The following is a 245,000-nucleotide window of genomic DNA, read 5'->3' as shown; positions in this document are numbered from 1 at the left end:
GTAGACTGATGGCAGTCACACATAAGAGATACGTGTGGACTGAAATACGATGGCAGTCACACATAAGAGATACGTGTAGACTGAAATACGATGGCAGTCACACATAAGAGATACGTGTAGACTGCCATATGATGGCAGTCACACATAAGAGATACGTGTAGACTGCAATATGATGGCAGTCACACATAAGAGATACGTGTAGACTGCAATATGATGGCAGTCACACATAAGAGATACGTGTAGACTGCAATATGATGGCAGTCACACATAAGAGATACGTGTAGACTGAAATACGATGTCAGTCACACATAAGAGATACATGTAGACTGCAATATGATGGCAGTCACACATAAGAGATACGTGTAGACTGATGGCAGTCACACATAAGAGATATGTGTAGACTGCAATATGATGGCAGTCACACATAAGAGATACGTGTAGACTGAAATATGATGGCAGTCACACATAAGAGATTGGTGTAGACTGCAATATGATGGCAGTCACACATAAGAGATACGTGTAGACTGCAATATGACTCAAGTAAACAACAACAACATGTTATATGTTCCATTGAGAATATAGAACATTACACACGGCGCTCAAAAATTTGTGAAAATGTTTTAGTAGGACTTTGGTAAGCTATGAAGCCACACCACTTGATGGATTGTACTGTGCTTCAACATAGGAGTATTATTATGGTGTGCGCCTAATGTACGGAATAATTCTGGTTGTGCTTACCGACCTCGAGGGTATTTTACCTTTGTGCATTCACGCACAGCATAAAACGTTTGGTGGACAAAATGAGACAAAGATGGCGTGGAAGATTTTACACGTAAACAAACTGTTGCGTCACAGCCCACACTATGGTGAGTTCAAGAACCGCCGAAATGAGTCGGACAAAAGGAATGTTCACCAAACATATTAAACAGTGGTAGTTCTAACCATTGGGAAGGTTTGTGTCATGTTTGTCCTCAGACTTAAAACATACTAAAACAAAATCAATATTTTTCCTCCATCTTTTTCCATTTGCAATCCATCCATCCATCTTCTTCCGCTTATCCGAGGTCGGGTCGCAGGGGCAGCAGCCTAAGCAGGGAATCCAAGACTTCCATCTCCCCAGCCACTGGGTCCAGCTCCTCCCGTGGGGATCCCGAGGCGTTCCAAAGCCAGCCGGGAGACAAAGTCTTCCCAACGTGTCCTGGGTCTTCCCCACGTGGCCTCCTACCGGTCGGACGTGCCCTAAACACCTCCCGAGGGAGGCGTTCGGGTGGCATCCTGACCAGATGCAATCCTTTTTTTTTTAAAAAGTTAAAAGTTAAACACACATTAGGTGTGGTGAAATGTGTCCTCTGCATCGCCCTTGATCACCCCCTGGGAGGTGAGGGGAGCAGTGAGCAGCACTGGTGGCCACGCCCGGGAATAATTTTTGGTGATTTAACCCCCCTATCCAAAGCTTGATGCTGAGTGCCAAGCAGGGAGGTAATGGCTCCCATTTTTATAGTCTTTGGTATGACTCAGCCGGGGTTTGAACTCACGACCTACCCGTCTCAGGGCGGCCACTCCAACCACTGAGTAGGTTAAATGCTCCAGGAGCCGCATGCGGGTGGCTGACCCCCGCTCGAGTAGATATTTTCATGTTCCGTGATGTCTTCAAATTAAAATTCCCATCTTTTCTCACCAGCCACTCTCCATCTTCATGTCCCCCCCCCCCCCCTACCCCCGCAGGCACCACGTGTCTGGTGGCCCTCTTGTCCGATAAGGAGCTGACGGTGGCCAACGTGGGCGACTCCCGAGGGGTGCTGTGCGATAAGGACGGCAACGCCATTCCTCTATCACACGACCACAAGCCGTACCAGCTCAAGGAACGCAAGAGGATCAAGAAAGCTGGTGAGTCAGCCCACATCCTTCCAGGTACATACCAACAGACCGTCAACATAACAAGGGTTTTAGTCGTGGTACTGAAGCTGATGAGGTCAGTGTGGACTGGAGGCACAGCCATCATCCTCTCTCCCACTCTGCTGCATCCTCTCTCCCACTCAGCCATCATCCTCTCTCCCACTCAGCCATCATCCTCTCTCCCACTCTGCTGCATCCTCTCTCCCACTCTGCTGCATCCTCTCTCCCACTCTGCTGCATCCTCTCTCCCACTCTGCTGCATCCTCTCTCCCACTCTGCTGCATCCTCTCTCCCACTCTGCTGCATCCTCTCTCCCACTCTGCTGCATCCTCTCTCCCACTCTGCTGCATCCTCTCTCCCACTCTGCTGCATCCTCTCTCCCACTCTGCTGCATCCTCTCTCCCACTCTGCTGCATCCTCTCTCCCACTCTGCTGCATCCTGAGGACCAGAGGAATGAGTCCTGCAGGGTCAGACTGCACAATGGTCCATCACTGCCATCTAGTGGCTCATTTATTTACTGGAGGAAGGAAAAAACATACATTTCCATTACAGCACTATATATATATATATATATATATATATATATATATATATATATATATATATATATATTGCCAAAAGTATTTGGCCACCTGCCTTTACTTACATATGAACTTGAAGTGCCATCCCATTGTAATTCATCCTAAGGGTGTTCTATCGGGTTCAGGTCAGGACTCTGTGCAGGCCAGTCAAGTTCATCCACACCAGACTCTGTCATCCACGTCTTTATGGATCTTGCTTTATGTACTGGTGCACAATCATGTTGGAAGAGGAAGGTTGGGAGCATGGAATTGTCCAAAAATGTTTTTGGTATGCTGGAGCATTCAAAGTTCCTTTCACTTGGAACGAAAGGGGCCAAGTCCAACTCCGGAAAAACCAACCCCACACCATAATTCCTCCTCCACCAAATTTCACACTGGATTCATGAGTCCAGAGAAGGCGTCTCCACTGCTCTAGAGTCCAGTGGCGACGTGCTTTACACCACTGCATCCCACGCTTTGCATCGTATGGCTTAGATGCAGCTGGCCGGCCATGGAAACCCATCCCGTGGAGCTCTCTGCGTGCTGTGCGTGGGCTAATTGGAAGGTCGCGTGAAGTTTGGAGCTCTGTAGCGACTGACTGTGCAGAAAGTCTTTGCACTATGCACTTCGGTCAGTTCACGTGGCCTACCACTTTGGTGGCTGAGTTGCTGTTGTTCCCCAACTCTTCACTTTTCTTGTAATAAAGTTGACTTCGGAATATTTAGGAGCGAGGAAATTTCACGACTGGATTTGTTGCACAGGTGGCATCCTATGACAGTTCCACGCTGGAAATCACTGAAAGCGGCCCATTCTTTCACAAATGTTTGTAGAAACAGTCTCCATGCCTAAGTGCTTGATTTGATACACCGGGCCAAGTGATTAGGACACCTGATTCTCATCATTTGGATGGGTGGCCAAATACTTTTGACCTGTACTATAAGTCATATAGTCTTCAGTGGCCTGATCTCATGACCTAAGTCTTTTTAAAAATCCTGGCTTTGACCTTGCTTGGAGAAGATTAAAGAAAGTTCCTTGATGTCAGGTTCAAACACTGATGACATCTATTAAACAAGACAAGAAGCAAGGAATCGTGCAGGGACAAGAGTTCAATTTGGCTCAATGAGGAGAGACGTATTGGGCTGTACACTTAGTTACAGTTCCAACCTACGCTCTAAGGCACAGCCCACGTGCTCCTCTATTTATTCGGGAGGTCCCTGGCTACATCACTGAGGCTGCTTCTGAAGGAAGGGGGGGGGGGGGGTAATTTCAGCAGCCCCAGCTAGACACAATATGTGATTATTCATGAATTGCAAATGTGCTGACACTCGTGATATCGCCCTGTCCCTGCTTTGTCTGCGTCAAGGCACTCGATGTTCGCCCTTGGCAGTCATACGAGACGACTCGCAATCCAGGATTGCACGTTGTCCCTTTGCACAGATAGAAAAGTACAACTTCAGCACAATTGATAATAACTATAGCAACGGCTCGAAGACCTCAATGAAAGATAAAAACAAGGAACCCAGATTTCCCTCGCCCGGACGCGGGTCACCGGGGCCCCCCTCTGGAGCCAGGCCCGGAGGTGGGGCACGATGGCGAGCGCCTGGTGGCCGGGCCTGTCCCCATGGGGCCCGGCCGGGCACAGCCCGAAGAGGCAACGTGGGTCCCCCCTCCAATGGGCTCACCACCCATAGCAGGGGTCATAGAGGTCGGATGCGAAGTGAGCTGGGCGGCGGCCGAAGGCAGGGCACTTGGCGGTCCGATCCTCGGCTACAGAAGCTAGCTCTTGGGACGTGGAACGTCACCTCGCTGGGGGGGAAGGAGCCTGAGCTAGTGCGCGAGGTGGAGAAGTTCCAGCTAGACATAGTCGGACTCACTTCGACGCACAGCAAGGACTCTGGAACCGGTTCTCTCGAGAGGGGCTGGACTCTCTTCCACTCTGGCGTTGCCGGCAGTGAGAGGCGACAGGCTGGGGTTCGGCCATCTGGTCAGGATGCCACCCGAACGCCTCCCTAGGGAGGTGTTTAGGGCATGTCCGACCGGTAGGAGGCCACGGGGAAGACCCAGGACACGTTGGGAAGACTATGTCTCCCGGCTGGCCTGGGAACGCCTCGGGATCCCCCGGGAAGAGCTGGACGAAGTGGCCTGGGGTGAGGGAAGTCTGGGTTTCCCTGCTTAGGCTGCTGCCCCCGCGACCCGACCTCGGATAAGCGGAAGAAGATGGATGGATGGATATAGCAACGGCCTTTAAAGCATAAGAGTTGTGTGATAACTTACACGTAATTATTCCAACATTTGACCAAGTAAGGAAGTCTTAAATGTAATCCAACGTCTCCAGGACACGTCCATGTTTGCGGAGCCATTGCAGCTACACATTGTGGAATGTCACTTCCTGCTTCCTTATTTGGAATCCCTTGATCCCACAGGCGGCTTCATCAGCTTCAACGGCTCGTGGCGCGTCCAGGGCATCCTGGCCATGTCGCGCTCGCTGGGCGACTACACCCTGAAGAACCTCAACGTGGTGGTCTCCGATCCCGACGTCCTGTCCTTTGACCTGGACAAGGTGCAGCCCCGCTTCATGATCCTGGCGTCGGACGGCCTTTGGGACACCTTCAGCAACGAGGAAGCCGTGCGCTTCGTCCGAGAGCGCCTGGACGAGCCTCACTTCGGCGCCAAGAGCATCGTCCTCCAGTCTTACTACCGCGGTTGCCCCGACAACATCACGGTCATGGTGGTCAAGTTCAAAGGGAAGGCTGGTGAGCAGTAGATAACTGATCGACCCTGACACTTTTTGTGGGATTTCTATTACAGACGAGTGCTCCGCCCCTTTTTATTTATTTGCTTTTAAAGTGCGCAGTAAGGATGTCCGTCAAGCGTGGAAGTGATTGTGTCGCGTTGAGGCAAAAAGAAGTGCACTACTTGCCTGCACTAGATGCAAATCCATGCTATAGCACGGCTCCTCGGAATATTCCGAGAGCCACATTCTGCCGTCCCGTTGAAAATAACACAACGACACTTGCTTATTGCATCAATACGAGCATCTTAAAAGTCTTTTTTTTTTAATTGACCAATTCTCTTCATGTCCCTAGAAACATTTTCTAATGGATTTAAGTCTAGTCGTAGACTTTGAACCTCTTCTAAAGTACCGAGGCCCTTGTTTTGTTGACGTCAATGTACTACGGGAGGTGAGTAACTTGATGTCATGCTGCAAGGTATTCTACAAGACACAAAAGCAGTGTAAATGGTAAATAAAAAGAGAATACAACAAATCCTTTTCAACTTATACTCAATTGAATAGACTGCAAAGACAAGATATTCAACGTTCAAACTGGTAAACTTTGTTATTTTTTGCAAATAAACTTAGAATTTAATGGCAGCAACACATTGCAAAAAAGGGCATTTTTACCACTGTGTTACATGGCCTTTCCTTTTAACAACACTCAGTAAACGTCAGGTTCAAACACTGATGACATCTATTAAACAAGACAAGAAGCAAGGAATTAAACAGAGACAGATTTCAAATAGGCGTAGAAACCGCGTAGAGCTGTACCCTTGTCCAGTGTTCCACCACGCTCTGATGAAAGCTTGTTTCGCCTCCTCTTTTATTTGGACTTTCCCTGATTACATGGCAACAGCTTGTTTCTAAAGGGACGGGGGGTCGTAAACAGCCGTCGCCTTTGGTTACAAAACAGTTCGAAGAAAAGGTGCCTGGAGGGGAGTCAGATCCTGCTTCCTCAAGACAAAATCTCCCTGTGGATTACAATACATCAAAGAAACCGACACCTTCGTGTCGCTTCCCATGCTGCACAGTGGCGTTTTACCAGCCTTTTGATTGGTAAGATCAAAGACAGCTTTTTGTCCTCTCGCCGGGAACTCATGGCAACACAGAGTTTTGTGATAACTTAGATACAATTATTCTGACAGTAAAGGTTTGGGAACTGAGGAGACATTTTTGAAGGGGAATTATTTCCCATTCTAGCTTGATGTACAGCTTAAGTTGTGCTATTTTAGGCTTCAGAATGCGCCACACATTTTCAATGGGAGACAGGTCTGGACTACAGGCAGGCCAGTCTAGTACCCGCACTCTTTTACTATGAAGCCACGTTGATGTAACACGGGGCTTGGCATTGTCTTGCTGAAATAAGCAGGGGCGTCCATGGTAACGTTGCTTGGATGGCAACAAAACCTGTATGTACCTTTCAGCATTAATGGTGCCTTCACAGATGTGTAAGTTACCCATGTCTTGGGCACTAATACACCCCCATACCATCACACATGCTGCCTTTTACACTTTGCGCCTAGAACAATCCGGATGGTTCTTTTCCTCTTTGGTCCGGAGGGCAAGACGTCCACAGTTTCCAAAAACTAATGTGAACTCGTCAGACCACAGAACACTTTTCCACTTTGCATCAGTCCATCTTAGATGAGCTCGGGGCCCAGCGAAGCCGGCGGCGTTTCTGGGTGTTGTTGATAAATGGCTTTGGCTTTGCATAGTAGAGTTTTAACTTGCACTTACAGATGTAGCGACCAACTGTAGTTACTGACAGTGGGTTTCTGAAGTGTTCCTGAGCATATGTGGTGATATCCTTTACACACTGATGTGGCTTTTTGATGCAGTACCGCCTGAGGGATCGAAGGTGCGTAATATCATGGCTTACGTGCAGTGATTTCTCCACATTCTCTGAACCTTTTGATGATATTACGGAGCGTGTAAATTCCTTGCAATAGCTTGGTTGAGAAATGTTGTTCTTAAACAATTTGCTCAGGCATTTGTTGACAAAGTGGTGACCCTCGCCCCGTCCTTGTTGGTGAATGACCGAGCATTTCATGGAAGCTGCTTTTATACCCAATCATGGCACCCATTCCTCAACTTTCTCAGTCCTTTTTGCCACTTGTGCCAGCTTTTTTGAAACATGTCGCAGGCATCAAATTCTAAATGAGCTAATATTTGCAAAAAATAACAAAAGTTTACCAGTTTGAACGTTAAATATCTTGTCTTTGCAGTCTATTCAATTGAATATAAGTTGAAAAGGATTTGTTGTACTCTTCTTTTTATTTACCATTTACACAACGTGACAACTTCACCGCTTCTGGGGTGTGGTAGATTGGTCAATCCCTCATTTTCACCGCGTCTACTTGAAAGTTGACCCGGCGTCCACGTTTACGTCACCCTACAGGACCGCACCCGACATGTAATGTATCTTCTCGAGTGACGGCACAATAGAAATGAATCTTGGAAGTACTTTAGAGTAGTCATTGCACAGCTTGTGTTGCTGAAAATAAGTCAACACATTGTTGTCTTCATCGCTGAGTTCACATGTGTAACAGGTAGCATAAGTCTACACTGCAAGTTAAGGTGTACATTGACTACTCTAAAGTAAATCCAAGTGTTATTTCTATAGTAGTGTTGCTTGGTGAGATAGTGTGAGTCAATTAGGTTCTGGCTGAGGAAAATAAATATTGTGGTGTTACTGCTAGTCGCCATGCAGAGTCATGTTCATGAAGGAGGTGTTGATAATAGTATGGGACTGCAACATCACTTCATTCTTTTGGACGTTTTAGTTCAGAATATTTCGTGGATGCCTGATATTATTTTTATTTTTTTTGTGTTCGATGGCTTTTAAAACTCTAGATGGACCAGACTTTGGGACTGGTGCACCCAGAATAGTCCACATCACCCCCATTTGATCCAGTCTTCATCGGCTTCCAGTCTAATTCAGTTCAAGATTTTAGTCCTGACTTCCCGTGCGTTGCATGGTGGGGCCCCTCAGTACATGACTTGTTAGGCCCCTACTCTTCAGTTGCATGGTGGGGCCCCTCAGTACATGACTTGTTAGGCCCCTACTCTTCAGTTGCATGGTGGGGCCCCTCAATACATGACTTGTTATGCCCCTACTCTTCAGTGCATGGTGGGGCCCCTAAGTACATCACTGACTTGTTATGCCCCTACTCTTCAGTTGCATGGTGGGGCCCCTCAGTACATCACTGACTTGTTATGCCCCTACTCTTCAGTTGCATGGTGGGGCCCCTCAGTACATGACTTGTTAGGCCCCTACTCTTCAGTTGCATGGTGGGGCCCCTCAGTACATCACTGACTTGTTATGCCCCTACTCTTCAGTTGCATGGTGGGGCCCCTCAGTACATGACTTGTTATGCCCCTACTCTTCAGTTGCATGGTGGGGCCCCTCAGTACATCACTGACTTGTTATGCCCCTACTCTTCAGTTGCATGGTGGGGCCCCTCAGTACATGACTTGTTAGGCCCTACTCTTCAGTTGCATGGTGGGGCCCCTCAGTACAACTGGCACCAGACCCTCCCTGATCTTGACTGTGTTGACCCTTTGAAGAAACATTAGAAAACTTCTCTTTTTAGTAAAGCTTTTAGTTAATGCACCTTTTAACTATCTGTTAGGTTCAAACACTGATGACATCTATTAAACAAGACAGGAAGCAAAGAATTAAACAGAGACAGAATTAAATTTGGCTCAATTTGAGGAGGAACGTCAGGGCTGTACTCTTGTACCGTCTCCACCACACTCTGGCGAAAGATTGTACGCCTTCTCTTTTATTTGGACTTTCCCTGATTACGTGGCAACAGCTGTTTCTAAGGGACGTGGGTCGTAAACAGCCACCGCCTTTGATTACAACAGTTCAAAAGAAAAGATCGTAAAACAGTTCACAGAAAAGGTCGTAAAAAACAGTTCAAACAAGCGGTGCCTGGAGCGGGAGTCGGGCTTTGTAGTTCTTGGGTCAAGGCAATATCTCTCTGTTGATTACGATACATGAAAGAAACAGAACACCTTCATGTTGCTTCTCATCCTACACGGTAGAGTTTAACCAGCCTTTTGATTGGTGGGATTAAAGACAGCTTTTGTCCGCTCGCCGGGAACTCAATGTAACACAAAGTTGTGCGATAACTTCGATACAATTATTCTAACACTATCATTTTTAATCACCTTTTTATGATGTTGCCCCTGTTGGTTTCATTGTGTTGTCGTTTTACTTCACCTATGTTTTTTTTTTTATAGCGCTTTGTCATTTTATCTGTGAAAAGCGCTTTTATAAATAACATTGAATTACTTACTTACCCTGTTGACTAGAATATTTGTCTCAATTCCGGTCAAATTGATGGAGTTTATTCTGCCCGTTATGAAGCAATACATGTGAGACTCCAAGTCATTACATGAATACAACATGAAACACTTCACAGAAGCCAGGCGTGCAAAGTTGAACAAAAGTTTTTAATGTGCATAGATTTTTCTCCCAAGTCTTTCTCCCGCAGAACAGGACTTTTCAGTCACGTCCGTATCCTCTCTCCCCCTCCTGCTCCCCGCCGCTTACTGTTAAAGACAACAGATGATTAGATGAACACGTACCACCTGTGAAAATCGAATCACCTGCCAGCCGTGTCTCGCCGTCAGCACTGCCACGCCCCCCCGTCTGATGGTGCTCTGTCCTCAGCACCATGGACAGAGGCGGTGACCTTTGCTCCTGCAGGCAGCGCTGGCCACGTCTCCCTCCACAATCACATTGTTCAATAAGTCCTTTCACATCATGTTGAACTTATGTACTCCACATAAAAAATGACTATTGTGGCCTCGTGTTCTTTTGCTTTCCTGTAATGGCAATTTTTTTTTTTTTAATTGAGGATCCCTGTAAAATAGATGTTCTAAAAATGAATGTACATACTGTACTCATGTTGGCGTCTGCCTTGCCGCAACTAAGAAAGCGAGGCTGATTGTATAGCATCAGCAATATTTACAGTACCTGCCGTTGGTTTCTTTTCTCGTTTTGCAGAATGTCATTTAGTATTTGTTTGTTTGACTTAAAGTCAGTGTGGGTTTAAAAGAAAAAAAAAAAAGATATTTTCAAGTGTACTAAAAAAAAAATTAACATTAAAATGATTCAATAATCTTTGTGTTGTGGGCTGTTTTTTTTTCTGTTTTCCCAATTTTAAAGGTCCCATTTTATGCAAAATTGACATTTTAATTTGACTCTAACAGTAATGTGTCCGTCAAACATAACAAAATCTAACATCTCCCTCCCTTTTTTTCCTCCACTTAGGGTTTCCGCGATGGCATTAAAAACTATTAAAAGTCATTTTGTGTAAATCAGGGATGTCCAAACTTTTTCCACTGAGGGCCGCACACTAAAAAAATCAAAGCATGCCGGGGCCATTTTGATATTTTTTCAGTTTCAAAACCAAGACTATACACTTTTTTTTGTAACCTTTGGGGCTCCCTCAAGTTAGGTCCCAAGGACCCAGAAGGGTTTCAGTCTTAAAAAAGGTTAAAAAAAAGGTATTTTTTAAATTTTTATGAAATGCTTAAATCTCTAATTCAACTTCAGGTGAATTTTTAAAAAAATTATATATATATATATATATATATATATATATATATATATATATATATATATATATATATATATATATATATATATATATATATATATATATATATATATATATATATATATATATATATATGTACACTACCGTTCAAAAGTTTGGGGTCACATTGAAATGTCCTTATTTTGGAAGGAAAAGCACTGTACTTTTCAATGAAGATAACTTTAAACTAGTCTTAACTTGAAAGAAATACACTCTATACATTGCTAATGTGCTAAATGACTATTCTAGCTGCAAATGTCTGCTTTTTGGTGCAATATCTACATAGGTGTATAGAGGCCCATTTCCAGCAACTATCACTCCAGTGTTCTAATGGTACAATGTGTTTGCTCATTGGCTCAGAAGGCTAATTGATGATTAGAAAACCCTTGTGCAATCATGTTCACACATCTGAAAACACTTTAGCTCGTTACAGAAGCTACAAAACTGACCTTCCTTTGAGCAGATTGAGTTTCTGGAGCATCACATTTGTGGGGTCAATTAAACGCTCAAAATGGCCAGAAAAAGAGAACTTTCATCTGAAACTCGACAGTCTATTCTTGTTCTTAGAAATGAAGGCTATTCCACAAAATTGTTTGGGTGACCCCAAACTTTTGAACGGTAGTGTATATACACACACACTTTTTCTTTTTTTTTTTAACCTTTGGGGCTCCCTCAAGTTAGGTCCTAGGGACCCAGAAGGTTTTCAGTCTTAAAAGGTTAAAAATAAATCTTTTTTTTTTTTTTTTTAATTAAAAGCTTTAACTTCAGGTAAAATAAATATATATATATATATATATATATATATATATATATATATATATATATATATATATATATATATATATATATATATATATATATATATATATATATATATATATATATATATATATATATATATATATATATATATATATATAAAATAAATCATATTTATTTTTTTTAATTAAAAGCTTGAATCTATATATAAAAGCTTGAATCTATAATTTAACTTCAGGTAAAATAAATATATATATATATATATATATATATATATATATATATATATATATATATATATATATATATATATATATATATATATATATATATATATATATATATATATATATATATATGTATATATATATATATATATATATATATAATTGTTGTTGTTTTTTATGTATTTATTTTTTAACATTTTATGAGCTTTTTGTCAAAACCCTATTTTTTATTTTTTGGGGCAAATATACAAAATATACAATATTTTTCCCAAAAAAGATTTTAAAGTGGAATATTTGATGTGAAGGAATTGGATCCCTAAATAGGTCAATATTTCATAGCAAAATTGATTAGAATTTATTATTATTATTTTTAGCAAAAACAGGTGTTTTTTAATTCCACTAAAATTCTTGGGGATCCAAAAGTGCCCCACTCATAAAAAGGTCAAGGTTTTTTTTCTTTTCTTACATTCAACACTTAAATCTCTATATCAGCTTCAGATAATATATAGTATAATTCGTTTAGTATATCTATAATAACAATCAATATAGTCATTAGTATTAGTATATAATTAGTATTTTTTTTAAATAATTTTCATATTTTTCATGTTTTTTTGTTTGTTGTATTTGTGTCCTTTTTGTCCTTAAATTAGTCAATAATTCATAGCAACATTGATTTTGATTCATTATTATTTTTTGAGATATTATTTAAAAAATGGTGTTATTAGAGTCAACAATGCAACTTTTTTCTCGTTGCATTTCACCTATTTGCTCTTTTTTCTCCACTTTTTAATGTTTAAAAAAAAAAAAGTTTTAGTATTTTTAGAATGATGTGCCGCGGGCCGGTAAAGCCGCAAATGGCCCTCGGGCCACACTTTGGACACCCCTGGTGTAAATGAATGTCATTTAAAAGCATTTAATACGAGGTCCAGAGGCATTACAAATATAACACAATTGTAGGGCTGGGCCGATATGTCAATATGTCAATCCATCAAACGATGCATGAAAATGAACAGAATGTTGCGTTCATGGTTAAATTGCTATGTGTGTGTTTCTTTTCTTCGTCTGTGGCTTTCAAACTGGACACGAGGTCACCCTCGTCCGGACAGAAGCGCAACACGGCAGTGCGGCTGGATCGAAAGACACGTCTGAGACGCTTTACTGAACAAAATGTTTTATTACAAGCGAGTGTCATTAAACAGGTCTGCAGTACCGGGAGGAACTCCGGTCATGTGTATTTCTGGTCTTGTCATCCTCGTCCGGACAGAAGGGCAACACGGCTGTGCGGCTGGATCAAAAGAGACGTCGGAGACGGTTTACTGAACCAAAAATTGAAGGACTCCTAACCTGGAGAAGCCAAACTATCAGTTATATATTCCTTCTTTATCTGTGCTAAATCAGGACAGCACAACCTGACCATGTAAGGAGATGTTCGTGTGTAAGTGTCTGGAAAACAACTGCTTTAAGTCATAACTCAAATGTTGGCGTTGAGCTAGACGGGTAGTCTTTTCTCAAGTATATGGTTATCACTTTTGCAGTCCAAAGTCCCGATTAGAGCCTCTTTTCCTACGAGAAGTGATCCAATCCACCTGCGAATGTCAAACTAAGGGGCCGCGTGTGCTCAAACTGAAGTACCACTATTTTAATTAAACTTGGTGGTTTGCTATCTCCAAGGTGAATATGAAAACATTCACCACATGAAAAACATCCATCCATCCATTTTCCTCCGCTTATCCGAGGTCGGGTCGCGGGGGCAGCAGCCTAAGCAGGGAAGCCCAGACTTCCCTCTCCCCAGCCACTTCGTCCAGCTCCTCCCGGGGGATCCTGAGGCGTTCCCAGGTCAGCCGGGAGACATAGTCTTCCCAACGTGTCCTGGGTCTTCCCCGTGGCCTCCTACCGGTCGGACGTGCCTTAAACTCCTCCCTAGGGAGGCGTTCGGGTAGCATCCTGACCAGATGCCCGAACCACCTCATCTGGCTCCTCTCCATGTGGAGGAGCAGTGGCTTTACTTTGAACTCCTCCCAGATGGCAGAGCTTCTCACCCTATCTCTAAGCGAGAGACCCGCCACCCAGCGGAGGAAACTCATTTACCCGTGATCTTGTCCTTTTGGTCATAACCCAAAGCTCATGACCATAGGTGAGGATAGGAACGTAGAGTGACCGGTAAATTGAAAGCTTTGCCTTCCGGCTCAGCTCCTTCTTCACCACAACGGATCGATACAGCGTCCGCATTACTGAAGACGCCGCACCGATCCGCCTGTCGATCTCACTATCCCAGTCGCTTCACACTCGGCTGCGACCCGTGAGAGCTGAAGATCCTGGCCAGATGAAGCCATCAGGACCACATCATCTGCAAAAAGCAGAGACCTAATCCTGCAGCCACCAAACCGGATCCCCTCAACGCCTTGACTGCGCCTGGAAATTCTGTCCATAAAAGTTATGAACAGAATCGGGGACAAAGGGCAGCCTTGGCGGAGTCCAACCCTCACTTGGCGGAGTCCAACCCTCACTTGGCGGAGTCCAACCCTCACTTGGCGGAGTCCAACCCTCACTTGGCGGAGTCCAACCCTCACTTGGCGGAGTCCAACCCTCACTGGAAACGGGTCCGACTTACTGCCGGCAATGCGGACCAAGCTCTGACACTGATCATACAGGGAGCGGACCGCCACAATCAGATTAGAGCATTTTGTATCAATATGCAAAAAATTAGTTATTTAATTCACTTCACCGGTTTTTGCTATTGGCAATCTGTTTGAGGGTGCACACACATACACAAAAAAATCCAACACAAAACAAAACTCACCAGTTTTCTAGACTACCATCACTCATTTACATTAGTGGCCCTTTTTTATACAGAGAAGGTGGCACATTTGCTCCAAGGTAAGGGTGACAATTTGCCGACTTGTCTTTCTGTAGAGACTCCTCCCACCCCCGCCAAGGACTGGTTTCACTGCTGGACTCTAGAAAGAGATTCCGCAGCCTCCGAAGCAGAACCTCCAGGTTCTGTAACAGCTTCCACTCAAAAATGGATTAACTGGCTGGAATATAAAGACAATATAACACACTTGGACTTAGACTTAGACTTAGACTTAGACTTCCTTTTTATTGTCATTCAAATTTGAACTTTACAGTACAGATTAGAACGAAATTTAGTTGCATTAGCTCATGGTAGTGCAGGATAAAAGAGCAATAAGGTGCAGATATAAATGAATAAATAGATTACTGTACAGATAAATATATTGCACTTTTGCATATGGATCCACGTTTATGGATGTATGTTATATTGTCTTTTTTATTCCAGCGAGTTAATCCATTTTGGGGGGAGTTGAGGGGATTATTATGATGCGTTCAAGAGTCTTACGGCCTGAGGGAAGAAGCAGTTACAGAACCTGGAGGTTCTGCTTCTGAGGCTGTGGAACCTCTTTCTAGAGTCCAGCAGTGAAAACAGTCCTTGGTGGGGGTGGGAGGAGTCTTTGCAGATTTTCTGAGCCCTGGTCAGGCAGCGGCTTTTTGCGATCTCCTGGATAGGAGGAAGAGGAGTCCTGATGATCTTTTCCGCCGTCCTCACCACTCTCTGGAGAGACTTCCAGTCTGAGGCACTGCAGGCTCCAGTCCAGACAGAGATGCAGTTGGTCAGCAGGCTCTCTATAGTGCCTCTGTAGAATGTGCTGAGAATGGGGGGAGGGAGCTGTGCTCTTTTCATCCCACGCAAAAAGTGCATGCGCTGCTGAGCTCTTTTTACAAGAGTGTGTAGCGACCAGGTTATATTGTCAGTTATCTGCACCCCCAGGAACTTGGTGCTGCTTACCATCTCCACCGCTGTGCCGTTGATGAAGAGTGGAGCGTGGCTGGACTGGTGCTTCCTGAAGTCGACAATGATCTCCTTGGTCTTGTCAACGTTCAGGACCAGGTTGTTGGTTCTGCACCAGTCAACCAGAGGTGTCACCTCCTCCCTGTAGTCCATGTCGTTGTTGTCACGGATGAGGCCCACTACTGTCGTGTCGTCCGCATACTTCACAATGTGGTTGGTAGTGGACCTGGCGCAGCAGTCATGGGTCATCAACGTGAACAGCAGTGGACAAAGGACGCAGCCCTGGGGGGAGCCGGTGCTCAGGGAGATGGCACTGGAGGTGTTGCTGCCCACTCTCACAGATTGGGGTCTGTCTGTGAGGAAGTCAAGCAGCCAGTTGCATAGGGGGGTACTGAATCCAAGGGGGGCCAGTTTGCTCACCAAGTGCTGCGGGATGATGGTGTTGAATGCTGAGCTGAAGTCCAGAAACAACATCCGCACGTGTGTGTCCTTTCCTTCCAGATGTTCTAAGCTCAGGTGGAGTGCAGAGGAGATGGCGTCCTCTGTGGAGCGGTTAGGGCGATAAGCAAACTGGTATGCTTCGAATGTGGGGGGAAGTCTGGAGACAATGTATTCCTTTACCAGCCATTGTGGGTTTTTTAGGCACTGGAATGATTGTGGCCGTCTTAAAACATGATGGCACCACAGCCTGGGTCAGCGAGGTGTTGAAGATATCTGTGAGAACCCCAGCCAGCTGGTCTGCACATCCCTTAAGCACCTTGCCCGGAATGTCATCAGGTCCCGCTGCTTTCCGGACATCCGCTGTGTCCAGGGTTGAGCGGCTGCTCATCAGGGCGAGGGATTGATTTTCTCGCCAAAGTGGTTTTAAGTGCCTCAAACCTTGCAAAGTAGTTGTTTAGGTCATTTAGGAAGCTGACACTGTTGTCACAGGGACAGGGGGCAGCTTTATAGTCCGTGATGACCTGTATGACCTGCCACATTCGTCTAGTGTTTGTGGGGTTCTCGAAGAAATCCTGCACTTTCTGACTGTGAGCACGCTTTGCAACCTTAATGGCCCGGTTCAGGTTAGCTCTGGCTGTTTTTAATGCCACCATGTCGCCAGACTTAAAAGCTTTGTTCCGAGCCTTCAGCATTGCACGTACCTCACTGTTCATCCAGGGTTTCTCGTTGGCCCGTGTGGGGATGTTCTTGATCACACTGACATCCTCCATGCACTTCTGAACGTATGCGGACACAGACTCTGCACACTCCTCCGCACATGTGTTATGATTATCTGTGGCGGCTGCTTTGAACATGTCCCAGTCTGTGGTTTTGAAGCAGTCTTGTAATGCTGACATTGCTCCCTCTGGCCAGGTCCGATCATCACCTGCTTCACTGTAGCTTGCTTCCTGATCAGCAGGGGCTTGTATGCAGGAATTAGCATCACAGATAAATGGTCTGAGGAGCCGAGGTGGGGGCGGGGTGCAGCTTTATACGCCTGTTTAATATTACTATAAACCAAGTCCAATCTGCTTCCACCCCTGGTTGCAAAATTCACATATTGATGGAAATGAGGGAACACAGTTATCATGTTAGCTTGATTAAAATCCCCTGCCACGGTGAAAACACCCTCTGGATGTGTAGTTTGCAGTTCATTGATGGAGCAGTACAAAGCATTCAAAGCTTCTTTGGTGTTAGCACTGGGGGGGATGTACACTACTGTGAAGATCATAGCACTGAATTCCCGGGGTAAATAAAATGGCCTGCATTTTATAGTTAATAGTTCTACAGCAGGAGAGCAGTGACATGATACTATCTTCCCATTATTGCACCAGTTGTTGTTGATATATATGCAAACACCACCGCCTCGGGATTTACCAGTGAGAGTTCTGCTCCTGTCCAACCGAAACATAGTTAGCCCCTCGATGCTAACTGCCTCGTCCGGAACGGGTGGTTTCAGCCACGTTTCTGTGAGAAATATGGCGCAGCAGTCTCTCATCTCGCGTCTTGCATTTAAATCCAGCTTCAAGTAGTCCAGTTTGTTCTCCAGGGAGCGGACATTTGAAAGCAGGATGGAAGGAAGCAGCGTTCTGTGAAGATTAGCCTTAGCTTTGTTGTTAGCCCCGCTCGGCATCCCCGCTTCTGCTTCCAATCACACCGCTTACGTCTCCTCCGTCGACGGTCCCCGCTGGTACTTGGCTCCGCTGCTTCACAGGCCGCTGGATGTAGCCGGCGTAGAATTACGATGCTAGCGAGGAGGTCCAACGTACACGCATCTTTCGGTCCAAAACGGCCCGATCTATCCACATCCAAAATTGTCTGGCGGTCGTATGTTACCACGGAGTGTCCACGCTGGAAGCCAGCCATGAAATTCACAGAATCTTCTGGTATTTTTGCCAAAATGTTCTATTACTACCATGAGCCTCTGAAGCCGCAGCCGTGCAGGGCGCCGCCATCTTGAGAACATCCATAAACGTGGATGCATATGCAAAAGTGCAATATCTTTATCTGTACAGTAATCTATTTATTTATACCTGCACCTTATTGCTCTTTTATCCTGCACTACAACCAGCTAATGCAACGGAATTGCGTTCTTATCTGTACTGTAAAGTTCACATTTGAATGACAATAAAAGGAAGTCTAAGTTAAAGGTAATAGTCCTCCTTTTCCAAAATCCGCCTGTCAGGAAGTGTTGGTGACGAACCCCAAGGTGCAGAGATGGCAGGCTTGATGGAGGAAAACATGACTTCAATGTCAAAAATGCAGGGAAATCACAAACCAGCAGACAGGAAACCAGGAAAGCAGGCAACAGGGTACAGGATTCAAGGAAAAAACTGGAGACAGCAAACAGCAACCTGGTTTACAGCAAACAGCAACCTGGTTTACAGCAAACAGCAACCTGGTTTATAGCAAACATCAACCTGGTTTATAGCAAACATCAACCTGGTTTACAGCAAACAGCAACCTGGTTTACAGCAAACAGCAACCTGGTTTATAGCAAACATCAACCTGGTTTATAGCAAACATCAACCTGGTTTACAGCAAACATCAACCTGGTTTATAGCAAACATCAACCTGGTTTACAGCAAACAGCAACCTGGTTTACAGCAAACAGCAACCTGGTTTACAGCAAACATCAACCTGGTTTACAGCAAACATCAACCTGGTTTATAGCAAACATCAACCTGGTTTATAGCAAACATCAACCTGGTTTACATCAAACATCAACCTGGTTTACAGCAAACATCAACCTGGTTTATAGCAAACATCAACCTGGTTTACAGCAAACAGCAACCTGGTTTACAGCAAACATCAACCTGGTTTACAGCAAACATCAATCTGGTTTACAGCAAACAGCAACCTGGTTTACAGCAAACAGCAACCTGGTTTACAGCAAACAGCAACCAGTTTACAGCAAACATCAACCTGGTTTACAGCAAACAGCAACCTGGTTTACAGCAAACAGCAACCTGGTTTACAGCAAACAGCAACCTGGTTTACAGCAAACATCAACCGGGTTTACAGCAAACAGCAACCTGGTTTACAGCAAACAGCAACCAGTTTACAGCAAACATCAACCTGGTTTACAGCAAACAGCAACCGGGTTTACAGCAAACAGCAACCTGGTTTACAGCAAACAGCAACCGGTTTACAGCAAACATCAACCGGGTTTACAGCAAACAGCAACCTGGTTTACAGCAAACAGCAACCTGGTTTACAGCAAACAGCAACCTGGTTTACAGCAAACATCAACCTGGTTTACAGCAAACAGCAACCTGGTTTACAGCAAACAGCAACCAGTTTACAGCAAACATCAACCTGGTTTACAGCAAACAGCAACCTGGTTTACAGCAAACAGCAACCTGGTTTACAGCAAACAGCAACCGGTTTACAGCAAACATCAACCGGGTTTACAGCAAACAGCAACCTGGTTTACAGCAAACATCAACCTGGTTTACAGCAAACATCAACCTGGTTTACAGCAAACATCAACCTGGTTTATAGCAAACAGTAACCTGGTTTACAGCAAACATCAACCTGGTTTACAGCAAACAGCAACCTGGTTTACAGCAAACAGCAACCAGTTTACAGCAAACATCAACCTGGTTTACAGCAAACAGCAACCTGGTTTACAGCAAACAGCAACCTGGTTTACAGCAAACAGCAACCGGTTTACAGCAAACATCAACCGGGTTTACAGCAAACAGCAACCTGGTTTACAGCAAACATCAACCTGGTTTACAGCAAACATCAACCTGGTTTATAGCAAACAGTAACCTGGTTTACAGCAAACATCAACCTGGTTTACAGCAAACATCAACCTGGTTTATAGCAAACAGTAACCTGGTTTACAGCAAACAGCAACCTGGTTTACAGCAAACAGCAACCTGGTTTACAGCAAACATCAACCTGGTTTACAGCAAACAGCAACCTGGTATACAGCAAACAGCAACCAGTAAACAGCTAACAATACTCCTGCCCAGGCTGGAGGGCGGGGCAGGTCTAAATAGCAGCCGTCTGATTGACAGCAGGTGTGGCCAGGCTGCCAATCAGCAGCAGGTAGCGCTTAGGGAGACAAGCAGGAAACTGAACCAAAATAAGAGCGCTGACAGGAAATACAACACAAACACAGAGGAAAAACTCAAACATAACCAAACTGTCCTCAACATCTCACAGTCGGCACATGTCCGCCTCGTTTTCATACAGAAATAGTACCATCTGAGGCGGAAAATGGGACTAAACCCAGCTAACACAAGACATTGATACAACGTCCATCCATCCATCCATTTTCTACCGCTTGTCCTTCACATGGTGGCGGCGGGTGCTGTTGACAAGTCACTCGCAGATAGGCAGACATTGATTATACATCTATGTTTTTTTTAAACTGACGTCTAAACAACCTTTCACAAGAGTTGTATTCGTAAATTGAGACAACGTCCAACGTTAACACCCCCTTGTCGGTTGGGAAATTACCAAAGCTCTCAATTTACCGGTCGATCTACGTTCCCATCCTCACCTACGGTCATGAGCTTCGGGTTATGACCGAAAGGACAAGATCACGGGTACAAGCGGCCCCAAATGAGTTTCCTTGGAAATCTGGTCAGGATGCCACCCGAACACCTCCCTAGGCAGGTGTTTAGGGTACGTCCGACCGGTAGGAGGCCACGGGGAAGACCCAAGACACGTTGGGAAGACTATGTCTCCCGGCTGGCCTGGGAGAGCCTCGGGATCCCCCGGGAGGAGCTGGACCAAGTGGCTGGGGAGAGGGAAGTCTGGGCTTCTCTGCTTAGGCTGCTGCCCCCGCGACCCCACCTCGGAATAGCGGAAGAAGGTGGATGGATGGATAAAAGGCTTGTTGGTATTCTTCCAAATATCCTACCACACTGCAAAAAGTCAGTGTTCAAAAACAAGAAAAAAAATACAAAAAAGAGGGGTATTTTATTTGAACTAAGCAAAATTATCTGGGTAAAGGGTAAGGATGGAAAGGATAATGCAGGTATTAAGTAGACTAAAAATGTACCATAGCAGCAATATAAAATATGTAATATTTACATATTATATATACAGTATATAATATATCCTGATATGTTATATTATATTATGTTCTTATATAATATAAACAATATTTAACATCCTAATTACCATGTACAATATCACAGTATATGTAACAGCTGGTTTTACGAGCAGAGGAGCATGTTGGGCAGCGCACACACACAGAGTACTTACAAGCAGAGACAGTGTGTAGACATCAAAGGGAGAATGGACGCATTTTGGTGTAAAAAGTAAAGATAAAGGTGAAGTGAAACACCCTCAGGAAGAGCTGCTTTAAGACATGGCTAGCTACTTAGCAGTCTGCAGTGTTTCAGCTACTTCTAAATCAATAATCCTCACCTCCATGGCGACAAATAAAGTATGTTTCTTACAAGTATTATTATCACTGCAGGACGAGGAATAGCTAAACATGCTTCACTACACACCGTAGGAGGATACAATAGCTCACCGCCGTCACAATGTAAACAAACGCCATGGATGGATCTACACCTGACATCCACTGTAATGATAACAAGTACAATAGCGTATCTAGTTGATACTACTGTGATTACATCGATATTTTTATATCATCTGTTTTTAAAATGTATATTATGTTTATAAAGTCAGTAAATACGTCCCTGGACACATGAGGACTTTGAATATGACCAATGTATGGATCAATACCTAAATGTGTGGTATCATCCACAACTAATGTAAAGTATCAAAGAAGAGAAAAATAAGTGATTATTACATTTTAACAGAAGTGTTAAAAGAGAAAATAAGCCGATATTAACAGTAAATGAACAAGTGGATTGATAATACATTTTCTACCTTTTGTCCTTAATAATAGGTGTATAAATGACACAATATGTTACTGCATACGTCAGCAGACTAATTAGGAGTCTTTGTTTGTTTACTTACTACTAAAAGACAAGTTGTCTAGTATGTTCACTATTTTATTTAAGGACTAAATTGCAATAATAAACATATGTTTTATGTACACTAAGATTTTGGTTAAAATAAAGATAATAATGCTATTTTTTTGTGGTCCCCATTATTTAGAAAAGTACTGAAATGTATTGAAATACATTTTGGTACCAAAATATTGGCATGGGGACAACACTATTGTGGACGGTTTAATCCTACACCACAACCTCATCATTTCCTCATAGTAGGATGAATAAAGTCTATCCTGTCCGGTCCTATTAGCGTGCCTGTAGTTGTTCTAGTCTAGTATTTCCCATTCAACAGCACTGCCAGGCTGGGAGATAATGCGGATGTCGTCCCAAATAAGGACTTCCTGGCAGTTGCATGTGTGCATGAGTGACGGTTGCCACCAGGTGTGACATGACTCCAGAGGAAACCAAAGAACCCGGTGGTGCAGATGCACCGTCACTTTTCATATAAATAGCTCTACTGAAAGCTGCGTAGGGACTGGGAGGACCCCGTCACCACAGAGGGGCGGTATCCCTTTAAAGTGTGTGTACATAAACCATAGTGACTGCTGCGGACTGACAGCACTGCAGGACCCACCGGGCGCCGGAGATCTTAGCTTACCCCTGTTACGCAACCAGCCCGTTCAGAAATGGGGATGCACGGCTCCAAGCCTCGGAAGCAAGCGCAGGTCCTGATGCTGGGCCTGGACGAGTCGGGGAAGAGCACCCTCCTCTACAAGCTCAAATACAACGAGAACGTGGTGACCGTGCCCACTGTGGGCTTCAACGTGGAGACGCTGGAGACGGACAGGAGCGGCCCCGGTCTCACCGTCTGGGACGTGGGTGGCCAGAGGAGGATGAGGCCTCACTGGAAGCATCACTACGCCGACACAGCCGGACTGCTGTTTGTGGTGGACAGTGCGGACCACGGGAGACTGGATGAGGCCTGCAAGGAACTCCATCGGGTAAGTCCTGCACTTACCCTTTGACAGCACACATTGGTAGTCAATGATACCTGGCACATCGCAGGACGGTGCATGCAAAGGACTTGAATGTTGGATGCAGCACTTTATATTTAACCCGTTGCAGGGCATACATTGTGCCGTGGAAAATTATGCAACTTCACCGAACTGGTCCAAAAAATGTTTTTTGCAAATCCATCCATCCATCCATTTTCTTCCGCTTATCCGAGGTCGGGTCGCGGGGGCAGCAGCCTAAGCAGAGAAGCCCAGACTTCCTTCTCCCCAGCCACTTGGTCCAGCTCCTCCCGGGGGATCCCGAGGCGTTCCCAGGCCAGCCGGGAGACATAGTCTTCCCAACGTGTCCTGGGTCTACCCTTTGGCCTCCTGCCGGAGGCGTTCAGGTGGCATACTGAGCAGATAATAATAATAATAATAATAATAATAATAATAATAGATTTTATTTGTAAAAAGCACTTTACATTGAGCAAACAACCTCAAAGTGCTACAGTGTATTAAAAAAAATAATAAAAAGATAATAAAAATAAATAAAAATTAAATCTAGAACTAGCACGCATATATCTAAAAAAAAAAAGGCTTTTTTAAAAAGAAGGGTTTTTAATCCACTGTAATGATACCAAGTACAATAGCGTATCTAGTCGATACTACTATGATTACATCGATATTTTTGACCGTCAACAAAATCTTTTTTCCTTTTTTTAAAATGAATATTATGTTCATAAACTCAGTAAATACGTCCCTGGACACACGAGGACTTTGAATATGACCAATGTATGATCCTGTAACTACTTGGTATCGGGTCGATACCTAAATGTGTGGTATCATCCAGTACTAATGTAAAGTATCAAAGAAGAGAAGAATAAGTGATTATTACATTTGAACAGAAGTGTAGATAGAACATGTTGAAACAGAAAATAAGCAGATATTAACAGTAAATGAACAAGTGGATTAATAATCCATTTTTACAGTTTGTCCCTCATAATGTAGACAAAATAATAGGTGTATAAATGACACAATATGTTACTGCATATGTCAGCAGACTAATTAGGAGTCTTTGTTTGTTTACTTACTACTAAAAGACAAGTTGTCTAGTATGTTCACTATTTTATTTAAGGAATAAATTACAATAATAAACATATGTTTCATGTACACCAAGATTTTTTGTTAAAATACAGACAATAATTGCATTTTTTTGTAGTCCCCTTTATTTAGAAAAGTATCAAAAGGTATTGAAAAGTATCAAAATTCATTTTGGATCGGGACAACCCTATCGGAGGCCAATAAAAAACAGGTGCAGGCCAAAAAGGGCCCCTGGGCGGCACTTTGGACAACCCTGTTATAGAGAGCACTCAATTGTACCTACACATACATTAAGCTATCATGTGCCAGAAAAGTAATGCATATGTCTTCTCTGTTCTGGCGCTTCAGGTTCTGAAGTGTGAGAGCCTCCGAGGAGTCCCTCTGGTCGTACTCGCCAACAAACAGGATCTTCGCGGGGCTCTAAGCCCGGAGATGGTGTGCCAGAGATTGGACCTGAGGCAGGTGTGCCAGGGCACCAGGGCCTGGTTCATCCAGCCGTGCTCGGGCGTCACTGGCACCGGGCTGGAGCAAGGCTTCAGGAGGATAGTCTATCTGATGAAGACCCCACTGAGACAGACGCGAGAGGACATTCAGGTCAAGATGAAATCCAAGGGCTTTAGTATTGCTGCTTTGATATGTGGCTGATAGCTCCTGGAGATCCAAGGATTCATTTGATCATACTTTGTGTTCAATCCACTTCTGCCTGCCTGAGCTGTACCATCCAAATAAACATCTCCAACATGGTGGTGTGAATCACCCACAAGAGAACGTGTCTTTGGGTTTGCCCAAAAAGACTTTTTGAAGACTGTTGTTTTTCATTCCAACATTCCTCTACGCTAACTTCATGTAACACGTCTCAGATGCGGTTTATAATAGAGTGAAGTGCACCTGTGGAAGCATTCTTGACTATTTGAACACTGACTTGGTTGTATGGAACAATAAACACATGTTGCTGCTATACCTATTATATATTCATTTATTATTCAATTACAGTACAAGCTTTTTAGGTTCTCGCCCGGAAAAGGGTGGAGTGCCATCTCCGGGTTGCGGAGGAGACCCTGCCCCAAGTGGAGGAGTTCAAGTACTTCGGAGTCTTGTTCACGAGTGGGGGAAGAGTGGATCGTGAGATCGACAGGCGGATCGGTGCGGCGTCTTCAGTAATGCGGACGCTGTATCGATCCGTTGTGGTGAAGAAGGAGCTGAGCCGGAAGGCAAAGCTCTCAATTTACCGGTCGATCTACGTTCCCATCCTCACCTATGGTCATGAGCTTTGGGTTATGACCGAAAGGACAAGGTCACGGGTACAAGCGGCCGAAATGAGTTTCCTCCACCGGGTGGCGGGGCTCTCCCTTAGAGATAGGGTGAGAAGCTCTGTCATCCGGGGGGAGCTCAAAGTAAAGCCGCTGCTCCTCCACATGGAGAAGAGCCAGATGAGGTGGTTCGGGCATCTGGTCAGGATGCCACCCGAACGCCTCCCTAGGGAGGTGTTTAGGGCACGTCCGACCGGTAGGAGACCACGGGGAAGACCCAGGACACGTTGGGAAGACTATGTCTCCCGGCTGGCCTGGGAACGCCTCGGGATCCCCCGGGAAGAGCTGGACGAAGTGGCTGGGGAGAGGGAAGTCTGGGCTTCCCTGCATCAGCTGCTGCCCCCGCGACCCGACCTCGGATAAGCGGAAGAAGATGGATGGATGGATGGATGGATGGCTTTAAATTTGATGGATTTTATTGAGAACATTTTTGAAAATGTCATTGTGGAGGGGGGCGTGGCCTGCGGGCCTGCAGCGAGGCGGGGTGTGCCAGGACCGGCCTCGAAGTCAGCGACAGGTGCGTAGATGGCCCACCTGGACCTTGTTATCTAATCACCTGTCGCTCTGTATAAGCAGCAACCGGGAGGAGAGACGTGGTTGGAGCTGGGGGAGAGCGAGAGCACGACGAACATTCACAAAAAGACGATTGCTGAAAAGCACTAAGAGACTTGTTTGGAGAAATAAAATCGTCTTGTAACAATGAAACGGGCTTGCCTGGAAATGCTTGGTGGTCTTCGGCGGGGCAACCGGTCCGGTCCAGCGCCGCCCTCCTCAGGTCTGGGAAGCGCACTCGCGAGGCCGCCGGCAGGCTGAGCGCCGCTCTCTGCGCCTCCCCCGCCAGCAGTGGCAGGAGACGAACTCCCCACTCCTCTTTCGGCCATGCACATCAGAATCAGAATCAGAATAGTTTTATTGCCATTGTTTGAGAATGGGTTTACAAACTAGGAATTTTTCTTGGTGCAATGGTGCAACATAAAACACATATAACAGATTTGGTAATAACAAGAGCTGTAACTGAGCTATCAGATCTTGTTATAGACTTAGAAGGAATTCAAATGAGCTACTGTTAGGAGTTATTGTTCATGTGCCTCACGGCCGAGGGGGAAAAACTGTTCAGGTGGTGGGAGGTGTGGGTCTGGATGGACCGTGGTCTCCTGCCTGAAGGGAGAGGGGAGAATAGTTTGTGTCCAGGGTGAGAAGAGTCAGCTGTGATCCGACCCACACGCCTCCTGGTCCTGGAGGAGAACAAGTCCTGGAGGGATGGGAGCTTGCAGCCAATCACCTTCTCAGCAGCACGTACGATGCGCTGCAGTTGATGCTTATCCTGGACTGTGGCGCCGGGGAACCGCACGGTGATGGAGGAGGTCAGGATGGACTCTGTGATGGCTGAGTAAAACTGCACCAACATGCCTCTGCTGTGGCCACAAAAATGTCAATGAAGGCATGGGGGTCTTCCTCTTCCCCCATGCGCTGCATGGCGACGGCCGCTTCTGTTGGTTGTGCCGCTCCCACCCGGTCCGCCAGCGCTTGCAGGATTTGGCTCTGCTGCGCCACTTGCTGGAGGACCGCCTCCATCCAGCACGCAGGATGCGCTGCAGTCGATGCTTATCCTGGACCGTGGCGCCGGGGAACCACACGGTGATGGAGGAGGTCAGGATGGACTCGATGATGGCTGAGTAAAACTGCACCAGCATCTCGGTCGGCACCTTAAGTATCCTCAGCTGCCGCCGGAAGTACATCCTCTGCTGGGCCTTCTTGATGTGGGAGCTGATGGTCGGCTCCCACTTGAGGTCTTGGGTGATGGTGGTGCCCAAGAAACGGAAGGAGTCCACAATGGAGACGGGGGTGGGAGAGTCAATCTGGGTGAGGGGGGATGGTGGGGCTGTGACTTTCCTGAAGTCCATGATCATCTCCACTGTTTTCTTGGCGTTCAGCTCCAGGTTGTTGAGGCTGCACCAGGACGCCAGCCGGTCCACCTCTCTCCTGTAGGCGGTCTCATCGCCATCCGAGATGAGCCCGATGAGGGTAGTGTCATCCGCAAACTTGAGCAGTTTTACAGACTGGTGACTGGAGGTGCAGCAGTTTGTATACAGGGAGAAGAGAGTACACAGCCCTTAGGAGTACCAGTGTTCGTGGTTCGACTGCCCGAGACAATCTTCCCCAGCTGCACGTGCTGTCTTCGGCCTGTCAAGAAGTCATTGATCCAACTGTAGAGGGAGTCGGGCACGCTGAGCTGGTAGAGCTTGTCTCGTAGCAGTCCAGGGAGGATGGTGTTGAAGGCAGAGCTGAAGTCCACAAACAGGATCCTAGCGTAGGTTCCTGGGGAGTCCAGATGCTCCAGGATGAAGTGGAGGGCCAGGTTCACTGCATCATCCACAGACCTGTTGGCTCTGTAGGCGAACTGCAGTGGGTCCAGGAGGGGGGCGGTGCTGTCCTTGAGGTGGGGCAGGACCAAGCGCTCAAAGGACTTCATGACCACAGACGTCAGCGCAATCGGCCTGTAGTCATTAAGTCCTGTGATCCGTGCTTTTTTGGGGACAGGGACAATGGTGGAGGTCTTAAAGCAGGACGGCATGCGGCATAGCTCCAGAGAGGTGTTAAAAATGTCAGTGAAGACAGGAGCCAGTTGATGCGCACAGTGTCTGAGAGTGGAGGGGGAGACACCATCCGGCCCGGGAGCGTTCCGCGTATTCAGCTCCAAGAACTGCCGGCGTACATCCTCCTCTTGGATGGAGAGGGCCTTTACAGTACTATGATGTTCTTGGAGTCCTGTGATGTCCTTGGAGTCCTTTGAGTCCTTAACACTCCTTTAATGAAGTGCTGGCGTTGGTGGGGAGGGTGATGGTGGGGAGAGCAGAGCTTTGATGAGCTGAAGGCCGTTCATGACGACAGTAATGTGTGTTGAGACCCTGAGCGAGAGTCCGGTCATTCAGGGCCTGGGGGTTTTGGGCTTATAGTTCGTAAGGGCCCTTAGCGCTCTCCAAACGGCCGCAGAATCATTGGAGTGGAACTGTTCCTGTAGACGGTTAGAGTACACAGATTTAGCTTTCTCCACTTCCCTGTTGAAGTGGTACTTTGCTTCTCTGTAGGTATTTCGGTCCCCGCTTATCCACGCAGCCTCCTTCTTCTTGCGCAGCTGTCGGAGCTTGGGTGTGAACCAGGGCTTGTCGTTGTTATAACAAGCCCTGGTGCGCGTTGGAATGATGCGCGCCTCATTGAACTGTATATATGAGGTCACAGTGTCCGTATACCCGTCCAGATTGTCCGTGGCCGCTCCAATTTCCTCCCAGTCTGTCGTCTCCCAACATGCACGCAGCTCTTCCACAGCCTCGGCGGTGAAACACTGAATGGTCCACATAACAAGTTTAGCCAGTTTCAGTCTCTGTCTGTATGAAGGGATTAAGTGCACCATCACGTTATCTGATAGTCCAAGAACAGCGCGCAGGACTGCATGAAAAGCCTTGCTTATTGTAGTGTAGCAGTGAGCCAAAGTGTTCTCCTCTCTGGTCGGGCATTTAATAAACTGCCTATACTTGGGTAATTCCTGGCTCAAATTTCCCTTGTTAAAGTCACCAAGCACGATAACAAGAGAGTCCGGAAAAGACCGTTCCACATGTAAGATCTGTCCTGCAAGCGTGCGCTGAGCGTCACGCACGTCCGTGCCGGGTGGGATGTAAACAGCCACCAGTAAGAATGAAATGATCTCACGCGGTGAGTAAAAGGGCTTACAGTGAATGAAAATATATTCCAGAGAAGGAAAGCACTGTTTGGATATCACTGTCACGTCTGTACATCAGCTGTTGTTGATAAAGAAGCAGACTCCGCCGCTTCTTTTTTTGCCGGAGTGCCCCGCGTCTCGGTCCGCGCGGAGAAGATGAAAGCCCTCCAGTTGAACCGCGCTGTCCGGGACACTTGCGCTCAGCCATGTCTCCGTGAAGCACATAATACAAGATGAGGAAAAGTCCTTGTTTCTTCTCATCAGCAATGCTAGCTTGTCCATCTTGTTGGCAAGTGAGCGGACATTGGAGAGAAAGATGCCTGGTAGAGGCGTGCGTGATCCCCGTCCGCGAAGACGGACAAGGGCGCCCGCTCGCTTCCCTCTTTGGAGCGGTCTCCCTCTTTTGATCACAGAATGGACCAAATCCGCAGCTGACGCTAAGATGACCGGTAACAAGTCCATAGGGATGATGGATCTGATGTTCATTAGCTCTTCGCGGGTGTAAGAGCACGCGGACACACAATTTATGCACAAAAACAAACAAAACAGAGCGCACGAGAGCACCGAGGCAGCCTTCATCGGCGCCGTGATGATTCACATGTGAATAATGCTGTATAATAGACTGTATTTATATTATTCACATGTGAATAATGCTGTATAATAGACTATATTATTCACATGTGAATAATGCTGTATAATAGACTGTATTTATATTATTCACATGTGAATAATGCTGTATAATAGACTGTATTTATATTATTCACATGTGAATAATGCTGTATAATAGACTGAATTTATATTATTCACATGTGAATAATGCCGTATAATAGACTGTATTTATGTTATTCACATGTGAATAATGCTGTATAATAGATTGTATTTATATTATTCATATGTGAATAATGCTGTATAATAGACTGTATTTATATTATTCACATGTGAATAATGCTGTATAATAGACTATATTATTCACATGTGAATAATGCTGTATAATAGACTGAATTTATATTATTCACATGTGAATAATGCTGTATAATAGACTGTATTTATGTTATTCACATGTGAATAATTCTGTATAATAGACTGTATTTATGTTATTCACATGTGAATAATGCTGTATAATAGATTGTATTTATATTATTCATATGTGAATAATGCTGTATAATAGACTGTATTTATATTATTCACATGTGAATAATGCTGTATAATAGACTGTATTTATGTTATTCACATGTGAATAATGCTGTATAATAGACTGTATAGTAGAGTGCGCCTGGAAGAGTGGCAGCACATCACAGTAGCTCCTCTGAATTCCTTTCATTTTACTTTATTTTTGGTATTATTCTTAACTTTTCTTGCCTTTTTTTAATCTCTTACCTTCCATAAACCACTAATTATGGTTCTTGGGCGCTTTTGTGTGTTTTCGTTACTTTTCTTTTTCTTTTCGGGCCGTTTTGTTTTTGGCTTTGATCAGCGGAGCAGTAGACCTTTTGTTTACACACGCGAGGAGCTGTTTGCGCTTTCCTTACCAGCGCTATGGGGAACGCGGCCGGACCTTCCCGTGGAACTACGGAAAAAGCGCAGGGGACGCCGTGCCGGCATAAAGATGAAGGAGCGCAGAAGGAAATTTAAGCCTGCAATCCCCTCGGTCCTCATGGGGATTGTGCGGTCTTTGGCGAACAAAATGGACGAAAATGCCCGAACTCAAAAGGAGTACGCCGTGTGCAGCATCATGTGCTTTACGGAGACTTGGCTACACGCGGGCTTCCCGGACCACAGCGCGTCCCTACCCGGCTTCACAACCTCACGGGCGGATAGAAGCACACTCCTGAGCGGTAAGAAAAAAGGCGGAGGGATTGCCATCTTGGTGAACGAGAGGTGGTTTAATCCTGCTCATATTACTGTAAAGGAGTGTGTTTGTACGCCGGACATTAAACTTCTGGCTGTTGGAATTCGGCCATATTATTTGCCAAGGGAATTTACTTCTGTAATCTTCATTGGAGTGTATGTTCCTCCTTCTGCTGACGAAACTGCTGCTTGTGACACCATTCCCGCCGCTGTTGCTAAGCAACAGACCAAACATCCCGATGCCCTCATTCTCATTTCGGGGGACTTTAATCATGTTTCTCTGGACTCTATTTTACCCACTTTCCATCAATATGTACACTGTGCAACACGGGAAAATAAAACTCTGGACCTACTGTATGCTAATTCAAAAGATGCATACAACGCCACTGCCCTGCCCCCCCTGGGACGGTCTGATCATAATCTGGTGCTTTTAACACCTCATTACGTTCCTGCTGTGAGGAGGCAGCCCATCTCAACTAAATCAGTGCAAATGAGGAGCATTGAGGCGGGCATAGCCTTACAAGACTGCTTTGAGACTACAGACTGGGAAGTACTCTGTAAACCTCACGGGATAGATATTGGCAACATCACAGACTGCATCACTGACTACATCAATTTATGTGAGGACTCCATCGTCCCTACAAAAACTGTCCACTGTTACCCAAATAACAAGCCCTGGATCACCAGCCAGCTAAAGGTGCTGCTAAATAAAAAGAAGCGAGCCTTCAGATCCGGTGATCGGGACGAGTTGAAGAGGATTCAGTGGCAGCTCAAAGTTCAGCTTCAACAAGGGAAAGATGCCTATAGAAGGAAGCTTGAAGCTAAACTCCAACAGAACAACACTCGTGAGGTTTGGAAGGGTATGAAGGCCATCACAGGCTTCAACAATAAAGCCAAACTGCTGGATGGGGGTGTAGATAGAGCCAACGAGCTGAATTTGTTTTTCAATAGATTTAGCAACGCACCCCTTACTAGCCCTCCCCCCACTACTCCTGTTCTCACACCTCCCCTGAACTTCAACACACTAACTCCTTCTCTTTTACCTGCCACAGCCGTTTCTTTCCCCCCTCCCCCCTCCCCCACTTCCACCCCCACTGAGAAAGCCAGCCCGGTGTGTCTGACACCTGGACTTGTAAGACGGCAGCTGGAGAGAGTCAATCCAGCTAAGTCAGCAGGCCCTGAGCGAGTCAACCCCTGGGTCCTGCAGACTTGCGCTGCTCAGCTAACTGGGATCCTGCACTCCATCTTCAACCTGAGTCTGAAGCTAGAACGGATACCAGTGCTATGGAAAACATCCTGCATAGTGCCAGTGCCCAAGAAGCCCATCCCAACGGGCTCAAATGACTTCAGACCTGTTGCCCTGACGTCCCAGGTTATGAAGGTCCTCGAGAGACTTGTGCTGGATCAGCTGAGACCACTGGTGGCCAGCAAAAAGGACTCAAACCGGATTGATAAAGTGATCCGGAAAGCCGGCCAAACTATTGGCACGCAGTTGGAGGCGTTTGTGTCAGTGAGGGACAGGAGGACACTGGACAAACTGCTCGCCATCATGGACAATCCTGCCCACCCACTCCACCTGACAATTAAGGGACAGCGGAGCTCATACTCCAACAGGCTCCTTCAACTTCCTTCCCGCACTGTGCGATTCAAGAACTCCTTCATTCCGTACTCCATCCAGCTGTATAATCACTCGCCATACAGTAATAGATGACATCTGCCTATTACCTGACACCTGACATGTTGGCTACTTCTCTTTGTTTATAATGTTTATAATGTCTATTTTCTATTTCCTGCTGGTCCTACTCTCTATTTTATGCTGCTGCTGTCATATATATACTGTATATACTGTATTATTGTACATGGTCATTGGTTTATATTGTATATATGTTATAGACATAATGTAATATATCTGTATATAAATTATTCTGTACACATATTATGTATATATTCGTATATATGTTAGATTTTTTTTTATAGCTATATTAGTCTATTTATACCTGCATTGTCCTTTCCATCCTTACACTTTCCATCATTGTAACTGAGCTACTGTGTTGAACAATTTCCCTTGTGGATCATTAAAGTTTGTCTAAGTCTAAGTCTAAGTATTTATGATATTCACATGTGACTAATGCTGTATAATAGATTGTATTTATATTATTCACATGTGAATAATGCTGTATAATAGACTGTATTTATATTATTCACATGTGAATAATGCTGTATAATAGACTGTATTTATATTATTCACATGTGAATAATGCTGTATAATAGACTGTATTTGTATTATTCACATGTGAATAATGCTGTATAATAGACAGTATTTATATTATTCACATGTGAATAATGCTGTATAATAGACTGTATTTATGTTATTCACATGTGAATAATGCTGTATAATAGACTGTATTTATGTTATTCACACGTGAATAATGCTGTATAATAGACTGTATTTATGTTATTCACATGTGAATAATTCTGTATAATAGACTGTATTTATGTTATTCACATGTGAATAATGCTGTATAATAAATTGTATTTATATTATTCACATGTGAATAATGCTGTATAATAGACTGTATCTATATTATTCACATGTGAATAATGCTGTATAATAGACTGTATTTATATTATTCACATGTGAATAATGCTGTATAATAGACTGTATCTATATTATTCACATGTGAATAATGCTGTATAATAGACTGCATTTATATTATTCACATGTGAATGATGCTGTATAATAGACTGTATTTATGTTATTCATATGTGAATGATGCTGTATAACAGAATGTATTTATGTTATTCAATGTGAATAATGCTGTATGATAGATTGTATTTATATTATTGTCATGTGAATAATGCTGATTAATAGACTGAATGTATATTATTCACATGTGAATAATGCTGTATAATAGACTGTATTTATATTATTCACATGTAAAAATACCTAAATGTTTATTGTCTATTGTGAGCGAACTGTGGTGCTGAATTTCCCCCAAGGATCAATAAAGTACTTTCTATTCTATTCTATTCTATTCTATTCTATTCTATTCTATAAGATTTAAAAGATATGGTCGTTTAAAATTGATAAAATGGATATTATATTTCCCTGCAGTTTTAAGATAATGCAAATAATGTTTCGATGTTTCGAAGGGGTGCGTGCCTGGCGGGGGCAAGCTTTTAAAGATGATTTTTTTTGTAGTATTTCTTTAGGTCGAATAATAGACTGTATAATAGTCGGTATAATAGACTGTATTTGTATTATTCACATGTGAATAATGCTGTATAATAGACTGTATTTATATTACTCACAGGTGAATAATGCTGTATAATAGACTGTATTTATATTATTCACATGTGAATAATGCTGTATAATAGACTGCATTTATATTATTCACATGTGAATAATGCTGTATAATAGACTGTATTTATGTTATTCACATGTGAATAATGCTGTATAATACTGTATTTATATCATTTACAGGTGAATAATGTTGTATAATAGACTGTATTTATATTATTCACATGTGAATAATGCTGTATAATAGACTGTATTTATATTATTCACATGTGAATAATGCTGTACAATAGACTGAATTTATATTATTCACTTGTGAATAATGCTGTATAATAGACTGTATTTATATTATTCACATGTGAATAATGCTGTATAATAGACTGTATTTATATTATTCACATGTGAATAATGCTGTATAATAGACTGTATTTATGTTATTCACATGTGAATAATGCTGTATAATTCTGTATTTATATCATTTACAGGTGAATAATGCTGTATAATAGACTGTATTTATATTATTCACATGTGTATAATGCTGTACAATAGACTGAATTTCTATTATTGACATGTGAATAATGCTGTATAATAGACTGTATTTATATTATTCACATGTGAATAATGCTGTATAATAGACTGAATTTATATTATTCACATGTGAATAATGCTGTATAATAGACTGTATTTATATTATTCACATGTGAATAATGCTGTATAATAGACTGTATTTATATTATTCACATGTAAAAATACCCAAATGTTTATTGTCTATTGTGAGCGAACTGTGGTACTGAATTTCCCCCAGGGATCAATAAAGTACTTTATATTCTATTCTATTTTATTGTATTATATTCTATAAGTTTTAAAAGATATGGTCGTTTAAAATTGATAAAATGGATATCATATTTCCCTGCAGTTTTAAGGTATTGCAAATAATGTTTCGATGTTTCAAAGGGGCGCGCGCCTGGCGGGGGCGAGCTTTTAAAAATGATTTTTTTTAGTATTTGTTTAGGTCGAATAATAGACTGTATAATAGTTGGTATAATAGACTGTATTTATATTATTCACATGTGAATAATGCTGTATAATAGACTGTATTTATATTATTCACAGGTGATTAATGCTGTATAATAGACTGTATTTATATTATTCACATGTGAATAATGCTGTATAATAGACTGTATTTATATTATTCACATGTGAATAATGCTGTATAATAGACTGTATTTATATTATTCACATGTGAATAATGCTGTATAATAGACTGTATTTATATTTTTCTCCTGTAAAAATACCTAAATGTTTATTGTCTATTGTGAGCGAACTGTGATGCTGAATTTCCCCCAGGGATTATTAAAGTACTTTATATTATATTCTATAAGTTTTAAAAGATACGGTCGTTTAAAATTGATAAAATTGATATTATATTTCCCTGCAGTTTTAAGGTAACGTAAATAATGCTTCGATGGGGCGCGCGCCTGGCGGGGGCGAGCTTTTCACAATGGACCAATGAGAGCCGAGGTGCTGCCCCCCACCCTTCCTCTCCGCCACCGGCAATCCCAGCATGCACCGCGGCCGCCCAGCAGCAGCAAAAAATAGTCCGCTAAACGAAAGGCCGCGACGAGCAAGCAGTTAGCATCAAGAGCTAATTTCCGCGAGTGAAACTGCGCCCTAACCGCTGAACATGGCCGACAACGAGAAACTGGATAACCAGCGACTGAAGAATTTCAAGAACAAGGGTCGGGATTTGGAGGTAAGTTACAAACCGCTCGTATTCCCCCCCCCCTTCCGTCAACCGTTCACGGCCAACTTCGCCTCCGCGGCTTTCCTGTGACGTCGTTTCGTCGGGAACTTCGCCCCGAGGCTGCGGACGCGGCCTTCCCTTCTAGCTATTTCCACCAACCGCCACCATGACTCCTGTTTGTTTCTTTCCACAAATATACCGCTTTTATTCAGCCTTATTGGACTGTTTACTCGCCCAAATTAAGGCTCGCCCGGGAGGAGCTGGCTTGCTGCAAAGCAGGCCCACGGCTCAATCCCTCCTTTTTCTAGCTCGGTACGGACCGAGGCTAACCGGCTTAATATCCACACAAAAATCAAATACAAGTGAAATGAATGTGAATATCGAAGTATATTTCATGGATTGGGAAGTTAGTACTAGCAACGTTACATGGAGAGTGCAGTTGAGGTAGCTCCATTTTAAGCTCGTTGGCAATGCTTTCAATCCCCCTCCCCCGTCTTTAGCATCAAAAACAATAGCGGGGATCATTTACTTAATAAGTGCCTCTTATCCACTGTTTAAACTAATGCTTTATAAACGACTTAAAGTCGTAGTTGTAGTAGGCGGTTGATCAATGGCGCTCGTATGCAATAGCATTTAATGGCAGTAGCAATTGCCATGTTTTACGACAGGGGTGCCAGACGTACGGCCCGAGGGCCGGATCCGGCCCGCCGACAGGTTTTATCCGGCCCGCGGGATGAGTTTGCTAAGTATAAAAATTAACCTGAAATTGTTGAATGAAAGAAACCGCTGTTCTAAATGTAGGGATGATGTTTGATAAGAAATTATCGAGTTCGAGTCTATTATCGAATCCTCTTATCGAACCGATTCCTTATCGATTCTCTTATCGAGTCCAGATAGGTTGTTGTATATGGAAAAAAACACACAATATTTGGTTTAACAAAAGCTCACTTTTATTATATAAGAAAACAATTTAATCTAAAAAATAAATAAATATTGACTGTTGCCCCCCTAAAAAAAAAAAAAAAAAATATTGACTGTTGTTACCCAAAGTATATTAAGTGGGATTTTTCAGAAAAACAAATATATAAGGTAACACAAAAACAACCTGTCTCTGTGATCACTATAGGTGTATAAATAATACTAGTGTTAAATAAAATCAGTCCCTTGGGCACAAAACTGGAAATAATACAGCTCTCCAAAAAGTGCACTTCTGCTGCTATTTGACATAACTGTTTGTTATGATGCTTTGACATTTTTGCACTTTATTTCTTTATTGAAAGAAAATTCTATGAATAGAAAAGTTGTTTGCAAATGTGGTTACAATGCTAAAAAATGAAAAGTTAAAGCTAAAAAAAGAAATACACTTTATTGAGTTAACATTATTTCTTTATAGGGGGAAAGATGTTATGAGCTAGGGAATATAACAACTACACTACCCATCATGCAATGGGAGTGACGAGCATGCGCGGTAGCCCCTGAAAGTGTTGTTGCATATCGTCACCCGTGAAAGTAAACGTCAAGAACTCAGCCAACACGCCTCGTCTGCATTATTTATAATTAGACAGACAACACATATACAGTGTGATTTTGTTTTGTTTACAAGGAAAGAAAAACAAAAGTTGAAAAAGGGAGATCATGTCATATGTATGTGCTGCGGTTGCTATAAGAACGTTGCGACAGCTGCCGTAAAGGAGGTGCGTTGCTATGTTTCCGGTTGGTCGTAAAAGTGTTCGTCATGTGTTTGTAGTCTGCTCAAATCTCCCAGTAAAGTTATTCATTGGATTTTACCTTTTTGTTTTGAACGTTATTACACCTTGGAGCACTTTTTCCCGTCCATTTTTTTCCTGCTTTCGCTATCTGCGCTTAATGACCGAGCTACGTGACGTCATTTCTTGGGATGTCACACGGAGCATTTCTGGTCGGGACGGGATTCGTTCCGAGGGGTTCGAATATAGAACCAACTCTTTTTCTTTACTATAGTGGTCTCGATAACGGGTACCGGTTTTTAAAAAGGGATATTTGGGGACGGCGTGGCGAAGTTGGTAGAGGGGCCGTGCCAGCAATCGGAGGGTTGCTGGTTACTGGAGTTCAATCCCCACCTTCTACCATCCTAGTCACGCCTGTTGTGTCCTTGGGCAAGACACTTCACCCTTGCTCCTGATGGCTGCTGGTTAGCGCCTTGCATGGCAGCTCCCGCCATCAGTGTGTGAATGTGTGTGTGAATGGGTGAATGTGGAAATACTGTCAAAGCGCTTTGTACCTTGAAGGTAGAAAAGCGCTATACAAATATAACCCATTCGAGTCTGAGGACTCGGTTCTTTTCTTATCGAACAACCGGGAAAACCGGTTTTGAGTATCATCCCTATCTAAATGTATCTTTGTATCTTTGTAGATGATGCTACATATGTACAAAATAAACCACATGGTCTTAGGGACAAGCGGCAGAAAATGGATGGATGGATGTTAGTACATCAGTCGAGGAAAATGATCAAACTACATGAATAACACACTATAATTGGATTTAGATATTTTTTTATCTTGATAGAGTGAATATTAACACCAATTAGTTGACTGATGAATATTGTCACAGAAAATATAAATAATGACAAGTTTAGTATATACACTATTAACCGCAACATGTAAGTGTTAAAAAAACTAAAAAAACATTTTGATTTGTGCAATTTCAGAATGTGCTTGTTCTATTTGTAAACAAAGTAGTTTTTTATCCGGCCCGTGGGATGAGTTTGCTAAGTTTAAAAATTAACCTGAAATTGTTGAATGGAAGAAACCACTGTTCTAAATGTGTCCACTGGATGTCGCAATAGAAATTATATGTAACTTTGTAGATGATGCTACATATGTACAAAATAAACCACATGATGTTAGGGACAAGCGGTAGAAAATGGATGGATGGATGTTACTACATCAGTCGAGGAAAATGATCAAACTACATAAATAACATACTATAATTGGATTTAGATATTCTTTTATCTTGATAGAGTGAAAATTAACACCAATTAGTTGACTGATGAATATTGTCACAGAAAATATAAATAATGACAAGTTTAGTATATACACTATTAACCGCAACATGTAAGTGTAAAAAACAAAAACATTTTGATTTGTGCAATTTCAGAATGTGCTTGTTCTATTTGTAAACAAAGAAAGTAGTTTTTTATCCGGCCCGTGGGATGAGTTTGCTAATTTAAAAATTAACCTGAAATTGTTGAATGGAAGAAACCACTGTTCTAAATGTGTCCACTGGATGTCGCAATAGAAATTATATGTAACTTTGTAGATGATGCTACATATATACAAAATAAACCACGTAATGTTTTAGTACATCAGTCGAGGAAAATGATCAAACTACATAAATAACATACTGTTATTTATATATATATATTTAACATACATATACAGTTGAGTTGAGTTTGAGTTTATTTGGAACATGCAAGCATACAACATGATATATCACAATTTCCAGTTTGTCTTTTCAACATGTTTGAAAAGGAGTAGGAAGAAGCAGAGCTTATTTTCTTTTACATAACAGTTGCTAAAACTTTTGTTCACTTCCTGGTCTCAATTTATTCACAATATACTCCATTAGTAATCACAATATAAATAAATAATACTCTGTGAAGTAAGTTACATTTCATATGGTGAGATGAGTAAGATTAAGATGATCTAATTGGTAATTGGATTTAGATGTTTTTTTATCTTGATAGAGTGAAAATTAGCACCAGTGAGTTGACTGATGAATATTACCACATAATTTATTCAGAAAAAATAAATAATGACAAATAAATTATATATACTATTAACCGAAACATGTAAGTGTAACAAAAAACAACATTATGATTTGTGCAATTTCAGAATGTGCTTGTTCTATTTATAAACAAAGAAAGTAGTTTTTTATCTGGCCCACGGGATGAGTTTACTAAGTTTAAAAATTAACCTGAAATTGTTGAATGAAAGAAACCACTGTTCTAAATTTGTCAACTGTATGTAGCAATAGCAGTTATTTGTATCTCATTCATTTTTTATTTTTTTTATTTCAGGCAATGACATAAAAAAGTACAAAGTTGACAACACATAATAATATAAATTAATATAGTGCAAAAGGTAATGTATAGTATGTAATGCATGATTGTCCAGTTTTGCCTGAAAGGGAGTGGGAAGAAGATAATTTAATCCCACCCCCAGTTCTCCATTCAGTGATTATTCACATGAGTTTCACTCTTACTTTGTTCAAGGATTATAATACAGATGTTGTATCATAGTGGCATTACCACAGGCAACAATAATTATTACACTGTAACAATCATTTGTATCAACAATGTAGGAATAATGAATATACCAATAATGGTAATAGACAACATAGCAATAATGGTAATAGACAACATAGCAATAATGGTAATAGACAACATAGCAATAATGGTAATAGACAACATAGCAATAATGGTGATAGACAACATAGCAATAATGGTAATAGACAACATAGCAATAATGGTAATAGACAACACAGCAATAATGGTAATAGACAACATAGCAATAATGGTAATAGACAACATAGCAATTAATGGTAATAGACAACATAGCAATAATGGTAATAGACAACATAGCAATAATGGTGATAGACAACATAGCAATAATGGTAATAGACAACATAGCAATAATGGTAATAGACAACATAGCAATAATGGTAATTATCAATAATGGTAATAGACAACATAGCAATAATGGTAATAGACAACATAGCAACAATGGTAAGGAAACATTGAGCACATGTCACTTTGAGACAGAGTACAGCAGCAGGTCAAATTAAAGACCCTCATCAATATATTTGAACCAGACCCCATGTTTGTATAATAGTTTAAATCGATTAATAGTTTGGCATTGCTTGTGTTGTAAGTTCAGTTTGTTCCATAGTTTGTAGATTATGCTACATATGTACCACATGATGTTTTAGTACATCAGTCGAGGAAAATGATCAAACTACATAAATAAGATACTGTAATTTGATTTAGATATTTTCTTATCTTGATAGTGAAAATTTGCACCAATGAGTTGACTGATGAATATTATCACATAATTTATTCAGAAAATATAAATAATGACAAATAAAGTATATATAGATGATACATACTGTATATTGTACAGTATTTTGTATATTGTACAGGATTGCTTATTATTTTTTATTGGATAGTAGTCTGTTTATTTCAATTCTTATTTTTTATCTTTATTACTTTTTAAGTAATTTATTTTTATCCCATATTTGTTTCCACTACCACGCCTTAAGTTGGAGTCCTTTATCTCGTTATATGCAAATATAATGACAAAGTCCATTCTATTCTATACTACATCCATTTTCTACCGTTTGTCCCTTAACCGCAACATGTAAGTGTAAAAAAAAACAACAACCCAACAACATTATGATTTGTACAATTTCAGAATGTGCTTGTTCTATTTGTAAACAAAGAAAACAATCTGAAGTTGTCTTTATTTTTAAATTATCGCGCCGTGATTTTACCAGTCCGGCCCACCTGGGAGTAGATTTTCCTCCATGTGGCCCCTGATCTAAAATGAGTTTTGGACACCACTGCTCCAAAACTTAATAAACATTTGTCGTATTTGGAGGTGGCGGGTGTAACTAATGTTGTGGCCATCAGGTTATCGACGAGATGACGCTCATCGATGTAGCAATAGCAATTATTTGTAACTTTGTAGATGATGCTACATATGTACAAAATAAACCACATGATGTTAGTACCTTAGTCGAGGAAAATGATCAAACTACATAAATAACATACTGTAATTGAGTTGAATTGAGTTTGAGTTTATTTGGAACATGCGAGCATACAACATGATACATCACAATTTCCAGTTTGTCTTTTCAACATGTTGGAAAAGGAGTAGGAAGAAGCGGAGCTTATTTAATCCTACCCCTTTTCTTTTACATAACAGTTGCTAAAACTTTTGTTCACTTCCTGTTCTCATGTTATTCACAATATACTCCATAAGTAATCACAATAAAAATAAATAAATAAATAATACTCGGTGAAGTAAGTTACTTTTCATATGGTGAGATGAGTAAGATTAAGATGATCTAATTGGTAATTGGATTTAGATATTTTTTCATCTTGATAGAGTGAAAATTAGACTGATGAATATTATCACATGAATTATTCAGGAAATATAAATAATGACAAAGTATATATCCTATTAACCGCAACATGTAAGTGTAAAAAAAACCATTATGATTTGTGCAATTTCAGAATGTGCTTGTTCCATTTGTAAACAAAGAAAATAGTTTTCTATCCGGCCTGCGGGATGAGTTTACTAAGTTTAAAAATTAACCTGAAATTGTTGAATGAAAGAAACCACTGTTCTAAATGTGTCATCTACATCAACTATATGATTTGCCTGAGAAGCTGGAGAGGACAAAAAAAAATTTAAATTTTTTTTTTTAATTTTTTTTTTTTTAATTTTTTAATTTGTAGTCGACGTAATTCTTTCGTGGCGGGCCGCCACAAATAAATGAATGTGCGGGAAACCCTGTGATGTTAGTACATCAGTCGAGGAAAATGATCAAACTGCATAAATAACATACTGTAATTGAGTTGCGTTTGAGTTTATTTGGAACATGCATGCATACAACATGATACATCACAATTTCCAGTTTGTCTTTTCAACATGTTGGAAAAGGAGTAGGAAGAAGCAGAGCTTATTTAATCCTACCCCTTTTCTTTTACATAACAGTTGCTAAAAAAAAGTATGTAAAAAGTTACATTTCATATGGTGAGATGAGTAAGATCAAGATTATCTAATTGGTAATTGGGTTTAGATATTTTTTTATCTTGATAGAGTGAAAATGAGCACCAATGAGTTGACTGATGAATATTACCACATCATTTATTCAGAAAATATAAATAATAAATAATAAAGTATATATACTATTAACTGCAACATGTAAGTGTAAAAAACAACAACATTATGATTTGTGCAATTTCAGAATGTGCTTGTTCTATTTGTAAACAAAGAAAATCGTTTTTTATCCGGCCCGCAGGATGAGTTTGCTAAGTTTAAAAATTAACCTGAAATTGATGAATGAAAGAAACCACTGTTCTAAATGTGTCCACTGCATGTCGCAATAGAAATTATATCTAACTTTGTAGATTATGCTACATATGTATAATTAAAAAGCCCAAAAAGAAAACACTATATGTCAGTGCACCAGTCAAGGAAAATGATCAAACTACATAAATAACATACTGTAATTGATTTAGATATTTTTTATCTTGATAGAGTGAAAATTAGCACCAGTGAGTTGACTGGTGAATATTATCACATAATTTATTCAGAAAATATAAATAATGACAAATAAAGTATATATAGATTATATATACTGTATATTGTACAGTATTTTGTATATTGTTTTGTATATTGTACAGGATTGCTTATTATTTTTATTGGATAGTAGTCTGTTTATTTAAATTCTTATTTTTTATCTTTATTGCTTCTTGTGTAATTTATTTTTATCCCGTATTTGTTTCCACTACCGCACCTTAAATTGGAGTCCTTAATCTTGTTATATGCAAGTATAATGACAATAAAGTCCTTTCTATTCTATTCTATATAATTAACCGCAACATGTAAGTGTAAAATAAAACCCAACAACATTATGATTTGTGCAATTTCAGAATGTGCTAGTTCTATTTGTAAACAAAGAAAACAATCTGAAGTTGTCTTTATTTTTAAGTTATCGTGCTGTGATTTTACCAGTCCGGCCCACTTGGGAGTAGATTTTCTTCCACGTGATCTAAAATGATATTTAGACACCGCTGCTCTAAAACTTAATAAACATTTGTCGTATTTGGAGGCGGCGGGTGTACCTAATGTTGTGGCCATCAGGTTATCGACGAGATGACGCTCATCGATGTAGCAATAGCAATTATTTGTAACTTTGTAGATGATGCTACATATGTACAAAATAAACCACATGATGTTAGTACATCAGTCGAGGAAAATTGTCAAACTACATAAATAACATACTGTAATTGGATTTAGATATTTTTTTATCTTGATAGATTGAAAATAAACACCAATGAGTTGATTGATAAATATTATCACATAATTTATTCAGGAAATATAAATAATGACAAATAAAGTATGTATACTATTAACCGCAACATGTAAGTGTAAAAGAAACCCAACAACATTATGATTTGTGCAATTTCAGAATGTGCTTGTTCTATTTGTAAACAAAGAAAACAATCTGAAGTTGTCTTTATTTTTAAGTTATCGTGCCGTGGGAGTAGATTTTCCCCCATGTGATCTAAAATGAGTTTGACCCCCCTGTTTTACAACATGCGTCGCTGCAGCGACCGCGTTGTGTACTTTTTGCAGCCTTTTTTTTTTTTTTTTTTTTTTTTAGACTGCACATGATAGCTGACGAGTCATACATCCTGTTTGACAAGTTGTTGTTTTCCCTTGCTGTTGCACCGCCGTAGAGCGATACACAAAAGCTATCTCCTTCGAGCCACCTTTTATAAATGACTTCACCGCCGTCACAAGCTACATATAAACCAGTGCACCGCAAATCATCTCCAGTATTTCCCCCCCACCGCTGTTTAATGACTTGTTTACTCACTCTACTCCATGAATGTGCATGCAGATGGACTCAGGATTCCTCACTGCCTCCTCCTAGTGATAGTGAAACCTATTAGGTACAGCTGCACAATATAATTACATTTAGCACAAATAGGCGATAAGGCTCAGTTTTGATGGGTATTTAAAGAGGAACTTCACTTTTTTGAAATGTTGCCTATGCATTCACAATCCTAATGTAAGACAATCACACATGTTTTTCTCTGTTTATGCACTCCAGCTAAGTAAATAAATGTGAGCATAAGTACACTCATAATGGAGCCTATGGGAGTCGCTCTATTCAGCCTGTAAATTGCTTAAAAAACATCAAAACACTTACATTAATGTATATTACACAAGTAATGTATTTAATTTTTTATTTTATTTTTTTTATTCCGGCAGACAAGCATATATAGCGACACTTAATCACTCTTTGTAATTTGACAGACATGCAACGGCACCCACCGAAAAGGGATACAGGAAAAAAGCAAGAATGCTTACATGTCCCGCCCCTAATTTACAATCAACTTATATGTTGGTTATATAGTCCAACTTTCAACAGCAGATTTGATAAGTATAACAGTGTTTTTTAACCACACTAGTGTGCCGTGAGATACGGTCTGGTGTGCCGTGGGAGATGATCTAATTTCACCTATTTGGGTTAAAAATGTTTTTTGCAAACCAGTAATTAAAATCCGCAAATGATGTGTTGTTGTTGAGTGTCTGTACTCTCTGGAGATCGGCAGACTTACCACGTTATACTCTTCCTTATCAGTAGGTGGCAGCCGGTAGCTAATTGCTTTGTAGATGTGGGAAACAGCGGGAGGCAGTGTGCAGGTAAAAAGGTCTCTAATGCTTAAACCAAAAATAAACAAAAAGTGAGTGCCCCTAAGAAAAGGCATTGAAGCTTAGGGAAGGCTATGCAAAACTAAACTAAAACCGAACTGGCTACAAAGTAAACAAAAACCGAATGCTGGACGACAGCAAAGACTTACTGTGGAGCAAAGACGGCGTCCACAAAGTACATCCGAACATGACATGACAATCAACAATGTCCCCACAAAGAAGGATAGAAACAACTGAAATATTCTTGATTGCTAAAACAAAGCAGGTGTGGGGAATATCGGTTTAAGGAAGACATGAAACTGCTATAGGAAAAGACCAAATAAAGACAAAAAGCCACCAAAATAGGAGCGCAAGACAAGAACTAAAACACTACACACAGGAAAACAGCAAAAAAGTCCAAATAAGTCAGGGTGTGATGTGACAGGTGGTGACAGTACACCTACCTTGAGACAAGAGCTACTGTATATTGATGCATGCTTGGTTATGCTTTAAAGTCATATCCAACAATTGCGACAACTACTTTTTATTGTCAATATCGGCTGCTGAGTTTCATTTTTTAATGATTTCTGCTGGTGGTGTGCCTTCGCATTTTTTCAATGAATAAAATGTGCCTTGGCTCAAAAAAGGTTGATAAACACTGGTATAACATGATAATGGTTGATTTATAGATGTAATGTAGTAACAGGCACATTCTTAATACGATTTAATATTTATGTAATTTGCTCCTTTTAAGCATACAGCGGCGCTGGGATGCCGACTATATTCCTGTTTAGATGAATGACTCCTAATCCAACAAAGTCTTTTTAAATGTTATTTTTGCAATTACCTGGTCTAAATTGGTTGTCAAAGTTTACAAAGTTCTTAGTTCATGTCCATGTCCTTTTACTACCCAGGTGAGAGGGATGATTTATAATCTAGAATTAACTTTCACAAGCTCCGAGATAAGTAAGCAGATCACCAGCTCATGATGTCAATACAGTGGCATAAGAATGTTACCTTTGTGTGACAATGCGCCGCTAAAACTACATCCTTAACGTTTGTGCTTATAATAGCAATATTACTCATACTCCGTTAATATTCAGGTCACAAAATGTAAATAGAGTATTGTTGCCACTTTTTGGACGGTTATTGGGTTTTGTGGTCGAAATAGACGCAATGATGTAATGACTTCATGACTCCCATTCACTCCATTGTAAGCAGACTTTTATTTACGTTTATGTACGAGTGAGAATACATAAAAAATACATGTTTTTTTCTGTCATAATGATTGTGAATTATAGGCAAAATTCCAATAAGTGCAGTTCCTCTAAAGGCTTAGTGGCCACATGCGTGGACAGCACCTTTTAGCTCTTATTTCCAAAATTGTGTACACTACTGAATTGGGGTCTCATGGCCGCTTATGTGGACACTTATACTGCCATCTGGTGGTGTCAGAAGAGTATAACATACAATGGAATTTGGGGGGAAAAAGTGTAAAAATAAGAATTAGCATGTCGCTAAACATGAAGTACAGCATTTTTCGGACTATAAGTCAGTTTTTTTCATAGTTTGGCTGGGGGTGCGATTTATACTCAGGAGCGACTTATGTGTGAAATTATTAACACATTAGCGTAAAATATCAAATAATATTATTTATCTCATTCACGTAAGAGACTAGACGTATAAGATTTCATGGGATTTAGCGATTAGGAGTGACAGATTGTTTGGTAAACGTATAGCATGTTCTATATGCTATAGTTATTTGAATGACTCTTACCATAATATGTTACGTTAACATACCAGGCACGTTCTCAGTTGCTTATTTATGCCTCATATAACGTACACTTATTCAGCCTGTTGTTCACTATTCTTTATTTATTTTAAATTGCCTTTCAAATGTCTATTCTTGGTGTTGGGTTTTATCAAATAAATTTCCCGAAAAAATGCGACTTATACTCCAGTGTGACTTATATATGTTTTTTTCCTTCTTTATTATGCATTTTCGGCCAGTGCGACTTATACTCCGGAGTGACTAATACTCCGAAAAATAAGGTACACGTTTGTTACTTATGGACTAAGTACATCATATCAAAAGATGATTCTTAGTTTTTATTCTAATTAGGGTCCAATAAGCCCAAATAGCAAAGAGAAATAAAAAAAAAGCATGTAAACAAACAGCTTGGGCTTAATAGTCTAAAGCTCACTTATTCAAAATTGGCCTTTTCATAATCTGTAATATGTGTCCGTAGAGCATGTTTATAACCACCAAACGGAAAAAAAATCCCCACCCCTTAATGTTACGATCATGTTGTATCTGATCCGTGGAATCTATTGTGATGGAGAAACAAAATGCAAACAGTGGGTGAAGTGCACAATTGTACTTTTTGGAGTCGTGGTGGCAGATGTAGACAAACACAGCTCATTAGTATTAAAGCGTCAGGTACATATAACAAGTGTTCCTAGTAGGACTTGTACTAAAAAGCCTTTTAAACTGTCTAAATTACTAACATCAAAGCTGGATTTTCCCCAATACATTATTGTGGAACCATCCATCCATTTTCTACCAGGGTTGCGGGGGCCTATCCCAGCTCAGACCCACACTTTAAAACAAATATATTTAAAGAAAGTACAATATTGTGACTCTAGCCGTATGTTTATTTTTGAGGTTGTTTGCAGTGGTGTAGAACTGCTCTGTATTATATTTAGAAGTGTAATATTTAGACACTCAAAAATACCTTAATCTACATCCACCAAATACATTCCTCTCTGACATAACATTTACTTCATATAGGCGTGCAGCTCTTGTGTTTCACACAAGTTTGTGAACGGAAGTTGCATCACATTCAGTTGGTGATAAGAAATATCAGCAGTATCACAAAATATGCAAGATTGCTCCTTGCTATAAATAAAGCATGTTAAATGGCTGGTGAGTAACACACGCTGAGTCATCTTAGATTTAGTGACACATGTTTGGGTGCTGTGCCTTGTTCTTGGGTGGCTTGCTCAAGGGTCCCCGCATCCCATTGACTACCATTTATAGCTCGGTTGACTCAGTAACTGGAACCACAAAGGTCACAGCTGGCCCCAATCTTATGGCTCCAAGATGAGTACAAGTTGGGATCGAGGTACAGGGAAAAGCAGTTTGTCTCTTGGAATTTATAGAAATATAAAAACAATTCGTTACAGGGTCAAAGTTTTCTTATGAAAATGATTCAAGGCAAGCAGGTTTTGGAAAGGAAAACACGTAACCAAGGTTAATCCTTTGATGCTGTGAACTGAGGTTATCAACAATAGCCTTCAAAAAACCGTTGGCCAAATGAAGAATTGTATGGACTTTGTATCCACTGTGACATGGTTTAGTGCTCTTACTAACATCACCATTGTGCCCACAGACTATGAGAAGACAGAGGACGGAGGTCGTGGTGGAGCTCCGAAAGGTAAATGCCTTTCTTTCTATGTTATGATGCTGCTAATTAGTGCTCTGCGATATGGACAATACATGTAGTAATAATAATATATGTCTCGATAGGCTATTTTATATTCCATGATGTGTGTGTATATATATATATACATATATATATATCTCTCGATGCAGTAATTTTTTTCTCAAAATTTCACAAATATACTCATCAAATTAATGCCACTTTATCTTCTCTCAATTTGTTTAACACAATCTATATATACAAAGGACAAGACAAACGAAATGTTTTTAGCACCAGCTTTTTTTCAACAGTCGGTGCATTTTAGTTAGTCTGATTTCTTAAATAATTTGGTTTCTTCTATTTTTTACACCTACATGTGAAGTCTCAGGTTACGCATTGTGCATCTTGTACACCACAGGGCCATAAGCTGAGCGTTTTCACTTGTAGCACCGGTGCTACTAAATGAAAAAAAATTAGTAGAGCAGAAATTTTTTTGTAGCAATAGGAAATGTCTCAAATATCACAATTTGATTATTAACACTCATACATATAAACACATCATAAGGCCTACTGTAACGCTCAATTAAGCACAGAGAACGTCTCTAAACTGTGCTAATACTGTCACTAACACGAGTGTAGGGCTGGGCAATATAGACCAGTACTCATATCCCGATATAGTTTGGCCCATAAAGTAATGGGAAATATTCATTGACGTAACTAAATATCTCCACCGTGCCTTGATTTTACATTGTTGGGACTAATGGGGATCCCAAATACACAAACACAGGTACCAACAAGTAAGAAAATTAGGTTTTGCATAATAGGATCCCAACTTAAGAGGTGTTTAGAGATAAGAAAAAGGTTTAGAAATAATATAAGAAATGTCAAACTTCATCTCCAATCTTCTTTAAAAAAACAACAACATTTAGCTATGCTCAATTCTTCAGCTAACACAACCACAAAACAACAAGGTGTGAAATAAAGTGCCTTGGTTTAAGAGGACTTGTTTGAACGTCAGCAGCATCATTAACATTGTCTCTGTGCTGTTCTTCATGCCGTGTCTTCAAGTGATAGACAAGAATAGATGTGTTCAGGTCGCTAACAGAAAGTGATAGAAAAGAATAGATGTGTTCAAGTCGCTAACAGGAAGTGATAGAAAAGAATAGACGTGTTCAAGTCGCTAACAAGAAGTGATAGAAAAAAATAGACATGTTCAAGTCGCTAACAAGAAGTGATAGAAAAGAATAGACGTGTTCAAGTCGCTAATAACAAGTGATAGAAAAGAATAGACGTGTTCAAGTTGCTAACAGGAAGTGATAGAAAAGAATAGACGTGTTCAAGTCGCTAACAGGAAGTGATAGAAAATAATAGACGTGTTCAAATCGCTAACAGGAAGTGATAGAAAAGAATAGACGTGTTCAAGTCGCTAACAGGAAGTGATAGAAAATTATGGAAGTGTTCAAGTCGCTAACAGGAAGTGATAGAAAATAATAGACGTGTTCAAGTCGCTAACAGGAAGTGATAGAAAATAATAGACGTGTTCAAGTCGCTAATAGGAAGTGATAGAAAATAATAGACGTGTTCAAGTCGCTAACAGGAAGTGATAGAAAATAATAGACGTGTTCAAGTCGCTAACAGGAAGTGATAGAAAATAATAGACGTGTTCAAGTCGCTAATAGGAAGTGATAGAAAATAATAGACGTGTTCAAGTCGCTAACAGGAAGTGATAGAAAATAATAGACGTGTTCAAGTCGCTAATAAGAAGTGATAGAAAAGAATAGACGTGTTCAAGTCGCTAACAGGAAGTGATAGAAAATAATAGACGTGTTCAAATCGCTAACAGGAAGTGATAGAAAATAATAGACGTGTTCAAGTCGCTAACAGGAAGTGATAGAAAAGAATAGACGTGTTCAAGTCGCTAACAGGAAGTGATAGAAAATAATAGACGTGTTCAAATCGCTAACAACAAGTGATAGAAAAGAATAGACGTGTTCAAGTCGCTAACAACAAGTGATAGAAAATAATAGATGTGTTCAAATCGCTAATAACAAGTGATAGAAAAGAATAGATGTGTTCAAATCGCTAATAACCAGTGATAGAAAAGAATAGACGTGTTCAATTCGCTAATAACAAGTGATAGAAAAGAATAGACGTGTTCAGGTGGCTATCAAGGGCTTGTTGGCAGCATGTTTTACAGTTAATAGTGATGTGTGGATGGATACCAGATGTCAGTATTATAAAGCAGCAAGTGTTATTGTAGGCTATTTGGGGACACTACATACAGACTTCAATATAATTAAGAACACACTCAATTCAGAATAACGCCATTAATTCTTTCACACTCTTTTTATATTGTTTGAAGATGATTCTTACATTTTACCAGACACTTTTGCTATATTTGCACAAAGTATCGGTATTGCCAATACCAGCCAGAATTTTACTTGGTGTCAGTGGTATCGCACATCACGAACAGATAAGCCGGCCGTTATTTGGTCGGTGTCTGGACTTTTTTAATTAAAATACAATAGTTCCTCTTTTTGACACCAATTCCTTTTCGAGTTGGTTTAACTTCCGTGGTGACATCCATTCTCCTTCCAGCTCTCACCGTGAAGTTCTTTCAACTGATGGAGAACTACTCCTGCAAAGTAGCAGTGTTGCTGCAGTTATATTAGCCACAGCTCAGATGTTACAATTATGATATAAACAAGTTATTTTGTACATATTTTTGTTGTACTGCGACATATATATTGTAATATCGCACGGCACAACTGTTAATACCACCCAATGTGCAAGATACCTAAACGAAAGCAAGTTTGAAAATGCATAACATTGTTTCTTTTGCCACTCAACAGAACAAAAGAGACGAACACCTCTTGAAAAGAAGAAACGTGCCTCATGAAGACTATTGTGAGGACTCCGACGTCGATGGAGATTTCCGATCGGTACGGCTGTGTTTATTGAATATAACATTCATTTGACTGCTTGAAATTGAGTCAGACAAGTTTTTTTCACTTGGTTTTAAGTAGCCAGTGACAATGCTGATTTAGTTTTGTGTTGTAACCTGCAACTGAGATTCTCCGCTGCACTTTTTGGGGAATTTTGCCTGTTTGTTCACAATCCTTGTGATAGACAAGAAGACAACTTATTTTTATTTTTTTGCATTGTAACATGTAAACATCGGTTTGTTGTAGGTAGCTAGCAATGCAGCTAATGGAAGCAGTCAATTCTACCGCTAAATCACTTTAAAAATGCATTCAAAAACCGTCACCAATACTTAATTTACTTGTATAATAACCAAACTGTAGCGACATTGTTATTGTAAGAGCGAACACTGAGGAACTCTCTTTTTAGCGTAGTAACACATCAGTGTGCTTCATTATTAGTCGTAAAAGCTAAATACGGCAAGAGATAAGCTACACTATATTGCCAAAAGTATTTGGCCACCCATCCAAGTGATGAGAATCAGGTGTCCTAATCACAGGTGTATAAAATCAAGCACTTAGGCATGGAGACTGTTTCTACAAACATTTGTGAAAGAATGGGCCACTCTCAGTAATTTCCAGCGTGAAACTGTCATAGGATGCCACCTGTGCAACAAATCCAGTCGTGAAATTTCCTCGCTCCTAAATATTCCAAAGTCAACTTTATTATAAGAAAAGTGAAGAGTTTGGGAACAACAGCAACTCAGCCACCATGTGGTAGGCCACGTAAACTGACTGAAGCGCATAGTGCAAAGACTTTCTGCACAGTCAGTTGCTACAGAGCTCCAAACTTCATGTGACCTTCCAATTAGCCCACGTACAGTACGCAGAGAGCTTCATGGAATGGGTTTCCATGGCCGAGCAGCTGCATCCAAGCCATACAATGCAAAGCGTGGGATGCAGTGGTGTAAAACACGTCGCCACTGGACTCTAGAGCAGTGGAGACGCCTTCTTTGGACTGATGAATCACACTTTTCCATCTGGCAATCTGATGGACCAGTCTGGGTTTGGAGGTTGCCAGGAGAACGCTACATTTCGGACTGTATTGTGCTGATTGTGAAATTTGGTGGAGGAGGAATTATGGTGTGGGGTTGTTTTTAAGGAGTTGGGCTTGGCCCCTTAGTTGCAGTGAAAGGCACTTTGAATGCTCCAGGATACCAAAACATTTTGGTCTTGTCCATGGGATGGCACTTCAAGTTCATATGTGAGTCAAGGCAGGTGGCCAAATACTTTTGGCAATATAGTGTAGCTTCTACGTCAGCACAAAACGTGTTTGAGTTTGCAATGCACAACACAGAGCGATGAGTCTGCAATTTGTACCGACTGAAAAACATGAACAATCATATTACATTGTAAAGTATTAGCCCACATGTCATGTTTTGTTTGCATATGCAGTCTGTCATGATACACACCACCTGCTGTGTGTATCATGATCAATATAAAGTGTCACTCACTCGATGGACAGTTGTCTCTTTGGTCAAGTTGGCCAGGGACGTTTTTTCTGGTTTATTTGGGGTAAGCCTGCCGTTTATGTTGGAATAGCTCGTCTCCAAATTCCGCATTTGCAGCTTCGAGTCGATTTCACCCCACTCTATCTATCGGCTTCCGCCTGCTCCGTTTCACCCGCTTCTCCGTGCTGGCTTCTAGAAGCAGCAGTTAATCCTTCGTTCAACTAGCTTCAAAAATATATGGTTGTGAATCCTGAATAATGGAAATGACTGATGGAATGTGGTTGCAGAAAAACATTCACCAACTACAATTGAATTAGGGCTGGGCGATATGGCCTTTTATTAATATCTGGATATGTTTAGTCCATGTCACGATACACCATATATATGTGGATATGTTTAGTCCATGTCACGATACACCATATATATGTGGATATGTTTAGTCCATGTCACGATACACCATATATATGTGGATATGTTTAGGCCATGTCACGATACACCATATATATGTGGATATGTTTAGTCCATGTCACGATACACCATATATATGTGGATATGTTTAGTCCATGTCACGATACACCATATATATATGTGGATATGTTTAGTCCATGTCACGATACACCATATATATGTGGATATGTTTAGTCCATGTCACGATACACCATATATATGTGGATATGTTTAGTCCATGTCACGATACACCATATATATGTGGATATGTTTAGTCCATGTCACGATACACCATATATATGTGGATATTGTGCCTTAGCCTTGAATGAACACTTGATGCATATAATCACAGCAGTATGATGATTCTATGTGTCTACATTAAAACATTCTTCTTCATACTGCATTAATATATGCTATAGGGCTGTGAATCTTTGGGTGTCCCACGATTCGATTCAATATCGATTCTTGGGGTCACGATTTGATTCAAAAGCGATTTATTTATTTTTTTCATTTCAACACGATTCCCGATTCAAAAACGATTCTTTCATTCAATACATAGGATTTCAGCAGGATCTACCCCAGTCTGCTGACATGCAAGCAGAGTAGTAGCTTTTTGTAAAAAGCTTGTTTTATCAACTGATTGCAATGATGTACATTTGTTTGAACTATTAAATGAACCAAAAATATGACTTATTTTATCTTTGTGAAAATATTGGACACAGTGTGTTGTCAAGCTTATGAGATGCGATGCAAGTGTAAGCCACTGTGACACTATTGTTCTTTATTTTTTATAAATGTCTAATGATAATGTCAATGAGGGATTGTTAATCACTGCTATGTTGAAATTGTAACTAATATTGATACTGTTGTTGATAATATTCATTTTTGTTTCACTACTTTTGGTTTGTTCTGTCATGTTTGTGTCTCCTCAATTGCTTTGTTTATTGCAGTTCTGAGTGTTGCTGGGCCAGGTTTGGTTTTGGAATTGGATTGCTTTGTTGTTTTATTGCTGTGTATTGTTTTGTTGGATTGATTAATTTAAATAATAAATAAAAAATCTATTTTTTAAAAATGAGAATCTATTCTGTGAGAATCGCGATTCGAATTCGAATCGATTTTTTTCCCACACCCCTAATATGCTACTTTTAAACTTTCATGCAGTGAGGGAAATCACAACTAAGTCAATTTAGCAAAAGTGTATTTATTAAACAGTTATTAAGCAGTGGCACAAACATTCATGTCATTTCAAAACAGAAAGAGCAAGATTGTCAGACATTTTAAAACAAGCTATTAGTGCACTTTTGTGCATGATGTCACTAAGATGACATATCAAAACAACACTAAATTAAAGTGCACTTTTTGTACAGAACGCCACTACAATAGTTAAAAACAAATAAAGTGCACTTTTGTGCATGATGTCACAAGATATTTCAATAAGTGTCAAATAAAAATGAGCTGCATAATAGGAAATCAAATAGTGTATGTCCTTCGCTATGTGGTAGGTTCCTGCGGACGTTATCTCCTTCTGTTGTTGACTAGTTTTTTCATACGGTGTTGATGTGGAAATTGTTGCTCCGGCATTTTGTTGGTGTGGCACCGAATGCAGATGTTGACATGCAGAGTTTCAAGCACTCTTCACTCTCTAGCGGGTGACTTTTCAAATGATGCTACACATTAGCAGTAGTGCTACTTTTTGTAGCAACGCTTTTGCCGCATACTTGACATATTACAGTTGTCTGTTCAACATCTTCCCGCTTGAAGCGAAACCACCGCCAGACGATGGACCCCCTGCTGATTTTCTTTGGAATTAATTCTTCCTCCATTTGTTACCAGATTGGCACCTTCTTTCTCTCGTATTACCACTCGCTCCGCTAGCATCACACCTAACATTACCCATTCCGCTTCCTCTCTGCTCAGCAAGGGCGTATGATGTTGCACGCGCGACAGTATGTGACGTATGTAAGAAGGTGCGCTTGTTTTATGTCTCTGTGAAAAGGAGAGACAAGAAAGAGTGATAAAAGCCTGTCGTGTAATGCCCGCAGCCAAAAGCAACTGCGTGAGAATGTATACTCCAATATCACCATATAGTCATTTTCTATATCGCACAGAGACAAACCCGCAATATATCGAGTATATTCCATATATTGCCCAGCCCTAAATTGAATATTAATTTCTTGAAAATCAGTTGCACTGTGGCAAAATTGATGCAAGTTTTAAAGCACAAACTTAGTCACTGCTTGTACACGTCTCTGCTGCGGTGAAAGATGCTTTGGCAAGCGATTCCAAGGAAACGATACACTGGGAATAGAACCGGTTTTCGATTCCCATCCCAAGTATTTAATACCATATACAGCTAGGAAAACAAGCTTTTATTTTGTATTTTGGTGGTTTGTTTGTAGAGTTTAACTAATACAAATTTCTAAAAGCGAGACCGCATGGAGGGCCAGGAACCTAAAATATGCGAGCATTGTTTCCGCCAGACTCTTTCTTATAAAATTGTGACTTTTGTCGGGTAAAATTGCGACTCTTTTCATAAAATTGCCAAAATTTTAAGCTTTTCTTGTAAAATTGCGACTGTTATTGAGTAAGATTCCAACTTTTGTCATAATATTACACAAATGTTCAGTTTTTCTTGTAAAATGTTCACTTGTGTTGAGTAAAATGTCGACTTTTATTATAATACTGCCAAAATTCAAAGTTTCTTGTGTGTGTAATGGGCAAAAAGAGTGAGAGATGGCTCAAAGAAAATGAGAGAAGGTGTCAGGGATTTGTAATCATTTAGAACAGAAAAAGACCGACATTGTAGTGAAATATATGCACTCTCATTTCACAATAGCATTACATCAATGATACAGCACATTACGAGAAAGCATCCTGCATATTTAAAGAGCAAACAAGCAGAAAGAAGATAAAAGTCTATTTTGGCAGATAACGCCGTCTTATGTCTGACTTGCATATTAAAGTTTTTTTTTTAAACATGTGAGGGCATGTTAGCATCTACAGTTAATGTTAATGTCCCAAAAAATCAAACACCACTCCAATTTAAAAACTTTTCAAAAATGTGTGTTAAATTGTTAAATACATTGTCATTCGATTTTGGATACGTATATATTATTACTGATTGTGTTTTTTATCATTAAACCCATTTTTGTGTCAATTGTTTTTAAAAAAAACAAAAATGTTAACTTTTAAAAAAAATCTAACTATATCAGCAAGCTTTTTTTGTTTAGATTGCTTATTTATTACCTGGTTTTACGCTACACAAGTTGTTTTTTTTTACTTAAACATTTGAAAAAATATAAGTAATACATAGTGATCCTTCCATATTAAAACTGCAAAGTCAATGTTCTGTGCATTTCTAAAACAAAAAGGTCATCAAAAATTCCTTGTTTATTTCAACCAACGTCCCTAAAAGACACAATATGGCTATAAAGTGTGTTTTATTCAAATACTCGATTAATCAAACAAAATCATTTATATATTACCTCATTACTAAAGTAATCGATAGCTGCAGCCGTACCCACACATCACTGTGTGTGCTCTATTGCTGTGGCCTTGCTGAAATATTTCCAAGTTCTGACCACACCATTTTTATTACCGTATTTTTCGGACTATAAGTCGCAGTTTTTTTCATAGTTTGGCCGGGGGTGCGACTTATACTCAGGAGCGACTTATGTGTGGAATTATTAACACATTAGCGTAAAATATCAAATAATATTATTTAGCTCATTCACGTAAGAGACTAGACGTATAAGATTTCATGGGATTTAGCGATTAGGAGTGACAGATTGTTTGGTAAACGTATAGCATGTTCTATATGTTATAGTTATTTGAATGACTCTTACCATAATATTTTACGTTAACATACCAGGCACGTTCTCAGTTGGTTATTTACGCCTCATATAACGTACACTTATTCAGCCTGTTGTTCACTATTCTTTATTTATTTTATTAAAAAAAAAAATTTATTTTAAATTGCCTTTCAAATATCTATTCTTGGTGTTGGGTTTTATCAAATAAATTTCCCCCAAAAATGGGACTTATACTCCAGTGCGACTTATATGTTTTTTTCCTTCTTTATTATGTATTTTCGGCTGGTGCGACTTATACTCCGGAGCGACTTATACTCCGAAAAATACGGTAGTTACTCCCTAAACGAATAATCAAATCAAAAGAATATAAATTGAAACTTTTTCCTCATCAAACTATCAGTGCGTTGTATATTTTTCTCAAGCTGAAGTCTTCTGACACATCACACTTTGAAAACACCAGTGCTAAAGAAATCCATTGCCCCCACACAAGACTGTCATATGATGTATGATTTAACATGCTATGATTATAAATCTATTTTGTAAATATTTGGACCAGTATTACAATAATGCAAGTCAATTATCTTATTTTTAAATATTTGACGCGGCAATAGAATACATATATGTAATACATTGTATTACTGTCCAAGTTTCAAAGATGGCGGACATCTTTCCCTTAACGTGTTTCATGGTTGCTTACATTTGGTTTTGGTAATTGATAATAAAGCGTCTCGTGTCGGGCAATAGGGCAGGGGCCTGGTGGTATCAATAGAGGCTACTCAGCAGTTGAAGATTCAATCAAGGTAACTCTGTGCTATTGAGAGGTTAGAATACAAATGGGCTGCTTAGCAATATATCAACAATGACATGCAGCTCTGTCTCACTGCGTGGAAATGGCTCTTTTGTGGAGATAAACCTTCTGGATGCTTAATTCAAATGCACCACTCACCTTCTAATGTTTGAAATAGATTTGATACTGTTGCCTCTGGGATAATGGCCTTTTTGAGATATGCTCTTAAAATCAGTATGCTAACCGCTTACTTTTACCTAACGTTTAGTGTTTTTAATTTGTGTTACAAAGCCCTTCTCACCATCATTTCTAGCTTTTGCCGAGTAACTAAAATAGGCTAAAAGACACGTGGACGAGCATATGTGAAATGCTAGCAGATGACATGTGGATGATCATTGTTAAACTGCAACGTTCACTTGTTTTAAATGTGACCGTGAAGGGGTTTATTTTTTTAAATATTTGCTTTAAACGGGAGATGTTCCTGCACGATTATTATTTTCACTTGAAATAAATATTTATAGTAATAAATATAATTAGATCATTTGAGCTAGGGCTGGGCAATATGGCCTTTTATTAATATGTGGATATGTTTAGTCCATGTCACGATACACCATATATATGTGGATATTTTGCCTTAGCCTTGAATGAACACTTGATGCATATAATCACAGCAGTATGATGATTCTATGTGTCTACATTAAAACATTCTTCTTCATACTGCATTAATATATGCTACTTTTAAACTTTCATGCAGAGAGGGAAATCACAACTAAAAGTGTATTTATTAAACAGTTATTAAGCAGTGGCACAAACATTCATGTCATTTCCAAAACAGAAAGTGCAAGATTGTCAGAGACATTTTAAAACAAGCTATTAGTGCACTTTTGTGCATGATGTCACGAAGATGACATATCAAAACAACACTAAATTAAAGTGCCCTTTTTGTACAGAACGCCACTACAATAGTTTAAAACAAATAAAGTGCACTTTTGTGCATGATGTCACACAAGATATTTCAATAAGTGTCAAATAAAAATGAGCTGCATAATAGGAAATCAAATAGTGTATGTCCTTCACTATGTGGTAGGTTCCTGCGGACGTTATCTCCTTCTGTTGTTGACTATTTGTTTCATACGGTGTTGATGTGGAAATGGTGGCTTGGGCATTGTGTGGGTGTGGCACCGAACGGAGATGTTGACATGCAGAGTTTCAAACACTCTTCATTCTCTAGCTGGTGACTTTTCAAATGATGCTACATATTAGCAGTGCTGCTACTTTTTGTAGCAACGCTTTTGCCGCATACTTGACATATTACTGTTGTCTGTTCAACATCTTCCCGCTTGAAGCCAAACCACCGCCAGACGATGGACCCCGTGTTGTTTTTCTTGGGAATTAATTATTCCTTCATTTGTTACCAGATTCGCACCTTCTTTCTCTCGTATTACCACTCGCACCGCACCGCTAGCATCACAGCTAATGTTAGCTATGTCGCTACCTTTCTGCTTCGTGAGAGCATATGACGTTGCACGCGCGACAGTATGTGGCGTATGTAAGAAGGTGCGCTTGTTTTATGTCTCTGAGAATGAGAGACAAGAAAGAGTGAGAAGAGCCTGTAGTGTAATGCCCGCAGCTAAAAGCAACTGCGTGAGATCGTATACTCCAATATCACCATATAGTCATTTTCTATATCACACAGAGACAAACCTGCGATATATCGAGTAGTAGCATGTACAGTGTATGGCAAAGCTAGGGCTGGGCAATATACATATTTTAAAAGTTTTTTTCATAGTGTTGCAACTATGAACATTTATATTTACACAAAGTTTGTATTCTGGCAGAAAAGTTGTCTCCGTCGTTTTCAAGTGCATCCATCTATCTCGCGTTGTTCTAAAAAGAATCACGGAGTGGCGGCGTGGCTCGGTTGGCAGAGCAGCCGCCTTTCAAGTCACTGCTGTTGTGTCCTTGGGCAAAACACTTTACCCACCTGCTCCCAGCGCTACCCAGACTGGTTTAAATGTAGCTTAAAGATGTATATAATGGTTTTCACTATGTAAAGCGTTGTATAGGCTTGAGCCAAAAGGACCCGATTGCTGGCAATACTGGTGAGGATTCCTTTTTTCGTTGAGGGCTAAATCTAGGGGGGGAGAACGGACAAAATGCGTGATTTCCCGACAGAAACATGAAGGTTGTCCGGTATGCTTCACACACTCCTCGTACTGGAGTTTGTGTCAAGTGAGTGTGCCTCACTCTGTACGTAGAGGTGGAGGGACACAGAATGAGCGTAAAGACATTAAAGATTACATGTATCGGGATTGCGGTATTGTCTCAAATACATATTTCTTTGTAAAATATACCGCTATAACTCTTAATACCGCTATACCGCCCAGACCTATGCAAAACTTAGCATCAAACTACAATATTTTGGAAAAGTGGAGTCTTATTTTTTTTACGTTTTTCCTACCAGCCATACTCGGGTTGTTAGCATTGGAAATTGCTACATTACCTAGTGGCAGTTTGGCTGAGTCTGCTTGTTTCCTTGCCAAGTGCTTGAGCTGCAACCGGACGTGACGTCACGAGCAACAAAGGTAGAAAGGAAACATGGCACGGTTGTATTGTGCATGAATCAATACCGGGTAGTACCGACGGAAATTGGATGGTGCCTTTGAAAATACTGAAGTGGAAATGTTTTTTTAGGAGGTCTTCGGAAATAAAGTGAAACTTTTTTTGGGAGTGTACTCCTGTGGAAATAGGCTTTATTACATTTATATTATATTTCAAAGGATTGACATTTCTATACTTACTGAAATTTATACTATATTTATGGCCATAAATCTTCAAAGAATCGGAAATCAGTACTCATTGGGAACCGGAATCGTCCAAATGCAAAAGATGATGCCCAACCTTATTATTAATCAAAATGGGATGGCAACATTTGCACAACATTCCTCATGGCCTTGGCTAAAAAAAATACCTAAGTGTTTATTGTCTATTGCAGGGGTGGGCAATTAATTTTTACCGGGGGCCGCATGAGCAACCCGAGCACTGCTGGAGGGCCACATCGACAATATTTCAATTAAATTTTGCTCAATATTATATTTGATAAACCGTAAGATAAATAATAATAATAATTAATAATAATAATTTCATTTTACCTAACTTAACTTTATACAAAAGCAGATTGCCTTTGACGGTTTTATTCTTAACACTGTCTTACACAACACTTCCTGATGTATAATACAATGCAAAAATGTCAATTTCTGCACAGGGTTAATTCCTGTCACTTTATCCTGCATCCTCTTTAAAAGTACAACATTTTTCCCCGTCAGATTTGGACAACCATCTGTTGTCACACCTGCCAGCTTGTCCCATTTCAGTCCTAACATGTCCAAACACGCATTTACCTATGTGAACAAGTCATTACCTGTGGTTGTCCCTTTTAATTGACTGCATGGCTGCCAGCTCCTCCCTGATTTGAAAGTCTGCAGTTATCCCACATAAGAAGATGAGCAGCTGGGCGGTGTCACGTACATCGCAGCTCTCATCCAAAGCCAGCGAAAAACAGTCAAAGTCTGCCGTACTGTTCTTCAGCTGAAGCTCCAAGTTTCCAGCAATGGTCTCAACCCGCCTCGTTACAGTGCGTCGGGAGAGTGACACGTTCTCAAATGTGCCCCTCTTCTCCGTCCAATAAGCACTCCTTAATAAACTCTCTGCCAGAAAACGCCTTACTTTTTCTGGCGATTTTGTGAGAAATGACGAAACTTGTCCTGACGGCTGCATCTCTGGGGGTGTGACATTTGGCAAAAAGTCCTTGTTGGGTTTGCCGTTTTACCATCAACGCATCAGCCTCCCTTGCGCACACTTCATCAGACAGATTCCGGTATTGTTCCTCGTGCTTCGTCGTGTAGTGGCGATTCAAATGATATTCTTTAAACACAGCAACATGTGTACCACAAATTAAGCACACGGCTTTACCTTCAATTTCTGTAAAGAAATACTTTGCAGTCCATGTCTTGTTGGAAACACGCCATTCCTCATCAACTATTCTTTTTTTAGCGTGAGCTGACATCTCGGGGGTCACTTGTCCCTGTGCACCTTCACTCACAGGTTACACAACGACATACGTCCATAAATAACACTTTTCAAAATAAAAGCAGCACAGTTGTATTGCACGCACGACATAGATGTTTTTTAAAATGTATTTTGTAATTTGTGATTGCCGCTGTTCATTCACTCACAATCACGCACGCGCATACGTCCACACGGAAGTAATACAAATAACACTTTTCAAAAGAAAAGCAGCACCGTTGTATTGCACACTCGACAGATACTTTTTAAAATGTATTTTGTAATTTATGATTGGCCTCACGCGGGCCGGACAGGGACTCACAAAGGGCCGGATGTGGCCCGCGGGCCGCAGAATGCCGAGGTCTGGTCTATTGTGAGCAAACTGTTAAAATACTTTCTATTCTATTCTAATGATTTTCCAAAATGTCCTTTTTCAGCAAAACACCTCCCTTGAAGCAATAGTACAAGTAAGTTGTCTACTTTTATTTTCTTTAGAAATGAAGAACACACAGTGCTGTTATATTGAAGTATTTATTTTGTTGTAGAACGCTACCAGTGATAATCAGGGGGTCCAGCTGAGTGCTGTCCAGGCTGCCCGGTATGTAAACAAACACACACACGTCTATTATCTTGCATTCTATGTTCAAGGTGACGCTGAAAACTGCACTTCCTGTTGTTGTAGAACATGATTTCTTCCTTTTGACTTCTCATGCAGTCAATGTGCACAAATAATTTACTGTTATCTTCCTGTTACTGTTTTGTAGGAAATTACTGTCCAGTGACCGCAACCCCCCCATAGATGACCTGATTAAGTCTGGGATCCTTCCTATTCTGGTCCACTGTCTGGATAGAGATGACAAGTAAAATGCTGTTTTATTGTCTTTTATTGTAGTGAATCCAGCATGCGTTAATTACTGAATAGTTTACCTTTTTTGTGCTGAGTCAGTTTTGCAATTTCCAAAGATATGCAAATGCCAGCTGTGCTCGCCTCTCATCCCAAGATGTGAACATTGAAGTGAAAATGCAAATGTGTTCCTGCCTTGAACTTCCAAGAATTGCAGCACACAAAATGACTGAGCGCAGCCATAATGTTTGACACGTAATCCGTTTACGCTCAACATAACCTTAAACTGACTTTTTTTTTTTTTTTTCCGCTTGCCCTTCCTTTAGCCCTTCTCTTCAGTTTGAGGCAGCCTGGGCTCTAACCAACATTGCATCTGGTACCTCAGAGCAGACCCAAGCTGTGGTGCAGTCCAGTAAGTGGCACAATATACTCGCATTTTCATCTACATACATAGTACGTACATTTTTAGTGTAGCTTGTTCACATGTGCAGGATATGCCCTGAACTAGGGCTGGGCGATATGGCCTTTTTTTAATATCTGGATATTTTTAGGCCATGTCACGATACACCATATATATGTGGATATTTTGCCTTAGCCTTGAATGAACACTTGATGCATATAATCACAGCAGTATGATGATTCTATGTGTCTACATTAAAACATTCTTCTTCATACTGCATTAATATATGCTACTTTTAAACTTTCATGCAGAGAGGGAAATCACAACTAAGTCAATTTAGCAAAAGTGTATTTATTAAACAGTTATTAAGCAGTGGCACAAACATTCATGTCATTTCCAAAACAGAAAGTGCAAGATTGTCCGAGACATTTTAAAACAAGCTATTAGTGCACTTTTGTGCATGATGTCACTAAGATGACATATCAAAACAACACTCAATTAAAGTGCACTTTTTGTACAGAACGCCACTACAATAGTTTAAAACAAATAAAGTGCACTTTAGTTCATGATGTCACACAAGATATTTCAGTAACTGTCAAATAAAAATGAGCTGCATAATAGGAAATCAAATAGTGTATGTCCTTCACTATGTGGTAGGTTCCTGCGGACGTTACCTCCTTCTGTTGTTGACTGTTGTTTCATACGGTGTTGATGTGGAAATGGTTGCCTCGGCATTTTGTTGGTGTGGCACCGAACGGAGATGTTGACATGCGTAGTTTCAAACACTCTTCATTATCTAGCGGGTGACTTTTCAAATGATGCTACATATTAGCAGTAATGCTACGCTTTTGCCCCACACTTGACAAATTACGGTTGTCTGTTCGACATCTTCCCGCTTGAAGCCAAACCACCGCCAGACGATAGACCCCCTGCTGTTTTTCTTGGGAATTAATTCTTCCTTTATTTGTTACCAGATTCTCTCGTATTACCACTCACACCACAGCTAACGTTACCATGCCGCTACCTCTCTGCTCCGCGAGGGCGTATACGTATGTGACGTATGTAAGAAGGTGCGCTTGTTTTACGTCTCTGTGAGAAGGAGAGACAAGAAAGAGTGAGAAAAGCCTGTAGTGTAATGCCCGCAGCTAAAAGCTACTGCGTAAAAACGTACACTCGAATATCACGATAGTCATTTTCTATATCGCACAGAGACAAACCCGCGATATATCGAGTATATTCCAGCCCTGCTCTGAAAAAAAACATTAAAAAAAAAATTAATAAAAAGTTTACCTTTTTATTACTGGCCCTGTTAACAGTAGACATACCTGTGCAATCGAATGAGAGCAACACAACTGTATATGAGTTGTTTTACCAATTTGCTGTGTAACAAAGAAAAAGACGCCTCATAAAAAGTGCCAACAGAATTATCACCTTCTACACTAGGTAGAGCAACTATATTGTGTGTAGTTATCTGTGCAAAATGTGGCACTTTCTGTGTGTCATTAGATGTCTACCTATTGTTGTGGCCTGTTTGTGAGAAATGTTTGAAAGATAGTTTTTTTTTGTTTAGTTAACCAAGGCTTTGTTCGGATATAGATGCTGTGCCGCTGTTCCTGAGGCTCCTTCACTCCCCTCATCAAAATGTGTGTGAACAGGCAGTCTGGGCTTTGGGCAACATCATCGGTAAGCTGCTCTCCGTGTGATGTGGTGTGCAATATTTTGGGTCAGTGTTGAGATAAAAGGTCAAACTGACAGCTCTTTGTGTAATTTGTCAGGCGACGGGCCACAGTGCAGAGACTACGTGATTAGCTTAGGCGTTGTCAAGCCACTGCTGTCATTCATCAGTCCCTCCATCCCTATCACCTTTCTGCGCAATGTCACCTGGGTTATGGTCAATCTGTGCCGCCATAAAGACCCTCCCCCGCCTATGGAGACCATCCAAGAGGTGTGTAGTCTTTAGGCAATACATAGTGATATCACATATTTTTAACGTCTAATCATTTCTATTTCTCATCCAAAGATCTTGCCAGCCCTCTGCGTGCTTATCCACCACACTGACGTCAGTGTGAGTAAAATCATTGTGCTCTACCATACCACTGGCTGGTACAATTCCTCAAATTAATGTTTCTTTGAATTTGAAACTACTGCTATTTTACACAAAGTGAATCAAAAAGCATTGTATATTTTGTACAACTCACTGATTGTTCCATATCTAACATACTGTATTGAAGTGTGGGGTTGGGCCTGTAAAACATGTTTAAATCCTATCTTCCTTCTGCAGGAAAGAGCTGTAAGAATAATTACTGGAAATACATACAGGGAACCCACGAACCCAATATTCAAACAGTTAAATTTGTTACAATTTCATGAACTGGCAGAGTATAATATCCTGCAACAGTTCTACCAAACAACCTTCAAAACAGATTTGTCAAAAGAGAAAGTAATTATAATCTGAAATGAACTGAGATCTTTAATTAATCTATATTTAGAACAGTGATAATGGAAATAAGTATTTAAAGGCCTACTGAAATGAATTTTTTTTATTTAAACGGGGATAGCAGATCTATTCTATGTGTCATACTTGATCATTTCGCGATATTGCCATATTTTTGCTGAAAGGATTTAGTATAGAACAACGACGATAAAGATTGCAACTTTTGGTATCTGATAAAAAAAAGGCTTGCACCTACCGGAAGTAGCGTGACGTAGTCAGTTGAACATATACGCAAAGTTCCCTATTGTTTACAATGATGGCCGCATGAAGTGAGAGAGATTCGGACCGAGAAAGCGACAATTTCCCCATTAATTTGAGCGAGGATGAAAGATTTGTGGATGAGTAAAGTGCAAGTGAAGGACTAGTGGGGAGTTGAAGCTATTCAGATAGGGAAGATGCTGTGAGAGCCGGGGGTGACCTGATATTCAGCTGGGAATGACTACAACAGTAAATAAACACAAGACGTATATATACTCTATTAGCCACAACACAACCAGGCTTATATTTAATATGCCACAAATTAATCCTGCATAAAAACACCTGCGTGTTTGTTATGCTAGCTCCTAGCTCCTCTGCTAGCTCCTAGCTCCATAGAACACGCCAATACAATTCAAACACCTGATCAACACACACAATCACTCAGCCCAAAAGACCGTTTACCTAACCCAAGGTTCATAAAGCTTATATATTTTTAAAAAGTTACGTACGTGACGCGCACATACGGTCAAGTTATCGAATGTTTAGCAGCCAAGGCTGCATACTCACGGTACCTGATATTCAGCTGGGAATGACTACAACAGTAAATAAACACAAGACATATATATACTCTATTAGCCACAACACAACCAGGCTTATATTTAATATGCCACAAATTAATCCTGCATAATAGCACCTGCGTGTTTGTTATGCTAGCTCCTAGCTCCTCTGCTAGCTCCTAGCTCCATAGAACACGCCAATACAATTCAAACACCCGATCAACACACACAATCACTCAGCCCAAAAGACCGTTCACCTAACTCAAGGTTCATAAAGCTTATATATTTTTAAAAAGTTACGTACGTGACGCGCACGTACGGTACGGTACGTGTTATGCTAGCTCCTAGCTCCTCTGCTAGCTCCTAGCTCCATAGAACACGCCAATACAATTCAAACACATGATCAACACACACAATCACTCAGCCCAAAAGACCGTTCACCTAACCCAAGGTTCATAAAGCTTATATATTTTTAAAAAAGTTACGTACATACGCAAAAAAAAGCCAAAGCTGCATACTCACAGTAGCACGTCTGCGTCTTTGTCATCCAAATCAAAGTAATCCTGGTAAGAGTCTGTGTTGTCCCAGTTCTCTACAGGCGTCTGTGTATCCAAATCAAAAGTCCTCCTGGTTAGAGTCTCTGTTATCCGAGTTCTTCCATCTTGACTGCATCTTTCGGGAATGTAAACAAAGAAGCGCCGGCTGTGTACTGTTGTGGCTGACTACGTTCGAAAAATACGTCCATTTCGCACCGACAACTTTCTTCTTTGCTTGCTCGGCTTCCTTCTCCATAATGCAATGAACATGATTGAAACAGATTCACGAACACAGATGTCCAGAATACTGTGGAATTATGAAATGAAAACAGAGCTTTTTCGTATCGGCTTCAATGTGGAAGGCATACCCGTGTTCGCCGGGCTACGTCACACGCATACGTCACACGCAGAGGCGTTTCGAACCGGAAGTTTAGCGGCAAATTTAAAATGTCACTTTATAAGTTAACCCGGCCGTATTGGCATGTGTTATAATGTTAAGATTTCATCATTGATATATAAACTATCAGACTGCGTGGTCGGTAGTAGTGGCTTTCAGTAGGCCTTTAAATCAGAGGTGTTTGTTCATGGAACAAATTTGATTGATAGTGGAATAAAACAATGTAAATCTCTTTCTGTATTAAAAAAAAAAGTAAAAAATCCTGATGAAAAGGTATGACTGAGTAGAATTATTTCTTCATTATTGGTTGTAAAATGAAAATATGGCTTTGTAGTCGCCAACATTGAAAGTCAATTATTTGTGAAAATAGGGGGCAGATATTAAGTTTTGACTTCTTTCTGCTCCTTTCATCCATATTTTACTTTAATACTTGGTTAATTGATTTATTTGTATTTTATTCCTTTGTTTAAATTGTTTATGACTAAATGGACTGAACTGAATCTTTCCTGCTTCCAGATTTTGGTAGACACCGTGTGGGCTCTGTCCTATCTGACAGACGCTGGTAACGAGCAGATCCAAATGGTTATTGACTCCGGCATCGTCCCCCTTCTGGTACCGCTGCTCAGCCACCAGGAGGTCAAAGTACAGGTATGAGAACAAACTCTGAAAAGGTCTATAGTAGAAATTGAAATGCTTTAAAATGTAATATCGGAAATTATCGGTATCGGTTTCAAAAAGTAAGATTTATGACTTTTTAAAACGCGGCTGTGTACACAGACGTAGGGAGAAGTACAGAGCGCCAATAAATCTTAAAGCAGTGGTTCTTAACCTGGGTTCGATCGAACCCTACAGGTTCGGTGAGTCGGCTTCAGTGGTTCGGCGGAGCCTCCGCCGCGGAGGTCAAGACACACCCGACTCATTGTGTAAATAAAAACGTCTCCCTATTGGCGTATTATGGATACCCTCAAGCAATGTTTCCTCTAATTTTCCATATGCGTGAGCAAACGCAAAATCTCCTTGAGTATTCAGTGGAGCACATGTGAGCACACCTGTCCCAAACCTGACTAAATAACAAATTAAATGTTTTATTATTATAATCAAATGACAGCTGTCATTTCCATGAGATTATTTTCTAATATAAGTGTTTTGGCCCACTTACAATGACAATAACAAAAAATATTGTTTTTCATGAGCTGTGTACTAGTATTGTATGTCTGGGTGGAAAACGAAGAAAAGGAACAGACTTTGCAGTGAAAATAAAAAAATAATTGTATTTTATCATTTAAAATGACATGAGAGTGGCACTTGCCAAGGTGAAGCCACACATATCTGAACTGGTCTCTCAAAGGCAACAGCAGAAGTCACACTGATTTGCAGGTGTGTGATTTGTTGTGAGTTCATGCACTGTGTTGGTTGTGTTCTTTGAACAAGGTGATGTTCATGCACGGTTAATTTTGTGCACCAGTAAAAAAACATAACTTTGCCTTGAATTTGAAGAAGGAATAAAAACATTTTATTTTTCACTAAAGAAGGGTTCGGTGAATGCGCATATGAAACTGGTGGGGTTCGGTACCTCCAACAAGGTTAAGAACCACTGCCTTAAAGGCACTGCCCTAAAGGCACTGCCTTAAAGGGCCGGCCCAATCTCATCATATCTACGGCTTTTCCCACACAAAAGTGAATGCAATGCATACTTGGTCAACAGCCATACAGGTCACACTGAGGGTGCACGTATAAACAACTTTAACACTGTTACAAATATGCGCCACACTGTGAACCCACACCAAACAAGAATGACAAACACATTTTGGGAAAACATCAGGGTTTCCCACACATTTATTTATTTGTGACGGCCCGCCACGAAAGAATTACGTCCGCCACAAATAAAAAATAATTAATTTATTTTTTAAATAATAATTTTTAATTTTTTTTTTTTTAATTTTTTTTTTTTTTTTTGTCCTCTCCAGCTTCTCAGGCAAATCATATAGTTGATGTAGATGCCCATATCGGCTGTTCAGATTTACTTTACAAAAGAGAAGTGTAGGATACTTCTCTTGTTGCCTTATTTGTATTTGACTTTATTAAATGTATTTATATTACAAACACAACATGTGTATATAACAAAGGGTGCAAAGTCTGCAGGCAGTAGGAAACACATGGTTAAGTGTAGGGAGTAAAACTGATGGCAGTATAAAGTTCAAGATTTTTGGAGCTCTTTGTTCAGTGGATCAGATGTTTGATGAAGCTCTGTGTCTATCTACCACCACTACTGTTTTCTGTTTATTTGTTACTGACTGTGGTAGGACACCTCTGCCTCCGTTTCACTTTATGTTGCTGGTAAATAATATGGTTGTAGTAGTAGGCTAAAGTTAAATTATTTAGTATACACTAATTAAAGGGGCAGAGCTTTGAGACATTTTAGCTTTTATATTTTATAAGATATATTTTTTGTAAGAACCACAATTAATACATATATTTCAGTGAGTACCTTATTGTTCAAATCTGTATATAAATATGTACATAAAGTGTTGTAACTATATTGTAAAATGGATGGATGGATGGACGTTTAAAACAAAACTGTTTTTATTAATTAGTAAGTATACATTTTTTTAACCTTTTTAGAGAAAATCAAATCATTGTAGTAAATTATGCAAATTACTCGATGATGTCATGGTGACCACGCCCTTAGCCACGCCCCCACCTCCACAGGTATCTTGGCAGTTTATGGGAAACACTGAACATCCGCACCGTAACACAGCATAAACACAACAGAACAAATACCCAGAACCCCTTGCAGCACTAGCTCTTCCGGGACACTACAATATACACCCCCCGCTACCACCAAGCCCCGCCCCCCCAACCTTGTTTTTGATTGATTGATTGAAACTTGTATTAGTAGATTGCACAGTACAGTACATATTCCGTACAATTGACCACTAAATGGTAACACCCCAATAAGTTTTTCAACTTGTTTAAGTCGGGGTCCACGTTAATCAATTCATGGTAAAGTTACATTGTTCAATGCATCCAGCAGGGTATCACAACAAAATTAGACATAATAATGTGTTAATTCCACGACTATATATCGGTATCGGTTGATATCGGAATCTGTAATTAAGAGTTGGACAATATCGGAATATCGGATATCAGCAAAAAAGCCAATATCGGACATCTCTAGTCTATAGTTATGCTGCTTTTTGAACTCCTGGTAATATGAACTATTAACATATCTCGCCTGTAGCTATTTCATAACTACGACTGCGTCGCAAATGTTGACATCTTTCTTCTTGACATGCAGACTGCTGCACTGAGGGCTGTGGGCAACATCGTGACTGGCACAGATGAACAGACACAGGTTGTGCTCAACTGTGACGCGCTCAACCACTTCCCCGCCCTTTTGTCGCACCCGAAGGAGAAAATCAACAAGGTACAGATGCGCACCCGGACACTTACTCTGTAACTAGGGTTGCAAAGGGGTGGAAAGTTTCCGGTAAACTTTCCGGAAATTTACCACGGGAACTTTGGAAATATTGACCATTTTTAGATTATTCAAAGTTGGAACCGTCCATGGGAATTAATGGGAATATATGGGAATTAATGGGGAATTACGATACTGATATATCATTGGGCACTTGTCTATATGCTGCTACACTTTTGTGGCATTTTTGACGTAGCTCTTTGCCCAGTATTTGCAAATGTACACTCCAAAGGGGTGAAATGTCTCCACACATCAGATGGTGTACGTGGCTTTATTCTGTTTGTGTTTATTTATTCTTGTAAAACACTAATGCAATGCCACACACAGATATAAATAGTCAGCTAAACAATTGGAGTAGTCTTTAAAAATATTTGACTGATGGACAAATGAATAGAAATAGGCTAGATGAATAAATGAACAGTCAATCAGCATGCTAAATCAAACTATAAGCTACATTCTTGTATGACAACAGCATGGCTAGCAGAACAGAAGGGAGAAGAAACTACACCTTTTGATTTAGTATTTTCTAGATGAACTTTACACATCACAAAAAAGGTAAATTCGGATCACTAACGTTAACATAAATGAATGGGATTTAACATAGAGAAAATTAGCATCACGGCTAAAGGAGAAGTATTTTCGGTTCATTGAGACTGTGGTGGTACATAAACCTAGCTAGCCAGAGATATTGGCCCCAAAATCATTGAACAAGTACAGAAACAGCTAGCTAGCTTGAGTGGAAGTCTGCTGGAGTAGTCTACATTCATACAGTAACAAGCAATTACACCTCTATTCAACTTAAATACCATAGATCAAATATATTTACCCCAGTAATATCAACACTTACCTGACTGGATGAAGTCCTTGGGCTCAAATACTAGTGTGGCCTCAATAGCCCTGCTGTAGTGTGTAGCATGCTGGGAATTATCTGTGCATATGATGGAGGAATGCACAGTGCAGGGTTGAAATTCTACTGAATTTGCATTGTCAGGTTGTTTTAGCTAATAATCATGCTGCATTCAATGTTTATTCCCATTAATTCCCGTTAATTCACGTGGAAAGTTTCCAACTTTGAATATTCCCGGAATTTTGCAACCCTATCTGTAACTAGATGTTGTTGTGCTGGAAGTGATGAAAACTGAGACTTGTGCTTGTGTGAAAGCTTTAGTGGGGGGTTAGAGTATTTTAGGAATATTGAACGTTGAGAACCGCGAGGACGACGTCGACGACCAAGAGGACCACCGACTGCTGAAGTTATTTTAGATCTTGGGGAGGAGGTAGTTAATTCCTGTGTGTGTGTGACGAGTGACTGTGTGAGTGTATCACTGGGTTGGTGGCCAAGAGTGCTGAGAACAAGCCTTGCTGATAAAGGAGTGCATCTGAGACCAGTCACTGAGAAATAATGAGGCTTGTGTGTGACATGGACGATGATTAAGGCCTCAACACCGCTCTCACCCCACCCAGAGTGCTTTGTCTCAGCCAGGTATCCAATCTGTATTTTGGATGACTGGATTTCTGATCCGATATACAGGCTTTTATTTATCGCTGTTTAGGCATGACTTGTTTGTCTGCTTGACATCAGGCTCCTGTATTTGTGCCTTTTGTCCCACAGGAGGCAGTGTGGTTCCTGTCAAACATCACAGCAGGAAATCAGCAGCAGGTGCAGGCTGTTATTGATGCTAAGCTTGTTCCCAAGATCATTCACCTTCTTGACAAGGTGTGGCTCATCCCCTTTTGGATAGGTGAAAATATTAACTGATAGAGGACATTTAAAAAAATCTCACTCGAAAATGTTGATTTAGGGTGACTTTGGAACCCAGAAGGAAGCAGCTTGGGCCATCAGCAATCTTACAATAAGTGGGAGAAAAGATCAGGTAGATAAGTGCAACTTTATCATCTACTATTATACATTATCAGCAAAGTTAACTTGGATTTGTTTCCTTTCATTTTAAGGTGGCACACCTGATTGAGAAGCAGGTGATCCCTCCGTTCTGCAACCTGCTTACGGTGAAAGACGCCCAAGTTGTGCAGGTGGTTTTGGACGGCCTCAGCAATATCCTGAAGATGGCTGATGACGAGGCTGAAACTATTGCTAATCTCATTGAAGAGTGTGGAGGTCTGTACATGTTGCATTTCCACCTAATATTTATTTTGACTTACAATGGAATTCCTGATGTTTGATGCGATTGTCTGTCTGTACAGGTTTGGAGAAAGTAGAGCAGCTGCAAAATCATGAAAATGGAGATATCTACAAGCTAGCTTATCAAATAATTGATCAGTTCTTCTCATCTGATGATGTAAGTATTCAATTACTTCAGGTTACATCTAGAGCTGGGGGTATACAGGTATTCCGAGTTATACCAGTATATTTTAGAAAGAGATATGTATTTGAGACAATACCACCATACCAATATATAGGGCTGGGCGATATGGCCTTTTTTTAATATCTCGATATTTTTAGTCCATGTCACGATACACCATATATATGTGGATATTTTGCCTTAGCCTTGAATGAACACTTGATGCATATAATCACAGCAGTATGATGATTCTATGTGTCTACATTAAAACATTCTTCTTCATACTGCATTAATATATGCTACTTTTAAACTTTCATGCAGAGAGGGAAATCACAACTAAGTCAATTTAGCAAAAGTGTATTTATTAAACAGTTATTAAGCAGTGGCATAAACATTCATGTCATTTCCAAAACAGAAAGTGCAAGATTGTCCGAGACATTTTAAAACAAGCTATTAGTGCACTTTTGTGCATGATGTCACTAAGATGACATATCAAAACTACAATCAATTAAAGTGCACTTTTTGTACAGAACGCCACTACAAAAGTTTAAAACAAAGTGCACTTTTGTGCTGATGTCACACAAGATATTTCAATAAGTGTCAAATAAAAATGAGCTGCACAATAGGAAATCAAATAGTGTATGTCCTTCACTATGTGGTAGGTTCCTGCGGACGTTATCTCCTTCTGTTGTTGACTATTTTTTTCATACGGTGTTGATGTGGAAATGGTTGCTTGGGCATTTTGTTGGTGTGGCACCGAACGGAGATGTTGACGTGGAGTTTCAAGCACTCTTCATTCTCTAGCGGGTGACTTTTCAAATGATGCTACACATTAGCAGTAATGCTACTTTTACTGTTGTCTGTTCAACATCTTCCCGCTTGAAGCCAAACCACCGCCAGACGATGGACCCCCTGCTGTTTTTTCTTGGAAATTAATTCTTCCTTCATTTGTTACCAGATTCGCATCTTCTTTCTCTCGTGTTACCACTCGCACCACAGCTAACGTTACCCATGCTGCTACCTCGCTGCTTCGTGAGGGCGTATACGTATGTAAGGTGTGCTTGTTTTATGTCTCTGTGAGAAGGAGGGACTAGAAAGAGTGAGAAGAGCCTGCAGTGTAATGTCCGCAGCTAAAAGCAACTGCGTGAGAACGTATACTCCAATATCACGACAGAGACAAACTCTCGATATATCGAATATATCGCCCAGCCCTACCAATATATAATATATTTTGGTGCTGCCTTTGATAGCGACTCCCACATTTACGTGTGCTTTCTTCACTTTGACATTCAAAACACTGGGCAGAAATCACATTGCGTCAACATTCGTCGCGGGCCTTCGCAATGCTTTGTTTTAATTGTGTGAAAGCCTTCACACACAAAACATTCTTTAAAGAGTCGGATTCCCGTGGTCCGTACCAGATCAAACCGTTGGTGATATGCGTGATGTATTGTTGCATGTTACTTTTGATGTGGCTTTATGTCAACAACACAGCGTCAGAAGCACATCAAGTTCAAGGCAGGAATATTTTTACTGGTGAAAGCAGCAACCAGCTCCACGCTGCAATGAACTTGATATCAAATAGGAGGCGGCAACATCACACAGTGACAGCAGACAACACACACATACACAATGCTACTACTTGCCGTGGGAATAATGAACAACAAATCAATGATTGAAGTGAAAAGCTTTCAATCCATACAATACCCTGTTTGTGGACAAGAAGATATGCCAGCCATCGAAGCACAATACATCAAACTTCTCTGAAGACATATATATATATATTTTTTTTTTAACATTTGTTTGTGTTTTTTTTTACATTTACAATCAACAGTAAAACAAACACAGGTGCTGTTGCCTTCCAATTTAGCACGATGAGTCTTCCAGCCAATAAAGTAGCGAATGCTACAATATTATTTTTCCGCTTAGAGGATTCAGTTCGATCTTTTTGCCAATTACCAAAGACAAAGTATTAAAAACTGCAGTCCTATAACTGCACACGGATGGACAAAGCCAAAACATATGTATTAAGTTACCTGGGGACTGTTAACACTGATCACATAATACCGATACTCCGTCATACATCTTAGCCAGCCAGACTTTGGTATAATAGGTACGATGTATTGAGTTTTTTTGAGTTTGAGTTTATTTCGAACATGCAAACATACAACATGATACATCACAATTTCCAGTTTCTCTTTTCAACATGTTCGAAAAGGAGTAAGAAGAAGCAGAGCTTATTAGCTGGCCTTAAATAAGGCTGTGTTGAGCACAAATAAATGACTTATGAAGTCTACTTAAAATCTCCGTCCAGCTCTCCTTCAGATAGGGTCACTACTAAATCCTCCTCCCAAAGTGACTTAATTGAATTTAGAGAGTCGGCATAAAAGAAAAATTTGGTTATGAAAACGTGTAATTGATCCTTTTAAAGTTGGAAGCGGTGTCAGAAACGCATCTAAAACTGTGTCAGGTGGTAAGTCTGGAAAGCATTACAAAATGTGGATCGGTAGATACCTTGAAGAGTGTTGATTAAGGAGTCAAAATGTATCACCAAGTTGCTGGAAAGAAGCAAAATGAATGTATAAATCTTTACTATCTTAAAAAGGTATGATCGACAAGAGCGGGAGGGAAAGCATGGTTAGCAGTGATGGGTGCAAAACTAGAAATAATCTGTAAACCAAAGTGGCGCTTAAACCAAAGTAACATTCTGATGGAAGTGTTTACAATTGGATTTTTCATAAAAGTGGAAATAGAAGAGTAAATGGGAGAGGCAACCAGAGCCCTAAGAGATACTGGTTTAGTTGAGTTAGCCTCCATAACAGATGGGCATCAAATGCTTCATATAGCAGTCAGTATTTAAGAATTCTAAAGTGGGTGAGAGGCCCAGTAGTAAAATCCAAAGTTTGGTAGTGCCAATCCTCCTGACGATTTGGGTCACTGCAAATAGTGTTTACGTAACCTGTGAGTCTTTTTATTCCTAATAAATTCTCAAATCTAATTTATGAAAGAAGGACTAAGAGAAAAATTAGTATTCACAGGACCAAATAGGAAAATTGTGGGAGTACTTTCATTTTAACAGAAGTGACACGAGCCACTGTAGATAAGGCCAGCGATCAAAAATCCCTAAATTCTGGACAACAGTGGAACAAAATTGGCTTTACCAAGTATGTGAAACTTTGTAATGCATTAATTACTTTCCCAAGCAATGAATTACATTTAATAAAGAGTAATTCCATTAGTAATTGAATTACTTTTTTGGTTAAGTAGTGAACTTTAAAGGTATTTTTCAGGACATTGGTGGTAATAGTCATAGTTAAGTAGCGAACTTTAAAAGTAATTTTCAGAACATTGGTAGCAACACTCATGTGGTGTAGAGCAGTGTTTTTCAACAACTGTGCCGTGAGATACAGTCTGGTGTGCCCTGGGAGATATCTAATTTCACATATTTGGGTTAAAAAAAATTTTTTAGCAAACCAGTAATTATAGTCTGCCAATTGTGTTGTTGTTGAGTGTCGGTGCTGTCTAGAGATCGGCAGAGTAACCGTGTAATACTCTTCCATATCAGTAGGTGGCAGCAGGTAGCTAATTGCTTTGTAAATGCAGGTAAAAAGGTGTCTTATGCTTAAACCAAAAATAAACAAAAGGTGAGTGCCCTTAAGAAAAGGCATTGAAGCTTAGGGAAGGCTATGCAGAACCAAACTAAAACTGAACTGGCTACAAAGTAAACAAAAACAGAATGCTGGATGACAGCAAAAACTTACTGTGGAGCAAAGACGGCGTCCACAATGTACATCCGAACATGACATGACAATCAACAATGTCTCCACAAAGAAGGATAAAAACAACTGAAATATTGTTGATTGCTAAAACAAAGTAGATGCGGGAAATATCGCTCAAAGGAAGACATGAAACTGCTACAGGAAAATACCAAAAAAAGAGAAAAAGCCACCAAAATAGAAGAAGTAAAACACTACACACAGGAAAACAGTAAAAAAGTCCAAATAAGTCAGGGTGTGATGTGACAGGTGGTGACAGTACACCTACTTTGAGACAAGAGCTATATTGATGCATGCTTGGTTATGGTTTGAAGTAGAGATGTCCGATAACATCGGGCTGCCAACATTATCGGCCGATAAAAGCTTTAAAATGTAATATCGGAAATTACCGGTATCGGTTTCAAAAAGTACAATGTATGACTTTTTAAAACGCCACTGTGTACACGGACGTAGGGAGAAGTACAGAGCGCCAATAAACCTTAAAGGCACTGCCTTTGCGTGCCGGCCCAATCACATATCTGCGGCTTTTCACACACACAAGTGAATGCAAAGCATACTTGGTCAACAGCCATACAGGTCACACTGAGGGTGACCGCATAAACAACTTTAATACTGTTACAAATATGCGCCACACTGTGAACCCACACCAAACAAGAATGACAAACACATTTCGGGAGAACATCCGCACCGTAACACAACAGAACAAATACCCAGAACCCCTTGCAGCACTAACTCTTCCGGGACGCTACAATATACACCCCCCGCCTCAACCTCCTCGTGCTCTCCCAAATTTGAAGCTGCTGTTTTGAGGCATGTTAAAAAGAATAATGCACTTTGTGACTTCAATAATAAATATGGCAGTGCCATGTTGGCATTTTTTTCCATAACTTGAATTGATTTATTTTGGAAAACCTTGTTAGACTTAGACAATCTTTAATGATCCACAAGGAAAATTGTTCAACACAGTAGCTCAGTTGCAATGATGGAAAGTGTAAGGATGGAAAGGACAATGCAGGTATAAATAGACTAAAAAAAGCTATAAAAAAAAAAAATCTAACATATATACGAATATATACATAATAAGTGTACAGAATAATTTATATACAGATATATTATGTCTATAACATATATACCAGGGGTCACCAACGTGGTGCCCGCGGGCACCAGGTAGCCCGTAAGGACCAGATGAGTAGCCCGCTGGCCTGTTCTAAAAATAGCTCAAATAGCAGCACTTACCAGTGAGCTGCCTCTATTTTTTAAATTGTATTTATTTACTAGCAAGCTGGTCTCGCTTTGCTCGACATTTTTAATTCTAAGAGAGACAAAACTCAAATAGAATTTGAAAATCCAAGAAAATATTTTAAAGACTTGGTCTTCACTTGTTTAAATAAATTAATTCATTTTTTAACTTTGCTTCTTATAACTTTCAGAAAGACAATTTTAGAGAAAAAATACAACCTTAAAAATGATTTTAGGATTTTTAAACACATATACCTTTTTACCTTTTAAATTCCTTCCTCTTCTTTCCTGACAATTTAAATCAATGTTCAAGTAATTTTTTTTTTTTATTGTAAAGAATAATAAATTAATTTTAATTTAATTCTTCACTTTAGCTTCTGTTTTTTCGACGAAGAATATTTGTGAAATATTTCTTCAAACTTATTATGATTAAAATTCAAAAAAATTATTTTGGCAAATCTAGAAAATCTGTAGAATCAAATTTAAATCTTATTTCAAAGTCTTTTGAATTTCTTTTAAAAGTTTTGTTCTGGAAAATTTAGAAGAAATAATGATTGGTCTTTGTTAGAAATATAGCTTTGTCCAATTTGTTATATATTCTAACAAAGTGTAGATTGGATTTTAGCCTATTTAAAACATGTCATCAAAATTCTAACATGAATCTTAATCAGGAAAAATTACTAATGATGTTCCATAAATTATTTTTTTTATTTTTTCAAAAAGATTCGAATTAGCTAGTTTTTCTCTTCTTTTTTTCGGTTGAATTTTGAATTTTAAAGAGTCGAAATTGAAATTAAACTATGTTTCAAAATGTAACTGTCATTTTTTTCGTGTTTTCTCCTCTTTTAAACCGTTCAGTTAAGTGTAAATATCATTAATTATTAATAATAACATAAGAGTTAAAGGTAAATTGAGCAAATTGGCTATTTCTGGCAATTTATTTAAGTGTGTATCAAACTGGTAGCCCTTCGCATTAATCGGTACCCAAGAAGTAGCTCTTGGTTTCAAAAAGGTTGGTGACCCCTGATATATACAATATATACCAATGACCATGTACAATATTACAGTATATATAACAGCAGCAGCATAAAATAGAGAGTAGGTCCAGCAGGAAATAGAAGATAGACATTATAAACAAAGAGAAGTAGCTAACATGTCAGGTGTCAGATAATAGGCAGATGTCATCTATTGCCGTATGGCGAGTGATTATACAGCTGGATGGAGTACGGAATGAAGGAGTTCTTGAATCGCACAGTGCGGGAAGGAAGTTGAAGGAGCCTGTTGGAGTATGAACTCCGCTGTTGTTACATTGTTTAATGCATCCAGCGGGGCATCACAACAAAATTAGGCATAATAATGTGTTCATTCCACGACTGTATATATCTGTATCGGTTGATATCGGAATCGGTAATTAAGAGTTGAACAATATCGGATATCGGCAAAAAAGCCATTTATCGGACATCTCTAGTGTAGAGTTTAAAATACTGATGTTTATCGCCATTCGGCCTTAGAATACCGGGATATCAGTATTGGTCCATATTTCCCAGCCCTATCTTTCATAGTCATGTCACCCGTCGACGTAGTTTTTATTTTAGTTCATCTCGTCATATTTTACATATCCACTCACTTTGGCCTTGTAAAACTTCTGTGCTGTTGTCAGACTGCAGTGTCAATCATACAGTCTACTATAATCAAGCAAATTGAGGCCGACACTATTACTGTAATGTTTGCGTCTTATTTCCACCCTGTTTATAACTTTGTCTGTGTGATTCAGATTGATGAAGACAACAGCCTGGTCCCTGAAGCCATCCAGGGCGGAACTTTTGGCTTTAACTCTGCCAACGTGCCAGCCGAGGGATTCCAGTTCTAGACAGCATCTGGGGTATTCTGGAGTTTTGTTCACGATGCAGCACTCTGTTCAACATATAAAAAAAAAATAGGAGAGCGAGCGAGAGAGAGAGCGAGAGTGTGAGATATTTGATCCATTGTGCTTGGCTCGTGGGATCCATGGCTGCATCTTATCTGAGAGAAAAATGTGTGGATTTCATTTGGCATTCCAGGGGGAACCAGCCCAAATGAAGTTTGAGTTGGCGAGTGGGTGCGAGTGAGAATGAGTGGCTACATGTTGCTAAAAAAAAAAAAAAGAAGCAAAAACACCTACATCAACAGTTTGGAGAGACATGCCGACATAACTGGTTATTGGAGCTGTCCTCTTCAAGAAAAACTACGAGGAAACTCCCGTGTCTGCCCGAGGAGCACCACGCTATCTGGAAATCTTAATGCGAGAAAATGCAGAAGTGCATCAAACTATAATTCTGAACTGAAATGAACCACGAATCATCACAATTCTGCGATCCTCCCAACTCGAGGGCGCCACCTTCATTGTGCCCCTCCCCTAATCGGCCACACTATCAGACGTGTGTGAATGGACCCATTGCGTATGAATGTCTGGACTCAGTGCTGAGGAGCCAGGTTCATCTCCTCTCAACAGGGCACCATCCTCCTACCCCCTGCCCACGGGGGGGGGGCGGGGCCGGGAGTCCGACTGCGCGTGTCACGTGTGCGAGAGAGGGTGGGTGGGTGGGATGTGTGTGCTTGGCTGCGTGCCTGACTAGAAGTGTGCGAACGCATGCGGGGACGGGAAAAATAACAAAATGCAACATCTTGAAGAATTGAGAAACGCGGGGAGGTTTAGAAAAGATTCCGAGAAAGAAATTCGGCCTTTGAGGCTGATCCTCAAATCCCTGAAAAGAAGAACTTTGGATATGAGAAGGAGGAAGAAAAAAAATGTCATTGCAAGGTTTATTTTGTTTTCAACTAAGTTAGTAATAATTGACACTGGACATTGCTATTGGCAGATGCAGAGAGATGGTGCATTATATATTAAGATGGATTTGGTGGCTTTGGAGCTTTTCTGTTTGCCTCCAGCGCGTTCCTTTTTATGCTTTTTTTTTTTTTTTTTACTTTATTTTCGGCTTTTACTTTAATTGCTTCAGTAATGGTGTTTGATGGCGATCATCAAGCCACCCTCACACCACAACCCTAAAGCTATGCCACCAGACATGCTGTGAAATTGACACCATTGTTAGGAATAACTAAAAGATTCAGTTTACCCTTACGAGCGTTACTTTTAATCGCAGAGGAAAAGAAAAAAAAAAAATTGTTGCCATAGCTTTGACTAATGATCATGAAAGCGAGAAGTGAACAATGGCCATTTCATGTAGGATTGTGAATCTCATAACCTTTGCATGTACTCAAATATGGCACAGGTTTTTTTAGGGTCTTTTAGTTTCCTTAGGCTGTGGATACAGTGTAATTTTCTTTTTAAGTAAACTGTGCTTAAATGTTACATGTTTCCCCTTCCTTTATCCCCCTTTATGACTTCATTGCGAAAATGATCGGTATGGTTTTGCACATGTGCTGCAAAGTAAAGTCTCCCTTTCTTTGTGAAGATAGGTCGGTGACTTCATAGGTCGGCCACATCTGCAATGTGCATCACTTGAACACAATCTTTGTCTTTCTAGAGTAGTCCAAGGATGTTTTTAGTGATAGTTAAGAAAATATTGATCTCATTTCAAGAGCTGCAGTAAAATATATTGGTTACTCATTGAGGTAATCTAACCATTTTTCCCCCCTCCCTCAACGTTGTAGGGTGTCCCATTGGCACAGGCCTTAGGATACATAATCGACACAATGATATATATCTTCAGTACCCTGGGAGTCCTTTATTACCCTATGTTCATATTTTCTTCAAACTAAGTGTACAAATCTAACCACTCCAGTTTGTGTTAAACCCACTGAGACACTGTAATTAAAGGACAATTACACTTTGTGATCATACACATGATGTTGGACATAAGGGTCTATTTTTTTTTTTTCCAGCATTCCACGTTAGCAGAGACGTGATTTTTGCAGATGTTAAGAAAAGAACCTTCACACTGAAGTGGTTAACCCAAATCTTTTTTGGGGGTGGGGTGGGTGGGGGGGGTTAGGCTACAACTTAAGTTGTCTGAGAAAATAAAATAGTGAACCCAATGTTTGTGTCGTTTGTTTTTGACAGGACGGTTGAGCACTTGTTCAAATTATTAAAACGTTTGTTTTTGACAGGACGGGTTAGCGCTTGTTCAAATTATTAAAAAACAAAAAAACGTTCAAATTATTCCTGGTCGTGCCCTGATTGGTTGGATAGCCTTGGTTGTGCGCATGCGTACTACAGACAAGAGTGATGCGTTCCCTGCCATCGAAATCTGAAGTGCACCAATCCGTTAAACGCATTTAAACAAACCCCTAAATGCTAACCTACCTCGGACAAGTCACATCATTACTAAAAAACACGTATTTGTTTATAGTCTTCCCAGAGTTCTGGTTTGTTTACAGCGGTCTCGCTACAACGTCATCAACAAACTTGGCGGTAAGAAATTTCTAACGGTCATAAACCCACCATGAAACTACCCAGGAAATGAAAGCGTTCTTGCCTAAACAACACCTCCGACCAGACGGTAAGTTTGAATAAGTTTTAAATTCCCAACGTTTCGATGACCATATTGCGGTTTAACCGCTGTACATGATCACATAATACAACAACGGTGAGTCCTGGGTAATCTACGCCAACCCACTTTAATATATACGATATTAGCACGTACGTTACAAGCTGACGATCAAACAATAACATTTCATCAAACACTAATGCGTAATTATCGTCACATTCTGTGCAATAAACTATGGCTTATTGATACAGCTCTTAATTATAGCATAATAACTAATTCATCTGTCATATGATAACCGACAAGCAGACACTTGGCCCCGAGATAAGATTCTGCAATGGAAGTTTACACAAAGATGCCGACACATAAAGTATGCCTTCTCTCTAGGGATAGAACATAGTTATAGTACTAAGTACTGTACCCATATCATAGTGCTAAATACTATACTCATATCATAGTACTAAATACTGTACCCATATCATAGTACTAAATACTATACCCATATCATAGTACTAAATACTATACTCATATCATAGTACTAAATACTGTACCCATATCATAGTACTAAATACTATACTCATATCATAGTACTAAATACTATACCCATATCATAGTACTAAATACTGTACCCATATCATAGTACTAAATACTATACCCATATCATAGTACTAAATACTATACTCATATCCTAGTACTAAATACTGTACCCATATAGTACTAAATACTATATCATAGTACTAAATACTATACTCATATCATAGTACTAAATACTGTACCCATATCATAGTACTAAATACTATACCCATATCATAGTACTAAATACTGTACCAATATCATAGTACTAAATACTATACCCATATCATAGTACTAAATACTGTACCCATATCATAGTACTAAATACTGTACCCATATCATAGTACTAAATACTATACCCATATAGTACTAAATACTGTACCCATATCATAGTACTAAATACTATACTCATATCATAGTACTAAATACTATACCCATATCATAGTACTAAATACTACTCATATAATAGTACTAAATACTATACCCATATCATAGTACTAAATACTACTCATATAGTACTAAATACTGTACCCATATAGTACTAAATACTATACCCATATCATAGTACTAAATACTATACTCACAGCATAGTACTAAATACTGTACCCATATCATAGTACTAAATACTATACCCATATCATAGTACTAAATACTGTACCAATATCATAGTACTAAATACTATACCCATATCATAGTACTAAATACTATACCCATATCATAGTACTAAATACTATACTCATATCATAGTACTAAATACTGTACCCATATCATAGTACTAAATACTATACCCATATAATACTAAATACTGTACCAATATCATAGTACTAAATACTATAACCATATCATAGTACTAAATACTATACCCATATCATAGACATGCCATACAGTAGTGTAGTAGACCTAAGTATTCATTAAGTACCACCATAATGACAACATTAAATACAGTAGTATAGTAGACCTAAGTATTCATTAAGTACCACCATAATGACAACATTAAATACAGTAGTATAGTAGACCTAAGTATTCATTAAGTACCACCATAATGACAACATTAAATACAGAAGCGTAGTAGACCTAAGTATTCATTAATTACCACCATAATGACAACATTCAAATACAATGGTGTAGTGTACCTAAGTATTCATTAAGTACCACCATAATGACAACATTAAATACAGTAGTGTAGTAGACCTAAGTATTCATTAAGTACCACCATAATGACAACATTAAATACAGTAGTGTAGTAGACCTAAGTATTCATTAAGTACCACCATAATGACAACATTAAATACAGTAGTGTAGTAGACCTAAGTATTCATTAAGTACTACCATAATGACAACATTCAAATACAATGGTGTAGTATACCTAAGTATTCATTAAGTACCACCATAATGACAACATTAAATACAGTAGTGTAGTAGACCTAAGTATTCATTAAGTACCACCATAATGACAACATTAAATACAGTAGTGTAGTAGACCTAAGTATTCATTAAGTACCACCATAATGACAACATTAAATACAGTAGTGTAGTAGACCTAAGTATTCATTAAGTACCACCATGACTACATTAAATACAGTAGTGTAGTAGACCTAAGTATTCATTAAGTACCACCATAATGACAACAATAAATACAGTAGTGTAGTAGACCTAAATATTCATTAAGTACCACCATAATGACAACAATAAATACAGTAGTGTAGTAGACCTAAGTATTCATTAAGTACCACCATAATGACAACATTAAATACAGTAGTGTAGTAGACCTAAGTATTCATTAAGTACCACCATAATGACAACATTAAATACAGTAGTGTAGTAGACCTAAGTATTCATTAAGTACCACCATAATGACAACAATAAATACAGTAGTGTAGTAGACCTAAGTATTCATTAAGTACCACCATAATGACAACAATAAATACAGTAGTGTAGTAGATCTAAGTATTCATTAAGTACCACCATAATGACAACATTAAATACAGTAGTGTAGTAGATCTAAGTATTCATTAAGTACCACCATAATGACCAACATTCATTGAGGGCCACAAGGGGTGTCAAACTTGTTTTCTTTGAGGGCCACACCGCAGTCATGGCTGCCATTAGAGGGCCGCTTGTAACAGTAAATAATTAATAAATTTGCCTATGAATTTAAATATATATATTTTTTAATTCTTACGTAAAGTGTAAAAAAAATCTGCAGATTTTACCTGTTTTTAACAGAAAAAAAGTTGCCAGACTTTTACTGTAAAATATATGGTGTTTTTTTTTTAATTATTATTTTTACAACATATTACTGTAAATAGAAATACAGTACCGCTGTTTAATTTTATTTTGGCAACTCAGCAGCCAGTTTTTTACCATAATAAAATGTGCTACCATAAAATCATCAACCGTGGATTTTACCGTAAAAAAAACAGACAGCTCAGTCGACAGAATTTTACTGTAAAAAAAACTAACATTGGTCGTTTTTCTTCAACTTACAGTAATATGCTGTAAAAAATAAAAATTAAAAAATAAAAAGTTTTTATAGTGTACAATTTGATGGATAACTTGCTTCGAAATCATAAGTTAAGCAGATATTTAAGTATTTATTTGGATTTTGACCAACACAGTTAAATAATATAATATTTGTTGCAATATTGGACACTATTTTTTAAAATTATTTTTACATCATATTACTGTAAATAGAAATACAGTACCGCTGTTTCATTTTATTTTGGCAACTCAGCAGCCAGTTTTTTACCATAACAAAATGTGCTACCATAAAATCGTCAACCGTGGATTTTACCGTAAAAAAACATTGGTCGTTTTTCTTCAACTTACAGTAATATGCTGTAAAAAAAAAAAAAAAATGTTTTCATAGTGTACAATTTGATGGATAACTTGCTTTGAAATCATAAGTTAAGCAGATATTTAAGTATTTATTTGGATTTTGACCTACAAAGTTAGATAATATAATATTTGTTGCAATATAGGACACCATTTTTTTTTAAATTATTATTTTTACAACATATTACTGTAAATAGAAATACAGTACGGCTGTTTCATTTTATTTTGGCAACTCAGAAGCCAGTTTTTTACCATAATAAAATGTGCTACCATAAAATCGTCAACCGTGGATTTTACAGTAAAAAAACAAACAATTTGACAGCTCAGTCGACAGAATTTTACTGTTAAAAAAACTAACATTGGTCGTTTTTCTTCAACTTACAGTAATATGCTGTAAAAAAAAAAAAAAAAAGTTTTCATAGTGTACAATTTGATGGATAACTTGCTTCGAAATCACAAGTTAAGCAGATATTTAAGTATTTATTTGGATTTTGACCAACAAAGTTAGATAATATAATATTTGTTGCAATATTGGACACAATTTTTTTAAATTATTATTATTTTTACAACATATTACTGTAAATAGAAATACAGTACCGCTGTTTCATTTTATTTTGGCAACTCAGCTACTAGTTTTTTACCATAATAAAATGTGCTACCAAAAAATCATCAACCGTGGATTTTACAGTAAAAAAACAAACAAACTGACAGCTCAGTCGACATAATTTTACTGTAAAAAAATCAACTTTGGTCGTTTTTTTCCCCCCAACTTACAGTAAAATGCTGTAAAAAAAACTCCCTAAATGTTACAGTAAAATCTATTGGTCATTTTTATAGTGTACAATTTGATGAATAACTTGCTTCAAAATCATAAGTTAAGCAGATATTTAAGTATTTATTTTGGATTTTATCTAACAAAGTTAGATAATATAATATTTGTTGCAATATTGGACACTATTTTTTTCCCCTTGTCAAACTAGAAAAAAAGACCTAAATACTGTTAGTAAGAAAATAAAGAAAGTAAATATAAGGTATTTTATTGACAAATATTATTTCCAGGCTTTTGAGGGCCATATAAAATGATGTGGAGGGCCAGATTTGGCCCGCGGGCCTTGAGTTTGACACCAGTGCACTAGACACACCATGAGCTTGTTCATAGATGTACAATAAAACTCCTCATAGGAAGTTGTTATATTTGTTAGAACTTTGTTACATTATTTTTGTACATAAAAAAACTGGCAGTTTAGTTGCCAGACTTTTACTGTAAAATATATGGTGTTTTTTTTAATTATTATTTTTACAACATATTACTGTAAATAGAAATACAGTACCGCTGTTTCATTTTATTTTGGAAACTCAGCAGTCAGTTTTTTACCATAATAAAATGTGCTACCATAAAATCGTCAACCGTGGATTTTACAGTAAAAAAACAAACTGACAGCTCAGTCGACAGAATTTTACTGTAAAAAAATTAACATTGGTCGTTTTTTTCCCCCCAACTTACAGTAAAATGCTGTAAAAAAAACAATCCCTAAATGTTACAGTAAAATCTATTGGTCATTTTCATAGTGTACAATTTGATGGATAACTTGCTGCGAAATCACAAGTTAAGCAGATATTTAAGTATTTATTTGGATTTTATCCAACAAAGTTAGATAATATAATAATTGTTGCAATATTGGACACTATTTTTTTAAATTATTATTATTTTTACAACATATTACTGTAAATAGAAATACAGTACCGCTGTTTCATTTTATTTTGGCAACTCAGCTACTAGTTTTTTACCATAATAAAATGTGCTACCATAAAATCATCAACCGTGGATTTTACAGTAAAAAAACAAACAAACTGACAGCTCAGTCGACAGAATTTTACTGTAAAAAAAACTAAACATTGGTTGTTTTTCTTCAACTTACAGTAATATGCTGTAAAAAATAAAAATAAATTTTACAGTAAAATCTATTGGTCATTTTCATAGTGTACAATTTGATGGATAACTTGCTTTGAAATCATAAGTTAAGCAGATATTTAAGTATTTATTTGGATTTTGACCTACAAAGTTAGATAATATAATATTTGTTGCAATATAGGACACAATTTTTTTTTTAATTATTATTTTTACAACATATTACTGTAAATAGAAATACAGTACCGCTGTTTCATTTTATTTTGGCAACTCAGCTACTAGTTTTTTACCATAATAAAATGTGCTACCATAAAATCGTCAACCGTGGATTTTACAGTAAAAAAACAAACAAACTGACAGCTCAGTCGACAGAATTTTACTGTAAAAAAAACTAAACATTGGTCGTTTTTCTTCAACTTACAGTAATGTTCTGTAAAAAAAACAAAAAAACTAAATTTTACAGTAAAATCTATTGGTCATTTTCATAGTGTACAATTTGATGGATAACTTGCTTCGAAATCACAAGTTAAGCAGATATTTAAGTATTTATTTGGATTTGGACCAACAATGTTAAATAATATAATATTTGTTGCCATATTGGGCACCATTTTTTTAAATAATTATTATTTTTACAACATATTACTGTAAATAGAAATACAGTACCGCTGTTTCATTTTATTTTGGCAACTCAGCTACTAGTTTTTTACCATAATAAAATGTGCTACCATAAAATCATCAACCGTGGATTTTACAGTAAAAAAAACAAACAAACTGACAGCTCAGTCGACAGAATTTTACTGTAAAAAAAACTAACATTGGTCATTTTTTCCAACTTACAGTAATATGCTGTAAAAAATAAAAATAAATTTTACAGTAAAATCTATTGGTTATTTTCATAGTGTACAATTTGATGGATAACTTGCTTCGAAATCATAAGTTAAGCAGATATTTAAGTATTTATTTGGATTTTGACCAACAAAGTTAGATAATATAATATTTGTTGCAATATAGGACACAATTTTTTTTTTAATTATTATTTTTACAACATATTACTGTAAATAGAAATACAGTACCGCTGTTTCATTTTATTTTGGCAACTCAGCAGCCAGTTTTTTACTATAATAAAATGTGCTACCATAAAATCGTCAACCGTGGATTTTACCGTAAAAAAACAAGCAAACTGACAGCTCAGTCGACAGAATTTTACTGTAAAAAAATAAACTTTGGTCGTTTGTTTTCCCCCCAACTTACAGTAAAATGCTGTAAAAAAAAAAAATCCCTAAATGTTACAGTAAAATCTATTGGTCATTTTCATAGTGTACAATTTGATGGATAACTTGCTTCAAAATCATAAGTTAAGCAGATATTTAAGTATTTATTTGAATTTTGACCAACAAAGTTAAATAATATAATATTTGTTGCAATATTGGACACTATTTTTTAAAATTATTATTATTTTTACAACATATTACTGTAAATAGAAATACAGTACCGCTGTTTCATTTTATTTTGGCAACTCAGCTACTAGTTTTTTACCATAATAAAATGTGCCACCATAAAATCATCAACTGTGGATTTTACAGTAAAAAAAAACAAACAAACTGACAGCTCAGTCGACAGAATTTTACTGTAAAAAAATCAACCTTGGTCGTTTTTTCCCCCCAACTTACAGTAAAATGCTGTAAAAAAAAAAATCCCTAAATGTTACAGTAAAATCTATTGGTCATTTTTATAGTGTACAATTTGATGGATAACTTGCTGCGAAATCACAAGTTAAGCAGATATTTAAGTATTTATTTGGATTTTATCCAACAAAGTTAGATAATATAATATTTGTTGCAATATTGGACACTATTTTTTTTCCTTGTCAAACTAGAAAAAAAGACCTAAATACCGTTAGTAAGAAAATAAAGGTATTTTATTGACAAATATTATTTCCAGGCTTTTGAGGGCCATATAAAATGATGTGGAGGGCCAGATTTGGCCCGCGGGCCTTGAGTTTGACACCAGTGCACTAGACACACCATGAGCTTGTTCATAGATGTACAATAAAACTCCTCTTAGGAAGTTGTTACATTTGTTAGAACTGTGTAACATGTTACAATGCACATTAATGAACATATCAAATAGAAACGTGACAGATTGTAGCCAAAGGCTGATTTTCCAAAGAAACACTAATTCAGCGTTATAGTGAGTTATATTTTTCATGCACTTATTCTTGCTGTATTTATCTGGCACAAATGGAAAGCCGGTCCCTGAAAATAATGCCTACATTAAACCGGTCCGCAAAAAAGGTCGGAGACCACTGAGTTAGAGGACAGCTGATCCATGCAGGACTGTTCCTATGACACATGTTTGGAAGTCCATGACTCTGCATAATGCAAAGCAATCGGATAGGAGCTGCTCTAGTCCCCGTTTTATATACCTGGGGCCGTACTTATCAAGCTTCTCAGAATTACTCCTAAGAAGTCTGCTAAGAGTTGACTTAAGAGTAAATAAATTCTTGGCTGAAAGCTGCACTTAAAAGTTAGTTATCAAGCGTCTTACTCACACTTTCAGCGAAGTGTAGGACTGAATCTTAAGTGTCACACTCAGAGCTGAATTACGACATTACTATGTGCCGTAAACGCAATTTTAGGTGACGTCATTTCTGTGTCCATAGAAATGACCAATCACGGAAGGGAATCCGTTGTCTAAGAATAAAGAAATATCTTGGAAATATTTAAGTGGACAATGGGAGTGTATATTTTGACAATAAACTACAAAATAATACAAAACAAACTAGTCCCCGCCGGCACTCACGCTACCGCTCCCTCTCTTCTCTCGCCCACACACTCACTGACGTCACTCACCTCACGGCCACACACATACGCTACTGTCATAACATTTTCTTTCCAATTCATTAATTAGGCAACTAATTTGAAACTGGTGTGGGTGGCTCTATATATACTAGCCCACTGCAGACACATGCAGAAATCAACAAGGAATCGAAAAGTATTAAATCTGTGACAAAAATAATATCCGCTCTGTCTAAACGATACCGTTTGATCAGCTGCTCGTCATAAAAAAAAACCCAACATTGTTCCGTTCCCTGAACGTTGGCGCACGTCTCTCTCGCCTCAGTGCCATCCCCTGCTGGCAACTCCTAACCACTTAAGACACCTCTGAAAGTCTCTTAAATATCGTGGAGAGTAGGAGTGATTCTTAGACTTAAGAACGTTGATAAAAAGCTTTTATTCTTAAGTTTGAGAGTAGGACTAAATTTCGCAAATTCTCAGGACTTAAGTGTAAAATGGCACTCTAAGAAGCTTAATAAGTACGGCCCCTGGTCTTTTTCTTACATCGCTTTGAGGCGGCCGTGCCCGCAGCTTGTGGGTTCCAGGTTCGATTCCCGCTTCCGCCATCCTAGTCGCCGCTGTTGTGTCCTTGGGCGAGACACTTTACCCACCTGCTCCCACACGGTTCAAATGTAGCTTGAAGATTTAGATAATGGCTTTAACAAAAAGCGCTTTGAGTCTCCACAAAAAAAAAAACGTTATATAAAAATAAATCACTTTTCAAAGCAACCTGAGCTTACTGCATTGTTACACTGACCACCACTTTTTAGTTAAATGCAATATAAGTATATAAATATGTAACAATATACATACATCTAACTCTTAAATAACCCTTAATACAGGGATGTTCAATAATCCAAATGTCTATTAAAATACGGTTTAAAAACAATTGCGCAATTAATATGATCAGTGTTATTCATATTAACATTTCTTCATTTTCTCAGGACATTTTGGTCGTTGTTCTCCACTTCAGCAGTTATTTATGTTTGTTTCATTTGATTAATACATGTGCCAGTAAAAATGAGCTACCCGAGGCTGCACTTTGGACTTCCGTGCCTGAAGAGATCCTTAAAATGACTCACATTTGTTCCCATTAGTTGTATTAGCAAATCCAGTTTTGACCAAAATAGCTCCTATGAAATTTGTGTTTGGTTAACCCGGGGGTCGGCAACCCGAGGCTCTAGAGCCGCATGCGGCTCTTTAGCGCCGCCCTAGTGGCTCTCTGGAGATTTTTCAAAAATGTATGAAGAATGGAAAAAGATGAGGGGAAAAAAAAATCAATTTTTTTGTTTTAGTATGGTTTCTGTAGGAGGACAAACATGACACAAACCTCCGTAATTGTTATAAATCACACTGTTTATATTAAATATGCTTCACTGATTCAAGTATTTGGTGAGCGCCGTTTTGTCCTACTTATTTTGGCGGTCCTTGAACTCACCGTATAGTCTGTTTACATGCATAACTTTCTCCGACTTTCTAGGACGTGTTTTATGCCACTTCTTTTTCTGTCTCATTTTGTCCACCACACTTTTAACCTGGTACATGAGTGCACAAAGGTGAGTTTTGTTGATGTTATTGACTTGTGTGGAGTGCTAATCAGACATATTTGGTCACTGCATGACTGCAAGCTAATCGATGCTAACATGCTATTTAGGCTAGCTATATGTACATATTGCATCATTATGCCTCATTTGTAGCTATATTTGAGCTAATTTAGTTTCCTTTAAGTCCTCTTAATTAAATTTATATCTCATGACACATGTAATATAGCTTTTATTTTTTTGCGGCTCCAGACAGATTTGTTTTTGTTTTTTTTGGTCCAATATGGCTCTTTCAACATTTTGGGTTGCCGACCCCTGGAACCGTTAACCTAATGTTGCTAAAAATGTCAGCTTCACAAAAACTATATTATAATATATATGTCACAAAAACTATATTATAATATATATGTATATATATATGTATATATATATATATATATATATATATATATATATATATATATATATATATATATATATATATATATATATATATATATATATATATATATATATATATATATATATGTATGTATGTATTTATATACGGTAGAGGCCAAAAGTTTGGACACACCTTCTCATTCAATGTGTTTTTTTTATTTTCATGACTATTTACATTGTAGATTGTCACTGAAGGCATCAAAACTATGACACCTGTGAAGTGAAAACCAGTTATTTATGTTTGTTTTATTTGATTAATACATGTGCCAGTAAAACTGAGCATGTACATTCTGTCAGCGCTGCACTTTGGACTTACGTGCCTGAAGAGATCCTTAAAATGACTCACATTTGTTCCCATTAGTTGTATTAGCAAATCCAGTTTTGACCAAAATAGCTCCTATAAAATGTGTGTTTGGTTAACCCGGACCTGGGCAAATTAAGGCCCGTTAAACGTTTCAATCTGTCCCGCCGGACATTCCCAAATTTTTGTTTTTTTAGATATTTTAAGATATAAAGTGTAGCTGCCGTTATGATGTGCACTCATGTTTTATAATGACCGGAAGTCTTCAACTATACTAACTATTTACATGCTTGGAATCTGCACTTTTGCATTACTAGTTACTGTGGTCATCTAATTAGTTTCTATAGTCATCTAATTAGTTACTATGGTATAGTCATCTAATTAGTTACTATTGTCATCTAATTAGTTACTATTGTCATCTAATTAATTACTATGGTCATCTAATTAGTTACTACGGTATAGTCATCTAATGAGTTACTATGGTCATCTAATTAGTTACTATGGTCATCTATTTAGTCACTATGGTCATCTAATTAGTTACTATGGTCATCTATTTAGTTACCAGGGTCATCTAATGAGTTACTACGGTATAGTCATCTAATGAGTTACTATGGTCATCTAATTAGTTACTATGGTCATCTATTTAGTTACTATGGTCATCTAATTAGTTACTACGGTATAGTCATCTAATGAGTTACTATGGTCATCTAATTAGTTACTATGGTCATCTATTTAGTCACTATGGTCATCTAATTAGTTACTATGGTCATCTATTTAGTCACTATGGTCATCTAATTAGTCACTATGGTCATCTAATTAGTTACTATAGTCATCTATTTAGTTACCATGGTCATCTAATTAGTTACTACGGTATAGTCATCTAATTAGTTACTATGGTCATCTATTTAGTTACCATGGTCATCTAATTAGTTACTACGGTATAGTCATCTAATGAGTTACTATGGTCATCTAATTAGTTACTATGGTCATCTATTTAGTCACTATGGTCATATAATTAGTTACTATGGTCATCTATTTAGTTACCATTGTCATCTAATTAGTTACTACGGTATAGTCATCTATTTAGTTACTATAGTCATCTATTTAGTCACTATGGTCATCTAATTAGTTACTATGGTCATCTAATTAGTTACTATTGTCATCTAATTAGTTACTACGGTATAGTCATCTAATGAGTTACTATGGTCATCTATTTAGTTACTATGCTCATCTAATTAGTCACTATGGTCATCTAATTAGTTACTAAGGTATAGTCATCTAATGAGTTACTATGGTCATCTATTTAGTTACTATAATCATCTAATTAGTTACTATGGTCATCTAATGAGTTACTATGGTCATCTATTTAGTTACTATAATCATCTAATTAGTTACTATGGTCATCTAATGAGTTACTATGGTCATCTAATTAGTTACTACGGTATAGTCATCTAATTAGTTACTATGGTCATCTAATTAGTTACTATAGTCATCTAATTAGTTAGTATGGTAATCTAATTAGTTAGTATGGTAATCGAATTAGTTACTATGGTCATCTAATTAGTTACTACGGTATAGTCATCTAATGAGTTACTATGGTCATCTAATTAGTTACTATAGTCATCTAATTAGTTAGTATGGTAATATAATTAGTTAGTATGGTAATATAATTAGTTACTATGGTCATCTAATTAGTTACTACGGTATAGTCATCTAATGAGTTACTATGGTCATCTAATTAGTTACTATAGTCATCTAATTAGTTAGTATGGTAATATAATTAGTTAGTATGGTAATCTAATTAGTTACTATGGTCATCTAATTAGTTACTACGGTATAGTCATCTAATGAGTTACTATGGTAATGTAAGTCACAGCAGCTCAGACGAGGTACCAAGCAGTGTGGGCAGGGAGTGTTTCCACAGAGTGTTTCCAGAGCCTGAAATGTGGGTGTCAGGGACAGACGTGGAAGGAGATTTGTACAACAAAGTTGTAAAGCTTAGTGATGTATCACATATATCAGACCGTAGGTGTTTTTTGTTTTTTTTACCCTTCATGTTCATATTTCGCTGTTTGTTGCAATTTTGTTGCGTTTCGCTAGATTGTAAAATATGTGGATGGAGAGGGGGTGTGACGTCTATATGTTGTCAATATTCAGTGTTTTATCCTTCATAGTTAATATTGTAAATCCCACATTCTTTATTTTCACCTACATTCTGGGTGTCTCATTCAGTAAAAAAAAATTAAAATTCAATTCTGTTTTTTAAGGGGGTCTGTCATAAAGTTTTTAGCTTTCAATCAGACATTATTGTGAGGTTTTGTAGTAGTGTTCCTAAAAATAGGACCCAAGCACACGTACTGTACAGCAGATTTTCACAGCTTATGTATATATATGTTATATATATATACATGTATTTATATATATATATATGTTATATATATATATACATGTATTTATATATATATATATAATATATATATATATATATATACATATATATACATACAAATGTGTATGTATATATGTGTGTATATATATATATATATATATATATATATATATATATATATATATATATATATATACATACAAATGTGTATGTATGTATATATGTGTGTATATATATATATATGTATATATATATATATATATATATATATATATATATATATATATATATATATATATATATATATATATATATATATATATATATACCGGCCCCCAGACACATTTTTGTCTCTAAATTTGGCTCCCCGAGTCAAAATAATTGCCCAGGCCTGGGTTAACCTAATGTTGCTAAAAAATGTCAGCTTCACAAAAACTGTAAAAACAATAATTTGAAGACTTTGTACAATTTTTAAAAAGGTCAATCTTTTAAAACTAGTGTAGCCCGTAATATACATATCAAATATTACTTATTTTGGATGTTTTAATCCTTACATTTCAGTATGTTTACATCCATCCATCCATCCATTTCCTACCGCTTGTCCCTTTTGGGGTGGCGGGGGGTGCTGGAGCCTATCTCAGCTGCATTGGGGCGGAAGGCGGGGTACACCCTGGACAAGTCGCCTCCTCATCGCAGGGCCAATACGACTGTCTTTAACAAAAATAATTGAAAAAAACAAGCAATTTCTTATTCATAGCATTCAGGAAAAAGTAGCGCCATCTGGTGGACAAATATACACACACACACAAAAAAAAAGAAAGATAAATGTGGAATGAAAAATAGCATTTTGAATATGAAAAATAGCATTTTGAATAATTTGCTTTTTAGTTAGGAGCAAGTGTGCTAATTTTGGTGCAGCATTGTTATCTTGGGCTACTTTTAAGGAATTTTCCAAGATTTTCAAAACGATGTCACTTGGTAATATGACTATTATTGCACGTACAAGAATTAAGGCTTCATCTTGACAAACTACTGGTATCGGATGAAATGAACTTAATGAGTGTATTCCCTCTGTTTCCTCCATTAGGCGTGGTGGTCCTTGGTCTCCAGCATGGACACCCTTGAGGAGGACCTGACCTGTTCCGTGTGTTACTCTCTGTTCTCTGACCCCCGCGTCCTCCCGTGCTCGCACACCTTCTGCAAGGCCTGCCTGGACAGCGTGCTCCAGGCACTGCCCAACTACTCCATCTGGCGCCCCATCCACCAGCCGCTGAAGTGCCCCATCTGTCGCTGCGTGGTGGAGCTGTCCATGAGCAGCGTGGACGCCCTCCCCACCAACGTGTGTCTGCAGGCCATCATTGAGAAGGTAGGCAATCACCACTTGACTGTCTGAATGTTGGACAGGTCACATAGTGCATTACACATCTGATGTCCAAAATGTAGCTTTAACCTCTTAAGGCCCAAGCTGTTTGTTTACATGCTTTATTTATTTCTCTTTGCTATTTGGGCTTATTGGACCCTAATTAGAATACAAACTAAGAATCACCTTTTGATATGATGTACTTAGTCCATAAGTACACAAACGTGTACTTCATGTTTAGTGACATGCTAATTCTTATTTTTACACTTTTTTTTTTCTCCCAAATTCCATTGTATGTTATACTCTTCTGACACCACCAGATGGCAGTATAAGTGTCCACATAAGCGGCCATAAGACCCCAATTCAGTAGTGTACACAATTTTGGAAATAAGAGCTAAAAGGTGCTGTCCACGTATGTGGCCACTAAGCCTTTGGAGGTTTTAAAGCTGGAATTTAGACCCTTTTAAAGTACTTACTGGGAACACACCATTTTGTGTGTAGCTTTAATGCAGGGCTGTCCAAAGTGCGGCCCGGGGGCCATTTGCAGCCCGCAGCTAATTGTTTACCGGCCCGCCACACATTCTGGAAATACTATTGTAAAAATAAAAAAGAACATTAAAAAAAGTGGAATGAGGTGAAATCTAACGAGAAAAAGTTGCAATGTTGACACAAAAGCTGCCATGCAGGCTGTTTTTTTTCTCTTTTGTCTTTCTTTATTTTTCTTTTTTTGACATTGCTCAAAAAAAAAAAAAAAAAGACAAAAAATCCATGTTATAATGAATTATTTTCAGAGCTCCAATTACTTCAAATATTTCACTTTAAAATGTTTTATGTGGTAAATATTGCATACCGTATTTCCTTGAATTGCCGCCGGGAATATAGTATTCGCCTGCCTAGAATTACAGCCGGGTCAAACTCGTTTCGCAAAATAATTAGCGCATGCTTGGCACTTCCGCCGGGTCAAATATGAGTCATTAAATGACTCCCGCCTCCTGGTGGTAGAGGGCGCTAGTGATCCTTCTTGCGACTTCCAGTACTGCAGAAGACCGGTGCTGCAGAAGAAGACAACAAGCAGCAAGCCTGAGCAGCGATCGTTTGCTTGCACTTTTAACATGGAGGATTACATATCTAAAATAAAACAGTTTTCTAAACTGGACTTTCAATCGAAGCAGGAGGTAATAATTAAAGGAATATCGCCAGAGACTTTTAAAACTGAAGAAAGATAAGGAAGACTGCATTTGATCAGAAGCAGCTGCAGATGGACATCATTTATAAGTAAAGGTAAGACCATAATAACGTTTTTTTTTTGTTAAATGTGCTTTTCATGATAAGGTAAGCGCCGGAGTGAGAAGAGGTTTTAAAATAATTAGCGCATGCTTGCCCATCCCGCATGCTTTTGGTAAGCGCAGGAGTGAGAAGAGGTTTTAAATTAATTAGCGCCCCGGCGGCTATTCAAGGAAATACGGTATATTGTGTAGTAGCCATATAAAAACATCAAAGTTTTCTTTGACAAAAAGCGCATGAAACCAACAAAATAATTATTCCAGCATAAAATGGACAGATATATCTGAAGTTGATCTCGTAACTTAAGTGTTGAAAGTAAAAGAAAAACCTAATGAAAATGTATCACTTTATGAGTGGGGCACCTTTTGGATCCCAAATATATTTAGTGATTTTTTATTTATCTTTTCACTGTGATGACTCAAAAATATGAAATGATTAAAAATCAATGGTGTCCTGCATTATTGATGTTTTAGGGCTCTAATTACTAAATACTGCATATTTCAGTTTTACTATAAAAAAACTAAGTTGTTTTTGACAGAAAAGCCATAAAACATTTTTTTTATTTGTATTACTTTATATCAACTTGAAATTGATATAGAGATTTACTGTAAGCGTTAAATAATTTAAAAAAAAAGATAATCAGACTCATTTTTTACATTTTAATGACTGAGACCCCTTATGGTCCCCGGGACCCCTAAAGGTAAAATAAATAAAAAATCCATATATTTTGTTATGGTTTGAAAATGAAAAATATCAAAATGGCCCCCACATGCTTTAATTTTTCCATGTGCGGCCCTCAGTGGAAAAAGTTTGGACACCCCTGCTTTAATGCATGTGAATGTGTGACTATTAAAAAAAATACAAAAGTTTGGACACACCTTCTCATTCAATGCGTTTTCTTTGTTTTCATGACTATTTACATTGTAGATTGTCACTGAAGCCATCAAAAATATGACACCTGTGAAGTGAAAACCAGTTCAGGTGACTACCTCTTGAAGCTCATGGAGAGAATGCCAAGAGTGTGCAAAGCAGTAATCGGAGCAAAGGGTGGATATTTTGAAGAAACTAGAATTATAAAACATGTTTTCAGTTATTTCACCTTTTTCCAGTGACAATCTACAATGTAAATAGTCATGAAAATAAAGAAAACATATTGAATGAGAAGGTGTGTCCAAACTTAAGTAGTGAAAGTCCAGTCCATAGTGGATCTAGCATAATAGTGTGAGAGTCCAGTCCATAGTGGATCTAACATAATAGTGAGAGTCCAGTCCATAGTGGCTCTAACATACCGGTAATAGTATGAGAGTCCAGTCCATAGTGGATCTAACATAATAGTGTGAGAGTCCAGTCCATAGTGGATCTAACATAATAGTGTGAGAGTCCAGTCCATAGTGGATCTAACATAATAGTGTGAGAGTCCAGTCCATAGTGGATCTAACATAATAGTGTGAGAGTCCAGTCCGTAGTGGATCTAACATAATAGTGTGAGAGTCCAGTCCATAGTGGATCTAACATAATAGTGTGAGAGTCCAGTCCATAGTGGATCTAACATAATAGTGTGAGAGTCCTGTCCATAGTGGATCTAACATAATAGTGAGAGAGTCCAGTCCATAGTGGATCTAACATAATATTGTGAGAGTCCTGTCCATAGTGGATCTAACATAATAGTGAGAGTCCAGTCCATAGTGGATCTAACATAATAGTGTGAGAGTCCTGTCCATAGTGGATCTAACATAATAGTGAGAGTCCAGTCCATAGTGGATCTAACATAATAGTGTGAGAGTCCAGTCCATAGTGGATCTAACATAATAGTGTGAGAGTCCTGTCCATAGTGGATCTAACATAATAGTGAGAGAGTCCAGTCCATAGTGGATCTAACATAATAGTGTGAGAGTCCAGTCCATAGTGGATCTAACATAATAGTGAGAGTCCAGTCCATAGTGGATCTAACATAATAGTGAGAGTCCAGTCCATAGTGGATCTAACATAATAGTGTGAGAGTCCTGTCCATAGTGGATCTAACATAATAGTGAGAGTCCAGTCCATAGTGGATCTAACATAATAGTGTAAAAGTCCAGTCCATAGTGGATCTAACATAATAGTGTGAGAGTCCAGTCCATAGTGGATCTAACATAATAGTGTGAGAGTCCTGTCCATAGTGGATCTAACATAATAGTGTGAGAGTCCAGTCCATAGTGGATCTAACATAATAGTGTGAGAGTCCAGTCCGTAGTGGATCTAACATAATAGTGTGAGAGTCCAGTCCATAGTGGATCTAACATAATAGTGTGAGAGTCCAGTCCATAGTGGATCTAACATAATAGTGTGAGAGTCCAGTCCATAGTGGATCTAACATAATAGTATGAGAGTCCAGTCCATAGTGGATCTAACATAATAGTGTGAGAGTCCAGTCCATAGTGGATCTAACATAATAGTGTGAGAGTCCAGTCCATAGTGGATCTAACATAATAGTGTGAGAGTCCAGTCCATAGTGGATCTAACATAATAGTGTGAGAGTCCAGTCCGTAGTGGATCTAACATAATAGTGTGAGAGTCCAGTCCATAGTGGATCTAACATAATAGTGTGAGAGTACAGTCCATAGTGGATCTAACATGATAGTGTGAGAGTCCAGTCCATAGTGGATCTAACATAATAGTGTGAGAGTCCAGTCCATAGTGGATCTAACATAATAGTGTGGGAGTCTAGTCCATAGTGGATCGAACATAATAGTGTGAGAGTCCAGTCCATAGTGGATCTAACATAATAGTGTGAGAGTCTAGTCCATAGTGGATCTAACATAATAGTGTGAGAGTCCTGTCCATAGTGGATCTAACATAATAGTGAGAGTCCAGTCCATAGTGGATCTAACATAATAGTGTAAAAGTCCAGTCCATAGTGGATCTAACATAATAGTGTGAGAGTCCAGTCCATAGTGGATCTAACATAATAGTGTGAGAGTCCTGTCCATAGTGGATCTAACATAATAGTGAGAGAGTCCAGTCCATAGTGGATCTAACATAATAGTGTGAGAGTCCAGTCCATAGTGGATCTAACATAATAGTGTGAGAGTCCAGTCCATAGTGGATCTAACATAATAGTGAGAGTCCAGTCCATAGTGGATCTAACATAATAGTGAGAGTCCAGTCCATAGTGGATCTAACATAATAGTGTGAGAGTCCTGTCCATAGTGGATCTAACATAATAGTGAGAGTCCAGTCCATAGTGGATCTAACATAATAGTGTAAAAGTCCAGTCCATAGTGGATCTAACATAATAGTGTGAGAGTCCAGTCCATAGTGGATCTAACATAATAGTGTGAGAGTCCTGTCCATAGTGGATCTAACATAATAGTGAGAGAGTCCAGTCCATAGTGGATCTAACATAATAGTGTGAGAGTCCAGTCCATAGTGGATCTAACATAATAGTGTGGGAGTCTAGTCCATAGTGGATCGAACATAATAGTGTGAGAGTCCAGTCCATAGTGGATCTAACATAATAGTGTGAGAGTCTAGTCCATAGTGGATCTAACATAATAGTGTGAGAGTCCTGTCCATAGTGGATCTAACATAATAGTGAGAGTCCAGTCCATAGTGGATCTAACATAATAGTGTGAGAGTCCAGTCCATAGTGGATCTAACATAATAGTGTGAGAGTCCTGTCCATAGTGGATCTAACATAATAGTGAGAGTCCAGTCCATAGTGGATCTAACATAATAGTGTGAGAGTCCAGTCCATAGTGGATCTAACATAATAGTGTGAGAGTCCAGTCCATAGTGGATCTAACATAATAGTGTGAGAGTCCTGTCCATAGTGGATCTAACATAATAGTGAGAGAGTCCAGTCCATAGTGGATCTAACATAATAGTGTGAGAGTCCAGTCCATAGTGGATCTAACATAATAGTGTGAGAGTCCAGTCCATAGTGGATCTAACATAATAGTGAGAGTCCAGTCCATAGTGGATCTAACATAATAGTGAGAGTCCAGTCCATAGTGGATCTAACATAATAGTGTGAGAGTCCTGTCCATAGTGGATCTAACATAATAGTGAGAGTCCAGTCCATAGTGGATCTAACATAATAGTGTAAAAGTCCAGTCCATAGTGGATCTAACATAATAGTGTGAGAGTCCAGTCCATAGTGGATCTAACATAATAGTGTGAGAGTCCTGTCCATAGTGGATCTAACATAATAGTGAGAGTCCAGTCCATAGTGGATCTAACATAATAGTGTGAGAGTCCTGTCCATAGTGGATCTAACATAATAGTGAGAGAGTCCAGTCCATAGTGGATCTAACATAATAGTGTGAGAGTCCAGTCCATAGTGAATCTAACATAATAGTGTGAGAGTCCAGTCCATAGTGGATCTAACATAATAGTGAGAGTCCAGTCCATAGTGGATCTAACATAATAGTGAGAGTCCAGTCCATAGTGGATCTAACATAATAGTGAGAGTCCAGTCCATAGTGGATCTAACATAATAGTGTGAGAGTCCTGTCCATAGTGGATCTAACATAATAGTGAGAGTCCAGTCCATAGTGGATCTAACATAATAGTGAGAGTCCAGTCCATAGTGGATCTAACATAATAGTGTGAGTCCAGTCCATAGTGGATCTAACATAATAGTGAGAGTCCAGTCCATAGTGGATCTAACATAATAGTGAGAGTCCAGTCCATAGTGGATCTAACATAATAGTGTGAGTCCAGTCCATAGTGGATCTAACATAATAGTGTGAGTCCAGTCCATAGTGGATCCAACATAATAGTGAGAGTCCAGTCCATAGTGGATCTAACATAATAGTGCGAGAGTCCTGTCCATAGTGGATCTAACATAATAGTGAGAGTCCAGTCCATAGTGGGACCAGCAGGAGATCATCTTGAGTGGAGACAGGTCAGCAGTGCAGAGACGTCCCCAACTGATGCACAGATGAGTGGTCCACCCCGGGTCCCCACCTTGGACAGCTAGCGCCTCACCTGTGCCCCCTCTCTCCCCAATGTTTCCTGGGTTTTCCCTGAGGTCTCTTACTGGTCAAATGTGCCCCAAACATCTCCCCAGGGAGGCGTCCAGGGGACATCCTGACCAGATGCCCAAACCACCTCATGTGGAGGAGCAGTGGCTTTACTCTGAGCTCCTCACCCTTTCTCTGAAGGAGAGCCCTCCACCCCACGTACGGAAACAAGGCAACTTGAGTAAATTGAGTGCTTTGCCTTCCGGCTCAGCTCCTTCTTCACTACCACGGATCAATACAATATCAGCATCTTTGCTAATGTGTGGTGATGGAAATGAGCCTCATCCTTAACTCATCTTCTTCTTCTTGCTCCCATGTCAGTACCAGAAGGAGAACCAGCCCAGACTGCCCTTGTGTTCCGACCACTTCAGGCAGCCCCTCAACATGTACTGTGTCCAGGACCGCCAACTCATCTGTGGCCTGTGTCTGACTGTGGGCCGCCACAAGAACCACCTCATTGACGACCTGCAGGCCGCCTTCATCAGGGAGAAGCAGGCCCCCGCAGTCCTGCTGGCCAGACTCTCTGACAAGACCTGGGACATGGTCAGTCCACTCACATACACTAAGACAAGACCTGGGACACGGTCAGTCCACTCACATACACTATGACAAGACCTGGGACACAGTCAGTCCACTCACATACACTCTGACAAGACCTGGGACACGGTCAGTCCACTCACATACAGTCTGACAAGACCTGGGACATGGTCAGTCCACTCACATACACTATGACAAGACCTGGGACACAGTCAGTCCACTCACATACACTCTGACAAGACCTGGGACACGGTCAGTCCACTCACATACAGTCTGACAAGACCTGGGACACGGTCAGTCCACTCACATACAGTCTGACAAGACCTGGGACACAGTCAGTCCACTCACATACACTATGACAAGACCTGGGACACAGTCAGTCCACTCACATACAGTCTGACAAGACCTGGGACACAGTCAGTCCACTCACATACACTATGACAAGACCTGGGACACAGTCAGTCCACTCACATACACTCTGACAAGACCTGGGACACAGTCAGTCCACTCACATACACTCTGACAAGACCTGGGACACAGTCAGTCCACTCACATACACTCTGACAAGACCTGGGACATGGTCAGTCCACTCACATACACTATGACAAGACCTGGGACACAGTCAGTCCACTCACATACACTATGACAAGACCTGGGACACAGTCAGTCCACTCACATACACTATGACAAGGCCTGGGACACAGTCAGTCCACTCACATACACTCTGACAAGGCCTGGGACACAGTCAGTCCACTCACATACACTATGACAAGACCTGGGACACAGTCAGTCCACTCACATACACTATGACAAGACCTGGGACATGGTCAGTCCACTCACATACACTACGACAAGACCTGGGACATGGTCAGTCCACTCACATACACTACAACAAGACCTGGGACATGGTCAGTCCACTCACATACACTAAGACAAGACCTGGGACACAGTCAGTCCACTCACATACACTCTGACAAGACCTGGGACACAGTCAGTCCACTCACATACACTCTGACAAGACCTGGGACATGGTCAGTCCACTCACATACACTATGACAAGACCTGGGACACAGTCAGTCCACTCACATACACTCTGACAAGACCTGGGACAAGGTCAGTCCACTCACATACACTATGACAAGACCTGGGACATGGTCAGTCCACTCACATACACTATGACAAGACCTGGGACACAGTCAGTCCACTCACATACACTATGACAAGACCTGGTACACAGTCAGTCCACTCACATACACTCTGACAAGACCTGGGACACAGTCAGTCCACTCACATACACTATGACAAGACCTGGGACACAGTCAGTCCACTCACATACACTCTGACAAGACCTGGGACACAGTCAGTCCACTCACATACACTCTGACAAGACCTGGGACATGGTCAGTCCACTCACATACACTATGACAAGACCTGGGACACAGTCAGTCCACTCACATACACTCTGACAAGACCTGGGACACAGTCAGTCCACTCACATACACTCTGACAAGACCTGGGACACAGTCAGTCCACTCACATACACTATGACAAGACCTGGGACACAGTCAGTCCACTCACATACACTCTGACAAGACCTGGGACACAGTCAGTCCACTCACATACACTCTGACAAGACCTGGGACACAGTCAGTCCACTCACATACACTATGACAAGACCTGGGACATGGTCAGTCCACTCACATACACTATGACAAGACCTGGGACACAGTCAGTCCACTCACATACACTCTGACAAGACCTGGGACACAGTCAGTCCACTCACATACACTATGACAAGACCTGGGACACAGTCAGTCCACTCACATACACTCTGACAAGACCTGGGACACAGTCAGTCCACTCACATACACTATGACAAGACCTGGGACACAGTCAGACCACTCACATACACTATGACAAGACCTGGGACATGGTCAGTCCACTCACATACACTCTGACAAGACCTGGGACACAGTCAGTCCACTCACATACACTCTGACAAGACCTATGTTGTGTGTCACATACACTATGACAAGACCTGGGACACAGTCAGTCCACTCACATACACTATGACAAGACCTGGGACACAGTCAGTCCACTCACATACACTCTGACAAGACCTGGGACACAGTCAGTCCACTCACATACACTATGACAAGACCTGGGACACAGTCAGTCCACTCACATACACTATGACAAGACCTGGGACATGGTCAGTCCACTCACATACACTCTGACAAGACCTGGGACACAGTCAGTCCACTCACATACACTCTGACAAGACCTATGTTGTGTGTCACATACACTATGACAAGACCTGGGACACAGTCAGTCCACTCACATACACTATGACAAGACCTGGGACACAGTCAGTCCACTCACATACACTATGACAAGACCTGGGACACAGTCAGTCCACTCACATACACTATGACAAGACCTGGGACACAGTCAGTCCACTCACATACACTCTGACAAGACCTGGGACACAGTCAGTCCACTCACATACACTATGACAAGACCTGGGACACAGTCAGTCCACTCACATACACTATGACAAGACCTGGGACACAGTCAGTCCACTCACATACACTCTGACAAGACCTGGGACACAGTCAGTCCACTCACATACACTATGACAAGACCTGGGACACAGTCAGTCCACTCACATACACTATGACAAGACCTGGGACACAGTCAGTCCACTCACATACACTATGACAAGACCTGGGACACAGTCAGTCCACTCACATACACTATGACAAGACCTGGGACACAGTCAGTCCACTCACATACACTATGACAAGACCTGGGACACAGTCAGTCCACTCACATACACTATGACAAGACCTGGGACACAGTCAGTCCACTCACATACACTCTGACAAGACCTGGGACACAGTCAGTCCACTCACATACACTATGACAAGACCTGGGACACAGTCAGTCCACTCACATACACTATGACAAGACCTGGGACATGGTCAGTCCACTCACATACACTCTGACAAGACCTGGGACACAGTCAGTCCACTCACATACACTCTGACAAGACCTATGTTATGTGTCACATACACTATGTTGTGTGTCACATGTGTTGTGTGTCACATACACTATGTTGTGTGTCACATACACTATGTTGTGTGTCACATGTGTTGTGTGTCACATACACTATGTTGTGTGTCACATGTGTTGTGTGTCACATGTGTTGTGTGTCACATGTGTTGTGTGTCACATACACTATGTTGTGTGTCACATGTGTTGTGTGTCACTTACACTGTTGTGTGTCACATGTGTTGTGTGTCACATGTGTTGTGTGTCACATACACTATGTTGTGTGTCACATACACTATGTTGTGTGTTACATGTGTTGTGTGTCACTTACACTGTTGTGTGTCACATGTGTTGTGTGTCACATGTGGTGTGTGTCACATACACTATGTTGTGTGTCACATGTGTTGTGTGTCACTTACACTGTTGTGTGTCACATGTGTTGTGTGTCACATGTGTTGTGTGTCACATACACTATGTTGTGTGTCACATACACTATGTTGTGTGTCACATGTGTTGTGTGTCACTTACACTGTTGTGTGTCACATGTGTTGTGTGTCACATGTGGTGTGTGTCACATACACTATGTTGTGTGTCACATGTGTTGTGTGTCACATACACTATGTTGTGTGTCACATGTCAGTGTTTCCCCCAGAAAATGTGTTAGTTAAGGTGGTGTCTGTCCAGGGTGAAGTGGGTGGGTGGGTGTAAGGAACAGCGTAACTCAGCCTGTCGCCACCATCACGTCTCCACCTCGTCGCTGCCACCACAGCCTGGGGGGGCAATAGACTACAGACTGTGGTGAAGTAGGCCGGCTTCATCGCGTGAAGAAACCTACAATTTTTGGTTGTGTTTTCCGCTCCATGCAGATATACTATATATATATATATATATTTACATACTTTGTCCGTGAAGTAAAAACAATACACAAAACAGTCCTAGTTACCTGAGATACTATATGTCAATTAGGACTTACTAAGTCAATATTTTGACTTACTCATTTACAAAGTCAAAATAATGACTTACTAAGTCAAATTAATGACTTACTGTAAGTAAGCGTGTGCAAAAAAAAGAGTTAAAAGTGAGGCCCCATGCTGACATGTTCAACTCATCATGCTTCATTCATGACAGCATTTGGGAAGCCTGTAGTTGATTTATTATGTAAATGTTATAATTTTATCAACATGTGACAGCAGTGACCCTGCCACTCTAAACTAGGCTGCTGCATTACTAATGAGGTTTAAAGGCCTACTGAAAGGATTTTTATTTATTTAAACGGGAATAGCAGATCCATTCTATGTGTCATACTTGATCATTTCGCGATATTGCCATATTTTTGCTGAAAGGATTTAGTAGAGAAAATCGACGATAAAGTTCGCAACTTTTGGTCGCTGATAAAAAAAAAGCCTTGCCCCTACCGGAAGTAGCGTGACGTCACAAGCGGTAGTGCTGCTCACAATTCCCCGTTGTTTACAATGGAGCGAGAGAGATTCGGACCGAGAAAGCGACAATTACCCCATTAATTTGAGCAAGGATGAAAGATTTGTGGATGAGGAACGTTAGAGTGACGGACTAGAATGCAGTTCAAGAGATATCTTTTTTCGCTCTGACCGTAACTTAGGTACAAGCTGGCTCATTGGAATCCACACTCTCTCCTTTTTCTATTGTGGATCACGGATTTGTATTTTAAACCACCTGGGATACTATATCCTCTTGAAAATGAGAGTCGAGAAGGCGAAATGGACATTCACAGTGACTTTTATCTCCACGACAATACATCGACGAAGCTCTTTAGCATGAGCTAACGTGATAGCATCTGTCTCAAATGCAGATAGAAACAAAATAAATAAATCCCTGACTGGAAGGATAGACAGAAGATCAACAATACTACTATCAGGAGACACCGAACCAAACACTGGACATGTAAATACACGGTTAATGTGTATTCGACGCCTGTCGAAGCCTGGCAATGCTGTTGCTAACGACGCTAACTTAACAACGGGACCTCGTCAGAGCTATGATAAAAACATTAGCACTCCACCTACGCCAGCCTGCCCTCATCAACACCCGTGCTCACCTGCGTTCCAGCGATCGACGATGCGGTCGGCAGCCCGGAGACGTAGGAAGTCAAGGTGAGTTCGCCGCTAGCGCGTCTGCTATCCAACAAAGTCCTCCTTGTTGTGTTGCTGCAGCCAGCCGCTAATACACCGATCCCACCTACAACTTTCTTCTTTGCAGTCTCCATTGTTCATTAAACAAATTGCAAAAGATTCACCAACACAGATGTCCAGAATACTGTGGGATTTTGTCAAAGATAATAGAGCTCTGTGTATTGTGTCCAAAAGGGTCCAAACACTTCCGTGGATCTCGTGACGTCACGCGCATACGTCATCCTCCAAAGGAGTTTTCAACCGGAAGTTTAGCGGGAAATGTAAAATGTCACTTTATAAGTTAACCCGGCCGTATTGGCATGTGTTGCAATGTTAAGATTTCATCATTGATATATAAACTATCAGACTGCGTGGTCGCTAGTAGTGGCTTTCAGTAGGCCTTTAATGTAACTATAGCTGAAGAAATAGTACAATAGCAATAGGAGAGACTATTCATCCCTGAACACCATAGAGTTCATGTAGGCTTTATGATGCACTTACATTATTATATCAACTATCAGAGACGGAAACTCTTCATTTTACATAATGTCCTTTTTTGCTGCTTCAACACAGAAAAAGGTCAAGTGAAATAACTTAGTTGTTAACTGTAGGGCAATAATGTTTGTGTTTCTCTCAGACAGACACACACACGCCGCACAGTGAGCTAACGTTACGCTAAAAGCTAATTAGCCTTCACCTCAAGGACTGCGAGTGAGCTGAGCTGTCGCTTATACAAACATATTTCTAGAAGGTCAACGGGCTCATAGAGATGTTACTACTAGTTGACTGGGAGGTGTTTAGTATCATTTACACTATGTTGTGTGTCAGATGTGTGGTGTGGGGGAGCAGCTGGAGAAGGAGAAGGCGAGGTGTGAGAGTGTGGTGAGGAAAGACCGGCAGGAAGTCACACAGTTCTTTCACAACTTGGAGGTGGTTCTGGCCAGGAAGAGGCAGTCCTACCTGGAGGTTCTGGACACTACCTGTGCGGAGGTGACCCGGGCCTACGACCCACTCATCCACCGCGTCAAGGAGCTGCAGGTACACTATGTTAGTTTGTGTGTCATACACTTGTAAAGAACATCATGTCATGTCTGTTTGGACTTTACAATACTTTCTATTACTCTTATTTTAGTATGATGTAGTGATTGGAGCACATACTTGTTGCTCACTAAAAACATTCATGAAGTTTGCTTCTTTTATGAATTTATTGTGTATATATATATATATATATATATATATATATATATATATATATATATATATATATATATATATATATATATATATATATATATTAGGGCTGCAACTAACAATTAATTTGATAATCGATTAATCTGTCGATTATTACTTCGATTAATCGATTAATAATCGGATAAAAGAGACAAACTACATTTCTATCCTCTCCAGTATTTTATTGGGAAAAAAACAGCATACTGGCACCATACTTATTTTGATTATTGTTTGTAAATGTTGCAGTTTATAAATAAAGGTTTAGTAAAAAAAATTAAAATTATTTTTATTTATTTTTAATTAAAAAAATAAATAATTTAAAAAAGCCTCTGCGCATAGCACAGATCCAACGAATCGATGACTAAATTAATTGGCAACTATTTTTATAATCGATTAATTGTTGCAGCACCAATATATATAATATATTCCTAGTGTGTATATCTACTTTGTAATAAGTGCACAGTTACAGTTTATGCCAAAAGTGACACACAAAAGTGCACTTTGTAAGTGTGTAAATTACTGCATGGAGGCTAGAACACACTTCTAGAACACTTTAGTGCAGGGGTGTCCAAAGTGCGGCCCGGGGGCCATTTGCGGCCCACGGGTAATATTTTAACGGCCCCGTGGCACATTCTAAAAATACAATTAAAAAAAATAAAAAACATAAAAAGTGGTATAAAAGAGCAAACAGGTGAAATGTAACAATAAAATGTTGCAATGTTGACTCTAATAACACAAAGCTGCCATGCAGACTGTTTCCTTCTTTAAAACATAATAATGAATCAAAATCAATGTCATTATGAATTATTGACCTATTCAAGGCTCCAATTACGTCACATTAAATATTCCACTTTGAGACATTTTGGGGGAAAATGTTGCATATTTTGTGTTTGCCATATAAAAAACTAAGCTGTTTTTTTTTAACAAGGGCCTAAAACGAACAAACAAAAAACATAAACAACAATAAAAGTTCTAATTGACAGATGGATCTGAAGTTGATCTTGAGACTATTGTGGTAAAAGTTTTTTTTAAAAATGATTTATTTTTTAATACTTTACTGAGCAGGAACCTTTTGGATCAACCAATAATATTAGTGGGACTTTATTTTTATTTATTTTTTTAAGTGTCATTGCTCAAAATATAATAATGAATCAATGTTGTTATGAGTTATGCTATGAGCTCCAATTATTATATAATCTCAAATATTCCACTTTAAAATGTTATTGGGGGAAAATATTGCATATTTTGTGTTTTTCCCATAAAAAAAAACAGGGTTTTCTTTGACAAAAAGAGCATACAGCGTAAATCTTTAAAAAATAACTTTATATTGACAGATCAGTGTTTCCCATAAACTGCCAAGATATCTGTGGCGGTGGGGGCGTGGTCACCATGACATCATCGAGTAATTTGCATAATTTACTACAATGATATGATTTTCTCTAAAAAGGCTCAAAATATGTATACTTACTAATTAATAATAACAGTTTTGTTTTAAACGTCCATCCATCCATCCATTTTACAATATAATTACAACACTTTATGTACATATTTATATACAGATTTGAACAATAAGTTATTCACTGAAATATATTTATTAATTGTGGTTCTTACAAAAAATATATCTTATAAAAATATAAAAGCTAAAATGTCTCAAAGCTCTGCCCCTTTAATTAGTGCATACTAAATAATTTAACTTTAGCCTACTACTACAACCATATTATTTACCAGCAACATAAAGCGAAACAGAGGCAGAGGTGTCCTGCCACAGTCAGTAACAAATAAACAGAAAACAGTAGTGGTGGTAGACATCAAACATCTGATCCACTGAACACAGAGCTCCAAAAATCTTGATCCTACACTTCTCTTTTGTAAAGTAAATGTGAACATCCTATATGGGCATCTACATCAACTATATGATTTGCCTGAGAAGCTGGACAGGACAAATAATTTAAATTTTTTTTAAAAAAATCTATTTGTGGCGGCCTTAATTCTTTCGTGGCGGGCCGCCACAAATAAATGAATGTGTGGGAAACACTGCAGATAGACCTAATGTTGATCTGGAGATTTAAACCTTGGATAATAATAATAATACTAAATAATGACACATTTGTACCTAAACCCTTTGGGGTCCCCAGGATCAAGCTTGAGTGGAGGCCTAAATGTATATTTTTTATACATATATTGTATTGGTTTTTAAAATAAAAAATATCAAAATGGCCCCCGCTTGCTTTGATATTTCAATGTGCGGCCCTCAGCGGGTAAACTTTGGACACCCTGCCTTAGTGGGACCTTAGACTTAGTCCAAGTTGTGGCCCAACAAAGTAATAGACGGCACATCCTCTCAGAGTCGACACAATGAAGCACTTGTTGTGACAGAGGTGTGGTTTCTCTCCCAGGAGGAGCAGGTGGAGCTGGTGTCCCTGGCGTCGTCCATCGAGGAGGAGGAGCTGCCGCTGGTGTTCCTGGAGAAGGTGCATCAGTTCCGAGAGCGCGTGGACAAGTTCACCAAGGCCAGCCTGCCCTCGGTCCTCAGCCTCTCCATCACGCCCAGAGCCGCCGACTACCTGCAGCAACACTGGCCCGCCATCACCCTCGCCAGTCTGGAGGAGGCACCTGTGCCCAAGGTGTGCTGCTGTGTTCGATGTGGCAACATGGACCACCTGCCCGCCTCCGAGGGCTCCGTGCGGGACTTGTGCTTCAGACCCGCCATCCTGGTGATCTTCTTGCTGCTTCTCCTGCTGGCGTCACACGGCCTGGACCACTTCAGTCACGGCCAACTGCTGCCCTCCTTGTGGGCGTGGCTGGAGTCTACTTGGGGGGTGACGCTGGACTTGGTGGAGAGATGGAGCCTCCACGTCGCCTCCTTGGGGGAAATGTTGGTGGTGCAGCTCAACACCTTCTTCTCACCTCTGGACCTCAGCGCCTTCTTTACCACTTGACTTCTGCTTCATATTCCACTCATGTGTTCATATAAACACTCCCCACTCATGTGTTCATATAAACACTCCTTAACCTGGGAGACATGTTGCATGATACTAACCTTGGAACTTCTAGCCAATAAAAGCTTCAAATGTTGAAATAATTTAAAATGCTGAAATGGTTTGAATGTTGAAGAGTTTCAATTTCCAGGAAAAAACAGAATTTGGTTTGGAACTTGGGAAAGTGTTGGTTTGAAAGATGTTCAGCCTGTTCAGGAAGTGTGTGCTCTACTTCAACGATTTAAATAAAAAATTCCAGGATTTCCCATAATTCCTTTTTTTTGGGTGCATTTTCCCCATTTTTCAAACTTCCACAATTCCCACATTCTTCAAACCATTCCACATTCAACCCATCCTGGACATTTAATTTACCATTTTTCCACATTCAACAAATTTCCAGGAATTCCCGTTTTTTTGGTAACCTATTTCCAGTCTTAAGTTCCATTCTGCAAATTTTAACTATCATTCTTCCAAGTTCAAAAAAATTCCAGGATTTTCCAGAATTCCTGGTTTTCCAAAGCCCTATTTCCACCCTTTTTTCTGGCGACTACCCCTTTCACACTTTTTAACCTGTTTCAACCGTTCCACCGTCAAAACACTTAATCAGGACAAAAAACAAAGTTGTTTTTTGAACTGGAAAATTTCCCGGTTTTCCCGTAATACTATTTCTCTTTCCATCATGTTACTACTTCAACATTTCTCCACCGATTTGAAAAAAAATCCAACACCAACCATTTCAACTCATTCAGACCATTCAAGTTTTTTACCATTTAAAAAAAATCAATTTTTTTCCGAAATTCCCAAATTTGGGGGAAATTCCCATTAATTTCAATGGGATATTCTTCCAACTGTTCCAACTTCAAAATATTCAGCCTGTTCAGGAAGTGTGTGCTCTACTTCAACAATAAAAAATTCCAGAATTTCCCATAATTCCTTTTTTTTGGTGCATTTTCCCCATTCAAAATGAATTACCCATTTTTCAAACTTCCACAATTCCCACATTCTTCAAACCATTCCACATTCAACCCATCCTGGACATTCAATTGACCATTTTTCCACATTCAACAAATTTCCAGGAATTCCTGGTTATTTTGGCAACCTATTTCCAGCCTTAAGTTACATTACTCCTTTCACACTTTTTAACCCATTTCAACTCATATTCAGGACAAAAATCAAGTTGGTTAAGGAACTACAAAAATTCCCGGTTTTCCCGAAATTCCAGGAATTTCTCAATTAAAAACTTACTAATTCAAAATTTCTTGACTGATTTAAACAATTACAACATCCACCAATTCAGCTCATTCAGGACATTCATGTTCCTAAAAGTTTTCCAAAGAAATCCCGCTTTTCCCAAAATTCCAGGAAGTTCCCATTGAAATGAATGGGACAATTTTCCAAGTTGCAAAATTCCCACAATTTTCAACCTATTCAAACCATTCCAACATCAACACATTCCACCATTCTGCAAATTTTAACTATCATTCTTCCAAGTTCAAAAAAATTCCAGGATTTTCCATAATTCCTGGTTTTCCAAAGCCCTATTTCCACCCTTTTTTCTGGCGACTACTCGTCCCACATTTTTCAACGCATTTCAACCATTCCACCGTCAAAACATTCCTCTTAATCAGGACAAGAAAACTAAGTTGTTTTTTTTAACTGGAAATTTTCCCGAAATTCCGTAATACTATTTCTCATTCCGATATGTTACTACTTCAATATTTCTCGACCGATTTGAAAAAAATCCAACACCAATCATTTCAACTCATTCAGACCATTCAAGTTTTTTTACCATTTAAAAAAAAAAAAATCCCGCTTTTCCCGAAATTCCCAAATTTGGGGGAAATTCCCATTGAAATCCATGGGATATTCTTCAAAGTTCCACAACTCCCACAATTTTCATCTAATTCAAAGTATTCAGCCTGTTCAGGAATTGTGTGCTCTACTTCAACAATTAAAAAAAAAAATTCCAGTATTTCCCATAATTCCTTTTTTTTGGTGCATTTTCCCCATTCAAAATGAATTGCCCATTTTTCAAACTTCCACAATTCCCACATTCTTCAAACCATTCCACATTCAACCCATCCTGGACATTCAATTGACCATTTTTCCACATTCAATAAATTTCCAGGAATTCCTGTTTTTTTTGGCAACCTATTTCCAGCCTTAAGTTCCACTACTCCTTTCACACTTTTTAACCCATTTCAACCGTTCCATCGTCAAAACACTCCTCATATTCAGGACAAAAATCAAGTTGGTTAAGGAACTAGAAAAATTCCCGGTTTTCCCGAAATTCCAGGAATTTCTCAATTAAAAACTGTTAGTAATTCAACATTTCTTGACTGATTTAAACAATTCCAACATCAACCCATTCAGGACGTTCATGCTCCTAAAATTTTCCAAAAAAATCCCGCTTTTCCCAAAATTCCAGGAAGTTCCCATTACAATCTATGGGACATTCTTCCAAGTTCCACAATTCCCACATTTTTCATCTTATTCAAACGGTTCCAACTTCAAAATATTCAGCCTGTTCAGGAATTATGTGCTCTACTTCAACAATTTTTTTTAAAATTCCAGTATTTCCCATAATTCCTATTTTTTGGTGCATTTTCCCCATTCAAAATGAATTGCCCATTTTTCAAACTTCCACAATTCCCACATTCTTCAAACCATTCCACATTCAACCCATCCTGGACATTCAGTTTACCATTTTTCCACATTCAACAAATTTCCAGGAATTCCTGTTTTTTTTGGCAACCTATTTCCAGCCTTAAGTTCCACTACTCCTTTCACACTTTTTAACCCATTTCAACCGTTCCATCGTCAAAACACTCATATTCAGGACAAAAATCAAGTTGGTTAAGGAACTAGAAAAACTCCCGGTTTTCCCGAAATTCCAGGAATTTCCCATTGAAATCTATGGGACATTCTTCCAATTCCCACATTTTTCATCTAATTGAAACTGTTCCAACTTCAAAAAATTCAGCCTGTTCAGGAATTGTGTGCTCTACTTCAACAATTTTTTTTTTAATTCCAGGATTTCCCATAATTCCTTTTTTTTTGGTGCATTTTCCCCATTCAAAATGAATTGCCCATTTTTCAAACTTCCACAATTCCCACATTCTTCAAACCATTCCACATTCAACCCATCCTGGACATTCAATTTACCATTTTTCCACATTCAAAAAATTTCCAGGAATTCCCGTTTTTTTGGCAACATATTTCCAGCCTTAAGTTCCACTACTCCTTTCACACTTTTTAACCCATTTCAACCGTTCCCCCGTCAAAACATTTCTCTTAATCAGGACAAAAATCAAGTTGGTTAAGGAAGTAGAAAAATTTTCCCGAAATTCCAGGAATTTCTCAATTAAAAACTGTTACGAATTCAACATTTCTTGACTGATTTAAACAATTTCAACACCAACCAATTCAGCTCATTCAGGACGTTCATGCTCCTAATAACTTTTCCCAAAAAAATACAGCTTTTCCCAAAATTCCAGGAAGTTCCCATTGAAATCTATAGGACATTCTTTCAAGTTCCACAATTCCCACATTTTTCATCTAGTTCAAACTGTTCCAACTTCAAAATATTCAGCTTGTTCAGGAATTGTGTGCTCTACTTCAACAAAAATCAAGTTGGTTAAGGAACTAGAAAAATTCCCGGTTTTCCTGAAATTTCTCAATTATAAACTGTTACTAATTCAACATTTCTTGACCGATTTAAACAATTCCAACACCAACCAATTCAGCTCATTCATACTCCTAATAATTAAAAAAAAAAAATCCAGCTTTTCCCAAAATTCCAGGAAGTTCCCATTGAAATGAATGGGACATTTTTCCAAGTTGCAAAATTCCCACATTTTTCAACCTATTCAAACCATTCCAACTTTAACACATTCCACCATTCTGGACATTCAAACTAACACTTTCCCAAGTTCCAAGTCAAATTCCGTTTTTTTCCTGGAAATTCAAACTCTTCAACATTCATACCATTCAAATGATTCTTACATTCAAACTACATTCTGTCATCATTTCACTTCAACTTCAGCATTCACACGCATTTCCTTCAGGAATTGCCTCTTGTAGTTATTCTTCTTCTCCAGATTTTGGCGCACTCTACCTTCCACATTTTTCACCCGATTCAAAGTGTTCCAACTTCAAACTGTTCTGCTTATTCGGGAATTCCCTTGACAAATTCCAAAAATTCCCAGATATCCCAGAATTCCAGGTTTTCCAGGACGTTTATCCCATTCAAAATGATTCGGCCATTTTTCAAATGATTCAAAACATCCCACCTTCAACACATTCCACCATTCTGGAAATTTAAACTATCATTCTTCCAAGTTCAAAGAAATTCCAGGATTTCTGGTTTTCTAAAGCCCTATTTCGACCCTTTTTTCTGGCGACTACTTCCACATTTTTCAATGCATTTCAACCGTTCTACCGTCAAAACATTCCTCTTAATCATTTTGTACAGTTACACCTAAAACTCACGTATTCAGACACTCGGCACCATCTAATAAGTCCGGCGACCCCCGGCCGGAGGTCCAGGGCACAGATAGCAGGCCCATCAAAATTTCTGCGGGAATTTTCTAGTAATTGCTCATATTTCAAACATTATTATAGTTCCACACATTTCCATTAATGTGAGACGGATTTAACACTGTTGGCGACCAAGCAAGAGGTACTGGGTTGGAATCCCAGTAGGGAGTTAGTGTTTTGTTTCTCTATCATTGTGATTTAGTGAGACAGGTTCTCAATTAAATATGTCATTGGGGCCCGAAATCTTGCACCTAGAAGACCAAGGATAGCTGAGTGGTTGAAGCAGCTAGATCCCAATCAAAGGTTTGTAGGTTCAAGGCCCAGTCAGGTCACTCAGTAACTAGGAAAGATCCAGTCAGAAGAGTTCATCTTTTATATGATAGTTTACTGAGACAGGTTCTCAATTAAATATGTCATTGGGGCCCGAAATCTAGTCTCAAGAACACCAAGGATAGCTGAATGGTTAAACAGCTAGCTCCCACTCAAAGGGGACTGGGTTCAAATACCAGTCAGATCACTTGGTAAGTAGGAAAGATCCAGTCGGAGGAGTTAAAGGCCTACTGAAAGCCACTACTAGCGACCACGCAGTCTGATAGTTTATATATCAATGATGAAATCTTAACATTGCAACACATGCCAATACGGCCGGGTTAACTTATAAAGTGACATTTTAAATTTCCCGCTAAACTTCCGGTTGGAAACGTCTATGTATGATGACGTATGCGCGTGACGTCACGACGGCAACGGAAGTATTCGTACCCAATGTGTCACCATACAAACTGCTCTGTTTTCATCGCACAATTCCACAGTATTCTGGACATCTGTGTTGGTGAATCTTTTGCGATTTGTTTAATGGACAATGGAGACTGCAAAGAAGAAAGTTGTAGGTGGGATCGGTGTATTAGCGGCGGACTACAGCAACACAATCAGGAGGTTGTGTTGTGTTTGAGCAGGATAGCAGACGCGCTACGGTGAGTACAGCTTTGGCTTCCAAACATTTGATCGCTTGCCCGTACGTGCGTGTCGCTATGTGCATGTCACGTACGCAACTTTGGGGAAATATATGTTTCTTGCCGACTCTGATGGCGGCCGGGTTGTCGTCGAAAGCTACAACGCCCGCCGCCGCTCCGTAGCTAAGTTAGCTTCAATTGTTAAGCTTCGCCAAGCTGGAAATTATTAACCGTGTAGTTACATGTCCATGGTTTAATAGTATTGTTGATCTTCTGTCTATCCTTCCAGTCAGGGATTTATTTATTTTGTTTCTATCTGCATTTGAGCCTGATGCTATCACGTTAGCTCCGTAGCTAAAGTGCGTCAACGATGTATTGTCGTGGAGATAAAAGTCACTGTGAATGTCCATTTTGCGTTCTCGACTCTCATTTTCAAGAGGATATAGTATCCCAGGTGGTTTAAAATACAAATCCGTGATCCACAATAGAAAAAGGAGAAAGTGTGGAATCCAATGAGCCAGCTTGTACCTAAGTTACGGTCAGAGCGAAAAAAGATACGTCCTGCACTGCACTCTAGTCCTTCACTCTCACGTTCCTCATCCACGAATCTTTCATCCTGGCTCAAATTAATGGGGTAATCGTCGCTTTCTCGGTCCGAATCTCTCTCGCTGCTGGTGTAAACAATGGGGAAATGTGAGGAGCCTTTCAACCTGTGACGTCACGCTACTTCCGCTACAGGCAAGGCTTTTTTTTTATCAGCGACCAAAAGTTGCGAACTTTATCGTCGATGTTCTCTACTAAATCCTTTCAGCAAAAATATGGCAATATCGCGAAATGATCAAGTATGACACATAGAATGGATCTGCTACCCCCGTTTAAATTTTAAAAAATTCATTTCAGTAGGCCTTTAATGTTTTATATTATAGTTTATCGAGACAGGTTCTCAATTAAATATGTCATTGGGGCCTGAAACCTTGTACCTAGAAGACCAAGGATAGCTGAGTGGTTAAATAGAGATGTCCGATATTATCGGCCGATAAATGCTTTAAAATGTAATATCGGAAATTATTGGTATTGTTTTTATTTATTTTCGGTATCGTTTTTTTAATTTATTAAATCCACATAAAAAACACAAGATACACTTACAATTAGTGCACCAACATAAAAAACCTCCCTCCCCCATTTACACTCATTCACACAAAAGGGTTGTTTCTTTCTGTTATTAATATTCTGCTTCCTACATTATATATCAATATATATCAATACAGTCTGCAAGGGATACAGTCCGTAAGCACACATGATTGTGCGTGCTGCTGGTCCACTAATAATACTAACCTTTAACACTTCATTTTACTCATTTTCATTAACTACTAGTTTCTATGTAACTGTTTTTATATTGTTTTACTTTCTTTTTTATTCAAGAAAATGTTTTTAATTTATTTATCTTATTTTATTTTATAAATTTTTTAAAAAAAAGGACCTTATCTTCACCATACCTGGTTGTCCAAATTAGGCATAATAATGTGTTAATTCCACGACTGTATATATCGGTATCGGTTGATATCAGTATCGGTAATTAAGAGTTGGACAATATTGGAATATCGGATATTGGCAAAAAAGCCATTATCGGACATCCCTAGTTTCTAAAGTTGTAAAAATGTGTAGAATAAATATTACATTTCAACATTTCTGTCAACCAAGATTTGCTTCAGCCTGCAACACATAGTCATTTTGATAGTAGGCTATTATAGACACTTACATCATGTGTTGCCTTCATTATAACACTTATATAATACTTTTAAAGTAATTTTGATAGTAGGCTAATATAGCTAATATAGACACTTACATCATGTGTTGTCTTCATTATAACACTTATATAAGACTTTTAAAGTCATTTTGATAGTAGGCTAATATAGCTAATATAGACACTTACATCATGTGTTGCCTTCATTATAACACTTATATAAGACTTTTAAAGTCATTTTGATAGTAGGCTAATATAGCTAATATAGACACTTACATCATGTGTTGCCTTCATTATAACACTTATATAAGACTTTTAAAGTCATTTTGATAGTAGGCTAATATAGCTAATATAGACACTTACATCATGTGTTGCCTTCATTATAACACTTATATAAGACTTTTAAAGTCATTTTGATAGTAGGCTAATATAGCTAATATAGACACTTACATCATGTGTTGCCTTCATTATAACACTTATATAATACTTTTAAAGTCATTTTGATAGTAGCCTAATATAGCTAATATAGACACTTACATCATATGTTGCCTTCATTATAACACTTATATAATACTTTTAAAGTCATTTTGATAGTAGGCTAATATAGCTAATATAGACACTTACATCATATGTTGCCTTCATTATAACACTTATATAAGACTTTTAAAGTCATTTTGATAGTAGGCTAATATAGCTAATATAGACACTTACATCATATGTTGCCTTCATTATAACACTTCTATAAGACTTTTAAAGTCATTTTGATAGTAGGCTAATATAGCTAATATAGACACTTACACAATGTGTTGCCTTCATTATAACACTTATATAAGACTTTTAAAGTCATTCGAGGATGTCGTTGTGGCTTGTGCAGCCCTTTGAGATACTTGTGATTTAGGGCTATATAAATAAACATTGATTGATTGATTGTGATAGTAGGCTAATATAGCTAATATAGACACTTACCCCATCAGTGGCCTAGTGGTTAGAGCAGGGGTGGGCAATTAATTTTCACCGGGGGCCGCATAAGCAACCCGAGCACTGCTGGAGGGCCACACGACAATATTTCAATTAAATTTTGCTCAATATTATTTTTGATATACCATAAGATAAATAATAATGATGATAATAATTAATAATAATAATAATAATAATAATTTCATTTAACCTAACTTAACTTTATACAAAAGCAGATTGCTTTTTAAGGTCACTTTATCCTGCATTATCCAACATTTTTCCCCATCAGATTTGGACAACCATCTGTTGTTAAAAATAGTTTTTAATCATATCTATTCTATATTGTTTTTTATATTGGTTTTATATGTAATTGTTTTTTTCTTTTTATTCAGTCATTGGTGGAGCTAAGGATAATATTTGAATATTGTTTGTAATATTGTTGTGCAGCACTTTGGAAACATTTTGTTGTTTAAATGTGCTATATAAATAAAGTGGATTGGATTGTCACACCTGCCAGCGTGTCCCAACACGCATTTACCTCTGTGAACAAGTCATTACCTGTGGTTGTCTCTTTAATTGACTGCATCAGAGCTCTCATCCAAAGTTAGCGAAAAACAGTCCTGTCTCCGGGCATTATCAGCGCAACAAAGTCCAATAAGCACTCCTTAATAAACTCTCCGTCAGAAAACGCCTTACTTTTTCTGGCGCTTTTGTGAGAAATGACGAAACTTGTCCTGACGGCTGCATCTCTGGGGGTGTGAAATATGGCACAAAGTCCTTGTTGGGTTTGCAGTTTTGCCATCAACGCATCAGCCTCCCTTGCGCGCGCTTCATCAGACACATTCCGGTATTTTCCCTCGTGTTTCTTCGTGTAGTGGCGATTAAAATGATATTTAAACACAGCAACCTGTGTACCACACATTAAGCACACGGCTTTACCATTAATTTATGTAAAGAAATACTTGGCAGTCCATCTCTTGTTGGAAACACGCCATTCCTCATCAACTTTTCTTTTTTTAGCGTCTCATCACTTGTCTCTATGCACCTTCCCTCACAGGTTCCCTCCGGACATACGGCATAAATAACACATTTCAAAATAAAAGCAGCACAGTTGTATTGCGCGCACGACATAGATGTTTTTTAAACTTTATTTTGTAATTTGTAATTGCGCCGTTCAATTCACTCACAATCGCACACGCGCATACGTCCACACGGAAGTAATACAAATAACGCTTTTCAAAACAAAAGCAGCACTGTTGTATTGCACACTCGACATAGATACTTTTTTAAATTTATTTTGTAATTTATGATTGGCCTCACGCGGGCCGGACAGGGATGCGCAAAGGGCCGGATGCGGCCCGCGGGCCGTACAATGCCCAGGTCTGGGTTAGAGTGTCCGCCCTGAGATGGGTAGGTCATGAGTTCAAACCCCGGCCGAGTCATACCAAAGACTATAAAAATGGGAGCCATTACCTCCCTGCTTGACACTCAGCATCAAGGGTTGGAATTGGGGGTTAAATCACCAAAAATGATTCCCGGGCACAGCCACCGCTGCTGCTCACTGCTCCCCTCACCTCCCAGGGGGTAATCAAGGGTGATGGGTCAAATGCAGAGAATAATTTGCCACATCTAGTGTGTGTGTGACAATCATTGCTACTTTAACTTGATGTGTTGACTTCATTATAACACTTATATAAGACTTTTAAGGTCATTTTGATAGTAGGCTAATATAGCCAATATAGACACTTACATCATGTGTTGACTTCATTATAACACTTATATAAGACTTTTAAGGTCATTTTGATAGTAGGCTAATATAGACACTTACATCATGTGTTGTCTTCATTATAACACTTATATAAGACTTTTAAAGTCATTTTGATAGTAGGCTAATATAGCTAATATAGACACTTACATCATGTGTTGTCTTCATTATAACACTTATATAAGACTTTTGAAGTCATTTTGATAGTAGGCTATTATAGGTAATATATTTATTTTAGTTTTGGTCCAATATGGCTCATTCAAGGCTTTGGGTTGCCGACCCCTGCCTTAGAGTCGTTTTAACTTGGTTTATGAAACATGCTAACTGTTAGCATTTTAATGTTAGGATGCTAATGTTTTAGGCTAGCTCTGTACCTCATTGTGTACAGTTATACCTAAAACTCACAGATTGGGTCACGAGCCACCCTCTTTAAAGTATGCCGTCTACCGTTCTAGTTTGTAATATAACAAGATGAAGTACAGTATTTTATTGAATAAAGAATAGAAGAGCAGCACAGGACATATTTACAACGATAAAAGAAGGTGTCGGACACAAGCAGAAGATCTAAGCCGTGGTGGCTCCGTGCTCTTGGAACACGATTGTCTTGGGGTTGATGCCCACACTCTTAGTGGTGTTGTGAGTTTTGTAGATACCTATGAGGCGATCGGCGATCTCAAACATGTTGTTCCTTAGCGAGATGATGATGAACTGAGCGTTCTTGGTCTGCTCCTGTGTGCAGAGAAGTGGAGATGGTCTACCGCAGGGGTCACCAACCTTTTTGAAAGCAAGAGCTACTTCTTGGGTAGTGATTAATGTGAAGGGCTACCAGTTTGATACACACTTAAATAAATTGCCAGAAATAGCCAATTTGCTCAATTTACCTTTAACTCTAAGTTATTATTAATAATTAATGATATTCACACTTAATTGAACGGTTTAAAAGAGGAGAAAACACGAAAAAAATGACAATTAAATTTTGAAACATAGTTTATCTTCAATTTCGACTCTTTAAAATTCAAAATTCAACTGAAAAAAAGAAGAGAAAAACTAGCTAATTTGAATCTTTTTGAAAAAATTAAAAAAAGAATTTATGGAACATCATTAGTAATTTTTCCTGATTAAGATTAATTTTAGTATTTTGATGACATGTTTTAAATAGGTTAAAATCCAATCTACACTTTGTTAGAATATATAACAAATTGGACCAAGCTATATTTCTAACAAAGACAAATCATTTTCTTCTAGATTTTCCAGAACAAAAATTTTAAAAGAATTTCAAAATACTTTGAAATAAGATTCAAATATGATTCTACAGATTTTCTAGATTTGTCAGAATAATTTTGTTTTATTTTAATCATAATAAGTTTGAAGAAATATTTCACAAATATTCTTCGTTGAAAAAACAGAAGCTAAAATAAAATGAAGAATTAAATTAAAATGTATTTATTATTCTTTAGAATAAAAAAAAAAAATTACTTGAATATTGATTTAAATTGTCAGGAAAGAAGAGGAAGGAATTTAAAAGGTAAAAAGGTATATGTGTTTAAAAATCCTAAAATCATTTTTAAGGTTGTATTTTTTCTCTAAAATTGTCTTTCTGAAAGTTATAAGAAGCAAAGTAAAAAAATTAATGAATTTATTCAAACAAGTGAAGACCAAGTCTTTAAAATATTTTCTTGGATTTTCAAATTCTATTTGAGTTTTGTCTCTCTTAGAATTAAAAATGTCAGGCAAAGCGAGACCAGCTTGCTAGTAAATAAATAACATTTAAAAAATAGAGGCAGCTCACTGGTAAGTGCTGCTATTTGAGCTATTTTTAGAACAGGCCAGCGGGCTACTCATCTGGTCCTTACGGGCTACCTGGTGCCCGCGGGCACCGCTTTGGTGACCCCTGGTCTACCGGCTCCGACGTGATGTTGGCAGTGACGGCAGTACTCACGTAAATGTAACAGGCCACGATGGAGACGTTCTTGAAATCCAGCGCGGCGTCGATCTCGTCCATGAAGTAGAGCGGCGTGGGCTTGTAGTGGTGCAGAGCAAACACCAGCGCCAGCGAGCTGAGGGTCTTCTCTCCCCCGGAGAGGTTGAAGATCTTCTTCCAGCTCTTCTTTGGAGGTCGCACACTGCAGAGGAACATCGAGCATGAGGACACTGGTGGGAGCCCGAGCCACGCACACGGTCACACCTGAACATGATGCCCTCAGAGAAGGGGTCCAGGCTGTCCACCAGCTCCAGCTCCGCGTCGCCCCCCAGTGTGAGCATCTGGTAGTTCTCCTTCAACTTGTTGGTGATCATGTTGAAGCCCGTCATGAACTCGTTGAGGCGTTGCTTGCGGAGGTCCTCGTAGCCTTGTTTGAACTGGTCCCGCTCCGTGGTGATCTTACTCAGCTGGCCCACGCGCTCCAAGTACTGCTCCTCCTGCACACCAGTCACATGTAGGGATGATGTTTGGTAAGAAATGATCGAGTTCGAGCCTATTATCGAATCCTCTTATCCAACCGATTCCTTATCGATTCTCTTATCGAGTCCAGATAGGTTGTTGTATATGGAAAACAACAATATTTGGTTTAACAAAAGCTCACTTTTATTTCATGAGAAAAAAACAAAAACAAATAAATAAATAAATATTGACTGTTACTCCCCTAAAAAAAAAAAAAAAAAAAAAATATTGACTGTTACCCAAAGTATATTAAGTGGGATTTTTCAGAAAAACAAATATATACAGCAGGGGTCACCAACGCGGTGCCCGCGGGCACCAGGTAGCCCGTAAGTACCAGGGGCCGTACTTATCAAGCTTCTTAGAGTGCCATTTTACACTTAAGTCCTGAGAATTTGCGAAATGTAGTCCTACTCTCAAACTTAAGAATAAAAGCTTTTTATCAACGTTCTTAAGTCTAAGAATCACTCCTACTCTCCACGATATTTAAGAGACCTTCAGAGGTGTCTTAAGTGGTTAGGAGTTGCCAGCAGGGGATGGCACTGAGGCGAGAGAGACGTGCGCTAACGTTCAGGGAACGGAACAATGTTTTGGTTTTTTTTGATGACGAGCAGCTGATCAAACGGTATCGTTTAGACAGAGCGGGTATTATTTTTGTCACAGATTTAATACTTTTCGATTCCATGTTGATTTCTGCATGTGGCTGCAGTGGGCTAGTATATATAGAGCCACCCACACCAGTTTCAAATTAGTTGCCTAATTAATGAATTGGAAAGAAAATGTTATGAGAGTAGCGTATGTGTGTGGCCGTGAGGTGAGTGACGTCAGTGAGTGTGTGGGCGAGAGAAGAGAGGGAGCGGTAGCGTGAGTGCCGGCGGGGACTAGTTTGTTTTGTATTATTTTGTAGTTTATTGTCAAAATATACACTCCCATTGTCCACTTAAATATTTCCAAGATATTTCTTTATTCTTAGACAACGGATTCCCTTCCGTGATTGGTCATTTCTATGGACACAGAAATGACGTCACCTAAAATTGCGTTTACGGCACATAGTAATGTCGTAATTCAGCTCTGAGTGTGACACTTAAGATTCAGTCCTACACTTCGCTGAAAGTGTGAGTAAGACGCTTGATAACTAACTTTTAAGTGCAGCTTTCAGCGAAGAATTTATTTACTCTTAAGTCAACTCTTAGCAGACTTCTTAGGAGTAATTCTAAGAAGCTTGATAAGTACGGCCCCAGATGAGTAGCCCGCTGGCCTGTTCTAAAAATAGCTGAAATAGCAGCACTTACCAGTGAGCTGCCTCCATTTTTTAAATTTTATTTATTTACTAGCAAGCTGGTCTCGCTTTGCTCGACATTTTTAATTCTAAGAGAGACAAAACTCAAATAGAATTTGAAAATCCAAGAAAATATTTTAAAGACTTGGTCTTCACTAACTGACAAAGAAACAGATAACAGATTTGGTGTCCAGTTCAAAGTGTGAAATGATTTATTTAAAAATTTGAGAGCTGACTTTTGTATTTGTATTTGCTATTGGAACATACTAACTACACACACAGGCAGACAGCTAACAAACAATCCAAGACGTCTAATAAAGTTCCAAAGCAGATTAATCCATTTAGGCTCTTTATTGTTGTTGATCTTGCTTTGTCTTTTCCTATATTTACTTTTGTCTTGCACTGGACTGTTATTTTTTTAAACTGAAATACACACAGTGACAAATGTATAAGCTATGTGATTCAATTAACATACTCAAATTTAATACACAATATGTAAATATTAGCTTCACACAAATATACAGTACTATCATCAAACAAATACTTCTGAGTGTTGAAACTATTTCGATGGTGGAAATACACGACTGGCAGCCATTTTAAGTCCTCAAATCATCCATTGAAACAGTGCACAAAAATCGTTTTTCAATAAACATCTTAGTTTTAAATGTAACCACTTTCCACCTTAATATTGAGTTACATAAACAAGTTAAACAGTTTACTTACAGACTTATCTTTTCCAAGGCTTGTAAGAGCTAACACAACTTGTCTACTTCTCAATTGTCTCAACCCGGAAGTGCCCAAACTAATGACGCGTAGTATTTTCATATCGCCACAAGGTGTCAGTAAGAGTCTACAATCAAATGGGCATAACATTGCCCATTTGGGATTTGTTACCAGGGATTCGAATAAAGAACCAACTCTTTTTCTTTACTATAGTGGTCTCGATAACGGGTACCGGTTCTCAAAAAGGGATTCGAGTCCGAGGACTCTGTTCTTTTCTTATCGAACAACCGGGAAAACCGGTTTCGAGCATGATCCCTAGTCACATGTTCATGTGGCTGAAGACCATGGCGACCTTATCGTCGTACCTTCTTCTTGTACTCGGCGATGGCGCCCAGGTTGGGCTTCATGTGAGCACACTGCGTCTCCAAGGTGAGCATCTTGTTGGCGATGACGTTGGGGTCCGAGATGGCATCCAGCTGCTCGGCTGTGAGAGCAGGGAGTTCTTCCTCAGGTTGGCCCTCGATGGCGTGAAAGGACAGCTTGGAAGCCTGCGGACCAAGAGAACGGTGGTCACATGTCACACCTTAGCAACAAAGAGCCACTGCCTAAACCAGGGGTGTCCAAACTTTTTCCACTGAGGGCCGCACAGGGAAAAATTAAAGCATGTGGGGGCCATTTTGATATTTTTCATTTTCAAACCATAACAAAATATATGGATTTTTTATTTATTTTACCTTTAGGGGTCCCGGGGACCATAAAGGGTCTCAGTCATTAAATTTTTTTAAATGAGTCAGATTATTATTATTTTTTAATTATTTAACGCTTACAGTAAATCTCTATATCAACTTCAAGTTGATATAAAGTAATACAAATTAAAAAAAATGTTTTATGGCTTTTCTGTCAAAAACAACTTAGTTTTTTTTATAGTAAAACTGAAATATGCAGTATTTAGTCATTAGAGCCCTAAAAGATCAATAATGCAGGACACCATTGATTTTAATTCTTTCATATTTTTGAGTCATCACAGTGAAAAGATAAATAAAAAACCACTAAATATATTTGGGATCCAAAAGGTGCCCCACTCATAAAGTGATACATTTTTATTAGGTTTTTCTTTTACTTTCAACACTTAAGTTACGAGATCAACTTCAGATATATCTGTCCATTTTATGCTGGAACTATTATTTTGTTTGTTTTATGCGCTTTTGTCAAAGAAAACTTTGATGTTTTTATATGGCTACTACACAATATATGCAATATTTACCACATAAAACATTTTAAAGTGAAATATTTGAAGTAATTGGAGCCCTGAAAATAATTCATTATATCATGGATTTTTTGTCATTACTTTTTTTTTTTTGAGAAATGGCAAAAACTGAAAAATAAAGAAAGACAAAAGAAAAAAAAACAGCCTGCATGGCAGCTTTTGTGTCAACATTGCAACTTTTTCTCGTTAGATTTCACCTCATTCCACTTTTTTTAATGTTCTTTTTTATTTTTATAATAGTATTCCCAGAATGTGTGGCGGGCCGGTAAACAATTAGCTGCGGGCCGCAAATGGCCCCTGGGCCGCACTTTGGACACCCCTGGCCTAAACTAAGGTCTTAACAGGATCTCCAGCATTTAAAAAAACTATCTCTGTCCCCAAGCAAACGCATACAATGAATGTCATACACATGCCAAAATACTGGGGGCGCTGTAGCCTAGGACTTAAGACCATTTTAGCCGATCAGAAACATCCAAAACGTCATTTCCTGAGGCGGCAAATATCAAAAATTTATTTTTTTATGGATTACTTTGCATTGGATGAGACTATGACGGGCACATATCCAGGAGGAGTGGACCAGATTCATGGCAGAGTTCCAGTGTTGACCGGATACCACCACATCATTTTATGTGGATTATTACTTAATCTATTATTACTAAATGTATTCCCTTTTTCCATTGTGACAAAAAACATTTGTATTATATTTTTATTTAATATCATCAATATTGTAACAATATTATATTATTATTAGGGATGCCCGATAATATCGGACTGCCGATATTATCGGCCGATAAATGCTTTAAAATGTAATATCGGAAATTATCGGTTTAGGTTTCAAAAAGTAAAATTCATGACTTTTTAAAACGCCGCTGTGTACACGGACGTAGGGAGACTTTGCGTGCCGGCCCAATCACATAATATCTACGGCTTTTCACACACACAAGTGAATGTAAGGCATACTTGGTCAACAGCCATACAGGTCACACTGAGGGGGACCATTTAAACAAGTTTAACACTGTTACCAATATGCGCCACACTGTGAACCCACACCAAACAAGAATGACAAACACATTTCGGGAGAACATCCGCACCGTAACACAACATAAACACAACAGAACAAATACCCAGAACCCCTTGCAGCACTAACTCTTCCGGGATGCTACAATATACACCCCCCGCTACCCCCGACCCCCCCAACCCCGCTCCCCTCAACCTCCTCATGCTCTCTCAGGGAGAGCATGTCCAAAATTCCAAGCTGCTGTTTTGAGGCGTGTTAAAAAAAATAATGCACTTTGTGACTTCAATAATAAATATGGCAGTGCCATGTTGGCATTTTTTGCCATAACTTGAGTTGATTTATCTTGGAAAACCTTGTTACATTGTTTAATGCATCCAGCGGGGCATCACAACAAAATTAGGCGTAATAATGTGTTCATTCCACCACTGTATATATCGGTAGATATCGGTATCGGTAATTAAGAGTTGGACAATATCGGAATATCGGCAAAAAAGCCATTATCAGACATCTCTATTTTCTTTATTTTCATGACTATTTACATTGTAGATTGTCACATCAAAACTATGAATGAACACATGAGGAGTTATGTACTTGACAAAAAAATGTGAAATAACTGAAAACATGTTTTATATTCTAGTTTCTTCAAAATAGCCACCCTTTGTTCTGATTACTGCTTAGCACACTCTTGGCATTCTCTCCATGAGCTTCAAGCACACCTGTGAAGTGAAAACCATTTCAGGTGACGACCTCTTGAAGCTCATCGAGAGAATGCCAAGAGTGTGCAAAGCAGTAATCAGAGCAAAGGGTGGCTATTTTGAAGAAACTAGAATATAAAAAACATGTTTTCAGTTATTTCACCTTTTGTGTTGTCAAGTACATAACTCCACATGTGTTCATTCATAGTTTTGATGTGACAATCTACAATGTAAATAGTCATGAAAATAAAGAAAACACATTGAATGAGAAGGTGTGTCCAAACTTTTGGCCTGTACTGTACATTAAAAAAACATTTTTAAATCAAAATAAATATATAATTGACTTATGATTTCAAAGCAAGTTATCCATTAAAGTGTACATTATAAAAATGAAGATTGATTTTGCGTTAAAAAAAAAAAGTTGCCAGAATTTTACTGTTTAAAAAAACATCAAAGGTAGTTTTTCCATGAACATTAATGTGCTGTAAAAATAAACCACCCTAAATTCTGCGATAAAATTATGGCGACTGAGCTGCAAGCCTACAGATTGTTTTAACGCAAAAAAAAAACAATCAAATGCATAGGCAGTTGTGTAATATTATGACCTTATACATGTATATTCATGTTACAAGGGGCCCTCGGAGGTGTGGCCCTCAGTGAACAGGACTGACCCAAGATGAAGCTCACCTCCTTCTGCCAGTGTTTCATCTTGTTTTTGTGTTCGCCGATGGCGGCCTCCATCTGCTCCACGCGCAGTCGTACGCTCAGCGACTCCTGCTGCAGGGCGTGCTCCTGCTGCTGGAGGACCTTGATCTCCTTCACCACCGCCTGGTACTGCTCCTGCACCTCAGGGAGCGCAGCCTGCACAACAAGGAGCTCCTTTAGCACACCCTCAAGTCTAATTAGCATGTCTTCACCTGACAGTGGTGTTCATCTCAGTGGTTATTGTTTGCTTCAAAAAAATACAATGACCGGAAAACCTCATTGTATAAACCACAGACCCAATAAAAATCTGTCCCAGTTTAACGTTTCATCCACCATTGTGTGCCTGCAGCGAAGCCATTTTGTGCCTGGCTAAGCGCTACTTTGTGTGCTTTTAAGTGTTTGTTTTTTATGGCATTTTTTCAAAAAAATTTCTTGTCCACAGGAAGCAATGGACAAGCCGTGTGTGGTTTGAAGCATTCAGGAAGTATCCACAGCGTTTTTGACACCGCTTTGCCAAGAAGGCAAAGTGGATTCAGGGTTTCTCACACATTCATTTATTTGTGGCGGCCCGCCACGAAAGAATTACGTCCGCCACAAATTAAAAAAAATTTAAAAAAAATAAAATAAACAAAATAAAAATTAAAAAATTTTAAAAAAAAATTTTTTTTTTTTTTTTGGTCCTCTTCAGCTTCTCAGGCAAATCATATAGTTGATGTAGATGCCCATATCGGCTGTTCAGATTTACTTTACAAAAGAGAAGTGTAGGATAGTTCCTTGTTGCCTTATTTGTATTTGACTTTATTAAATGTATTTATATTAGAAACACAACATGTGTATATAACAAAGGGTGCAAAGTCTGCAGGCAGTAGGAAACACATGGTTAAGTGTAGGGAGTAAAACTGATGGCAGTCTAAAGTTCAAGATTTTTGGAGCTCTTTGTTCAGTGGATCAGATGTTTGATGAAGCTCTGTGTCTATCTACCACCACTACTGTTTTCTGTTTATTTGTTACTGACTGTGGCAGGACACCTCTGCCTCTGTTTCACTTTATGTTGCTGGTAAATAATATGGTTGTAGTAGTAGGCTAAAGTTAAATGATTTAGTATGCACTAATTAAAGGGGCAGAGCTTTGAGACATTTTAGCTTTTATATTTTATAAGATATATTTTTTGTAAGAACCACAATTAATAAATATATTTCAGTGAATAACTTATTGTTCAAATCTGTATATAAATATGTACATAAAGTTTTGTAATTATATTGTAAAATGGATGGATGGATGGATGGATGGATGGACGTTTAAAACAAAACTGTTATTATTAATTAGTAAGTATACATTTTTTTAGCCTTTTTAGAGAAAATCATATCATTGTAGTAAATTATGCAAATTACTCGATGATGACATGGTGACCACGCTCATAGCCACGCCCCCACCGCCACAGGTATCTTGGCAGTTTATGGGAAACACTGGGATTTGATCATTTTTAAATCATTGTAGCAACCTCACTGTTAAAATTAAGAAACGTCGTGCTTTCACACTTTGGCGCACCACAGGGCTAGTGACAGTAAGTGTGCGTGTCGGCTCGGCGGCTGCAAATGAAGACAATTCAGCTCGTTGTTTTTTTATGCTTTTGTTATGAAATAGAAAGTTGATCCATCACCCCTTGTTACACAACTTTACTAAAATATGGACTTTTGTCAAAGCTGGAACCCATTGTTCATGTTTACATGGTTTGTAATTTGCTTCAATATACAAACGTTTCTATTTAAGAACCCTTATGTTTGTAAATCGAGCTTCCACTGTAACTAGTCCATCCATCCATTTTCTACCGCTTGTCCCTTTTGGGGTGACGGGGGGTGCTGGAGCCTATCCCAGCTGCATTCGGGCGAAATGGCGGGGTACACCCTGGACAAGTGGCCACCTCATCACAGGACCAACACAAATAGACAACATTCACACACTAGGGACCATTTAGTGTTGCCAATCAACCTATCCCCAGGTGCATGTCTTTGGAGGTGGGAGGGGCCTATCCCCAGGTGCATGTCTTTGGAGGTGGGAGGGGCCTATCCCCAGGTGCATGTCTTTGGAGGTGAGAGGAAGCCGGAGTACCCGGAGGGAACCCACGCAGTCACGGGGAGAACATGCAAACTCCACACAGGAAGATCCCGAGCCCGGGATTGAACTCAGGACCTTTGTATTGTGAGGCACGTGCACTAACCCCTGTTCCACCAAACATATTGCTGGGTATTGTGGCCAAACAGCTCCATTTTTGTTTCATCTGACCACAGAACTTTCCTCCAGAAGGTCTTATCTTTGTCCATGTGATGTCAGATGAAACAAAAATGGAGCTGCTTGGCCACAATACCCAGCAATATGTTTGGAGGAGAAAAGGTGAGGCCTTTAATCCCAGGAACATCATGCCCACAGTCAAGCATGGTGGTGGTAGTATTATGCTCTGGGCCTGTTTTGCTGCCAATGGAACTGCTGCTTTAAATGGGACAATGAAAAAGGAGGATTACCTCCAAATTCTTCAGGACAAGCTCAAATCATCAGCCCGGAGGTTGGGTCTTGGGCGCAGTTGGGTGTTCCAACAGGACAATGATCCCAAACACACCTCAAAAGTGGTAAAGGAATGGCTAAATCAGGCTAGAATGAAGGTTTTAGAATGGCCTTCCCAAAGTCCTGACTTAAACGTGTGGACAATGCTGAAGAAACAAGTCCATGTCAAATTTTGCTGAACTGCACCAATTTAGTCAAGAGGAGTGGTCAAGTGGTCAAGCAGAAGCTTGTGGATGGCTACCAAAAGTGGCTTATTGCAGGTCAACTTGCCAAGGGACATGTAAGCAAATATTAACATTGCTGTATGTATACTTTTGATTGCTCACATTTTCAGTAGAGCCATAATAAATTCATAAAAGAAGCAAACTTCATGAATGTTTTTTGTGTGCAACAAGTATGTGCTCCAATCACTACATCACAAAAAAACAAGAGTTGTAGAAATGATTGTAAACTCAAGACAGCCATGACATGATGTTCTTTACACGTGTATGTACACTTTTGATCGCGACTGTACCTAACGAGAAAAATTGCAGTTTCCCCCAAAAACAAAACATATCATGTATTCTTATTTTTTCCATTTGAAACAAGTCAGTCTTGTAAAACTACTTCAGTCTTAAACGAATCAAATACAATTTTGGGGAATTTTGACCCATTAAATGTACAAAAAACAAACATAACTTACATCAAATACATTGAAGGACTTATTGCCTAGGATTAGTACTATTACCCAGAAGTTTTATGCAAGAAAAAATCTCACACTCTAACCCCAATGACAAAAAATGCCAGGTTGGTAAAAAGGTATAAAAAGAAAAGATGATTACACATCAGTAGTGACACACTTATTTTAGCAGACAGAAGAAAAGTGCTGACCTCGGCCTCTTGACAGTCCTTCATGATCTCTCCTGCCTGGTCCTCCAGTTTAGTCAGGTGTTCTGTGAAGTCCCCTAAAGACTTCTCATTGCTCTCCAGCTCAGCCTGCACACGACTCACACTCTCCTCACACTTCTTCAGGTTGCTGCACGCACACACACATTACACATTACACACACACACACGTTACACACACAGACACTATGTATGTAATGTGTATAGTATATACTGTATAGCACTATGCAAAGTGCTTTGAGTCACTAGAGAAAAGCGCTATATAAATATAATTCACTTCACACACAGACACACACAGACACACACGTTACACACAGAGACACAGGTTACAGACACACATGTTACACACATGTTACACACACAGACACACAGGTTACACACACAGACACACGTTACACACACGTTACATACACAGACACACACATTACACTCAGAGACCCACGTTACATACACAGACACACACATTACACTCAGAGACCCACGTTACATACACAGAGACACACTTTACATACACAGAGACACACGTTACACACACAGACACACGTTACACACACGTTACATACACAGACACACACGTTACATACACAGACACACACGTTACACACACATTACACACACAGAGACACACGTTACATACACAAAGACACACGCTATATACACAGACACACGTGACACACATAGAGACACGTTACACACACAGAGAAACACATTACATACAAACACACACGTTACACAGACACACACGTTACATACACAGACACACATGTTGCACACACATTACACACACAGAGACACACGTTACATACACAGACACACGTGACACACATAGAGACACGTTACACACACAGAGAAACACATTACATACAAACACACACATTACACAGACACACACGTTACATACACAGACACACACGTGACACACAGGTTACATACACACAGACACAGGTTACATACACACACATTACACACACAGACACACGTACACATACACATACGGTACATACACAGACACACACGTTACACACACAGACACACACGTTACACACACAGACACACACGTAACACAGAGACACAGGTTACATACACACCCACAGGTTAAACACAGACACACACGTGACACACACGTGACACACACAGACACGCACGTTACATACACAGACACCCACAGACACACACACGTTACATACACACACACACACGTTACATACACACACACACACACACGTTACATACACACACACATTACATACACACACGTTACACACACGTTACATACACAGACACACACACACGTTACATACACAGACACACGTTACACACACGTTACACCCACAGACACACACACGTTACATACACATACACACACACACACACGTTACATACACACACAGACACACACACACGTTACATACACAGACACACGTTACACACACAGACACACACACGTTACATACACACACAGACACACACACGTTACATACACAGACACACGTTACACACACAGACACACACACGTTACATACACAGACACACGTTACACACACAAACAGACACACACGTTACACACACAGACACACACGTTACATACACAGACACACACACACACATTACATACACAGACACACACACGTTACACACACGTTACACCCACACACACACACGTACACGCACACGTTACATACACGCACACACACACTTTACATACACACACACATTACATACACACACGTTACACACACGTTACATACACAGACACACACACACGTTACATACACAGACACACGTTACACACACGTTACACCCACAGACACACACACGTTACATACACACACACACACACACACACGTTACATACACACACAGACACACACACGTTACATACACACACACACACACACACACACGTTACATACACACACAGACACACACACGTTACATACACAGACACACGTTACACACACAGACACACACACGTTACATACACACACAGACACACACACGTTACATACACAGACACACGTTACACACACAGACACACACACGTTACATACACAGACACACGTTACACACACACACAGACACACACGTTACACACACAGACACACACGTTACATACACAGACACACACACACATTACATACACAGACACACACACGTTACACCCACACACACACACGTTACATACACACACACGTTACATACACGCACACACAGACACACGTTACATACACAGACACACACAGACATTACACACACATTACACACAGCGCACACACTCGGGTCACGAGTTGTTTTGTGCTCACCGGTCTGCAGTCTTGATGGCGACTTGAGCCTTGGTGATGGAGGACGAGCATTCATCCAGAGCTTTGTTGATGTTGTCCAGCTTGTCCTGTTGAGCTTTCAGCTTGTGGCTGTTGATGTCCACGATGAGGTTGTGGAGCCTCTTCACCTCGTTTTCCACCTTGGCAGCTTTGTTGGAAGCTGCTTCAAAGTCTGGAAGCGGCAGGAAACGTTGATGTTGTTGTAGAATTGACAAAGTCAAGTGTTGTAGTTAATTCCACCTTTCTTGAAGGCCTCCAGGCTCTTCTCCATCTGTTTCCGTTTGGTCTTGTCTGGGGCAGCAGCCAGCACGTTGGCCTCCAGTTCCTTCATCTGGACCTTTAAGTGGCTCTCCTGGTCAGCCAGACTCTGCAAGGCAGAAAGAGCGAGAGCAGTTGGAGGCCACACCGCCTGCTGTGGTGATTGGTCAGAAGGATCGAGATGAGGCGGTGCGTACGGTCATGCTGTTGGAGTATTTCTCCAGCGTGTTCTTCATGTCGCGGAGCTGAGAGCGCAGGCGCTGGACGTTCTCCTCCAGCTGCATCTTCCTCTCTTGGCAGCCCTGCAGCTTTGACGCCTTCTCGTTCAGCTTGCGCTCCATGCAGTCAAGCTGCACACACACACACACACACACACACACACACACACACACACACACACACACATCATCAGAGACTGCAGACCGGCCAACTCTTCTACAAACCCTGTTTCCATATGAGTTGGGAAATTGTGTTAGATGTAAATATAAACGTAATACAATGATTTGCAAATAATTTTCAAGCCATATTCAGTTGAATATGCTACAAAGACAACATATTTGATGTTCAAACTGATAAACATTTTTTGTTTTGCAAATAATCATTAACTTTAGAATTTGATGCCAGCAACACGTGACAAAGAAGTTGGGAAAGGTGGCAATAAATACTGATAAAGTTGAGGAATGCTCATCAAAGACTTATTTGGAACATCCCACAGGTGTGCAGGCTAATTGGGAACAGGTGGGTGCCATGATTGGGTATAAAAACAGCTTCCCAAAAAATGCTCAGTCTTTCACAAGAAAGGATGGGGCGAGGGTCACCACTTTGTCCACAAATGCGTGAGCAAATAGTCAAACAGTTTAAGAACAACGTTTCTGAAAGTGCAATTGCAAGAAATGTAGGGATTTCAACATCTACGCTCCATAATATCATCAAAAGATTCAGAGAATCTGGAGAAATCACTCCACGTAAGCGGCATGGCCGGAAACCAACATTGAATGACCGTGACCTTCGATCCCTCAGACGGCCCTGTATCAAAAACCGACATCAATCTCTAAAGGATATCACCACATGGGCTCAAGAACACTTCAGAAAACCACTGTCAGTAACTACAGTTCGTCGCTACATCTGTAAGTGCAAGTTAAAACTCTACTATGCAAAGCGAAAGCCATTTATCAACAACACCCAGAAACGCCGCCGGCTTCTCTGGGCCCGAGATCATCTAAGATGGACTCATGCAAAGTGGAAAAGTGTTCTGTGGTCTGACGAGTCCACATTTCAAATTGTTTTTGGAAATATTCGACATCGTGTCATCCGGACCAAAGGGGAAGCGAACCATCCAGACTGTTATCGACGCAAAGTTCAAAAGCCAGCATGTGTGATGGTATGGGGGTGTATTAGTGCCCAAGGCATGGGTAACTTACACATCTGTGAAGGCACCATTAATGCTGAAAGGTACATACAGGTTTTGGAACAACATATGCTGCCATCTAAGCGCCGTCTTTTTCATGGACGCCCCTGCTTATTTCAGCAAGACAATGCCAAGCCACATTCAGCACGTGTTACATCAACGTGGCTTCGTAAAAAAAGAGTGCGGGTACTTTCCTGGCCCGCCTGCAGTCCAGACCTGTCTCCCATCGAAAATGTGTGGCGCATAATGAAGCCTAAAATACGACAGCGGAGACCCCCGGACTGTTGAACGACTGAAGCTCTACATAAAACAAGAATGGGAAAGAATTCCACTTTCAAAGCTTCCACAATTCGTTTCCTCAGTTCCCAATCGTTTACTGAGTGTTGTTAAAAGAAAAGGACATGTAACACAGTGGTGAACATGCCCTTTCCCAACTACTTTGGCACGTGTTGCAGCCATGAAATTCTAAGTTAATTATTATTTGCAAAAAAAAAAAAAAAAAGTTTGAGTTTGAACATCAAATATGTTGTCTTTGTAGTGCATTCAACTGAATATGGGTTGAAAAGGATTTGCAAATCATTGTATTCCGTTTATATTTACATCTAACACAATTTCCCAACTCATATGGAAACGGGGTTTGTAGATTCCAGAAAGACTTTTGGATATTGCCCGTGTCTTCCCACATTCCAACTGTAGTTATCAATCTCACAGATTGTGCTTTTATTGTGTTGAGTTGTTGAGTTTGTGTTTATAATAAACACTACACATTGTTCACTGATAAGTATACATAGAAGATAAAATACAACAAATAAAACCCCACTAACCTCCGTATTGCACACCACGATATGACTGTTGTTAACCAAAGTATATTAGTATATTTTTCAATAAAACAAATATACAGTAACACTAAAACAAGCCGTCTCTGTGATCACTATAGGTCAGACCTGGGCATTCTGCGGCCCGCGGGCCGCATCCGGCCCTTTGTGCGTCCCTGTCCGGCCCGCGTGAGGCCAATTATAAATTACAAAATAAATTTTAAAAAGTATCTATGTCGAGTGTGCAATACAACGGTGCTGCTTTTGTTTGTATTACTTCCGTGTGGACGTGTGCGTGATTGTGAGTGAATGTGAACAACTGCAATTACAAAATAAAGTTGAAAAAACATCTATGTCCTGCGCGCAATACAACTGTGCTGCTTTTATTTTGAAAAGTATTATTTATGGGCGTGTGTCCGTGTGTAACCTGCGAGTGAAGGTGCACATGCAGCGACAAGTGATGCACGGTTTACACCCGAGACGCCAAAAAGAGAAAAGTTGATGAGGAATGCCGTGTTTTCAACAACACATGAACTGCAAAGCAACGTCCCCTCACCTAAGGTGCGTGCCTGCGCAATTGCGCACTGCTCAAGCGTCCGCTGCGCGCAGCAAGTATATGCCGCGCACCAAATCAAATCCCATCTGAATTATAAACAAAATAAACATATTTATTCTATGTAATTTTGCAATGCAACTTTGAGTGACAGTGACAACAAGCGGCACTAACGGTGTTCGTCAACACCGTTCAATTGAACACCGTTCAATTATTGTAACGTCTATCGAGATGCTTCGAGGACAGGAATTATATCGATCACTTTATTGAACAAAACTGTTTATATTCGGACATAACCACACCAAAAACATGAGTAAAACAATTCTATCTCGAAAAACTAGTCATTTTCTGCCGTACAAACCAGGCCAAAAGCAACTTGTCATCTGTCACCAACACGCATAGCACTAAACCACTGGTGCGTTTAAGGCCACACAAAAAGTCGGACAACTCTAAAACACCACACAAAGTTACACTATGACTCCTCAGTCATACGTGTGCTTATTTTACTGTCATTTATTATTAATGTTAATTTATATATATTAGTCATGGAATGCTGTTACACACACTATGTTGAAGTATTACTATTATTATTATTATTATTTATCTTACGGTATATATCAAAAATAATATTGAGCAAAATTTAATTGAAATATTGTCGATGTGGCCCTCCAGCAGTGCTCGGGTTGCTCATGCGGCCCCCGGTAAAAATTAATTGCCCACCCCTGCTATAGGTGTATAAATAATAATATAGTGTTAAATAAAATCAGTCCCTTGGGCACAAAACTGAAAATAATACAGCTCTCCAAAAAGTGCAATTCTGCTGCTATTTGACATAACTGTTTGTTATGATGCTTTGACATTTTTGCACTTTATTTCTTTATTGAAAGAAAATTCTATGAAGAGAAAGGTTCTTTGCAAATGTGGTTACAATGCTAAAAAATGAAAAGTTAAAGCTAAAAAAAGAAATACACTTTATTGAGTTAACATTATTTCTTATTAGGGGGAAAGATGTTATGAGCTAGGGAATATAACAACAACACTACCCAGCATGCAACGGGAGTGACGAGCATGCGCGGTAGCCCCAAAAAGTGTTGCATATCGTCACCCGGCAGCTAAGAATGAGGTTATGAGCACACTGTGAAAGTAAACGTCAAGAACTCAGCCAACACGCCTCGTCTGCATTATTTATAATTACACAGACAACACATCTACAGTGTGATTTTGTTTTGTTTACAAGGAAAGAAAAACAAAAGTTAAAAAAGGGAGATGTGTTGTATATATATGTATGTGCTGCGGTTGCTTTAAGAACGTTGCGACAGCTGCCGTAAAGGAGGTGCGTTGCTAGCCTGGTTGCTATGTTTCAGGTTGTGAGTGTTCATGTGTTTGTACCCTGCTCAAATTTCTCAGTAAAGTTATTCATTGGATTATACCTTTTTGTTTTGAACTTTATTACACCTTGGAGCGCTTTTTCCCGTCCATTTTTTTCCTGCTTTCCCTATCTGCGCCTAATGACTGAGCTACGTGACGTCATTTCTTATGATGTCACACGGAGCATTTCTGGTCGGGACGGGATTCGTTCAGAGGGATTTGAATAAAGAACCAACTCTTTTTCTTTACTACAGTGGTCTCGATAACGGGTACCAGTTCTCAAAAAAGGATTCGAGTCCGAGGACTCGGTTCATTTTTTTTATCAAACAACCGGGAAAACCGGTTTCGAGTATCATCCCTAATCAAGTGTTCATTCAAGGCTAAGGCAAAATATTGAGATATATATGGTGTATCGCGATATGGCCTTAAAATATCGCGATATTAAAAAAAGGCCATATCGCCCAGCCCTTGCCTCAGTCTTAATTGACCGGAAGTGAGTCTTGCTTTTTGAAGCAGCAAATTTTTCCATATTGAATTTTTATATGCACGCTTTTTGGTAACACATTTGTTTTTCAAAGAAATTGTCAGCATAATTTGATGTAAAAAATTTCAGACTTAGACAATAGTGCTTTTAGAGGAGATTAAGTTAAAGTTAAAGTACCGATGATTGTCACACACACACACCAGGTGTGGTGAAATTTGACCCATCCCCTTGTTCACCTCCTGGGAGCTGAGGGGAGCAGTGGGCAGCAGCGGTGGCCGCGCCCGGGAATAATTTTTGGTGATTTAACCCCCAATTCCAACCCTTGATGCTGAGTGACAAGCACGGAGGTAATGGCTCCCATTTGTATAGTCTTTGGTATGACTCGGCCGGGGTTTGAACTCACAACCTACTCATCTCAGGGCGGACACTCTAACCACCAGGCCACTGATAGATGTCAACACTGGGGCTGCATGTGAAGAAAGCAGTGGACCTCAACCTTGATGATAGTTGACTTACCTCCTCCTGGGAGACTTCTGTGTTGAGAGAAGAGCCCATCCGGCCCTTTATTGTTCGTCCTCCTCCAGTCATGGTTCCTGTGAGGACACTAGATGAGCTCCAACTCCAAACAAGAAGTGTGGGAAGTGTGGAAGAGAAACAGGATGACACCGACCAGCCATCTCAATGATCTGCCCCTTGAGGGTGACCACCCTCCAACGCCGGTCTCTCTGGAAGGCAATCCTTGTTGCCTGCTCCATGTCTTGGGCGACCAGGGTGTCCCTCAAGGCAAAGTAGAACGCCGGACGCACGCTCTCGTCGTTCATCCTCACCATGTCAAAGAGACGGGGGCTGTCCTCAGGGGTGCGGATTGGTCCCATGTTCCTCTCCCACACCGTCATCTGAGGCCAGGAGAGGTCGGTCCATCAAGCTTGGTCCACCTTGGCAGTTGTGTCCGAAAAGCCAGCGGTACTCACCTTGTCAAGACCGATGAAAGTCGCCATGCCGATGTTCTGCTCTTTGAGGAATACAACACATTTCTGAGCCGTGTCGATGGTGTCCACCACTATGTGGTCCAGAGCTCCACAGCAGGAGGAAATGGCCACGTCGTACTTTTCATCTATGGCTCCGAGGTCTCCCTGCATGGAGAGAATTATCACTATCTGGAAGGGATGTAACGGTATTGTCAAAATCAAGGTATTTTGTTGCTATTAAGTTGGCCGATTTGAGAAGTAAATGACTTCTCCCATGAAGCCCTGTGCAGTGTGGAGGACCTCCTGCAAAGTAGAAATCAGACGTATGGCCACATTTTGACTTTACTTTAACATCCGAGGAGAAAAACATGTCCATTGCCAGTCCAATGAGTGAGTAGACGAGCAGTTATTTCCTTTTGCCGTAACTTCTCATGTAGGAGCGCGGAAATGCAAAAACAAAAACAAAACAAAAAGCACACACCGCGCCGTCTACAGAAAATCATGATATACCAGTAGTATGTTAGACCACTTGATATTGTACCTATTTGAAGTAATAAATATGATTAGAACGCCAGTGTTCAATTATCCTTAACGTTACTGCGGCTTCATTTTACACTACGCCATTTTTACCAAGTCCTCTTTTTTGGACAATACAGCAATAAAACTGTCCTGTGGCCTTAATACCGTGGCGTGAGATTTTCATCTAGTTCAAATGTGTCAAACTCAAGCCAGTTTTGGCCCGCCACATAATTCTATGCGGCCCGCGAAAGCCTGCAAAAAATGGGTTTCAATTAGAGATGTCCGATAATGGCTTTTTTGCAGATATCCGATATTCCGATATTGTCCAACTCTTTAATTACCGATTCCGATATCAAGCGATACCGATATATACAGTCGTGGAATGAACACATTATTATGCCTAATGTTGTTGTGATGCCCCGCTGGATGCATTAAACAATGCAACAAGGTGTTCCAAAATAAATCAACTCAAGTTATGGCAAAAAATGCCAACATGGCACTGCCATATTTATTATTGAAGTCATATAGTTCATTCTTTTTTTTAACATGCCTCAAAACAGCAGCTTGGAATTTGGGACATGCTCTCCCTGAGAGAGCATGAGGAGGTTGAGGTGGGCGGGCGGTGTATATTGTAGCGTCCCGGAAGAGTTAGTGCTGCAAGAGGTTCTGGGTATTTGTTCTGTTGTGTTTATGTTGGTGCAATATCTACATAGGTGTATAGAGGCCCATTTCCAGCAACTATCACTCCAGTGTTCTAATGGTACAATGTGTTTGCTCATTGGCTCAGAAGGCTAATTGATGATTAGAAAACCCTTGTGCAATCATGTTCACACATCTGAAAACACTTTAGCTCGTTACAGAAGCTACAAAACTGACCTTCCTTTGAGCAGATTGAGTTTCTGGAGCATCACATTTGTGGGGTCAATTAAACGCTCAAAATGGCCAGAAAAAGAGAACTTTCATCTGAAACTCGACAGTCTATTCTTGTTCTTAGAAATGAAGGCTATTCCACTAAATTGTTTGGGTGACCCCAAACTTTTGAACGGTAGTGTATATATATATATATATATATATATATATATATATATATATATATATATATATATATATATATATATATATATATATATATATAAATACACATACATATATATATATATATATATATATATATATATATATATATATATATATATATATAAATACACATACATATATAAATACACATACATATATAAATACACATACATATATATATACTTTTTTTTTTCTTTTGCGAAATGCATTCGTTCTTTCAATTTTGACAGAAAAAAAATGCAATATTTTAAACTTTATTATTATCTGATCATACAAATTATATTATTACATACTGTATTGCAAAGCTAGTTGTGTGAGATAAAAACAAAAAGTTAAATATCTGCTTGCCGCATTTATTTATGATTTTAAAGCAAGTTATAGATTTTTTTAAAAATCTAATAATCAAATGCATATGCATTTCGAATAATCATGATTAATCACAGGTGTTTTACCTGCGTGCATGATGTAAACTAATTTTAAAAAATGCAGCCCTCTGAAAGCAGCCGTTACTGCGATGTGGCCCTCAATGAAAATGAGTTTGACACCTCTGATCTAGTTACATGCCAACTATTAGGGACAGAGCAATGATTGTGTGAAAAGACGCTCAGCTAACATGAAATCAGTGACAAGAAATCCTTATTAAAAGTATTTTTTCCCTACCAGTCTTCCGAGGATCCCAGGAATTCTGCCACTCCTTGTCTGCTGCATGAGTGCATCCAGGACCTTTCCTCGACTGCGCTTGGAGGACAGCGAGCTCTTGGCTTCATCCACCTTCTGCCTCATCTCCCCCACGGTCTGCCGGGTCTCATTTTCCATCTTCATCAGCTGCTCCAGCTCTTGCTCGTCCTGCAGAGGGCAGCAACAAGGTTCTTCCGTTAATGATGCTGCTGAGCCAACGTGTGCAGTACAACTGTCAAACGACCTTCTTTAACTCCTTCCCTCTCTCGGGAATGTTGACTTCCAGCTCTTTAATAGCAGCGCGGCGCTCCCGCAGCGTGTCCGACGTGGTTTGGAGCGTCTGTTTGGCCGAGTTGAGCTGTGTCACGGCTGTGTTGTGGCGGCTCAGGTAGATGTCCAGCTCCGACTGGGCAAGATCCTTACGAGAGCGCGTCTCGTTCACGGCCACGCTGAGCCCCATCAGCTCTTTCTCTTTGGTCTGACAAAAAAAAAAGAAAAAAAGGCGAGGTTAAGGCCGTGCATGGATTGAATGTTTAGGGGACAAGACCTCTTCACGTACTTCCTTGTCCTGCTGTAAGCCACTGGTCTCTTCCTTCAGACTCTCCATCACCTCTTTGAGTTTTTCCTCCTCTTTCCCCTTCTGCTTCTCCAGCTCTTCCTTGCAAGCTGTGGCCTCAGAGATGGCCTTTTCACTGTTGGCGGGTACACCGCGCACCTCTTCTAGCTGAAATGAGACAAGCACACACAGACATCTATTAACCCTTGTGTGGTGTTCGGGTCGGTGGGACCCGTGTTCATTTTTTATTAAAAGAAAAATGATACTATTAATACATTTTTCAAACTGAGACTCACTGACTTTGGCTCATTTTCTGTGAAGAACATATATCAGAATTAGGGCTGCAACTAACGATTCATTTGATAATCGATTAATCTGTCGATTATTACTTCGATTAATAATCGGATAAAAGAGACAAACTACATTTCTATCCTTTCCAGTATTTTATTGAAAAAAAACAGCATACTGGCGCCATGTTCTTTCAACTTGCCAAATAAAACAAGGAAAATGTTACAAAAATGCACACTTTTGACACCCCTGCTATAGATAATAAAAATTTAAATGTGATAAATCTATGGATAAAAAGCAGAGCCTGGCGACGCATGCGCGTTTATCATAACTCTCTCGCTCTCTCTGTCTCTGCCCCTCCCTCACCAATGCTGCTGCGCGCACAATTTGTTTTGTTTTTAACCCCTTCTTAACCCTGAACGTACATTGAAAATACACGCAACCCTAACTCAAAATGCCGGACATTTGAGGCATTTAAGAAACTCCGCAAAAGAGGACATGTCCGGTGAAAAGAGGACGTATGGTCAGTCTATCCTAGCCCGGTAGCTGCTAGCATGCTAACAGCGATCGGTTTCACCGGACATGTCCTCTTTTGCTAGCATGCTAGCAGCTAACGGGCTACGATAGACTGACCATACGTCCTCTTTTCACCGGGCATGTCCTCTTTTGCGGAGCTGTCAGGGCGGAGTTTCTTAAATGCCTCAAATGTCCGGCATTTTGAGCATTGTTTACACAACGTGCAGTACGCTACTTAATATGTCCGTGTGGAAACTCGTTCGGTACACCTGCGCACCGAACCGAAACCCCCGTACCGAAACGGTTCGATACAAATACACGTACCGTTACAACCCTGTTATTTTGATTATTGTTTCTCAGCTGTTTGTAAATGTTGCAGTTTATAAATAAAGGTAAAAAAAATTTTTTAAAAACCTAGCCTCAGCGCATGCGCATAGCATAGATCCAACGAATCGATGACTAAATTAATCGCCAACTATTTTTATAATCGATTTTAATCGATTAGTTGTTGCAGCCCTAATCAGAATACATATTTAATGAACACACACCATACACCCCACCTACACATTTCTATTACATATAAGATGTCCAGGTCCACTTGACCAGGGGCTAATAGAAGTGCGGAAATTGATGTTCTGTATGACACACTCACACTCACACACACACACACACACACACACACACACACACACACACACACACACACACACACACACACACACACACACACACACACACACACACACACACACACACACAAAACCACACACAAAACCACACACGTACCAAGACAAGGGGAGGACAGAGTGTAGGTACACAGAACATCAGAGGGTCAAATGTGCGAGAAAATGAGAGCAGACAGTGTTGACAAACAATGTTGCAACCTTGTGTGGGAACCGCAGGTGCAGAAACACAAAAGAAGAATCCCTGTGGGATGCAGAAACTGGCAGAGAAATTTTCCGTGCAACGTTCATATTGTTGTTACTCAGCCAGCGTTTGTGGGTCTGATGGACCCGTTGCATTTTGTGGCTTTTAATGCCTCACAATCACTTTTATGTTAAAATACTGAACAGATGTTTATTGGGATAAGGTAAACATCTGTTCAGTATTTTGTAGGGGTGTAACGGTACGTGTATTTGTATTGAACCGTTTCGGTACGGGGGTTTCGGTTCGGTGGTGTACCGAACGAGTTTCCACACGGACATATTAAGTAGCGTACCGCACGTTGTGTAAACAATGCACACCGAGGCACAACACACGGCATGCTAGCAGCGACCGGGCTACTACAACATGTAAAAACCAGAGCTGGAAGACCCTCCTGCCTCGTTAAGATCTCCCGTTTGGAAACACTTTGGCTGCGCGATACAACAATGGAGGACGGGGGTTTGCCGACATTGTTCAGCAGCTGCTTCTGACAACACGTCAAACATGCTAACCCATTTGAAGCGTCACCACCGCATTCAAGCAGCCTCTCCTCGGCGAGTCAGGCAGGGCTAAAGCAATAACAAATGTTTTTATAGCAGCAGATTTAAGACCATATTGCATTAGAAACTAGATTTTGACCCACTTCTATGGTGGAAGAACAATAAGACCATACAGTATATCCTCTTACTGCCAAGTTAGCCAGGCTGGGGGGGGGGGGAGAAAAGTTAATCTGAGGCTGAGTTGACTTGAAACTGTTTAATGTTGCACTTTTTATATGTAGAAGAAAAGTTTTGTCATTTTTTTTAATCGGAGCAACAACTTGATGCAGGTTAATGTTGATTAACGTGGACTTAAACAAGTTGAAAAACTTATTGCGGTTTTACCATTTAGTGGTCAATTGTACGGAATACGTACTGTACTGTGCAATCTACTAATAAAAGTCTCAGTCTCACCTGACATGTTAGCTACTTCTCTTTGTTTATAATGTCTATTTTCTATTTCCTGCTGGACCTACTCTCCATTTTATGCTGCTGCTGTCATATAGACTGTATATACTGTAATATTGTACATGGTCATTGGTTTATATTGTATATATGTTATAGACATAATATAATATATCTGTATATAAATTACTCTGTACACATATGTATATATTCGTATATATGTTAGATTTTTTATAGCTATATTAGTCTATTTATACCTGCATTGTCCTTTCCATCATTGTAACTGAGCTACTGTGTTGAACAATTTCCCTTGTGGATCATTAAAGTTTGTCTAAGTCTAAGTCAATCAATCAATCAATCCATCAAAAAAAGCACTTTATATGTAGAAAGGTTTTGTTAAGAAACCATTCTGAGCCTTATCTTATTTAGTTTTTATTTGATATATGTTGACCACATTAACCCTGGCAATAGACCCTGTGTGTATATGTATGTTATGCCATCGTTTACAAATTTGGTAAATAAATAACCAAAATATGTATAATTTTGTTGTTTTCTTACTGTACCGAAAATGAACCGAACCGTGACCTCTAAACAGAGGTACGTACCGAACTGAAATTTTTGTGTACCGTTACACCCCTATAAAATACTGAAGAGATGTTTATTGGGATAAGGTAAACATTTGTTCAGTATTTTAACATAAAAGTGCTTGATTGTGAGGCATTAAAAGCCACAAAATGCAACGGGTCCATCTGACCCACAAACGCTGGCTGAGTAACAACAATAGGAAAGTGAGGAATTCATCCTCACTTTACAGGATAGCCAGTTAAGGAGGAGACAAGAATATGTAGAATGAAAGGAAACCAAATTGCTGCCAGTTATGAACAAGTAGTGTATTATACATTGAGGAGTGCGCCAAGACACACAATACAGTAGTCGAGTATAAACGCAGAAGCCCTGGTAAGAGTGGCACGGCTACTTGGCAGGGCTGAAGAAAGGCATCAAGTGCTGAGTGTGTGTTTTGTAGGGTTAACTGCGGGTGAAAAAGTGAATGTGGCTGCTGGGAGTCTAACACAAGCCAGGCCGACGTACCATGCAGCAGAACACTGCTCCCCTGAGATTTGCCTTCCTGCCTTTTGACACCCGTTTTTTGTTTTTTTCATTCTCCACACTGCAAAAACTGAAATCTAAGTAACATTAAATATCTCAAATAAGGGTGATATTTGCTTATATTCCGTCTGATAAGATAATTCGTCTCACTAAGCAGATTTTATGTTAGAGTGTTTTACTCGTTTTAAGTGTTTTGGTCCTAAATGATCTCAGTAAGATGTTACAGTTTGTTGCTGAGATGTTATGACCTATATTGAGTAAAACATTCCTGAAACTAGAATATCAACTGTTGTGTCATCAACACTCACAAGTAGAAAACTACTTTTTTAAAGTCATAATTTCTTATTTCAAGCATGAAATAAAAATATTATGACTTTGACACAATTGTGTCTCATAATTAAAACAGATGACAGCCAAATGGACTTTGCTGTTTTATTCTCAATGAAACAATAGAAAACTATATATATACACAGGTAAAAGCCAGTAAATTAGAATATTTTGAAAAACTTGATGTATTTCAGTAATTGCATTCAAAAGGTGTAACTTGTACATTATATTTATTCATTGCACACAGACTGATGCATTCAAATGTTTATTTCATTTAATTTTGATGATTTGAAGTGGCAACAAATGAAAATCCAAAATTCCGTGTGTCACAAAATTAGAATATTACTTAAGGCTAATACAAAAAAGGGATTTTTAGAAATGTTGGCCAACTGAAAAGTATGAAAATGAAAAATATGAGCATGTACAATACTCAATACTTGGTTGGAGCTCCTTTTGCCTCAATTACTGCGTGAATGCGGTGTGGCATGGAGTCCATGAGTTTCTGGCACTGCTCAGGTGTTATGAGAGCCCAGGTTGCTCTGATAGTGGCCTTCAACTCTTCTGCGTTTTTGGGTCTGGCATTCTGCATCTTCCTTTTCACAATACCCCACAGATTTTCTATGGGGCTAAGGTCAGGGGAGTTGGCGGGCCAATTTAGAACAGAAATACCATGGTCCGTAAACCAGGCACGGGTAGATTTTGCGCTGTGTGCAGGCGCCAAGTCCTGTTGGAACTTGAAATCTCCATCTCCATAGAGCAGGTCAGCAGCAGGAAGCATGAAGTGCTCTAAAACTTGCTGGTAGACGGCTGCGTTGACCCTGGATCTCAGGAAACAGAGTGGACCGACACCAGCAGATGACATGGCACCCCAAACCATCACTGATGGTGGAAACGAAAGCAAATTTTGCATTTCCTTTGGAAATCGAGGTCCCAGAGTCTGGAGGAAGACAGGAGAGGCACAGGATCCATGTTGCCTGAAGTCTAGTGTAAAGTTTCCACCATCAGAATGCCAGACCCAAAAACGCAGAAGAGTTGAAGGCCACTATCAGAGCAACCTGGGCTCTCATAACACCTGCGCAGTGCCAGAAACTCATGGACTCCATGCCACACCGCATTAACGCAGTAATTGAGGCAAAAGGAGCTCCAACCAAGTATTGAGTATTGTACATGCTCATATTTTTCATTTTCATACTTTTCAGTTGGCCAACATTTCTAAAAATCCCTTTTTTGTATTAGCCTTAAGTAATATTCTAATTTTGTGACACACGGAATTTTGGATTTTCATTTGTTGCCACTTCAAATCATCAAAATTAAATGAAATAAACATTTGAATGCATCAGTCTGTGTGCAATGAATAAATATAATGTACAAGTTACACCTTTTGAATGCAATTACTGAAATAAATCAAGTTTTTCAAAATATTCTAATTTACTGGCTTTTACCTGTATATATATACATATTTATACAAACCCCGTTTCCATATGAGTTGGGGAATTGTGTTTAGATGTAAATATAAACGGAATGAATGATTTGCAAATCATTTTCAACCCATATTCAGTTGAATATGCTACAAAGACAACATATTTGATGTTCAAACTGGTAAACATTTTTTTTTGTTGCAAATAATCATTAACTTTAGAATTTGATGCCAGCAACACGTGACAAAGAAGTTGGGAAAGGTGGCAATAAATACTGATAAAGTTGAGGAATGCTCATCAAACACTTATTTGGAACATCCCACAGGTGAACAGGCAAATTGGGAACAGGTGGGTGCCATGATTGGGTATAAAAGTAGATTCCATGAAATGCTCAGTCATTCACAAACAAGGATGGGGCGAGGGTCACCACTTTGTCAACAAATGCGTGAGCAAATTGTTGAACAGTTTAAGAAAAACCTTTCTCAAGCAGCTATTGCAAGGAATTTAGGGATTTCACCATCTACGCTCCGTAATATCATCAAAGGGTTCAGAGAATCTGGAGAAATCACTGCACGTAATCAGCTAAGCCCGTGACCTTCCATCCCTCAGGCTGTACTGCATCAACAAGCCACATCAGTGTGTAAAGGATATCACCACATGGGCTCAGGAACACTTCAGAAACCCACTGTCAGTAACTACAGTTGGTCGCTACATCTGTAAGGGCAAGTTAAAACTCTCCTACGCAAGGCGAAAACCGTTTATCAACAACACCCAGAAACGCCGTCGGCTTCGCTGGGCCTGAGCTCATCTAAGATGGACTGATACAAAGTGGAAAATTGTTCTGTGGTCTGACGAGTCCACATTTCAAATTTTTTTTGGAAACTGTGGACGTCGTGTCATCAGGACCAAAGAGGAAAAGAACCATCCGGATTCTTATAGGCGCAAAATGGAAAAGCCAGCATGTGTGATGGTATGGGGGTGTATTAGTGCCCAAGACGGCGGGGACGGCGTGGCGAAGTTGGTAGAGTGGCCGTGCCAGCAATTGGAAGGTTGCTGGTTACTGGGGTTCAATCCCCACCTTCTACCATCCTAGTCACGTCCGTTGTGTCCTTGGGCAAGACACTTCACCCTTGCTCCTGATGGCTGTTGGTTAGCGCCTTGCATGGCAGCTCCCGCCATCAGTGTGTGAATGTGTGTGTGAATGGGTGAATGTGGAAATACTGTCAAAGCGCTTTGAGTACCTTGAAGGTAGAAAAGCGCTATACAAGTATAACCCATTTATCATTATCATTTAAGACATGGGTAACTTACACATCTGTGAAGGCACCATTAATGCTGAAAGGTACATACAGCTTTTGGAGCAACATATGTTGCCGTCCAAGCAACGTTACCATGGACGCCCCTGCTTATTTCAGGAAGACAATGCCAAGCCAAGTGTTACATCAACGTGGCTTCATAGTAAAAGAGTGCGGGTACTAGACTGGCCTGCCTGTAGTCCAGACCTGTCTCCCATTGAAAATGTGTGGCACCTAAAATAGCACAAGGGAGACCCCCGGACTGTTGAACAACTTAAGCTGTACATCAAGCAAGAATGGGAAAGAATTCCACCTGAGAAGCTTCAAAAATGTGTCTCCTCAGTTCCCAAACGTTTATTGACTGTTGTTAAAAGGAAAGGCCATGTAACACAGTGGTGAACATGCCCTTTCCCAACTACTTTGGCACGTGTTGCAGCCATGAAATTCTAAGTTAATTATTATTTGCAAAAAAACAACAAAGTTTATGAGTTTGAACATCAAATATGTTGTCTTTGTAGTGCATTCAATTGAATATGGCTTGAAAAGGATTTGAAAATCATTGTATTCCGTTTATATTTACATCTAACAATTTCCCAACTCATATGGAAACGGGGTTTGTATATATATATATATATATATATATATATATATATATATATATATATATATATATATATATATATATATATATATATGTATATATACATACATACATACATACAGTATATAAATATATATGTACGGTACATATACACACACACCGGTATATATATTCCTCGCGCACTAATTGACTGAAAGAGCACGCACTTGGCGCAATGATGTCATGTTATCGATGGAAAATTGCATTTTTAGACCATATAATTTGCCTGAGCGGGTAGGAGACCCCGAGAGTAACAAGCGGTTACCTTGTTGCCTTTCCATTAAGAACAAAAAACTAGTTTTTAGTATAAGTTTGCTGGTTTCAAGAAATGTAATGCCGAGCGCATATCGTTATGTCAAGATAATGGCACTAGCATTTACTTCATTTCAGAATATTTTACAACATATTGAGAAAAAAGGTCTCTTATTATTTTTTTCTACCAAGAAAAGTGCACCTGGTATAAGTGAGAATATACTTATTTTAAGGTATTTTGGGGTTCATTGAGGTTAGCTATCTTTATTTGTTTTGGAAAGTCTTGACAAGCCAAATGTTCTTGTTCTATTGGCAGATAATGTTGCTTAGTTCAAGTAAAATACCCCTCATTTTTGTATATTTTTCCCTTGTTTTTGAACACTGACTTTTTGCAGTGCACTGTATGTGTACACATCAGTGAGCAAGAAAACCTTGTGATGAAACTAAACGTGGATAAAATGAGGAACAAATTGTTGTCTGTGTTCTGAGGGAGTGTGCGACTTCATGACAAAGTGAACATGTGCTTGGCTGGTACTTCACAGACCCCTAGTGGCTACTTAAGGTGAGGTACGCCACTAAAATATGATTTACAGCGTGAAACACTTCTATGCTGTTTTTTTTTCAAGAACTCTGGAGTGCTCCCACTATACGGAAAATATGGTGAATTAGAAGTTACATTTTTATGAAAAACTAATATTTTAACAAGAGCCATGCAGCAACTATGAATTTGTACGGCATTAAGGATTATGGTTACCTGCACCCATGAAGTATAAATAATGTTATTTTATGTGATGAGTTTGAGTCTTAATCAACGAGGACCAATTCTCCTACACGCTGTTGTTCCACTATGAATCATAACTGTAGAAGTGGATTTTGTTCATATATTTCTGATATGGATCACGGTCCATTAAAACTCACACTATTAGTTTTAAGTACTCTTTGATTTGATTTGATATATTTTGATTTCAAATATGCAAAAAAACAAGAGCAAGCCTGGTCCAATACAGTGCTAAAGCCTTAACAGCCATTATAACAAAATGAAAACAATGGAGAATGAAAACGGAAAAAAAAATTAACAAAATGAACAATAGACTTTTTTTTTTAACATATTTGAAAATATAACAGAGTAGTAGTTTTACTACTCTGTTATACAAAAATGTTTCGTTGGTGTTTCGTACTACATACACACAGTATATATGTACACACAGATTGGTAAAGATACTATATAAACAGTAATAAAGTACACACAAACACGTTCTATTGTGTGTTAGTTAGGGCTGGGTGATATATTGAGTTTGTAAGATGTATCGATATATTTTTAGACAAGATATGAATTAATAAAATATCTTAATATCAATATCATTTGTTTCACGTTTAAATGACCAAACATTGCTTATTTTTTGTTGTTGTGTTACTGCTTTGCACACTCTTGGCAATAAACACCTCTGGGTACTCCTTCAAGACGGTTGGAAAACCATTTCAGGTGACTACCTCTTGAAGCTCATGGAGAGAATGCCAAGAGTGTGCAAAAAAGGTAATCGGAGCAAAGGGTGGATATTTTGAGGAAATTAGAATATAAAACATGTTTTCAGTTAATATCACCTTTTTTTGTTAAGTACATAACTCCACATGTGTTCATTCATAGTTTTGATGCCTTCAGTGACAATCTACAATGTAAATAGTCATGAAAATAAAGAAAACGCATAGAATTCGAGAAGGTGAGTCCAAACTTTTGGCCTTTACTGTATGTACAGTTGTGGTCAAAAGTTGACATACACTTGTAAATAATATAATGTCATGGCTGTTTCCAATCATTTCTACAATTCTTTTTTTTTTTGTGATAGAGTGATTGGAGCACATACTTGTTGGTCACAAAAAAATTCATGAAGTTTGGTTCTTTTATGAATTTATTATGGGTCTACCTAAAATGTGAGCAAATCTGCTGGGTCAAAAGTATACAGTGTCCCTAAGAAACGGCATTGACGCTTAGGGAAGGCTATGCCGAACGAAACTAAAACTGAACTGGCTAAAAAGTAAACAAAAACAGAATGCTGGACGACAGCAAAGACTTACTGTGGAGCAAAGACGGCGTCCACAAAGTACATCCGAACATGACATGACAATCAACAATGTCCCCACAAAGAAGGATAAAAACAACTGAAATATTCTTAATTTCTAAAAACAAAGCAGGTGTGGGGCAAAGCGGTCAAGGAAGACATGAAACTGCTACAGGAAAATACCAAATAAAGAGAAAAAGCCACCAAAATAGGAGCGCAAGACAAGAAGTAAAACACTACACACAGGAAAACAGCAAAAAACTCCAAATAAGTCAGGGTGTGATGTGACAGTACACCTACTTTGAGACAAGAGCTATATTGATGCATGCTTGGTTATGATCTAAAGTCATATACAACAATTGCGAGAACGATTTTTTATTTTCAATATCGGCTGCTGAGTTTCATTTTTAATGTTTTCTGCTGGTGGTGTGCCTCTGGATTTTTTCAATGAAAAAAATGTGCGTTGGCTGTAGAAAAGGTTGAAAAACACTGACATATACTGTACATAAACAATCTTTCACACTGACATTCATATCTATGGACAATTTAGTCTTCAATGAAGCTAACATGCATATTTTTAGGAAACTGGGGTGCCCGGAGAAACCCCACAAATGCACACTCCAAAAAAAGCGATGTACAAACGGAGGTTGGACGACGCACACGGCGTAAAGTTAGACGTTATTGTCGGTAGTAATGTCAAAAGTTGCTTGAACAAGAAATGCATTAATTCGCTTGAAGTACATTTCTCTTCAACTTTCTCTCCTTACTTTCGCCGGGTGTCAACTAGTTTAGGTGCGCGGCCAGGTGACGCGCTTTTGACAGGCCATTTAGATCAATCAATCAATGTTTACTTATATAGCCCTAAATCACGAGTGTCTCAAAGGGCTGCACAAGCCACAACGACATCCTCGGCTCAGATCCCACATCAGGGCAAGGAAAAACTCAACCCAAAGGGTCAATGAGAAACCTTGTAGAGGACCGCAGATGTGGGGACCCCCCCTTCCCCCTGGGCAACCTGTGCAATGGACGTTGAGTGGATCTAGCATAATAGTGTGAGAGTCCAGTCCATAGTGGATCTAACATAATAGTGTGAGAGTCCAGTCCATAGTGGATCTAACATAATAGTGTGAGAGTCCAGTCCATAGTGGATCTAGCATAATAGTGTGAGAGTCCAGTCCATAGTGGATCTAACATAATAGTGTGAGAGTCCAGTCCATAGTGGATCTAACATAATAGTGAGAGTCCAGTCCATAGTGGATCTAACATAATAGTGTGAGAGTCCAGTCCATAGTGGATCTAACATAATAGTGTGAGAGTCCAGTCCATAGTGGATCTAACATAATATTGTGAGAGTCCAGTCCATAGTGGATCTAACATAATAGTGTGAGAGTCCAGTCCATAGTGGATCTAACATAATATTGTGAGAGTCCAGTCCATAGTGGATCTAACATAATAGTGTGAGAGTCCAGTCCATAGTGGATCTAACATAATAGTGAGAGTCCAGTCCATAGTGGATCTAACATAATAGTGTGAGAGTCCAGTCCATAGTGGATCTAACATAAGAGTGAGAGTCCAGTCCATAGTGGATCTAACATAATAGTGTGAGAGTCCAGTCCATAGTGGATCTAACATAATAGTGTGAGAGTCCAGTCCATAGTGGATCTAACATAATAGTGTGAGAGTCCAGTCCATAGTGGATCTAACATAATAGTGTGAGAGTCCGGTCCATAGTGGATCTAGTATAATAGTGTGAGAGTCCAGTCCATAGTGGATCTAGCATAACAGTATGAGAGTCCAGTCCATAGTGGATCTAACATAATAGTGAGAGTCCAGTCCATAGTGGATCTAACATAATAATGAGAGTCCAGTCCATAGTGGATCTAGCATAATATTGTGAGAGTCCAGTCCATAGTGGATCTAGCATAATATTCTGAGAGTCCAGTCCATAGTGGATCTAACATAATAATGTGAGAGTCCAGTCCATAGTGGATCTAACATAATAATGAGAGTCCAGTCCATAGTGGATCTAGCATAATATTGTGAGAGTCCAGTCCATAGTGGATCTAGCATAATATTCTGAGAGTCTAGTCCATAGTGGATCTAACATAATAATGTGAGAGTCCAGTCCATAGTGGATCTAACATAATAGTGTGAGAGTCCAGTCCATAGTGGATCTAGTTAATAGTGTGAGATTCCAGTCCATAGTGGATCTAACATAATATTGTGAGAGTCCAGTCCATAGTGGATCTAACATAATAATGTGAGAGTCCAGTCCATAGTGGATCTAACATAATAGTGTGAGAGTCCAGTCCATAGTAGATCTAACATAATAGTATGAGAGTCCAGTCCATAGTGGATCTAGCATAATATTGTGAGAGTCCAGTCCATAGTGGATCTAGCATAATATTCTGAGAGTCCAGTCCATAGTGGATCTAACATAATAATGTGAGAGTCCAGTCCATAGTGGATCTAACATAATAGTGTGAGAGTCCAGTCCATAGTGGATCTAACATAATAGTATGAGAGTCCAGTCCATAGTGGATCTAACATAATAGTGAGAGTCCAGTCCATAGTGGGGCCAGCAGGAGACCATCCCAAGCGGAGACAGGTCAGCAGCGCAGAGACGTCCCCAACCGATGCACAGACCACCCCGGGTCCCGACTTGATGCACGTTTTTGTTTTTTCAAAATAAAGCAATGAGGACCGTTTTTATGATATTTTAGCTGTTTTTCCAAACTCAGTACGTAAACAATATACTATATACCGAGTATCCAGTCATACATTATATCACTTAAATGAGTTGTCAAGTTTAAAAAAAGTGCTTTAAAAAAAAAAAAAAAAAAAATACTTATTTTGAAGGTGTGGCGGTAGTAATCCTGCCACGATCATTATACTTTTGGGGAAACCCTATAGTACAGACCTGGGCAAATGAAGCTTTTCAATCTGGCCCGCCGGACATTCCCAAATCTTTTTTTTTTTAGATGTTTAAGATGTAAAGTGTAGCTGCCATTATGATGTACACTCATGTTTTATAATGACCGCAAGTCTTCAACTATACTAAGTACTTCCATGGTTGGAATCTGCACTTTTGCATGATATACTAGTTACTATGGTCATCTAATTAGTTACTATGGTCATCTAATTAGTTACTATGGTCATCTAATTAGTTACTATTGTAATATAAGTCACAGCAGCTCAGACGAGGCACCAATCAGTGTGGGTGGGGAGCCTTTCCACAGGGGCCGGCCTGAAATGTGGGTGTCAGGGACAGACGCGGAAAGACATTTTAACAACAAAGTTCTAAAGCTTAGTGATACATCAGATATATCAGATTGAAGGTGTTTTTGTTTTTTTTACCCTTTGCGTTCATAGTATGCTGTGTTTTTTGCATTTTTTTTGCGTTTCACTTGATTGTAAAATATGTGGATGGAGAGGGGGGTGACGTTCATAAGTTGTCAATATTCAATGTTTTATCCTTCATAGTTAATATTGTAAATCCCACATTCTTTAGCTGAGCCAGAAGGCAAAGCTCTCTGTCTACCGAGCTATCTACAGTCCTACTCTCACCTATGGTCATGAAGTGTGGGTCATGACCGAAAGAATAAGATGGCGGATACAAGCGGCCGAAATGAGTTTCCTCAGAAGGGTGGCTGGCATCTACCTTAGAGATAGGGTGAGAAGTTCAGTCACCCGAGAGACTCGGGGTAGAGCCGCTGCTCCTTCGCTTGGAAAGGAACCAGCTTAGGTGGTTCGGGCATCTCGTGCGGATGCCTCACCAGCGTCTCCCTAGGGAGGTCCTCGTTGCACGTCCCACTTTATCTACAGTTAGTGCGTGTGCTCACATATTGTGTCTCTGGAAGACACTTATTACTGCAGAGACAATATCAGCCCCAATGAAAATCCCCAAAGTGTGCGGGAGAGTGGATGATGAATGGAGAGGCTTACACACCTTTTCTTTGTCCTTCTCTAGCTGCTTCTGCAACTTCTTGTTCTTGCTCTTGGAGTGTTTGATCTTCTCACGCACTTCAACATCCTGCAAGTCCAGCTGAGTGAACTTCTCCTTCTGGCTCTCAATGTACTTGTTTAGCTTATTTTGTTTCCTGGTGGATCAACAGTCGTTACATTGATATTGAGAAGTGATCCAGATATGTAATGAAGTATATACAAATGGATCAAATTCACCAGTTTTTATTGCAGATATAGAAGACAATAACCATAAAATTGCAGAATTGTATTGAAGATAGGGCTGGGCGATATGGCCTTTTATTAATATGTGGATATGTTTAGTCCATGTCACGATACACCATATATATGTGGATATGTTTAGTCCATGTCACGATACACCATATATATGTGGATATGTTTAGTCCATGTCACGATACACCATATATATGTGGATATGTTTAGTCCATGTCACGATACACCATATATATGTGGATATGTTTAGTCCATGTCACGATACACCATATATATGTGGATATGTTTAGTCCATGTCACGATACACCATATATATGTGGATATGTTTAGGCCATGTCACGATACACCATATATATGTGGATATATTTAGGCCATGTCACGATACACCATATATATGTGGATATGTTTAGTCCATGTCACAATACACCATATATATGTGGATATGTTTAGGCCATGTCACGATACACCATATATATGTGGATATGTTTAGTCCATGTCACGATACACCATATATATGTGGATATGTTTAGTCCATGTCACGATACACCATATATATGTGGATATGTTTAGTCCATGTCACGATACACCATATATATGTGGATATGTTTAGGCCATGTCACGATACACCATATATATGTGGATATGTTTAGTCCATGTCACGATACACCATATATATGTGGATATGTTTAGTCCATGTCACGATACACCATATATATGTGGATATGTTTAGGCCATGTCACGATACACCATATATATGTGGATATATTTAGGCCATGTCACGATACACCATATATATGTGGATATGTTTAGTCCATGTCACGATACACCATATATATGTGGATATGTTTAGGCCATGTCACGATACACCATATATATGTGGATATGTTTAGGCTATGTCACGATACACCATATATATGTGGATATGTTTAGTCCATGTCACGATACACCATATATATGTGGATATTGTGCCTTAGCCTTGAATGAACACTTGATGCATATAATCACAGCAGTATGATGATTCTATGTGTCTACATTAAAACATTCTTCTTCATACTGCATTAATATATGCTACTTTTAAACTTTCATGCAGAGAGGGAAATCACAACTAAAAGTGTATTTATTAAACAGTTATTAAGCAGTGGCACAAACATTCATGTCATTTCCAAAACAGAAAGTGCAAGATTGTCAGAGACATTTTAAAACTAGCTATTAGTGCACTTTTGTGCATGATGTCACTAAGATGACATATCAAAACAACACTAAATTAAAGTGCACTTTTTGTACAGAACGCCACTACAATAGTTTAAAACAAATAAAGTGCACTTTTGTGCATGATTTCCCACAAGATATTTCAATAAGTGTCAAATAAAAATGAGCTGCATAATAGGAAATCAAATAGTGTATGTCCTTCACTATGTGGTAGGTTCCTGCGGACGTTATCTCCTTCTGTTGTTGACTATTTGTTTCATACGGTGTTGATGTGGAAATGGTTGCTTGGGCATTTTGTGGGTGTGGCACCGAACGGAGATGTTGACATGCGGAGTTTCAAGCACTCTTCATTCTCTAGCGGGTGACTTTTCAAATGATGCTACATATTAGCAGTGCTGCTACTTTTTGTAGCAACGCTTTTGCCGCATACTTGACATATTACTGTTGTCTGTTCAACATCTTCCACCTTGAAGCCAAACCACCGCCAGACGATGGACCCCCTGCTGTTTTTCTTGGGAATTAATTCTTCCTTCATTTGTTACCAGGGGCCGTATTTATCAAGCGTCTTAGAGTGCCATTTTACACTTAAGTCCTGAGAATTAGTGAAATTTAGTCCTACTCTCAAACTTAAGAATAAAAGCTATTTATCAACTTTCTTAAGTCTAAGAATCACTCCTACTCCTACTCAAACGGTATCGTTTAGACAGAGCGGGTATTATTTTTGTCACAGATTTAATAATTTTCGATTCCATGTTGATTTCTGCATGTGGCTGCAGTGGGCTAGTATGTATAGAGCCACCCACACCAGTTTCAAATTAGTTGCCTAATTAATGAATTGGAAAGAAAATGTTATGAGAGTAGCGTATGTGTGTGTGTGTGGCCCTTTAATAGGTGACAGCATGTGAGGTGAGTGACGTCAGTGAGTGTGTGGGCGAGAGAAGAGAGGGAGCGGTAGCGTGAGTGCGGGCGGGGACTAGTTTGTTTTGTGTTGGATTGGCTGTGTGCAAGCAATCAATAAAGCAAGATTTGCAACTAATCGCCGGACTCATCATTCACCCTAAAGTCGTCCGCTGTGGAGACCCACTGCCGGGTAAAGTGAAGAGTGTTGCCCTGAGCATACATCGGCCCTGGAGAAGTGTCTCCCCTGCGCTCTTCGACTACGGTCTGGGAGCAGCAAGCAGGAAAGGTGCAACAAAAAGGAAACATTTATTTTTGATTCATTGCCAATATTGTTTGTTTGTTTTGTATTATTTTGTAGTATATTGTCAAAATATACACTCCCATTGTCCACTTAAATATTTCTAAGACATTTATTTATTCTTAGACAAGGGATTCCCTTCCGTGATTGGTCATTTCTATGGACACAGAAATGACGTCACCTAAAATTCCGTTTACGGCACATAGTAATGTCGTAATTCAGCTCTGAGTGTGACACTTAAGATTCAGTCCTACACTTCACTGAAAGTGTGAGTAAGACGCTTCATAACTAAATTTTAAGTAGGGATGATACTCGAAACCGGTTTTCCCGGTTGTTTGATAAGAAAAGAACCGAGTCCTCGGACTCGAATCCCTTTTTGAGAACCGGTACCCGTTATCGAGACCAATATAGTAAAGGAAAAGAGTTGATTCTTTATTCGAATCCCGTCCCGACCAGAAATGCTCCGTGGGACATCACAAGAAATGACGTCACATAGCTCAGTCATTAGGCGCAGATAGCGAAAGCAGGAAAACAATGGACGGGAAAAAGCGCTCCAAGGTGTAATAAAGTTCAAAACAAAAGCTATAATCCATCGAATAACTTTACTGAGAGATTTGAGCAGGGTAAAACACATGACGAACACTTTTACGACCAACCGGAAACATAGCAACCAGGCTAGCAACGCACCTCCTTTACGGCAGCTGTCGCAACGTTCTTAAAACAAATGCAGCACATACATATATATACAACATATCTCCCTTTTTTAACTTTTGTTTTTCTTTCCTTGTAAACAAAACAAAATCACACTGTAGATGTGTTGTCTGTCTAATTATAAATAATGCAGACGAGGCGTGTTGGCTGAGTTCTTGACGTTTACTTTCACAGCGTGGCAACATGCAACACTTTTCGGGGCTACCGCGCATGCTCGTAACTCCCGTTGCATGCTGGGTAGTGTAGTTGTTATATTCTCTAGCTCATAACATTTTCCCCCCTATAAAGAAATAATGTTAACTCAATAAAGTGTATTTCTTTTTTTAGCTTTAACTTTTCATTTTTTAGCATTGTAACCACATTTGCAAACAACTTTTCTCTTCATAGAATGTTCTTTCAATAAAGAAATAAAGTGCAAAAATGTCAAAGCATCATAACAAACAGTTATGTCAAATAGCAGCAGAAGTGCACTTTTTGGAGAGCTGTATTATTTTCAGTTTTGTGCCCAAGGGACTGATTTTATTTAACACTATATTATTATTTATACACCTATAGTGATCACAGAGACAGGTTGTTTTTGTGTTACTGTATATATTTGTTTCTCTGAAAAATCCCACTTAATATACTTTGGGTAACAACAGTCAATATTTATTTATTAGATTTTATTTTTTTATTATATAATAAAAGTGAGCTTTTGTTAAACCGAATATTGTGTGTTTTTTTCCATATACAACAACCTATCTGGACTCGATAAGAGAATCGATAAGGAATCGGTTCGGTAAGAGGATTCGATAATAGGCTCGAACTCAATAATTCCTTATCAAACATCATCCCTACTTTTAAGTGCAGCTTTCAGCAAAGAATTGATTTACTCTTAAGTCAACACTTAGCAGACTTCTTAGGAGTAATTCTAAGAAGCTTGATAAATACGGCCCCAGATTCGCACCTTCTTTCTCTCGTATTACCACTCGCACCATAGCTAACGTTACCATGCCGCTACCTGTCTGCTCCGCGAGGGCGCATGACGTTGCACGCGTGACAATATGTGACGTATGTAAGAAGGTGCGCTTGTTTTATGTCTCTGTGAGAAGGAGAGACAAGAAAGAGTGATAAAAGCCTGTAGTGTAATGCCCGCAGCTAAAAGCAACTGCGTGAGAACGTATACTCCAATATCACGAGTCATTTTCTATATCGCACAGAGACAAACCCGGAATATATCGAGTATATTTGATGTATCCCCCAGCCCTAATTGAAGAGGAACAAAAGGTCTTACTTCTCCACATTTTTCAGCTCCTGATTCTTTTCCCCCATCCCTTCTGATAGCTTAGACGTTTTCTCTGTAAGCTCCTTGGTGTCCTCCAAGATGGTCTGCTTCTCCTGCTCTTTATGCACCACACGCTTTTTCAGGTCATGACTAATGAGGAGGATGCTCAGATATTTACATTTGTCTCCACTTCATTCGCACAAAACACCGTGACCCTGCAGCACTTACAGGTAATACTGGCAGAGATGACTCTTGTGTTTGAAGATGTCATTTTCCAGTTTGAGAAACTCAACAGCTTTGTTCTTTTCTCCCTCCAAAGCATTCTTCTCCTTTTCCACAAGCTTGACTCGGTTCAGCTGAGAAAAGTACACGCGACGACTTTAAATCACATTTGAAGGAGGAATGAATTTGTTATCATTTTGGCACTGCAATATCATGTTTATTCAACATATTGAAAGGTGAAAAAGATCATGTAGTCTGTTTTTGTACTGCTACCAAAAAAAGTTAAATAAATAGCAAAACTACCGCACAGAAAAAGTCAGGAGGACACAGGAGAAAGAAATGAGTGCACAAGTCACCTTCTCGCCTCTTTGTTCATTAAGCAGCTCAATTCTGCGGGACAGGATTTGGATGGGCTCCTTGAGGCGACAGGAGCCAATAATGTCCTCCAGGTACTCCAGCATTCCTTCATCGTGCTCCGTCTGACCTTTGGACTTCATCATGGCGATTTGCTCCACCTCACCCTGTGGCCCGGAAATGAAAACACATGCATGTCAAGGCATTGACAATTTTTTTCAAACTCTATATTGTTTGGAACAATGACATTTGCTTATTTACATAACCCTGTGCAAGGATCATTTATTTTTCCATTCAGAAATAATTCATTGTGGAACAACTTTTTATGCATATCAGTGTGAAAGAATGAGATTAAAACATATTTAGTTTTAGCCTGACCTCTTGCAGCTCGTCAGGGCAACTCTTTAGTCCAGGGGTCACCAACGCGGTGCCCGCGGGCACCAGGTAGCCCGTAAGGACCAGATGAGTAGCCCGCTGGCCTGTTCTAAAAATAGCTCAAATAGCAGCACTTACCAGTGAGCTGCCTCTATTTTTTTTTAATTTTATTGATTTACTAGCAAGCTGGTCTCGCTTTGCCCGACATTTTTAATTCTAAGAGAGACAAAACTCAAATAGAATTTGAAAATCCAAGAAAATATTTTAAAGACTTGGTCTTCACTTGTTTAAATAAAAATTCATTCATTTGTTTACTTTGCTTCTTATAACTTTCAGAAAGACAATTTTAGAGAAAAAATACAACCTTAAAAATTATTTTAGGATTTTTAAACACATATACCTTTTTACCTTTTAAATTCCTTCCTCTTCTTTCCTGACAATTTAAATCAATGTTCAAGTAAATTTATTTTTTTTATTGTAAAGAATAATAAATACATTTTAATTTAATTCTTCATCTTAGCTTCTGTTTTTTCGACGAAGAATATTTGTGAAATATTTCTCCAAATTTATTATGATTAAAATTCAAAAAAATTATTCTGGCAAATCTAGAAAATCTGTAGAATCAAATTTAAATCTTATTTCAAAGTCTTTTGAATTTCTTTAAAAAAATTTGTTCTGGAAAATCTAGAAGAAATAATGATTTGTCTTTGTTAGAAATATAGCTTGGTCCAATTTGTTATATATTCTAACAAAGTGCAGATTGGATTTTAACCTATTTAAAACATGTCATCAAAATTCTAAAATTAATCTTAATCAGGAAATATTACTAATGATGTTCCATAAATTATTTTTTAATTTTTTCAAAAAGATTCGAATTAGCTAGTTTTTCTCTTTTTTTTTCTCGGTTGAATTAAAGAGTCGAAATTGAAGATAAACTATGTTTCAAAATTTAATTGTCATTTTTTTCGTGTTTTCTCCTCTTTTAAACCGTTGAATTAAGTGTAAACATCATTAATTATTAATAATAACATAGAGTTAAAGGTAAATTGAGCAAATTGGCTATTTCTGGCAATTTATTTAAGTGTGTATCAAACTGGTAGCCCTTCGCATTAATCAGTACCCAAGAAGTAGCTCTTGGTTTCAAAAAGGTTGGTGACCCCTGCTTTAGTCTAAGACAGACCTGGGCAAAATGCTGCCCGTTATCATTTTCAATCTGGCCCGCCGGATGTTCTATATCATTTTTTTAGACCTTTAACATCAAAACTTGCCATTATGATGTGCAGTGATGTTTTTAAATGACCGTTAGTTTTGAACTACAGAAAGTAATTAAATGGCTGAAATCTGCACTTTTGGGTGTTATAGGAGTTATTACAGTAATCTAGGTCACAGCAGCTCAGACCAGGAACGAAGCAGAGTGGGCGGGGCTTGTTTTCAGAGCAGCCAGTGTCAGAAACAGATGCGGAAGCAGATTTTTACATGATAATATATCATATTGTAGGAGTTTATTACACTTTGCATTCATATTTTGCTGTTTGTTAAATTGTCGTTGTGTTTTGCTTGATTGTAAAAGATACACAACTATGGAAGAGCTGGTCTGAGAAGTAAAATATGTTCATATGTTGTTAATATTCAGTGTTTTATAGTTTATAGTTAATATTTTAAATCCCACTTTCTTTATTGTAATGTACATTTTTGGTGTCCTATTCAGTAAAAAACTGTAAAATTCCATTCCGTTTTTTTGAGACGGTCTGTCATAACTTTTTAGAATTCTATCAGACATTGTGACTTTTGGTATTGGTGTTCCTGGAAAAAAGGGACCCAAACACACATACTGTACAGCATATTTTTACAGCTAAATGTGTACATATAATTTATACACATACACATTGGCCCCCCAAACACATTTTTGTCTCTCAATATGCCCCGCCGACTCAAAATATTTGCCCAGCTCTGGTCTGTTTGACTACAAAAAAAACATACAATCTTTTGAGAAATGACAGCCTTGAATAACTAGCTCCCTGACAACACTAGGGATGAAATTATCGAGTTTGAGCCCATAATCGAATCCCAGTGTTTCCCACACATTCATTTATTTGTGGCGGCCCGCCAGGAAAGAATTACGTCCGCCACAAAAAAAAAAATTGAAAAAATTGAAAATTAAAAAAATTAAAATTTCATTTATTTTTTGTCCTCTACAGCTTCTCAGGCAAATTATATAGTTGATGTAGATGCCCGTATCGGCTGTTCAGATTTACTTTACAAAAGAGAAGTGTAGGATACTTCTCTTGTTGCCTTTTTTGTATTTGACTTTATTAAATGTATTTATATCAGAAACACAACATGTGTATATAACAAAGGGTGCAAAGTCTGCAGGCAGTAGGAAACACATGGTTAAGTGTAGGGAGTAAAACTGATGGCAGTCTAAAGTTCAAGATTTTTGGAGCTCTTTGTTCAGTGGATCAGATGTTTGATGAAGCTCTGTGTCTATCTACCACCACTACTGTTTTCTGTTTATTTGTTACTGACTGTGGCAGGACACCTCTGCCTCTGTTTCACTTTATGTTGCTGGTAAATAATATGGTTGTAGTAGTAGGCTAAAGTTAGTGTCAAGCCTGCAACCCCGATTTGAAAAGCTGTGCAGTGCAAAACAGGCTCGTTGCAGTCACTAATGCTGGAGTACTGTAAAACTCATGTTCACCTCCCTGTCTTGCCAAATGCATAGCTCCTCCTTTTTTTTTGCAAAGATTGCAAAGTGGCACTTTTATTTTATTTATTATTGAAATTGATGCAAGTTATTTGATTTATTATTGAACTTGATGCAAGTTATAACACTTTTATTTGATTTATTATTGAACTTGATGCAAGTTATAACACTTTTTTTGATTTATTATTGAACTTGATGCAAGTTATAACACTTTTTTTTGTGATTTATTATTGAACTTGATGCAAGTTATAACACTTTTTTTGATTTATTATTGAACTTGATGCAAGTTATTTGATTTATTATTGAACTTGATGCAAGTTATAACACTTTTATTTGATTTATTATTGAACTTGATGCAAGTTATAACACTTTTTTGTGATTTATTATTGAACTTGATGCAAGTTATAACACTTTTTTTGATTTATTATTGAACTTGATGCAAGTTATAACACTTTTTTTGATTTATTATTGAACTTGGTGCAAGTTATTTTATTTATTATTGAACTCGATGCAAGTTATACCACAGCTGCACAGTTATTTTATTTATTATTGAACTTGATGTTATTTTATGTTATTGAGTTTGAATGTATACAACTTGATGTTACTTGATGTTCAATAAATATGAAAATGTTAAGCTTGGCATTAGCGTTCTGTTGGGGCGATGGGGGCAGGTGGGGCTTGAAAACTCCCCCTTGTCCAAAGTGGGGGATGACAAAAAAAGTTTGAGAACCACTGCTTTAGTCAGAGGCTGGCAAAAGTGACCTTGGAGAACAAGCCTAATCCTCTTCCAACATGCAGACAAAGGGTGAAATGTCACAGACAAGAGGTGAAAATATAACCAAGGACAGCACAGAATCATCCTGATCACACAGAGATGTTGCAGAGATGTTATGACCTATATTGAGTAAAACATGCTTGAAACTAGAATATCAACTGATGCAAAGCTGTGTCATTAACACTCACAACTAGGGGTGTGGGGAAAAAAATCGATTCGAATTCAAATCGCCATTCTCACGTTGTACGATTCAGTATCGATTCTCATTTTTCAAAAATCGATTTTTAATTATTTTTTTTATTAATCAATCCAACAAAACAACACACAGCAATACCATAACAATGCAATCCAATTCCAAAACCAAACCCGACCCAGCAACACTCAGAACTGCAATAAACAGAGCAATTGAGAGAAGACACAGAACAAACCAAAAGTAGTGAAACAAAAATGAATATTATCCACAACAGTATCAATATTAGTTACAATTTCAACATAGCAGTGATTAAAAATCCCTCATTGACATTATCATTAGACATTTATAAAAAAAATAATAATAAAATAAAAATGAACAATAGTGTCACAGTGGCTTACACTTGCATCGCATCTCATAAGCTTGACAACACACTGTGTCCAATATTTACCACAAAGATAAAATAAGTCATATTTTTGCTTCATTTAATAGTTAAAACAAATTTACATTATTGCAATCAGTTGATAAATCATTGTCCTTTACAATTATAAAAGCTTTTTTACAAAAATCTACTACTCTTATTATTATTATTAGCCTTTATTTAACCAGGTAAAATCCCATTGAGATCAAAGATCTCTTTTCCAAGGGAGACCTGGCCAAGAGGGCAGCAGCAAGGTTACATTAAAAACAGTAAACAAATACATAAAACATCACATTTACGACATTAAAACTTGCTCACATAACACATGTGCATACAGACAAGGTAGACTGCGGTCCTTTCGCAGAAGCTTTAAACTCATTCAACGTAACAAGGGTTTGAAGTTTAATATTCGATTGTAGGTTATTCCAAGCCTTCGCTGCTGAAAACCTAAATGCTTTCTTGCCCAGTTCAGTTCTTACTTTGGGGACGACAAATTGCAGAACATTCATTGAACGAAGATTGTGACTTCCTTGTTTCTTTGTTAAAAGACAAGACAGATAAGATGGAGTGATACCCAGAATGGTTTTGTAGATGAAAACAAACCAATGATTGAGGCGTCGAGCACATAAAGATGTCCAGTTAACCATTGAGTATAATACGCAATGGTGAGTAAGGGGAGCGCAGTTGGTGATAAATCTCAGCGCACCGTGGTACACACTATCCAGCTTGTGGAGACAACCAGCAGTAGCATTCATGTACAACACATCTCCATAGTCAATAACAGGTAAGAAGGTTGTTTCCACCCATTTCTGTTTCACAGTAAAAGAAAAGCAAGACTTGTTTCTATAATAAAATCCCAGTAAAAGTTTCAGTTTTTTTACAACATACTGAATGTGCTCCTTAAAACTCAAGTGGTCATCAATTAAAAATCCTAAATATTTAAAAGCACATACTAACATAATTTGTTGCCCATTTCTTGTTAAAATGTTCTCACACAGTGCTGATCTTACAGTTTTTGATGAGGTAAAGAACATATACTCTGCTTGCATGTCAGCAGACTGGGGTAGATCCTGCTGAAATCTATGTATTGAATGAATAAGAGAATCCTTTTGAATCGGGAAAATATCATTTTGAATCGAGAATCGCGTTGAATAAAAAATAAATTTAAAAAAATCGATTTATAATCGTGACCCCAAGAATCGATATTGAATCGAATCGTGGGACACCCAAAGATTCGCAGCCCTACTCACAAGTACTATTTTTAAAGTAATAATTTCTTACTTCAAGCATGAAAAAAAAAATCATGATTATGTCAAGATAATGGCACTAGCATTTACTTCATTTAAGAATATTTTTCAATGTATTGAGCAAAAAGGTCTCTTTTTTCTACTAAGAAAAGTGCACTTGTTATTAGTGAGAATATACTTGTTTTAAGGTATGTTGGGGTTCATTGAGGTTAGCTAATTTTACTTGTTTTGGAAAGTCTTGACAAGCCGAATTTTCTTGTTCTATTGGCAGATAATTTTGCTTAGTTCAAATAAAATACCCCTCTTTTTTTTTTCTTGTCTTCGAACACTGACTTTTTGCAGTGTGAGCCTTGAGTTAATCAGTAATAATGCTTAAGTCAGACATGTAGAACACATTTAGAGCAGTAAGAGTGTTGCCATTATTTCAAAGTCAAAGCAAAAATTCTAATGAAGAAAATAATAATTATTACAAACAGGCAAAAGGATGATCCACACCTAAAGTTTACTGTAAAGTCATAAAAAAGTAATAAAGATGGAGAGTTAGATCCAGCCACACTGAAGCAGCACTGCTAATACTGGCTGCCTTCAATCACACCAATATTTACGTGCTGCTAAAGCGTGACAGGTACACGAGGAAGGAAGAGGAAGAAAATGGTCCATTTTTAATGAACAGGAAACTCATCACAGAAAAACAATATATTGCTTGCATTTCCTTAAAATTCTAAAGCAGCAAAAAACGGTTTGCACTTTGTCTACATAGTATCAAACCATGATGCGCTGCTATAGCACTATAAGGGCACCACGTGGCCTTCATCAGAGAAGGTTCATCTCACAGGCAGGCATGACTTTAGAAACATGCAATAAAACTTCCAAGTGAATGTCAATGGAAGGATAAGAAAAAGCCAAAAATCACAGTATAAATTAAAAAAAAGGGAAAGAAAAAAAAGTTAAATAAATCCTTAAGTTACCTGAAGGATGAGGAATCTGTTGTGGTCCAAGTCAATGCCGTGACTTCGAAGCAAAGCCCCGACCTCTTTGAATGTGGCTTTCTTGCCATTAATGTAGTAGGCTGAAGTGTTGTCTTTGTTGGCCGTCCGGGAAACGTAGAACTTGCTGTTGGGGATGACTTCGTAGTCATCTCCTTCCTGACTCGGAGTGGGGGGGAGGGGTGGAAGACACGGCAGTTTAGGGCACAAGCACTTTAGGAGGGAACCAAGCACAGCTCCACATATCAAAGAGTGCACTGTTGTGGTCGTGAACTATGCACTTTGAGTGCACTAAATTAAAAGATTCACACCCTCAATAAAAATGGTAAATGGGTTATACTTGTATAGCGCTTTTCTACATGTATTGTAAATGTACAATGTATTTATATTATTCACATGTGAATAATTCTGTATAATAGACTGTATTTATATTATTCACATGTGAATAATTCTGTATAATAGACTGTATTTATGTTATTCACATGTGAATAATGCTGTATAATACTGTATTTATGTTATTCACATGTGGATAATGATGTATAACAGACTGTAATTATGTTATTCACATGTGAATAATGCTGTATAATAGACTGTATTTATATTATTCACATGTGAATAATGCTGTATAATAGACTGTATTTATATTATTCACAGGTGAATAATGCTGTATAATAGACTGTATTTATATTATTCACATGTGAATAATGCTGTATAACAGACTGTATTTATGTTATTCACATGTGTATAATGTTGTATAATAGACTGTACTTATGTTATTCACATGTGGATAATGATGTATAACAGACTGTAATTATGTTATTCACATGTGAATAATGCTGTATAATAGACTGTATTTATATTATTCACATGTGAATAATGCTGTTTAATAGACTGTATTTATATTATTCACATGTGAATAATGCTGTATAATAAACTGTATTTATATTATTTACATGTGAATAATGCTGTATAATAGACTGTATTTATATTATTCACATGTGAATAATTCTGTATAATAGACTGTATTTATGTTATTCACATGTGAATAATGCTGTATAATACTGTATTTATGTTATTCACATGTGGATAATGATGTATAACAGACTGTAATTATGTTATTCACATGTGAATAATGCTGTATAATAGACTGTATTTATATTATTCACATGTGAATAATGCTGTATAATAGACTGTATTTATATTATTCACAGGTGAATAATGCTGTATAATAGACTGTATTTATATTATTCACATGTGAATAATAGACTGTATTTATGTTATTCACATGTGTATAATGTTGTATAATAGACTGTACTTATGTTATTCACATGTGGATAATGATGTATAACAGACTGTAATTATGTTATTCACATGTGAATAATGCTGTATAATAGACTGTATTTATATTATTCACATGTGAATAATGTTGTTTAATAGACTGTATTTATATTATTCAAATGTGAATAATGCTGTATAATAAACTGTATTTATATTATTTACATGTGAATAATGCTGTATAATAGACTGTATTTATGTTATTCACATGTGAATAATGCTGTATAATGGACTGTATTTATGTTATTCACATGTGTATAATGCTGTATAATAGAATGTACTTATGTTATTCACATGGGAATAATGCTGTATAATAGACTGTATTTATATTATTCACATGTGAATAATGCTGTATAATAGACTGTATTTGTTATTCACATGTGAATAATGCTGTATAATAGACTGTATTTATATTATTCACATGTGAATAATGCTGTATAATAGACTGTATTTATGTTATTCACATGTGAATAATGCTGTATAATTGACTGTATTTATGTTATTCACATGTGAATAATGCTGTATAATAGACTGTACTTATGTTATTTACATGTGAATAATGCTGTATAATAGACTATTTATGTTATTCACGTGTGAATAATGCTGTATTATAGACTGTACTTGTGTTTTTCACATGTGGATAATGCTGTATAACAGACTGTATTTATATTATTCACATGTGAATAATGCTGTATAATAGACCGTATTTATATTATTCACAGCCCTTTGAGACACTTGTGATTCAGGGCTATATAAATAAACATTGATTGATTGACATGTGAATGCTGTATAATAAACTGTATTTATATTATTTACATGTGAATAATGCTGTATAATAAACTGTATTTATATTATTCACATGTGAATAATGCTGTATAATAGACTGTATTTATATTATTCACATGTAAAAAATACTTAAGTGTTTATTGTCTATTGTGAGCGAACTGTGGTGCTGAATATCCCCCAGGGATCAATAAAGTACTTTCTATTCTACCTTCAAGGTACTCAAAGCGCTTTGACACTATTTCCACATTCACCCATTCACACACTGATGGTGGGAGCTGCCCTGCAAGGGCCCTAACCACGACCCATCAGGAGCAAGGGTGAAGTGTCTGGCTCAAGGACACAACGGACGTGACGAGGTTGGTAGAGAGTGGGGATTGAACCTGGAACCCTCAAGTTGCTGGCACGGCCACTCTCCCAACCGCGCCACGCCGTCCCCAACAACAACTCCTTACTATACCCACAATACAACCACAACACCAGGCTGAAGTGGAATTCAATTAAAATCAATATCACATTATGTGCTGTAATGTTACATCTAAAACTTTTTTTTTTTTTTAAACACGTAAGAAGTTTTTATTTGCATGAGGTTTGATTTTAGAGCCTTGTGTTGTGTACTCCTGCAATGTTTTAAATTCCTTTGAGAAACTCGCAAATGATTGTGCCATAAAACGAGAACATTTCCCCATTTAACCAGTTTAATTTTAATCCATTTTAAAGTGGTTAAACCTAACTGAATTAGACTTAGGCAAAAATAACATTTAAAAACATCCCAAGCTAAAGACTAATATTACATATATTTATTCAATGTTTTTATTGACTGTACATTATGAGCAATTTTTTTTAAAGCAACCGTTATCTTCTAAATACCACACTCACAGTGTTGATAGGTGTGCACTTAAATACAACGAAAAAGTTCAATGTAGCACAGTATGAAGTGTGTGGAACTTAATTGTAGCTTTCCTGACAGATTTGAGTGTATGTTCCAGTGTTTCCCATAAACTGCCAAGATACCTGTGGCGGTGGGGGCGTGGTCACCATGACATCATCGAGTAATTTGCATAATTTACTACAATAATATGATTTTCTCTAAAAAGGCTAAACAAATGTATACTTACTAATTAATAATAACGGTTTTGTTTTAAACGTCCGTCCAGCCATCCATCCTACAATATAATTACAACACTTTATGTACATATTTATATTCAGATTTGAACAATAAGTTATTCACTGAAATATATTTATTAATTGTGGTTCTTACAAAAAATATATCTTATAAAAATATAAAAGCTAAAATATCTCTTAAAGCTCTGCCCCTTTAATTAGTGCATACTAAATAATTTAACTTTAGCCTACTACTACAACCATATTATTTACCAGCAACATAAAGTGAAACAGAGGCAGAAGTGTCCTGCCACAGTCAGTAACAAATAAACAGAAAACAGTAGTGGTGGTAGATAGACACAAAGCTTCATCAAACATCTGATCCACTGAACAAAGAGCTCCAAAAAGCTTGATCCTACACTTCTCTTTTGTAAAGTAAATCTGAACAGCCGATATGGGCATCTACATCAACTATATGATTTGCCTGAGAAGCTGGACAGGACACAAAAAAATAAAATAAATTAAAATTAAAAAAATGTTTTATTTTTTTTTGTGGCGGCCTTAATTCTTTCGTGGCGGGCCGCCACAAATAAATGAATGTGTGGGAAACACTGTGTTCAGTCGCTGATGTAGTGAAATTTTAGTAATATTAAAACAATTAAATTAACTAAAATTATTAGTTCTAAGATCCAATAAAAATGTTTTCATTATTATTATTATTATTATAAAACTGGGGCTGCATATTGTGTAATTTGTCAAGAGTGTAATTATGGACAGCAATACCTTATCAATAATCTTCTGAAAATGCACCTCCACAGTACAGCTTTGCACATCTTTGTGCTGATCAGAGCTGTGAATGAGGACTGACAGCTTTTTGGATCGGATCTTTTGAGCTCTGTACCCAAACACAAATAGCATGGAGTCTATCACATTGGACTTGCCACTTCCATTTGGACCAATGATGCAGGAGAAGCGCTGAGGGGAAATAAAGAGTTAAATAAATACATTACCATTAAAGGGAAAACAACTATAGTGCATGCTTGCATACAAAAACAACGTGTGTACGGTACACCAGTGTTTTTCAACCACTGTGCCGCGGCCGTGAGATACAGTCTGGTGTGCCGTGGGAGATTATCTCATTTCACCTATATGGGTTAAAAATATTTTTTGCAAACCAGTAATTATAGTCTGCAAAGGATGTGTTGTTGTTGAGTGTCGGTGCTGTCTAGAGCACGGCAGAGTAACCGTGTAATACTCCTCCATATCAGTAGGTGGCAGCAGGTAGCTAATTGCTTTTTAGATCTCGGAAACAGCTTGCAGGTAAAAAGGTGTCTAATGCTTAAACCAAAAATAAACAAAAGGTGAGTGCCCCTAGGAAAAGGCTTTGAAGCTTAGGGAATGCAGAACGAAACTGAAACTGAACTGGCTACAAAGTAAACAAAAACAGAATGCTGGACGACAGCAAAGACTTACTGTGGAGCAAAGATGGCGTCCACAATGTACACCCATAAATGACGTGACAATCAACAATGTCGCCACAAAGAAGGATAAAAACAACTGAAATATTATTGATTGCTAAAACAAAGCAGGTGTGGGGAATAGCGGTCAAGGAAGACATGAAACCGCTAAAGGAAAATACCAAAAAAAGAGAAAAAGCCACCAAAATAGGAAAACAGCAAAAAAGTCCAAATAAGTCAGGGTGTGATGTGACAGGTGGTGACAGTACACCTACTTTGAGACAAGAGCTATGGTGATGCATGCTTGGTTATGCTTTAAAGTCATATCCAACAATTAACTGTCAACTGAGTTTATGATTTCTGCTGGTGGTGTGCCTGCGGATTTTTTAAATCGCAAAAAAATGTGCCTTGGCTCAAAAAAGGTTGAAAAACACTGCAGTGTAATAACGTGGGTGTAGTTAACATTGTCTTTTTCTTTTTTGGCAAACAAGCTGGAAATCATCAAAACTATTTTTGTCAGCACAAATTTAACAAAGTAAAGTTACAATATATATTTTTTACATTGTTCGCAAAACAGCACAATTAAAATTAACTTGTGTAATTAAATGATGTGGCATCCTTCATTTTGCCAAATCTTAACAGAACACACTCAAATATAAAAAAACACTAGGCTGGATTTAAAATATATATATATATATATATATACCTTGTGAAAGGGGCCCAGAATCTGCTGGCCCGCGTACGACTTAAAGTTGCGGTTTACTAAATGTGTTATCATGAGGCGAGGAGCCCCCGGTTCATTGGTCATTGCTGGGGGCGGGGGTGGAGGGATGCTACCGAGAATCTCCTCCAAAGTGCGGCTATCAACCGCCTCGACAGCCTCCCCGGGAGAAGGACCTGTGGCACGGGCAAACAAAATTGTACTTTATTTCCACTCGTGTGAGCGTGCGTGTTTTCAGGTGGGGGGCTAAGTCAAGTCAGTGGCGGGTGGGGGAGGGGTAGAGGAGACAGAAAAAAAAACACAAAACAAAAGTTGGAGACAACAAAACTCAGCTCAAAAAAAAATGCCTTGCAACACATTTCCATATGTTTAAGTCTTGCATTTATAGGATGACACTATTGAAATCACATATAAAGAAACAGTGTAATAATACAGCCATTAAAAAATGTCCTAAAAGTAAAACTACTCGCCGGTGTCATCACTATGCAAACATCATAATACTACCTTGTTTGTAGACGTTCTGGAAAGTGCAGTCGACGCCTTAAAAATACCACGTTTATTGATTACAACTAGAAGTACTACTACAAAAACAACAACAACAACAGAGACAAAAGCAGATATTTTAACAAGATTTAAGTTGGGGGGGGGGGGGGGGAGAAAAAAGGGAACGGATTGAAAAGAAACTTGTTAAGACAGCAGAAAACAAGCCTTTGTTACTTGCCAGTTGTCGATGGTGCCTCCTCTTTTTGGCCGTTGCTTCCTCGGGGGGGCACATCCAGCTCGTCCTCGGAGTCATCCACTCCTGACTTGGGGGCGGCGGTGGAGCTCTTTGCACTTTTAGATGGCATGTTTTCAAAATCTGAAGAGAAGGTGGGTGTGTGTGTGCGCGTGTGTGTGTGTGTGTGGTAGAAAAAAAAATGAAAGAGGGATAATGGTGAGTGGGGGTTTGAGCCTGTCAATTTTAAATGTTTCTTGCTACGATTGAATCAAATTTGAATTGACGGCGCACATTGCGACATGACAATACGTTTCCTTACAATTACAATTAGCCAGTGTTACTTGTGTGAGCTACCTCAGGGGTGTCAAAACTCATTTTAGATCAAGGCCAATCTACTCCCGAGTGGGCCGGACTGGTAAAATCACGGCGCAGTAACTTAAAAATAAAGACAACGTCAGGTTGTTTTCTTTTGTTTAAAAATAGAACAAGCACATTCTGAAAATGTACAAGTCATAACGTTGTTGGGGGTTTTTATTTTACACTTGCATGTTGAGGTTAATAGTGTTCTATCTTTATTTGTACTTTCTGAATAAATTATGTGATCATGTTAACCAGTCAATAGAATAGAGTAGAAAGTACTTTATTGATCCCTGGGGGGAAATTCAGCACCACAGTTCGCTCACAATAGACAATAAACATTTAGGGGTTTTTGTTGTTGTTTTTTTAATTAACACTTAGACGTCCTTTTTATTGTCCTTCAAATTTGAACTTTACAGTACAGATAAGAACGAAATTTCGTTGCATTAGCTCATGGTAGTGCAGGATAAAAAAAAATCAATAAGGTGCAGATATAAATGAATAGATTACTGTACGGACAAATATATTGCACTTTTGCATATGTTTATCTGTACAGTAATCTATTTATTTATATCTGCATTTCATTGATTTTTTTATCCTGCACTACCATGAGCTAATGCAATGAAATAACACCAACTCGGTGGTGTTAATTTTCAATCTATCAAGATAAAAAAATATCAAAATCTAATAACAGAATGTTATTTATGTAGTATGCTCATTTTCCTCAACGGGTGCACTAACATCATGTGGTTGTTTTTTTTTTTTTTACATATGTAGCATAATCTACAAAGATACAAATAATTGCTATTACAACATTTAGAACAATGTTATTACTCAATCAACTCATTGGTGTTAATTTTCAATCTATCAAGATACAAAAAATAACAAAATCAAATTCCAGAATGTTATTTATGTAGTTTGCGCATTTTCCTCGACTGGTACACTAACATCATGTGGTTTATTTTATTTATCTACAAAGATACAATTGTATCTTTGTAGATGATGCAATTATTTAATTGCTATCGCAACATTTACAACAGTGATTTCTTTTGGCTCATTTTTATACTTAGCACACTCATTCCGCGGGCCGGATAAAAACTGTTTGCGGGCCTGATCCGGCCCGCGGGCCGTACGTTTGACACCCCTGATCTAGATATCATACTAGCATTTAATATTCCTTTTTTTTGTTTGCATTTGTAAACGTTAAGCCATTTGTGACGTTGTAAATATATGAAATTACACATTCGCTTGTCAAATTTGCACACAAGCGAGCCCTCAAGCTAAACGTTATGTTTTGCTTCAAATACGTTGTACAATAATCGAAGTTGTGGGTGGAAAAAGCGACAAAGTTTAGCAAAAGTTATAAAATGTTGGTTTGGCGTTAATTACGCTATCAAATAATGCCCCAAAGATAACTTTTGAATGTGCATTCAACGCAAATAACGACGTAAATGAACATGAGTCAACACTGAGAACAGCAAAAGTTGTTTTTAAAAAAAATAGGCGCAAAAAAAAAAAAAAGTTGCATGTTGTACTATTGTTTACTTCGTGTTTTAACCAAAGTGTATAAAAGTCAACTCGAATAAAAAAAATATTCGCTTTGAATTGACGCGAACGGCATTCCAGCAATTAGACGCAACCCGTCCATTGCGTTACTCCACCGGCCGCTGAACTCTTCCAGTACCTGCAAGCTTTAGTCCCTTCTTTTGCTCAAAAATATCCCTTACCGAATAAAACCAATAAAAAAGCGCCGAATCGGGAAGATCCTGCGAGTATAATCCAGCACAAAGTGGAGTTCCGCGTCACTCCTGGTAAAAAGTCCAACTTGTAAATGGCGCCTAAAGTGAGCCGTGGAAGCAGATTCGTTATAAAGTGACGTCACAAAGTGACGCGAGGCACCACGTGGTTCAAAGAGCGGTGGGAGGGGGCAACAAATTCAAAAAAGGGGACGAAGCCAACTCGGCTTGTAGTCCGCAAACCGTCACCATTTGTGCATTTCTTTCCAACCTGTGCACTTTTTAATGTGTTAATGTCATATTGTTTTACTTTTTATTAATGTTGCTATCGTCAGATTCAAATTGTAATGGCGCTTTCTACACATGAAACGCTTCCTTGGCAAACGTCAACCCCGAGTAGTGCACAGTATTGTATTTACTTTTGTACTCTTAGTTTAAATCTGTCATTAAAACGTACAGATATGACGATTTTTTAAATTATTATTTTCATTTTTTAATAATTTTTTTTAAATTTGATACAGAAATCATAATACAGGTACTGTACTGACACTTTTTTTTGTCCCCCCCCCCCCCCCCAAAAAAAAAAAGTACACCTCCCAGGGGGTGAACAAGGGTGATGGAAATGTAGAAAATAATTTCACCACACCTAGTGTGTGTGTGACTATCATTGGTACTTTACCTTTTTGTTTGAACTTAATACAAGAAGGACATTGATGTTACCTGCACCTTATGTCACATGCATGCAGAGACTGTTCACCACATGTTTTAGACTTGTGAAAGCACTCCATCACTATGGCAGGACATCTGTCCTTTCATCCTGGACAATATTCATGACAAACTTGTGCTTGGTTTTAAAGATGTGCTATTTGGATTTACACTAGGGATGTCCGATAATGGCTTTTTGCCGATATCCGATATTCCGATATTGTCCAACTCTTTAATTACCGATACCGATATCAACCGATATATGCAGTCGTGGAATTAACACATTATTATGCCCAATTTGGACAACCAGGTATGGTGAAGATAAGGTACTTTTTAAAAAAATTAGTAAAATAAAATAAATAAATTAAAAACATTTTCTTGAATAAAAAGGAAAGTACAACAATATAAAAACAGTTACATAGAAACTAGTAATGAATGAAAATTAGTAAAATTAACTGTTAAAGGTTAGTACTGTTAGTGGAGCAGCAGCACGCACAATCATGTGTGCTTACGGACTGTATCCCTTGCAGACTGTATTGATATATATTGATATATAATGTAGGAACCAGAATATTAATAACAGAAAGAAACAACCCTTTTGTGTGAATGAGTGTAAATGGGGGGAGGGAGGTTTTTTGGGTTGGTGCACTAATTGTAAGTGTATCTTGTGTTTTTTATGTTGATTTAATAAAAAACAAAAACAAAAAAACCCACAAAAAAAACAAACCGATACAGATACTAAAAAATGATACCGATAATTTCCTATATTACATTTTAAAGCATTTATCGACCGATAATATCGGCAGGCCAATATTATCGGACATCTCTATTGCTAAGTATAAAAATTAATCCGAAATTTTTGAACGAAAGAAACCGCTGTTCTAAATGTGTCCACTGGATGTCGCAATAGCAATTCTTTGTATCTTTGTAGATCAGGGGTCACCAACGCGGTGCCCGCGGGCACCAGGTAGCCCGTAAGGACCAGATGAGTAGCCCGCCGGCCTGTTCTAAAAATAGCTCAAATAGCAGCACTTAGCAGTGAGCTGCCTCTATTTTTTAAATGTTATTTATTTACTAGCAAGCTGGTCTCGCTTTGCCCGACATTTTTGATTCTAAGAGAGACAAAACTCAAATAGAATTTGAAAATCCAAGAAAATATTTTAAAGACTTGGTCTTCACTTGTTTAAATAAATTCATTAATTTTTTTTCTTTGCTTCTTATAACTTTCAGAAAGAAAATTTTGGAGAAAAAATACAACCTTAAAAATGATTTTAGGATTTTTAAACACATATACCTTTTTACCTTTTAAATTCCTTCCTCTTCTTTCCTGACAATTTAAATCAATGTTCAAATATATATATATATTTTTTATTGTAAAGAATAATAAATACATTTTAATTTAATTCTTCATTTTAGCTTCTGTTTTTTCGACGAAGAATATTTGTGAAATATTTCTTCAAACTTATTATGATTAAAATTCAAAAAAAATATTCTGGCAAATCTAGAAAATCTGTAGAATCAAATTTAAATCTTATTTCAAAGTCTTTTGAATTTCTTTTAAAAATGTTGTTCTGGAAAATCTAGAAGAAATAACGATTTTTCTTTGTTAGAAATATAGCTTGGTCCAATTTGTTATGTATTCTAACAAAGTGCAGATTGGATTTTAACCTATTTAAAACATGTCATCAAAATTCTAATATTAATCTTAATCAGGAAAAATTACTAATGATGTTCCATAAATTATTTTTTTAAATTTTTCAAAAAGATTCGAATTAGCTAGTTTTTCTCTTCTTTTTTTCGGTTGAATCTTGAATTTTAAAGAGTCGAAATTGAAGATAAACTATGTTTCAAAATTTAATTGTCATTTTTTTCGTGTTTTCTCCTCTTTTAAACCGTTCAATTATGTGTAAATATCATTAATTATAAATAATAACATAGAGTTAAAGGTAAATTGAGCAAATTGGCTATTTGTGGCAATTTATTTAAGTGTGTATCAAACTGGTAGCCCTTCTCATTAATTAGTACCCAAGAAGTAGCTCTTGCTTTCAAAAAGGTTGGTGACCCCTGTTGTAGATGATGCTACATATGTAAAAAAAAAACTAAAAAAAGACGTGATGTTAGTACATCAGTCGAGGAAAATGATACATAAATAACATACTGTAATTGGATTTAGATATTTTTTTTATCTTGATAGTACACAATTAACCGCAACATGTATGTGTAAAATAAAACCCAACAACATTATGATTTGTACATTTTCAGAATGTGCTTGTTCTATTTGTAAACAAAGAAAACAATCTGATGTTGTCTTTATTTTTCAGTTATCGTGCCGTGATTTTACCAGTCCGGCCCATTTGGGAGTACATTTTTCTCCATGTGCCCCCCCCCCCCCCCCCCATCTAAAAGGAGTTTGACACCCCTGCAATAAAGCAACTAAAGAAGAATGCCAAATATATATAAGTGTAAAGCCATAGGCTCACAGAAATTCTGTAAATAATCCAAATTTGGAGCACAGCATCATAGTGTTCACAGATTTTTGGTTGTTAGAGGTAGAAAGAGTTTTAAACTACATTTCTAATTCTTTTTTTAAAGGCACAAAAACAGGTCAGGTATTGAGAAACTTACATTTATGAATATAAAACTTAGCCAATAGTATAATGAGGTCGCAAAGGTCAAATTCCTTTAAAAAAATGTTCTCATACAGTGTAAATTAGGGAAAAATGCGTTAAAATGTAATATCGGAAATTATCGGTATCGTTTTTTTTTATTATCTGTATCGTGTTTTAAAAAAAAAAAAAAATTATTATTTTTTTTTATTAAATCAACATAAAAAACACAAGATACACTTACAATTAGTGCACCAAGCCAAAAAACCTCCCTCCCCCCATTTCTTTCTGTTATTAATATTCTGCTTCCTACATGATATATCAATATATATCAATACAGTCTGCAAGGGATACAGTCCGTAAGCACACATGATTGTGCGTGCTGCTGCTCCACTAATAGTACTAACCTTTAACACTTCATTTGACTCATTTTCATTCATTACTAGTTTCTATGTAACTGTTTTTATATTGTTTTACTTTCTTTTTTATTCAAGAAAATGTTTTTAATTTAGTTATCTTATTTTATTATTATTTTTAAAAAGTACCTTATCTTCACCATACCTGGTTGTCCAAATTAGGCATAATAATGTGTTAATTCCACGACTGCATATATCGGTTGATATCGGTATCGGTTGATATCGGTATCGGTAATTAAAGAGTTGGACAATATCGGAATATCGGATATCGGCAAAAAGCCATTATCGGACATCCCTAGTGTAAATCCAAATAGCACATCTTTAAAACCAAGCACAAGTTTGTCATGAATATTGTCCAGGATGAAAGGACAGATGTCCTGCCATAGTGATGGAGTGCTTTCACAAGTCTAAAACATGTGGTGAACAGTCTCTGCATGCATGTGACATAAGGTGCAGGTAACATCAATGTCCTTCTTGTATTAAGTTCAAACAAAAAGGTAAAGTACCAATGATAGTCACACACACACTAGGTGTGGTGAAATTATTCTCTGCATTTGACCCATCACCTTTGTTCACCCCCTGGGAGGTGAGGGGAGCAGTGAGCAGCAGCGGTGGCCGCGCCCGGGAATCACTTTTGGTGATTTAACCCCCAATTCCAACCCTTGATGCTGAGTGCCAAGCAGGGAGGTAATGGCTCCCATTTTTATAGTCTTTGGTATGACTCGGCCGGGGTTTTGAACTCACGACCTACCCATCTCAGGGTGGACACTCTAACCACTAGGCCAGTGTTTTTCAACCTTTTTTAAGCCAAGACACATTTTTTGCGTTGACAGTAAAAAGTCGTTGTCGCAATTGTTGGATATGACTTTAAAGCATAACCAAGCATGCATCACTATAGCTCTTGTCTCAAAGTAGGTGTACTGTCACCACCTGTCACATCACACCGTGACTTATTTGGACCTTTTTGCTGTTTTCCTGTGTGTAGTGTTTTAGTTCTTGTCTTGTGCTCCTATTTTGGTGGCTTTTTCTCTTTATTTGGTATTTTCCTGTAGCAGTTTCATGTCTTCCTTTGTGCGATATTTCCCGCATCTACTTTGTTTTAGCAATCAAGAATATTTCAGTTGTTTTTATCCTTCTTTGTGGGGACATTGTTGATCGTCATGTCATGTTCGGATGTACTTTGTGGACGCCGTCTTTGCTCCACAGTAAGTCTTTGCTGTCGTCCAGCATTCTGTTTTTGTTTACTTTGTAGCCAGTTCAGTTTTAGTTTCGTTCTGCATAGCCTTCACTAAGCTTCAATGCCTTTTCTTAGGAGCACTCACTTTTTGTTTATTTTTGGTGTAAGCATTAGACACTTTTTTACCTGCACACTGCCTCCCGCTGTTTCCCACATCTACAACGCAATTAGCTACCTGCTGCCACCTACTGATATGGAAGAGTATTACACGGTTACTCTGCCGAGCTCTAGACAGCACCGACACTCAACAACAACACATCATTTGCAGACTATAATTTGTCACGACGGGGTTTTCGCAGCTTACTGCGGGGTTCATTCTCCCGGGTTGCAGACGGACCACTCCGGACAAAGCGTGCAGGTAAGAACATGATTTATTCTCCAAAATAACGCGAAGTACCAAAAACAGAAAACAAGCAAAAGGAATAATGTGCTGATCGCACTAAAAACTAAGCTACCACTTAGCATGGACTAGAAACAAGCAAAACTTACGTAGACAAGGCTACCACTTAGCATTGGCTGGGAGACAAGCAAAACTTACGTTGACATGTTGCATGAAGCAAACAATGACGCCAGGCCGACTGACCGGCAAAGGTAAGCTTAAATAATGCCTCTGATTAGTGCTCGGGAAGCAGGTGAACGGGCGAACACTAATCAGAGACAGGTGGAAATAATAAGTAACCATGGTAACAAACAAACAAGGGTGCACAAAAACAGGAACTATGGAGTCCAAAACTAACAGAACATAGCAAAACATGATCCGGACCACGGATCATGACATAGTTACTGGTTTGCAAAAAATATTTTTAAATATATATATATAGTTAGAATTCACTGAAAGTCAAGTATTTCATATATATATATATATATATATATATATATATATATATATATATATATATATATATATATATATATATATATATACATATATATATATATATATATATATATATATATATATATATATATATATATATATATATATATATATATATATATGAAATATATATGAAATACTCGAGTTGGTGAATTCTAGCGGTAAACAACCACGCCCCCAACCAAGTTGGACGAGCTAGTCCCCAGCCCAGTGCAAGACTTGGTAACAGGACAGTATGCTACACCAGCTACTAGCTCCGGTAGCGCTTTCTTTAGCCGAGAGCCCAAGATTGCTAGCCCTAAGCCTTTTGAGGGTGATTTTAAAGTTAAAGTTAAAGTACCAATGATTGTCACACATACACTAGGTGTGGTGAAATTTGTCCTCTGCATTTGACCCATCCCCTTGATCACCCCCTGGGAGGTGAGGGGAGCAGTGGGCAGCAGCGTAGCCGCGCCCGGGAATCATTTTTGGTGATTTAACCCCCAATTCCAACCCTTGATGCTGAGTGCCAAGCAGGGAGGTAATGGGTCCCATTTTTATAGTCTTTGGTAGGACCCGGCCGGGGTTTGAACTCACAACCTACCGATCTCAGGGCGGACACTCTAACCACTAGGCCACTGAGTAGGTAATTTTGAGCTCTGGAGGGGGTTTTTGGTGCAATGTGAGTTTATTTTTTTGCACCAACCCTCGCGTTACACTACCGATGGGGCCAAAATTGCATTTATTTTTTCGCTGTTTGCCGGACGTGCTCTCAAGTGGGCTACTGCAGCTTTGGACAAGTCACTGGGCCTCGGCACGACTACTCAGCCTTCCGGTCCGAATTTTTGGCTGTCTTCGACCACCCCAAGGATGGGGGGATGCCGCAGGACGCTTGCACACCGTTCGGCAAGGAACTCGCTCGGTGGCAGCTTACACCCTTGAGTTCCGGACCATTGCAGCAGACAGCGGCTGGAACGACAAAGCCCTCCAAAGTGCTTTTCGTCAGGGACTCGCCGAAGAAATCAAGGACGGTCTGCTGAGGGATAGACCAACCTCTAGCAGAGGCCTCATTGACTTGGCACTCCAGTATGATCAGAGACTTGTGGAGCGAGCAACCGAGACATCCCGGAGCGTCGCTAGGAGAACCCTGGCTACGACCTCATCTCCCGTCTTTCAGCCATTTGGAGGACAACCGACACCATTACCTGTTGCGGTTTCAACCACCAAACCCATGCAAGTAGGAAGAACCCGTTAGGGGACGGGGGAGAGGGAGAGAAGGATGAGGCAACATCTCTGCCTTTACTGTGGGGGTGCGGGACACATAGTCCGCTACTGTCCGGCACTACTAAAAGACCAGGCTCACCAGCAAGGGGGATCCTGGTGAGCCATTCGACACTCCCCCGGGGACAAGAGAACCCAGGCATCCTGTTTTCCGTGTCCTTAACTTGGAACAACAAGAGAGTTGGAGTTAAAGTTTTTTTGGACTCCGGGGCGGACGATAGTCTTATGGACTACGGCTTTGCCCAACAAAACAAGATTCATCTGGTATCCTTGGACAAGGACCTTCCTGCTCAAGCTCTGGACGGACGTCCATTGGGTCCTATCAGACACCGATCAGAACCGCTGCTTCTCACCTTATCCGGAAACCATTCTGAAACCATCCGTTTCTGGGTTTTGGAGGCCCCTTTCACTCCAGTTGTCCTAGGAAGAGCATGGTTGAAGCAACATAATCCTCACATTTCATGGACCTCCGGAGAGATAATGGCTTGGAGCACCCTTTGTCACGCTAACTGCTTGAAGTCAGCCTCGGCCCCCAGCAGAACTATTCAATCTACTAACCACCAGGTCGACCTCTCTACCATTCCTGAGTTCTATCATGACCTCGCTGAAGTATTCAGCAAGGAACGTGCTCTATCTCTCCCGCCGCATAGACCATATGACTGCACTATCGAGCTGCTTCCTGGGGCATCCCTGCCTTCTAGTCGGCTGTACAACCTGTCTCTTCCCGAAAAAGAAGCCATGAAGAATTACATAACAGAATCTCTGGCTTCCGGTATCATAACCCCTGCTAAATCCCCTGTGGCTGCGAGGTTTTTCTTTGTGACTAAGAAGGACGGGTCCTTGCGACCCTGCATTGACTACCGGCACCTCAACAACATAACCATCAAGAACAAGTACCCACTGCCACTTCTAAACACATCTTTTGAACCCCTGGCACCAGCTACCATCTTCAATAAACTCGACCTTCGCAACGCATACCACTTGGTTCGGATTAAAGAGGGGGATGAATGGAAAACAGCGTTTAATACTCACCTTGGCCACTACGAGTACAGAGTTATGCCTTTTGGTCTTACCAATGCTCCTGCTGTTTTTCAGACACTGGTCAATGACATTCTTCGTGACATGCTGGACCAGTTTGTTGTTGTCTACTTGGACGACATCCTTATTTTTTCTCGCAACCCGCAGGAGCATCAACAGCATGTTTGTTTGGTCCTTCAGCGTCTTCTCGAGAACAGACTGTTTGTCAAGGCGGAGAAATGCCTTTTTCACGCCTCATCTATGGATTTTCTGGGCTTCATTGTGGAGAAGGGGCACGTCAGGGCTGACCCTGAGAAGGTCAAGGCTGTGGTCACCGGTATGTCCCCTTTTGAGTGTTCTTTGGGTTACCAACCCCCTATGTTTCCCCAGCAGGAACTCGAGATCGGGGTACCTTCTACCAGGGCCCACATCAAAAGGTGTCAGAGGGTGTGGAGAGCCGCTCGTACGGCCCTAGTTAAGGCATCAGAGAGGATGTGTCGCAGTGCCAACAGACACCGTATCCCGGCCCCTTCTTACCAGCCTGGACAAAAGGTCATGTTACTCGCTAAGGACCTCAGCCTCCAGGTACCGTCTAAAAAATTAGCACCCCGTTTTGTTGGTCCTTTTCCCATCATTTCCTTAATCAACCCAGTTTCTGTTAAACTGGCTCTCCCACCCTTGGTCAAGCGACATCCTGTGGTCCATGTCTCTCAAATAAAGCCGGTGGTGGAGAGCGTTCTATCCCAACTACTTTGGCACGTGTTGCAGCCAGGAAATTCTAAGTTAATTATTATTTGCCAAAAAAAAAATTAAAGTTTATGAGTTTGAACATCAAATATGTTGTCTTTGTAGTACATTCAATTGAATATGGGTTGAAAATTATTTGCAAATCATTGTATTCCGTTTATATTTACATCTTAACACAATTTCCCAACTCATATGGAAACGGGGTTTGTACATAGGAGACAGGCAATCATTTTGGAATAAGCTGCGGATTTTTCTGTTATTTTTCTGATTAAAAGGAGTGTCAAGTGGATCATTCACAATTGTTTTACAGCAGAAAAGAGGAGCTATAAGGCAGTGGTTTTCAACCACTGTGCCGCGGCACACTAGTGTGCCGTGAAATATTGCCTGGTGTGCCGTGGGAAATTATACAACTTCACCTAATTGGTCCCAAAAATATTTTTTGCAAGTCAATAATCATAACAATGTGCCGTTGTCTAGTGCCTGTGCTGTGTAGAGCTTGGCAGGGTAACCATGTAATACTCCATATCAGTAGGTGGCAGCAGGTAGTTCATAGCTTTGTAGAAGTCGGAATGTGTTGAGGATGGTTTGTCGTGATCCCAATATGCAGAGCACAGCGTGCAGGTAAAAAGGTATGTAACGCTTAAACCAAAAATCAACAAAAGGCGAGTCCCGCTAGGAAAAGGCACTGAAGCATAGGGATGGCTATGTAAAACAAAAGTAAAACTGAACTGGCTACAAAGTCAACAAAAACAGAATGCTGGACGACAGCAAAAACTTACAGCGTGTGGAGCAAAGACGGCGTCCACAAAGCACATCCCGTACATGACATGACAATCAACAATGTCCCCACAAAGAAGGATAGCGTACGCACAACTTCAATAGTCTTGATTGCGAAAAAACAAAGCAGGTGCGGGCAATAGCGCTCAAAGGAAGGCATGGAGCTGCTATAGGAGAACACCAACAAAAAAGGAAGGGTCACCAAAATAACAGCGCAAGACCGAAACTAAAGCACTACACACAGGAAACAACAACAAACTCAAGATAAGGCACAACAACCTGGTGGAGTTTCATTTTTTTAACATTTTCTGCTGGTGGTGTGCCTCTGTATTTTTTTATGAAAAAAATGTGCCTTGGTTAAAAAAAGGTTGAAAAACACTGCTATAAGGATTCAACGTGTTACTACTTCAAAGTATCCCCTGTCAGGGAGCTGACTTGCAACTCTCGCGAGAAGTGCCATTGAAGCACGTGACCCAGATTAAAATGGCGTCAGAGTGTTGCTGCCATCGCAAACTAACTCGCCTGTTAGTTTAAAGAACACGCAAACCACACTTATTGAACGACTCGGGGGGGGAGTCAACCGCGACTACGATATTTATTTCCAACGGTAAAAATGATGAGCATTTTTAATGGGAAGGTGAGGTTAGCATAGCGTCACTGCACGAAGATAAGACGGCCAGTCCTCGCAACACAGTCAGGTAACATAGCAACCACCTAACAACTCTTCTCTATTTCTACTCCTTTTCTTATAACATCATCATACTAACATGCTCACACTAAATGTCGGCCTAATTGTTTCTTTTCACAGGAATCCGCATCATCGATTCCGACAATGCGATTGAAAACATCCCTGCTGAAGGAGCCTAAACATATCCTTTACCTTTTGTTGATGTCTTCAATGTCTCATTCTTACCCTTTTGTTGTCCACCCCAGGACATAATCCTGCTTTTTAACTTCATATACCATGGCTTGAAGAGGCTTGCTAAAAAGACACTGCCAAAACTGAAATCTAAGTAAGATGAAATATCTCAATTAAGGCTGATATTTGCTTATTTTCTGTCTGATAAGATCATTCTTCTCACTAAGCAGATTTTATGTTAGAGTGTTTTACTTGTTTTAAGTAGAGATGTCCGATAATGGCTTTTTTGCCGATATTGTCCAACTCTTAATTACCGATTCCGATATCAAGCGATACCGATATATACAGACGTGGAATGAACACATTATTATGCCTAATTTTGTTGTGATGCCCCGCTGGATGCATTAAACAATGTAACAAGGTTTTCCAAAATAAATCAACTCAAGTTATGGAAAAAAAATGCCAACATGGCACTGCCATATTTATTATTGAAGTCACAAAGTGCATTATTTTTTTGAACATGCCTCAAAACAGCAGCTTGGAATTTGGGACATGCTCTCCCTGAGAGAGCATGAGGAGGTTGAGGTGGGGGGGTGGTGTATATTGTAGCGTCCCGGAAGAGTTAGTGCTGCAAGGGGTTCTGGGTATTTGTTGTGTTGTGTTTATGTTGTGTTACGGTGCGGATGTTCTCCCGAAATGTGTTTGTCATTCTTGTTTGGTGTGGGTTCACAGTGTGGCGCATATTTGTAACAGTGTTAAACTTGTTTATACGGTCACCCGCAGTGTGACCTGTACGGATGTTGACCAAGTATGCCTTGCATTCACTTGTGTGTGTGAAAAGCCGTAGATATTATGTGATTAGGCCGGCACGCAAAGGCAGTGCCTTTAAGGTTTATTGGCGCTCTGTACTTCTCCCTACGTCCGTGTACACAGAGGTGTTTTAAAAAGTCATACATTTTACTTTTTGAAACCGATACCGATCATTTCCGATATTACATTTTAGAGCATTTATCGGCAGATAATATCGGCAGTCTGATATTATCGGACATCTCTAGTTTTAAGTATTTTGGTCCTAAATGATCTCAGTAAGATATTACAGATTTGATGACCTATATTGAGTAAAACATGCTTGAAACTAGAATATCAAGTGTTGCAAAGCTGTGTCATCAACACTCACAAGTATAAAACTACTTTTTCAAAGTATTCATTTCTTATATATTATATTTACTAATATTTTTCAACATATCGAGAAAAAAGGTCTCATATTTGTTTTTTCTACCAAGAAAAGTGCACTTGTTATTAATGAGAATATACTTATTTTAAGGTATTCTTGGGTTCATTGAGGTTAGCTAATTTTACTTGTTTTGCAAAGTCTTGACAAGCCATTTTTATAGTCTTTGGTATGACTCGGCCGAGGTCAAACCTGTCAAACCTGCGTCGGATCATTTCTGAGAGCGCATGACTCTAGCCTTGACAATCAATCAATCAATCAATGTTTGCTTATATATCCCTAAATCACGAGTGTCTCAAAGGGCTGCACGAGCCACAACGACAACACGATGTCCACTGGGTTTATAAAGATTAACACGGATGTCACAAACCGGTCATAGTTTGCTAGAATCTGATCTAAACGTCCTTCAAGGTGTACAATGGGCTTGGCTGAAAAATGAAGTACCGTATTTTTCGGACTATAAGGCGCAGTTTTTTTCATAGTATGGCCGGGGGTGCGACTTATACTCAGGAGCGACTTATGTGTGAAATGATTAACACATTACCGCAAAATGTCAAACAATATTATTTAGCTCATTCACGTAAGAGACTAGACGTATAAGATTTCATGGGATTTAGCGATTAGGAGTGACAGATTGTTTGGTAAACGTATAGCAGGGGTCACCAACCTTTTTGAAAGCAAGAGCTACTTCTTGGGTACTGATTAATGCGAAGGGCTACCAGTTTGATACACACTTAAATAAATTGCCGGAAATAGCCAATTTGCTCAATTTACCTTTAACTCTATGTTATTATTAATAATTAATGATATTTACACTTAATTGAACGGTTTAAAAGAGGAGAAAACACAAAAAAATGACAATTAAAATTTTAAACATAGTTTATCTTCAATTTCAACTCTTTAAAATTCTAAATTCAACCGAAAAAAAGAAGAGAAAAACTAGATAATTCGAATCTTTTTGAAAAAATTAAAAAAATTAATTTATGGAACATCTTTAGTAATTTTTCCTGATTAAGATTAATTTTAGAATTTTGATGACATGTTTTGAATAGGTTAAAATCCAATCTACACTTTGTTAGAATATATAACAAATTGGACCAAGCTATATTTCTAACAAAGGCAAATCATTATTTCTTCTAGATTTTCCAGAACAAAAATTTTAAAAGAAATTCAAAAGACTTTGAAATTCAAATTTGATTCTACAGATTTTCTAGAATAATTTTTTTGAATTTTAATCATAATAAGTTTGAAGAAATATTTCACAAATATTCTTCATCGAAAAAACAGAAGCTAAAATGAAGAATTCAATTAAAATTTATTTATTATTCTTTACAATAAAAAAAATAAATTTACTTGAACTTTGATTTAAATTGTCAGGAAAGAAGAGGAAGGAATTTAAGGGTAAAAAAGTATATGTGTTTAAAAATCCTAAAATCATTTTTAAGGTTGTATTTTTTCTCTAAAATTGTCTTTCTAAAAGTTATAAAAAGCAAAGTAAAAAAATTAATGAATTTATTTAAACAAGTGAAGACCAAGTCTTTAAAATATTTTCTTGGATTTTCAAATTCTATTTGAGTTTTGTCTCTCTTAGAATTAAAAATGTCGGGCACCACGTTGGTGACCCCTGACGTATAGCATGTTCTATATGTTATAGTTATTTGAATGACTCTTACCATAATATGTTACGTTAACATACCAGGCACCTTCTCAGTTGCTTATTTATGCCTCATATAACGTACACTTATTCAGCCTGTTGTTCACTATTCTTTATTTATTTTAAATTGCCTTTTACCATGAATTAATTAACGTGGACCCCGACTTAAACAAGTTGAAAAACTTATTGGGGTGTTACCATTTAGTGGTCAATTGTACAGAATATGTACTGTACTGTGCAATCTACTAATAAAAGTTTCAATCAATCAATCAAAATGTCTATTCTTGGTGTTGGGTTTCATCAAATAAATTTCCCCAAAAATGCGACTTATACTTCAGTGCGACTTATATATGTTTTTTTCCTTCTTTATTATGCATTTTCGGCAGCTGTGACTTATACTCCGGTGCGACTTGTACTCCGAAAAATACGGTAGTTGACCGTGTACGAAACATCCTGGAAGATGTCGTGATATCTACTCCACTAAGACTTGTCGATTTGGTAAGCATCGTCACATCCAATGAGAAATCTCATCTTATCTCGTGACTCGCAGTTTTTCTCCGTGGCAATGTTGTTTTACACTGAATAATTTGAATATGGTGCGTGTAGTGCTGTCATAACATAACAAAGCCTACCAATATGGCTGCCGACAATGCATTGTAAAAAAAACCCAACAACCAAGCCCTCAATATATAGCATCTTGGTTCTATTTTTAGGAAGTACGATATTGCATTTCATTTTTATGCCGATGATTGCCAGATTTATTTTCCCATGGCACAAAATAACACGGGTCAACGTCTTATTGACTGCCTGCACGACATCAAAGCCTGGCTTTCAGCTAACTTCCTGAGCCTAAATGAAGACAAAACAGAAGTTATGTTGTTCGGTCCAAGTCGCTCCCCCTCCCCCAACGTTGACCTCGGCACTCTGACCCCGTATCTCGGCGACTGTGTCACAAACCTGGGGGTAAAGTTCCACTCAGATTTTAAATTCGAAAAAAACAAATCAGCAGCGTCGTACAAAAAAGCTTTTATCAATTACGCCAAATAGCGAAAGTGAAACCGCTTCTATCAGGACATGATCTCGAGAAATTAATCCACGCCTTTATCTCGACTCGTTTAGACTACCGCAGTGCCCTGTATGTAGGCATTAGCCAGGCCTGCAGCTCGTGCAGAACTCTGCTGCTCGTCTGCTAACACAGACCCGCAGACGTGAGCACATCACTCCTATATTAGCGTCCCTTCACTGGCTCCCTGTGCGTTACAGAATCAATTTTAAACTCCTTTTATTTGTTTTTAAATGTCTAAACCACCTCGCGCCAACATATCTCTCCGACCTCCTTCAGCCTTACTGCCCCACCCGATCCCTAAGATCAGCCGATCAGCTGCTACTGACGGTCCCGGACACAAGGCTGAAGCTTAGAGGTGACAGAGCTTTCGCCGCTGCTGCTCCCAAGCTCTGGAACGACCTACCTCTGAGTGTTAGACAAGCCTCTTCTCTTCCTGTTTTTAAATCTCTCTTAAAAACATACTTTTATTCCATGGCTTTTAACACTGAGTGATACCCATCCTGCAATGGCACCCCATAATACACCTGCTGTGAACCTGTTTTTATATTTTATTTATTTATTTTTTATCGTGTTGTGTTTGCTCGGTTCTCGTATTATTTTTAACCTGCCCATTGTACAGCACTTTGGCTACCCCTGTGGTCAATTTTAAATGTGCTTTATAAATAAAGTTGATTTGATTTGATAGCATGTGTATATTGATATAAGTTTCCCTATGTACTGGGGTGTGGTCGTTTTAGAAGGTTAAACCTGCTCACCTAATGTGATTTGACCATTCTCCTTAATATGAGCCCACATAGGGAGCTAGTGAGCTGCATAGGCTGGACCACAGCTGATGAGTTGTACTCCTGCAGTGATGACCACCAGATCCTCAGGTGGAACCTTCTGACCAGCGAGACCAGCCTCGTCGTCAAATTACCAGAAGGCTTCTACCCGATTGACCTGCACTGGTTCCCTAAGACTGTCGGTGGCAAGAAGCAGACTTCGGCCGAGGTCTTTGTGCTAACCAGCACTGACGGTAAGTCTTTATTTATCAGTCCATTTCCAATGAGCCTAACTCGCATGTTTTTGTGAGGTGTGAGGAAGATAGAGAATCCGGAGAAAAGCCACATTAAGCATGGGAAGTGTGTTTTTGCAGAGACGTTTGAACCCTTGATCTCCTGACAGATGCCAACCATGTATGCTACTGTGCAGTCACCTCAATGTTTGCTTATGAATGTGTACAATGTTGTTACAAAACCCAAAACCAGGGAAGTTGGCATGTTGTGTAAATGGTAAATAAAAACAGAATACAATGATTTGCAAATCCTTTTCAACTTATATTTAATTGAATAGACTGCACAGACAAGATACTTTTGACGTTTGAACTGGTAAATGTTATTTTTTGCAAATATTAGCTCATTTGGAATTTGATGCCTGCAACATGTTTCAAAAAAGTTGTCACAGGGGCATTTTTACCACTGTGTTACATGGCCTTTCCTTTTAACGACACTCAGTAAACGTTTTGAAACTGAGGAGACTCATTTTTGAATCTTATCAGGTGGAATTCTTTCCCATTCTTGCTTGATGTACAGCTTAAGTTGTTCAACAGTCCGGGGTCTCCGTTGTCGTATTTTATGCTTCACAATGCCCCACACATTTTCAGGCAGGCCAGTCTAGTACCTGCACTCTTTTACTACGAAGCCACACTGTTGTAGCGCGTACAGAATGTGGCTTGGCATTGTCTTGCTGAAATAAGCAGGGGCGTCCATGGTAACGTTGCTTGGATGGCAACATATGTTGCTCCAAAACCTGTATGTACCTTTCAGCATTAATGGTGCCTTCACAGATGTGTAAGTTACCCATGCCTTGGGCACTAATACACCCCCATACCGTCACACATGCTGCCTTTTCAACTTTGCGCCTATAACAATCCGGATGATTCTTTTCCTCTTTGGTCCGGAGGAAACGACCTTCACAGTTTCCAAAAACAATTTGAAATGTGGACTCGTCAGACCACAGAACACTTTTCCACTTTGCATCAGTCCATCTTAGATGAGCTCGGGCCCAGCGAAGCCGGCGGCGTTTCTGGGTGTTGTTGATAAATGGCGTTGGCTTTGCATAGTAGAGTTTTAACTTGCACTTACAAATGTAGTGACCAACTGTAGTTACTGACAGTGGTTTTCTGAAGTGTTCCCGAGCCCATGTGGTGATATCCTTTACACACTGTCGGTTTTTGATGCAGTGCCGCTTACGTGCAGTGATTTCTCCAGATTCTCTGAACCTTTTGATGATATTACGGACCGTAGATGGTGAAATCCCTAAATTCCTTGCAATAGCTGGTTGAGAAATGTTGTTCTTAAACGGTTGGACAATTTGCTCAGGCATTTGTTGACAAAGTGGTGACCCTCGCCCCGTCCTTGTTGGTGAATGACTGAGCATGTCATGGAAGCTGCTTTTATACCCAATCATGGCACCCACCTGTTCCCAATGAGCCTCTTCACCTGTGGGATGTTCCAAATAAGTGTTTGATGAGCATTCCTCAACTTTATCAGTCTTTTTTGCCACTTGTGCCAGCTTTTTTGAAACAAGTTGCAGGCATCACATTCCAAATGAGCTAACATTTGCAAAAAATAACAAAGTGCACCAGTTTGAACGTTAAATATCTTGTCTTTGCAGTCTATTCAATTAAATATAAGTTGAAAAGGATTAGCAAATCATTGTATTCTGTTTTTATTTACCATTTACACAACGTGACAACTTCACCGGTTTTGGGTTTTTTATTTTTATTTACATCAGTTTAAGCACAGTATTGAAAAGTAACATTGCCAAATTGTTATAATAATAGGACAATAGTATTGCATAACATACAATTAAATAATACAAAAGGGAATATGTGCTGGATGATAAAATGTTCAGTATAATTATGTACTTATGAAAAGTGACAAAGGGATTTCCAGTGTTTAAATGTAGACTGCTGTGTCGGATCCCACTGTAAAAGGCATCGGACAGCACAGTCTCTCCTAATTCTGCATCAGAAACAAACACACAGCATGGCGATACATTTTTTATGTCAGGCAATATAGTATGTGGTCAGAATACTAATAGCAGTGTAGGCTTGCATAAAAGTGCAACTCCCCCAAAACTGATACAGCAATTTTCTCTGGCAGTCTGGCTAATAAGTAATGAAATGTCAGCAGCTTTCTTTTTCTTTCTGACTTTGTTACCAATCTCTCTTTTTGTATTTTTATAAGCCTACTTTGGAGAAACCAAACACAATAGCTATTGGTTAATGCTGATGAAGGAAACACCAATGGTTGGACCTTGGCTACTTAAATCACAATACAAAAGAAAATTGTAACTTCCAAAAAGGAGAGAAGTTAGATGAACGCCTCAGTTATGTAAATGACAAGTTTGGATCCCAGTTTTATGTTTGCTATCAAGGTTAAAATGTCAATGCAAGGATCTGCTAATATATTTACAGTGGTTCAAGTTTCTCCATACAGCAGGAGCACTGTAGGGTTTTTAGGAATTTGTCTCCCAAGTTTTGAACTGGTCTCGGGGGTCATTCCTGGGCCAAATTTGGCCGTCTGGTTGCCAGTTGACTAGACCTGCATTATAGCTTTGTCTATTATTCAGCTGTGAGGAAATAAACCTGCTTCAAAGTGTGTTTTTAACTGAATTAAAAATGTAGGATTTTGTGTATCAGTCTGAACTCAGGCCTCTTTTTTTGTCTTTGCAGGGAAGTTCCACCTTGCCTCCAAGACGGGGCGCATCGAGAAGAGCGTCGAAGCTCACAAAGGAGCCGTTTTAGCAGGCCGATGGAACCATGACGGGACTGCGCTTGTCACAGGTACGTAGGGAATTCCACAAAAGTAGCCATGTTAAAAATAGTCCAACTGAAAAATGATTCCCTTCTGTACGGCACCCGCTTAGCTGGAGAAGATGGGCAGATCAAGAACTGGTCCAAAAGTGGAATGCTGCGTTCAACACTAGCCACCCAAGGTAAGATCAGATCATTTTTAAAGTGTAATAAGAAGTTAGGATGAGGTAGGATAGACTTTTATTCATCCCACAATGGGGAAATTACGTTGTTACCGTGCAGGTTTTTTACATACAGTAACACAAGTAAAGTGTAGAGATATTATCGGCCGATAAATGCTTTAAAATGTAATATCGGGAATTATCGATATCGGTTTCAAAAAGTAAAATGTATGATTTTTTAAAACGCCGCTGTACGGAGTGGTACACGGACGTAGGGAGAAGTACAGAGCAGTTGCGTCTCCCAGTCATACTTGCCAACCCTCCCCATTTTCCCGGGAGACTCCCGAATTTCAGTGCCCCTCCCGAAAATCTCCCGGGGCAACCATTCTCCCGAATTTGTCCCGATTTCCACCCAGATAGGGCGTGCCTTAAAGGCACTGCCTTTGCATGCCGGCCCAATCACATATTACCTACGGCTTTTCACACACACAAGTGAATGCAACTCATACTTGGTCAACAGCCATACAGGTCACACTGCGGGTGGCCGTATAAACAACTTTAACACTGTTACAAATATGCGCCACACTGTGAACCCACACCAAACAAGACTGACAAACACATTTCGGGAGAACATCCGCACCGTAACACAACATAAACACAACAGAACAAATACCCGGAATCCCTTGCAGCACTAACTCTTCCGGGACGCTACAATATACACCCCCTGCTACCCCCTACAAGACCCCCCCAACCCCGCCCACCTCAACCTCCTCATGCTCTCTCAGGGAGAGCATGTCCCAAATTCCAAGCTGCTGTTTTGAGGCATGTTAAAAAAAATCATGCACTTTGTGACTTCAATAATAAATATGGCAGTGCCATGTTGGCATTTTTTTCCATAACTTGAGTTGATTTATTTTGGAAAACCTTGTTACATTGTTTAATGCAGGGGTCACCAACCTTTTTGAAAGCAAGAGCTACTTCTTGGGTACTGATTAATGCGAAGGGCTACCAGTTTGATACACACTTAAATAAATTGCCAGAAATAGCCAATTTGCTCAATTTACCTTTAACTCTATGTTATTATTAATAATTAATGATATTTACACTTAATTGAACGGTTTAAAAGAGGAGAAAACACGAAAAAAATGACAATTAAATTTTGAAACATAGTTCATCTTCAATTACGACTCTTTAAAATTCAAAATTCAACGAAAAAAAGAAGAGAAAAACTAGCTAATTCGAATCTTTTTGAAAAAATTAAAAAAATAATTTATGGAACATCATTAGTAATTTTTCCTGATTAAGATTGATTTTAGAATTTGGATGACATGTTTTAAATAGGTTAAAATCCAATCTGCACTTTGTTAGAATATATAACAAATTGGACCAAGCTATATTTCTAACTAAGACAAATCATTATTTCTTCTAGATTTTCCAGAACAAAAATGTTAAAAGAAATTCAAAAGACTTTGAAATAAGATTTAAATTTGATTTTACAGATTTTCTAGATTTGCCAGAATAATTTTTTTGAATTTTAATCATAATAAATTTGAAGAAATATTTCACAAATATTCTTCGTCGAAAAAACACAAGCTAAAATGAAGAATTAAATTAAAATGTACTTATTATTCTTTACAATAAAAAAAATAAATTTACTTGAACATTGATTTACATTGTCAGGAAATAAGAGGAAGGAATTTAAAAGGTAAAAAGGTATATGTGTTTAAAAATCCTAAAATCATTTTTAAGGTTGTATTTTTTCTCTAAAATTGTCTTTCTGAAAGTTATAAGAAGCAAAGTAAAAAAAATCATGAATTTATTTAAACAAGTAAAGACCAAGTCTTTAAAATATTTTCTTGGATTTTCAAATTCTATTTGAGTTTTGTCTCTCTTGGAATTAAAAATGTCGAGCACAGCGAGACCAGCTTGCTAGTAAATAAATAAAATTAAAAAAATAGAGGCAGCTCACTGGTAAGTGCTGCTATTTGAGCTATTTTTAGAACAGGCCAGCGGGCTACTCATCTGGTCCTTACGGGCTACCTGGTGCCCGCGGGCACCGCGTTGGTGACCCCTGCTTTAATGCATCCAGCGGGGCATCACAACAAAATTAGGCACAATAATGTGTTCATTCCACGACTGTATATATCGGTATCGGTTGATATCGGAATCTGTAATTAAGAGTTGGACAATATCGGAATATCGGATATCGGCCAAAAAGCCATTATCAGACATCTCTAGTAAGCACTAAAGCTAACGTCCCTCCGCAGTGTTTTACACCCTACTAAATCACTAATCCTCGCCTCCATGGGGACAAATAAATTGCTTCTTACAAGTAACATCCCCGCAGGACGAGGAATAGCTAAACATGCTTCACTACACACCAGGAGGATACAATAGCTAACTGCTAACAGGGAGCTAACGCTCCTGAATGTAAACAAAAAAACCCTCAACCCCGGGGCCCCCTTAGGTTAACGCGGCCCTGAGCACAACACTTGCTGATGTAGTCGTTGAGGCTTGTGCAGCCCTTACTGGTGATTTAGGGCTATATAAGTCAACATTGATTGACAGTCCTCCAATCCTGTATTTAGGTGTTCAAATGCGTCATAATGTACTTCTGAAGGAATACACTCCTAATTACAGATGACTCCCTTGTTAACTTAGCAGCTTTTTGGATATGGATGTCAAACTCTTGTTGAATGAGAGAACCTGGCGAAGGGCAATGGCTCATTTAGATCCGCTATATTGGAATGTTTTTAAGTGTTTTTGAAGAAAGTTATGCTGGGTAGTGGGATGCTGAACAATGTGTGAAACACCTGGATGGAGTAGCACTGCTGCATAGCCCATCCACATCTGCTGTGGTACATCCTGGTGTTTGCCCTGACCCATTTCCTCTTACCCAGCACGTGATGAGAAGATGTTTGAAACATGCAAGAAGGAGGAACTTGTCATCGCTCTTCTTTGCCTTTTTGACAGATTTTTAGATCACGTGACCGGTTGGCATTTGTGAGAAACCACACGCACCTGGAGCGAGGTTAAATGTCAGCCCGCACTGCACATGTTCCTATATCCTCAAACCCTAACTCGTAAACACGCTCGCACACACTCGCATCTCATTGCAGCTGGTACGCCTTCTAGAAACTGAATGATGAGAAGAAGAACTCTTGAGGCAATGTGGTACTTTCTGAGAGGAAGGGTTGTTGATAAATGATCCTTCATGAAATCCGTATATTAGAAATGTACACACACTACTAATCAATCCACATAGTTACATTTGTGGTGTTGAAAATACTCCAAATCCTTACAATTCTGTGTTTCTTCCAGCGTCTCCTGTATATTCTGTGGCCTGGGGCCCAGACTCTGAGAGGATCCTCTACACATCAGGTCGACACCTGGTCATTAAACCTCTGCAACCCAGCGTTAAAGTCATACAGGTACACTAACTCCATTTATGAAACATGTTGAGGAACACAGAATAGAATAGAATAAAATAGAAAGTACTTTATTGATCCCAGGGGGAAATTCAGCACCACAGTTCGCTCACAATAGACAATAAACATTTTTTACATGTGAAAAATATAAATACAGTTTATTATACAGCATTATTCACATGTGAATAGTATAAATACAGTCTATTATACAGCATTATTCACATGTGATTAATATAAATACAGTCTATTATACAGCATTATACTGCATGTGAATAATATAGACAGTTTATTATACAGCATTATTCACATGTGAATAATATAAATACAGTCTATTATACAGCATTATTCACATGTGAATAATATAGACAGTTTATTATACAGCATTATTCACATGTGAAAAATATAAATACAGTTTATTATACAGCATTATTCACATGTGAATAGTATAAATACAGTCTATTATACAGCATTATTCACATGTGATTAATATAAATACAGTCTATTATACAGCATTATTCACATGTGAATAATATAGACAGTTTATTATACAGCATTATTCACATGTGAATAATATAAATACAGTTTATTATACAGCATTATTCACATGTGAATAATATAAATACAGTCACTTATACAGCATTATTCACATGTGATTAATATAAATACAGTCTATTATACAGCATTATTCACATGTGAATAATATAAATACAGTCTATTATACAGCATTATTCACATGTGAATAATATAAATACAGCCTATTATACAGCATTATTCACATGTGAATAACAAAGTCTATTATACAACATTATTCACATGTGAATAATATAAATAGTCTATTATACAGCATTATTCACATGTGAATAATATAAATAGTCTATTATACAGCATTATTCACATGTGAATAATATAAATACAGTTTATTATACAGCATTATTCACATGTGAATAATATAAATAGTCTATTATACAACATTATTCACATGTGAATAATATAAATACAGCCTATTATACAGCATTATTCACATGTGAATAACATAAAGTCTATTATACAGCATTATTCACATGTGAATAATATAAATACAGTCTATTATACAGCATTATTCACATGTGAATAATATAAATACAGTCTATTATACAGCATTATTCACATGTGAATAATATAAATAGTCTATTATACAGCATTATTCACATGTGAATAATATAAATACAGTCTATTATACAGCATTATTCACATGTGAATAATATAAGTACAGTCTATTATACAGCATTATTCACATGTGAATAACATAAATAGAGTCTATTATACAGCATTATTCACATGTGAATAATATAAATACAGTCTATTATATATATAAATACATTATAAATTTACAGTACATGTACAGTCAAAATTGCATTCGCACTTTATTGCGGTCTACATAACCTGTGTGTTGCAAAATCTTGCTTAAATTTTGCTTTACAGACCCGTCTTCAAGCCACTTTCTTACTTTCTCTCGAAAACGAGATGTTTAGGGGCTGTCTTTTTAGATGCAAATGAGCCCCTACAGACCTTGCTCCCGGACAATGACTGAGGCCCTTTGATCGATTGATTGATTGACACTTTTATTAGTAGATTGCACAGTACAGTACATATTCCGTACAATTGACCACTAAATGGTAAACACCCAAATACGTTTTTCAACTTGTTTAAGTCTGGGTCCACGTTAATCAATTCATGTCTACATTAAGCTGGATAACTCCTTAAACAAATAATTATTTAGCCTAAACCAGGTATCAGCCACAATAACCCATCGTTTAATGTTTCCCTCCTTGGATATTTTTTTTTACACCGGTAAGTGCGCCGTGTATTTCATGAATCTCCGGCTCTTAGCTTTGTATGGACTCATCGATTGTTCACAAACTGAGTTCGGAGAGGAAGTGACGTCAGAAAGAACGTGCCACAGCCAGCTTCACAACGTTACTTGGCGCTAACCACTGGAAAGATGGAGGCGAGTCATCCAGACATGCCCGTGTTTCTCCTTCTTCTACATGCTTGTGGAAATCACACATGAATACCTTAAGACAGGGGTGTCCAAAGCGCGGCCTGGGGGCCATTTGCGGCCCGCAGCTCGGTTTTTATCGGCCCGCGACACATTCTATAGACAAACTAAACAGGTCCCAAATTAGAACAAAAAACTATGAAAAATGAAACGGGACCAAATCCCCCAAAAAATGGGACCTGAAAACCAAAATGGACGACAACCTTACTGTATAAGGTCTTTTATGATTTCTGTGTGTCTTGTCATGACGAAAAAGTGTACAAATTTCTTGTGAGACATGATATGTTTTTGAGTGTACTAAAGCTCTTAAAAGCGTTTTAATTGACGGTATAGCAATATTAGTAAATACAAGCTTACTTTCGAGCACAGTTAACATAAATACAAATAAAATCATTATTAAAATAATCATTAATTATGTTATTGCTTTGTTATCTATAACACAAAGCTAAGATGTCAAAGTTTTTTTCAAATGTCAGCATATGTTTAGCTACATTGTTTTGGTTGGAGCATTTTTCATATACAAAATGTATAAAAGTGGCCCTCGCATCCTTTAATTTTTCTCTATGTGGCCCTCACTGGAAAATGTTTGGACACCTCTGCCTTAAGAGAAGGAAACGTGCGGTTGCAGCTATTTGGGATACAACACATCTCAGACGGCAAGCGAAAAACTTTGCCCATTTGTCAAAGGAGAGACAACGAGAATGCGGGCTCCCATTGATGTGGTTTAAAAAAAAAAAGGAAGCGTGTTGTTTGTATTACCAGGCCAACGAACGAAGGCTACGGAAAACAGCGAATGCATTTGGACTGGCAAAGCAGACTGTATCAGTTATTGTCCGCCATGTATGTCACAGACTCAACGTCTAGGTCCAGAGTATTTAAAGTCACCAAAAAGGAATGGACAATGAAGTTGAAGGCAAAAGAGTGAGGAGTGCCCTGACCAGATATCTAGATCCGTAGAATGATTGATGTAAAATGTTCTTTATCACATTGTTTACTTCCACATGTCCATTAAAGCACACTGGATTCCAGTTCATTGGAATACCACAACGCTGGATATTGTTCAGATAAGTTACATTTAATTTAAGAAGTTGCACACAAAGCAACACTGGAGGTGACTATGACGTGCGCTTATTCCGCGCATGCGTACTAGGTCGCGTTGCGCCGGCGGACGAAGGGGGGCAGGGGGTCTTAAACGACCATTGTGTGGGTGTGGACCAGGAGAAGGTTAGGTGGGATATAGCCTGTATAACCTTAGAAGGGGCCTGAGACTGCTTCCCCGCACCATTAGATATTTTTGTAGATTTCAAGGTATGCTAATAAATTAGAACTATAAGCAACTTCTTATTAGAAATGGCAACAGCTAAGGAATTTCGCATCCAACGTACATCGGAGCCAGTGTCAGACCCGAAGCAAGAGGAAAGTGAAGAGGAAGTAACTTCAGAAGTGAGGCTTGAAATAAACACATCTCAAAGGTTAGTTTAGTAGCGTCCTCTTGAAATGCCTTTCAGTGCAATAAAGCTAGAGTTATAAAGGGCTATGTATTGTTAAATAATTATGCGTTATACATAGCCTCTTTGTATTTGTAAAGAAACATGCAGTCCGGTTAATTTGCAGTGTAACATCGCTAACATATCATTTGAAATTGTCAAGCTATAGTACTATTGTTTGATTTACCGCTTCATTGTCTCCACCATTGCCATAAATAGTAGGGACTGACCCCGCCAGTCAATTTAGTTACGGGTAAAATCCTGCATACTGTCGGAGGTTGGTAAAACCGCTGTCTTCAAAGTGCTTTGCACACACGAACAGACACTTCCTTACGGTTGCCACAAAGCACAAAAATTAACCGAGACTTCTTACTTTTTCAGACGAGGTTGGGTAATGCAGCTAATATAAGGACAATTTAGGTTTTTGGGTCAAACCTAGGACACATAATTACCATGATTACCATGAATTGATTAACGTGGACCCCGACTTAAACAAGTTGAAAAACTTATTGGGGTGTTACCATTTAGTGGTCAATTGTACGGAATATGTACTGTACTGTGCAATCTACTAATACAAGTTTCAATCAATCAAAAAACATTTTCCTTGGAACTACAAACAGACCCCTGCAAGCGTCGCCGGGAAAACCTTTACCATTTATGGAGATATCCGCTGACATGACTATTGTAACTTACGTCACAATTGTGGGCAAAACTCAACTGGTTCATTTGGAAGAGGGGAAAACTAGTTTTTCAAATGTCTATGCAATGCCTCCATGGTATGAAGCATTTTTGGGACTTGTGGGGATCCCAAATACACAAGAAAAGTCCCTTGTGTGGTGTTCGGGTCTGTGGGACCCGTTTTCATTTTTTATTAAAAGAAAAATTATACAATTAATTTTTCAAACTGAGACTCACTGACTTTTGGCTCATTTTCTGTGAAGAACATATATCAGAATACATATTTAATGACCACACACCCCCCTACACATTTCTATTACATATAAGATGTCCGGGTCCACTTGACCCGGGGCTAATAGAAGTGTGGAAATTGATGTTCTGTGTACCACACACACACACACACACACACACACACACACACACACACACACACACACACACACACACACACACACACACACACACACACACACACACACACACACACACAGCAGGCCTAGACAGGAGGAGGACAGAGTGTAGGTACACAGAACATCAGAGGGTCAAATGTGCGAGAAAATGAGAGCAGGCAGTGTTGACAAACAATGTGGCAACCTTGTGTGGGAACCGCAGGTGCAGAAACACAAAAGAAGAATCTCTGTGGGATGCAGAAACCGGCAGAGACATTTTCCGTGCAACGTTCATATTGTTGTTACTCAGCCAGCGTTTGTGGGTCTGATGGACCCGTTGCATTTTGTGGCTTTTAATGCCTCACAATCAAACACTTTTATGTTAAAATACTGAACAGATGTTTACCTTATCCCAATAAACATCTGTTCAGTATTTTAACATAAAAGTGTTTGATTGTGAGGCATTAAAAGCCACAAAATGCAACGGGTCCATCAGACCCACAAACGCTGGCTGAGTAACAACAATATGAACATTACACAAGGGTTAATAGATTCGACTATTGTCAAAAATGTTACTTAATCATTTTAAATTACCAATTGGTAAATTATTTTTTTTAAATTTCCATTATTCCGTAAGGGATTTTTTATTGTGTACTTCTAAGGTCATGGTTGACTACTTTTCTTAGCTTCCTAGAGCTCAATAGAAACTCCAGATTCACATAGACACATTTCTTTGTTTTGAACAAGACGCAGGGTTATATTTAACAATATTTTTCTTCAATTGTGTATGATATTGTTCACCATTAATTCTAGTGTTGTGACTCTGGTTCCTCTGTTGCCTGGGAACACACCTGTGGGAACCCGCTCAAATTTGTGTTGCTTTAAATGTTGCCTTATACCCCATACACCAGACCTGGGCATTCTGCGGCCCGCGGGCCCTTTGTACGTCCCTGTCCGGCCCGCGTGAGGCCAATCATAAATTACCAAATACATTTAAAAAAGTATATCTCGAGTGTGCAATACAACGGTGCTGCTTTTGGTTTGAAAAGCGTTATTTGTATTACTTCCGTGTGGACGTATGCTCGTGCGCGATTGTGAGTGAATGTGAACAGCGGCAATCACAAATGACAAAATACATTTAAAAAAACATCTATGTCGTGCGTGCAATACAACTGTGCTGCTTTTATTTTGAAAAGTGTTATTTATGGGCGTATGTCCGTGTGTAACCTGTGAGTGAAGTGATGCCCGGTTATCCCCGAGACGCTAAAAAGAGAAAAGTTGATGACGAATGGCATGTTTTCAACAAGACATGGACTGCCAAGTATTTCTTTACAGAAATTAAAGGTAAAGCCGTGTGCTTAATTTGTGGTACACATGTTGCTGTGTTTAAAGAATATAGTGTAACGACCTGCTGAAGCTGATGTTGTGTTCTTGAGTTGCGTAAATGCGGAGTGAGGATAGACGTGCGTGTGGAAGGAACGAGATAAGTTGAGCTGTGTTAGTATAGGTTGCTCAATAAAAGTTTAAAAAGAGCGTCAGACTTGGTGTGCACTTCTTCTGGACGCTACAATTGATGTCAGAAGTAAAACTTTGAGCATACTGCGCTGCTTGTGTGCTCAGCCTGCTACGTCATCGGGAGGTACGTGCCTCGATGTTTCCTGGCGACTTTGTCAAGATGGAACGGGTGGGAAAGGACATTGAGTGGGGACTTAAGTTGCCGGCAGCGACTGCAGATGTCTGTGTGAATCCCGGATGTGAGGAGCTTGTCGCAAAGAGAGAGAGAGAGGGAGGGAAGAGAGAGGCAGCGTCTACAGGTGCAGCGCACGCTGCTAGGCATGGGGGAATTCCGCCCTCAATGAGACTCCCAGGTTTGATGGCAAGGCGAACTGGGAGGCATTTCATCCCACTTCTGACACCAATTGTAGCGTCCAGAAGAAGTGCACACCAAGTCTGATGCTCTTTTTAAACTTTTATTGAGCAACCTATACTAACACAGCTCAACTTATCTCGTTCTTTCCACACGCACGTCTATCCTCACTCCTCATTTCCGCAACAGCAACGCTTCCTCTTTCTTCGCCAATCACCTTACAGGCGTGCTACGTTCACAACAAAGAGGATGCGGGATAAAGTGACAGAAATTGAAATTTTTGCATTGTATTATACATCAGGAAGTGTTGTGTAAGAAAGTGTTAAAGGCCTACAGAAATGAATTTTTTAAAACGGGGATAGCAGATCCATTCTATGTGTCATACTTGATCATTTCGCGATATTGCCATATTTTTGCTGAAAGGATTTAGTAGAGAACATCGACGATAAAGTTCACAACTTTTGGTTGCTGATAAAAAAAAAGCCTTGCCTATACCGGAAGTAGCGTGACGTCACAGGAGGAAGGGCTGCTCACATTTTCCTATTGTTTACAATGCAGCGAGAGAGATTCGGACCGAGAAAGCGACGATTACCCCATTAATTTGAGCCATGATGAAAGATTCGTGGATGAGAAACGTGAGAGTGAAGGACTAGCGTGCAGTGCAGGACGTATCTTTTTTCGCTCTGACCGTAACTTAGGTACAAGCTGGCTCATTGGATTCCACACTTTCTCCTTTTTTTATTGTGGATCACGGATTTGTATTTTAAACCACCTCGGATACTATATCCTCTTGAAAATGAGAGTCGAGAACGCGAAATGGACATTCACAGTGACTTTTATCTCCACGACAATACATCGGCGAAACACTTTAGCTACGGAGCTAACGTGATAGCATCGTTCTCAAATGCAGATAGAAACAAAATAAATAAACCCCTGACTGGAAGGATAGACAGAAAATCAACAATACTATTAAACTATGGACATGTAACTACACGGTTAATGCTTTCCAGCTTGGCGAAGGTTAACAATGCTGTTGCTAATGACGCCATTGAAGCTAACTTAGCAACGGGACCTCACAGAGCTATGATAAAAACATTAGCGCTCCACCTACCCCAGCCAGCCCTCATCTGCTCATCAACACCCGTGCTCACCTGCGTTCCAGCGATCGACGGAAAGACAAAGGACTTCACCCGATCATCCGTGCGGTCGGCGGCTAGCGTCGGATAGCGCGTCTGCTATCCAAGTCAACGTCCTCCTGGTTGTGTTGCTACAGCCAGCCGCTAATACACCAATCCCACCTACAACTTTCTTCTTTGCAGTCGCCATTGTTCATTAAACAAATTGCAAAAGATTCACCAACACAGATGTCCAGAATACAGTGGAATTTTGAGATGAAAACAGAGCTTTTTTGTATTGGATTCAATGGTGTACCAATACTTCCGTTTAACTAGTGACGTCACACGCATACGTCATCATACATAGACGTTTTCAACCGGAAGTTTAGCTGGAAATTTAAAATGTCACTTTATAAGTTAACCCGGCCGTATTGGCATGTGTTGCAATGTTAAGATTTCATCATTGATATATAAACTATCAGACTGTGTGGTCGCTAATAGTGGCTTTCAGTAGGCCTTTAAAAATAAAACCATCAAAAGCCATCTGCTTTTGTATAAAGATAAGTTAGGTTAAATGAACATTTTATTATTATTATTATTATTATTTATCTTACGGTATATCAAAAATAATTTGAGCAAAATTTAATTGAAATGTTGTCGGTGTGGCCCTCCAGCAGTGCTCGGGTTGCTCATGCGGCCCCCGGTAAAAATTAATTGCCCACCCCTGCCATACACCAACCACCTAATGTGTAACAAATAGTTCACTAAAGAAAACCACCATCAAACCATGACATTTGTATGTTGGGTTCCACTGTGGGCCATGTGACAGATGTTGTGTTACACTACTCTCCATCCGACAGCAAGATGATGTCATGACTTCCACACTATTGCATTGCTTGGATCCTCATGACGTCACGGCCGTGTGGTCAAGCCAGCGTCTGTTCTCAATGGGTATAAGTTGCCATTTAGCCTTTCCCGAAGAAAAAATGCCCTCTTCTTGCGTCGCCTTAGGCTGTTGGAACCGTTCAAATCGCAAAATGGAGAAACGTTTCTTCAGAGTTCCTCGAGAAGTAATAAAAAAGGGCAGAAGAGGGCAACATTTTACCAAACGACGGATGACAAAAGTAGTACGTACGTACTCCAGTACAACGGGGCAAAAAAACGACTTCGCAGTGATCCCTCCGTTAAAGGTTTGTTTGATATAATTTTAACATTTAGTGCAGTGTTTTTCAACATTTTTTGAGCCTAGGCACATTTTTTTTCTTTTTTTTCCAGCAGAAAACATTAAAAATGAAAGTCAGCAGCCGATATTGACAGTAAAAAGTTGTTCTCGGAAGTATTGGATATGAATTTAAACCATAACCAAGCTCTTGTCTCAAAGTAGGTGTACTGTCACCACCTGTCACATCACGCCCTGACTTATTTAGAGTTTTTTTGTGTTTTCCTATGTGTAGTGTTTTACTTCTTGTCTTTTGGTAGGTTTTCCTGTTTTGTTGGTATTTTCCTGTAGCAGTTTAATTTCTTCCCTGAGCGCTATTTCCTCACCTGCTTTGTTTTAGCAATCGAGAATATTTAAGTTGTTGCTATCCTTCTTTGTGTGGACATTGTTGATTGTCATGTCATGGAGGAAGTACTTTGTGGACGCCTTCTCTGCTCCACACGCTGTAAGTCTTTGCTGTCGTCCAGCATTCTGTTTTTTTTTTTTTTTTTAACTTTGTAGCCAGTTCAGTTTTAGTTTCGTTCTGCATAGCCTTCCCTAAGCTTCAATGCCTTTTCTTAGGGGCACTCATCTGTTGTTTACTTTTTGTTTAAGCATTAGACACCTTTTTACCTGCACGGTGCCTCCCGCTGTCGCCTGCATCTTATGATCACGACAAAGTAATTAGCTACCTGCTGCCACCTACTGATATGGAAGAGTATTACATTTTTACCCCATTAGGTGAAATGACATAATGTCCCATGGCACACAAAACTGTATCTCATGGCACACCAGTGTGCTGCGGCACAGTGGTTGAAAAACACTGGTTTAGTGTTTCCCATTTAAGTATTATCTTGATATTATTTGTATTTCTTAAACACATTTTCTCTACAAGTGTTTCGTGAAGCACCAACTCGGCAAATCTAAATAAAAGAAAGCAAATGTGAGCAAAAGCTAAAAGAGTTGTGAAGTGAATTATATTTATATAGCGCTTTTCTCTAGTGACTCAAAGCGCTTTACATAGTGAAACCCAATATCTACTGTAAGTTACATTTAAACCAGTGTGGGTGGCACTGGGAGCAGGTGGGTAAAGTCTCTTGCCCAAGGACACAACGGCAGTGACTAGGATGGCGGAAGCGGGGATCGAACCTGGAACCCTCAAGTTGCTGGCACAGCCACTCTACCAACCGAGCTATACCGCCCCGAGTTAAGCTTTTACCAAAGGCAGCAATTATAAAGGACATGCACAACGTTGAGAGTTATATTTTGATAAAGACGGGGGAAAAACGTAAACGGCGCGTGCAACAACAACAACAACAACAAACACGGCAGTAGACGCAAAGTTAAATCATGAAGTGCGACCTTACCCAAGCAAAAATTATGCATATTTAATCAAATAGTGTATGTCCTTCGCTATGTGGTAGGTTCCTGCGGACGTTATCTCCTTCTGTTGTTGACTATTTTTTTTCATACGGTGTTGATGTGGAAATGGTTGCTTCGGCATTCTGTTGGTGTGGCACCGAACGGAGATGTTGACATGCGGAGTTTCAAGCACTCTTCATTCTCTAGCGGGTGACTTTTCAAATGATGCTACATATTAGCAGTAATGCTACTTTTTGTAGCAACGCTTTTGCCCCACACTTGACAAATTACGGTTGTCTGTTCAACATCTTCCCGCTTGAAGCCAAACCACCGCCAGACGATGGACCCCCTGCTGTTTTTCTTGGGAATTAATTATTCCTTCATTTGTTCATTTGAGTATTACCACTCGGACCACAGCTAACGTTACCCATTACCTCTCTGCTCCGCGAGGGCGTATACGTATGCGACAGTATGTAAGAAGGTGCGCTTGTTTTATTGAGAAGGAGAGACAAGAAAGAGTGAGAAATGCCTGTAGTGTAATGCCCGCAGCTAAAAGCAACTATGTAAGAACGTATACTCCAATATCACCATATAGTCATTTTCTATATCGCACAGAGACAAACCCGCGATATATCCAGTATATCGATATATCGCCCAGCCCTACTTTGATATCACTTGACAAATCTTTTTTGACAAAGTATAGGGATGGTGGATCCATTCCATGCTCGTATCTGCTTTTTGCAGGAAGATCTAAGCCCCTTGCATACTTCCTTGCTGTACAAAAGCCATTTTGGCTTGGTTGACCACCACTGGTTTTCACTTCCGGGAAGAAGTCACATCACTGAATACAAGCAATATAAAATCATTTTTGTGTGCTCTTTTGCAAGAATGGTGTTGAATGGTGTATTACTGAGTTGTCTCCGTCTCTCCCCAGTGGAAGGCACACGACGGGGTCATCCTGAAGGTGGACTGGAACTCAGTCAATGACCTCATACTGTCAGGAGGAGAGGACTGTAAATATAAAGTAAGCAGCGTTTTTGGTGCGCGCTGCTTTTTGTAGTCGCACCTTCAAAAAAAGTCCCGTGTGCCTCGTCCACAGGTGTGGGACAGCTTCGGCCGCCTGCTTTATTGCTCTCTGTCACATGACTACCCCGTCACCTCCCTGTCCTGGGCTCCAGATGGAGAAGTGTTTGCAGTGGGCTCCTTCAACACGCTGCGACTCTGTGACAAGACCGGGGTAAGAACAGCTCATTTACTACCAATCTAATAGAAAACACTCCCTCAGTAACTGGCAATGGGGCAGTCATACACTGAACTTCATCTTTTCCACAGCACTCGAGGTGTTTTGATGATTAAGGGAGTTTTTTTATGACACAAACATTAGTCATGTCTGGAAGGGCTTTGGTTGTTAATAAGATGAAACAATAGAAACTGATATTGACATGTGTATTCCATCATTCATTTTATTATTTTCCTGCATGCCAAACACATCACAGTTTTATTTGGTTCAAGATCACATTTTGGAAATGTAGTACTTCATACTTCAGTACTAAACTATATGGTAGGTGGGTCTTTATCGTCATTGCACAAGTACAACGAAACTTTGTTTTCAGCCCAAACCCGTTCAAGATTAGACAAACAGTGTACAGGGTTACAGAACAGGAAAGCTGATGGGTCGCCACAAGGCGCCCCGTAAAAGATGGGAAAAAGGTCAACGCTGGAGAAGGATGAGTAAAAAAAATACAGTCTAGACGAGTGTTTTTCAACCACTGTGCCACGGCACACTAGATACAGTCTGGTGTGTCGTGGGAGATTATCTAATTTCACCTATTTGGGTTAAAAATATTTTAGCAAAGCAGTAATTATAGTCTGCAAATGATGTGTTGTTGTTGAGTGTCGGTGCTGTCTGGAGCTCGGCAGAGTAACCGTGTAATACTCTTCCATATCAGTAGGTGGCAGCAGATAGCTAATTGCTTTGTAGATGTGGGAAACAGCGGGAGGCAGTGTGCAGGTAAAATTGTGTCTAATGCTTAAACCAAAAATAAACAAAAGGTGAGTGCCGCTAACAAAAGGCAAGGAAGCTTAGGGAAGGCTATGCAGAACGAAACTAAAACTGAACTGGCTACAGAGTAAACAAAATCAGAATGCTGGACGACAGCAAAGACTTACTGCAGAGCAAAGAAGGCGTCCACAACGTACATCCGAACATGACGTGACAATTGACAATGTCCCCACAAAGAAGGATAGAAACAACTGAAATATTCTTGATTGCTAAAACAAAGTAGATGCGGTAAATATCGCTCAAAGGAAGACATGAAACTGCTACAGGAAAATACCAAAAACAGAGAAGAAGCCACCAAAATAGGAGCGCAAGACAAGAAGTAAAACACTACACACAGGAAAACAGCAAAAAAGTCCAAATAAGTCACGGTGTGATGTGACAGGTGGTGACAGTACACCTACTTTGAGACAAGAGCTATAGTGATGCATGCTTGGTTATGCTTTAAAGTCATATCCAACAATTGCGACTACAAATTTTTACTGTCAACTGAGTTTCGTTTTTTTAATGATTTCTGCTGGTGGTGTGCCTCCGCATTTTTTCAACGCAAAAAATGTGCCTTGGCTCAAAAAAGGTTGAAAAACACTGCTCTAGACTAGGCTCCTAATGTATGTATGTACAGTGTTTCCCACACATTCATTTATTTGTGGCGGCCCGCCACGAAATAATTACGTCCGCCACAAATTTAAAAAAAAGTATTATTATTATTATTTATTTATTTATTTATTTTTTGTCCTGTCCAGCTTCTCAGGCAAATCATATAGTTGATGTAGATGCCCATATCGGCTGTTCAGATTTACTTTACAAAAGAGAAGTGTAGGATACTTCTCTTGTTGCCTTATTTGTATTTGACCACTACTGTTTTCTGTTTATTTGTTACTGACTTTGGCAGGACACCTCTGCCTCTGTTTCACTTTATGTTGCTGGTAAATAATATGGTTGTAGTAGTAGGCTAAAGTTAAATTATTTAGTATGCACTAATTAAAGGGGCAGAGCTTTGGGACATTTTAGCTTTTATATTTTATAAGATATATTTTTTGTAAGAACCACAATTAATAAATATATTTCAGTGAATAACTTATTGTTCAAATCTGTATATAAATATGTACATAAAGTGTTGTAATTATATTGTAAAATGGATGGATGGATGGACGTTTAAAACAAAACTGTTATTATTAATTAGTAAGTATACATTTTTTAGCCTTTTTAGAGAAAATCATATCATTGTAGTAAATCATGCAAATTACTCGATGATGTCATGGTGACCACGCCCATAGCCACTCCCCCACCTCCACAGGTATCTTGGCAGTTTATGGGAAACACTGATGTATATATAAATGTATTGATATGTGTGTGTATATATATATACACTACCGTTCAAAAGTTTGGGGTCACATTGAAATGTCCTTATTTTTTAAGGAAAAGCACTGTACTTTTCAATGAAGATAACTTTAAACTAGTCTTAACTTGAAAGAAATACACTCTATACATTGCTAATGTGGTAAATGACTATTCTAGCTGCAAATGTCTGCTTTTTGGTGCAATATCTACATAGGTGTATAAAGGCCCATTTCCAGCAACTATCACTCCAGTGTTCTAATGGTACAATGTGTTTGCTCATTGGCTCAGAAGGCTAATTGATGATTAGAAAACCCTTGTGCAATCATGTTCACACATCTGAAAACACTTTAGCTCGTCACAGAAGCTACAAAACTGACCTTCCTTTGAGCAGATTGAGTTTCTGGAGCATCACATTTGTGGGGTCAATTAAACGCTCAAAATGGCCAGAAAAAGAGAACTTTCATCTGAAACTCGACAGTCTATTCTTGTTCTTAGAAATGAAGGCTATTCCACAAAATTGTTTGGGTGACCCCAAACTTTTGAACGGTAGTATATATATATATATATATATATATATATATATATATATATATATATATATATATATATATATATATATATATATATATATATATATATATATACATACATATATATATGCATATATACATGTGTATAGTTTCATGCATTAATAACACAATGTGGATTGTTACGATCATGCTTTGATTCTCTAAGATGTTAGGTGATATTTTTTCTACATGATTAATAGTTTCTGAAATTCTGTACTTTAAATGTAGTACAAGTTAGTAGTAGTACCTTTTTTGGACATGTTAAAAACAAAGCAAAGGACAAGAAATGGAATCTAGGAAATCATCGTGATAAGACTACAGTAAGACATAGAAAAACATATTACACAATGAAAACACACAAAAAATTAAAACCATACTTTAATTTGTACTGTTTGTATTTTCAATCGATCATCAATCAATCAGTGTTTACTTATATAGCCCTAAATCACGTGTCTCAAAGGGCTGCACATGCCACAACGACAAGATCTTTACATTTCAAGTAGTTTTGACTGTGATAAAAATGTATGTGTGTGATCCTTATATCCTGCCCTGTGCATGACCCTTATTGCTTTCTTCTGCAGGGTGATGAGTGGATTTAGTGTGCTTATGTAATTATTGCCCCAAACTTCTACATAGTGCAAGTTAATGGCCTTCATATCTCTGTATGACAATGTTTGACCTTCTCTACCTACTTACTAATAAAACGTAATATTCAGCCTGTTAAACATTCTGCAACTGCGGACTATCAGAACATGCTTTTAAACGAATATACCTGAGCCATAGTAATATTGTGCAGTGAACTGTAATGACCAGATGTGGTCTGCAGAGGGCAGTGGCAGGCATGCCTGCAGTATAAAACTTAGTCTCAATGGTAGCGAAGAAGACAAGTTTGTTCAAAGAGTCTTCCTCCTTCATATTGCCACTGCCATTACAATACACGTCATTTCAGTCTGCCAGAAAATGTTTATTTCGGTAGAAATATCACAGAAGGTCACTGCATGATCAAATTGTAACACGATTTATTTGCTGTTTTGTTGGTTAGACCGGAGGTGAAGCGTAGCACTCTTATTGTGAAGCCACCAACCGGACGTTGAAGAAAAAACTTGACAAGATTTGACGAATATCTCCAATAAAAGTGACTTTAGATTTCTTCTCTACCGTATTTGTTTTTGCTGAGCTCGTATTCCATTTTACTAAAGCAGTTTGAGTAATAATCTACATGTTATGTTTTCGATGCACTTAACTCCAAGCAGCAAAGCGCGCTCAGCATTCGCTCCAGTGATGTCGTTTCATGGCGATTGAAGTTAAAGTTGTCTTGTCTTGTCCAGAGAAAAACTTGCCATGGCTTTGGAGCTGAGATAATATGTATGTACACTACCGTTCAAAAGTTTGGGGTCACCCAAACAATTTAGTGGAATAGCCTTCATTTCTAAGAACAAGAATAGACTGTCGAGTTTCAGATGAAAGTTCTCTTTTTCTGGCTATTTTCGCGTTTAATTGACCCCACAAATGTGATGCTCCAGAAACTCAATCTGCTCAAAGGAAGGTCAGTTTTGTAGCTTCTGTAACGAGCTAAAGTGTTTTCAGATGTGTGAACATGATTGCACAAGGGTTTTCTAATCATCAATTAGCCTTCTGAGCCAATGAGCAAACACATTGTACCATTAGAACACTGGAGTGATAGTTGCTGGAAATGGGCCTCTATACACCTATGTAGATATTGCACCAAAAAGCAGACATTTGCAGCTAGAATAGTCATTTACCACATTAGCAATGTATAGAGTGTATTTCTAGTTTAAAGTTATCTTCATTGAAAAGTACAGTGCTTTTCCTTCCAAAATAAGGACATTTCAAAGTGACCCCAAACTTTTGAACGGTAGTGTATATATAGATATACAGTATGTATGTATGTACAAACCCCAAAAGCAGTGAAGTTGTCACGTTGTGTAAATGGTAAATAAAAAGAGAATACAATGATTTGCAAATCCTTTTCAACTTATATTCAATTGTATAGACTGCAAAGACAAGATATTTAACGTTCAAACTGGAAAACTCTGTTAATTTTTGCAAATATTAGCTCATTTGGAATTTGATGCCAGGGACATGTTTCAAAAAAGCTGGCACAAGTGGCAAAAAAGACTGAGAAAGTTGAGGAATGCTCATCAAAGACTTATTTGGAACATCCCACAGGTGAACAGGCTAATTGGGAACAGGTGGGTGCCATGATTGGGTATAAAAGCAGCTTCCATGAAATGCTCAGTCATTCACAAACAAGGACGCGGCGAGGGTCACCACTTTGTCAACAAATGCCTGAACAAATTGTTTAAGAACAACATTTCTCAAGCAGCTATTGCAAGGAATTGAGGGATTTCACCATCTACGCTCCGTAATATCATCAAATGGTTCAGAGAACCTGGAAAAATCACTGCACGTAAGGCCCAAAGCCAACATTAAATGCCTGTGATCTTCGACATCAGTGTGTAAAGGATATCACCACATGGGCTCAGCAACACTTCAGAAACCCACTGTCAGTAACTACAGTTGGTCGCTACATCTGTAAGTGCAAGTTAAAACTCTCCTATGCAAAGCCAAAGCCATTTATCAACAACACCCAGAAACGCAGTCGGCTTCGCTGGGCCTGAGCTCATGTAAGATGGACTGATGCAAAGTGGAAAAGTGTTCTGTGGTCTGACGAGTCCACATTTCAAATTGATTTTGGAAACTGTGGACGTTGTGTCCTCCGGACCAAAGAGGAAAAGAACCATCCGGATTGTTATAGGCGCGAAGTGTAAAAGGCAGCATGTGTGATGGTATGGGGGTGTATTAGTGTCCAAGACATGGGTAACTTACACATCTGTGAAGGCACCATTAATGCTGAAAGGTACATACAGGTTTTGGAACAACATATGTTGCCATCCAAGCAACGTTACCATGGACGCCCCTGCTTATTTCAGCAAGACAATGCCAAGCCACGTGTTACAACAGCGTGGCTTCGTAGTGAAAGAGTGCGGGTACTAGACTGGCCTGCCTGTAGTCTAGACCTGTCTCCCATTGAAAATGTGTGAAGCCTAAAATAGCACAAGGGAGACCCCCGGACTGTTGAACAACTTAAGCTGTACATCAAGCAAGAATGGGAAAGAATTCCACCTGAGAAGCTTCAAAAATGTGTCTCCTCAGTTCCCAAACCTTTACTGAGTGTTGTTAAAAGGAAAGGCCATGTAACACAGTGGTAAAAATGCCCTTGTGCCAACTTTTTTGCACTGTGTTGCTGCCATTAGATTAAATAAGATAATGATTATTTGCAAAAAACAATCAAGTTTTTTAGTTCAAAGATTAAATATCTTGTCTTTGCAGTCTATACAATTGAATATAAGTTGAAAAGGATTTGCAAATCATTGTATTCTGTTTTTATTTACCATTTACACAACGTGACAACTTCACTGCTTTTAGCCTTTGTATGTATGTGTGTATATATATATGTATACTTGTATACAGTGGGGGTCAAAAGTGTACATACACTTGTAAAGAACATCATGTCATGGCTGTCTTGAGTTTCCAATCATTTCTACAAGTCTTATTTTTTTGTGATGTAGTGATTGGAGCACATACTTGTTGCTCACAAAAAACATTCATGAAGTTTGCTTCTTTTATGAGTTTATTATGGCTCTACTAAAAATGTGAGGGTCAAAAGTATACATACAGCAATGTTAATATTTGCTTACATGTCCCTTGGCAAGTTTACCTGCAATAAGGCGCTTTTGGTAGCCATCCACAAGCTTGTGATTGAATTTTTGACAAAATTGGTGCAGTTCAGCTAAATATGTTGCTTTTCTGATATGGACTTGTTTCTTCAGCATTGTCCACACGTTTAAGTCAGGACTTTGGGAAGGCCATTCTAAAACTTTCATTCTAGCCTGATTTAGCCATTCCTTTACCACTTTTGAGGTGTGTTTGGGGTCATTGTCCTGTTGGAACACCCAACTGCGCCCAAGACCCAACCTCCGGGCTGATGATTTTAGCTTGTCCTGAAGAATTTGGAGGTAATCCTCCTTGTTCATTGTCCCGTTTAAAGCAGCAGTTCCATTGGCAGCAAAACAGGCCCAGAGCATAATACTACCACCACCATGCTTGACGGTAGGCATGGTGTTGCTGGGATTAAAGGCCTCACCTTTTCTCCTCCAAACATATTGCTGGGTATTGTGGCCAAACAGCTCCATTTTTGTTTCATCTGACCACAGAACTTTCCTCCAGAAGGTCTTATCTTTGTCCATGTGATCAGCAGCAAATTGAAGGTGTGGCTTCTGGAGCAAGGGCTTCCTTCTTGCCTGTGGACACTGACACCTGTGTTCTAGCAGATATTGTTGTCCATTCATTCATTCATTCATTCATTGACACTTTCCGGTTAACTTTTACTTTCCATCATTTTTTTGGATGCACTGCAAATGATTCCCACATTTTTGGCGATGGCATGTTTACAAGGCAAAACACTCTTCAATTAAAAGAAATGTCTAATGAGGTAGTTCAGTGTCACTTAGCAATTGCGCCAAACTGTCGTCCAACATGGCGCCCTGTCGTCAAGTATGGGGCTGCTGACCAGTCATTCAGGAGATTGTCTGAAACCCGAGTTGTCCACACTCTCCTGGGGCTGCATGAGTGCTGCCGGTGCTGTGATATCAACTCCAACATGTACTGTCATGTTCTAAAGAAAATCTGAACTATCAGGGATGCACTTCATTTTTCATACCCTGTTCAGTGTCGCAAGGAGCAAGCTGGAGCCTATCCCAGCTGATATGGGCCAAGAGGCAGGATTCTACAAACTGTTGTTCATATTGTGAAAAAATAGGTTTGCATTCAGACGTCATGACAGATTGCTGCATCAGATGTGCGGTAGTGAAAACAAGCAGAACGACCTGTGTTCTGGTGTGTCAATCACATGCTGTTTCATGCTCCATTTTGATTGAATTAGGATCAAATATTAGCTTTCCTTCTGGTGCAGCAAAAAAAGGGTTGGAGAACATGAAAATATCAGAGCCAGCTCATTCTTAAGGTGTTTTCAAAGAGGTTAGCAGAATACCACACGTAAAATATAAATGAAAACGTCTCTTATGCTTTAATATTACTCCTGGTCTTTGTGAGGGGGGTATTACAGTCAAGTGAGCTGAATCCAATACATCCATCCTTACGTGCATCGCATACTTGCCAACCCTCCCGTTTTTAGCGGGAGAATCCCGATATTCAGCGCCTCTCCCGACAACCTCCCGGCAGAGATTTTCTCCCGACAAACTCCCGGTATTCAGCCGGAGCTGGAGGCCACGCCTCCTCCAGCTCAATGCGGACCTGAGACTGAGTGGGGACAGCCTGTTCTCACGTCCGCTTTCCCACAATATAAAACAGCTTGCCTGCCCAAAGACGTCATAACATCTAGGGCTTTTATAGAGTGCACAACTGCGCACACAACAAGGAGACGAAGCAGAAGAACGAGGAAATTACAGACATGGCGGCCGAAATGATATACTCATCATGAACGGAGAAGTTAAACAGGACAATACTGCCATCTAATGGATAGCCACCGGAACACTGAAATTCAAGTAATTTTTTTTTTTCTATGTAAATAAAATAAATATATATATATATAGCTAGAATTCACTGAAAGTCAAGTATTTCATATATATATATATATATATATATATATATATATATATATATATATATATATATATATATATATATATATATATATATATGAAATATATATGAAATACTCGAGTTGGTGAATTCTAGCTGTAAATAAACCCCCCCCCCCCCCCCCCCCCCACCTCCCGATATTGGAGGTCTCAAGGTTGGCAAGTATGGTGCATCGGGAGGCAGCACGTGGCGATCAATATCAATCAGCAAATGTTCAAAAATCTATTATTTTCCATCATAGTGAAATCACCCAAAAGTTGGCCAGAATGGAATAAGCCGTCTTAAGGGACTAACTGGACTTTCTGGTTGCATCTACCATGATGTTACGGATGACCAGGAGGTGGTCTATCAACAAATGTTTTTATTGCTGCTCTTAGATGCAACCACGTCAAAGCAACAACACAAACAAAAATGACAGTAGTACCTCAACATTCAAGCTTGATTCGTTCTGTGACGGAGCTCGTAACTAAAAAAGACTTGAATCACAAATCAAAGTCACCCATTGATATCATCCATCCATCCATTTTCTATACCGCTTGTCCCGTTCGGGGTGGCGGGGGATAGTGCAGCCTATCTCAGCTGCATTCGGGCGGTAGGCGGGGTACACCCTGGACAAGTCGCCACCTCATCGCAGGGCCAACACAGATAGATAGACCTAACATTCACACTCACATTCACACACTAGGGCCAATTTAGTGTTGCCAATCAACCTATCCCCAGGTGCATGTCTTTGGAGGTGGGAGGAACCCGGAGTACCCGGAGGGAACCCACACAGTCACAGGGAGAACATGCAAACTCCGCACAGAAAGATCCCGAGCGCAGGATCGAACCCAGGACCTTCGTATTGTGAGGCAGACGCACTAACCCAATTAAAATCTGTTTGCCGCCCCCAAAACAGCACAATTGTAACTTGTAACATGCCATTTAAAAAGAAAAACAAACTTAAGATACACACAATAAAATGTATTTATCGGCGGTCACTCGAACGAGTATGACGATCCTCCTGCTAGGGGTGTATCCCTTTATGGAGGATGCCTGTGCGTGACTTTGTTTTACGTGGGGAGACTGGTGCACGGACAGTCACCACACCATCCTTGACAGAAACGGGTCAGGGTCCAGTGGCATGGAGTCCAAGATGACTGGGTACCCTTTTCTGCTGCAGCCTTCTCCCGCCATCGCAGCCGTTGTGGTAGTTCTTAAATCTACCGTCTTCCGCCTGCTCCGCCGTTGAGGTCTTCACCGTATCCCTGGCTAGGGGGCAAACAGGTACTAGGCCTTTGCCAAGGGCCACCTGGGGTAACAGTAGTAAAGGGGTTAACCTCCTAGTGCCCCAAGAACCTCCACTGCCGGATGCACTTTAACGTCATGCCCAGGACACGATAAAATAGAATGTAGTACAAGCAATTACAGTAGTTTTATGAAGCAATGTATTAATAATGAACAGTAATTTCCCTTGGAGAGCAGACTTCTACGGTATCTCATTTGAGCTCCTCGGCCCACACACCATTAGCAGCTTCTCCATATTTTCATGGAAAAATGACCGGCGTTAAGACATCATTTTAAATGTCCTTGGCTGTCATTATTTACTCTTTCTGTTTTGGTATGGTGCAGAAAAAGTACTATCAGTGCTACGCTCAAACTGCTTCGCTAAGGTCCGCTATAGACTGGGTCATGTTTTTGATGACAGTCCTTCTCTCAGCACTGTCCATCACACTCACTCGTTTGGCTCCCACGGTTGGAACAGCAATCTCCTTCACACTCACGTTCTCCGTTCCAATAGTTGGAAAATAAAGTTATGTCAATCTCCAGCGATAAACCAATGCAAGTGAGTAACCTCGGATGTTTTGGACGGAACTTACAGCGGTCATTGTGAGATTTGCTGCGCCAATTTTTTAATCCCAAATTAAAGCATAACAATTAGCTGGGAAACAGCTCCCATCTCCAAAGTCGCATAACTTGGGCCACTCTTAAGTTGAGGTTCTCCACACAGTCCACAGTCCTCTCACTGGCACTAACACACACACCAGGCTGAGCCCCTGATGTCTTCATGGCCGCAGAAACCACATTCAAAAACCCCAACACTACATATAATAGATCACTGCAGTATGAAACCTGCAGAACTGTATTATACTTCCATCTATCCATTTTCTACCGCTTGTCTCTTTTGGGGTGGCGGGGGGTGCTGGAGCCTATCTCAGCTGCATTGCTGAAATTTGTGAAAACCGCGGATAATTTTGGTTAAAAGAAGTCTTGTTTCTAAAGGCACTTTATGCTTGCACTTAATGTAATAATTAAATGTGGCAAGTGTGTTGGATCGTGGAGGATACAAATAAAAGATAATGGAGGTAAATGTGTCTCGTTAAATGTTTTGACGGATGCTTAAAAATAAAATCATCCATCCATCCATCCATCCATCTTCTTCCGCTTATCCGAGGTCGGGTCGCAGGGGAAGCAGCCTAAGCAGGGAAACCCAGACTTCCCTCTCCCCAGCCACTTCGTCCAGCTCCTCCCGGGGGATCCCGAGGCGTTCCCAGGCCAGCCGGGAGACATAGTCTTCCCAACGTGTCCTGGGTCTTCCCTGTGGCCTCCTACCGGTTGGACGTGCCCTAAACACCTCCCCAGGGAGGCGTTCGGGTGGCATCCTGACCAGATGCCCGAACCACCTCATCTGGCTCCTCTCCATGTGGAGGAGCAGCGGCTTTACTTTGAGCTCCCCCCGGATGGCAGAGCTTCTCACCCTATCTCTAAGGGAGAGACCCGCCACCCGGCGGAGGAAACTCATTTCGGCCGCTTCTACCCGTGATCTTGTCCTTTTGGTCATAACCCAAAGCTCATGACCATAGGTGAGGATGGGAACGTAGATCGACCGGTAAATTGAGAGCTTATGCCTTCCCTCTCCAGAGCAACATTAGCAACTTTCTCCTGGGGAATCCCGAAGTGTTCCCAGGCCAGAGAGGAGATGTCTCTTTCGGGTGACTGAACTTCTCACCCTATCTCTAAGGGAGATGCCAGCCACCATTCTGAGGAAACTCATTTCGGCCGCTTGTATCCGCGATCTTATTCTTTCGGTCATGACCCACACTTCATGACCATAGGTGAGAGTAGGAATGTAGATAGCTCGGTAGACCGAGAGCTTTGCCTTCTGGCTCAGCTCTCGTTTGGTCACAACAGTGCGGCAGAGATACTGCCCCAGCTGCTCCCATTTTCCGGCTGATTTCCTCCTCCATCTTTCCCTCACTCGTGAACAAGACCCCGAGATACTTCAACTCCTCCACCTAGGGACAGAGTCTCGTTCTCTACCTGGACTGTACAAACCATCGGTTTCCTGCTGAGAACCATGGCTTCAGATCTGGAGATGCTGATCCTCATTCCAGCCACTGAACGCTCGTCTGCGAACCGATCCAGTGAGAGCTGAAGGTCACCAACCGAAGGTGCCATCAGGACCACATCATCTGCAAACAGCAGTGACGCAACCTTTAGCCCCCCCGAGACGTCAATCAATCAATCAATGAATGTTTATTTATATAGCCCTAAATCACAAGTGTCTCAAAGGGCTGCACAAGCCACAACGACATCCTCGGTACAGAGCCCACATACGGGCAAGGAAAAACTCACCCCAGTGGGACGTCGATGTGAATGACTATGAGAAACCTTGGAGAGGATTGCATATGTGGGTACCCCCACCCCCTATAGGGGAGACCGAAAGCAATGGATGTCAAGTGGGTCTGACATAATATTGTGAGAGTCCAGTCCACAGTGGATCCAACACATCAGCGAGAGTCCAGTCCATAGTGGGGCCAGCAGGAAACCGTCCCGAACGGAGACGGGTCAGCAGCGCAGAGATGTCCCCAACCGATGCACAGGCTAGCGGTCCACCCGGGGTCCCGACTCTGGACAGCCAGCACTTCATCCATGGCCACCGGACCTATGCAACTCCCCCTCCCCAAGAAAAAGGGGAGCAGAGGAGAGAAGAAAAGAAACGGCAGATCAACTGGTCTAAAAAGGGGGTCTATTTAAAGGCTAGAGTATACAAATGAGTTTTAAGATGGGACTTAAATGCTTCTACTGAGGTAGCATCTCTATCTGTTACCGGGAGGGCATTCCAGAGTACTGGAGCCTGAATGGAAAACGGACTATAGCCCGCAGACTTTTTTTGGGCTCTGGGAATCACTAATAAGCCGGAGTTCTTTGAACGCAGATTTCTTGCCGGGACATATGGTACAATACAATCGGCAAGATAGGATGGAGCTAGACCGTGTAGTATTTTATACGTAAGTAGTAAAATTTTAAAGTCGCATCTTAGGTGCACAGGAAGCCAGTGCAGGTGAGCCAGTATAGGCGTAATATGATCAAACTTTCTTGTTTTTGTCAAAAGTCTAGCAGCCGCATTTTTTACCAACTGTAATCTTTTAATGCTAGACATAGGGAGACCCGAAAATAATACGTTACAGTAATCGAGACGAGACGTAACGAACGCATGAATAATGATCTCAGCGTCGCTAGTCGACAAAATGGAACACATTTTTGCGATATTACGGAGATGAAAGAAGGCCGTTTTAGTAACACTCTTAATGTGTGACTCAAACGAGAGAGTTGGGTGGAAGATAATACCCAGATTCTTTACCGAGTCGCCTTGTGTAATTGTTTGGTTGTCAAATGTTAAGGTGGTATTATTAAATAGATGTCGGTGTCTAGCAGGACCGATAATCAGCATTTCCGTTTTCGTTGAGTTGCAAAAAGTTAGCGGACATCCATTGTTTAATTTCATTAAGACACGCCTCCAGCTGACTACAATCCGGCGTGTTGGTCAGCTTTAGGGGCATGTAGAGTTGAGTGTCATCAGCATAACAGTGAAAGCTAACACCGTATGATGTCACCTAGCGGCAGCATGTAAATACTAAAGAGTGCAGGGCCAAGAACCGAACCCTGGGGAACTCCGCACGCTACCTTGACATAGTCCAAGGTCACATTGTTATGGGAGACGCACTGCATCCTGTCAGTGAGATAAGAGTTAAACCAAGACAAGGCTAAGTCTGACATACCAACACGTGTTTTGATACACTCTAATAAAATATTATTACGTATACTTCTTGACTAGTCTCCAGAGTAACATATAAACTATAAACAGATCATTTTAAAAATGTATTTATTGGTTATTTTTTGCAGTGATCCAGTTCACCTACACCCCTTATTATATCTTTGTTTATGTGGTTGATCGGTTCCATTCTTTGACAGTTGTGCCATTTGCCTTACTTTGGTGTATCTTGATGGGGGATTATGGCCCTACCCTTCTAGAACTGGAGGAAGAAGGCTACGCTTGCCTTCTCCTCCTTAAAGCTCCTCTGAGACAGTGTGTACTGTAGCGTGGCGTGGGAGGCTTGCCGAAGGAGGAGGAGTGGGAATTAGGAGGGGAACAAATAGTAAGTCTCTCCGTCCATCTTTGTGCCTTTTCTATTGTGTGAATTCAGCCACAACAACTGATGGTTATGAGTTCCTACACAAACACAGACCTGTTTGAGAGCCATTGTGCGTTTGCCGGGCCCTCGCAAGGGTTAAGCAGATGCTAAACTTTTTTTCCAGTTAGTACTAGCGTGACTAATGGGAAGGAGTTTCATTCTGTATCTGATACAATGAAACCTTGCACTTTAACTAGGACTGCTGGCTCAGCAAGATCAGCGCTGCACATTTAACCCCTTCACCTCCCGTCCAGCTCCACTCTCCTCTTACCCCCAATACTTATTCCTGGTTATTATCGCAAGGGAGTTTATATTGAGGTAAACGTGCACTCGAGTCGCCAGAAATCTTTTCAATCTCTGACGCCTGGGATGTATTCGGGATCTGGTTGTTGTTTTGTATGTGTCATTTCGTTCTCTTCACGGAGCTTTAACAAGACAGGACACAAAGAGGTCCACTGTCCCTTTTTTACAAGCTCGGGGAGAAACAATAAGTCAGTGTCTGTGTGCCTCCCATAGTACACGCATGTGCCTGCATGCCGCTGCCGTGCAAATGTGCTTGCGAGACAGCAGTCTATTTACGAGGGGCTTGCAGCTGGTGTCTAGCGTCTGGACCCTGTCACCATCCCTGACACTGCCACTGGCTAACAAGTAGGACTCATTGTGCCAGGCAATCTCCCCTCCATCCTCCATTCTGCCCCTACCTCCTCCCTTCCTCCAATGTACTTTTTCTCCCCCTTTCCCTCCCTCAACTAACTGTACGACCACGCCATAAATGTAAGTTCTGTTTAACTGTACGACCACGCCATAAATGTAAGTTCTGTTTAGTTGAGGTATTTAATGATTCGTTTACACGGCGCAGTCTTTAGGTTTTACAAATGCGCTGGTTATCATGACAAGTTATTTTTCTCTTAAGTGTGTGGGGGACTGTTTTTCCCAGTCACGGGCAAAAATACATCAAGTTAGGAAATTCTACTTTGTCTAAGCCAGTGTTTTTCAACCTTTTTTGAGCCAAGGCACATTTTTTGCGTTGAAAAAATGCGGAGGCACACCACCAGCAAAAATCATTAATAAACAAAACTCAGTTGACAGTAAAAAGTCGTTGTCGCAATAGTTGGATATGACTTTAAAGCATAACCAAGCATGCATCACTATAGCTCTTGTCTCAAAGTAGGTGTACTATCACACCCTGACTTATTTGGACTTTTTTGCTGTTTTCCTGTGTAGTGTTTTAGTTCTTGTCTTCCGCTCCTATTTTGGTGTTTTTTCCTCTTTTTTTGGTATTTTCCTGTAGCAGTTTCATGTCTTCCTTTGAGCGATATTTCCCGCATCTACTTTGTTTTAGCAATCAAGAATATTTCAGTTGTTTTTATCCTTCTTTGTGGGGACATTGTTGATCGTCATGTCATGTTCGGATGTACATTGTGGACGCCGCCTTTGCTCCACAGTAAGTCTTTGCTGTCGTCCAGCATTCTGTTTTTGTTTACTTTGTAGCCAGTTCAGTTTTAGTTCCGTTCTGCATAGCCTTCCCTAAGCTTCAATGCCTTTTCTTAGGGGCACTCACCTTTTGTTTATTTTTGGTTTAAGCCTGTGAGTGTGAATGTTGTCTGTCTATCTGTGTTGGCCCTGCGATGAGGTGGCGACATGTCCAGGGTGTACCCCGCCTTCCGCCCGATTGTAGCTGAGATAGGCTCCAGCGACCCCAAAAGGGAATAAGCGGTAGAAAATGGATGGATGGATGGCATTAGACACCTTTTTACCTGCACACTGCCTCCCGCTGTTTCTGACATCTACAAAGCAATTAGCTACCAACTGCCACCTACTGATATGGAAGAGTATAACATAATTACTAGGGGCGGCGTGGCGAAGTTGGTAGAGTGGCCGTGCCAGCAATCGGAGGGTTGCTGGTTACTGGGGTTCAATCCCCACCTTCTACCATCCTAGTCACATCCGTTGTGTCCTTGGGCAAGACACTTCACCCTTGCTCCTGATGGCTGCTGGTTAGCGCCTTGCATGGCAGCTCCCGCCATCAGTGTGTGAATGTGTGTGTGAATGGGTGAATGTGGAAATAGTGTCAAAGCGCTTTGAGTACCTTGAAGGTAGAAAAGCGCTATACAAGTATAACCCATTTATCATTTATTTATATTTATTTACTCTGCCGAGCTCTAGACAGCACCAACACTCAACAACAACACATCATTTGCAGACTATAGTTACTGGTTTGCAAAACATATTTTTAACACAAATAGGTGAAATTAGATAATCTCCCACGGCACACCAGACTGTATCTGTGTGCCGCGGCACAGTGGTTGAAAAACACTCCATTAAAGAATAGAACATCTCAATTTTAAAAAGAGAGGTAAAACAAAAGTAGTGAACAGAAGGAAAAAATTATAAATAAATACCACCAAGCCTGTTTGTTAACAGTAGAAGTCTTTTTCAGCACCTGCAGTGAGCGAACTCGTCCAAATAATAACACACCTCTCCATTTATGTTAGGTTCTGCGCATGTCAAAGTAATGTATTCTGATTTACGGTGTGATGCATGAAAATGCACTTCAAAATCAGATCACTTTTGTCAGGGTCCATGTACAGTGACATTCCAATTCCAGTGATGCTCAGATAAAATAAATGTTGTCCATGTTCACGTGACTACATACAACAATATAGACGGTAATGGCTGTGTTTTGTAGTTTTTGTACTGACAACTGTAAAGCATTCCCACGTTTAATTTCTATGATACTGAGATACTGTACCAGTCCTAAGCAATACTGTTGCAGACTGAGCGAAGCCGAACTGAATACCTCTCTTCTTGCCTTATTTGTATTTGACTTTATTAAATGTATTCACATTATTATTTGGTGCAGCCGGGCCAGAGCAGGAGGGGGGAAAAAAAGGAAGACAGGGGGGGAAATTGTGTGGACAAGAGGGGGATAAGACAGAGAGACAAAAACAACAACAGCAAACACAACAACAACAATAGAACAACATCAGCAAATAGGATATGTACAAATATGATGGTGAAAGTGATAGCAAAGAATAAATTAGCGGGAGCGGCGTGGCGGGGATGGGAGAGTGGCCGTGCCAGCAACCTGAGGGTTCCTGGTTCGATCCCCACCTACTACCAACCGTTGTGTCCTTGAGCTAGACACTTCACCCTTGCTCCTGATCGTGGTTAGGGCCTTGCATGGCAGCTCCCGCCATCAGAATGTGTGTGTGAATGGGTGAATGTGGAAATAGTGTCAAAGCGCTTTGAGTACCTTGAAGGTAGAAAAGCGCTATACAAGTATAACCCATTTACCCATTTAGTGAAATGAATAATAACACAGAAATGACAATGAGCATTATTACACTACAAATGGAGCAATACAAATACCAATAGAAATAGCACTATTGATAATGAATAATACCAATAATTACCTCTGTTATCAACAATACAATTGATATAGAAAATGACTATATGGTGATATTGGAGTATACGTTCTCTCGCAGTTGCTTTTAGCTGCGGGCATTACACTACAGGCTTTTATCACTCTTTCTTGTCTCTCCTTCTCACAGAGACATAAAACAAGCGCACCTTCTTACATACGTCACATACTGTCGCGCGTGCAACGTCATACGCCCTCGCCGGGCAGAGAGGTAGCGGCATGGTAGCGTTAGCTGTGATGCTAGCGGAGTGGTGCGAGTGGTAATACGAGAGAAAGAAGGTGCCAATCTGGTAACAAATGAAGGAAGAATTAATTCCCAAGAAAAACAGCAGGGGGTCCATCGTCTGGCGGTGGTTTGGCTTCAAGCGGGAAGATGTTGAACAGACAACCGTAATATGTCAAGTATGCGGCAAAAGCGTTGCTACAAAAAGTAGCATTACTGCTAATTTGTAGCATCATTTGAAAAGTCACCCGCTAGAGAATGAAGAGTGTTTGAAACTCCGCATGTCAACATCTCCGTTCGGTGCCACACCCACACAATGCCCAAGCAACCATTTCCACATCAACACCGTATGAAAAAAGTAGTCAACAACAGAAGGAGATAACGTCCGCAGGAACCTACCACATAGTGAAGGACATACACTATTTGATTTCCTATTATGCAGCTCATTTTTATTTGACACTTATTGAAATATCTTGTGTGACATCATGCACAAAAGTGCACTTTATTTGTTTTAAACTATTGTAGTGGCGTTCTGTACAAAAAGTGCACTTTAATTTAGTGTTGTTTTGATATGTCATCTTAGTGACATCATGCACAAAAGTGCACTAATAGCTTGTTTTAAAATGTCTCTGACAATCTTGCACTTTCTGTTTTGGAAATGACATGAATGTTTGTGCCACTGCTTAATAACTGTTTAATAAATACACTTTTAGTTGTGATTTCCCTCTCTGCATGAAAGTTTAAAAGTAGCATATATTAATGCAGTATGAAGAAGAATGTTTTAATGTAGACATGGACTAAACATATCCACATATATATGGTGTATCGTGACATGGCCTAAACATATCCACATATATATGGTGTATCGTGACATGGACTAAACATATCCACATATATGTGGTGTATCGTGACATGGACTAAACATATCCACATATATATGGTGTATCGTGACATGGACTAAACATATCCACATATATATGGTGTATCGTGACATGGCCTAAACATATCCACATATATATGGTGTATCGTGACATGGACTAAACATATCCACATATATATGGTGTATCGTGACATGGACTAAACATATCCACATATATATGGTGTATCGTGACATGGACTAAACATATCCACATATATATGGTGTATCGTGACATGGACTAAACATATCCACATATATATGGTGTATCGTGACATGGACTAAACATATCCACATATATATGGTGTATCGTGACATGGACTAAACATATCCACATATATATGGTGTATCGTGACATGGACTAAACATATCCACATATATATGGTGTATCGTGACATGGACTAAACATATCCACATATATATGGTGTATCGTGACATGGACTAAACATATCCACATATATATGGTGTATCGTGACATGGACTAAACATATCCACATATATATGGTGTATCGTGACATGGCCTAAACATATCCACATATATATGGTGTATCGTGACATGGACTAAACATATCCACATATATATGGTGTATCGTGACATGGACTAAACATATCCACATATATATGGTGTATCGTGACATGGACTAAACATATCCACATATTTTAAAATTATCTTACTTGTTTTTAAATCCTTACATGGTCTTGCCCCACCTTACCTCTCTGAGCTGCTCCACCTCTATGCCCCCACCCGGTCCCTCAGGTCAGCTGATCAGCTGATCCTGGAGGTACCCAAATCCAAGCGTAAGCTCAGGGGGGACAGAGCCTTCTCTGTTGCGGGCCCAAAACTCTGGAATGATCTTCCACTTCATGTGAGACAGGCCCCTTCTTTGGCTATTTTTAAGACCCTTCTTAAAACCCATTTTTATTCACTGGCTTTTAACCCAGCATGAGACTTTAAACTGTTTTTAACTTTTAACTTTTTTAACTGCTTTTTATCTAACAAAATTGTTCTTAGGGTAATTTTGTATTTGCTTTTTTAATGTGTATTTTACTTCTGTTTTAAATTTTATTTTTTAGTCTGTCCTTTGCCTTTATTTCTTTGTGGTGTACAGCCCTTTGTTTTTCAACTGTGGTTGTTTTTAAAGGGCTTTATAAATAAAGTTGGTATGGTATGGTATGGTATATATGGTGTATCGTGACGTGGACTAAACATATCCACATATATATGGTGTATCGTGACATGGACTAAACATATCCACATATATATGGTGTATCGTGACATGGACTAAACATATCCACATATATATGGTGTATGGTGACATGGACTAAACATATCCACATATATATGGTGTATTGCAGGGGTCACCAACATTTTTGAAACCAAGAGCTACTTCTTGGGTACTGATTAATGCGAAGGGCTACCAGTTTGATACACACTTAAATAAATTGCCGAATGTTATTATTAATAATTAATGATATTTACACTTAATTGAACGGTTTAAAAGAGGAGAAAACACGAAAAAAATGACAATTAAATTTTGAAACATAGTTTATCTTCAATTTCGACTCTTTAAAATTCAAAATTCAACCGAAAAAAAGAACAGAAAAACTAGCTAATTCGAATCTTTTTGAAAAAATAAAAAAAATAATTTATGGAACATCATTAGTAATTTTTCCTGAATAAGATTAATTTTAGAATTTTGATGACATGTTTTAAATAGGTTAAAGTACAATCTGCACTTTGTTAGAATATATAACAAATTGGACCAAGCTATATTTCTAACAAAGACAAATCATTATTTCTTCTAGATTTTCCAGAACAAAATTTTTAATAGAAAATCAAAAGACTTTGAAATAAGATTTAAATTTGATTGTACAGATTTTCTAGATTTGCCAGAATAATTTTTTTGAATTTTAATCATAATAAGTTTGAAGAAATATTTCACAAATATTCTTCGTCGAAAAAACAGAAGCTAAAATGAAGAATTAAATTAAAATGTATTTATTATTCTTTACAATAAAAATAATACATTTACTTGAACATTGATTTAAATTGTCAGGAATGAATTTAAAAGGTAAAAAGGTATATGTGTTTAAAAATCCTAAAATTCTTTTTAAGGTTCTATTTTTTTCCTAAAATTGTCTTTCTAAAAGTTATAAGAAGCAAAGTAAAAAAAAATAATGAATTTATTTAAACAAGTGAAGACCAAGTCTTTAAAATATTTTCTTGGATTTTCAAATTCTATTTGAGTTTTGTCTCTCTTAGAATTAAAAATGTCGGGCAAAGAGAGACCAGCTTGCTAGTAAATAAATACAATTTAAAAAATAGAGGCAGCTCACTGGTAAGTGCTGCTATTTGAGCTATTTTTAGAACAGGCCAGCGGGCTACTCATCTGGTCCTTACGGGCTACCTGGTGCCCGCGGGCACCGCGTTGGTGACCCCTGGTGTATTGTGACATGGCCTAAACATCCACACATTAATAAAAGGCCATATCGCCCAGTCTTATATACCTGACACTCTTTTTGTGGCGCCCAACCACCACAACCAACAACTGGAAATAGCTGCTGCTGGAAGGGAATAAAGTTCCTCAAGAGTGAGCCAGTGCTGGATGGAGTATTAAACTCACGCCAAAAGAAACCGCTTTGCATATTTATATCTTTTATTCACACAAAAAGGTGCCTCTTATTTTGGGGGATACGGCAGCAGATTGGAGAACCAGCAGGAAGGGTTCCACGGTAGAGTAGAGGTTAAATAATTTGAGTACGGGTTTGCCTAAGAAAGGTCGCGTAAAAGAAAAAAAAGCGTATGTTTGGGGAGCGTGTGTAACTGAGAACCAGAGCAAGAGTGAGGGAGCGTGGTCAAACAAAGAGAATCCTGAGTCAGCAGCAGAGAAGCTCTCTCTCTCTCTCTTTCTCTCTCTCTCTCTCTCTCTCTCTCTCTCTCTCTCTCTCTCTCTCTCTCTCTCTCTTTCTCTCCTTTTACCAGCCTGGGCTCTTGCATGCTATTTCTTGCTTCCTGCCCTCCCCCTTTTTCTTTTGGCTCTGGAAGTCAGGCTGCTCCAGTAGTCCACTCAGAGCATTCTCTTGAGTTCTCTTCGTACGTTAATTGTTCGCTTGGACATTTTCGATCGAGGCCATCAGTTCCACGGTTGATTGTAAACATCGTTCAAGTATAATTGGTAATACTCACATGCAGACTTCACTGTCAGACTTTGGAGAGTCGCACTTTGCTCTGTTTCTATTATTGTGTGTGGTTGTTATTCTTCCATAGTGTATGAAACATTGTATTAGTGTTGTCCCGATAACAATATGTTGGTATTATTTTGATACTTTTCGGTACTTTTCTAAATAAAGGGGAACACAAAAAATGCCATTATTGGCTTTAATTGAACAAAAAATCTTAGTGTACATGAAACATATGTTTATTATTGTAATTTAGTCCTTAAATAAAATAGTGAACATACTAGACAACTTGTCTTTTAGTAGTAAGTGTCGTAGAATTTCTGACCTCTTGACCTATATTTCTTGTCTTTTAAGAATGTCCGCTCATTTTCAATTCTCTTGTATTTTGTGCCATTGAATGGACCAGTTGTGGGACAAAAGTGAATATTAAGTCGTGCCAACCTGTCTACAGAATGTGTTGACTGTCTAAAGGATTCGAGTTGTTATGGAACAGATAGGGAAAACAACAAGACATTGACGCATTTAGATAACAAACAATGACGCACAAGAGACATATAAAAAATGTCAGAAGACCGGAACTCGAGAGTGATTTTGGCTTGTGTGTGTCTTGTTTGCTCCGGAGTAACATGTGGTCTGTCTGCACGGCCAACTTAATTCAACCTGCACTTCTGATAATGGGTAAATAAATTTGTTGTACTAAACTACTTTTGTTGCCTGTTTAAGCTTCGGACAATCCACTACATAAGTAAACAAACAAAGACTCCTAATTAGTCTGCTGACGTATGCAGTAACATATTGTGTCATTTATACACCTATTATTTTGTACACATTATTAAGGACAAGTGGTAGAAAATTAATTATTAATCTACTTGTTCATTTACTGTTAATATCTGCTAATTTTCTCTTTTAACATGTTCTATCTACACTTCTGTTAAAATGTAATAATCACTTATTCTTCTCTTCTTTGATACTTTACATTAGTTTTGGATGATACCACACATTTAGGTATCGATCCGATACCAAGTAGTTAAAGGTTCATACATTGGTCATAAATTAAGTTCATGTGTCCAGGGACGTATATACTGAGTTTATGAATATAATATGAATTAAAAACAATTTTAAGATAAGCTATTGCACTTGGTATCATTACAGTTTTGGATGATACGACAAATTTGGGCATCAATCTGATACCAAGTCGTTACAGGATCATACATTGGTCATATTCAAAGTCCTCATGTGTCCAGGGACATATTTACTGACTTTATAAACTGACCGTATTTCTTTGAATAGCCGCAGGGGCACTAATTAATTTAAAACCTCCTGTCACTCCGGCGTTTACCAGAAGCCTGCGGGATGGGCATGCATGCGCTAATTATTTTAAAACCTCTTCTCACTCCGACGTTTACCAAAACGGAATGCGGTAAATTTAGGCGTGCGCTTTGAGTGTGATGTAAGCATACCGGTACCATCATGAAAAGCACATTTAATTAAAAAAAAACGTTATTATGGTCTTACCTGTACTTATAAATGGAGTCCATTTGCAGCTCCTTCTGACCAAAAGCATCGATAACTTGTTTATAGAAGTCTTCCTTATTTTCTTTCTTCAGTTTTAAAAGTCTCTCTGTCTCGATGGAGATATTCCTTTAATTATTACCTCCTGCTTCGATTGAAAGTCCGGTTTAGAAAACTGTTTTACCGGTATTTTAGATACCGGTATGTAATCCTCCATGTTAAAAGTTCAGGCGAGAGGGAAAAAAAGACGATCTGTTGCTGCTTGTTGTCACTTCTTCTGCAGTACCGGTAGTCGCAAGAAGGATCACTAGCGCCCTCTACCACCAGGAGGCGGGAGTCATTTAATGACTCATACCGGTATTTGACACACGCAGCTACGGTATATTAATAAAACATAGCTGCTTACTGTTCTTTTTAGCATACCATACCGGTATTCAATAGCTTGGACCTTAAATCCTACTGAATAGCTCTTAATCTTTTTTCCTTTGTGGGATTGCAAACTACTGAAAGCAGCTTCCTCCATTTTGAAAATGAGGACAGGTAAATCGTCACTCGTGATGTGACGAGTTTGACCCGGCGGAAGTTCTAGACATATGCTAAATATTTTGCGAAACGAGTTTGACCCGGCGAAAATTCTAGACATGCGGTAATAAAATTAATATTTTGCGAAACGAATTTGATGCGGCGTTAATCCTGAACCGGCGATAAGGCCAAGCATGCGTTAATTATTTTGCGAAACGAGTTTGACCCGGCTGTAATTCTAGACGTGCGAATACTATATTCCCTGCGCCAATTCAAGGAAATACGGTAATGTGATTTTTTTTTTTTAAACGAAAGAAGTTGTTATGATGCCAAAAAATATCGATGTAATCATAGTAGTATCGACGAGATACGCTATTGTACTCGGTATCATTACAGTGGATGTAAGGTGTAGATCCACCAATGGCGTTTGTTTACATTGTGACGCCGGTGAGCTACGGTGTGTAGTGAAGCATGTTTAGCTATTCCTCGTCATCCAGTGATAAAGATGCTTGTAAGAAACGTACTTTATTTGTCGCCATGGAGGTGAGGAATAGTGATTTAGAAGTAGCTAAAACACTGCCGACTGCTAAGTAGCTAGCCGTGTCTTAAAGCAGCTCTTCCTGAGGGTGTTTCAGTGTTATAACTTCACCTTTATCTTTACTTTTTACACCAAAATGCATCCGTTCTCCCTTTTCTGTCTACACACTGTGTCTGCTTGTAAGTACTCTGTGTGTGTGCGCTGACGAACATGCTCCTCTGCTCGTAACACCAGCAATGTCATGACGTGACAACGGCGGGGGAGTGCGGGACGGATACTTTTTAGAGGCGGTATAGTACAGAATATGATTCATTAGTATGGCGGTACTATACTAGTATCGGTATACTGTACAACCCTACATTGTATACATACAGAGTTGAACCCAATGCTTTGTGCAAGCATCTATCCAGGGGGAGGGAGGGGGCCGGGCCAATAAATATCAAGTTGGCCAAAGAAGCCAGGCTGGGTCTACATAAAAGATGTTGGTTTCTTTTTCCACTCAAGTTTCTCTCCCTTGCTCTATTTTCTGTTGTCCCAAGCCTATCTTTGGCATGTCACCACCATTGCAGACACCCAGCCCCGTTGGCAGATTCATCATTCTTGGCAAAATGTCCTTGTTAAACAAACATGTCCCACACTTGCAGAGAAGCAAGGGATGGAAAGGTGTAAACAGGGTGTCACTGGGTAACCCATGCCGTTAGGTAATAGGACTGTAAATCTTTTCAAAGCTTGCCGCCAACCCTGAGGTCATCAAGTGTCGTTATTAAAGACTGGCGGCTTGAGAGTGTGTACATGTGGCTCCTGCTTTTTTTGTTTTTTAAGTGCCTGCTGTATGTGAATCAAAGTGGTGCTACACAGAATAGAATAGAAAGTACTTTATTGATCCCTGGGGGCAAGCTCACAATAGACAATAAATACCATACAGCATTATTCACATGTGAATAATATAAATAAGAAGGAACATATGGATTATACAGTCTGATGGCTGTCGGTATGAAGGCATGTTGGCTATTTTCACACTGCTCTTAAAAGTTGTTTGGTTTTTTAGCCCTGTGCTTTTCTGTTTTGAACAGCACAGAAACGGGGATAGGGAGTGAAGTCAACCCACCCATGTTCTATCTCCACAGCCAGTATCAGAGGCAAGGCTGTGTAAAAGTCTATCCTAGGAAGAGAATTCTTCAGTGTTTCTCAATTACCTTCTGTTCTGCACCATCAAGTACAATCTACTGTACTACGTATTTAAACCATTTGGTTTTTGCCTCTCTCTAGACTCTCACACTATTATGTTAGATCCACTATGGACTGGACTCTCACACTATTATGTTAGATCCACTATGGACTGGACTCTCACACTATTATGTTAGATCCACTATGGACTGGACTCTCACTATTATGTTAGATCCACTATGGACTGGATTCTCACTATTATGTTAGATCCACTATGGACTGGACTCTCACACTATTATGTTAGATCCACTATGGACTGGACTCTCACACTATTATGTTAGATCCACTATGGACTGGACTCTCACACTATTATGTTAGATCCACTATGGACTGGACTCTCACACTATTATGTTAGATCCACCATGGACTGGACTCTCACACTATTATGTTAGATCCACTATGGACTGGACTCTCACTATTATGTTAGATCCACTATGGACTGGACTCTCACACTATTATGTTAGATCCACTATGGACTGGACTCTCACTATTATGTTAGATCCACTATGGACTGGACTCTCACACTATTATGTTAGATCCACTATGGACTGGACTTCCACTATTATGTTAGATCCACTATGGACTGGACTTTCACTATTATGTTAGATCCACTATGGACTGGACTCTCACTATTATGTTAGATCCACTATGGACTGGACTTTCACTATTATGTTAGATCCACTATGGACTGGACTTTCACTATTATGTTAGATCCACTATGGACTGGACTTTCACTATTATGTTAGATCCACTATGGACTGGACTCTCACTATTATGTTAGATCCACTATGGACTGGACTTTCACTATTATGTTAGATCCACTATGGACTGGACTCTCACACTATTATGTTAGATCCACTATGGACTGGACTCTCACTATTATGTTAGATCCACTATGGACTGGACTCCCACAATATTAACTAGATCTACTCGACGTCCATTGCACCTGTCGCCCAGGGGGGGTCCCCACATCTGCGGTCCCCTCCAAGGTTTGTCATTGTTATCCCATTGGGTTGAGTTTTTCCTTGCCCTGATGTGGGATCTGAGCCGAGGATGTGGTTGTGGCTTGTGCAGCCCTTTGAGACACTCGTGATTTAGGGCTATATAAGTAAACATTGATTGATTGATTGATTGATTGATTGATTGATTGATCAAGGGGACAACAAATGTTTGAACTGTATTGTTTCCCCCCACGTGTTCATGGTGAGTGAGATTTCCGGTTGAACACTATCAACACTATGTTTCTATTAGTCCCTTACTCTCTTTTATTACACACATTTGTTTTACAACTAAAACAAAATCAATAGTACACTAAAGCAGTGTTTTTCAACCCTTTTTTGAGCCAAGGCACATTTGTTTCATAAAAAAAAATACGGAGGCACACCACCAGCAGAAAAGGTAAAAAAATGAAACTCCACCGGGTTGTCGTGCCTTATTTTTGAGTTTGTTGTTGTTTCCTGTGTGTAGTGCTTTAGTTCCTGTCTTGCGCTGTTATTTTGGTGACCCTTCCTGTTTTGTTGGTGTTCCCCTGTAGCAGCTTCACGCCTTCCTTTGAGTGCTATTGCCCGCACCGGTTTTGTTTTCGAAATCAAGACTATTTAAGTTGTGCGTACGCTATCCTTCTTTGCTCCACACGCTGTAAGTTTTTGCTGTCGTCCAGCATTCTGTTTTGGTTTACTGTGTAGCCAGTTAAGTTTATTTTTGTTTTACATAGCCATCCCTATGCATCAGTACCTTTTTCCTAGCGGGACTTGCCTTTTGTTCATTTTTTATTTAAGCGTACCTTTTTACCTGCACGCTGTCTCCCGCTGTGCTCTGCATATCGGGATCACGACAAACCATCCTCGATGCATTCAGACTTCTACAAAGCAACGAACTACCTACTGCAACCTCCTGATGTGGAGTATTACACGGTTACCCTGCCAAGTTCTACACCGCACAGGCACTAGACAATTGCACGTTATTAGCAGATTATAATTACTGATTTGCAAAATATTGGACCAATTAGGTGAAGTTGCATAATTTCCCACGGCACACCAGACAATATCTCACGGCACACTAGTGTGCCGCGGCACAGTGGTTGAAAAACACTGCACTAAAGAAACAAAAACTACAATCTACTGTACTATGTATTTAATTCATGTGGTTTTTGCCTCGCTCGAGACTCTTATTAATCTACCTTTTAATTTCCTGTTAATAGCTGCATATTTTCTGTTGCAACGTGGTTCTATCTACACTTTTTCAAGTTTAAGCACTTATTTATTTGACTGTTTTCAGCGAGTTTAGCGGCTAGTTTAACACTTAGCTTACCTGCTCATGGCTTGTCGTTGGTGTTTAACATGTTTAGCCTAGTCCTCCAGTGATAACGATACCTGATAATGATTCTAAGTAATGCAGTTTATGTGCTGTGTTAGCTGCATGTGATCTGCATTGTACGGTATTAATCATCAGCAAAGGCAATCACATAACTTTTTCAGGAAAATACTACTAGTGGATCGATTGGCGTATCACTCATTTATTATCCTGTATTTACAGTAAACCCAAGGACTATGTATACTGCACATTATTATAGAGTCGTGGTCAAAAGTTTGCATACACTTGTAAAGAACATCATGTCATGGCTGTCTTGAGTTTCCAATCATTTCTACAAGTCTTATTTTTTTGTGATGTAGTGATTGGAGCACATACTTGTTGCTCACAAAAAACATTCATGAAGTTTGCTTCTTTTATGAATTTATTTTGGGTCTACTAAAAATGTGAGGGTCAAAAGTATACATACAGCAATGTTAATATTTGCTTACATGTCCCTTGGCAAGTTTACCTGCAATAAGGCGCTTTTGGTAGCCAACATTTGGTGCAGTTCAGCTAAATATGTTGCTTTTCTGACATGGACTTGTTTCTTCAGCATTGTCCACACGTTTAAGTCAGGACTTTGGGAAGGCCATTCTAAAACCTTCATTCTAGCCTGATTTAGCCATTCCTTTACCACTTTTGAGGTGTGTTTGGTGTCATTGTCCTGTTGGAACACCCAACTGCGCCCAAGACCCAACCTCCGGGCTGATGATTTTAGCTTGTCCTGAAGAATTTGGAGGTAATCCTCCTTTTTCATTGTCCCATTTAAAGCACCAGTTCCATTGGCAGCAAAACAGGCCCACAGCATAATACTACCACCACCATGCTTGACGGAAGGGATGGTGTTCCTGGGATTGAAGGCCTCACCTTTTCTCCTCCAAACATATTGCTGGGTATTGTGGCCAAACATCGGACATCACATGGACAAAGATCAGACCTTCCGGAGGAAAGTTCTGTGGTCTGATGAAACAAAAATGGAGCTTGTGGATGGCTACCAAAAGCGCCTTATTGCAGGTAAACTTGCCAAGGGACATGTAAGCAAATATTAACATTGCTGTATGTATACTTTTGACCCAGCAGTATATTATCATTAATAATTAGTGTCAAAATTGCATCTTTTTCACATCTTTTTGCTCCTTTTTTCTTATATTTCTTATATTTTATATTATTATATTTATATTTATATTTATATTTATATTATTATATTTATATTTATATTTTTATATTTTCCCCGAGCAATATAGTGCGGGCCTTTTCCTGTCGGAAAATCATAATGGTACTGATAACAACAATAGTAATAATATTACGATTGTGTAATTGCACAACCTCCGGTAGCTTTAAAAAGGTTGCTTTATGAAAATATTAGTGTTCAGTTATACTTTTAACAGTGTTTCTGTCATGCCGAGGGGTTTTTTCGCAGCTTACCACGAGGATTGTTCTCCCGGACTATACTGGACAAGGTTTGAAGGTAGGAACATTATTTAATTATTCAAACTCAAAGTTCTACAAAAAGCGCTCAAGGCGAAGGCACAGCTTAACGCAGGAAAACAAAAGCTAAGACTTAGCATAAACTATGGACATGAAACATGAAACTAAAAACATGAAAAAACTCACTAAAACTGTGGCTTGGAACAAATAGCAAGAACTATGGACATGAAACAAAAAGACTTACTGGACACGGCATGAATCGAACAGCATGAACTATGGCAAGAAAAGTCAAAACAGAGCAATGTCGCCAGGACGACTAACTGGCAAAACAGGCTTGAATAATAGTCTCTGATTACAGCAGGTGCGTGATCCGAACACATGAGACAGGTGAAACTAATCAGTCGTCATGGAAACTAAAACAAACAAGGGAGCGCAAACAGGAACTAATGCAGTCTTGAACAGAAAATAACAAAAAACATGATCCAGACCACAGATCATGACAGTTTCTTATTGTAGATGTTATTATTTTTTAAATTCATCAGTTAATAGTGTTTTGTTTATTTTATTTTTTAAGTGACTACTTTTTATTTCATTTTTTTTATTTCGAGAGCTTTTAATATTTTGGATCAGGGGTGTCCAAACTTTTTGTAAAATATTATCATAAATAATTAGTGTCAAAATTGCATCATTTTCACATTGCATGACATCTTTTTGCTCTTTTTTCTTACATTTTTACGGGTTTTTCCCCAGCAATATAGTCTGGGCCTTTTCCTGTAGGAAAATAATAATGGCAACGATAATAACAATAATCTGTGATGAGGTGGCGACTTGTCCAGGGTGTACCCCGCCTTCCGCCCGAATGCAGCTGAGATAGGCTCCAGCACCCCCCGCGACCCCAAAAGGGACAAGCGGTAGAAAATGGATGGATGGGAGAAAAAAATAGATTTGCTCACATTGGTCGGAGGTGGGGGTGTTGGGGGCGGGGGGCGTGGTTGGGGGCGTGGTTATTTACAGCTAGAATTCACCAACTCGAGTATTTCATATATATATATATATATATATATATATATATATATATATATATATATATATATATATATATATATATGTATATATGTATATATGTATTATATATATATGTATGAAATACTTGACTTTCAGTGAATTCTAGAGATATATACATGTATATATATATATATATATTTATTTATTTTATTTACATAAAAGAAATACTTGAATTTCAGTGTTCCGGTGGCTATCCATTAGATGGCAGTATTGTCCTGTTTAACTTCTCCGTTCATGATGAGTATATAATTTCGGCCACCGTGTTCAATGGAGAAGTCTGTTCTACATATTTACAGGCAACATACACCTTCCCCTTCGAACTGTCCTGGATGAACTGAAATTCTTGTTTCCATTCGTTTTGGAACTTGCAAGCGTATTTCTTCATCTCGCTCGTCGACGGCCTCGCCATGTCTGTAACTTCCTCGTTCTTCTGCTTCGTCTCCTTGTTGTGTGCGCAGTTGTGCACTCTACTCTCTAAAAGCCCTAGATGTTATGACGTCATTGGGCAGGCAAGCTGTTTATATTGTGGGAAAGCGGACGTGAGAACAGGCTGTCCCCTACTCAGTCTCAGGTCCGCATTGAGCTGGAGGGGGCGTGGCCTCCAGCTCCGGCTGAATACCGGGAGTTTGTCGGGAGAAAATCTCTGCCGGGAGGTTGTCGGGAGAGGCGCTGAATACCGGGATTCTCCCGCTAAAAACGGGAGGGTTGGCAAGTATGCCAACCAGTCTACATGTGCTTTGTGGACTTGGAGAAGGCATTCGACCGTGTACCCCAGGAAGATCAGAGAGTACGGGGTATCGGACCGTCTGATTGTGGCGGTCCGCTCCCTGTATGATCAGTGTCAGTTTGGTCCGCATTGCCGGCAGTAAGTCGGACCCGTTTCCAGTGAGGGTTGGACTCCGCCAAGGCTGCCCTTTGTCACCCATTCTGTTCATAACTTTTATGGACAGAATTTCTAGGCGCAGTCAGGGCGTTGAGGGGATCTGGTTTGGTGGCTGCAGGATTAGGTCTCTGCTTTTTGCAGATGATGTGGTCCTGATGGCTTCATCTGGCCAGGATCTTCAGCTCTCACTGGATCGGTTCGCAGCCGAGTGTGAAGCGACTGGGATGGGAATCAGCACCTCCAAGTCCGAGTCCATGGTTCTCGCCCGGGAAAGGGTGTAGTGCCATCTCCGGGATGGGTAGGAGATCTTGCCCCAAGTGGAGGAGTTCAAGTACCTGGGAGTCTTGGTCAGGAGTGAGGGAAGAGTGGATGGCGAGATCGACTGGCGGATCGGTGCGGCGTCTTCAGTAATGCGGACGCTGTATCGATCCGTTGTGGTAAAGAAGGAGCTGAGCCGGAAGGCAAAGCTCTCAATTTACCGGTCGATCTACGTTCCCATCCTCACCTATGGTCATGAGCTTTGGGTTATGACCGAAAGGACAAGATCACGGGTACAAGTGGACTAAATGGGCTTCCTCCACCGGGTGGCGGGTCTCTCCCTTAGAGATAGGGTGAGAAGCTCTGCCATCCGGGAGGAGCTCAAACTAAAGCCGCTGCTCCTC

General features: G+C 39.3%; 6 protein-coding genes across 13 annotated transcripts in view; 5 read left to right on the top strand and 1 right to left on the bottom strand.

Annotated features, from left to right (window-relative positions):
- Positions 1-10,367, top strand: part of ppm1lb (protein phosphatase, Mg2+/Mn2+ dependent, 1Lb) — a 123,334-nt gene extending 112,967 nt beyond the window's left edge. Inside the window, exons 3-5 of one of the 2 annotated variants that reach the window (XR_009827411.1) lie at positions 1,726-1,887; positions 4,881-8,356; positions 8,573-10,367. Coding sequence is in view for 1 of the 2 variants with exons in the window: in XM_062059891.1 (XP_061915875.1) it covers positions 1,726-1,887; positions 4,881-5,221 (503 nt within the window). In the remaining variant the exon portion in view is untranslated. Of the gene's footprint in view, positions 1-1,725; positions 1,888-4,880 lie in introns of both variants that reach the window. The other variant, XM_062059891.1, reaches the window with a different exon arrangement.
- Positions 10,368-22,681: 12,314 nt separating this feature from the next.
- On the top strand, positions 22,682-25,030 carry LOC133659273 (ADP-ribosylation factor-like protein 14). The gene is made up of 2 exons (XM_062062013.1): positions 22,682-23,050; positions 24,494-25,030. Exons 1-2 carry the CDS (start codon positions 22,736-22,738, stop codon positions 24,788-24,790), a joined length of 612 nt encoding a protein of 203 aa, XP_061917997.1. The 5' UTR covers positions 22,682-22,735; the 3' UTR covers positions 24,791-25,030.
- A 10,837-nt stretch (positions 25,031-35,867) lies between these two features.
- On the top strand, positions 35,868-82,067 carry kpna4 (karyopherin alpha 4 (importin alpha 3)). Its single transcript, XM_062059874.1, has 17 exons — positions 35,868-36,072; positions 48,927-48,971; positions 51,809-51,898; positions 62,937-62,966; positions 63,045-63,097; positions 63,264-63,359; positions 63,670-63,755; positions 65,340-65,426; positions 65,519-65,688; positions 65,764-65,808; positions 68,442-68,573; positions 71,224-71,352; positions 73,016-73,120; positions 73,206-73,277; positions 73,357-73,519; positions 73,606-73,700; positions 80,493-82,067. Exons 1-17 carry the CDS (start codon positions 36,004-36,006, stop codon positions 80,586-80,588), a joined length of 1,563 nt encoding a protein of 520 aa, XP_061915858.1. The 5' UTR covers positions 35,868-36,003; the 3' UTR covers positions 80,589-82,067.
- An 893-nt stretch (positions 82,068-82,960) lies between these two features.
- On the top strand, positions 82,961-114,492 carry trim59 (tripartite motif containing 59). Of its 6 annotated transcripts, none has more exons than XM_062062008.1 (5): positions 82,961-83,129; positions 97,116-97,394; positions 104,078-104,221; positions 110,245-110,454; positions 113,043-114,492. In XM_062062008.1, the coding sequence occupies exons 1-5, from the start codon at positions 83,010-83,012 to the stop codon at positions 113,583-113,585; spliced, it is 1,296 nt and encodes a 431-aa protein (XP_061917992.1). In that variant the 5' UTR covers positions 82,961-83,009; the 3' UTR covers positions 113,586-114,492. The 6 variants fall into 6 exon arrangements, with proteins under 6 accessions (XP_061917992.1, XP_061917990.1, XP_061917995.1 ...); XM_062062006.1 differs by having other exon boundaries at positions 104,000-104,221; XM_062062011.1 differs by having other exon boundaries at positions 83,081-83,217; positions 104,000-104,221.
- A 9,559-nt stretch (positions 114,493-124,051) lies between these two features.
- smc4 (structural maintenance of chromosomes 4) lies at positions 124,052-180,130 on the bottom strand. 2 transcript variants are annotated; one of them, XM_062062004.1, is made up of 24 exons: positions 179,976-180,130; positions 177,895-178,032; positions 177,159-177,349; positions 175,779-175,970; positions 171,756-171,932; positions 165,078-165,242; positions 164,728-164,855; positions 164,509-164,649; positions 159,870-160,020; positions 146,156-146,320; positions 145,841-146,074; positions 145,579-145,764; positions 143,326-143,487; positions 143,025-143,250; positions 142,871-142,947; positions 137,924-138,076; positions 137,709-137,835; positions 137,451-137,640; positions 135,133-135,277; positions 131,686-131,859; positions 128,384-128,566; positions 125,765-125,997; positions 125,519-125,702; positions 124,052-124,308 (listed from the first exon to the last, which is right to left on the bottom strand). In XM_062062004.1, the coding sequence occupies exons 2-24, from the start codon at positions 178,019-178,021 to the stop codon at positions 124,144-124,146; spliced, it is 3,876 nt and encodes a 1,291-aa protein (XP_061917988.1). In that variant the 5' UTR covers positions 178,022-178,032; positions 179,976-180,130; the 3' UTR covers positions 124,052-124,143. The 2 variants fall into 2 exon arrangements, with proteins under 2 accessions (XP_061917988.1, XP_061917989.1); XM_062062005.1 differs by having other exon boundaries at positions 179,933-180,104.
- Positions 180,131-190,065: 9,935 nt separating this feature from the next.
- The window catches only part of ift80 (intraflagellar transport 80 homolog (Chlamydomonas)), a 107,785-nt gene continuing 52,850 nt past the window's right edge, over positions 190,066-245,000 (top strand). The window contains exons 1-8 of the mRNA XM_062062003.1: positions 190,066-190,324; positions 190,435-190,498; positions 195,233-195,451; positions 198,155-198,265; positions 198,349-198,417; positions 201,718-201,827; positions 212,893-212,982; positions 213,058-213,195. Of these exons, the coding sequence (XP_061917987.1) occupies positions 190,459-190,498; positions 195,233-195,451; positions 198,155-198,265; positions 198,349-198,417; positions 201,718-201,827; positions 212,893-212,982; positions 213,058-213,195 (777 nt within the window). The 5' untranslated portion in view covers positions 190,066-190,324; positions 190,435-190,458. The remainder of the gene's footprint in view (positions 190,325-190,434; positions 190,499-195,232; positions 195,452-198,154; positions 198,266-198,348; positions 198,418-201,717; positions 201,828-212,892; positions 212,983-213,057; positions 213,196-245,000) is intronic.

This window comes from Entelurus aequoreus, linkage group LG10, assembly GCF_033978785.1.
Source record: "Entelurus aequoreus isolate RoL-2023_Sb linkage group LG10, RoL_Eaeq_v1.1, whole genome shotgun sequence".
Lineage (NCBI taxonomy): Eukaryota > Metazoa > Chordata > Actinopteri > Syngnathiformes > Syngnathidae > Entelurus > Entelurus aequoreus.
This window is presented reverse-complemented; position numbering and strand designations above follow the sequence as displayed.

Coding starts and splice junctions, on each gene's coding strand:
- LOC133659273 (XM_062062013.1), top strand. CDS start 22,736: ATGGGGATGCACGGCTCCAAGCCTCGGAAGCAAGCGCAGGTCCTGATG. Junction 23,051..24,493: donor CCTGCAAGGAACTCCATCGG/GTAAGTCCTGCA, acceptor CTGGCGCTTCAG/GTTCTGAAGTGTGAGAGCCT.
- kpna4 (XM_062059874.1), top strand. CDS start 36,004: ATGGCCGACAACGAGAAACTGGATAACCAGCGACTGAAGAATTTCAAG. Junction 63,098..63,263: donor AGTGCTGTCCAGGCTGCCCG/GTATGTAAACAA, acceptor ACTGTTTTGTAG/GAAATTACTGTCCAGTGACC. Junction 65,427..65,518: donor GGCTTTGGGCAACATCATCG/GTAAGCTGCTCT, acceptor GTAATTTGTCAG/GCGACGGGCCACAGTGCAGA.
- trim59 (XM_062062006.1), top strand. CDS start 83,010: ATGCTAACCTACCTCGGACAAGTCACATCATTACTAAAAAACACGTAT. Junction 83,130..97,115: donor CGTCATCAACAAACTTGGCG/GTAAGAAATTTC, acceptor TTCCTCCATTAG/GCGTGGTGGTCCTTGGTCTC. Junction 104,222..110,244: donor CTGACAAGACCTGGGACATG/GTCAGTCCACTC, acceptor GTTGTGTGTCAG/ATGTGTGGTGTGGGGGAGCA.
- smc4 (XM_062062004.1), bottom strand. CDS start 178,021: ATGCCATCTAAAAGTGCAAAGAGCTCCACCGCCGCCCCCAAGTCAGGA. Junction 164,856..165,077: donor ATGAACAAAGAGGCGAGAAG/GTGACTTGTGCA, acceptor TACTTTTCTCAG/CTGAACCGAGTCAAGCTTGT. Junction 125,703..125,764: donor TCTGAGGGCATCATGTTCAG/GTGTGACCGTGT, acceptor GTTCCTCTGCAG/TGTGCGACCTCCAAAGAAGA.